The sequence below is a fragment of the Fundulus heteroclitus genome, chromosome 7 (assembly GCF_011125445.2).
Source record: "Fundulus heteroclitus isolate FHET01 chromosome 7, MU-UCD_Fhet_4.1, whole genome shotgun sequence".
In the NCBI taxonomy this organism is placed as follows: Eukaryota; Metazoa; Chordata; class Actinopteri; order Cyprinodontiformes; family Fundulidae; genus Fundulus; species Fundulus heteroclitus.
The window spans coordinates 33,043,216-33,326,695 of NC_046367.1; the positions used below are offsets into that span (position 1 = coordinate 33,043,216).

Below are 283,480 nucleotides of genomic sequence, written 5' to 3' on the forward strand. Positions count from 1 at the left end.
AGTGAAAGTTAAATAAATTAAAATGTATGTTTTTGTTTTGTGGGGTCTCTACCAGCTATTCCCTTCTAGAGTCTATATTTTAGCCCATCCTGTGCTTTAACCATGTCGTTCTAAAACACAAATTTGTTTTTGACATGCGGGGTGTGAATTCCTGACATTTGATTTAAAATAAGCCAGCAAATATTGCTACCATGCTGTTTTTTTGCAGTTACAATATCATACACACCGATGTGATGGTCACTGCAATCCAATCAATTGTGTAGCTCTGAGTTAGACTGAGATTAGGTTCTACACAAACTAATCGGATGGCCATTGACTGCAGTAACAAATTTAGGGTCATTATGCTTTACAGTTTTTTTTAAGAAGTTGGAAATGGTTAAAATAAAATAGTGCACTTGGTATGTTCTGTTTTTGTTTCGTTTTGGGGGGGGGGTTGTTGTTTTTTTTTTGTCTTTTCTTAATTTCAAAGTTGTCTCAAAAGACCAGGTGAGAACACACCTGCTCCCAACTCCACAGCTCCTCTGCCGCATTTTGTGCACGCAACCTGCCACAGCAGAGTCATTTCTTGCTTTATGAAAATCTAAGAAGGCAGCAGGACATTTCATTTAGAATTTCAAATGGTTATTCAGATAGTCTCCAGCAGCCCAAATGAACACCTGTGACTTAACTTTATTCTGTGCCAAGCCTACGTCCTGTTTGAGTCCCACTGGACATCTGTAATTCCTCGCTGAAATTGCCGAGAGACCCCCAATGCTTCCTTACTGTAGGTTAGAAAGCAAACATGGCTTATGCCATTTTTAAATCTATTATGTTGTTACTTTCTTACTTTTTGCAATTCTTAATTTCTAAAAATCAGCATCTTGATGTTGATGATGTGCAACTGTATTTCTGTCTGTGGTATTGAGACATGTTGTGTGATTATAATGTGTGTAATGTGATGTTTTCACAAGTTTTAGAAAACTTCTAATGTGTCGACATGGTGATGCAACAGCTGCAGCCTTTATATTTCCTGGTTTCTTACCTCAACTCTCGTTGCACAGAAATGTGTGAATATGACACATTAAACTAAATCAAGATTTCTTGTTTCCTATTATTTTCTCTGTCCGTCATCTGAATGTAGCTTTAGGTTTTAAATACAAAACTAAGAAAACATATAGTAGGGCTTTTTTAGAGATATAAACTGAGACTATATTGTTTATATCAAGATGGTCTATTTTGCGTTAGAATTATACTTTCACGTATACCAGTAGGTTTTGTTAACCATTCCTCATATCTACAGATGTTTAAGAAATGTCTGAGACAAATGGGATAAAGCTTTGATTCAGATATACATTTTTAGAATTACTTTATTTAAAAAAACATATCCAGATAAAATTTGTATATTGTCATTCAGCCTAAAATTATTGAGATATTATTTTTAGGCCACATCGCCCAGCCATAACATGTTGTACTACTTTTATTATCCGAACTGGGACAGCTCATCTAACATTGATTGGATCCAACTTTGAAGCAAAGTCCATAACTATTTAATACAGTTGAGGTTGGGGGGTTTTACTGGGTGGTTAATATTAGTCAACTTTATCTTCTACAAAAGTAGCTTTCATCTGCGTTTGGGATCATTGCCCACAACATCCAATTGTTCCAACCTAGAAGATGCTGGAGACTGAAAAATACTGTAGAAACTAGGGCTGGATGATAATAACAATATATTATCATCTAGAAATAACAATATATATTGATTGATGGACGTATATCAATGATAGAAAAAAGGGTCAATAAAAAGTTCAATAGAATAAAAGATTTCCTTTTTGCAGTCTAGTCATGTAGGTTATTATTAGTCATTACATCCTCCCAACCAATCACAAACTCAAACCCATGAATCAAGCACCGCTCCATTCAAAGAGTGTGCATTCTTTTTTTCTTTAATAAAAACTTGCAGTTTTAGTAAAAAGTTGGTTGAATAAAGGGTTGAGTTTGAATTCAGTGTTTGTGTGTTCTTTATCTAAAAGTAGGTCGCTAAGTATAAAATGACCAGGGCTGCACTTAAAATATATATTTTAAATATGGGTTGATTATTAGGGATATCGATCAAAATTATTTCCAGCCATAGTAGAAATCTCAATCTTGGGATGGTAGCATCATGATGAGGGTATGTTTGCTGCCAGTATTACAGGTACACTGTACAAAGTTAATGTAATAACAGTTTTTAAACTTTCTATCCCAAGGCTGTGTCCCTGAGGAAAACCATACAGTCAGGGTAGCCAGCTATTCTGCTGTGGAAAAGAAATAATGAGATAAATACACCTACAGATATGTATGTATGGGAGAAAAAATCTCCTGTAGACATTGCCCCTGTTCTTTCCCCTGAATATTTTTTTTTTCCTGTTACAGATCGTAGTTTGCTGTTCTGCTTGCTGTTGTCTGTCTCTTTTTACACAATAATGGATGACAAAGTCAAATTTCTTGTTTGTAACCATAAATTTGGCGACCTCCCATCATGACCTCCCAATTTAAATTTGGACACATGTCAACATAGTGGCATATGAGATTACATCTATCCAAATATTAGTGTCGGGGGGGTGTATTACACATCTGACACTGTATGTATAATTATGAGTTAGTGTGGATTAGTTATAATTCAAATATATATTAGACTTCTGGAGCCAACATTTGCTTTTAAAATTGCTTCTTGTATAACCCTCCCATTCTGGAAAAAGAGTTGGTTTAAATGCATCTCTGAAATGCCAAAAATCTGTATGATATTCACGTTCATTCGGAGTGTATGTCAAATTGTGACCAGCGCTGTAACTGTCCATGTGACCATGTGTCTTCCTCCAGTTTAACAGCAGACCTTTAAAAACACTGCTCTTAAACCTGCCCTAGTCTCAGAAGTATAAAACTTAATTTTGGGATAGTGGGCCGTAAAATTCTAGTCCAAATAGCATTGAATACCTTTTTGTGATAGCTTTATACCCAAACAATAGGAATGTTTGGTATTATTAAATGTTTAATTCTGATGAGGAGAGGCCATTATGATACTAAAGTTTAAAGTACAAATTTAAAAAGGGCTCTGGGAGTCATAGTGTTAATAACAGGAGCCCTGCTCTGGGCAAAAGGCCAGTAAAACGGCTGGCTTTCTTATATCTGTGAGATAGCCTATAAATGGCTTGAGCTCGGGCTGCAATCAATCAACTGCATTTGCTGTCGGTTTTCAATTATGCATGTTAAGGCAGGATGGCAAGGTAGCTGGCTGTCGGGGGAAGGCACTAAGTTTTTCACTTTGAAAGGGAAGCGAGACAAAACTGACATTATAAATTTGTGGCAGCCCATACAGAATAAAGAGGTGTAAGGAAAGCGGAATGTGTAAAGCAACTGCAAACTTTGTCGAGGAACGTGTGATGGTGCTATAGATTAACCCTGCATTCCAGATCATATCGAGAAATTTTACACATTGTATTGCTTTGCTAATAAGGCAGTGAAAATTAATTATCAGTGTGAGACACGCAAAGCCACATTTAATCATTTAAAGTACGGCGATCATTAATTGATTGACCCTTTTAACAACCTTAGTCTTGGATTTCTTTTTTCTGTTGTGAATGGTGTTCAGTTGGGAATTGAGCTTTAGCTGTTTATTAGGGGATTCTTGGAACAATATGTTCCTATCACACTGGATTGTTTTACTCCTTTGAGACAATTTACTCTGATAGTGCTGTCTCAGTCTCTCTGTCACTGGATGATATCTACACTGGCATTTAAATTTGTTTCATTGAAATCTAACTTTAGTTATTACCTTGCAGCATCTGAGGAAAATTGTTTTTTGGACACAAACCTCCACACAATCTTAGAGCTCTCCGTTTTTCTCCCCTCACAGTCGCCTGGTGTCTTATTTTTTTCCCCCTCCTCTCTCATCTCATTCAGCACTCTACTGTTAAAGAATGCAATCCAATGGGAAGAATGCATTCAATTTTATACCAAGATATTAGCTATTAGCTGCTATCCATTTACAACAGAGGTGGCCTCGTGATCCATAAAAGAATATATTGAATGAAAGACTGTGGGCTATCTCTGACCTTGTTTTGTGCTTGCATCCATGTGCTGAGCTTTTTTCCTGCCTTCTTTGCTGAAACAAAGTTACCTTATTCAAAAGTTATGTTTTTTTAATACTTTTATTGTTTTATGGAGCATAGAATTACCTTTAAATATGCAATGGATGTGAAAAATAAATACGCTTCTCTTAAAAATGCTATGCTGTCTAAAGATGAGCAAAAAAAGCTAATTTTTTACCATTTTAACACAAGTACTAGTTACGTTAGAAATGTGATAGTTTAGCAATTTGTTCACATTACTTCTGAAAGGAAGAAGATGTAGAGAAAATCCTTGGTTTGACATTTTGAGTCCAACAGGTGTTCTCAGATTTGTTGCGCTGCTAGGAATATTTTCATGTTTTCAAAACGTTCACCTGCTGTTTCTCTATTTTTCTTCCTAAATTCTTGTAGCACAATTGCTAGTCACAACTAAACATAAATAGAAAAAGAATTTCACATCGCAAGACTCAGAGTTCATGGTCCAATTACAGTGACAGTTCAATCAACATCACTTTGTCAGCATCTGCAACAGTGCCATGTGTGTACTTATTTCCACCCATTTCCATTATGTTTTAAGCTCCAAATCTACAGAGAGGAAATGTCAAACATTCATCCAAACACTTTATGTAATCCACTTTATCTCTAACTCCATGCATGAAACCACCCATGCATGTGGAGACAATGCAAACTTGATGCAGAATTCAGACAAGCCATTTAAGTACTGTACATTAAACAGTTACATTAAATGAACTGTTTCTCCTATAGGTGAATTAAAACTACTTAGGTTGATATAGTGCTGCATATCTGTAAAGTACACTTTGTCCGATGTACTAGACAGCGCAGATTTTGGTATTTAATACTACCTTCATGCACAGGATGTTTGACAGTATTGAAGATCTCTTAAGACTGCATATTGTGTTTAACCGGTTCAAATTAATTAAAGCTATGATTGGTGATTTTTCCAGAGGTTTCCCCAAGTCCCTTTTTGAATAACTGCACATGCACAAGACCATCTTACTTTGCTCTTCTGCTCTTCAGGGGGTTCGTGTGAAAGAAATCTCTCAAATTCCCTCTGGTCTTATTTCTTTCTACTGAGGCCTTCGTCTTCTCATAAACATGGACACGGTTCACTTCATGAAACTCTGTCATGTTCAAAGTATACGGTGAGCGCAGGGGAGCTACAATGAACGGCTAACCGCTAAGCTAACCGCTAACCTAACCAGATACAATAAATACTAGAAGTGCACGTGTGCAGCCAGCAAGCGGAAACTATGAAAGAAAGGGGCACGGACACCAGCGTTACGTGAGCACGTAGCAGAATGATTGGCATGTGGGACAACCAATAGTTAAGGTGATTCCCCCGAAACTTGAACGACAGAGGGGAGTGAGTATATAACGTCTGTGGGTGAGAACAGGAACAAATCTCTGCCCTTCAGACCAAACGACAGAGATTGGTTATATAAATTTCTTTTTAACCTCCTTTTTTATGAATACATAATGTATTAATTACTTTCAGGATAGAAGGATGATTTTACCCAGCATAGCAATAAATTTTTGTGAACAGGATTACCAACTATAGCTTTAATCTGCAATACCATGTAGTAAGTGTTGCTTGGCGCTAGTTAAAATCTTAAAATTTTGTTTTTATTGTTTCTCAGAAAACCTTGTAAGGTGGTTTTTCAACGTAATGGCTAATATAATATTCAATGCAATTTCTAGCATGAAAAATGTTTTATCTTACTTCCTTTCTCATACTATTTAATTTTTTTGAAATTGAGATAAAATTTTCTCACCAGTAAAAAGTATCCACCTGCCATCACCAAACTTGCAATTTTGTGGCATGACCTCTTGAGATATTAAAATGCCACAATATTTCCTGTCCAAAAGAAGTAATTATCACAAAATGTAATCCAGTTGTTTCAAGTATTTGTCTGGTGAAGTGAGTTTGTGAAATTAACATGACCTCCAAATATGAAGGTTAGTGCTTCCAACCTGACCAACTTGTATCTACTTACTAATTTCGAAGTAAGAAAGGAAGCATTTTTTTGAGTTTGGAGTTGATTACTCAAGACTGAGCGTCGGGCTACCTGACAATATTTGACTGCTTATGCATCAAATCAATGCCACCACCTTTATAGTGTTCATTGGCAGCATTTTTGGTACCTAGTAGGAAAAATAAAGAAAACAGAATGGCAGATGAGGTACAGAAGATTTCTGAGCACTATGAGAATATTATGACTGGCTACTAATGTTAATAGACATTTCCACTCAATTTGTAGCTTCCTAGACTGCTTTTAAACCTTAAATTATAATTCAAAAATGTTGTTTTAACCTAAACTGGATGATTCTACACTCACCAGAAACTCTGCTTAAGATTTTAACATTTAATGAGATTTTAAATAGGATATTCACATATATTTTTGTTATAGTATTTCCTTAAAATGCTTGTTTGACAACCTTTTCCACATGTTAATCTTCAGTGATTGCCATTGTTCTCAGTAAGACAATTAGGAGGGATTTTCAGCTTATCTCTATAGTTTGCTGTTACTGTGCATTATAATTTACCTTTAGTTTCAGTTCTAAAACTAGATGCCTTAAATACACTGTACTTTGTAGTAGTTATTTTATGTTTTACACTGTGCTTTTTCCCTTTAGTACTAAAAAATACACAGTAGCACAGTTTCAACTTATTTTTTGGAGAACCTTAGATGGACAATATCACATCTAATCAAAATCAATTTCACTGTAATTCTGCAATTACACCTTGAGGGAAGAGCAGATTAAAGCCTGTCGCCTTTGGATGATTGAATTAGAACATGTTATTAAAAAGGATAATGAGTATGTGAAAGCAAACATTAGACTTTGATTACTGCTCTCAACAAGAGGTAATATTTAGCTAAGTGAAAAACAGCTTATTAAACGTGCAAGCTTATCAGGCAAATATTGTTAAAATAACCAGCAGCTCTGCCACCAACTCTCTTTGCTGCATAAGTCAATAACATGAGCCCTTTTTTCTGCAGTTAATTGGAATTGGGGGTATCTTCTGTCTGAGGCTGAAAGTGGAGACCAGAAGTGTGTTTATGTTTATGTACATGGATTCAGCCGGTTCACTTTTAATTACAGAGTGATAGTTACGTGTGTGTTAGCTGTTAATTAATAGCCTTATACTTGGTTCTGTGACTAAAATCTCCCAGTGGAACTCCCACAGGTCTTTGTGAAAACAGTGTTGTTTGCAGTGTTTGGATAAAGAAACAGAGTTAGGCATGGTAAGAGCAGGGTTATTGAAGTCTCAAAATGATGGATTTTGATTGCCTTATTTATTACTCATTTAACAATAATTACATTCACTGACCAGCCCTTGATTTAGCCCATAGTTCTCTGTTTCGATAAAAAGTAAAATCTTTAGCCATGTATACAATGGAGTGGAGGTTTTGATTGTAACTCGAAATACAATCCATCTATACATGGTAAGAAGAGCTGTGGCAGGTTGTGTGTAAATAAAAAGCATGCACACAGAAAGGCAAACTCTGCAGCTTGTGCTGAAGAGGGCCCAACGCTGCATTGTAAGCGAAGTGATTTGAGGATTCTTATTCCCAAGCAGGTAATTTGAGTCGTGCAGGTGGATGTTGGGTGGTTTTAGGGTCACCCTTGAAGCCAGTCCCAACTCTAATAAAACCAGAGAGCAATTCAAGACCCCAAGGCTAAAAACCCCCATTAACTTCCCTCCCTTCAACAGGGGGACAGGTAACCTAATGACCCTGCAAAGCTGCCATGATCCCTGATCACATGACTCGGGAGTTGAAGGGTTGATGACTTGGCACCTGAAGCGAGACATCATTCTAGGAGAAAAATACTACCCGACCCAGACCTGAAGAAAAAGAGAGTTTCCTTTCTAAAAAATAAAATATAAAGCCTAACTATAAGGATGTTTTTGCTTTACATATACTAAATATCATCACTTTTTATAGATTTCGTGGCTTAAGACTTGTGATTTGAATGTCTAACTAACCTATTTTCTTCTCCCTCATACCATCCCCTTTAATTATATACCTTTTTCTCCACCTGTCTGTTATTTCTTATCTAGTGGGACGCCATTACCGAGATGGACGAGCACAATCGACCCATCCATACTTTCCAGGTTTGCAATGTGATGGAACCCAACCAGAACAACTGGCTACGCTCCAACTGGATTTCTCGACAGGCAGCTCAAAAGATCTATGTGGAGCTCCGCTTCACCTTGCGAGATTGCAACTCCATCCCATGGGTGTCCGGCACCTGCAAGGAGACCTTCAACCTCTTCTACCATGAGATGGACGAAGCTCATGGAGTCAAATTCAAGCCCAGTCAGTACACCAAGATTGACACCATTGCTGCAGACGAGAGCTTCACCCAGATGGATCTGGGAGATCGCATTCTCAAACTGAACACAGAGGTGCGGGAGGTGGGACCCATGACCAAAAAGGGGTTTTACCTGGCTTTCCAGGACATTGGTGCCTGCATTGCATTGGTTTCCGTGAGGGTTTACTACAAGAAGTGCCCGTTTACGTTGATGAACTTGGCCTCGTTTCCAGACACAGTCCCACGTGTCGACTCTTCCTCGTTGGTGGAGGTGAGAGGAGCATGCATCGATCATGCTGAAGAAAGAGACACACCCAAACTATTTTGTGGAGCGGATGGAGACTGGTTGGTTCCTCTGGGAAGATGTGTTTGCAGTATCGGGTATGAGGAGATTGATGGATCATGTGTGGGTAAGTTTTTAAATATATATATAATTTTCTCAAGTTTTCTCAGGTAGATCAACATGCACAAATGGACTATAATTTTCAAATTGCGCAGAATTACAGTCTCGGACTGACTTATCAAAAACCTAAAACACTGAGGCATACCAGAGTTTGTCCATATATTTATATGCATAGTTACTATTGATTGCTCTAGATTTTTTAAACTTCCACATTTACGTAAGATGTGGTATTTTCCCTACATATTGACAACTTTTAAACTTGATTTAGTTTTTTTAGAGTTAACAGCCTAACCCTTTGGGTAGCATTATTTCTTTTAATCAATGCTGTCTGAAGACAAAGTTAAATTGGACACTTAGGTGAGCCGAATATGCTACTTTACACATGTGTATCCTGTTTTATGTTTGTTCCTTTCTTGTGGATACATACATTGACTTAACATACATTTATTTGCTCTAAATTACATCAAGCAGAAGTCAAATTTTATGAAGGAAAGGTTTGGATAGTACTACCTGTGCTGTAGTTTCAAGCTTCACATTATGTCTTTGTGGCCAAAGTACATGGGACTATTCAGTGTCCTATAACCACAGCGTTGGAGAAATCACCTAAAGAGGATTGAAGCTGGTTTTCCATAGTAAAACAAAGAGGATGCTGTATTTTTATTGAGAGAAAAACAAATTACAGAATTATTTTTGCAGTATGGTTGATATGTATTTTAGCAGCTTGACATTAAAATAGAATTGTATTAGTAGTTTCCAAATTTCTGCATCTCCTCAGTCCATGTGCACACACTGCATTTCGATGCTCTCAAGCTGTAAAGATAGTTTTTTTTCCTGCTTTACCTCGAGTTATTCCCTTCCCATTAGCATGACTCTTCAACTTTTCACCAGTATTACTCATTGAAGCCTCTCCAGAGATTAAGTTTGAATAAAGTGAGAAGTTGTTTTTTTTTGCCTTGTTTTGGATCGTAAATTTGCTGTCAGAGAGCTTTGCTGTTGCTGAGGCTGCATGTTTATATGTGTGTAAGTAAATGCTGGTGCATGCACAAATGCAAAAAGACACATTTTGTGCATTTTACAAACTCAGAATGCAGTTCCATGAAATATGTTTTCTAAAAAAAATGTTACGTGACCATACCGCACACTCTACTTTCTTAAAGGAATTGTTTAAATGAGAACAAAAGGCAGATATTATCTTACTTGCGTTGAATAACTTTCTCTGTGTGTTTATATATTATTAATTCAGATGACTGGGTCCCAGAGGTTAAAGCTAACACCTATTCAAATAGGGGCCAAGATCTGTCAGAGTAATCATCTGATTGAACAGTGAAGTGTAATAATCAATAAAATGGAGTTCACTTAAATTGCTCTACAAGTTGTCTATTTTATCTTCCTTAGTTTTTTTTCCCCCAGGCAGTTATTTATCGAGAAAGGCTTTACACGTTCATTGGTGGTGCCCCATTTCCTACCTCCTTATCCTTTGTAAATAGTCAGTGGCTTCTTTGTGAATAACCACAAAATGCAAATATGATGTAGGTATAAAGGTTTGATTGTGTTTAAAAAAAACTACGCAATTTTCTTTTAGACTGTACTTTTAACATGGTGCAAGTTTGAGTTGGACTTGGCTTCAACCTCCAGGACCAACTATTTGTACTAAACAAAGATTTAAAGCGGGTAAGATATTAACTGCTTTAAACAGAACCTGACTTCAGAACTTCTAAATTATAGTTGTGTTGCTTTAGGGATTTTTGATATTAATCAAAATAAGTATACATAATGCGTTTACTGTACTTTCTTTGATATAATGCATACCTTTGAGAAAAGATAAGAATTTTATTCTTTTGTTTCAAAATATTTTTATTGCTTATGTTATTTGTCAATCTTGACTCTGAGTGTTTTAGCTCGTATGTCAAACTGTAAAACCTAAGTTGATCAACACATCAGAACCATTTCAAAAGGATTTGGGCATTTGTTTTAGAAAATCTAAAACTAGAAAATCTGTGTTTTTTTTGTTTGTTTTTTGTTGAGAAAATGGTGCCTGGGTAGCTGTGATGAGACATGCATGTATGTATAGTTTTGTTTTGTACATCAGTGTTTGACCACCAACTGTCCAAGGCGGTATCTCGGTGAGAAAGATTACCTCAGCCAGCTCAGTAGCAGTTTGATCCTGAGCCCTCTGATATGAGCTTTAGGTTATCACTGGCGCTACCACTTACTGGGACAGCTACTTTCAACAAGGTCCAATGCCACTTCTTTTTAGCCAGGCAAAGGCCTGATGTCAGGTCAACAGATACACATGTCTGCAGATCTCCAATCTGCAAGGCACCTGATGTGCCCGCACAGAGAGAAGAATCATAAAGCTGTGGAACATTCCTGATTTAAAGCTTAACTCCAGACTGTATGAAACCAGATATTTCACACTTCTGGACCCAGTTTTGTGACACTATACATGTTTTTAGGTAAATTTCCAAATTAAACACAAGGTATGATCAATACCACAAAGATTTAAAACTAATTACATTTGATAGCAAACAGCAGTTTTTTTTTTCCCCTGACGACAGTGATCTATGGGTCCTGTATTCTCACAAACTGCTGCTTTGCTTTGCTCACTTTTTAACAGCTCTCCTAGAATTCTCCCTGGATCTTTTCCCTCATCCAGGACCAGATGTCTTTGTAGAGTTGATTACAATTTGCGGAGTGACACAGGTCGGCTAAGCCTCCGAGCTGCACCTGCAGCTGCATCGCAATCAAGAGGGTAGAGGTGAAACTGCAACTGTGATTAGAGTCCAACTGTTCCAAAAATGCTGCCTTTATTCGTGTGCACCCTTTGTATAGTGTTTGTAATATTCTGAACTGTTTTGTTGCAGAACAGTATGTAAAAGGTAGATAAACACGTTCATAATGGCAGAAACAACGTTTTGCCAATTCAACAAAGCCCCAGTTGCTTTTTCTTTAAACCAGTGTGAAGGCAATGGTGTGTTCAGCACCTGATGTGTGTGACAGCTGTAGAATCTTGAATGCTTAACATGAAAATGAAAATATTAACTTTTTCACTGTGTTCTAAATGTATCGGAATCACAGCATCAAAGTTTTGAGAGGAAGAAAGCTAAAAAAACATGCCATTACCATATAAAATTTTAGAAACATCAGAATTCACAAATATGAAGCACTGTGCATACATACACACACACACACACATATATATATATATATATATATATATATATATATATATATATATTGTGTGTATGTATGCATATAGAATTTAAATCAACCTCATTCTTCTCCTTTGTTTCCCCTACTCTGTGCTCTCTCAGAAGCAGATTTCACAGTTGACTAAAGTTTAGCCCTTTGGGCAATGTGATGGCATTTTACTGCAATGTCAGCCCTGGAATGCAGCTCCCGATCATTGTTCCAAGACTCAAACAGGATTCGTTATTAAATGCCTCCCCACAAAGGAGCATTGAAGCACCTTGAGCATTGAAGGGGAAGGCTGAAGTGGCAAACTTAGTCAATCCTTCAATCCCCACCTTACAAGTAGCCGATCTGTTAAGTATTGTGGCTGTGCAGTCAGTGAAATACTTTGAAATTCTAAATTTCACCCCAAGAGTGTTAGAGGACAGAACAAGACCTTATTACTTTTATAACATTTAAATAAAATTAATTTCATGGGAAAAATTAAGGTTGATGTAATTACCAAAAACGGTCACCTGCCCTAATATGGTAAAAAAAAAAAAGCGCTTGTATAAGAAATACAGGAAAAACACTTTTACAGAGTGAAAGAAAGAACTTTTTTCTTACAACATAGCATTAATGCTGGTGAAAGTGGTGTTTATATCCTTCTGAGCGGTGTACAAGTTGGTTTGGTACATGATGTGACTGATGATGCGGGGGCTAAAGTACCTTTCAACGTAGTGGAAAAGGATGTCAGTGGAGTCAGGGTGGAAGTGCTAGCATTCAGTCAGGGGTGTATTGTCTAGGTCAGCTTTGTGCCAGGTGGTTGGCCTGGCTGCAGACATCCTGCTTTTGGTTGGCCTCTTGAATGTGGTGCACGCTCTTCATTGTCGACTTCGTCATCCTCATCATCCTCAGCTTGAAGCACCTCCACTGCAGGCAGCATGCGTCTCCTCTTAGAAGAGGACCCATCTCACTTGTGCCTTGAATGTCCAGGTCGTGGGTCGGTGGGACAAAATCTGGGTCTGCCACATCGTCATCATCTTCCTCATTGTCATCATCACTAAAAGTAAAACAACTGTTATTGAGTTACAAAAATTACAAAAATCCCTCATATTCAGTCATAGCTTGAAATTTTAAAGAAATTGGTTAAGCTTCTTATTGTATCACTTCATGGTATTATACAAACTCTTGGCAACATTCTAGCCTAAATTGTATTACCTAATTTATAAAGAAAATGCGCTGAGCACTGGCATCAGGCATATGTCAACCACGGAAATACCTGAACATGAAACATGATCACACATGGTGTGACACATGGTGTAATTTTGCTAATTTCTCCACAAATAACACACACGTCATCTTACTTACTTATTTTCTTTCCTGTAAGTTTGGAGACAGAGCCAAACCGGGACTTTTTTTTCGATATCTGAAGAATGAGGAAGTTTGCTGTATACAAGGTCTCCGCTGATTGGTCCAATGGCGCCAAGTAGTAGGATCTTTGCTGATTGGCTAGATATAAATTATGTGCTTCTAGACCTCACTGAAGGGTGGGGGGACTCCATTTGTAAGGAGTGTGCAAGTTAGCAAAAGTGGTAAATAGCACAATAAAAAGTTTTAATTAGGCTGAAGTTTTTAGTTTTTCTCTATTTTTTTACATGGTTGGATTTTGGCTGTAGTTTGATGGAACAATATCAGTTTTTTTGTGCTAAATTAAGAGTCCAAGGTCACGCTTATCATCCCTTTTCAAATAATACGAAAAGTGTTGAAGTGTTAATTTGGTTAAATGTTTAGGGGGTTCTGTCATTACCATTACGCTTTGTTATTTTGTGACTTGATCTGCTTATTTTATGTCATTCTGATGTGATGGAAAGGCTGTAGGCTAATAAGTAGGTGTGATGGTTTACATTTCATTGTTTCTCATTTTAATTTTCAGTGGTTTGTGACATAATATGGTCAGGTTGTACTGATGGTTCGATACTAAGTGGAAAACAGAAGAAAATTCCACCGTTTTTGCTTTTCATCACACATGCCGTCCACCGGCTGACTGTTAAGGAGTGCACCTACGTTCTGGTTTTCATGGTTTTCGTGTTCTTTCAGTACTGCTGTTCTGCCATTCCTGCAATTAGTTCCCCTCAGCGCCGCAGTTTCCTGCTTCTTTCTGAACTGCTGTAGCAGTAAGTGACTGTGTCAGCCCTCTGCTGGACCTGTTAAATTAGGTTGTTAGATAATGATCTTCTCTGCTCTCCCTTTAGATTCAGGTAGACATGATTCCTGAAATATTTCTTATTTTAAAGGAACTATTCACATTGTTTAAAATTCACCACATTTCCTAACATATCATATAAACAGGTTAAAACTGTCAAAGGGGCAGATGTGCACCCAACGTGGAGGAAAACCTTCCTGTTCCCTCTTCTACTTTCTCCATTAGAGATAGCCAAGCAGATTTTCTTAAGTTGCCTACTGTGTTTTTTCTTAAGATTTGATCTCCTTGCTTTTCTGTAAGGTGACTCCTGTGTTACTACACGTATCAAACGGCTGAAAGAGTTGCACCACGTAAAACTGATTACCACAAATGCAAGATTTCATCATCTTATTTCGGCTTCTCCCTTTCAGGGGTCACCACAGCGAGTCATCTGCCGCCATCTAACCCTATCTGCATGTTTTCCTCACAGACAAACTAGCTTTTACGTCCTCTGTCATCCCATCCATAAATCTCCTCTTTGGACTTCCTCTAGGCCTGCTGCCAGGCAGTTCAGCCTCAACATCCTTCTACCAAGCAACTTACTATCCCTCCTTTCTACATGTCAAAACTATCTGTCGAACCTAAGTACTTAAAGTCCTCCACCTTCTTTATCTCTGATCTATATAACCTCATGGCTCCATTTGGGCCTCTCCCATTCACACACATATTCTGTAGCAGGACCAACTGCCTATCCACTCTTCATCCTTTTCAGTGCCTTCCTTACTTCTTCCTTATTAACTTTTCTACTTCCAGATCCACATTGGTGACTTCTTTTTCTCTTTGTTTATCTCTGTTTCTTCATTAATCAACTCTTCAAAGTACTCCCTCCATCTTCCTATCACGCTTGTTGCACCTGTCAGTACATTTCCATCTCAATCCTTAATCACGGTAACCTGTTGAACATCCTTCCCATCTCTGTCTCTCCGCCTCACCAACCTGTTTAAATCCTTCTTTTCCCCCTTACTGTCCAACCTATCATAGAGGTTATTGTATGCTCTTTGTTTGGCCATAGCTACCTCAACCTTCACTTCATGTTGCATCTTTTTGTACTCTTGGTGACTCTCTTCAGTCCTCGCAGTGTCCGATTTTTTTTAATTTGCTGACATATCTCTCTGAACACACTCCTGTACTACCTCGTTCTACCACCAGGTCTCCTAGTCAACCTTCCTTCCAGAACACATACCAAGTACTACCTTATCTGTACAACCTCTCTGGTACAGCTCTCCACTGGTTTAAATCCTACTTAAAGGACAGGGACTTTATTGTATCAGTAGGTAACTTTACATCCCAGACGACAAAAATCACATGTGGGGTTCCCCAAGGGTCCATCCTGGGTCCCCTCCTCTTCAATATCTACATGCTCCCCCTAGCTCAGATAATAAAAAATAACAACATCAGCTACCATAACTATGCAGACGACACACAGCTCTACATCACCATGTCACCAGGTGACTATGAACCAGTTCAAGCACTGAGTAAATGCCTAGAAGAAATCAATATGTGGATGTGCCAAAATTTTCTTCAGTTGAATAAAAACAAAACTGAAGTGATAATCTTTGGACCAATAGAGGTGCGATCAAAAGTTAGCACACAGCTTCAGCTGCTTCAGCTAGAAACCACTGATCAGGTCCGAAACCTGGGAGTAGTGATGGACTCAGACCTGAACCTCCAAAAGCATCTAAAGACAGTTACAAGGTTGGCTTTCTATCACCTGAAGAACATTTCTAGGATTAAAGGACTGATGTCTCAGCAGGATCTGGAAAAACTAATCCATGCGTTTATTTTTAGTCGAATTAATTACTGCAACGGTGTTTTCACAGGTCTGCCTAAAAAGTGGATCAGACAGCTGCAGCTGATCCAGAACGCTGCTGCCCGCGTCCTCACTAAGACTAAGAAAGTAGAGCACATAACCCCAGTTCTAAAGTCCTTACACTGGCTCCCTGTATCTCAGAGAATAGACTTTAAAATACTTCTGTCAGTCTATAAATCCCTGAATGGCTTAGCACCTAAATACATCAGACTTGTTATCAGTGTATCAACCCTCCAGACCACTCAGGTCTTCTGGCTCCAGCCTACTCTGCATACCTAGAACCAGAACTAAACAAGGAGAAGCAGCATTTAGTTCCTATGCTCCACTTATCTGGAACAAACTTACAGAAAATTGTAAAAGTGCTGAAAGCCTGAGTTCCTTTAAATCGAGATTAAAAACACATTTGTTTAAAATTGCCTTTAAATGTTCAAGTTAAAATGTTTTACTGTTTTCAAATGTTCTTTTTTTGTTTCTACACTATTCTGTTCTATTTTCCTATATTTTAATCATGTAAAGCACTTTGCATTGTCTCTGTACTGAATTGTGCTATATAAATAAATTTGCCTTGCCTTGCCTGTCTACCTAATAGCTTTAGATGTATTGTCCTGTCATCTCGAAGCCCCTCCTGGCCACCCAGAGCCTGTCTCAACTTCTTCCTGAAAGCCACAAAACCTTTTTCAGTTTCCACCTCTCTGTCCTCTGCTCTCTTTGTTCTCTTTCACCTCTGGGGGTATTCTGCATCATTGTATCTAACTTACTCCTGAATTTCTCCTTCTCCTCTTACTCACACCCCACCGCTGGGGCAGAACCACTAACAAGAACAGCTTAAACTCTGTTAATAAGCTTATAGCATTGCTAACTTTCCACTTAGTTTCCTGAACACACATTATGTCCATCTTCCTCCTCTGCATCATGCCAGCTTTCTAGCTTGCCTTGGAGGATGACCGGGCTAAGTCTTTGAGATAAGGTGAGGGGCTCTGTTATCCAGGAGGAGCTCAAACTAGAGCTGCTGCTTCTCCACATGGAAAGGAGCTAGTTGACGTGGTTTGAGCATCTGATCAGGATGTCCCCTGGGCGCCTTCCTTTGGTGATTTTTCCAGGCATGTCCCACTGGGAGGAGACCCCAGGGAAGACCCAGAACTCATTGGAGGGACTATATATCCCATTTGGCCTGGGAAAGCCTCGGGGTCACCCAGAATGAGCTGGAAGATGTGGTTGAGGAGAGGGATGTCTGGGTTTCTCTCCTGGACTTGTTGCCCCATGACCTGATCTCAGATAAGCAGAAGACAATGGTTGAATGGATAGATGGAGTCCCATCATTGCAAGTTACTCTCAGTCATAGACTAATTGCCCTTTCTCTTCTCTCTATGCCTACAGAAATGTCTTCCTCCTCTTCTTCCTATTCTTCTTTGCTGACCAAAAGCTGCCCAATTTTCACTGGTACCCTGTCCGTCACCAGCACCATTGGCAGTCATTGTTAACCTGAGCCTCGACTGATCTATATGAAGATCATGTTATTGACTTGCATGGTGAATCTGGCAAATATTTCATGCCATATGCCCTTCCTGCTGCAGCCCTCTGCATTTATCTGGGTTTGGGACTGGCTCAAAATGGGACACAGGACACTGTGCTCCCCTTGGGGCTGTGTTTCCATAGATGCAAGATGTGTAGTTAATAATACTGAACAACCAGCCTTGGACTAGGTGTTAGAGCTGTTCAAATGCAGTCCTCGAATACTAATTTAAATGTAAGTGTGCTGTAGATTTGTACTTTTCATAAATGTGTTTTTGTGGTACAAATGACCTTCATTTAAAGAATTTTAGACAGGGAAGAAGGGTAGATTTGAGAACATTTGTGTAAAAGAGATGGGCTACAATTCTGAGCTGAAGCAAAAATCCAACAAGAGGTGAGAAGACTGGAATGAAACTCAAAGCATTTGACCCAAGTTTAAAAGCCAATTTAAGCAGGAAATGTATACTGAAACATTTATTTTTTTTAAGTTCATTATTCTGGCATTTAGCAAATAAAAGTAATGTTGGTAGTCCTAGAAAAGGAAAACTAATGTCAGATAGTAAGGGGAAAAACATGTGAGTAAATACCTAGTTGACTTGAAACATACTGCTACGTCCTTCGATAATTTCATGTCTTAATCTTGCACAGTTTGCTGTAGTGCTAAGCTATTGCCTGCATGCTTTCTGTCATCTTCGATAATCTGTCCAGTAACATATTTCAGTGTGGCAGGAAAAAAAACTTATGGAAAATGCTGTTCTCCATTTACTGCACACATCCTCATAGATGGTAAATAAGACTTGGTAAATGGATGGTAAATCTTCGGGGGGGGGGGGTTCAAATTTTCTATATTGACATAAGAATGTGCACAGCCTATATTACAGTTTGGCAAGTTTTAAATTTGGCAAGCTTTTTTTATTGCAGCTGCTCAGCTCACTGTTTGTGAGGCTGACATGATTACAGACTGTAGAGCAACAACAGGCAACACCTATTGGGAGTTGAGTTTAGTCAAGGACTATGATTCTAATTATTTAAAAAAACATCTTGATAAGCAAATCAGTCAAAATGTTTTTTCCCAATTGATTATGATTCCCTTCATTTATTGCAACGGTTTTCAGCAAATTCCAGATTATGCTCCTCAGTGTGGTTAAAAAAAGGAAATGAAATAAATTTGAAGTTAATATGTAACCATAAAGCAAAATGGCATACTATGATTGGTACTTGTGCGATAATCAGTGTTTCTCTTCAACAGTCAATTCATTTCAGGTTTCAGATTTATAAGCTTAATTTTTTTTTACTGGACCTTTATCTTATTGAGATGAGACTTCTCATCTACAAGAGACCCATCTTTCAATAATATTCAACTGCTTAACCAAAGGCAAAGAACTGAAATTTGAAAGGTAAAAATCCCAAATAACTTGAGTCTTGTAAATCCTGTTTCGAGGCCGTTTCTTATTATCTTTAGAAAGCCTGATCAGTGAAAACAGAGTTTCCTGTAAGATTTTCTTAAAATAAGCCTGAGTAAAGTGTAAAAGGAAGTAAAGCAACCAATTTATCTTCATTAAACATATTAGTCCATAATTTAAATCAAAGCATTGTTATATACGTGTTTACACGGGTGGTGAAAGAAATAATTGCATTCTCTAAATATGCATTTGTCTGCATTTACATGTGAAGGCTAAGGTATAGAGATGCACCAAAATATTTTCCTGTGTAAATGCTTAGTGCATCTATGTCCTGCATGTGTGTAGGTGTGCATGCATGACTCGCATGCAAAAACATTCTGTCACTATCCGCAAAATGTTCTCTCTGATTGACGCACACATTCACATTTCACACATTTAGTCGCTCAGAATGTGTTTCTCCCTCTCCTCCTCCTGCCATCCCTCACACTGTAAGACAATCTGGCTGATGCTGTTATCGCTCTGTGTTTACAGCAGCCCTTGTGTGTTTGTCAGGCTCTGTGTAAGAGCTCTCAGCAGTGCTATGAATAATGTAATTGCCGCGTGTTTGGGTGGGTTTATTTATATGTGAACTCCAGCGAGTTTTGTGTTTGTATCAGAACGGAGCTGTCCTGCATCGAGTTGAGGCAATAGCTGCAATTTATTTACATTGTAAAATCTTTCTTTGTCATTCGTTTGGAAAATGATTGCATTCCACATCTTGCGTATCAATCAATGCCCAGAGGAATAAAAGGAACACAATTTGAATCACATTTGGTGACTTGACGTTTTACTGCCTTATCATAAAGTTCTGTGCAAAAGTTTTGAGTCGTTTCTCGTTTTGTAAAACTCTGCTTTCATGCTTTCTTGTTCTGTTTCAAAGAAGCCTCTCCACATTTCTTCTAGTTCTCGTTTCTTTTTTAGTCTACTGCGGCTGCTTTTTCTCCCATTCAGTCCGGTATCTGGTTGTATTCAGGGTAATATTGTTTTCTAACTTAACTCTAACTCATTAAAGAAGAAAAATGTTCGAATATTCAATTAAAACAAAAAAAAAAATCAACTTGCCACCAGCATCATGTTGCATTTGCATTGCATTTTGCATTGCTTTTTCTTTATTTTAATCTGTGAACATTGCTACAGTTTACAGTTTTATGAACTTCAGATTTGCATTTTAGAAGCACAAATGTATTTCTCAAAAATTTTAAATCGTTCATGCTTCTTGAAAGCATGACTTTTTGATGCTATTTATCTGTTGTCAACAGTTTTGTTCAATCGTTAGTGTTCTTTTGTTCTTATGTTCACGCACATAATACACAATATATTGTCATTGTAAGGTACAAGAAATGGCAGAAAAGGAGTGAAAAAGCAGCCAATGTTCAAATAAAAGCTTTAATAAGCAACTGAATAGAACTGCTCTTATTACAAGAAAGTGAATCATTCAAAGCAAGGCATGAAAAACATCTTTTTTAGTTTAGTGAAGAAGGTTGTCCGGGGCATTTTAAGAAAAAGTGTTATTCTTTGAAGGAAACTGGAACACACATAGAGGTAGATGTTACATGTGTGTGTAAACACCTCTTAGACCTTAAACCTGATGAATATGACATAACAGCAATTCCATGTATTTGGACATGAACTAAACCTGTTTGTCATAAAAAAGAAAAATCCTCTAAGGTTACATGTATTGTGAATTGGACCTTGAATTTGATTTGGGGGCTTTAACCACTGTTGAACCATAATATCTGTCCAAATAGTCTTTCTCTGAAGAAATCATATTTTGAAAACAAATCTACTCCTCTAAATTATCTGTTAATGCTTTTTACACCACTTGGGTGCAGTAACTGATCAGAAGCATGTACCTTAAATGTATTACACGCCGGTAATTGTGCAGGTAACGGGAACAGCTGTGTTAAACATTAAGCGCTGTGCTCCCATAAACATCTTGATGGAAGTTTCACTGATAAGACATTTTCAATTACATTTTCAATTACAGCATGAAGACAGTCGCACAACAATTACCGCACATATCCTTCAACTTGTCAGCCTTCCGAATGAGATGTCTCGCACACATCAGGATGTTGTGAGTGAGGAGTGGGGAGACGCGCATAATCAATTACATGAAACACGCAGGCAAAGATGAAGAATACCACAACAACTAGCATCACGGTCAACAGCAATCATACAACAACTAAAATATACCCTCACACATTAGGAACAAGAAATCGGAATAAATAACATTTTGTTCTTCTGCATTGTTCTTGCGAGCAAACACATGGAAACCCACCAGGGGGCTTCGGCTGGCAGCAGCAATAGAGCTGTTTACAGATGGGCTACGCGGCAGGGAGATGCTGTGACATTTCAGAAAAGTATGGTTTTAGTTTAACAAGCATGGCCCCTCAGGCTTAATTGGGAGAGTCTGGAGAGAGCAAGAGAAATGGAGTGTACCATGGCACTGGGTCATAACATGTCATGTGAATTTAATCCCACTTCAATCAGCGTCACCGCCGACATGTCATAAATAACAATGTTAGATATTCAGCTATTTTACAGGGGCAATGTTTTTACAGTCTCACATAGCATTGTCTTGAAAATGCCACATCCAGCATATCAGTTTTAATTGCACTTTATATTTGATCTTCAGGGAAGCAGTCTCCAGTCTGTATACAGGAAGCTTCCTTTTTTTCCAACTTGATCTTATTCCTGGAAAATTAGAAAATACGGTTTAATTAAAAACTAACAGTTCAATTAGAAATAAAACTTTAGACCCTTTGATTATTGTAATACGCATCAGATGCAAACGATGCCTTGTAATTTTACTGTTGCCGTTCAGGGCCTCCTAGGATAGACTGGCGACTTGCCCAGGTTGTGCCCTGCTGCTGGAGATAGGCGCCGGACCATCCAATAGACCATAACCTGTCAAAATCTATCTAAGGGCTGTGCAGCTGTTAGGAAAACATATCCTACAGCCAGCAATTATCTCAGCCTACTAGCTATGTCTGTGAAACCTGTGAATATATATCTTTTCAGTGTCCTCCTTCACCCTCATATCCCCGACGGGCAGGACTCGCATCAGCAGCAGCTAAAACATAAGAAAATACAAAAATGTAAAGATTTGACAGCAAAACACTTGCAACTGGCAATTCTTTGAACCAGATACTGCACATCTATTGCTATTTAGACGTTTAAAGTCTTCATAATTTGTTTTTCCAACTCATCCTGAAATTCTGTGATAACATTGTCTTCTGGTGACAGCTTTACGTTTAAGAAACCTTCCCCTCTCTCTTGTGTTCAAACTCCCCCTGTACATCATGTTCACAGCAACTATCACAGCAATGTCAAGTGCAAAAGTTACGATGGTGCAATGAGCGGTGATTTCCAGAGTAGAAGATTTAGTTCATTAGTCTTTAAGCATTCTCATGCTGCTAACAGGAAAACGAACAACAGATTTAGGAACATGTTGACGTGCGGTTTAAAGAAACTGACCCATCAGTCACATTGTCTCCTTTCTTACCCTTTCTTCAAATTTTGCAGGGACCTATTTCTGTAGTTTCGATCACCTCAGGAATATCTTCAGACTTTGAGATTTGAGAATCAAGAACATTTAATGTCGTTATGTGTTAAATAGGGAAATTTTGGTGTGACACGGCTCAGAATGCCCATAGATTAACACATAAAACCTAGAAATAATGTTTTAATTTTTTTCCCCTGAGAAGCTTAAAAGTGAGCAAATAGTCCTAGGCATTCGATAAAATGTTCCTACTGAAAAAGACAGACATCAGAGGGCATTTGGGAGAGCAATTTCCCAATTATGGTTTTATTTCTGACTTTTACCATACCATTTTGTTTTTAGAGCACTTTAAAAACAACATAGAAGCTGACGAAAGTGCTGCACAAAAATCAAATACATAAAATTATAGACATAAAACACAGTATAATATAAACAAAAAGAAAGAAAACAAAATAAAACAAGTACAATTGAAACACAGATAAAAAGAAAAAAAACACGAATAGCAGTTCATTCCACAACTTAGGAGCCAGAACTGCAAAAGCTCCGTCTCTTCTGGATTTATAAAAAGACTTTGGGACAGATAAAAGCATCTGGTCCGTTGATCTAAGAACATGCAAAGGTATATAGGAGTGGAGCAGTTGAGATAAATAGGAAGGGGCCAGCCCATTTTGGCACTTAAAAGTAAATAAAATAACTTTAAAATGGATTTTAAACTTAACAGGGAGCCAGTGGAGGGATGCTAAAACTGGAGTTATGTGCTCACCTTTATTTTTTCCAGTTAAAAACCATGCTGCAGCATTCGGCTGTAGCCAAGAAAGAGTGGCCTGGCTGACACCAATTAAAAGAGGATTACAATAGTCCAGACGTGAGGTGATTAAAAACATGACTTTTGAGTTTTTTTTCCATTTTTTTGTAAATTCTAAAATTTAGAAGTATTTTAATTTTCCTACACTATTGTCACGTTTAGAAGACAATCACATAAAGAACTCTAAATCTTTAGAAGAGGACTGCCTGGTAAAGCATTTTTTATGGATTCCTCTCCTATTATTACATAATTTCATCATTTTACACACAAACAAAAATATTTAAAAAAATGGTTATCCTGAAATGAAAATAAGAACACGGTACCACAATGAAAGTAATTAAGTCCTTACACTCTAGTACACTTTGAATGTCATGCAGTTCAACCTAGTAGATGGGCAAGATCCCAGAACATGGGCTGATCATAAGAAAAAAGATCTGTACTTATTTGCAACACAGTTGGTGTGGTCGGATGCAATTTTGGAAAATAAATCTAAATACATTGTTTAGTGGCTGCTTCTATCACCACCATTTGATTTGTTCAGATGGATAAATGAAAGTTACATTTGTAAATGAGCTTTGATTTTGCTGTTCTTCAGCTGCCATCCCTATTGTGAAGTGGCAATTTTGTCCCAGCAGTGGCTCCTAATATTTGGTAAAAAGAACTAACTAGTGTGGCAAAAATACCCGCTAGAAGTGTCTTTAAGGCCTCTTCATTCCAGCACAGCTGTCAGAATCATAGTCAGATATACTTTAATAATCCCAGAGGGAAATTGCGGTTTCAGTACAACCGCCATAACATAACAAACAAACAAACATCACAAACATTTACAGGGGGAGACGTGAGCTATCATCCTGATAGCTTACCTGTGTTTCATCTGAGAATAAGTTTTATTATCTTCATTATAATCTTCTTTTAAAAGAATCCCTCAACACAACTGAACTATTTAACTTTCATAGATATTATTTGTGCAATAAAGCTAGTGGGTTGTTGTTTTTTTTAAATTCTCACAATTGAATTTTCCAATGTATATGCAAAAGTACCTTTTGAAAGATTAACATACATCTATTCAACCATATATACACTTATTTTGCCACCTAAACAATAACGTTTTATCATTACAAAATATTCCAGCCTACCAGTTTGTAAGCAGCAACTTACAAACTGGTAGGCTGTGTAAAATCAAAAGGGGTGAGGTCAGTAGATCCTAAGGCACGTTGTAAACAGAGGTCACCAACTTTTGGCTCAGTGGATCACTAGAGACCTCTAAACTTAATGTGGCCTTCAGATTTTCTCAAGAACGATTCTCCATGGCCATGCCTAAGTCAAAGATGCCACAACTGGACTGTAGAGCAGTGAAAACATCCTCTCTGGAGTTACAAATCATGCCTCTCCTTCTGGCAAAGCAATGGAGGAATCTGGGTGTGGCACTTGTCGTGAAAAGAGCAGGTGTGTGAATGCACTGAGTCAAGTGAGAAGGTTCATGCATAAGGCAGTTATAATGTTGGACTGTTTTTCTCAAGTTGGGCTTAGTTCCAGTGAAAGGAACTCTTAATGCTTCAGTATAACAAGACATTTTGGACAAGTTAATGCTCCCAACTTTGTGGGAACACTTTAGGGACACTTCCTTCAGCTCCAGTATGACCGCTCAAGGTTCAAAAGGGCACGGGTAAGTGAGTGTGACGTTGGTGAACTTTACTGGGCTGCCCAGAGCCCTGGCTTCAACCTGGTAGAACACCTCTGAGATGAATTGGAGCAAAGACTGCAAAGCAGGCTCCGTTGAACAGAAATGTCTCAAATGTGCTTCTGGAAGATTGGTCCGATTGGTTTTATGAATGCGCTCCCAAACCTTGTGGAAAAGCCTTCCAAGAAGAGTTGCAGCCGTTGCTGCTGCAAAGGGGGGGAGGAATTGTGTTAAACCCCCCAAATCATGAGTGAGATTAAACTAAAATGCATGTGTGTAAATGCAAGTGACTGTTGTCAAAAGACAAGTAGTGTACTGTACTTCAAATTGGAAGATCAAACTGGAGTCCAGCATTTAGCAGTGAGTCAAACTGTATGGAACAGTATTTGCTGCTCTCGCATCTTTACAGATTTTTACAGCTTCGTATCGAGTCACGTATTAGTATAACCCATTAACCATACATTCCAACCCTATTACCAGCTCTTAAAGGTTCTTCTAAAGAATAAACAATATATTTAGAATTTAAAAGGCTGGAATCCTCAAATTCTTTCTTAATTATTTTTTTTAATTCTTTCTTTATTTCTTTACCTTTACAGTTTGCTTTAATTCATCACTTTGAAACAGTCGGTAAGTGTTAAAGGCTCTCATGTGTTCTCTCCTCAAATAGTAATTCCGAAACAAATATGTAGAGGGAGATTATTTAATTGCCATTGTCAACAAGCACTGGGTTTATGCGGCACCCAGAGATCTTTTTAATCTCTTTCCGTTTTTAACTGTTTAAAAAATGAATTATGCAGATTTGAGTTTTTGCGAGTTCTAGTTGAGACGTGAACTTCCCGTGACTTCTGCTTGGCTTTTTTCCCCTCTTTGCTCAGAGTTACTTCAAAGCCGGAAAGTGATCAAAGACGGATGAGTTAAAAAAAAAAAAAAAAAAATTCCCCAACGTGCCAGCCCCCTGCTTACGTACATGTAGCTTCTGCCTGTCTCCACACGGCAGGCTCTCTCAGTTAGAAAACAAAAGCAAGCGACACTGTCTGATGTTCCCTTTTTTCTCTCCTCAAGCGCACTCCTGTCAGACATTGCAACATTTCAATTGATTTCCTTTTTCCTTCGTGTGTGTTTGTTCTATTTTAGTACACAAGCCAAAAGACTGAATTAGTCATTAAAGGCTATGTATAATATGACATGGCCCAGATAAAACATCACAAGCCTCGACTGAAGAGCAGACTCGTCATAAATGAAAGTATATTTCAGGAGCTGGAGACAGCTGCTCCCAAGTTAAAAAAGAGGACCAAAAAAAAAAAAGCAGGGGTTACCGAGGGTTCAGCGTCAATGATGACTTTGTATGTGTTCAGTGACAATTTGTTTACACCAGAAAGGAAGAACTAAGTACTGGATTTTATTTCTTGGTCTGGCAATTGGACCAAGGCATGCAAGACATGGCAAGTTTACAGTGCCTTGCAAAAGTATTCACACCCATGGTATTTTTAATAATTTTTTGTTATTTTTATTTATTTATTTTGCCTGGAAACCTGGAATACAAGGGGAATTGTTTGAGAGTTTCGCATCATGTCATTTAAAAAAAACTGTTTCACTAACTTTCATGCCGGGGCTCTTTGTTGGGCTTTCGCCAGACATTGTATTTCCGAAAAGTAAAATTTTAGTCTCATCTGACCAGAGCATCTTCCTCTGTTCATTTGGGGAGTCTCCCACGTCTTTTGGCAAACTCCACCAATGTGCCTTCTTATTTTTAACATTAAGTACTGGCTTTTTTTTCTGGCCCAGCTCTATGAACTGTATGGCTTATTGTGACCTTATGGACAGATCCTCCAGTCTGCTGTGGAGCTCTGCAGTCCCTTCAGGCTTACTTTTTGGTCTCTTATTAATGCTCCCCTAGCTGGGTCTGTCAGTTTAGTCAGCAGCCCTCTCCTTGCACGTTTGTTGTGGTACCACGTGCTTTTTCATTTGAAGATGATGGGCTTGATGGATCCTGGGAGAACATGTTTGGGTATTGTTCATAACCCTACACTGACGTGTTTGGAGAGCTCCTTGATCTTCATGGTGTGATGACTCTTGCATAGTGGTGCTACAGCCTCTGGAGCCTTTCAGAAAAGGTGTTTGTACTAACAGATCACATGTGACACTTAGCTTGCACACAAGTGGACTTCATTTGATTGATTATGTGACTTCTGAAGGCAATTGGTTGCACCAGAAACTTTTAAGGGCCTCGTAGCAAATGGGGTGAATACATATGCACGTCCTAATTTCCAGTGTTTTAGTTATTTTTTCTATGTATTTTTCTAAATTCCCTTCTGCCAACTTTTGACTGTGTTGTGCTTATTCATCGCATAAAATTAGATTTAAACACATTTCAAATTCCGGGTTGGAACGTAATATAATAGTAAAAAAGCCTAGGGGGTCAATACTTCTGTAAGGCGTTGTTCATGATGAAGACCTTAAGATAAGAAAACACATTAAAAACTAAATTTCAGTGACACACACACGTTCTGTTTGCCATGTTGTGTGTGAATCATTTATAAGTAGTCCTCGTTAAGAAGAAGCCTTGAGAGTGGTTTTGGAGAGTTGTTATAATTAAGATATCAGTATTTCTATCCAAGGTTTACTTATGCATGCTGAAGGGCCGTGTCCATGAGCCAAACTCATAGCTCCATTGACAGAAGTACTCGGCGATGTGTATCCAGGCTGGTTTAACAGCTGTACACAGAAATCACTGTGCCTCTCCAACTCAGCTTCTCCGTGCCTTAACTTCTTTATCCCTTCAAAACACCAATTTGCAGTTGTGTAATGCGCAAATGTGCACCGCACTAATAAGGTGATTTTAAGCTTATTGACTTTAAAACCGACAGATACTTCTTGGATGTCCAATTATGAAAACATTTGATGATTGCATTTTGCATTTTTATGCCGGACCAACACAAAGTAATGCTTAAATTTGGAATGGAAGAAAAAGCATACATGATTTTTCACAATGTTTTTCTGAAACAAATCTCCGATTTCTGCATTTCTATTGAAGCCCCTTAGGATGGTACTTAGTAGAACCATATTTTGCTGTAATTATAGCTGCCAGTCTTTACCAGCTTTGCACATTTAGACGCTAAATTTATTTAGCTAATTCTTTGCAAAATAACCCAGGATCATTCAGGATAAATGGACAGCATCTGTGAAGAGAAATTTCCAAGCCTCAGCCTCATTGTGTCTAGCTTCCTGTAAATACACGCAGAATGGTGCTGTCACCACCATGTTTACTGTGGGGATTATATGTTCAGAAGGGTTCAGTGATGGGTCAAATGTAATTCTGCATATAGACCAAGAAAAATCCTTTTTGTCTCATTTGACCTGAGCAGACCTTCTTCTATTTGTTCTTTGTGTCCCCTTTGGCTTGATGCAAACCACAGGGAGGTAGTTCTTATACCCAGAAAATTACGGTCTTCATTTCTTTCCATCTGTATCTCTTATTAACTGCGCTTTGAATTTGTTTTGTACCAAACATTATTTGTGGAATACCAAACGTCTATTTTGGTTGCCATTTTGGCATGAAGCTGTGATCATGCCAGTGCTACTACATTGAAAATACTTAGTTGCAAGTTTTGTGGCTTGCTTTCAATTTCCCATGAGCTGATAAATGACAATGCTGAGTGAGTCTCTGAGTCTTCAAAGGATACTGTAGAACTTGCCGTTCATTAAATAAATATTACCCAGGATGTCACTAATGATCTTTTTTTCAGAAGTTCTTGGACAACAAGGCCGCCTTGGGGCCTCATGTACGAAGCTAAATCAGGCATTTGTTACAAGGATCATACTTGGCAGCTAGTTATTGATTTTCGTCTTTTTAATTAGACATATTCATGTAAAAAAAAAATTAATGAAAGAAAAATCCAAATCTCTTTTTAGGAAAACTCATTAGCCTTTGGATAATATTTTGTTATGTAACGTCCTGTTTAGGGTCATTCTCCAGCATATGAATTGGATTTAAGTCTGGACTGAAGCCCGGCCGCTCAAAAACCTTTGTTTTGAAGTTAGTTAGCATCTAACCGCTAGATCGGCGGGTACATTTTTCCATAAATCAAGTTCCAGGTCCTGAAGCCTTCGGGGTGAAGTGTCAATGCGTTATAGGTCATTTTGGTAGGACTTGCCACTCTTAGGAATGTTCACCATTTTTTTTTGAGTAATGATGGATCACTGTGGTTAACGGTTTTGTAACACTTTCAGTGACTTTGTTTCTCATCTTTCCTTGAATGTTTTTTGATTGGTGAATGGAGTCTTACTCTTTGAGATCTTTTAGCTGTACCCTACATTAAGTTGTCTTAAAGCTTCTGTTTCAGTGATTTCTCCTATATTATGCAAAACCTTTGTGTGTGTGTGTCCTGTCTGGCAAAGTGGCATTAAGAATTGGTCTTAATGCCAAAAAGAGCCCAACAGATTTTACTTGCACAAGTGGAGCCTTTCTACTTTCGCCATAGTACTCCTCTTGATTTATATATGCAATAAGCTTTAATTGAATTTATGCTGGGACTATTTCATGTTAAATGGACACTGAAACAGGAAGGTAGAAGAAGGAGAGAAATAGATTGGACAAAATGCTAAAACGGAGAAATGGAGAAAGAGGAGAAAGAAGGGAGAGCAATACAACATCCTCCGAGTCTGCTTCTACACCTACAAAGAGATATATAAAAAGAAATATATAAAAAGAACAGCAAAACCAACAGATAAAGTATTACAGGTATAAACAACCAATGCCTTGATACCATCACTTAAGAATATGTATTATTTAATACAAAATATATGTATAATGGCTAAAGATAATAATAATAGGGGTTTTCTGTATGGAGGTGAATCTGTAAGTACCTGAATCCAAGCACCTGTAAGTGTTTGTGAGAGTATACTTGTGTACGTAAGGATTATCCATATTAAAAATGATCAATAGTGGTTGTGAGGAGCCAAAGACTCACCCCCCAGAGCACCGAGGTAGACGCCAGGGGAACGAGAACCCCAGATACCTGAAGGGGTCATCACCCGCCCCCACCAGGGAGTACCTGCCTTGACTGTGATGTGCTGAAATTAAACTAAGCTTATCAAAAAATGTGGTTGATCACAAAAAAATTATAAGGGGGGCAATTTATTTTTCACATAGGGCCAGGTTGGTTTTGATAACTTTTTATCCCTGAGTAAACTATTGCATGAAGTCAAAACCACTTTTCTGCATACACTCAGATTAACTTTGCCGGATAATAATATTTTACGATGACCTGAAACCATTAGGTGTGAGAAAAAGCAAAGCCTGGAGAAATCTATAAGGAGTAAATGCTTTTTCACAGTGTAGTAAATAATTAGACCATTTTGGTTCAGTATACTGGATGGTGTAAGACACGACTTTAGTTTATTTGGTCTTTACAACCATGAGGGTATGAATTTTTTTTACAGAATGACAAAATATGACCGTACATATGTTATCCAGCTTTTACAGAAATGTCAGCATAGTGACAGTAGCATCACCTCTTTTTCACCCTTTCCCTCCTCACCCTGTCATCTTATATGTGACCAGTGCAGAGAGTGGGCCAACAACCCGAGGGTATGAAACGCTTTAACTAGCAGTAGGTGTCTCTCAATCTGCCAGACTGCGACAGCCAAGCTTGTTAGTCACACTGGTGGAACTGCACACACACAAACACTCGTGCACAAGTGTCCTCTGGATAGACTTAATCCAGCCATTGAATGGGGTGAGCGGTGATAGCAGAACTGGGTCAGTTCTGTTGAAGACGTTGGTGTGAAATCGTCTCCCACGGGTTGGATTGAAACCTAAACTCTGACTGACCCCACCAAGTTGAGTCATGGAGTAAAATCTCAGAGTTTAAATTTGTTTAAAATAATGTTTATAGCTTCAGTGATTTACGCTAGTGTCTGAGCTTAAGCCTCAGGAAGAAAATTCTTGACATGGATTAAATGGAGAAGCTGTAATTGGGTTTCTTCATGCTGAAATTAACGAGACGAGTGGCAGTTTACACACGGGAATCTGGCCTAGATTGTGATATTTTCTACACCGGATGTAGTTGGATATGTTTAGAGTCTTTTTTTGTATTAAATTCTTTTAAAGCTGTCTTGCCTTCCTCAAATTGAGTGAAAGACCCAGTTCTGCAGCATGTCCTAACACCAAAATAATAACACTCTTCATAGAACCAGCTTTACAGTTACCATTTTTTGAGGTATATCTCTAAAAGTTTTCCACATTTAAAGACTGAAATGTTGAACCTTTTTTTCTCGAGCTCAGTCAGACTGGATGGAGAAAATCTGTGACCGGTAATTTCAACATATTCAGTCTGGATTTGACTTGACGATTTGAGCAGTGAAGTATGTTTTATCCAGACCATTCCATTGTAGCTCTGGCTGTGAGTTTAGGTTGGTCGACCTGCTGGAAGATGAACCTCTGACCCAGCCCAAAGCCTCTGGCAGCCCCAAGCAGGATTTCTTCTTCAAGGATTGCCATCCATCCTCGCATCCCTTCTGAAAATTGACTTCTCAGCATGAGGCTACCATAAACATGTTTTATTCATACTCCTGGCAGATTTAGATTTGTTAAATTATCTTAATTTAACAAAAAAGTATGTCAATATCTCATAAGGTTAGAAAAATAATCCAGAAAATATACATATTTTGAAAAATATATTATTTAACTTATCTGTTTTAAAACAACTGGTTAAAAGTTATATGTTCTTAATAATCCAGGGACAGGGCTATGATGAATTTGGAGCTTAGCTATACCAACATGCATGGCGTTGTTCTTGTCAGAAAGTTAAAATTTTGTTTCATCTCATTGGAACACTTTCTCTCATGTTGCAGCTTGTGGCAAACCACAGACTGGACTTTTTATGACTTTAATTTAGCAATAGCTTTCTTTCTTTCTTGCCAATCTCTGATCTGTGGAGAGCGCAATTGTTTTGTTGACAGATTCTCCGACTTCAAGTATGGAACTCTGCAAATCCTCCTAAGTCACCATTCATCTTTTAGGTCAGTCATGTGATGCCGGGTTTAGGGTTGTGCCATATTCTTTCACTTTTTGGATGATGGACTGAACAGTTCTCTGCGAGATGTTTCAAACCTTAAGATTTTGTTTTAGAACATAACTGTGCTTTAAACATCCACACAATTGTATCCCTGATCTGGTCGGTGTGTTCCTTTGATTTTCGTGATGCTGTTTGTTAACTAATGTGTGGTAATGATAAAAGTGAAAAAAACTGATGCCTTCACAGCTCACCTGTATTCATATTGAGAATAATTTACACGCAGGTGGACTCTGCTTACTTCTTAGGTTAATTCTAAAGTCGTTCAATTTCAGGAAAATGAATTTATGGGTATCGGCGTAAAACATGGTGAATTGAAATGCACTTTTCAGATTTTCATTGGTAAAAAACATTTATCAGTATTGCTGCACTTCTAAACTGTGTCCTACACTATACTTTTCTTTTTGTTGCAAAAAAAACAATAGAATACACTGAAGTATGAGACTGTAACATGAGATAGTGGAAAGAAGTATGAGGGGTATGAATACTTTTGAAAGTACTTTGTTTGGCACAGGGAACGCTATGTTCATTTCTTTTGTCAGAATATATTTAAGTTGTTCTTTAAGGTTCTGCCCTTGAAGGTACCATTTGAGTTTAAGTGGTAGTTCTTGCCCACAAATCAGTAGAACGTTGGACTATTGCCCGTTTTAAAACCAATTTAAACTACCATTAGTCTCTACAATGAGAACACTTTGTTCCTTAAGGATTTATAAATGTATCAGATAGATGGTCTGTAGGAAATTTTCACAACATCCATATGTATAAATTAGCTTTTTATATCACTGCAAAGGGCAAAACGCATAGAGAAAAGGAGTTCTTTGCAAATTAATAATTTAGTAGCTGTGGTATGAAGTAAAGAATGAGGAAAAGATTGTGTAAACTTTTAACTTTACTCTTGTTTAAGCTTCATATCAGTACCCCTTTTTATAGAAAGTTATATATTTAAGGGTCCTTTGCCATTGGTTGTCATCTGAAATGTCTTGTGGTGCTTTAATTTAATTTTATGTCTCCTATTTTCTTTACTTAAACTTGCATTAATGAAAGGTTGTGTTTGTCTGCTTTTGTAGTGGGTTGATGTTATTATCTATCAACAGCTGCAGGTAGGCAAATCATCCCACTCCTTACCTTAAAGCTGCTTTATTGAGCAGTCAGAGGCAAAGTCTGCAGATCTTATTCATAAATCAATGCAACTTGCTTTACGGGGGAATTGATCTGACTGTCTCTCCCTCGATGACACAAACTCCGCTTTCGTAATTCTGAGTAACAAAGTTTGGAAAGTGAAAGGGAATAATGAAACTGTACATGTCTCCTTTTTAGGGTTGCCACTTTTGCCGATGTTGGTGTATTACACTGTCTGTGGTTACATTGAAAATGCAAGAAAGTTTTAAATCTATTTAAAACAAATTTCAGACTTATGAATAATTAGCTTATTGAAAGAATAGATCAGCTAGATTTATTAAGAATTCTAACACAACGATGTTTTTCACATTGTCCCAGCTCACATATTACCTTGTCAATACAGACATTAATTAGTGTAATAATTTTTCAGATGAATGGATGGAGGATTTATTTAAATTGCACATTTGAAAACATAGATCACAAAGTGCCATGTAGAACAAAACTGAAAACGGGAAACATAAGTACATTGAAATGGGCAATTAAAAGCAATTATAAAAAGACACATTTTAGTTGCTTTTAAAGAAGTTCAACAGAGTCCACCCCTAAAGAGGAGAGCGTTCCAGAGTTCTCGGGATACTTCTGATAAGGCCCTGGACCTTTAGTTGCCCTGGTCACATGACATTAGGGACCTGCTAGACACATACAGATGTAAAAGTTCTAAGATGTATGCCAGTGTTTGACCATTTAAAGCCCTACAAGTGAAATCCAAGAACTTGATGTGTACTCTGGAGTGGAAAGAGTAAAAATTTGCAATTGAATTTGAAATGACAATGACAATATTTTACAAAAGAAAAGCATTTTATTTTGAAGCGAAACTAAGTGCATTAGGTATGAAGATCATCAGATCTTGCCATTGAAGTTTCTTTAGTAATGGTTGGAATGTTTAGAAAATACTAGTATTTGTAATTAATTAAGAGCTGAATCTTTGGGAAATCTTTTTTAACCAAAAATTCCCAAATATAATCCCTGTAGTTATTCAATGCCAATCTTTTTTTTCATATAGCACCAATTCCCAACATGTCATATCAAGGCACTTTACAAAGTAAATTCTCTCAAATCGTACAGACCGATCAATTAAAGGTTTCCTATCTAAGGAAACCCAGCAGATTGTATCAGGTCATAAAAACTATTATGAAGAAAGGTGTCTCAACACCCCTGCTGGTCAGTGTTGAGACAACATACAAAAGAACAGTCTACCTTGTCTTCATGTATAACTCAAATAATCTTTGTATGTTTTCCAGCTCTGTATTGCAAAGTGAATTTGGTGCCTGTTTCTTAGTGAAACAAGCAGAAACAAGTGGGCCAACACATTTGCCCAGATTCTGTTGTGTAACAAAATGTTCAATGCTGGTATCAGGATATTTTAAACACCATTTTGGTTTTGTTACAAATATCTATACCACCTATTAAGCAAGCTGAAATGATCCTATTTTAAACAGGTACATTTAGCAGAAGCACAACATTGCCATTCCCCAGCACCAACGATAGTAAGTTTGATGAGGGTTTTTAGTAGGGGTGATATGGCTCACCTCCCAGGCCGCTGTACCATCTGTTGCGGATTTGCATGTCTAGTCTATGTGGAGAATTGCAGTTTCTTAGCAGTGCTAAACTAAAGGTCTATGTCGTTGTTTTTTTAAGGGTGCTGGACTGCATTTGATCATAAATACTTAGAATAGTTAAATGTGAACTGTATTGTTCTACAGATATCCATCAAAACCTTTATTCCATGTGTGATAAACACACAACACTGGATTAGACCACTTTAGGTTAAAATAAATGAAATGTTTCAGACTGTATATAGGTTCTTTAAAACAGTTTTGAATTATTAAGCTTTATGTACTTTTTCTGTATTCTTAAAAAGAAGATTAATGGAGAGTCCTCATTTTCTCATACATATTTGTAAAATTTATTTTCCTCTTCTTGTGCACCGGGTATGTCTATTGGGTCTCCATTATCTAGATTAGACTACTTTTTTGTGCAGAAACATCTGGTTTTAACCTGCATCAACTAATGTCATGACCTCTTTTAAGTTATCTTATAGCATCAACATTGTTTATGAAGTACAAGGCAGGTTGTTAAACTGGTTTAACTTTTTTTGTTTGTTTTAATGAATATTAGATATATGATAAAATGGGTCTTTTTTTGTACTGGAAGGTTAGGTGACATAATTGCATCAACATAGTTGAAGCAGGATGGACTTAGAGATCTGTGGCTTCTACGGATGAGTTATTATAGTATTTAAAATGACAATATGCTGTGAAATTTTGCAAAGCCTGTCATTTGTTGCATCCATGCATCTATATGTTTGTCTATGAGTTACATGCATTTTAGAGTTGAAGGGTGCTGTAAGGATTATCATATCTTCACCTTCCAAAAATAATGGCCTATGAATGTTTTTTGCCCAAAATGATCTTTTTGCCTAAATCAACTTATAAATTATTGCCATTTTCTGAAAGACCTGGAAAACAAATTACTTGGGGCATTATTTTATGAAGGTGACGATATGGTAAAGACATCAGGTAACGCATGCAGTCTCAGGACAGTCTTACAGCTCATGGAGGATAAAACCTGAAGAAAAGCCAGGCTGATTCTGTTAAAATTGAAAATTGCTATTAGCTATATCTTTAACAATAACATTTTCAACTTCTAAGTATAGGTGTGCACCTTTTTTTAATGATTATGACACTAGAAGCGCGTGTGATTCTGAAGATAAAACTGAAACTTTCTTAGCAGCAAATCACAACCATGAGATTAGAGCTGGAGTTAGCATCCGGCGGACAGCAGAGGACTCCACTGTATAAGATCCAAACCTCTCGGCCAACAGTAGTCTTTCTGCTGTCTTGCACACATACACACACGCATACCATCCCTTTCTCTCTCGTCTGCCTCTCTTTCTGAGTTTGCCATGTTTTTCATCTTTCAATCAACCTAAGTTATAAAAGAAATGATGCTGTAGGGGAAAAATACTTGCACCATCTGTGGTTTTCACTTCTCCTGACAACAGAAGAGTGACAGAAAGGATACAAATTGAAGCACACACACTCTCAGGGTCTCAGATGGGTTGGCTGCAGAAATTACTGCTGCCCGTGTCTTAAAGGAATTCTAGGGAAAGTATTTCATTTCAGCTTATTTCTACTTAAATGGCAATATATTAACAATAATGTGTACCACAAATAATTTAATACTCATTGTAAGTAAAGAGCTTTGCTCCATATATGGTAATTTTTTATGGTTGTGCATTTAGACACTAAAATGGTTTCTAAACCAACATTTAGAGGATTATGACTAAGGGGTCTTGTCATCTCTTAATAATAGTAACACACACAAACACACACACCCATTTAGTTTTTATATATATATATATATATATATATATATATATATATATATATATATATATATATATATATATATATATATATATATATATATATATATACTTTTGATGATGTTCTGAGAAGATTTTGTATAACAGGAACACTGGTATGAAAATCAGAGTATTCTGCACTGTCATGACATTTCTTTTCCATGATGTCACTATCTCACTGGGATTTTTTCTTTCCAAACTCAAGGATCAACTGACAACCTGTGAATGAATCTGCATTACTTTGTGAAAGTCCCCAAGTATTCAGAGAAATCCAAAAGTACTGTTAATTTAGGCATCCAGCACGCCAAGGTGAATAAACTATTTGCAGTTTCATTAGCTTAAGGAATATTATTATTGGGTCATTGCTGCATTATTTAAGTCACAGTTGTATCAGTTTTGTCATAGTTGTGCGTGTATGCATTCAGTTACTATTTTGACTTGCAAAAAAAAGTGTCAGCCTGACTTAGATGGTGATCAAACGGTGTATGCTAGTTGACGAACAATGGCAAGAGAAAGCGATAAATATGAGCGGCTAATCTTTGTACAGTGCACCCTCTGCTATGAGAACAGTACCCCGATGCCTGTACCCTCTTACAGCACCAGAAAAAATCTGGTTTTATATTTCCCGACTAAAAGCAAATCTATATTTTTGTATACATCTACATATATATAATCTTTATTTTATTTTAAGTGACAGATTTTGGCAATGTAGCTTAAGTTACACATGCAAACTGAGTTTAAACCAAGCAGCAAAAAGTTAAAAAAAGATGTTTCAGAAAGATATTGTGTGTGCTGTTTGTGTGTAACTAGGTTTATGAAACAAATACAAATGTAATACAATGAGGTTATGTACTGATTGAATACTTAAAAGAATATATTTAGCAAAATTTTAAAATTAAATTCATAAATCCAGATACACTGGACATTTAATTGTCATTGTGGTAACAGAAGAAATAAAGTGGAGTGAAATGTTACATCAAACAGTTAATTAGGAAACTGTTTTGTTTTTCTGAAGTTTACCATCTGTTTGAAGTCAAAAGAGACTTCAGATCAAAGATAATTATTAGCATCTGATCTAATGAGAAATGATCTGGTAATGAGTCTGGAGAGATGTTTTACAGTAAATTAATTGCACAAGTTATGATACAGCTCACAGTACACTCATGCTGTTGCTTTGTGCCCAGTTGTCAAAGCCTTACAAGGAGACCTTTTGGTTCATTGCATTGGTTAACAGCATTGATGCACAGTTCAGTGCACCTGTTTTCCCAGGAAAATGCTCAGCTTCATATCTCACAGATCAACACACAGGGAAAAAGAAGCTGTTTTTGTACTTCTACTGTAGTTTAGTTTTTAGATGGACAGTTTTCACAGATCTACCGGGTACTCTGCTGCTGAGACATTTTCAGTTGTCTGCCTAAAGAGACTAGAGGGAACACATGTCTGTTGCTGTGCTGTTATTTTATAGAAAAGAGCTACACTTAAGTTAAAAGACCAGCAGGAAAGGAGCAATGTTTATTCAGTATATTAAAAATGTCTAAACACCGTTTGTAACGTACACTATATCTGGTTGTAAAGACGTGGATTAACATAGTTTTTACTGCATTAAAACTTATTTCATGACTTAGTCACGCTGTTGTTTATCTGCTTTGTCTTTGAGTCAGAATATTACGCTGGCCTATGTAAACATTTCCCACTTCAACATTGTCTTCCTACTCCTCTGCTACTGTAGTGTGGTCAGGTTGAAATACCAGTCAAGCATACTGCCACTGACGTTGTTGTGAAAATGTTAATAAATTTAGCAGCATCAGTGTCACAATGCGACATGTGTGCACTTCTGCTGGAAATGTTACAGAAATGTTCGGATATTAGTATTTCTTATTACATTACTTAACCTAGTGCAAAACAATGCAGATGTTCTTTCCACAATAATGAAGATTTGCTTCTTACAAAGTCCTACTTTTCAAGATGGGAAACAGAGTGAAAGCAGCTTATGTGAAATGATTTTTAAAATGTTGCCAATGCAGTCTTCTGAGACATTGCTAAAGTGAACAATTGTTGTGGTCACTGATTTTTATGTTTCCCCAGCTAACGTTTTATCTAATCTTTTGTAGTAAGACATTCAGGGGATGAGTTATTTTGTTAATATGTATGAATGACTGTGATTCTATCAATTTAGTTACTGTTTTTCCACCTTTCCAACCTGTTGTTATTTGTTCACACGTGCATCATTATTTAATCATACAGGGCTACTAATACCATAATTTTGTTGTGTAGACCTCAATAGAAAAGCAATGATTTGTCTTGTGACCAGAAGTCTTCATAGGTTTAAAATGTATAAGCAATAACTGAAACACAGTACTATAATCAGATTAGATTTGTTAAATTAGTATTTTGTGGTGTCATGATCTTGTCTTGATCATCCACATTTAAATTATTTTCACTATTCAACACATCTAGACCTTTTCTGTATTAAATTGGTACTTTTTGAGTAAATCTGCAGTAAAAAAAAAAAAGGTAAGATTGCCAATGGAAAAGTTTCTATTTTAGGTTTTTTAATGCAATCGCAAAGATTTCTGGCCATCAAGTTCCTGCCATGTTGAAGACCAAATAGCCCCCTCACACACGCCACACGGAAACACACTCGATCTTCCGATTTGTCTGCCTGATAGTGTTGTCAGTGAGACTGGATGTCAGAGAGAAGGAATCTATTACAGGATCGATTTGGCCGTGCAATTAGGTGGCAATGGGAATTTCTCATTTCACTTTTCGCCTGTGACATACGTCTCTCGGGAGCTTTGAAGAAGGGATAAAGTGATACACTGAGATGGTTGACAGAAGAATAAAGAAGAGGTAGGATGCGCATGGAGGCAAAAGAGTATGAGTGTAGTCTTGTTCCTTTGAGACATGTGGGAGGTGTTTCAGCTGTCTATAGAAGCACAAAAAAGAAAGTGGCAAAAGATGGGATCAAATTTATCTCAGAGCACATATGGGAGAAAAATTATAGTCATACCCATTTCCTTTTGTGGCTATTTCTAATCTTTCCTTCCAGGCTGCTCATCCGCCCTTCTCCTGCTCATCTTCTGTTCATTTCTTGCTGAACTTTCTATCTAATTGAACAGTGGAAAAAAAAGTAGGCTGCAACTTGCTTGTTCTTTTGCACTTTTTTGTCACTTTTTTCTATTTCTCAAAAATCAGTTCATAAATAGTTGAGACCTTTTGCATAACAGATGTTTCTTTATATACAGATCTACAAATCAAGAGATGTTTTGCATGACTACTTCCAATGTGTTGTCTTTGGTAATAATTTGAGTAGTCACGCAACTTAAATTCAAGTCAACCTGTCAAGAATGTTGCAGTTTTGCTCCCTGGCTTGTCAGACATGTTAATTGCATTTTTACGTACAAGTGACTCTTTGGCACAACCATTGTGGAACTTTTTTTTTTAAATATAAATAAATATGTGGAACACAACTCCACTTGAGAAATCAATAACCATGATAAATGAGAGTCCATATCAGCTTTAGAAAAGAACAAGCGTACTTGGCAACAGTGCCAAAAACCCTTTTACATGATAACCGTAGCTATTAGCAGTAGCTAATACATGGAGAACATCTTGACATTGTCACATTTATGATACTCTGCACCTTCCGTAGTAGTTATTAAGTGCTTAACGGCAAGGGCAAGGTTGTTTGTAATTTATCTAGCACATCACTAGATGGTGCGCCAGTGTGAAAGTCTTACACACTGGAGCTTTAAGACGGTGGTGGAGATTTACCTTTCAGCAAGAATCCAACCCAAAACTTATAAGCCAAAGACATAATGGAATAGTTTAGATCATAGCTTAATCATGTAAGAATGATCCAGTTAAAGCCCAGGTATATCACATTGAAAATCTTAGGTAAGACTTGAAAAATTGCAGTTCTCAAAAGCTATCCATCCAATGTGACTGAGCTTCAATTAGTTTGCAAGGAAAACTAGACAGCCCTTCAGTCTGTAGATATCCAAAGCCAGTAGAGACATATCCCCAAAAAAATGCAGCTGGAATTCCAGGAAAAAGCATGTTTACAAAGTATTACCTGAAAGACAGTGCTTTGAAAGCCATGTATAACTTTGTTTCCACCTTAGTGTTATGGATCACTTTGTGGTAAGATGTTGCAAAGGGGCGTGCTTCGGTGGCGCAGTGCTTAGCGTGCACGACCCATGTAGGGAGGCCTTAGTCCTCGACGTGGCCGACCCAGGTTCGACTCTGACATGTGATCCTTTGCCACATGTCTCTGCCCCTCTCTCATACCCCCTTTCCTGTTAACCCACTATACGAAAAACGAGCCACTAGTGCCGTTAAAAAAAACCCAAAAAAAGATGCTGCAAAGATAGTGTTTTATATTTGTGACATGACAAAATGTCTAATTTTTTAAAGGATTACGAAAACTTAAGCAAGCTACTGTAAGACCCAAACAATGGGATTAAGATAAGACCCAAACAATGGGAAAGTTATAAATTAAGATTTTTTTTTTCTAAATAAATCAAAACTTTTTTTCTTGAGGCTTCCAAATAGAGACTAACTAACTATTCAACTTTGCTTAGAAGGAAAAAGCATGTGAATGTCCCTATTACTGTTTAACATCTGGAAGCCTCTATATGTCCCAAGCAAATGTCTAAGCCAATGGCAGCATCAAGCTGAGTAAAAGACTCGTGATTTCTCTGTGTCACTACAGAGACTTACCTAATGGCAGTGAGCGTTTTGCATCAAGACATCGCCTGGCAGGACAGGAGAGGCCAGCGGAGAGATTTAATGAAATTTCCTCTGCCGACTAATTAAAATCTTCCTCTCATCAGTTCTATCATTAAGTAATGTTTTAGCAGGAAGACACGAGAGAAGATAACCTGGGACTATTGGCTACAACCTTGCACACAGTGTATGTGTGTGGGTGGAGAGCTTATGATTAATGGACACTGTGCTTTCTTTAAATGTAGTTTTCTTGATATTTCAAAGAAAGTGACAGTTGGATTAAAAAAACAGGTAGAGTTGCAAGTAAATCATCCAAAACAGAAAGAAAATGTTATCTAATATTCATTCTTCTCCATGCCCTCTGTGTGCCTGTGGATAGGCTAATGGGCTGCGGCATCATCTTCTGACACAGGCATTTTTCTAATATGTTTGAACTGCTGGAGGACTCCGCTGGGGTTTAATTGCAAGGGAAATAAACAGATATGTACTTAATTAAATCCCCTTACTGAGCCATGTTGTTGTACATTTGCATTTTATTCAGAGGTGGAGCTTTCCCCGATAACTATGCCATGATATAGAGAAGAGCCCTCTCAGTTGTTATAATGAAACCTTCAGGTTTTTTTCCCTGTGTTGTGGAGACAGGGGTTTGCTCAAGGGAGCTTTTTGGCTCACTGAACTTGTCGGAAAGCTGCACATTCAACAACTTTTAAATGATTCCAATATGCTTATTTTGATATACTCTGTGTCTGCTTGAGGGACTACCTTGCCCAAGAGCTTTTTGACTGCACTGAAGTTTATTATGCAGGATTTACCCTGCATCACAGCTACATTATTGCTAAAGCACTTAAGTGAATGTGAACAAAATGCAGTATATTGTTGTGCAAAGTGCAATATATGGTATATTCCCCTCTGTTTTACCAACGGCGTTGACAGTTTTGATGCTAAAACTAAGCGAGACAAGGTCAGCATTTTAACATTGTACTTTGGATTCTTCTTAAAGTTGAAAGTTAGGGACAATCATTGTTATTTTATTGTCCAGTCACTCCCTTTCTCCAAGATTCAGTTCCACAGTGACTTGTTCTTGATCTATATGTCAGCCTTTCTCAAGCCTTTCTGGATCTTGTCCAAACTGCATGTCAATCCTGACCTAGGCCATGGTGTCAAAAATGTGGGCTTAATCGTGGAGCTTGGCTTATAGAAATGTGGAGTATCATAGAATTTTGTCATTTGTGCATTTGATATATCAAGGATCCAACTGCCCTGTACATATGTGTACCCTGGGAAAGATCAGTAACACAGAGCATGTCTTTTCTGCTGCTGTCGCTCAGCCTGTCTGTTTTGTGATCCACTCAGCCGAAGCTCAGGTCTTCCTCAGACTGACAGCCATCTGATTGAGACCTGATGGCTGCATAACACCATTCATTAGTAACTATGTCTTACAAAGCAACGTGTTTAGTTTATGAAGCAGGAAAGCAGCTCTGTTAGTAGGTTTTGTCCACATATGGCTAACTGGAACTAGGAAGACAACATAATCTGAGCCTGGTCGTAGTTACCAACCAGAACATGTCATCACAGAGAGGAAAGAAGCTAGTGTTGGCTTCTACCTCTTTTTTGTTTTTGCCATATGTGCCAAGTCAGGTAGTCATTTAGAAGTAAATAGTAAAGCTACATATGTTTGAGGTAACCTGTTATATCATAGCAACTTTGTAAAACTACATTAAATGTGTGTTGGAGCAAAAAAAAAAACAGTATTCAGAAAATCAGAAAGGAGCAAAGTATTTGTTGCTGCATAAAAAAATAATAATAGCAAAAGAACATCCTAATCATCATTGTTACCCAGGTTAAAACAAATTTGCAAACCTATTGTGGGTCATCTAATACTGAAAGTGTAACATTCAAATCCGAAGACTTTCTACTTAGAGGTAGAGTGGACAAATAACTGTGCATGCGCAAGACCATCCTACCCGCTCTTCTGCTCCTCAGGGGGATGTCGTGAAAGAATCTCCCAAATATGCTCTGGTCTTATTTCTTTCTTCTCAGGCCTTCCTCCTCTTCTCACAAACTTGTAAGACAGTTTGCTTCTTGTGACTCTCATCCATTTTGAAAGTTTATGGTGAGAGCAGCGGCGCTACACTGAGCGGCTAATACAGAAGCTAACTTGGTACATAAACACTAGAAGTGCACATGTGCAGCCATCATGCGCAAGCTAGCAAGAAACATGGATGCTTACTGCCGTTATGTGAGTGCGTCATAATGACTGGCATGTGGGACGCCCAATAGATAAGATGATTCCCCCAGGACTCGAAGTCGAAAAAGATCGTCCACCATACCTTTTAACTTTCATTGGAAACAGGTGGGCAACTGTTTTACACAATGGTAAAATATACTTCTATAGCGCTAAATCAAGTCCGATGACCCCAAAGCGCTTTACTATCAGTCATTCACTCATTCACACCCTGATGGTGGTGAGCTATGGTAGTAGCCACAGCTGCCCTGGGACAGACTGACAGAAGCGAGGCTGCCATACATTGGCCACACCGGGCCCTCTGACCAATATGGGTGAAGAGTCTTGCCCAAGGACACAACGGCTGAGAGTGGGGGATTGAATCGGCAACCTGCTGGTTACAGGCCCCCTAAAAAGAATACTTAGAGACAGGAACAATGGAATGGCTAGTGGTGATTTGTAAAGTGCCTTAAGATGACATGTATCATGAATTGGCGCTATATAAATAAAGCTGAATTAATTTATTTATGTTTATAATTTCAATACTTATAGGATTTATGGCTTAAAAATATGATAATATTTAAGTAATCGTATGTGCTGCTATTTAAGGGACATTTATATGGTTAATTTCAGAGTTTTATTGTAAAATAACATTTGAAAAAAAAAAGCAGGTAATTTGTTCTGCTCAATTCTTTGAAGCAGCTGACAAAACTGTATGAAAATCTAAACATATCCGACGGGTAAATTTGACATTACAACCTGATATTACAAAACCTTTTTTTTTTTTTTTTTTTTTTTTCGTATTAAATATGCAAGGTGCTCACTTGGCCACAGTGCCTCTAGGATATACTACAACAGGAAATGCCACATGTGGTGGATCCATTTATCCATTGGAAGCCACGTTGCTTGGACCACCAGCATCCAGCTGCGGCAGTGACAGCTTTAATTTGGTCTCTGGCGGTCAACATGATTAGCAAACTGCAGGGAGCTTTTACAGAGTGGACCAACTAACTTTGCCACCCACAGTGTGGGAGGAGAGGAGCATGCAACCAACAATGAGAAGGTCCAGAGCTGATATTAACGCGTATTGTTTCCATCATTTATGTTTTCTAAGTTAAAAAAAAGCTCTCCTCTGTAATTTCTAAGAAGGTTACCTTTAGGCAAAGATGTATAAACATTTCACAAAAGCATTGTACTGATTTTATTTGTTGAGTTGTACTATATGTCAAGTGTTTCCAAGGTTTATGTATCACTATTAGAAAGATGTTACACATTCATACACAAGTACACGCAGCATTCACACCTTCACCCAGACTCACTGCTTCATTTTCCAGTTGGCAGGGAGTTTATGTGTTCAGATATGATTTATTGATCATGTAGAGCACATTAGTTTACCCACTGTGTTCAGTTAAAAAGCAATAACGCATTTTACACCCCCTGTTCCACGAGAAGGCAATAACACTAAACTAATTATGCAAACTGGGGACAAAATTGTGATTTGTAAAAGCCCGAGCTGCATGCCGACTCTGAACCACCTTCAGTAAGACACTGAGTTTAAAGCTAATACAGTGAGAAGTGATTAACTCTTTGAGATCTTTTCCCTTTAGTCGGTGTAGAAAATTATTCACGATGCACGGACAGCGTTTGTGTTTAATAGAGTGATCTATAAATCATCAAAAATAAAATAAAAAAGGTTCAAACTGTGCAGCACGATCAATAAACAATTCTGGCCCAGCATTTCTCACCAATGTTTCTTCATCTTAGTCAAGGAAGTCTAACATGAACTTTCTACTCAGCAGAAAACTCATAGGACTAGATAATAATGCACCTCAATCATATGCAAATATGTTTGAGGGAATATATGTATTAGGTAGGAATAATGATCCAATGGAGTTTTTAGATCATAATGGGGGTTTATTATATACCACAGCTGTGATGCAATCTTTCCATGTGCTTCTTCTATTGTGTGGAGGTCAGCTTTGTTAAAACCCGGTTGTCTTATCCACAGAATTCAAAGTTGAAAGCATTTCTACTTTTTAGTATTGATATTTTAATCCAAACAATTCTGACTCATGGGAACCAACAAATGTTGGCTTTTCTTATGAATTTTGTAATAACAGGAATTCTTCAATCAGTATTTTATTAAAATGTATTTAGATAATCACACATTTATAATCATAATCATAGCCACAAACGCTTTACTGCTACCTGTGCATGTGTTGTTTGCATGTATTGAATTGTAAGAACAGCCAGAACATGTAGCAAGTATGTTTCGATTACGCTGCATGCAAATCCATCTGATGTGCATGCAGTTACATCCTCTTTCTTTTGTGACTTACTGCAGACATCATTACAGAACCGTCTGAACTAAACTGGGAGGTCACAGATGATGACCCAACAAAAAACCTAAACTACAGAACATGTAAAGGAAGTTTTCTTCTGAAATATTTATGACAATATCTGAACAGTTAAACAGAATTTTAAATGGGATTAAGTAAAATTGATGTTGGTCAGTTGCATTTTAAACCACAAAGGCACATGTTTGTCCAATGAAACAGGTCTAAACATAAAACACTGATTTAGGTGAAAGCAACAGACAGATGTGTCCAACTCATGGACACATCAAACTAGTGTTTTTTTGGGCTGCTCATCCTGTGTCACGTAACTGTTGCCATGGTGAAAGAGAAACCTTACAGAGCATCCAAACCCACCAATTTCATCACCTAACTTAAAGTACTCTCGTGCTTTGGTCTTATGGCCCTTGAAGACCATGACACATTTTAAGAATATGGCTATTTCACAGTGAAGTAGATGCTTTGTCTGCTATATTCATTTCGAAATGAGGCAGAGCCAAACAGTGACTGGAGCCAGACATGAGTAACGTATGCAGGTGCACACACTGTAAAAAATCAACCGATTATGAATATCGCTGTGAGGAATTCGGTTAAGCCACATGGACGACCAGCTTAAGTTTACGTCACAGCTCGTCAGTTCCAGACTTTGACTAGGCCGATCTAAACCATTATTTTTGGATTTAAAAGTAAGAAGTAGCCTTGCTTTTGTGTGCTTTAGATCATTGTTTTGCTGTAAAATCCAAGTGTGCTTAAAACCATGAAATGATTCTCAAAATACCATTCTAGGATTTGATTTTCCAACAACAATGGCACATCACCCTTTGGCTTCTGACTGTTAAACCATGAATATTGATCCTTAACTGATACAAATTAATCTGGCAGTGCTTTAGATGTCATGGTGGGTTCTTTAATTACCTCCTAGATGTCTTTTTGTAGTAATTTTAGTTGGCCAATCACTTGTGGGAAGGTTCACCATTGTTACCCTGGTTTGTCTGTGTTTTCCTATTTGTTGATAGTTGCCCTAACTGTGGTTCCCAGGAGTACCAAAGCCTTATTAAGGGCTTTGTTATTCCTATTCAAGCTGGAATCGCAATCTGTCAATTTCTCATGTACGTCTTTAGATCCGGTGAGCGCTTGCACCGTAATTCACATTGCCAGAAAGGTTGTAATTAAATAATTGATATAATGTTCAGGTCTTGCAGTAATCAAGCATGGGTGTGGACAGTGAAATTAAATCAGCTTTGCAAAATTGTGGCCAATCACTTTGAATTCATGATTTATAAGGTTGGGACAATTACCTTTTTACAAAGGGCCAGCTTGTTTTAAATTGCTTTTTTCCCCCTTTAATAAAGAAAACACTAATTTGAAAAATGGCATTTTGTGTTTACTCTAGATATATTTTGAAGAAATTCAAATTACACAATTCATGTGTAAATATTTTTTCAGCAGTGCGTGTACAAGTTATGTAGTACTTTTTATACTAGTTGGCTGTTTGCTAATCTTCTCCACAAAGTATAACCATTGCATACTTTCTAATGTGATTGTTTACTGCAAATGCATTTATATTAATTTATAGAAATCTGTAAACTATTTTAAGCACAAGCAAAGGCATTTCACAAAGCTAAATGCTTACAAAGCTTAACTAAATGTTGTATAACATAGAATTTTCCCCTCTTAAGGATATGGAAATACATCCATCCAATCAGAAATATTCACAATTTCAGATAATTCAAAGGCCACCGCTTTTTTGCCACAGTTATTTCTCCTTCAGATCAGTCAGGATTAATTTTTCTTCATTGTATACTGTTATAGCTCGATAATAGAAAAACATATTAAACTGAAATGAAAAGAATTGCCTGGGATTTGCGGAAATGTGGCATCCATCAGCTATTTTTCCTCCCTTTTATCAGTGGTAATTGATATTTGAGGCCCCGTTTTGTGCCCAGGTCACCTTTTCTTTAAATGGGCTTTTGTAGCGCAGAGAAAACAGCTGAGGAGGGGGAAATGGAATTGGTTGTGTGTCGGTGCATGAGCGAGTGGGATTATCCCAGTGTAATGTCAACCTTATTAAAAACCTTTATTCTTTATAGATCAGGAAATTGGTAGCTGAAAAGGATATACTCTATATAGCTGTGTGTGCCTTGGGGGGATTGTATGGCCACAAATGAGAGCAGTCTTTCTACAGTGGATCACTAGATATTTACTCTGCCATGGTAACATCACAAAATAACTTGAGACTTTGTAGATAATCATGCTGTGTTTCAAACAGAGTCTAACAAATAAAGAAAAAATCTTTTGGTGTATATAAAAAAAAAAATAGAAACTTTAGTTCTTTTGAAATGTGTGCCAAAACCACTGTGTCAGATCAAAGCATGTACAGATATAGCTAGAGGCATGTTTCTGACTCTTTTTGGAAGAGTTTAATTGACAGATCAGGAGCCTTCTTGCTTAAGATGACCAAGAGGCAGTTCTGGATACGAGTCAAAAAGAAAAATATGACAACAAATCCACACCTTAGACCTTGATTATTTTTCTTTTCTTTTACAAAGAAAAACAGGAAACTTTCATGCATACGGTGCTGTGCTAACAACTCAAACCACCTCTGAATTCTTTATGCTATTCTTCCAAAGATGCAGAGAATATTTCTCCTTAGACCTTGACTGTTTTTTTTGTCTAATTTGCAGTTTTATCAAGGCAAGGCATCAGTGTAGTTACCAGTATTAAGTATACCGAGGTGGTAAAAAGTTAAAGAAGATCAGAACAACACACAAAACAGACAGCGCCTGGTCAAGTCGCTCTAATTTGGATAGTGACCCTCGTGACAACCATGGATTCTGACAGATGTGATGGCATAGACATGTTTATTTTGCTTTCGTCACAGCTGTATGTTCCACCTGAAACCATAATATTGTAATGTGATTGGCCGGCCTGTTTTGGGTGGGTCTCGTACGGTTGAGTGGGACGAGATGGATTCTTGTGTGTTTGTGAACGCACAAATACCATGAGATTTCAGCTTGCAGGCAAGGTTACAGGCTTCAGCCTTCTCTTCCCTCACTGTGAGACACACAGCTGCACTTTATTTTCTCCTACTGAATCCACATATTAGAGTCCGTGACAGGGTCCAAACAACCGCAGCTGTACAAAAACCATGCAGGGTATTTGAAAAAGTTTTGAACCGTGGGTGATGGACGTCCCTTGTCTCCTATCATGGAGATTTTTAAAGCTGTACTTAGTTTAAAGGATAAGATGATGGAAAGATAGTGTGTGACTCTTGGCTTCATGATCAAAATGTCACTGAAAATACCAAACAAAAGGATTTGAAACTCTTTGACTTTTGTGTAATCTGGAGGGGTATGACAGAAAACCTTGAGACCGCCCATGCAGAAATGTACCCCAGGCTGCGCTAACCCCCGACAAACAAATATCTTGTAATGGCGGTGACACTGAAGCTCACAGCGTTACCAGACACATTTTTGACTTATCTACAAAGATTAAGGCGAAAAGACAGGGTAACAAATGTGTTGTACATCAAGTTATTTCAAGAAATGTGGGCATAAAGTACTTTTCTTAAAGTTTTAACTTTCCAAAATCTGCTTTTAAAGCAGCACTAAGTCATTTTCAAGTGGTGCTCCCCCTACAGGATCCTTTGAAAATAGCACTGTTGTAAACACCGATTGCCCTCCCAGTTCCCTGAACCCCACAGCTACAGTGCACTGTCACTCTCATAGCAGCTGGAAGTAACACACTGTAAAGCTGTTTGTCTTATCGGTAGAACGAGAACAGAGCTGCGAGACTGCCATTGGGTCTTTACAGAGAAAGTTGCAAGTGTGGTTTTCCGGCGAGAGATAGTAGGGGAAGATGACAGACCCCTAAAGGTAAAAGTGTTACTTAATACTACTTTAATTTGACAAACCAGCCTCATCATGCCACATATTTAAATTCATTGAAAATGACTGTAGAAAAATATATATTTCTACAGAATAATAAATCAATCAAAGCCTGACACAGGATACAACAGCTCATTGTTTATTATGTGGCATTTTTTCAGCATATACTATATTACAAATCACCTCACTGATCTTGTAATATCATTTTCAGTGTTTTTGTCCTTTGTATTTTCTTAAAAATTTTAAATAAAGATTCAAATAGCCTTTGTAATAGGTTACTGGTGGCATTCCACTGTTGTTGTTTTTTTTGTTTTGCCAAGTCTTCTGTTATGTATAGCCATAACCCTGTCCTATCTCTTCCTTGTATGATCATTTTATGTCAAAAAGCATTAGGTTGCTTAACAAACAAAAAACATTCCTCCTAAAACACTCTGCTTGAACTTTTAATGCCCACAGTCCAGAAAAACACCCTGAAAAAAAATCCTCTTACATTCAAATATAGAATAAGCAAGAAGGCCTAGCTCCTTGAAAACAAAGTATACAGAAATAATGGGATAAGTGACTCAATCCTGTTGTATAGTAATGCCATATTTCTTTCTATCTAAAGAAATAGCTAAAAAATGAAGCTGAGATGTTTATAAATTTGCCTCTCATAGGTCCTGACTGCAGGACTACACGGGTGCTTGAGCGAGAAGCACATAAAATCAATGACACTCAACAAACCCTTGTGTTGTCGGCTGTTATGTGTTATCACACAAGCATGACAGCCGCTGAAAAGATAACAAAGGACCCTCACAGCCATAAGCAATATATTAGATCAAGACGAGCCCGCGACAGCCACTTGAGAGTGGCAGCACTGAACGCTGATTTTAACACATACATCAGTACAGGTTAACACAAACATCATGGTACACGCAGACATCATTTTCCCTGAACTGTAGGAAAAGCTTGTGGGAGAATATATTGATAGAAAAAAATATCTAAATTTTTTTTCTTCTTCTATTGTACTCCATAACAAATTAGTTTACGTCAAAATGAGGTACACTAGTAAAGGTCAATAGGTGTCGGTCACACAAGACCTACTGTTGGAGCAGGTTTCACTAAATTTGTTTTGGGTATACTCTCAATTAGGACTGTCCTGATCAGAGTATTCTGTCCCAGGTACTGATCAGTCATTTTAAAATAAGATTTGACTTATATAAACAGTCTTATTCTGAAACCTAATTAAACTTTGGGTATAGGGTTGTTTTCTTTCAAGCATATAGCTTGAAAAAACTTTGCAGGAGAATAAGACATCGCATGCCATCAATATTATATAACTCGGCCTCTGATGATAACCGGTGACTGAGAAAGTGACAGATACTTTGTATCCAAAGGGGTTCAGACAACGTGTCCCCTGAGATGTGCATTCATTTCTAAGTTTCAAAACATACAGTATATTTGACAAATACATCTCCAGGGTTCCAGGGGTCCATAAATTCCCCTGACATTGTTTTAATGTGACAAAGTTTACTTACCTGCTAGGCCTGTTTTTGTATGTTTACTCTCTGTTTTGATATGTCTTGTTAAAAATTCATTCTCTTCATATAGTATCTTTATATATTTTATATATATATATATATATATATATATATATATATATATATATATATATATATATATATATATATATATATATATATATATATATATACAGTTGGTAGTGGCCAAACATACAGGAAAAATATATCTTCCGGTTACTAAACTTTGCTCGATGTATTTAATGTTGCACATCTTAATATCGAGTGTCCATGATGCTCACTGTGCCACTTCCTCTCCTGCATTGACAGCCGTCTATAGATGTCTGAGCACAGTGGTCTTTTGCCAACATTATCCCTTCCTCTGTAAGGAAAGTGGCTGGGGCCTGTACTAAAGGTTGATAAATGAAATCATCAGCTAATTTAGATACCCGGCCTCCTGCATGTAGTCAGAGAGAATATTAAAGTTGTGGGGAAATTCAATAATTTTGTAGCAATTTTGAAATGTTTTTTTATTGATTTTTATTCTTTTAGTTTAGTTTACTTAAGTCTACTTTTATCATCATGATTTACTAAAAGCACAAGCCACATAAACCGTCCTTCCGTTTATCCATCCATTCATTGTCTCTACCTGCTTATCCGTGCAGGGTTCTGGGGCAGCTCGTGCCTACTTTCAGCAATCATTGGACGAAAGGCGGGTTGCACCCTGGGCAGCTTGCCAGTCCATCACAGGGCTACACAGAGACACAAAGGACAACCAACCATACAAGCAAAACCTCACTCCTAAGGGCTATCTAGAGAGACCAATTAACCTAACATGCATATTGTGGGATTCTGGGAGGAGAGAACCCACGCATGAACATGCAAACACCAAGGCGCCCACTACTAAGAACTGCACCACATCAAAACATTTTTTTAAAGCAATCTACAATAATAGATCTAATTATCCAAAAACAGAGAGTATAATAATGTTGTTTTATTCTTCTGCATCCCACCATGCCCATTGGGGAATCAGGGAGCAGCTGCAATGTCCGTGCACAATTTGTGGGCTGAATATTTCCTGTTATGACTGGTGTGTGAGGACAGAGCTGCGTAATGTTAATTTGGGATGCAGGAGGGGCCCACAGCAGCACCTGCTCATTGGTAAAAAGAGGAAGAACGACATGTACTTTTATGAGAGTCTTCAAAAATACTAACAATGCTAGAAGAACTGACTAGATTTGTCATTGGTTACTCTTTTTGAAAAGCTGTTTCTATAGGGGTCTGACTATTTGCCAAATGCAAGACAGAGCTGCAAAGTTGGCAACACTGGTGGAGTGAGGAGAGCAGGTCAGATGATGCAGACATAATCACAGACAGTTCATGTATATGGTTTATCAGGGACTCCTAATGCTGATCATTTGAAAATGCAGTGTTTGGGAAACTGAGCCCTCATGGGATCAGATTCTATATTTTTAGCATCTAATGTTATGATAACATGCATTTTCATCACTGTGTGTGTATGAAGCAAAGTGAATCCCCAGTGGTGTAGACAATAGAATTTACAACCCTGCTGCCATATTACTTTGCTTATCCACAGTCACCAAGATCCTACCACACCAAGTCGTGCCAGGCAAGTATCGATGCAGTCACTGCAGTCTGTTTTCTCAACATTTGTCACGTTGTCAAATGAAAATTTGGTTCATATGCAGTTGGAGAAGCAAGACAAAGGAGCGCTAGGAAAATAGCCAAAATTTGTTTAATTGTGTGCAAGCAAATGAGCATGAAACACATTTGTAATATTTTGACTCACAAAGCAGCTGAGAGAAGCTGATATTGCTTGTTGTTGTTTTTAATTTGGTAAACATTACTATACAGAAAAATGCACACAGACAATAGTTAATAAGGCAACCATTCAGTTCTTAACTCACATGATCAGATATAAAAAAAAGAAAAAAATTAAATAAAAAAACTGTAGCAAATAAAATTGAGAAAATACCAGATTTTTCTATAACTCTATACAATAGGATGGAAAAAGATTGAAGATAAAAATGCATTCTTAAAAGATTTCAATTTAATTTAAATAATCGGTTTTAATGTTTTACATTTTAATAAGTACAGGGTGACATCAAACAGCAAAGACCTTATATTTCAGAACCAAACAACTAAAACTGAAAGTATGAAATATTAATAAATCATAATTTGCCTTTCCATGCATAATTTCTATTGATGACATTACTTGATCAACAGTGTCTGCTTGACAATTGTTGTACGTAGTGCACCGATTATTTTCTTGATAAACACACATTTATAAGAAGAATATGTTTAATGTGTGACTACTTATCAGCAATGATGATGACTCATGCCTGAGTCTCAAATCTGAACTCAACTGAAAAAGGCTTTTAAAAAACAGGATGTTTTTTTATGCATTTTGATAGGAAATCAAATCAGCTTTGACCAAAAAGATGCTTCTAGTAAAGTAAGTTTTAACTTATGGTGTCAATGGTGTGCCCTTTTATATTTTTACCTCACCACCACTACTCTTGGGACTATGTCAAAAACACAACAGTTAATTTCAACATTATTGGATGTCATCCCTTCATACCTGCATCTTGCACGGCAACTCATCCTCTTCTCATCTCTTGCTTTCTCTTCTCCATGCAAGCGTTGGCACTTGTGATTTTTGCCTTTCTCTAACAGGCTATTTTCAGTCAGAGAAGATCCTTTAAGAAGCTTTCCCTTACTCCTCATTAACACTTCAGCAACACGTTTGATTGCATGAGTGCATTTTTAACAGCGAGTTTGGCCTCACATTTTGTGTCTCGTCCTTTTTCACTGCTGATGGTGGCAAGTCACGGACGGGTGCAGATAATCCCCTTACATTTGTGCCGTAAGGTGGAAACCCATCATGGATAGATAAGCACCGCCTACATGTGCCTTAACGTTTATATCTTTTTATGTTTTAGTATCTGAAAGGCTTTCAAAGATAAATTGCATGCAACTTACCTGTCATAAAATGTAACAGTTCGACAAGATTAAAACTTTTTGAAGGATGTTTACATCTGCGTAATGTTGTAGTGTTGCATGTTGTTTTGAGTGTGTTGACACAGATTCTGTTTAAAATCCAGCCGAGTTTTGCTATGTTGCTGTACACGATTTGGTCAATTGACTCGTGCATTAACTTTGGAAGAGGGAAGATTCAATCTCCTGTTCCTCTCACTTGATGAAACCAGTTTTGATTTGCACTAACTGCTGGAGTAACTGATCTGAAACAATGTGACAAAAGCATTTGTCAGTTTGGAAATTTGTGTGGGATTTAAGCCATTGTGCAAAGAGTGTGCTGTCTGCAGATCATTAACAAGAGAAGCCTGTGCTCCAATTGTGCTCATCCTTCCCTAATTACTGGGAAATGTTCCCCACTAGTCCCATGAAGCCCCTCTCAATCATCCCAAATGACTGCACTTTGAGTGTTTCATGTCCTTTGTTAAAAAATGTTTATTTAAAACAAAAATTCTCGCTGGACCAAAAAGGAGGTGCAGGCGATCCAGGACCTGAAAACATTTGAATTTTAAGGGGCCCCTAAAGGCAACATTTTGAGTAAAAGTGGATAATAATTCTTGTTTGTTGCTTCAAATAGGGATGACTAAATGTATTGTTTTACAGTGTTTGGGACATCTCCCTTTTTATAGATTGAATCTTTACGTTTAAAAATCTACCAGTGTATATTTATGAAAAATAAACTTTCCATTAACTTTTTTTTAAGAGTAAAGTTACTGACACTCCTATTTTACCACTTGGATAAAGGTTTATTTTTTTTTTTTCATTCTCAACTTTGGAGCCAATGTGAATCAAGCAAGCAGACTTGGGGATCCCAATTATCCTCCATGGCCTTCTGATTTCAAGAAGTCATGGAGTATTACATGCATTCATTTTTGTAATTTTGATTATAATGGCTTACAGATATTGAAAACTCCAAATCTAGTGTCTATATAAATTAGAATATTATATAAGATCAATAATGAAATATATTTAAAAAAGAAATCTCAGATTTTTGAGAAGTCGTTGCATTTCTATGCACTCAATACTTGGTTGGGGCTCTTTTACATGAGTTACTGCATCAATATGGTGTGGCATAGAGGCGATCAGCCTGTGGTTCTGCTGAGTTGTAACAAAAGCCCAGATTGCTTTGATAGCTGCCTTCAGGTCATCCTCATTGTTGGGTCCGGTGTGTCGCAACTTCTTGACGATAAAGAGTATAGAGACAAAACAGCTACATTCATACTGCAGGTCTTGATGCTCAGGTCCGATTTTTTTTTTTTTTGCTGAGATCGGATTTTGTATTTGAGGTGGCCATTTATATTATTATTATTATTGTTATTAAATGCAACCGCCATCATACTGCTATCTGAACAGTTCAAGACCGCAAAGCGACCTGCATGCTCGGATAACAGAAGGAGACGTCACACAGCAGCGTGTTTGTTTAAGGAAGTAATGGTGAATGTAATTATTTCTGGAAATGTCCAATGAGGGTTTTTATTTGTTTTTAAAAACCTCAAAAAGAAAATCAAACGCGAATAATAGCCAGCATCTTTCCTTGGTATTATTAGAAAGCTGATGAGCAATGGGACCCGACAATATTAAGAGCACATCATAGCGAGACTAAGTAAGGTAAGAAAAAAGCAGCTTAGCTGTCAATAATGATCCTCCTGCTGTGTGGATGTAGTGAGAGACGGGAGAGTGACGTGAAAGACGGATAAAATGCAACATGACCATTCAGATAGCGGACGCTTGGAAAAAATCTGAATTTTTTTCTTTTTTTTGGGAGGGGGGGGCATGAAAAGATCGGAATTGGACAGTCCACACTGCCATCAAAAAGACTGATATTTGTCACATATGCGCAAAAAGATGGGATTGTGTCGCATTTCCCTGCAGTGTGAACATAGCCAATTTTTCTTTCATCTGAAAAGAGGACTTTGGACCTTTGGCGTTTCTGACGTTGTGTCTGGTTCAGGAATGGTTTGACATTAGGAATGCGACATTCAGAGTCCATGTGCAGGATCTCGATCCGCTGACTCTTGCCTCAGTCCACTCCTGGTGAAGCTACCAAAGATTCTTGAATGGTTGTTGCTGGAGCACCGTTTCTTTCCACTCACCTGTCGATGAATATACTTGGATACAGTAACCAGTTTGTGGACATGAGTTTATGGTGTCTGTGAGGTTTACTACTTCACTGATGCACATACAGGAGATTCATTGTTTTAGTCAGACTGAGTATCTCGGATATTGCGGGCACCTTTACCTTCAAAGCTAGCAGAGACAGTCTCTTGAACAACAATTGTTATTTTTCTGTTGTTCATTTAAAACTTATTTACTGCAGTCGGTTTGCCTTGCATATTATATGATCGATTATGACAAAAGATTGCCTCCTGAAAATGGGTCAAATTTAATATTGGAAGCACTTTGTGCACCTCGTCCTCGACTCTCATATTTTTTTCTTTACTGTTTGACACCACAAGTCTCAATTTACCATTAAATTTTTAAAGGTTTTGCTATTTATGCTGTTGTATATCATCTGGTACAAAAGGTTGATTTTCTAGCTTCCAACTTAATGCTTTTCATGTCTTTTCATTCTTAGAGTTGCTTTACAAATATGCTACTTAATACAGTTATTTGCTGTTTTATGTTACATTCAAGTATTTACCATCATTTAGAATTTTTCTTCTACTTTGAATATCCCCTACTCTAAAACATATTCGCTTTTTACTTTTTGTGATTTTCACTATACCTCTTAACTTTTCTAGTGGCCTCGATAGATGTTCAAAAGCCTCAAAAGAAATACAACAAGCTTTCCATGCCTGCTCTTAGTACTTAATTTCAAAACGCTAGTGAGTATACTCATGTTGCAGATGCAGCTCAGAAATGTTCTCCTATGCATCCACTTCATTCAGCTGGACTGCGTGACTGAAAGACTGAGCTCTCAACAACAACAAAGTGTCGACAATCATCCAAGGCATTTAAGTTGACTGAGCCGGTTTAATTTCTCTCCACCTTCATTATGTGCCTGATGCTGCTAAAACACTGCCGTGTCGTTATCTTCCTCTTTTGTTTCCGCACTTTTTGAAAAGACATTTGCCGTTGTTTATTTTCCACAAGAAGGCGCTTATGCTAATGCGACCTCTTCTACAGACGATTTGCTGTCAATTTAACAGCGTGTTAAAACCACAGCCACATCAATCATGTGGAAGGAAGGCACACAGCGAGGAAAATTTTTATGTTATGTCACGCTAAGCCTCATAACACCTTATAATAACTACATTCAAACGTGGACACTCTTTCTCTTTGCCTCAACAGACACGAGGCATTGTGAGATCTTCACAATCAAACTGTGAAAATAGTTAGATAAACAAGGTTATAAGGCAATCTGTTAAAAAGGGGGTGAAATTTAAATCTGCTACAGTAGGGGGAAAAAATCTAATTTGTATTAAATGCAACTGTAATTTTTGCTTTCATTGCTTTACATTGCATTCCTTTCAATGAACTGAGTTTCACATAGAAAAATAAAACAATATCACACAAATCTGCAGTGGATCAAACAACTGAGACATCACAGAAACATAAAATAAGTAAGATGATGGAGAATTGGTTGCATAGACAGGATTTTATTCTGTCTTTGCTCTCATAATTCAAATGTCATAAAATGTAAAATGATGTTTCCTTTAAAAAAATGGTTATTTGACTTGTTAGTAGCTCAAAATAAAAAAAAAAACAGTTAATTTATGTTTTTGAATACATATTGATGCGCGCTATTTTAGATATTTTCATGTTACAACCACACATGTTATTGTAATTTCTTTGGATCTTAAATGATATACACCAAAAGGTAGTAGATAGTTTTGAATTCCCTTTTGTTTGCTTGACTTATAAAAAGACAAATTTCCCTCCATTTTCTAACTGTTTCACAAATAAATTCTGAAATTTGATGCCCCTAAATTAAACCACATTCATCAATTGCCTTCAGAAGTCAAAATTAGTAATTAGTCAGTTTATGTGTAATTTACTCTCAGTATGAATGCAACTATTCTGTAAAGACTGACTAAAGTTACAGAACATTGGTAAACAAGCAGCACCATGAAGAGTTTGGGGTCAAATCAATCAAAAGTTTGCAAAAAATGATTCAGCAAAACAGTTGTCTTTGTGTCTTTCATTATACCACTGCAAGTTACAGATTCCACAGAGGTCTAGCTTCAGCGGGAGTTGCGAAAATGAGAAACAGCTTCCCCTCTCATTGAAAGACACACAAGCATGCTCACACCATCACATTCAGCCGATAAAACCGCCCTCTTCTTAATCTGTGCAGAGACGCTAAAACACAGCAGCAAGCAGATGAGCCAGAGGATAACGGTCAGATAAAACGCTGATATTTTGCTCATAATTTTAGATATGACGAACACATAAAATGTCAGACATTAAATCTCACAAGAAATGGCTTGTACCAAAGTAGCTTGGATAGACTAGTAGCCTTTTTTCATGAAATAAGTTTCAACGCTCCTCTACAAGAGCAAGTAAAACACCCGGTCAGGAATAAAGTTGTCAGAGAGGATAAAAGCAAGGTTAGGTTAGAAAACAAATCCCAAGCTTTCTAAATGAGCGATGCTCAATCTATTATTCAAAAATGGAAAGAGTGTCAGGCAACAGCAAACCTACCAAAATATGAGCCGCCCACCTGTACTGACAGTGAAGCAGCCAAGACCACCTTGGTATCTCTGGAGAAGCTACAGGGTTTCACAATTATTCTCTGTGCACTCATCAAATCTGCCCTTTGTAGAAGAGCGTAAAGAATAAAGCCACTGTTGAAAAAAACAACAACATTGCTACAAATCATGTAGAGCAGAGATTCTCAACACAGGGGTCATGAAGATACTGCAGGGGGGTTGTGATTGTTAGTAGAAGGTGTTCTGATCTAAACTTAAAGTAAACTTTGTGACCTACATGTGAGGCTAACACTGCACATCACAACGAGCACATTATTCCTACGTGAAACAGTGTTGGCAGCATCATGCTTTGGGGAGGATCCTCGTTGGCTTGGACAGAGAAGTTGCTTAGAGTTGATGGGAAGAAGAATGTTGTGTGTGGTTGGAACATGAGAAGATTTTGAAAAAGTTCAAGGACTGTGGATAATTATACAAGAATCTGTCTATGCTGTCAAAATTAAAAAAAAAAAAGTGTCACAAATGCTGCATGACAAATTTTACATGATTTTATACATGTAATAAAGTGGATCAGAAATCCTGTGACTGCTGTAGTAACAGTTTTCACTATAGCAAATTATCCCTCGTTTATTTGGCATATGTTAGATGTTCATGTATCTGTCATAGTTAAAGATAATCTGACAAGTCTAAAACAAGGTCAAACCGCTTTCTAACTAAAACACGAACAACAACAAAATAAAGCTTTGAAAAAGACTATAAATTTCCACTTTTTATACTCATTTCTTGGGTATGTTTTTTTTTTAAAAGGGAAACACTAAGAGTTTAATGCTCAGCTATAGAAATCCACTAATTTGATGTTTTGTTTTGTTTTCATCCGTGAACCGTTATGAACTTTTTTCCAAACCAAACTAAGAGAAATATGTAGCTTTAACCTTTTGTTTTGCACATGCTCCACATGTAGTAAGATTTCTTTCTTCAGGTCCTCACTGCAGTAAAAAAAAAAGAATTATGATACTTACTGCCCTACTTGTCGCTAACAGCATTTGTCTCTGGTAAATACTCGTAGACAACAATAAGCCCCGCCTAAGATTTACTGCTGTTTTCAAATGTTAGAGATATCCTAGCAGATAGCCAGCAATATCTTGGAGCCTGTCAGAGCATTGTCTCAGCAGTGCAGCTCAGACTACATAAACAAATCTTTACTGTCCGCCCTTAAGCTAGTTATAGGCTGCATTTTGTCTCTAACGTAAGATTTAGAGAGAACGCGGCCTCTCAATTTGAGTTAACTGATGGCTTTTGAGAGGTTTACTACTCTGTTAGTTCATTCTGCCCAGTGTGCTGTCTGTGCTGCTATAAACACTGCTATAAAGGGATCAGTGAGGCTGGCCTCTGTAAAGTTCATAAAAAGATCCGTGTCTCTGATAATGTCACTGATATGGAGTAAGAAACGTTCACCCTTGAATTCCCCCATCCAGCGCTGTGTTAGATGGAATCTGGCTCCTACTCGCTTCTCTTCTTTGTGTTTTCATCTTCAGTTCAATGTTGGGTTGTAAATTTGCTTTTTATCTTTTATGGACACTTCCTTTCTCTTTTATCTGAAAGTTCAAGCTACAAATCAGACTCTGTACATAAACGTTTTGCTAAATCAGAAGTGAATACGGTTACCGACTTAGGTGGACAAAGGCCGTATCACACCACTGCATCGGTAAATCTGTAATAAGTTCACGAGCCACATATTCCAAAAACCCATTCCTGGGTCAATACAAACAATAAAAATATTTAGTCAGTTAAATACTTTGAATTTGATAAGCGTGAGAATTTATTCAGGAATTTACATCTGTTTTTAAGATAAAACAATAGGAGGAATCACCTGTTTACAGTAAATGTGTGAAAACAGCAAGTACAAAGTTAATTTAATAATTAAGCAGGGAGTGGGAACGTGTAATATATTGACAGACAATTTGAAAATATGCAATCAGTAACTGTCAATGAATACTAGTATTTATTATTGATAACAATATTGTTCTTATTCTAACAAAAATAGGCATTTGCATTATCATCGTTATCTAACCTTTACTAAAGAATTTCCATTGTTTTAGTAAACTTTATGAAACTTCATGCTACAAAATCAGTGGCATTAAACAAAATAAAATCAATATAGCAGGTGGTACCAGAACCATACAGAAGAAGAAGAACAATACAGGCCCTCATGTGCTGATCATGTGCATATGAGGAAAGCTTTTGTGGAATGGGTAACCCAGTCTCGCAGAGAAACGTATAATAGCTCATCGGTCCGCAGGGGGAAACGTGGTATTGTAACAATTTGGCTCCTTGATCCGTTTCACTCCCACGTTTTATTTGGCCTATTAATTTACGTCGGCTTACAACCGGGTCACATGACTCTCAGGTTTCTGCCAATGAAAAGAAGAACATGGTCATTACTATCCCCGTACTTCATGTGGAAAACTCATTTAAAGTAAACATCAGTATTTATATGCATTTTCCGGATTAGATTTATGTTTGGGATCTGTTGGAGCGGCAACAGCCTGCTTCTAAAAAACAAGCTTTATAGCTTTATAGCTATTAAATTGTGACAATACACAAAACAAGGGGTACACTGTGTTGAGCCACGGTGCGTAGACATTTGTATACGCCAAACTGACAACATAACCCTAGCGTTGGACCATGGAGAAGAAATGACCAGCGGGTAACAATGATGTCTGATGCTGATTAATAATGCTACAGTAATGATAAGATTTATATAATTATATTACAAGGGAAGAAAAGGAATCACACAGTTTGCGGTTGTGACGTGGATATAAATAACTTGCTGAAGCTATAACACTATGAAGGCTGCTTCTCCCTTATCACCAACCACTCATCGCTCCAGCAGAGGTGTGTTAGAAAGGCCTGCTAATGCTCAAGTGCAAATCAGAGATAGGACTCCTTGATTCAGCTAATGAAGAGAGTATGGAAGTGTGATGAGCTGGAGAAACGGACGGGAAGGCAGACGAGAGGATTGCTTTTCATTTTCAAGTGTTTCAGAGTGTGTTTTTTTTTTCTTTTTCTAATTACATGTGAAACTATTAAACTTGGGTCTGAGAGTTGCAGTACTGCGTCTTTTTTTCAAGCAAAGCCTAAAAGGATGTGTTACTTTTCATCATCTCTAGTGTCAGTAGGTGGTGCATAATGCATTACAACCAGAAGCAATGCAAATGAATCTGAAAGCACAGATGCTCCGTGTTATATTTATTTATGTCCGTGGCTGTCCCTGCTCCTGGCAGTTGGTCTTGTTTTGTTTGGATGTGGACATGAATGCCTGTCACATGGGCAAAGAGAATGGAATTGTAATTGGTAAAGAGAAAGACAGGGGGTTACTGTTTCACTATATCACAGATGGAGTATATCTGGGGAAAACACACACTGTGTCAGCAAAGCCAAAAAGCAATAAAGCCTTTACTTGGTCTGCTTTAGAGTTTTCAAAACCAAGCACTAAGGATTGTAATATTTTTGTTGGAATGAAACTAAAAATAGAGCATTTCTTCCATTTTATTTTTCTCTCACATGCTTACTTTAAGTTTCAGGCTGCATCTCGCTTGTAACGCCACCATCTCTGCAACGATCTCTCATCCGCTGCATCGCCTCCTCACCACACTGCCTTTGATTTCAAGAGCTGAACTATTCTGCAACATTTGTTGATGTGGATCTGCAAGTAAATGCTGCAGAATTGTGCTCCTCTTGGAATTGTTCTTCTTCGCTTTGACTACCTGGAGAGAAACCCACCATCATCTGCTACATACTAAAAAAGACTCCAACTGCATACTGTCTATGCTTATCATATTAATAAGTGTAATATTATAATAATAACTGTACTAACCAGCAGATGTCTTATTTGATTGATTATATAAGCCATTTACACTCTTGTTCTTTTTTCGTTTTTTTTTTTTTGCGCAATAGTCTTCAGAGCATATTTTTAGAAACGTCCTCAAAAAGTCAGCTGTTGACCCTAAATTGCCTCGTTTGCATCTGGTCAATCGGCTCCGACAGCTGATTGACCAGCTGGAAAAAGTCCACAATTTTATGATCAATGGAAATTCATAAGGGCTACCAGGTTGCTTAAACCAAAACACTCCTCAGTGTTGATGCTGTTACTGAAGGAAGTAACCCAAAGATTTCTTGTTTGAACATGAAAATACACTAAGATTGAGCAATTGGAAAAGTTGCCTGACTCAATAAACTTAAAGTTTGATGTTCAAAAATCTATGCAGGCGTTTATTTCCTACCTTTATTCAGGTACTGATTTAAATGTTTGCAAAGGAAATGTACTTATTCACTGTTTTTAAGTATTGGAATCATTCTACTGTTGGTTAAATTGTTCTGCCTGCTTGAGAAAGGGAGATTTAGGAGGAAGGATGGAAAAAGGAAAGGTGAACCTGTGCAGCAGAAATATTTTACTTGATTTCTAATGTTGACTTCATTTCTTTTCTGTACACCAGAAGCAGAATCTGGAACAAAAGTCTCAAACTGCATCCGTGAACGTCACAATGACAGTGGTTCCCAAACCTTTCAGATACTGACCCACAAAATAACTGAAAAAAGTGTGACGCTGATTGTTGGTTGAATATCCCACTAAATCATTTCAAAACAAGTGTAGTGATTCCACAAACATTAGCAGTGAACATATTGCTTTTATGTATTTCTAAGTACTGTTGTTTTATCTGTCCGACCGTTTATAGCTTAATTATGTGTCAGGAGTTTTGTTCACTTTCATTTCTGGATGTCAAGTTTGTAGCAGGTGTTCATGTAAGACCAACAGTGGAGTTTCAACACCAAGCTTAGGAATCACTGCTGCTGAGAATGTACAGTACACTAGCCCGCCCTTTCTTCCTACTTAAGACACCTTTGGCCAACATGTCCTTTATGCTCCATTAGTCATGAGATGTGCACTACTCCTTGTTCAGAGGACGTTTGTAAGTTGTATTTAAGTGGATAAACAAAGAACCCACATATTGATATGGATTGCAGGGCTTGTTGAGACGTACAGTTAGACAGGCATAGGCAGCCAGACAGGTCTGCTGCTCATACATGATATGCCTGCCAGTTTCTCCGGTGTTGTTCAGGTCCAGTGATTAAGGAGTAGAGACCTTTTCAACCAATGTGCTACCTTTGTGTCTCAGGACACTGTCTGGTGCTCTGAGCCTTGGGCTTGGAGATGTTCTGGGTGACTTCCAGATCTCATTAACCTTGAGTTAAAGGTCTAGAATTACATCAAAGACTCAAAGGCCAGAGGGTCAGGATACAATTTTCTCATTCTGCTCAGCCCTGGTTAATTCTCCTCTGAGGTGTATGGCATACTCCTGTGTAACCTGATCTATTACTACTGCTTAGTGTCAAGTAGGTGAAAGCACTACAACACCACGTTTATAATATAAGGAACTGATCAACTGTTATTTCAACATGTCAACAATTGATAACTTTAATATATGTAATGTTAAAGACATAAATGGCTGCCTCGCGGGTTTGTCTTTTCCCTAACACAAATTTTCAAAGGTACAAGTAAATCATATTCAATAATAGCAATAAATGTATATCTTCTTTAGTAAATTTTACTTTTTTGGGGAGCCTTTGGCAATCATGTTTTTATTTTCCTCGTAGCTACAAGCTCTAATCAGTTTACCTTTAAGCTTTTTACTTAGTTGTGTTCTTTTGGTTTAGATCTTACCTTACTTTGAGATCAAATACTACACTGCAGTTCAGATTTTATCTGGGTATATATTTAGGGTCATTATTGTAGCCCTTTTTTTTTTTTTTTTGCTATTGTGCTCAGGCCTCGTTAAACCTTCACCCACAAAGCACTGTCTTTGTTTAAAAATGCAGCATCTAAATATGTTCACCTGTCTATTTTGGTCTGCATCTTGCACATTTTGTTCAACAGTAATCATCAACTTGTGCCTACTATCTTCTGCAAATCCCAGAAACTGTGAAACTCCTTGACAAGTTTATGAATACTTTGATTTATCCTGCAATGCCTTAAAGCCTTTAGAACTGTCATGTTTTTTGATAACAGCGTGTCTGATGGTCTTGGACAGTTGTCTGTGTTTTTTTTTTTTGGTTTTTTTTTCAAATAGTAAACCAGTCCATTTGTCTTGTCCTGTTGTGGAAAACTATGTTATTGAACAGATGTTTAGATTTTTTAGATTACTTTTTAATTTTTGTTTGTAGAATTATTTTATAATTTAAAGTAACCAAAAAGCTAAAATAAACATAACGTGTCTAGTGACATCTTCAAGATTCTTTTACAAGTGTATTGTTTTTTTTCTTATTGAATTCCAGTTCAATAAATACAATGAGCAATTTAGTGAATTGTGAAGAATAATTGCCAAATTTACCCTCTTTGCATACAGCATGTGCTCTAAAAAGGGATGCTAAATAAGTTTCAGCCAGTGGCAAAAGTTGACCATTTGAGCAAAATTTGTACATTTGAGCTGATAAAACTTTCGTCAAAGTTTAAGCAAACATTAATTTGCTCTACATTTTCCTTACATGTTGCTCTTTAATCTATTTCTTATGCACACAACTCACTTTATCATATGTACTGATTTACAAAACTGAAAGCTGTTCATGTTTGATTGCATTAGATAAAATATTCATCTGGAGATTTTTTTTTTTTTTAATGGTAAATAGCCCCCCCCCCCCTAATTATACATAACAATGCAGGTGATTGCCTGTATGTTGGGTGAAAAATCCTAAATGGATCAAAATCAACATTTGATCATCAAATCAACCTTTTGTTTTTCCAGGCACAATCTCCAGGCTTCATTCACATTCAACAAACTGTCTACACGACTTCTGTTTGCTGTTTGTTCCCAGGGCTCCTTCTATAGGTGCTGGTGTGTTTTGGTGGTTGGGTAAATAGGCATGTGTGTCTCTGTGTGAATGCCAGTTTGTGTTCCGGATCAGATGACGCATGTTCACCCTCTCCACGGCATGGCTGTGGCCTTGCAACAAAGCTCATCTAGACAGATTGCAGCAGGACACAGTGGTTCGAAAAAGGAGCAACCCCTCAGTTCAGCGAAGGTCGGGCAGAGGCATCATTAGGTTGACAGAGTCTAAAACAGGGGCTGCTGGGGTGTGGGAGTTGACTGACGGTTTTTGACTCAAGGACATGTTGGTATCAGAGGTTAATGACAGAGGCAGCCTTGATACGCTATGGGGGATGTCACTTATCATACTAATACAGATTGGCTGTGGGTGTGTTTGTGTGCTACACACCATGCATGTATGCCCACATTCAGCTGATGATGGGAAGGCCAGTAAGGATAACTTTAGTTTGGCAAGCAATCATTTACACCAACAATGTAAGAAAGACCTATAACTAGCATCTGCAGCTTACTTTTTTTCTCCTGCTCCCTGTATGTGTGTCTCTTCCTTTTCTGTCCGTACCCTAATTGCTTCGGTTTGATCCGTTCAAGCCTCGGTTTCAAGCACTTCCTTGTTCTCCCCACTGCTCCATTTATCACAGCTAGCAATGGAGAGACTCGTTGTCGTTGCTTCAAGGTGATTCCCTTCAAACAGCGAAGTTTGTGTTACCAAATTCAGTTATTCTCGTCAGTAAAAACCAGTGATGGGGATGTGAAGAGGAGAATTGTGAAAGCTAATGCTCCTGTCACTTCCTGTCGAGTCAATTCTGTGTACATTTGATGGACAATAAAGTATCTTGTTTCAAGCCTGTGGTGAAGATATTTCAGTGGATCTATTTTCTAAGATTTTTAATGTATTTTTCAAAGCTTTACAAAGAGAAATACCCACTTGTTGTTAAATTAAACTTTAACTTTCAAAGAAAAAAACTAAGTCACAAATAATGCATCAACCACAATTTCAGCAAAGTCTAAAATTCCCAAAATACATCCACCAATTTTAAATGTAAATTAAAGTTTAAAGTCGCTAGACGGTAATTGTTTTAAAACAGTTATAAAGCAGTGCAATTAAGCAGAAAACAGTCCACATTTCAAGCTTGTTTCTTTAGGTAAAATGTTTACTAAGCTTTAACCAGCTGCCAAAGAGACAGTTTCATCCCCCAGGCTGTCACTCTGATGGACACAAGGAGTACCTTACAGCCTAAGTATCAGCTATAACACTGTGAAACAAAATAAGCCTATTTGCATTGTCACAATCTTAATTTTTAATCTCTTTTACAAATAAAAAATGGCAGTACATTTATCATTATTTTAATTCCTCCTATTTTATGTATCTGTTCTTAATGTGTGTATGCTCTGAGAGCTGGAAACCAAAGTCAAATTCCTTGCTTGTCCACAAAATATTGGCCAGTAAAGCTTGTTCTTATTCTGATTGAGTAATTCAGTTTAATTCAATGTTATTTATATAGCGCCAATTCAAAATATGTGTAATATCATGGCACTTTACAGTCAAATTCAATCAAATCATACAAAAAGGTTTCCTATCTAAGGAAACCCAGCAGGTTGCATCAAGTCCTGACAAGCAGCATTCACTCCTCCTGAAAGCGCGTAGAGCCACAGGGACAGTGGTCTGCTTTATTGATGGCTTTGCAGCAATCCCCCTTACCAAGCATGCATGAAGCAACAGTGGAGAGGAAAACTCCCCTTAAACAGGGAGGAAAATCCTCCAGCAGAACCAGGCTCAGTACGAGCGGTCATCTGCCTCGACCAACTGGGGGTTACAGAAGACAGAGCAGACACAGGAGCACACATTGATCCAGGAATCCTTTCTATGAAGGAGAAAGACATTTATCTAGTAAGTCTGGTATCAATAAGTTATTATGTTGCACGTACAAAAACAATTACAGCTACAAAACAATGAAAACAATTGTCCCTATTTTGGAACAAAAATGTATTGCTTTACAAGCATTTGTCTAGTCAAGTATCTCTTAATCCCAAAATATACTATCGTTGATCTGCTTTGCATTTCACTGTTAAGGGAAAGTACGCTGGCTTCGGAATCAGATACTGTATTTGTTTGTCAGGTAAGTCAGGCTGCCACATGTCAAAAAGTATCCTAACATAAGCATTCAGAAATATCCCACTTATAACACTGCTACGGAGTGGAACCAAGTTCCTGCCCAAATGTCAAAACAATGACCCGATAATATTAGTGAATCTCATGTTGCCATATGTCGGACATGGGAAACTACAGCCCTCTAGGAACAGTATTGTCTCCTGCTCCCCATGCAGCCTGTTTACACTAATGAAAATTCACTCACCTCAGCATCCAGAATGCTTGGAGAGGCGCCAACTGACAGCAGCTTGACCCATGTTCTGATTTAGCAAATAACTATTTAATCTCTTGGGGGCATTCTCAGAGAATTGAACTTCCATGTTTACATGCTCCTGATCACTAAATATGAGAGAAAATGGATTGTAGTGTCAGCAGAAAAACGTCAGAAAAAGTAAAGGACTGCATCCTTATGCAGTAAAACATTGTGAATTCTACACCCCTTAAACCAATACACCTGCACAGGTACTTCAAAGCCTTGACAAGGCTTGATGTTCCTCAAAATGTGCTTAATTTCCACAATTAAATGTCTTTATATACACCAGAATGAATAGCAGAATAGGTGTGTGTCAGATGTTAAGAGAACAAGCTCAAGGTTTTAAGTTGGAAAAATATTTTTATTCAGGAGTTTATTTAGGAGTTCAGAAGTATCCTTCATTGTATGTTAGAATGTTTTTTTATTTGTGTGAGCCACCTCATATTTTCTAGTCATTGTTTTTCTTGATATAGCATTTTTCCTAAGTATTTCTCCTCTATGCCAATGTTGTTATATTCAAGGACAAATGGCTGTAAGCCTGTGATCTTACATTAACACTGATGAAGAATTAATCCTGCACAAGTTTTTTGTCTCGTTGTCAGTTATAGCTAAATGTCTTCAGCAGTTAACAGAAAGGAGATACTTCTGTGTTTTTGGAGAAAACCTATTAAGGCATAGAGACAAAAGATGGATGGATGGATGGATTATGTTGAGTTGATCAACATGTGTGGTAATACCATGTGATGCTACTTTGAAGCACACCAAGACTGATAACACTGTAACAGTGCTGATCTGATATGTATATCGGTTTTGATAGAACAGCACTGCTGAAGCAGCATAATAATTAATTTTTTATAAGACAGTTAATGAAATGGCATCAAGTGTTTCAGATCGTACTGGTAACTTTTACAATAATCTGATATATGGCACTTTGCAAAGGTATTCACACACTGTGAGCTTTTTCTCATGTCACTTTATAAGCTTAAGCTTCAATATATTTTACTGGGACTTCATGTGAAAGATCAACACAGAGTGGTGCATTATTATGAGTTGTAAATAAAAATTATGGCTTTGAACAATTGTTTAACCAAATTAACCTGGAAAGGGTGGAGAGAATTTGTATCAGGCCTGGTTTACAACGATACCCCTGAATAAAATCCAGTGCAAACACCTATCCTTAGCAGTCATGCAAATTTGCATTTAAATGATAGTGCTATATATCCACAGTTGCTCTGCAACAGCCTTTATAGATCAGTTACAGGGAACATCAAGCAACAACCACCCTCATCATCACACCATCAAACTAAAACAGAGTACGATACAACTGCATATTAATCAAAACATGGATGCACCCCTAAAATGAAATATACTTGGCAAAAAGCATTAGGCAGACAAGTAGCCAACAGAGGCGTAGTAACTTTGGAGTAGCTGCAAAGATTGGCAGCTCAGGTGAAAGAGTCTGTTGACAGGACTGCTTTTAGATATGCACTCCACAAATCTGAATTTCTTGCAATAGTGGCCAATAGAAACCCGTTGTTTACAAAAAAAAAAAAGCCATAAAGTAGCTATTTAACATTGACTACAAGGCATACAGGAACCAGGAAGTGTAAATCTGCTGACTGGTTTCTTGAATAGGCCCTGTTTCACTTTAGGGTTCTTTTTATCTTTTTACTTACTTTAAGCAGTACATATAGTTTTGAAAATTGTAGGCATACTTTTAATTTAGATGTGTAGACTGGTAGTGGATTTTGTATTTTAAATAGAAAAGTGTCATTTGATGTAAGTGGGGGGGGGGGGAGGGAGATCTTTCACAGGGGTAATTTTGCTGACAGACTTTCTGCCCACATGATATGTCGATCCAGGGTGCATTGGAAGTGGCCCACAACAGTCCGCCTATAACACCATAACAGTATGTAAGGCTGATACATATGATCAAATCATTATTAAAACAAATCACAGTAATGAAAGTGATATTGGAAAAGCAAAACTAAAAAATTTCTGTATTTGGTCAGTGCAAACGCCCATGGTGACACAATCATCCAATCACATGTTTCACTTTACCGAGGTCACGCCTTCTCTTGTTGCATATATACCTACTTGGGGAACACAGCAATAATATGGAAGGTGTTAGGGTCAGAAGAACCAACCTTGACCTTTTTGGCATGCAAAATGAAAAGTACGTGAAGCAACAAACTAACATTGCACACTATCCTGAACACACCATACCTACAGTGAGATATGAGATATGGCAGTGGCAGCATGGTGCTTTAGGAATGTTTCTGAGTCTGCAGGGACTCTCTGACTGTGGGTTATTAAACTGAACAACTGGCAATAATTGCACTCTATAGAATTGAAGTGGTGATAAAAACAAAAAAACAAAAAAAAAAAGAGTTGTGACTGTAATTACAGAAAAAGGTAGTTTTTTAGTTTTTATACAAACGATTGTCTCTTGGATACTAAATACAAACGCATACCATGGTCTTATGATATGCATTCATGTTTATGTTAATGCTTGAGTTTCTGTTAGCCTATCATATAAAATTAACACAAATTGTGTTGGTTGTATTCTTATGAAATGTGGAAAATGGAGAAACGGGTTATGCATATTGCTTAAAGTAAAATTTAAAACTAAAATTCTTCAAGTGTTCAAGTAAAAAAAAAAGTGAAAAAGTTCTACTTGTCAGGAGGAATACCTGGTTGGCACCCCTAAAAATATATATACACATAATAACACAAATTCAAAAATACACTGACACAGTAAAGTAAAACCGACACAGACTCAATGCAATCTGTTGGGATTCCTTGGCAAACTTTTTAACCAATCTGTCTAAATGATTTGATTACATTGACTTTGTAAAGTACCTTGAGATTACATGTGTTGTGAATTGGTGCTATATAAATACAATTAAACTGAATTGAATGTAAACATGTCATACTGCCACAATAAATAATGAGTTAGACTCTACCATACGTCCTAGCAATGGGATTTACTGAAATACAACATATAATTTGTTGCACACTGTTGTTTTAAGGAATTATTATTATTTGTTTGTTTTGTTTTCTTGTTTGTTTTTTGCATAACCGTTTAGCTGTGATTTCCCCAAGCCGCCGTTTCGTAGCACGATATATTTTAAGCAAAACAAAGAGCATCATGTTTGTTTGTCTTTTAATAGAAGTAGTCTATTGGTATGAGGTTGGTCAATGGCTGTCAGTCCTAATCCATATACACATGCCATTTTTAAATCTCTCCAACTCAATAAAGCTGTGCAAGTTTCATTTTACTGCACACTTCTCACACACATATTTTTGACTTGTTTAGGGAAGTTAAAAGTTCAGTGTTTCTTGCTTCTTGGTAATATTTTATTTACTATTTACAATGTTGTTATTTAATAAAAGGTGGGAGCTTGTGGATTTCTAGCTTGGAAGCTTGATGTGCTCTGCTGACCACTGCGGGTCAGCTTAAGGTCTAAAGTTAGCCGTCACTTTTCAGAGTGACGGTATAAAGTAATAGTGGCTCTGAAAGAGGAGGGTAGCCTACTGTGGTGTCAGAGGTACTGAGGCAAACCGTGTCAGTGAATAGATCTAGATAGATAGTTCAAAATACACTCATGATAGATAAAAATGTTACATGCAATTCCATTTTTGAGAGTGCCTGCACTGTTGTTGTAGAGGATTTATTAGACGGTTATGTACAACAAATCCACTACGGCTTGTTTTTTTTTTTTATGGTTTTAAATGTAACGTTTCTATCAGTATTTTTTCATTGAAATCACCAAATTACTTTGACCAAGGCTTTTCCTCACATGTATCTCTCTGCAGAGAAGCTTGGGATTAAATAAAACCCATATTTATACCAAGATCTAATTAAATGCAGGAGGAATCTACTTCCTGTTTAGGTAGCTTCTGAAAGCAATTGGTTGCACTGGCTTTTATTTAAAGATACCAGAGTAGATAAAGTGAATACAGAGTAAATCTCATAATACTATGAAAACATATTGATACCATGGCAAAATGCAAACAATTTCACTTGGTGTAAATACTTTCACCAGATACTCCATGTTTGTACTTGATCTTTTTACTAAGCAACCATGACATGTTGACCCAAAAGGCTCACAACTTATCCTGTTTTGTCTTTGTTCCCTCCAGCATGCCGTCCAGGGTTCTACAAGGCATATGCAGGAAACATCAAGTGTTCAAAGTGCCCTCCACACAGTTTAAGCTATGGAGAAGGAGCTTCCATCTGCCGCTGTGAAAAAGGCTTCTACCGAGCTGAGAAAGATCCCCCAACGATGGCCTGCACGCGTAAGTCCACCCCATAAAAAGAAGGCATGACATTGTACAGGTTTCCCTTCTGCATGTACATATCAGTAAGATAAACACCTTTAGATAATCTTTGATAGGTTTACAGCAAGGTAAATGAGGAGAGAAATCATCCCACAAGATTTACAAAGTAGAATTACAACCGTCTAAAGCCATTGTCAGTCTTATTACAGAGATAGAAAATGTCATGTTGTATTTTCTGACAGATTCAGCTTTAATTATTTCAGTGTAAACCCATATTAAATATTTCAATACTTTTGGTGTGTCTGACAATCTGGGGAGGTTTATTACTTTGTCTGAGGAGCTGGCGGATTTCTCCAGAATTTGCCGGGGCTATAAATCCAGCCTCGTCTTTCGGACTTATCTGGTGTGAAGCTGAACATTAGAGAGTCGCTGGATGAATTACATGGCTTTTGTTCAGCTGCCTTGTCTTCATCGATGATTCAGTGACTGTCATTACGACTTCATATTTGCATTAAATTACAGTTTAACCGGACTAATTCTCCTTTAATTAAAAAGCCATTTAGCTGTCACCGAGATAGACGGGGGCCACGTCTGAGAGCTCTCCGGGGTGGAAGAGTGTATTTGTCTTTCATGGCAAGACAAACCAGCGACACTATGGAGATGCTTTTAGTTTCCAATAATCTGTAAACTGCACTGTTTGCAAGAAAAATGTAAGTCACTAGGCGGGTAAGCGGTGCATCCAGCTCAGGGGGTGAGGTAATGCATGACATTGAGTTTATGAAATAAGTGTCATACAATATAAATATAATTTACACATAGCATAAAGGTTTTGCAAAATATAAAGTGTTTTATAAATCTCACACTTTGTTTGAAAGAATCTCCTTTCAGTGTATTTATCCAGTTCATATTACACCAGTCTATGTATTTCCAATATGAAACGGGCCAGTCAAATATTGAGATTATTTGACACTTAGGTAAATAATCTTTTAGCGTAGCGCCAAACTTTAGGAGCACCAACATGGTTAACGGTCATGGTTTATCGTCTTTCTAGTGTTTGCAGTAAAATGAAAGTGGTATAACGTTATAATGAGTTTTAAAATTGCATTAAAAACCAGTGATACAACTAGTTGAGCTTCCTTAGACGTCAAACGTTTTGCCTACTTGTATTATATGATCTACTGACTTGGATTGTGCTGCATTTTAATTTGGCTTAAGCAGTATTGTATTAACCTGACTCCGCCAGATGGATTTGCTCGGCGTATCCATCTGTAAACCTTCTGTTGAAGTAATTTTGGGAAAGGGCGAAAATACTGGTTAGCTGATTGGCCTATGTTGGTGATAGACGGGCCAAATAAACCAATCAGATCAACGAAGCATATGACATACTAACACGACAAGAGGAGCCAATTGCAAAACCAGTCGGGAGAAGAGCAAAAACATCTTTTCCTCTGCGAAAAGCCTCCAGAGCAGTGTTTTGCTCTTCTTTCAGTGAAGAAATACTCTGTAATAAAACTTGCTCGATAGCCACGCTAATGCTAGTTTCATCGGCTGAAGCCGCCATGTTCTTTAGACTGAACTGTCACGCTTCTCGTTCCGTCACACCTCAACCCGCCTCAAAGCCAACGCTGATTGGACGGTCGTTTGGTGAACGGCTCCAAATTTTCTTTAACAGAAAGTAGCCAGACTGATCTGCGAGTGAAACCTTGAAAGCTCGCGAGATCAGGATGGTCTCACGAGGCTAGTATTGTATGGCATAGGAACTGAATGTAGCTAGGTGACTGGAATGTATTGATATGAAGTGAACTGAAAGTAACTGAATTGAATTTTGACTAAATTGGATCCTGTAAAGCTGCATTTAAATCAGAGCTGTTTGTAAAGTACCATGACATGACATCTGCTGCAAATTCGGTGCTATGTCACCAAACTAAATTTAGTCAAGTTAAATATTGATTCGTAGCTGTAGAAAATAAAGTGTGAAAGTGCTTAAATCCAAGAAACGGGATCATGGTTCAAATGTACCTTGCACAAGTTTTGGATATAATTACCATTTTGTGTTCATCAGTTATATAAAGTATTTCAAAATTTGAGCTAACACAGATACAGCGGTATCAGCTATTACATTTGTTTTTGTTTGTTTGAAAGAAACTTTATTGAACACTTTTATTAATAATTACACCCATCGTTCCGTCTGTAAACAGTGCTTTGTTGTGTGACACCTTTTTCTGAGAATGTGGGTGGCTTTGGGGTCTTGAATCATTCATACAGAACGCTTATGGCGGTCGCATTTAACTAGTAGCATGAACGACCACGCAAACAATAAATAAATCTAAACAGCAAAAAAATATCAAAATTGGGCATCAAGACCTGCAGTGTGAACGTAGCCTTTGACTATATAGGATCAGACTGAATGGGCTATATATAGCAGTATATAGCAGTAACTGGATCTGAGCACCAGGAGAAGCTTTTTTTTTTTTTGTGAACTGAAACTACATAAAGTGAAATGATTTAAATCATAAGCTTGCAAAGCCAAGACATCTTTGTAGTGTATGTGAAAAATCCATCCATCGATCCATTTATCTATTCATCCTCGCAGAGTTTAGACTCTAATGGAGCATTTACAGAATTTTAAAGTAAAGTAGACACAAACTCACAGTAAGTTTATTATTTTTTTTTCATGTTTGTCTGACAGTTCTGGGCAGCATATTAGGACTATCTGAGTAAGTGGACCTCAATGCCCACTTTAAAAAAACTTCTAACGCAGCTTACTCTGTAGACTTGTAATTAAGTATATTGTTTATGGCTTGTCAACAGCTGTTTTTCCTCAGGCAAATTCCAAGTCTTCAAGGCTGCTTTTTGCTCCAAGTACAAACACAGTTTGAAAAAGACTTTTGGTGGTTTTTGACAGCCACAAAAACCAAAAGCAGTTTAGACTGTGCGTGTATAGCCCATCTACTTTTACAAACACTGAGCTCTTGTTTACTTGCAGAATGCATTCTAATTAGAGTCTTAAAATTCAGTGCATATACTATTTGCTTGACTGTAAAGTCAAAAGGCAGAAGAAAATGGAGATTAAAGGGTGAGAGGAAGACAAAGGGAGAGAGGAAGAAAGTGAATATGTCACAAGAGGGGAGATAGAGGTGGAGGAAATGCGTAAGGACTGGATAGAGTAGACAGTGTGAAGAGGGGAAGGAAGGAGGGCGCTGATACCTATCTTCCCCTCAGAGGAGAATAGGGGCTGATTGATGGCAGTGGGATTGCTCTGCAGGAGGGTAGGTGGGTGGATTCTCCCTGATGGAGAGAATAGAGCAGGTGAGATAATGACCAAGGGAGGAAGGGAGAGATAAAGAGAGAGAATGGACGCGCTGACAGGTGTGGTTGATCGGTAGGAGGAGCTCTCCTGTCTGCTGAGATTTTTAGCAATGGTAGAGAGAGAACATTAGGGAGGGATGTGGAGGAGAGGGAAACATCCCATTGTCCTGGCAGACAGTGAGCTTGGCAGGACGGGAGTGTTCAAATCCCTCAGGCCTTTTAACTCCACCCTGTTGACAGCTGGCTGCCTGCTAGAGCACAATGCTTGCCCTGACACACAAACACTTACATCCGGGGAGCACAAAAACACCAACAACAAAGGCGATTGTGAGGGAGGTACTGTAAAATAACTTGGGACTGTTTGCTGCACTTGAAAGCATTTTGAAGATTTAATGTGGAATGTGATGGAACCTGTGTAAGTATGGTGATTGTTCTTAGTAGGCTTCTGCAGGGAGATGTAACGTACAGTTGTGTTATTATTTATGCAAGTGTGAACTATGTTTTCCAAAATACGTTTGGTCTCAGTCTGAAAGATAATGTATTTATTAGCACTTGCGGCAAGAAGGAGCTGGATGTGAAAATCAGCAGAGGCCTTTCTACTAATTGTGTCTCTGTGTTGCTCTGTAAAGAGGTCTTGACTTGTCCAGGCGTTACCCTCCGTCTCGTCCATTGACCACAGGCTTTCTTTTAATATTTTACGCTGCTCTTCAGCAACACACCCTCGGCCTTTTTGAAGGTCTTTTGGTCAGTGCTACAAACTGCGAACATACACATAAATGAGACATGAAAAATACATTTGCTGAAACTGTCCCAATAAAACAAGACAAAATCCATATCTCTTTCTCTTCTTGGTTATTGGGTAAAAGCTGACTAGAAAAAAAGAGTTGTAAATGGGCATTTTAAAGCCTCAGTATTTAAGATTTTCACACTGGCTAGTGGTGCGCTAAATGGATTATAAACGACCTCGCCATTAAGCGCATGATAACTGCTACAGAAGCCGTGGCGTGTCATAAATGTGACAATGTAAACACGTCCTCCATGTATTTGGTACCAAGCTACTGCTAATATATAGTCATCATGTGAAATGTTTTTTAGCACTGTTGCCAAGTCCGCTATTTTTTTTCTTAAATCGCTTGTAAATTCTGGGAGTCACTCGTTTCTGAACGTGCAGTGGTCTAATATGGGGTCCAATATAAGTGACTGTAAACACCAGTAAAGAGCCCGGCTTCTGCTGTTTCACGACAGACAGTGAGCGGGCCAGCTGATATCCCGCCGCCCCTCCGCGTACACACATACTCCCTGAGAGGGAGATGGAGACGAACAAACGAGCCGTCTCTGCCAGGAGGACAGAGCAGTTGCTGCTCTACGATGCCCTGTTTCTAACATAAAGCCAAAATAAACTTCACTCTTATATTGAATCAACTTGTCGAGCAGGAAACCTGCAACCTCCACATCCATTTTGAATCCCGCTCCTTCATGAATTGCCTCCACCTAGCAGATATACACTCTCGTTTTTTCCCAGTTGTTACTATGTTTTCTTTTCTTGATTACTTTATCTTCCCTCTTGCTGGATAAACTGTATGAATAGTCCTCAATTTCAACAGAAAATAGCATATGGAAGGATCTACAGTCGTCGTTGCTTGTTTTTTACTCCTCCACTGACAGCATGTTTTCATATAGGAGACAAATAGAAAAAGTGCCATTTTGGCCACTGAAATCAGAAATAGCAATGCAACATGATGCCTCCCAATGGGCGCACAGACACTTATGTATTTATAAACTACTAACTCTATGGTATGAGAAAGGTATCGTTTTTGATGTGATGTTATCAGACTTTTCCAGAATATGTATTTATAAAAGCAATACTTGATGTTTCCTAATTACAAGCCAACATTAGTTACACACTGTCCCTTTAAGGCTGGTTAAATCTCACTTATGTCAAATGACACTATCAATCAGTAGTTTCTTAAATGCCTTGTTCATCGATTTATAAAAATCTTTTGAAGGTTGTATTGACACATTGTTGCATTTTCCTGACAGAAAGCTACATTGGACTCTTTTACAGCTTTTTCCACTTGTAATGCTCATGGGTATACATGACAAAGGATCTATTTGATAATACCACTTCTACAGTAAATGCAGTCATTAGCTATATTTACGGGCACAAAATTTCACAATAGGATTAAAATGCATTTGGATTAAATATTTGGACATCCGCGGTTATGAAATTCCCCTAAAAACAACACAGAAGAAGTACTTCTGTCTTTGCTAAACAACAAAAATTAGTAAACAAAGCATTATAATACGTCTTCTGAGCACCCAGTTTGTTCGTCTTCTGAGCACCCAGGCTGGACTTTCACCAGGTTCTAATTATGGTTGAAACATTACTGTTAAGCAATTTTGAGCTCTTTTATTTTTCGAGCATAAAGGTTTATCGGGAGCCACGACAGTTTTGCTTCCCGACATATTTCTGCCACTCACCAACGAGGAAATACGTCACGTTTGCGTCGGGCACATATGCACACTTGGGTCAGTTTGCCACATTCGAAATAACTTGAGCCTAATTGTGTTTATTTGTACATTGATCAGATTATAAATTGGCATAATCCACCCCTCTCATTCGGAATACAATTTCATTCCGATTGAGCTTAATCCGATCATCATATATTGATTGTCTTGTTTACATGACGCATTTTTATTCTTTTTGTTTAATTTTTATTGGGTTTTTGTGTATAAAAAGCTTTTAACTTTTCTGATCAGCCTTCACCTCTCTGCCACTATCCAATCAGCCTTCCTGCCAATGCCTTGCAGTTAATCAGATCCACCTGCTGCATATAATTATCCTAAACTCTGGTCCCCTGTTTACCTGCTTACATATACCTGCCTTAGGCATCTCATCCCTGCCAGAACGTCTCTCTTCTCTCCTCTTTTCGCCTTGTCCGGTTTGATGTGTCTCTACCTGTCTCTACCAGTTTCTGTGTGCTCAGCCAGCTGGACTCTTCTGTTATGCATGCTGCAGTTCTGCCTGTTTCCCCGTGAGTTAGAGCTGCTTGTTCTGTCCGTTCTGGTGGTTCCCCGGTCCACATCGCCTGTTCTGGTCTTCCGCTACCTGCTTCCTCTGGTCTCCTGCTCATCCCTGCCCACCTGCATCATCAGCAACTACTCACCTGCCTAGTCTGGTTCTGCTTGCCTGCCTCACATGCCATTACTCACCCTCTCAATAAACCTTTTAAAAATACATAACTCTGTGTCCGGCTGAATATCGGGTTCACCAACAGTAATCATTACAGATCGGCCCTTTATTCCGATTACTTTTGTCCATGTAAACATAGCAAAAGTTTGATGTGAACATCAGGCAATCTGTTACTAGCAGTATGTCACGAAGAGACAGTGTATTCACATTTTAGGTGATGTAAAGTAGTCAGTCAGACACAAAATAGTATTTTAGCACCAGAGAAGGTGGTTCTCAAAGAGCAATTTGATGAAAATCTAGCATTACAGTTGGGGACCAGTTAAGGTTTGAGGATTAGATCAAGCCCATGATCAGGTCTTTGTGTGATTTTTTTTCTTTTCCTGTTTTCTAAAGAAAATACTATCAACTATCCTTTGCTTTAGGTAGTTTGAGGCTTAACAACTCTTTTTTTTTTTTATCTTTTTGTATTTTAAAGATATTCCGATAAACAGAAGCATTTTTGATTAAAGGTTGCTTTGAAAATGTAGATATTTTTAAATTCACTCCATTAAAGCTAAATGTAAAGACACTGTATAGTACTGTATGCTGGTTAGCTTTTTTCTTAGCATATTCTTTTACCGTGCGAGAAAACGTTGTGATTTGAGGCTCTTAACTCAGCAGTGAAATATCTTGAGAGCATGTAAAGGGATAAGCGGGATAGTGTCTAGAAGGTGGTGATAAGCGAGATGATGAAACCTTTTGTAAATAACATCAGAGAAGTTTAGAGTAGATTAGATAGAACATGAGATTCACTAGTTTATCATAAAGTGAGTTTATATCTCATTTAGCACAGCAAAACAAGTTAAAACTTTCCACGTTCTGGTAGAACATAAAAATGAGTGAGGTATTTGTTGATTTATGAAGTAGATAACAGTCTGAGACCACACCATGAAATAACACAAATTTTATATAAAGTATGTAGGAGGGTATATGTATCAGAGTGCCTTCAGAAAGCTTTTATCCCCCCGTAAAAGGTTTCACATTTTTCATGTTAAAATCATTAACTTTAATTAATTTATCATGGTTTTATGTGATATACCAGCACAAATAAGTGCACAACTATAAATTGGGTAAATTATACATGGTTTCTAAAATGTTATTAAAGTAAAAGTCTGAAGAGCATGTGAGTATTTCTATTCACCTTTATTCCAACACCCCTAAATAAATTCTAGAGCAACCAAATGCAAAAGTCTAATAACTAATTTATGAAATTTAATCACAGTTTAAATACAGCTGTGAAGGTCACAGAGGTCTGTTAGAGAACGTCAGTGAACATATGGATCATGAAAACCAAGGAACACGGCATATATGTCTTGGCAGTTTAAAGCAGGGTCAGGCTATAAAACAAGATACCATTAAACATTTGATGATGCTTTGTTCAATCCATCTATCAAAAATCAAAAGAATACAGCAGGAGTGCAAACCTAGCAAGACAAAGCCATGCACCTAAGAGAAGCAACCAAAGCGCCCATGTTATCTCTGGAAGAGATGCAGAGATCCACACCTCAGGTGGGAGAATCTATCGACTAAACAACAACGTTTGGGCACTTTACAAATCTGGCATTTATGATTTAAGATTGGCAAGAAAAAAGCCACTGCTGAAAAAAGATACAATTAGTCCTATTTTCTGTTTACAACAAGCCATATAAGTGACACATCAAAGATGTGGAAGACAGTGCTCCATATGTATTATATCAAAATCAAACCCTTTGGCTTACTTGCAAAATTGCATTACAGAAACCTAACACTGCAAATGCCCCCGTAAATAAATAACCATCTTTAAATATGGTAATGGCAGCAGTGCTGTGTGGAAGTTTTGTTTTTTCATAAAGGGGATAGTGAAAATGGTCAGAGTTGATAGGATGCCTTGCACTAAATACAGTGCACTGCAAAAAGGGAACTCTAAGTACAATTTTCTTGATTTTTTTTGTATTTTTCATTGATTTGAGCAGGTGAATAAGACTATTTGCCAATGGAATAAGATTTTTGCACTTAAAATAAGAACAATTCATCTCCATCGTCTTATTTCAAGCGCAGAATATCTAATTATCTTATTTTAGGGATAAAAATACTCATTCCATTGGCAAATAGTGTTATTTAGCTGTTCAAATCAGGGAAAATATACTAATTTCAAGAAAACTTTACTTACTTTAAGTTCCCTTTTTGCAGTGTGTAATCTTGGAAAGAAAACCTGTTGGCGGCTACAAAGACTTGAGACTGAGGTGGAGATTTACCTTACGGCAGGACAGCGTCACTAAACTCAGGCGTAGCTACTATATGATGATTTTGATTAAAACATAATCGTGTTAGAATAGGCTAGGAAAATTTCAGACAGAAGTCAAACTTAGAATGTTTGGCATGACTTGAAAGTGATTGTTCACAAACACTTTCCATCCAGTATGACTGGCATCGGCCGATACATTTTGATGCAATGCGGTATATGCTATGATACATATGACCTCATTGCACCCACATGCTACTAAAGAAAGAATGTTTGTCATAAAATGTTTTTTCCATTTGTATTATGAGAAAAGGTTGTTACACTTTATTTGAAGGAGTGTACATAAGACTGACATTACACTGTCATAAACATGACATAACACCTGTTATGAACATAAATGACTCTTTATGAATGTTTAGGACTGTTGTCATTAATTGTTATTCGGTAAATTGTCATTCGGTAAATTATTATTATTATTATTAAACATTGTTTAAAATGTCTTTGTTATGACAACTTGACATTAACAGAGACTTAGACAACTTTATTTGTCATTTTGTATGCACAGAATGCGTACAGAATGAAATTTTGTTTGCATACAGTTTGAACATTTCAGTGAATTGCAGTAGATTTCAGAATAAAGTAACTTACAGGATAAAATTACAGGATATAGTGCAACAGTGATTTCACAGTACAGCAATTGAAATGTAAACAATGCAGGACAAATGTGGTACAGAGTCCAGTTTAAGACAAGGTTAAATTTAGGGCTTGATTTGGAATTAGGTTAAATTTAGGGCTTGAGTTGGGATTTGGTTAAGTTAAGGGCTTGACTTGGGGTTTTGTTAAGTTAAGGGCTTGTCATAACAAAGATATTTTGTCAACTTTGCTTTAATAGTGTAATAATTTAATTGTCATTTACCGAATGACAATTAATGACAACAGTCCTAAACATTCATAAAGAGTCATTTATGTTCCTAACAGGTGTTATGTCATGTTTATGACGGTGTAATGTCAGTCTTATGTACACCCCTTCAAATAAAGTGTTACCGAAAAGGTGAAGAAGTTGTGAGACACGGTTCATTTACAAACAGATGTCATTAAGAACACACCGTGAAGCAAAGCGTAGTATAGGTTATATGTGTATGAACTGTGCCAGGGGAGTGTATTACTTAGTAAAAGCATTCTAGATATCACGAATGTCCTAAATACAAGCATTAAACTAAAATGTTCCAACACAATGTTATTATTCTAAATACAATTTTACCTTGCTATGTAGGCTTGTCAGGAATGTGAATGTTGGGTTCGGTTCAGGTCTGAATTGCCGTTTGTTTTTTTATTTCTCAATAAAAAAAAAAATTCTGGTTTTACTGGCAGGTCCTCCATCTCCCCCGCGCAATCTGATGTTTAACATGAATGACACCTGCCTGATGCTGGAGTGGTCGCCTCCCAGCGACACCGGGGGCCGCCGGGACCTCACATACAACGTCCAGTGCAAACGCTGCGGCCCTGCGCCCAACCAGTGCCAGCTCTGTGAGGACGAGCTTCGCTTCCTGCCACGGCCTTTGGGCCTGACCAACGCCACCGTAACCGTCACGGACTTCTCGTCGCACGCCAACTACACATTCGAGATTGAGTCACTGAACGGTGTGTCCGACTTGAGCTCCTTCCCTCGGCAGGTAGCCGCCATCACCGTCAGCACCGATCAGGGGGGTGAGTATGCACAAATAAGCCCTTATTCACACCAACAGAGCTTCAGAAATCTTTTCTGCTGCCCTCACACCACTCTCAATAACCATCCTATCACCGCCTGGCTGCTGTGTATTGAACTGAGCATAAATAAGAGCTTAGTGAGATTGCTTTTTATGGCTAGAGGCTGAACACAACTGCTTTATAACTTCTTCATTTAGCTTTATTGGTATATTTAGCCTTCTTAGCAGAATTGCTCTGAAAGGGGCTTGATTCTGAATACATTTGATGTTTCTTAAACCACAAACTAGTTATCTCCCCATTAGTGTTTAGTGATACTACACATAAGTGACTTGGCTGTTTCAGATCAATTTTCATGACTCGTCCACATAAATTTGTACTTTATTGAGCATCTAATTGAGTATCTAAGTGTCTCCTAGAATGGTCTGTGTGACAGTTTGCTGACATGTTGTGCATTCGTCGACTCAGCACATATCAATTGTCATTCAACTTGTCCTTCTATTTGAATTATCTCATTTGCATCTAAGAAAGCATACTTTGGGATGACTGACATCTGTGATTGGGAGAGGGGACTGCATGTGACGTATAAAGAGAGGAAATGGACTGTCCAAGAAAAAACACATTAAAGAAATGTTTCTGGGGGCACGATACTTGTAAAAGAGCTGAAGGAGAGAAAAAGGTTTGGCAGAGATGTTCACAAAGGGAATAATACACGATTTAGTCTGAGAGTGGAATAGCAATCCAGAAAGTGTGAAGAATGCTCCAGAACATCAGTAAATTCCTAAAGATGACAATCAGTTTGTACATGATTCGTCACAACTTTGCATTAGTCACTTGATGGAAAGCAGAGTACAGAGAAATGTTGTGTATGCTCTCTTGGCTCAGTGAAAAAAAGACAAGAAAGAATATCAACCTTATTTCTAATGTGGCAGGGTGGGATTATTAAATTGTTTCATAAAAGCAGCATTGAAAACTTCCCAGCTAAAGGACTAAAGTCTGTTGTTGTTTCTTTAGGGATAATACAGAATTTGTGAAGGGCAGTTTGGTTTAAAACCTACGAGAAGTTGATGTCTTCCTTGAAGTAGCATTTAGTATGAATCCAGATTAAATGAAGCTAATAGCTAATCCATTTAAGGCCATTTTCAAAGCTTACCCTTACAGTCTTCGACATTTCTGATCTCAAAACGTGTTTATGCAAAAGCTATTTTTTACCTTTAAACTGTCCTCTTTGCTTTGGGTGGTACTTTCCACTTTTTAAGATGTTAGAAGACAGCTTTGGACTTGGTCCCGCTCACTCTGGCCTGTAGCCAGTGGCGTGCACAGACACTTTGGGAGGCAGGTGCTCAAGTGGGGAAAAGGGCACGTTGTGCAGCACCAGCACATGGAGCTGTCAGCTACCTTTGTAGTAAGAGATTTATTACAGGCACAGCTAGAACATCATGTGTATATATACCTATTTTAAATTAATAGCCATATGTTGTATGACACATAGTTTTAATAATATTCAACACTACAGATTGGTTTTTCAAACAATCAAAATGGCAATAACAGAACAAAATATTAAACTGCCCCACCACCTGTGGAAAAATCCACTTAAAATAAGGATGTATCTAAGGTGCATTTTACAAAACTCTTAAGATTCATAAAGCAACATAATTGATTAAATGTTAGATTAGTGACTCACAACCTGCCTTTAAGCTAAACTCAAATTTGAAACTTATATAACCCTTATTTATTTATTTTACTTTTTACACAGTGAGCACAATATGCTTGTCTTGATTACATTACTCTATACTTTTATCACAAAAATCATCTGCCCCATATAACCTTATGTTGTAACAAAGCAGGCTACCCTGACAGATTTACCAGGTATGGGTCACATGAGTTATCTACAGAAATCTGAGTAACTACTGACTATTCAGCTTAAATCTATAATCAGAAAAAGAGTTATAAAATATGTGTAGTGAAAACAGCAGAGAATATGGTCGTAAGAAGTATCATATTCATCTGCATGAAGCCAGTGTGATAAATGACAAAAACATTTCTTGGAAAGTTAAGATTAATTAGACTAACTACAGGCCCTGAGATCTGATGACAAGATGTCAGTTATTTAAATATTAAACTTTACTGTCCATGTCATATTTTTACAAATAGAAAAATGCAACTTAGCCTGCATGCCTCATAGTTAATGAGCAACAGAGCTGGTGTAACTCTGCTCACAACACCATAATTAGCATGAATGAAAAATGGGTGAACAATTCATGGGGCGCACAAGTTACCTATACTTGACTTGCCTTGTTTGAAACCAATTTTCAAAAGGGATTAGGTATGTAAAAAGAAAATACCGATATGGCGACGCTGAACCAAAAAAGTAACTTGTCCTTGTTATTTTATACTGCAAGTGTTAAACCTCATGTAACAGAGGCACACTATACGTGATACACATATTTATTTACATGAGTGGACCCGATATTTCACTAGAACATCAGGTCCACTCCAAATGTACGCGGCAAGATAAGAAACGGTGCGACAGACATGTAAGGAGACGCAGAGAGAAGTCGTATCTGCCTGTTTGTTTTACACTACATTTTTATAGTTCAACACCCCTTATTCCTGTGAGACGGTGTTCGGTGTATTGCATACTTACTCTTGTAATTTGTCATGAGCTTACCTGGAACTACTCACTTGCCCCCCTTCTCCCTGTTGGTTGCTTCTTCTCCTCTTCTCCCCTCATGTGTCCCGTTTCCAGACATGTTTGTTTTACCTCTCTCCTATGTTCTCTCCTTCCTTTCTCTCACCCTGCATCTTACTCTTGCGGCGAGCATCTGGGAGATATACATTTTCTCATAGAGCCACAGCACATTAACTGGATTATTCTGCGTCTCCGAGGACAGCTCCAGATAGTATATGCGACTCTGCGTTACACACCGACTTTTTATTTGATTAACATGCCTTGTTTAGAACATAGTCAAAGCTGGTCCCTTAGCTGTAGACAAGACGCATTTGAGCACTAATATAGCCAGCTGCTGCTATTTAGGATCCTCTGGGGAGGAGGCAGATTTATGGCTCGCCGTTAGTGATAAACAGCCTAATGCTGTACTTTTAACACTGTTACGTTTTCAGAAGGCAGAATTTGATCAGTGCTGTTAAATTTAATGAGAATCATTAAAGGGGTATTGATCACACAGCTGGCTGTGCTGGGTGTAACTGAACAATGTGCTTACCAGCCTGCGTGCTGATGAATACATAAATATGATGCGTAAATATTTTAAAGTGTTTGTGGATATTTTACGGTGCAATTCTTGTATTTGAGGGTGGGGTGAAATGAGCAAGGGATGTCTGAAAAAATTCTCGACGTTTTGTCTCTTCTAAACTAAGGTTTCAGGCTCATGATTACAACGGGTTTAGTATAAATCCACGTTTTAACATTCTGTCATGTTGGAATCACAAACTTTAATACATTTTAATGGGGTTGTATGTGATAGACCAACACAGAGTAGCATCTACTTGTAAAGTGTAGGTAAATTGAAACCTGCTTTTCTATGATTTTCACAAATACAAATCAGAAGTTTTATTTAGCTCCCTTGATTAAGATCCCTTTAATGTATATAGCCACATAATATGATTATTAAAAGAAAGACCAAAAACTGTTTGATCATGATGAAATAAGATGATATACACCAAACCTCCATCTTGATAGTGTTTTGATGGTCCTTTTTGAGCCAAAAAATAATTTGTTCTCGGGCACGATTAACAAATATAAACAGACGTGGCGACATCTACCGGCAGTATCGCTGAACTATCATAATGCCTGTTTGCTTAATTCATAGATCTATTGTGAATAATGCCAGACCAAACCTGACCCTCTGCAATGCCTCGAAGTAAAGTGGCAGCTCTGCATGATCGAAGACCAACCGTAATTAATTAAAGACACTGATATCCAAAAACTTTAAAAGCCTCATATCAGAACATTTACTCACATCAATCAACTCTGCGGTCAGATCTGAGCCTCAGTAGGTTTAGCGTCCGCTTCAGTGAACAGCAACATTCAGACTGTATTCCCAGTGACATTCCAGTCTTTTCCCCCTTGGAGTCATATTTTTTGCACTTTTTTCACTAGCCCTTGGACCTTTCTTCATCGTTTTGCTGGGAGATGCTAATAGCCGTTTGCCGCTTCCTTGTTTTAACCTCTGCTGTGTATGCACAGTACGTACTAAAATCATAAAAAAAACATGAAAGACTTTATTTACTGAAGAAATTTGCAAAAACAAAGCATAAAACACTAAAATAACAACTAATACACCAGCAGAATGTGATAATCTTTCATAAAAACTGACACATACTTTTTTTAAGTCAAATAACGTGGCAATGCACCTTTAAATAAAACCCATTTCAACTTACTTCTGATGCACCCATTTTGTCTTCCTGGCACTCTGGCTTGTTGAGAGATGCCAATTTGCCTCAGTGTCAGCAGTCTGAAAACTGCTGTTGCTTTTAAAAAGGTTGAAACCGGCCAAAGTGTGCCCAAGGTCAGCACATTCACTTCAGTCAAAGATAACCATGCAAACCATCTGACGAAAAGCAACATTTGCATGCAACAGTGATATGCATGCATGCTTTGGCACAAACACCTAAACTGCTCGGTGATGGGCTTGTTTGGAAAGGTGCACATAAAATTCATATACACCATTAGCATATTGTTGGCATCAGCAGAAGGCAGACAGCCATGTGAGTTTCAGTGTTTTCAGGAATCTGCTGTAATAATTTTACTCCGGCTATAAATAAATTAGAGTCTGTCATTAAAATGCATATGGACCTTTTTGGTTAGTGCCTTGTACCAGTAAAGTTAGTGTATGATTTGCTTTGCTGGCGAGACAACAGAGAATCATCCTTAGATTTTAGAAAAATACAGATCAGTATTACCAGCATCTGTGATATGGTGTCTTACTTTACACATTTACTGTCAGGATAATAGCAGGGTAATAGCAGGATAATAGAGGATTTTTAATCTAGTGGGGTGACATTTTGTTTTGCCTGAAGAAGTTTGAGTGGTTTGAAGAAAAATCACTGAACTTTTCTGAATCCCACATGAATACTTCCAAAAATACATCTGATTATCAGTAGAGCCACAAAGAATAGAAAAAGAAAAAATCAACTAGATGGCAAGTGACGGCTGTGGAGACTTAAGCAAGATGAGGGGCTCAAGATGAGGTTCAACAAGAAGGAGAGAAAATGAGATTTGGAAAAAAAGGGAAGAGGGCTTTTACAAGTATGAAAATCAGCACAGTATTGCAAAGAATCAAATGTGACGGTGTGAAAACCAAATCTGAAAAGCAGAATCAGAGAAGATGAGTGAGTGATCAAAGTGTCAAGAGTAAAGAAGACGGAGGCAGAGTAAGGACAATGAAATTTGAGCCGGGAAAGAATTTCACCCGGCATTTGACTACATTTTTTATAGTTTAAAAAGCTGCAACACCAATTTAGATCTGAGGGTTAGATTCCATAGTTTTACAAAGATGGTCTAGAGCAGGAGTCACTAACATTTTTGAAGCTGGGTGCTACTTCATCAGTACTGTGTCATACCAAGGGCAACCAAGCTCACGTTAACTTTGCGTAATATAAATATGCGTTTTAATGCTTTTGTCATTTTTAAATCTATGTTAATACAAGTATGATTAAAAAGGAAGAGCAACTGAATAAAATAGCATTATAAATGCAGTTCACTGGAGGGTTGTGCTATTTCTTTGAACAGGCTTGAGGTCAACACATGTGGTCATGGGGGGGGCTACACATGTTGGTGACCCCTGGTCTAAAGGCTGGAGTGTAAATGGGATGACTGTCAATGTCAAAGAAAAAAAAATACTCAGCTTTTATTATTATTCTCGGTTTGCCCAATCAAATAATTGTGGCATACTCTAACAGGAAATTATGCAGCCTCACTCAGTTCAAACATTTGAGCCTGTTGGTTTCGCTTCTACAAAGCCTAAATAATCTGATCTACTTTGTAAGGCAGGGTTTAAAGTTCTGCTTCATTTCCTCAAAAGTTTTCAGCCCATACAGTTTGTCCAAATTTAGCCTAAACAATGACTTTAAAGGTGAGGCTTGGCTAGGCCACTTTATCAACCTTTACGACTTTTCAACCACATTTTCACATTGATTGAATAGAAGGCAATGTTGTCTATTCAATAAAATTTTACTTATTTTGTCCGACCACACACACATATTTACATACTACATGTCACAAAAAAACTTAACAGATTTTTATATTTTTTATTTATCTTTTTGCTGCTCTTTTTGTCATTGAGGCCTGGGAAAATGTATTATTTCATGTTGCGATACCTTTACCCTTTCATGCTAAAGCACATGTTGACAGTCCTTTTATTTCAAAGAGTAGAACTCATACCTCATGTTTTAATTTAAGTTTCTTTTATTCAAAATTAGCATCTATGTTTTTCTACAATTCCTGTATATTTAGCGGTGATTTATTTATGTCAGAAAATGTTTTTTTGTATACATTGCAGACCTTTCATCTTATTAAGGGGTCTTTACAAATTTTACAATATGTTTTTTTGTGTGGAATAATGCAGATTATGTAAGGGTAACAACCACCTTAAGCAGGATATAAGTTTTAAATGAATCTAAATGTGGCAAATAAATAGAATTGGATGAACAAATACAGAAATAAAAGCAAAGAAAGAGGTTAAAGAAAAAGGGGAGAAGTTGGAAAAAGAAAAGTGTGGAAACAAGGGGCTTGACTATGAAGGTTGGAGAGGAAAAGCTACTGGGTAAAACAAGCAGTCTCAGATCCATATAATGATGTGGAACATTGTGAGCAAAGCCAGCAGGGAGTGCTGCTTACTGACTCGAGTTTGAATGCTAATTTGTAGATCTATGTAGGGTTGCAATGGTACATATAGGTCATCATTCGGTACACGCCTTGGTTTTAGGGTTGTGGTTCTATATAAACAGAAAAACTAGTCCACATCCATCACAAAATCCTTCTAGTGGTAACTAGGAAGAGTTATTAAAGTTAAAAACGGTTTATGTAGGGGATGCAGGGCTAAAAAACACAGCCCATATTCTGAGGCCTCGGCCCTCTACGGTTCAGGTTCAAGTCCCGGACTCTTTACCTCTGCTAAATATATTCCCTCTTGCTCTCTAAACCCATCAGCCAACTATCAAAATAAAGGCCACTAGTGCCAGAATTTTTATATATATATATATATATATATATATATATATATATATATATATATAGTTTGAACTAACCACTGCCCAAAAGGCCATGTGTCAAACAAAAGTATAAGTTCAAAATTTGAGGATTTCTCCCAAATTACAATAGAAAAAAATTATTTGGGCATAAACGCTTGCAAAATGATAGGTAATACAGAAATTAATAATGTCTCACATCTAGAAATAAATAATAATAACGATATTAACCACACTGTTAGGAATATCTGCCGGTCAACTGCACATGCATAAAAAATAGAAAAAAATTAAATAATCCTTTTTTTGTTTTGTTAGGGCAGGCTTCCTGTATGGGAAATATTTATTCCCTGCATGCAAAGGGGATACAGAGAACTGAAATTGCATGTATGCAGAAGCTGCTTACAGGTACTGGAATGTATTTTTATTGCTCTAAATCTTCTGTAAAAGAAAGGAAAGTGAGTTCCTCAAAGCTAGGATTTGTGTGACCCCTGTGATGAATCGAGGCAGTCTTACTCGCAGGCTTCCTTTGATAAATGGGATTTGTGCAAACATCAGTTTGTAAAATGGGACATTATATCTAGTGGTGGCTGGTGATTAAATTTTTTGGGGGGGTCGCACTAGAGGTCGGAAATTACCGCACAACAGTAAACTCTATTAAACATTAATCCGTCCACGGTCACCTGCCGGCTGCCGGATTTTTAGGTCTGGTAGGTTCAGTTGCTTTATCCACTTTGTTCCCTCCAATGAAAGCCTCATGAAAATATTATTTTGTAAAGACATTACTAAAAAAAATTACGCTGCATCATTCTCTCTTGTCTTTTTGTTGCTGTTGTCTGACTCTTCCATTTGCATTTGTATGTTTGAGTGACATCCGTTCCTGTGCATCTAAGCACCCAGGGGTGTCACTTTGATTGACAGATATGATGAATTTATCTGATTGGAAGAAGAATGACACAAAAAGTGCTGATTGGCCACGAGCACAGTTCACTGCGCCCCAAGGAGAATCTTTCAGTAACCAATTAGAGACCAGCATGACGTCACATGGGAACCAACACGTCGCAAAGATACATACACACTCCAGAACCCTCATCACTGAAACATTAAAATTAGGCCTCCACAAAACATAACCCTTAAATCAAACCCAAAATAGATTTTGATTGCTGAAAATTCAAGTCAAACACATTTTATGAGCGTAAAGATGTGATAATTACTTCTTATTTTGACATCTATGCTTACCGTATCTGCACTTTTCTAGTATTTCTAGACATTTTACTCTGCATGGCTGATCCTGTGTTAGGTCTGAGCGATATTGCCTAAAATCAATATTGCAATATTGAGCAGCTCACCTCAATAATAATAAATGGACGACAACTCTGAGTCTCCATTGGTCATTGATATGATGTACATTCAGACTAACTGATTTTCTGTTTATATATAATTTCTGAATAAGGACTGTGCACCTGCTTGTTGCCGTTGTAGAAAAGAGTGATTATTTCTGTAGGGAAAGCAGTTTTGTGTAAAATGTGCCCATTTATGTTGTACTTTTATTGTCTGTTCCATAAATACACTTTTGTAACAGCAAGGTTTGGTTAACGAAAAGCCTTTTGTTTAATTGAACTTAACAAAAAGTAATTTGAAACGCATGTTTAATGTTGAATGAACTGCCCATCGCCTGTGACGAAGATATAGACCATTTGATTGCTACAACCAAAACTGACGTCCCCAGAATGAAAGTTTGGGACAAAACAATATCCTGTTACACCCTCGATTATTTTATAAATTTTTTTATAATATAAAATATATAAATTTTTCTAACATCAGTGTTACCACAAAACCAGACACACTTTCTCCATAACTGTCAGTCAAAATGTTCCATAATCCATGTACCATAATCATTTCCAGTAAGCCATGCGGTTGTGTCAAAGTCTGATTATGATTGGGGCTTTTTCCTGGCTGAAACATTTATTTATTTATTTTTAGGAAAATATGCTGACATTTTATTCAAGACAGATACTTCAGTCAATAGCTTAGTGGCAGAATAAATATGATTAAAATAAATCATATTGTTGGCATAAAAATAAAGCAAAAAGGTTACATTTTTGGTTATGCCGTTAACTGTAGATTTATTGCTGTTTTTGCAATACCTGCTTTTAAAAGACTGAAATGATTTACTTCTTGTGTCCTCAGCTTTGTTTGGTTTGAGTAATATTTTTCTTCTACATTGGTTTTGTTGTCAAAACACATACAACATTTTTTTTATATTTCATAGAGTTGAAGTTGTTGAGAGAAAGTCTTTTGAGTGGATTTAATTCAGCAGTGTATTATGCTGATGTTTCATGCAAAAGGGTGAAGTCAATCAGCTTTGTTTCTGTGAAAAAAAACGATCACAGTTGAATTTCCTGAAGACGCACAGCAGCTAGCAAAACTATTCACTACAAACTACTCACTAGACTCACCCCCCAGCAATTTGTATACTGCTCAAATCACTCCACAGCTGACGCCATCTCACACACACTGCTTGCTGCATGTCACATATGAACAATAAAGACACCAACATTAGAATGTTGTTTGTCGACTTCAGCTCAGAATTTAATGCAATTTACATGCAGCTGGTCGCAAAACTCCCGCTGCTGGGCCTGCACCCCCACCTGTAACTGGATTCTGGACTTCCTGTCAGAGAACATCAGAAACCATCCGGCTGAGCACATGTACCTCCCAGGGTTGTGTGCTCAGCCCCCTGCTGTTAATACTGCTCACCAATCACTGTACTGCAAAGTCCAACCTCAACATCAAATTTTCAGAAGACACAACTGTCGTTGGGTTCATCAGTGACAGACACAACAACAACCATTGCCTGAATGTGGACAAAACCAAGGAGATGGTTAATTTTGCCGATCACCAACCTCTCCTCATCAACGGCTCAGAGGTAGAGAGATTCAGAAACACCAAGTTCCTCTGCACCGACATCTATTTTTGGGACTCCCAAACTCCAATCTTCACCACCTTTTACAGGGGAGTGACGGAGAGTGTCTTAACATAGGACATCACAGTGCGCTTTGGTAACTGCAGTGCTCACAATCAAAAGATCCTTTAACCTGTTGTGAGAACAGCTGGAAAGATCACAGGGTGTGCTCTCCCCTCCCGTCAGGCTCTTTTTCTCACACACTGCGTTGTGCAGAGCTTCTACATTATCCAAGGACCCCTCCTTGCCCTCTTATAGTCTGGTTGACCTGCTATCAGGCAGGAAGCTCCAGAGCTTTAAGACCAGAGCTGCTAGGTTCTGTAACAGCTTCTTCCCTCAGGCTGTCAGAGCCTTTAACACACACACACACACACACGAGCAACCTGTTGCCTTCATCCTCCCCACGCTAATGCACACCTCTCTGTGCACTCGCACTATAGACTGACTGGACAACTTCAATGTACCCATTCTAGCCCTTTCTTGTGCTGCTGGAAGCTAATCCACTTGTGCGCCGGCTCATTCTTATACATCACAGGTGTCAAACTCAAGGCCCGCGGGCCGAATCCGGCCCGTCAAGGTAAGTTATCCGGCCCTCAAGAGCCAAAAAAAAAAAAAAAAGCATATCATGTCATAAAGTAGAGGCATATATCCTTTTAAAGTGTATAAAGTGGCTAAAACTGTGCCTCCTGTAAGTGTAACTCACCACAATATCAACTTTTTTTGCAGATAAACTGTATAAACTGGGCCTAAGATTGCTACTTTTATGTTACTGTGCATTTTTTACTCTTCTATCTGAACTGAATTGAAATTATGAAATGAAAAGTATCGTCTATACACGTGCAACCGGCCCTTTTCATGACTTCATGATGCCAAAGTGGCCCCATATAGAAATGAGTTTGACACCCCTGTTATACATGGACTCTTACTGCTTGAACCATCTTTTTGCTCTAATTGATGTTGCACTGTGTCACTTTGTGTATTGCACTAGGAATTTGCACAAAACATTTTTGCTCAATTGCATGCTCTATATGTAAAGAATGACAGTAAAGCATCCGACGTGAAACAGTTGAGCGCCAATTATATCTTAAACCACAAAATACAACTGAGTGAAAACCATTTGCTTCAGAAGTCTAATTACTCTAATTAGTAAACAGTCTACCAGCTGTTTTGTAAAGGCATCAGAGATTTGTTAAAGATAATTTTTTTGACAGTACTCTATCATGAACACCAAGGAACATATCAGTAGGGCTGCAATGATTAGTTGACAATGTAAAATTGTTGATGCAAAAATTTCTGCATTGCCCTTCAACCTGAGCACATCATCTCCATGAAATGCGTGGTGGCAGCATTATGATGTCGGGATGTATTTCTTCAGCCATGACGAAGATGATGGCCAGAGTTATTGTGAATATGCAGAGTTAGATGGATATTTGGAGAAAAACCTGTTGGAAGCTGCAAAAGAGTGGAGGTCTAGGTGATGTTCCACCTTCTAGCCAGACAGCAACCATAAACCATCAAATAATTTTATTCTGTTAAAACAGCACACATTTCAAAAACATTTTTAAACCAAAAAATATATATATTTTCCCAACTCCACCAACTTTGTGTGACTCTTTCACAAATAAAACCTAAGTAGCCTACTCTGAAGTTTGTGGTTGTGATGTACAAAAATGGGAAAGAAAGCTCATAAACGGGTTTTCAATGTACTGTAAAGATGTTTTTTTTCCAACTATGTTCTTTTTTTTCACGCTAATAATTATTTTTTAATACACGATGTCGCACACCGTCGACAAAGTCAGATTCTACCCTCAAGGAAATCCCCCGCCCTCAAACCAAAACAACTGTTATTCCACAGCAGTAGCATTAAATGGATAGTATTTAGCAGCGTCCCCATCCGAGGCAGCCTTCTTCTGGCACCATGCCACACTTTAACTAACTATGACAAATTAGCCACACACCTAATTACTAGCCTGGGAAAATCACAATGATGTTTATTAGGCTCGCCATCATAAAGCGGTGTACCCGTGCCCCAAGACCAAAGCTCTATGCCAGAGAAACACTAATAATAACAGCTATACAAATTGGCTGAGTGAAATGACCGGGGGCCCCTGAGGTGTTTCGCTGTGATGGGGTGAGGAGGAAGGTGACTTTCCGCGGATGAATCAATACTGCTATCCAAAACGCTGCCGCGCTGAGGTTTGGATAGCAGCGTTTCCTGCCACAGATGATATCTGTGCGCGCGCGCGTCATAATGCTAGATTAAGCTGAGAACCTGACTTCAATATGGGTTAATAGGAAAAAGCAGCAACTGATAAAAACGCTGAATACATCAAACTGCTAACCATTTATTTTTCCTCCCTGGACATACAGTTAGTGTATGTGTATGTGTGTGGGGGGGTGTCCTTTGGGGTCCTCCATCTTATAGCAATGCACGTGTTTTCTACTATGTGGGTGTGTTAGACCGCAGTTGGATTGCTGACACTGGCCTTGTGGAGAGAGCAGTCGTAAATAGAAGCTTCATGCTTGCTGGCTTATTAACAGTTGATTTATCCGCCTCTCTGTGGGGAACGCGCGCCCTTGGCACCCGAGCCCAGAGATCGGCAGCGGGGGGCCCCAATTACCCGACGTTGTGGATATTTGAAGATGTGCTGGGGAAAAGTCTTGAGTCTCGGTGTCATGGGTGTCGCAAGTACGCACGCGCCTCTCAAATGCTGTGTACGCCAATGCCAGGGTCATCTTCATCATCACTCTTTCTCCCGCTCGCACACTCACACATTCGCTCCCACTCTTTATGCCTCCTGTGGCGGGAGATACAAGGGGGAATAATAGGACGGGAAAAATTTATTCGACAGCTCTCGTTCTCCTCACTGATTTATCAGAGTATTCCTTCCACTGATGTGCCTTTATCTTCCTCAGTTTCTCTTCTCTCTCTCTCTCTGCTCTCCTCGATTCTTCCCCATTAAGCGCTGCTTTGTGTTTGACTTGTGTGTTCATCATACTGTACTGACAAGTACTAACATTATAACCCATCATATTTCACAGAGTTAAGGCTGCTGCAAAGCAGTGCTTTATTGCAGCAAGACTGAAGTTTTAAGACCTATTATTTAATCATAATGTTTGGCCTTCTTTTTATTCCTTCCTGTCAAACACGGCTTTATATGTGATACTGAACTAAAAAAGTGTGTCCTATGTTCTACATCTTCCGGTGGTATTTAACAAATCTCCCAAAGTTCTCTGAACGTTTTGACCCCTTAGTGGTGTTGTGTAGTCAGAAATAAAACTTTCTACAAATGTATAACATCAATGGTAAGATTTGCAGCTGTTATTTAACATGTCCTTCACATTTTTCTGCATATTTTTTATGTTTCATTTTGAATAGAAACCAAACTCTGAACACAATATTTAAAAGTTTATTTAAATAGATAGTTTTGGTAAAAAAAAAAAAGAAAACGCACACACAAATTGAAATGTTTTCCCGTCTATAGCAAAGGATATAACGCATTTAATTATTTTTCTTTGACTCTGGTTTTTTAAAAGAAAATGTCTGGGCCATGTTTCCTTATGTAATGTAGTTTTTTCATGCTAGTTTGCAAATAACTGTAGAATGTTTTAACAGTAATCACATCCTGCAATTATAAAAACTTTTATAAAGTAGAGTATATGTGTTGGCGGACTGAGCTGTAAAGAATGGGGACTCAGAAACGCAATACTCCCCCTCTGTTTAGTGATGGTTTGACAGAGGGGTGAAAGAAGACATCTTGTTCAAAAGAGAAAAGCCGTCTGTTCTCCCTGTCCAAAATCTGGACATCATTGTCATCAAAACGGTGTCCTTTGTTCTTGAGGGAGAGTGGACTGCTGAATGTTGCCCTAAGCTGCTGGCCCTCCTGTGCTGGGCCATGCGTTTATGTAGCTGTTGTTTAGTTTCTCCAATGTAGGAGTCTGAGCACATATACAACGCTTTCCAGCTGTGGTTTGGGTGTCCTGTCTTTGAGATGAACCAGTTTTTGTCCGAGAGTGTTATTATTAGTGCTACTATTAGAGTGTTACTATTATTATATTTTTCCTGACTTAAAATACCTTTTGATAGATGTGGTCAACTATCGGAGACACTGAGAAGGGTTCGGGAGAAGTAAACACAGTTGGGAAGAATGGGTTTCTCCTCACCTTATAAAAAACTGTTTATTCAGTGGAAACATATTTTTGCCCCAGAAAGCCACAACATAAGGCTTAGGGAGACAATGTAGTGCAAACATTGGCTACAAAATTATTATTTTTTATTGATTTAAGTCCTCTGGACATGTTCTTTTCTAAAACATATTGTCTCCTCTTCAAGAGACTTCTTCAGTTTTTGATTTTTCTACCTGGATTAATGATTTGCATCAGGACACTTGGCTAGAAAAGATGAGTTTGAACAGGGTGACCATTTACCACTGGAGTGGCCACAGGTGTTGCTTATGAGCATAAAGTTTATCGCTTAAGAAACAACTTTCTTTTACCATTAATTAGCTGTAGTGGCAACCTTTTCATCTGTTCCTGGAAAGGAGCATTTTATTTTTTCACCAGTTTAAAAGGATTTTCTAAGGCTCAAACTACATGTAAGAAAACCAACTACGAACAGACTTGGAGTTTTAGCGGTTTTACAGCTACATCAAAACATGGTCTGATCACGTGGGGGGAAAAAAAATTAGACTTGCAAAATTCTGGCCTGGCTTCTGTTTTTGTGACAGTTGTTCGGAGAAATGGGAGTGCTTATTCACACCGGTGTGCATCATACTAACAATGCTGGTCAGACCCAGAGCAGACATTGCAACATCTACCTGTATGCTGGCAGATTTTGTAACAAACAGTCTTCCCCCGACTGTGCTGAGATACAAGCAGACTGGGCTCACCACAGAGCATTTTTAAGTCCCTCCGCAGGGTGCTGGTTTGTTCAGTCTCAAAGCTGCCGCTCTCTCACAACAACTCTTCTGTCTTTCTCCTCCTCATCATCTAAATCTTCACATTTTGGACTCATCTTGTATCTGGAGATTTTTCTCTCTCTATAGTCTTCTTTGAGGTGGACATTAAATTATGCATTGATGCCCAAGTGTTGTATTCCAAGCAAAACAGCATCACTTTTCAGCAACTATGCCTCCTGTCTCAGCTGTCCACTGCTTGCTTGTTTTCTTTCACGCCATTTTATTTTGTTATGGAGCACTTTGGTCAGCTGAAGTTGTTGTAAATGTGCTATATAAATAATAAACTTACTTATAAGCTATAAGCCTGAACACTGCTGGGGATGCAATATTGTGGAAAAACCATAAATGCTATTTAAAATAATTTCACCTTTAATTGCAGAAGCATAATCCCACGTTGAAAATGTTAGGACGCATTTATCCTGTGGAAGGCTAGGCAAGTTTATTTGTATTTCACATTTCAGCAACAAGACAATTCAGCGTGCTTTACATGAATACATAAGAAGAGAAAACACAAACATCGCATTGCATGGACATAATGAAGAAAAGTTGGACTACAGACTGAAAAGATTGATGTTTCAGTTACCAGTCTAGATATACCGATCAAAGGAGATTCTAAACAAGTGTTTTTAGTAATTTTTTGTTTTGTTTTTCTGGATTTAAATGAACTCAAAATTTTAGCTTTTGCAGTGGGCTGAAAAGTGGGAGACTTTTTATTTTTAAAACTGTAACTTCCAAAATTAGCGTGAAGTCTAATATTTTATTTAAAATAAATGCAACTGATTTCTTTTGTATTTTAGCTACTTTAGGTAAATCTTAATGTTTCTGAACTTTTCATCAGGCCATGGTGATTAGCTTTGTCCAAGGTCAGTTATTAATTCACTTCTAAAACCACAATGGAAACCTTGAAATTGGATGAAGCTTCAGCATGATGTTGGCCGCATACAGCACTTCTGTGTCTGTATGTAGCAATAATTCTTGCTTCAAACTTTTTGTAACTTTGCTGAACTTATATGCAATACTGAATCTATTCATTGCTGTAGTTACATGTCAAATTTTATTATAATGAGTGAAATAAAAAAAGAAAGGGTAAAAAAAAGAAAATCTGAAAAAAGTGTTGATTGGAGGAGACAAAGCATGCTGATATGGCTTAAAGTCATAGTAGGTGATACCAACACAAACAATTGATCTGATATTTGCTTGAAATGTTAATTAAAATGCTTGATCCTGTGAATATTGTTGCTGTGAATATTATGCCATGTGTCTGTGTTATAATGGTTAACACTTAAAGGTGTAATTACATTTTTGTATAAATTGAAAGTTAACACATTACATGAAAATTAGCTTTTCGAGACAGCACTCCTATGAGGCATCTGATATAATAATTTAAGTAGATTTTATATAGGATTAATAAAAAGGAATTAATACTCTAGATAAACATCCCAAGTGAGGTTTAAAAATGTCTGAGTATATCAGCTTTTTAAAAAAGTTTTACACCCCTTGTTTGTTACAATATAGGGGCAACACTAAGACACCTTCATGTTAAAGTGGAAAGACCATTCTGGTAAATTTTTTGAATAACCTTTATCAGATTACACATCTGTGCTCTTGTTATGAATGCCGATATTACAACATTTCAACCTGAAATACAATTTTTTGGTCAACAAACATAATCAGGTTATCTCTCAGGTGTGAAACTGTGATTTTGAATATCGCAGACATCAATGATCCTTACTCAGCATCTCAAAATTGTTTTTATTTATCATGTTATTTCGTCCTGGTCTTTGGGGAAATATGTTTTCTAGATTATAGTTTTCAGCATTCTGAGCGTCTCCCCGCTGCTCCCTGGATGGTAATGAGCTGTTTTCTGATAATTGCTGAATACAAGTTGGTCATATTTTATGTACTGTAGAGATAAAATATTGACTTTGCAGAATAAAGGAAGGGACAATAGGATTTAAAATGTAGAAAATATGTTGAATTGTACAATCTGTCTAGTGTTAAACAAAAATAAGGCACTTGATTAAAAATAGGGCTGCACAGTACTAGAAATATGTGGAATATAGCCCTGGCAATGTGATGATGACTGCAATTAGATATTTTGTGCAGCTCTAATTAAAAAAAAAAGTTGCATATTTCTTCTGCTATTGTCTATGAATTCATCAAACACTTGATATAATTTGGGAAACTTTGATTGTTAAAAAGGATCAGCTACTTGTCAAAAGCTGATTTACTGGGTGAGGCTATTTTAAGGGACTGTTTTTTTGGGGGGGTTTTCACGGCTCTAGTGGCTCACTTTTTAACACTGAGGCACATCAATATGACATAAATTAGATAGCGGTGGACTTACACCCCAGCTCCCGATTTCATTGGAGGAAAAGGTATGGACCTGGTGAATATAACAAAATGTTTTGGCTTGGAGGAGCACTATGATAGTGCATGGTCCTCAAACTCAACACCACTAAGGTTGGTATAACAACAACTAGCTTAGGAGGAGGTCGAAGCATCCTGGCTTTGGTGCTTCAGCGGGAACCTGTTTTTATTGGTGACTTTGGTCACTTTTTCTATGACGGCGGGAGAAGTGATCCGTAGGCAGCTGGAGGAACCAGGGGTGATCCAGTGAGGTCTTCAGCCCGACTTGGTAACACCAAGGGAGCTCGAGGAGGTGCCTGGAACGGGGTCCTGAGCAGCGAGAGCCAGGAGATTTGACTTGAGACATCTGAGCTTGAGAGAACGCTTGGGATGAGATCTAGAGCGCAGGGAACATGGACACTTGGCTTGGGACGTCAGAACACGAGAGAACGCTTGGAGTGGGATCCAAAGCATGAGGCAACCTAAGAGAGACAGCAGGTAACGAGAGGGCTGTCAAAGACAGTGGCCAACTGAGGCGTACCTCACAAGGTTAACACTCTGGTGTCCTCCAGCTGCCTGAGCACTGTTTTTATAGCGCAGCCGCATGCTGCCGAACAAGCCGCAGGTGTGTACCACGCCCACCTGTCAAACTCCAGTCACAGGCAGAGCTGCCACAAAACAGCACAGCGCTGCCTGCTGAGTCCTGACACCGTGATTATACAGTGTTTGCTAAAAGTATGAGACAAAGTAACCAATGTGTTGTTTAGTATTGGTATCCTAAAAGCAGATTATGTATGATTAAGTATTTTAAAGGAATTAGCAGCATTAGAAAATAGTTGACATGTTAAACCCATGCCATTTAAGAAATGCATTGTCAGATGAACTGGAGTAATAGAATAAATATCTTAGGTTCATAGTACCTGCAAGGAAATAAAAAAGGTATTACAAAAAATGTTGCACACTTTAAACCAGTCTTACTGATTGTCCAAAATCAATCCAGTGTCAGAATTTTTAAATAAAATTAATTACATCATAAGTTTGAATTGTGTTAATCATATTTACAAAAATAAGAAACTGTAAATATTGTTTTTAGGTGAATATTGAAAGAAATTCAAATGGATAATCTAATACCTTACAAAAGCATTCAGAGCAAAAAGTCTGTTATAATATTTTTAACAAATTTTTTGTCGTGATGAGCTAAAAGTAAAGAAAAACTGGCATAATTTACTAATCCATAAGACAAGTAAGTCTATCTGACTTACCACCAGCAAATTTATATCTGAAGTGTGAAAATAAAGGTAAAGTCTTTAAAAGCTTTTCTCACCAGTTTTTCACAGATTGTTCACAAAACATTATTTTGCACTTTCAAAGCATTTTAAACTGAATACCATCCCACTAAATAAAAGCAGTGTTATATTGACGATCCTGAATATAATATACACTCAGTATTGAACTGTACAATGACTCCTGAACCATTTTAACTAAATAAAAGGATTAACCTTCGCAATCTTTTGTTCTGTCCAATGCAGCTACAGATGGTTTTCATATAGACAGAACAACACAACAACAGCCAGAAAGGTAACAAACACATTAATTATTTTATGAAACCAGTATATTATTTTGTAGCTACCTTAATGGCCAAATTAAGGATTCATTCTGGCTGAATCATAGAATCTATTCAGGCAGCTGAAGTGGAAAGGAAAGCAAAAAGTCACTGAAAATAAAAGATTAAATTCCAAAGATCAGTGTTTCTGTAATGTTTGGATAAAACAGTCTTATTGTCCTATTCTCTTTATGATCAAAATAATAAGAAGAAATAATGGCATAATTTCATCATGTACTTGTATTATGACCTTAAAAGCATCCTGATCCTTAAAATGACCGGTTTTACCTGCTGAAACATAGAATTACATAAAACCATTGAAAGGAGAATTTGTGATAGCTGGTAATATTATACTAAGTGCAAATCTACTTGTATTTTAAATGTAAAGTATGTTGTATAACGTGTTTTTGGGCATTTGAGAGTTTAAAAAGTAACCTTTGTGGGTTGAGTGCACCCAAAAAAGTGTCTGAGCTGCAATTATAGCTGCGATTTACTCACAGTGGTCTATTTATGGTGGTGGCCTGTGAAGCCATGATGAAAAAGGTAGAAAAGCATGACAGTTTGCTTCGAGGACCTAACCCTCTATGTCTTTTGGCCCTTGCAGCTGCTGTCAGCTGTGCCGGTGGAATGACGTTAACAAGCAGCTGATAGGTCTGACTACCCCTCATCACTGACCGACAGAGACCTTTCACAAATAGCAAAACGAAAAGAATTCATAACATGTAGTCAGCGATGAGCTAAAATTTATTGTTTTGCAGCGACCAGAGTGGTCACTTTGATTCTTCCCTCTTTAATTTGACTCCACAGAGAACAAAGTACAGCTTTGCCGTCTGACGAGCTAAAAGTGGCATCTAAAGTACAGATATTTTCTACTAACCTAACCTTGATATGAGCTCCAGCATCTCTTCGATCCATAAGTATCTTCAGACAGGGTACCAGAAATACTAAAACATGCTCACTGTAATCAATAAATGGCTGCTAGGTGTAGTAAATACTGAATCAGTGCACAATGTTTAAAATAACAAGTTTAACAAAGCAGTTGGCAGTTTATCACCCTACTTTTGTCTGGAATTTAATTTCAGGATTACATACATATTCCACTTTTATCATTATCATTTGTTTATATTGTGATTTAAAAAAAAAAAAGTTGACACCTGTGGTATTTCTGGTATTTAGATCATATTGCTTTACAGATTTCATTACGCAAAGAAACATTTTAATACTTTAAAAATTGTTTAAAAAAAATGACTGCTTGTGTTTTGTCACAGCTGTTTCCAGTTTGTTCAAATTAAATGACAACCTGACATATTCTTTTTTTGTTGTTTTCCCCTACCTGTTTCCATGGTTCGCATGTTCACCCTTAGTGTTGCCAGTTCCTGATGCTGTGTTGTTTTCTGCACTTTAGTAAACTGCTGTGCATACAATCTGTGTTTTCAATCCACATGTATTTTTTTTTACATTAAATAAAGTGAGGAATGGGTAAAAAGTCTTGTTTTACTGTTGGAATGTGCAACATTTTCTTTTGTTGCTACGTTCTCATATCCTGACATTAAAAATATAAATTAACCCATAAATAAAATTCAAAAATTCTAGGATATTATAATAACAAAAAAATATAAATGAGTCAAATGAATTAGTTCAATTTGTAATCTTGAAACTTACTGATCTTACATAAGCGTTTCCTATGAATTTTACAACCCTCTTGAAGGTGTGTGTAGAAGAAACAGCCCAATATCCAGCTTTCAATGTCCCTATTTTCCAGCCTCACTGCAAGAGCCTAATCAGTGTGGAAGCAGAGCTCGGCCCTCTGATTGGTGGTGGATCTTTGGGATGAAACATACGAAGGAAGACCAAGGAAAGGGATTTTGCTGGCACAAAAATATTGCTTCTGGGCCAGAAAGTCTTTGTGCTTTCTAAATACCAATTTTGTTATTATTGGATTGTCCTGTTTATTTCATATTCAGACATGTGCATTGATCACACAGATACCTTTACCCCTTTATTCCTATATATTTTAGATATTTGAGCTTGATAATTGATCTTCATTCATTCAGATGAAATGAGTGTTGTGCCTGGAATTGCATCTGTTGAAATGATGATTTCATGATGGTAATTTTTACCTGAAGTCTGCATGTGCAGCTGGTTAAGATGTACAGACTGTGAAGACTGAGGATAGCTAGGTGGTCAACTTTGATCAGACCGTTCCAACACATCGAAACATTTTCCCTTAAACCACTCAAGTGTTGCCTTAGTAGTATGCGTCAGGTCATTATCCTGCTGGAAGGTGAACCTCTCAAACCACAGGTAGACCTGACAGCTTTTGCTCAAGAATATCCCTGTGTTTAGCGCCATTCATCTTTCCCTTGACTTGGAGCCTCCTTGATTTCCCAGCCCCTGCTGCTTAAAAACATTCCCACAGCACAACGCTGCAACCCCATGTTTCAGTTTTGGTAATGGGATGTGTTGGGTTTGTGCCGGACATGGTGTTTCGCTTGGTGGTCAAACAGTTTAATTTTTGTCCGATCTGACCAGAGCACCTTCCACCATACATTTGGGGTGTTGCCCACATGCCTTTTGGCATAAAACATGCTTTTGTAATTTTAAAACTAAGGAATGGTGTTTTTTCTTGCCACTTTTCCATAAAGTCCAGTTCAGTGGACTGCATTGTGATCCTATGGGCAGAACCTTCGGTCTGGTTTATTTGGACCTTTATGGGTAAGATACATTTTTCAATAAATTTAAATTCAAACCTGTGTAATTAATTCCTGTTCGTATAATTAGTTTCCATTGTTTGTTGTATAATAATGCCACCCTTAAAAAAGAAGTAAAAAGGTTAAATTCGTTGTGTGTGTGTGTGTCCTGTCTGGCATTGTAGCATTAAGAATTGTTGTCTTATTGCCAAAGAGAGCCCAACATATTTTACTTTCACAAGGGAACCTCACTGCTTTCACCATAGTGTGCCGCTTGATTTATATATGCAAGAAGCTTTATTCGATTTTATGCTGGGACTATTTGATGTTCAATGGACACTGAAACGGGAAGGTAGAAGAAGAAAAAAGAAGAGAAACAGATGAGACAAAGTGCTAAAAGGAACAAAAGGTGAAATAAAAAGAGGAGAGAAAAGATAGAGGGCAATATAACATTTTCTCGCCTACAAAGAGAGATATAAAAAGAACAGCAAAACCAATGGCTAAAGTATTACAGGTACAAACAACCAATGCCTTGATACCATTACTTAAGAATATACAGTATTATTTAATACGAAATCAATGAAATAACAGCTAAAGATAATAAGAGTTTTCTGTATGGAAGTGAGTCTGTAAGTACCTGAATCCAAGCACCTGTGGGTGTTTGTGAGAGTGCCCTTCTGTACGTAAGGTTTATCCATAAGAAAAATGCTCAATAGTGGTTGTGAGGAGCCAAAGACCAGCCCCCCAGAGCACCGAGGCAGACGCCAGGGGAACCAGAACCCCAGATGCCCGAAGGGACCCCAAGAGCAAAGGTCAGAGGGACACCTAGGAGGGACCAACACACACCTAGTAGGTGCCCCCCAACCCGGGGGGGGGGGGGGGGGGGTTATGGGCTCCACATTTAGTGGAGACCTGAGATATCCCAGGAGAGGGGGCAGTCCAAAACCCAACCTCACAAAAAGACAGAAAACCAGGTACACAATTGCATTCACATGTTCCCAACCTAGTGCACCCACATGCAAACACTCCTATAGGTGACTGTGACTTGATGGATTGAGTAGCCGTCTGGCAATCAGAAGGTTGTGTGTTCGATTCCAGCTTACCCTTGCCACATGTCCATGTGCCCCTGAGCAAGGCGTTTAACCCCAAGTTGCCTATCAAGCTGTGTCTCGGTGTATAAACGTGTGTGCGTTAGTGAGAGCGACTGGGTGAATTTTGCTATAGTGTACAGCGCTTTGGGTGGTCAACATGACGGGAAAAGCGCTATATAAATTCAGTCCATTTACCATCCATAAAAAAATGTTAATCTTCTTTTTATTCCGGCTTAATATTGTCAAAAAGCAAGTTAAACTTTCCTGAGTTGTAACAATTATTGCACTTATCAAGCTTCTCTATTGTGGACATACCCTGTTGGGCAAATGCAGTTAGGATTTGCCCAACACGGTCTGTTTTTATAGATGTTGGCCGCATTAAAGATGAGTCATGCACTAAAATAAAAAATGTGAGTTGACACATTTCTGAAATGATATAAATCTTGGAAGACAAGGTGACACTTGTCTCTTTACAACAGGAATACATTATCCTAATCTAGCTGTCATTTGTAGGTGAGTCAGATCTATCTTTTTTCATTTGTTATCAAATCCACCTCTTTTTGGACTGCGTGCATAATTTCTATATTAAGAAATGTTGCAACACCGTGCTCTTACTTGAAGTTTTAAAGCATTAGTCAGCTCTTAAACAGCACACAAGTTCAGAGTGGATGATGGAGGATTTTTAAAACCGGATGTAACTTCTAAACATATTCTGCTTTTTCTTTTTCTTGCTGTAGCTGTCACTGGAAGTCGATAAATGGCATCATCCTCTAGTTTGCATAACTGACTGTGCATTTAATTGTACGGAGCACTGTCGGAGAGAGGAATAATGTCAGACAGACAGAAATGGAGCCAAAATCTTTTTTTAAGATTACATTTTTTGCCCTCCTCCCTTTCCTGGGAATTATGATCTGCAGAAATCAATTAAAAGATAGACTCTGACAGTTTCTTTAGACTTTTTTTGTTTGCTTGTTTATTTATTTATTTGGAGCCTGCTTAAAGTTTCTGCCTACATTAACAATCTAAACGTACAAACATGCTTTTATATCAAAATTCAAGAGTCTCTAAAAGTCTTAATTAGGGGTGGGTACCTTTCACATTTTAACCGATACGGTACCGATACCTGGTACCTGGGAATCGGCGACCCGGTGCTTGCTCAGATTAGAAGTATTTCCACCACAGACCTTGCACTTCCCGTCACAAATGTGCGATCTGCTACGCATTTTGAAAAGTGGAGCAAATACTTTTGAGCACTTTCCATCAACCACGCTTGCTTTTTTTGTACTGGACCAGCGGCTACTGATGTCATTATGCTCTTGTGTGTTTAATGTGGTGTTCAAGTCCGGCATGGAAACTGGCCCACTTTTCCACTCCCTCAGTGTCACAAAGGTACCAAAACATTGTAGCATTTGATTTTATGTGAATCTGTACTCAGTTGTATCAACGGGATTTGGTCGGTACCAATAAATGTAACCAATTCGGTACCCATCCCTAGCCTTAATATTCATCAGAATATTTCTCAGTTTCTCAGGTTTTTACATATTGCTTTCTTGAAAATATTCACTACAGAGGTTTGAATATTCTCTAAATATAGCAACAAAGTTGCCAATTTGGCCACACAGACTTGTTATATAGAATTATGTTGGTAATGTTGACAGATCCACCAAATACAAAACCATAATTAAAACAATTTTGGAAGTAACTGTCTAAAATGTATCAGGAGTGGTGAAGCCAGGGCGTAAGATACCTAATGGTACAATTAACCAAGAAAACCCAAAAGACGATTTGTGCTTGGCAAAATCTTCCCAAGATGACTTAAACTTGAGACTAATTCCAATCTCCATATTTCCACTTTGATCACTAAGCTTTTCCCATCTTTTTAAGCAGATGAGTAACTTTAAGCAACTGATTTACAGTCATAATAAGTAAATTAGAATATACATTTCGAAGAGGCTTGTTTGTGAGATTAAAAGAACCTTTTGGAGGAAAAAAACAACCTTTAAGCCGATCTTAAGCATACTTTTCATTAAGCCCCCATTTCTGCATGAAAAAACTTTGGGCTGAAGCAATATTCCAATCTTAAATGCGTTGTTTTCATTAGCTTGAGGTGGAGAAGAAATCAAAAGAGAAATCAAAGTTTTAAAACACCAAGTCTGTGTTAATTGATATTATGTGTTTCCCTTAGGGAATTTAGTTAAAGGAATTAATAAAGATTTGAATAATTTTGTAATTTATTGAATATGACTATCCATGCTTTCATACAGTTTATAAAGAAAAACATTCTTCGATGACTGTAAGTGCTTTGGTAGAAGTTGTACATAGTTGTTAGTATTTTAATAAATTTTATTCAGTGTGTACATAATGCAGTTGTTTCTCTTTGGGTTAGTTCCCACCCACACCAGATACAACCCCAATCTGTCTTTAGCTCCATTCAAAAGGTTTTCTTTTTTTTTCCTTTTCATCATATATTCTTTTAAACATTCTTGCCTTCTAGTGTTCAAGTAACTTCAAGGATGCGAGAACTTAACGTTTTAATAAGGCAAAGATGAAAATTACTGGGGAAAGGTTAAATTGTAGAAAGAAACAGTGGTGCTTAAGTGTGTACACGACCCTTTCATTTTATTAAATGTTACCATTGTTAAAAAGCAGCCACATCCTTAAACTCCTTGGCCTCGAAGTGTGTAGTTTTTCATCATTCTGATAAAAGCTTTGTCACCTCAGTATGTTTTCTTTTTCTCACGGGATCCATTACAATCAGGAGTCAATCAGTCAGAATTGAACCCTGATAATCCATTAAATTGTGAGGGGTAGCAAAACAAATCTTAAACTAGTCGGTTGTTACCTGATGCAGAAAGTGTTACCCTGTGCAAAGATAGGAAGATTTCCTTAAATAAGAACGTTTTTGACCAATCTCTATGATTTGAATGAATTTGACTTTGTAAAGTGCCTTGAGGTGACGTGTTATGAATTGGCGCTATATAAAGAAAATAGAATTGAATTGCAAAGACACTATTGTGTAACTCACACAATAAATTCAGATATAAAGGAGTATTTCAAATGTTTTTGAAGTTGACATTGCAAGTCTTTCATATGAAGCAAAAGCCGTGGGTCCAACAAAATACTTGATACAGGATGGATGATAAATTGTGTTTTCTTGCCCAGACTTACTCTGGTTCTGAAACTCGGTATAGGTCACTGCAGACACTTTGACTGCTTTGCAGCTATTTGAGACACGTGAACAGCAACACTGAGCTGTGAGATGACACCTTGCTGTCACTACAAACATGAAGACTTTTACTGCTTTAGCAGTGCCTTTTTCCCAAGGCACTTTCAGAGTTACAGAATCTTCTGCTGTATTGGGTACTTCAGCTGAAAGCATGATTGTTTTTTCCCCTGCTATAATTCAGAAGTGTTGTTGCCTGTAAAGACAAACATGGAGTGACATACAATGCCCTGCAAAAGTGTTCATACCCCTTGAACTACATCATATTTTTTTCATCCTGCAACAACAAACCATATGTAATATATTGGGATTCTATGTGATAGACTAACACAAAGTGCCATATAATGGTGAAGAGGAGGAAAAATTATACACTGTTTCTCAAAAGTGTGTTCAGTCCCCTTTGAATCTAAATAAAATCCAGTTCATCCAGCTGCCTTCTGCTTTGAACAGCTTTGTGAAGCACTGTTTAGTCCATCATCTGGAAAATGGAAAGAGTCTATACAAAACTTGAAAGTAGTGTGCTTTCTATTAATAATTAAATAAAATTGCACACAGGTGGACTCTGTTTTTCCAGTTAATTACCTTCTGAAGGCAGCTGGTTGCACTGGATTTTGTTTATAGGAGTCAGAATAAAGGCAAGCCAATAGAAATGCACAGATTTTGATTTGCAAAAAATGTTAAGACCTTGGACCTTTGTGTTTGTCAATTGATCAATTGAAGTAAAAAAAAAACACATTGAAATTTGAGGGTGTACCATGACAAAATATTTATTGTAAAGATTTAAACCTAAATGTCTGAATTTACATTACTTGGGAATCTCATTATGCTCATTGATTGTTTGATAAGATTAATACAATTTTCTACAAATTGCAAAGAAAAACATTTGGCTGACAACATTTTGCCTAAAAGGTGATAAAATATATTTTTCACCCCTGTATTATAAATTTGAAATCATGCAAGCTGTGTAAACATATTAAGCTCAAACACCGTTTTTAACCTTGGCTGGAATATTTATTTAGCTCAGCGAGCCATTATCACAACATATGGCAAAGCATTAGAGTGAATTTTCACACTCCTTGGTATTTTTTCACATTAATGTTGTAGCATTGAAAATACTGTAGTTGTCAGTTCAGTAGCTGTAGTCAGTTCAACTGCTGCACTGAAAAAAAAAAAAGAAATTGCTCAATTCTGGTTTTGACACAAGTAAACGGGATAAAACATGTTACATGATTCTTTTCACAAGATTAGATATGTTAAGTTAAACCCCGGGAAAAAAAACAAAAAACTCTCAACCTTTCACAAAAGGTCAAGGAGATAAACTCAGTTTCTTTTAAGCTGGTTGAATAATGCTGCATTCGTATAAAAATTAACATGATTGAGTGCACTTGTCAAGCGAGATCGCTGTATGTGTTAGAGCAGTGGAGTGCTGTGCTTGCAGTTGTTCAAGCAGCTCTGTATGCAGAAACACACACATGCACACAAATGCATAACAAGCGCACAACAGAGCTGTGTGGAAAAACCCCGCACCTGTAATGAAGTGATAACGCTGAGTAAGACAGATACACACAAACGCACACATTTAGACACACGCAAACACAAAGCCATTTGTGACAACAGCTGTGTAGAACTGGTGGTGCTGAGGAGTCATGACCCTAATGGGTTAGGATTGCTGCATCATTGGTGATTACCACTGAAAGCCTGTGATATATGGTGCCTATAAACAGACAATAAGGGAACAAATGCATCCTGGATCATGATCTGAGATAAATACCCCACCAATATGTTGACAAATTAAAACCATCAACTTTGCATATTAACTACATTTAACTTTAAAAACTAATCTGCCACCATTTCCTTGGTAATTATGCCCCCAACTCTGTTTTTGTCCATCCCTTTTACTGGTATGTGTTTTACAATAATAGTTTGAGTTTAAAGTGCAACTGTTGTTGTTTTTTTGTTGCTTCTGCTGTATTGTTTGACTGGTTGCGGAGTGCATGCTGCCAATGATGTAGTTTGTTTTAATTAAACTTTTACAATTTCTTTTACTTCTGCTTACCCAGTCTTCTCTTTAAACTGCTCTTAAACTTGCCACCAGCAAAGAAGTAGGCCAGTACTCAGTCACAGTCTGATACTTCATTAAAGTTGACAAAATCAATGCCATATAATACACTTGGTAGCTTCACTGTGCTGTAAAATAACACGCTACATTTTCTCAATATTTTAACTCAATCTCCAATAACACTCAGGAACAGGTTCCCTTGGTTGAGAGACCCACCGTGTTATTCTGACATGATAGGAGGATCATTTGATTGTCAACATATATCTAATGCAACTCTATTTTTAAATAAACAAATGTGTTGTTTTGGTTAAATATTGTTTTCATGTAGATCAGATTGCCAAAGTGTCAGCTCAGCTTTAGTCTTGATATGACTTGTTGATAAGTAGGATCACAGCATATTTCTTTTTCTTCCTCTTTATTCTCTTTATCTGTCAACTGAACATATATGCAAGACATACAGGTACACTGAAATGTCATTTCTTTCTCTGAAATAAATTTAATGAAGCAAAGAAAGAGTTAAAACAGATCTATCAAATTTAACTAGGAGTAGGCTTAAAATCCCGGGGCAGGGACCAAACCGGGAAGGTAGTGGTCAGAGTTCAGCTTCCCGACAGCCTGGTGGATAAAGCCATGCGGAGTGGGCTTGGAGGCTTGGAGCTCTCCCGCTGTGGGGTACAAAAGCAGCTCCGTCTTGTGTCTCCGTAGCGGATTTCCAGTCGATCGTCCGCTACAGCGCCCTCTATGTTTCTAAGTTACCGATTTGAGTCTTATTATTTCCTGGAGAAATAATTCCATTAATAAATCAAGTGTCCTAAAGATTTGCTAAGTTTATTCACTTAGCAAATCTTTCTTTAAAATTTTATTTCCTTAAAAAATGTTTGGCCTAACTCAGGTTTGTATTGTGAATGGATTGAACACAGACCAGAGGTCTTTCTAAATTGGTTAAACTAATTTGATCTCATTCCACATCCTTTGAGATGAACTTTGGTTCTCTAACTTAGACCTACAGTGAACCAGGATTCACAGAAACACTCTTGTGATGGTTTTCAACTATTTTATTTTGTCCTTTTGAGCTATTGTTTGTTCATTCATTTCTTTTTTATCTTAATGCTTTTTAGTTAAAGTTTCATTGGCCTTGTAGAGGATTTGTTGATTGAAATATGTGGTTAATTCAGGTAAGCAACATTATATGAGATGTTCTCTGCAGGTTCATTTTATTTATGTTAATAAATTCTTGTACTTGAAGAGAAGTTGTCACTAATTTATTCCATATGTGTGCAAAGTTTGCTGTTAAAAGAACGCCAGTGCTTATGTCACTCTTTCAACTATTGTCCTAGTATCAGCTGTTTGGGCTAATTTTCACTGGATAATACATAACAGACCGAGAGTCATTTATTAAACAATAAATAACTTAAAAACACAACTATATATGCTAAAATATTAGCTGTATAAAGCCACATTTCATTAACATGGCATATCTTCATGCACAGTTAAATCCTATCACAAATATGCAATAATGTGAAAAGGTTATTGGATCACAATGACTCAGGTTTTTATTGACTTCATTTTCTACATGAATTCCTGTTTTGTGAATAGTTTAATGGAGTTTAAAGTTTTAACTATTGAGTCCAATGGGATGTTTCTGTGTTTAAATATTAATAAGGCAGAAAAATTAATTACCTAAAGAGTGTGGAGCAAGTAAAGTAGTCCAGAGCTGTTTGAAAGTATGTCCCTTGGTAAATGTCAAAGATGAAAAAAAAGCATTGAAAGAACTTCCAAAGGAAGTCGCCAAAGCTTTACATGATTTTCATCTTACTTATTTCTTAGTTTTAAAGGAAACTTCAGAAACGTGACCCTTAGACCTGTGCTTCTGTGCAGGAATTTCTTCCCCTGTGTGTTAATGCCATTCCGAGACCTTATACATTATTGATTGAGCCCCCTGATGGCCGAACGTCTTGATGTTTTTCTCCAAGTGTCACGTAGAAGGCACATCTATTAGTTGTTGTATGTGTGTGTGGGCTTTAAATGTTCATCTATTTGGTTATTCACCACCATTTATGTGTGTGTGTGCTTGTGTGTGAGTGAGTTTAGCAGCATCACAGATGGATGGTACACAAACCTCAGTGCCAGTAAATCCCAACAGACTCTGCAGTCCTGTTAACAGAAGGTTTTCCTGTCAAAGTGTCCTTGAGAAAGGCAATCAAGCTCTGCTTGGTCACTTGTCATAAGTCAAATAAAACCCTCTGCACAGTGAATACAATATTTTGTGAACATTCTTCCTTAAAGACACTCTGTGAAAGCAGATAGATCAATGTTATCAAACTGAGGTCTGGTAATACAATTTCTCCTAAAATGTTTGTCATTATAGACGGAAAATATGCTCCATAAATGTCTTTAATTGGGCTATATTTCATTTAGAGGCACTCTAGCCTTAGTAGAAAACATTTAAAATTCAGCCGAACATCATTTTTCTGTTAACTCTTTATTCCATATATTTACTTTGAGCCTTTCCTTGAGTAGTGCTATGACACAATTGCGGCAAAGCTATAACAAACCCATTGCTGTCATCACAGATTTTTCCTTCAAACATGTCTTTAAACAGGTTCATACAGGTTTGAATAATCAAAGAAAAGTGGTATTAACAATGTGATAATATATTAAACTAGTTATTATTTCATCAATAGTAGGATGTAGTTATCTGACTGTCTCAGTCGTTGTGTCCTTGTGCAAGACGCTTCACCCGCGTTGCGAAAATTCTGCGATTTTGAAGAAAGTATGACCATTTTGTGGCCACTGGGTGGTATGGTCAAGAGAGATGTGTGAAACCTTGTTAAAGAGGCAGGGGACCCACCACATTCACATGAACTTTATCAAAAAGAGGAATGAAGCTCAATAGGTACCTAAAGGCTGCTACATACCCCACGAGAAACGAGATTTGTTCTTACTCCCGCAGCGTATCACATAATTTTGTTCTCGCAGCCTTTTATTGGAGGGTCTCCTTGCATGTTCTTGACACCACGTCTGGGCAGAACTTTCTTCTCAAGGGGTGTCCGACTACATTACTGTGATCAGACAGGATTAGATATGAGTGTTTAGGTTGGAGAAGCGAAAATGTCTCACATCTGTCGAACTGCAGTCCTGCAGTTCAACTCTGATCGTTTAAGCGGTCAAACATGCCAATTCTGCTCACTTGCAGCATTTAGTCCATAAATTAATCAAACGGGGCAGTCCAGCCCTAGTAGCGCCGCATGTCAACAATGTTTGCAATCTGTACAAATAGCGGCAGAGCACTCCATGAACTATTGTCTCTGTTTCTCAACTTTCAGCTCACAATGCTCTCGCCTCTCTGTGCCCCCCTCGCTCGTCCTTCCGACAAGTCTGACATGACGTGGGGTGGACTTCTGCAGCTGAGTGTCTCGTTCAGTATGAATAGACAGAGCCAAAATTAACATTTTCCTGTTCTTGCCACCCCGACGACGACAAAAAAACTCTTTGTTCTTTGGAGTATGTAACAAGCTTTAGTGTGCCTGTGAACCTTTGCACTATGGTATGGGAAGCACACCGCAGCCTATTCCCCAACTGTTTTGCGTAGGCCTGGCCAAACAAAGTTAGAAGGAAATGTATGGAGTCGAAAACACGCTGCCACCACAAAACAGGAGCCACAGGGCTTAGCAGGAGCGTGTGTGACAGTCATCCACCAAGTTGGACTTGTTGGCCACGTGTGGAATGTCAGTCGTAACGGGCTGAATATTGGACGTAAACCCAGAAACAGCGGAAAGGTGTCTTTGCTGGCATTGAGACCAAGGGGTCAGAAGATTTGGATATAGCAAATATTAAGGGCTTGTGATTGACCAATGCAGTAAATTGACGCCTCTCGAGAAAAAAACAAAAACGGCGAGTCGCCAAGTATAGAGCCAACGACTCCCTGTCAAAAACACTGTGTTTACGCTCATTTTCCCACAGCGTACAGCTGGAAAAGACGAGCGGTTGCCAAACTCCAGAAACTTGCTGCTCTATAAACTCGCTGCTCCATAAAAATTAGACTAACCTTAGCACAAAGCTTGAATAAGTGAGCGGAGACAATTTCGCAATAAGCCACATAAACACTGTTTCTTTTTTTGGCACCCTGTGGCGTTTATGACTGCATACCATTAAGTCAGTTTCCCCAAGGGAATCATTAAAGTTTCATCTAATAGGAAAAATAATTTGAGTGAAGTTTTGAATTGATGGATTTTAGAAGATGGGAAGAAGCACAGAGAGTGATCTGCATTCAGTCATGCAAAGTGTCTACCCACCCATGTTGTCATTGACAGCAGGAAGTGAAAGATTCATGCGGAGCTCAAACCAGCTTGTCCTGCTGACCTCGGTGTGTGTGTGTGTGTGTGTGTGTGTGTGTGTGTGTGTGTGTGTGTGTGTGTGTGTGTGTGTGTGTGTGTGTGTGTGTGTGTGTGTGTGTGTGTGTGTGTGTGTGTGTGTGTCAGAAGAAAAGAAAATCAGCCCAGGGCCAGAATGAATGTTGCTCCCAGCTCAAGTTTAGTTGCACATGATACATGATCCTTGCTCTGTTTTCTATTTACACCACCGTCCTACAAATGTTGCAAACTGTGCACGTTAAAAGGCAGAAAAGGTATAACATTTAAAAGAGATTTTAAAATATGAATATATGTGATATGAGTAATACAAAATATGAAGTATAACAAATGAGAATTGCATTAGGAGTTTTTTTTTTCAATCTAATATATTGTATAGTCCTTTAAGACTTGCAGTCTTATAATTGGTCCAGACAAAGTCCAGGCCTAAATTCACTGAAGATTTGAAAAACTTGCAGAGATTTGGAAAAAAAATGTCATCTCTAAGCTTGTAGAGACATACTCCAAAAGACCTACAGCTGTGATTGGAGCAAAATGTGTTTCTTCAAAGTATTAAGACTCGGGGGTCTGAACACTCATACACACAACAGTTGTCACACTTTTGTTTTATTTAAAAAAAAAATGAAGACCATGTATCATTTAACTTTTATTTCACAGCTACCTTGAGTTTTTGTTTTTTCACATAGTGTCCCATATGAAATAAATTTGCAGTTGTAATGTCACAAAATTAGTTGAAGGGATATGAATACCTTTGCAAGACACTGCATGTAAAACACAGTGAAAAAATCTGAGTGCAGAGATTGATGAGACTTAGAGTAATTAAGGAAAAGTTAAAGATGTTCTGGTACCACCAAAGAAAGAACAGAACCATGTATGCACTACAATCAATAACGGAGCTAGGAATGACCTGGAGCAAACCCCAGAGCTGCAGTTTCACTTCACAACAGCATTTTTTAGAAAGTAATAGAGATGAGAACACAGTCATGATACCTGAAATAGCTGCTAGATGGAGCACACTTCAGTAATCATTACAGCCTTTGCTCTTCCCCTACAACATCACACATGGAGATGGATGGATGCTATCTGTGAGAGAGCAACACCTAACCCACTCAAATCCCAGAATGTGCATAATGTTTTAAGCACTGCTTGATTTTTAGCTAATCTTTTGTTCTACCTAGTTACAACACATCTAAATTATAAATAACTTTTTTTGGTTTATCAGCCAATGAGAAACAAAGTTTCAAAGCATATTTTAGTTCACTCCCAATGGAGGGGCCTTTGATTGCCGTTGTTTTATGCCTGCACGAATTTTTGCAGTCACTGATGCCTTATAGAACATGATGTTTAGATGGTGCAGAGAAAGTTAAGCAAAATACTGACCTGTTTTGACACAACTACTTATGTTTTTTTCAAATTCTGTATTAGGACAAAACAAATGTTCGACATTATGTTTACATCGTATATTGAAAACGGATATTTTGAGTTGTGTTAAGTTTGTGTTTTACCCATTATATAATTTAACTGAAATCCAACTTCTGCTAAATGTGATTTTGTCCTATGGAGCATAAAATTTTACATAGATTTTTCTTTTGATTTTAGTAAAGGGTTTTTTCATACAAACATTCAGCCAACGGTTAAGCCATGCTTAGGTTTAGTTTTTTTATTATTATTTGTTTTTTCAATTAAATTCTTTAATTAAGAAATTTGTCAACTTCTTTGAAGAGAAAATATAAATGTATTTGGTGTGCACATCCACACCAAATACAGTACCAATGTTATACTCAAATATAACAAATGTGGAGAAAATGACTAGATTTCAACTATTCAACTATAAAAGCTTAGAAGAAATTCTGAATCAGTTAAGATCCTTCTCCTGCTGCCTTGATATTCTACCTTCCTTAAAAATTCAGTCATTGCACCTGATCAAATAGTAAATTCATCCCTCTCATCAGGTGTTTTCCCACAAGCTTTAAAAACAGCAGTTATTAAACCATTGATTAAAAAAAGAGCAATCTGGATTAATCACATCTGCAGAATTACAAGTCAATCTCCAACCTGACATTTATCAGTAAGATTCATTAAAAAATGTGTTTCAACACCTAAATAGTAACAACAAACAGGTTCAAATCGGAGCCAACTGGGCTTTTCCTCAATTCTTTCCGGGAATGTTTCGACACCTATTCTGGAGTCTTTGTCAATTCTAGTGGCTCGCACTTAAGCAACCTGCAGTTGGTGTGCTGCCGTTTTTAAAGGCGCACCAACAGCAGGTTTCTCAACATCCACTCCATCAGGATTTATAGCAGGAACATCGGAATGTCATTCGGGCTGGAGAAATGTGGCCTGATGGTGACAGTGAGAGAAAGTAACTCACACAGAGGGGATTGCACTCCCAGAAGGGAGAATAGCAGATGTCGAAGAGAGCTATAAGTATCTTGGAATACCACAAGCAACCACAAAGAGGTCATAAGGAAAGCAGAAACAGCCAAATAACTGCAACGAGTAAGGCAAGTTCTGAGAAGTCAGCTCAATGGCAAAAACGAGGTCCGGGCAATCAACAGCTATGCCTTGCCAGTAATCAGATACCCTGCTGAGGTAATAAGTTGGCCAAAGGAGGAAATCCAGACCACTGATGTTAAGACAAAAGCTACTCACCACACATGGTGGATTCCACCCCAAATCCAGTATCCACAGGCTATACACGAAGCGCAAAGGAGGCAGAGGCCTAGTGAGCATCACAGCCACCACTGAAGATGAAACATCCAAGCTCCAAGAATATATTAGGAAGATGGCTCCAAGGGATGAAATGCACAGTGAATGTTTCAGACAATAGAAACTGGAAGACAAGGAATACATCGTGAGAGAAAAAAAAACATTCATGGGATATACCACTGACAGATAGCTGATGTGGCTATATGACCAAATCAATGGCTAGAGAGGGCTGAAATGAAACAGGACAGCAACCCCAGTCAAGTCAAGCCCCACAAGGGTTTGTGGATTGACTGCAGCAAAGGACATCAAGAACTATCTCCATCGTAAAGAAGTCCTGGAAGTTATGGCATGGCCCCCACAGAGCCCCGATCCCAACAACATTGAGTGTGTCTGGGATTACATGAGAAGTCAGAACGATTTGAGGAAGCCTACATCAACAGAGAATAGGTGGTTAATTCTACAAGATGTTTGGAACAAGCTCCTTCACAAAATGTGTGCAAGTGTACCTAGAACAATCGCTGCTGTGTTGAAGACAAATGGTAATCACACCAAATATCAGTCAATAAATCTCTTCTGTTAATTCACTGTATTTAGTTAATGGATGAAAATAAACTATTCTTGAAAGCATTTGTAGTTTACAGCTTTTTTTCTTATCTGCCTAAAACATTTGCAAAGTACTGTTAATTTATACCAAGTTCAAGTCACAAAATGCAATTGAACGGATACACCTAATAAAAAAGGCCTGTGATTTTATAAAGTAAACATATGAGCTACTGCTACAGAATCAATACAGTTGCTGCACAAATGCTTTCTCATTTGACCAAATATTTACTTAATCTCATGCTAAACTATGCAGATGTTCTGTCTACACTAATAAAGATCCACTCGCTTTACAACCCCAGATATTTGGGTTCTCCTTAACAGTGGAAAAAATTTAAAATAAAACAATCTTGACACATCCCAACACACACACACACACGCACCATACAAAATGAGGGCGCATCAAAAGTAGCACACGTATTTCATAGATCTGAAAGCATGTAATGTTTTACCAAATGCACCTAATTGCTTCTCCACATTTGGTACTTTTTTTAAGATAATATTTAACTAAAATACATGGCAAGATTAAAAAACAGTGTGGTAGCAGCTTTATACATTAAATTACTACAGTGGCCACAACTTTTATATAAACAGCACCTGTTTTTGTTGACAGACAATAAGGAAGAAGCAAAGTAGGAGGTATCATATTTATGTGTTCAGCTTCACAAATGTAGGACAAGGACAAAGGATGTAGGGCACACAGCCTGATTCAACATGCTGAACAATGCAGAAAGTGAGAAGTTTTTGATGCTGGACACAAACATCAGGATCATAATGAATTATGGCAAATTCAGGACTCCAGATGTGATGTTCAGCCTTAAAAAGCGGTTATAGATCTATATTAAATGACCTAAAACAACTGTGCTGAGGTGATTCTTATCTTAGAGTTCTTGTCCTGAAGCTCAAAGCTTGCACACATATTTAGATTCCTTTGTTGTTTTAGCTTCGTTTCTGTATGCATGCTAATGTGGGAGGTATTTTCTTTCCATGAGGAGCACCTGTGTGTGATGAGTAATTACATTTTCTCGTCTCATATTGTTATCAACGCTAGAAGGCGAATTCAATCTCCACTATTACCTGCGAGTATATGGGGATTTAGGTGTGATATTGTGCCTTGAAGATTAGTTTTTTTTCTTCTCTGGATGTATGAATATGAGAGTTAAATCTAAGCTTATTGATCTGGGAGTTGGAGCTGGAGTGTTTGTGGCTTGACTGCATGTATTCACCTATGTTTTGACGTCATTGTGTCTTTGCAGAATTAGGATGCAGATTTGTGCCATTTCCTCCAATTCTTAGATCTAAACTATGCTATTTTATGCATGGACACTCAAATGTAGGTGAAAAAATGATTTATACAAAGATTATCTTGACCTTTTCACTGAGCTACCTTTCATTTCACTTTGTTTGGTTATTGATATCCAAACTCACACATGTTTGCACCCACACACTGGTAGGAAACTTTTTGGGTGAAAGCAATAACAGGGATCTCTAGAAGTTGGATATTTGCAGAGAGAGGAGAATAACATCCGTGTGTGTGTTTTTGGTGTCTGGGTCTGCATGTGTGTGCATCAGTATGACAGCCTTCAGATCACCACTTCTTGGTCAGCTGATTCTCCCCCATCTGAGGTCCTCAGCGCGGATTATAAAACCAATCAGCGTTCCGTGATTGCTGCAGCCAAACCGTGATTGGATCACAACCTGGCCCCTGCCATCAGATCTGCAAAGAGAAAGACTGAGAGATGAGAAGAATAAGATGCGGGGAAAGAAAGAGATGAGAGAAGAGATAAATGAAGACAGCCATCACAGGGAAGGAAGGTAGCGTTGGGTGGATGAGAAAAAGAGAAGAAATAGGAGAGGGAATTTGAGAGTGGGGTCTCAGTATTCCTCAACAGCCTTCCAGCCTTACAACGTATTTAGCAGGACTTGCACAAAAACATCTTCCAGAGTGTTCCCTTGATTAATTATTGGTTTGAAATGTGTAGTTTTTCTTTCAGATTAAAGGAGATTTTTCCTCTGACCATGTGTTTATAGCTTCGAGACAACCTTTCCCTATAAGGAATTTAAAGGTGTTTACATGCAGAACATGTAATTTAGAGCAGCAATTACTTTTTGAAAGGTTATTGTGACCTGCTTGCATTTTCATCAGCATGTAGAGGAAATCTGATTAGTCTATGTACTCAGCAGGTTAACCTGTGTGAAGGTATTTCATTTCAGTTGACTGCACAAACTGATTTTGTGTTCACGGGTGCAGCGTTTCCCCCGTTGCACGTTAAGGGCGAGTTAGCCAAATATTTCATACTAACGGAGTGGAAGAAGGGGAAGAAATAACAAGGTGTGTGAGGAAAAATGGGGGTTTTCCAACATTCGGGTTTTGCTTTGTTACATGTTTAGAAATCAAATATGAAACTCATAACGCAAGGGTGACGCATGGAGAGTGACAAGTGTTTGGGGGAAAAGGTGCCCAACTCCAATCTGAACTTTCTTTTTTGGTTTCTTTCTTTTTCAGTCATTCTGTATGCTCTAGGACATTCATGCATGCAATTAAAGTGCAGTTATTTTTACCTTGCAGCACTGCTTCAGATGCAGTATTAGTATGCTTTTTTTAGAGCTGGAAGTTATCTGAACATGTCTTCTTCTCTTGAACTGATTCTTGGCCAGCAGAACAGAAGGCACAGCAAATGAGAGAAAGAAATTGCTGAAGAATCTGTGCAGACACAGCCAAGGTTCTGCAAACCACAGTGTATCTAGTGATGTGCTTTAAAAATGTGCCATTTCTTAAAAAAGAAAGTCTGTGGTCAAAAATAGTCAGATGGACTGATATGTGTTTCATAACATTTATTCTCGATACATAAAGGCTGAAATGTAAGATAGAATTCCACAATAACTAGAAATGAAACAATAGTGGCAAGAAGTAGTTCTGACTCTGAAATACTGTCATTGGCACAATTATCATTTGACTTTGAGCCTTTTAATGATGCATTGTTTTTCCGAGTTGAAATGGTAGTACAATATGCATCTTTAATGGTTTCAAAAAGAAGATTTGATTGCACAGGTATTGTAAATCTTCTCCACTTAGAATAAATTCATACAATGGAATAATTTAAAAAAATTGTCCCTTAGTGAGTTGTTTGGAAACCACACACTTTTTGTAGCTATGAACAAACCCCTGAGATAAGTCTTGCTGGATATTAAGCCACTCTTTTTTTAAATCAGAAAAGGTTGAACTGATTTAAGTTGGTTGCTTTTCTGGCACAGACCTGGCTTTTAAGCATTGGGGGGTTGGGGGCAATTCTAGAAGCTTAATGTTACCCTGCTTTACCCATTTTAAAGCTATGGTTTTCCCCTGCGTCATTCCTAAAAACACAATAACAAACCACTGAGGCTGCGGACCCATCACGCTCAAGTTGATTTGGATTTCATTAAAACAAAGTTAAAAGGCATTGTGCATAATTGTTTAAAATAGTACAGTTCTTCATTTGTACAGTATATGTGCTAATAGAGGTGAACCCATTATACGAAAGAAAAGCAACCAAATTGTTTTTTTTTTTTTGTTTTAGTTGTAAATTAACTAGCGGATGTGCTTTCTCTTTTACAGAATCAAATCACACTCTCGTTACTACCTAGAGCACGTTTCTTTGCTTTGTGAAGCACTTGTGAACTTTAACGGAAACGTCAGGCGCCACGGGTTAAAGCTAGTTGCAGCGCAGGTGCCATTGCTTACAGGCAAACGCATAAAACTGTTCACACGTATTGCCAGTGACATTATGAAACCAATTGTTATCGGTTCAGAGTGGGCAGATGGCACATGAGCGATACCAACAATGAATAGAAGGAGCTGGGATGGCAGCAGAGTGAGCGTGTGTGGAGGGCGAGAGGAAGGACAGCAGCAGCCCCAGTTGTTTCAGCCAAAGCTTGTTAGATCAGGATGTTTTCTATTTATTAGAGCAAACAATTCCCAAAACTCCTAATAGAAAAGTTGATATACGGTTCATCACTCTTTGTAAAAAGGTTTGCACATATTGTTGCTTGATATCCAGAAATTTCAATTCATTTTATTGAGATTTTATGTTAGTCAGGGCAACTGTGAAGATGACTGAAAAAGAAACATAATGCTATTTTTTTACAATAAAAAAAGTGTGGCATGCATTTGTATTCAGGCTCCTTAATTCACACCATACACCATAAGTAGTATTAAATGTATCTGCTGTAGTTGCCTTCATTTATCTTATTACTGAATAGGTTTTTCCAGGCTGTATTTCAGTCTCCATATAATTGCAGTTGCCATTTAATTTTTCTAAAGTTTTGAACATCTCACAGAGCTCTAATCAAACCCATCATCTGAAAATGGAAAGACTTAGGTGCAATGAAAGCCTGCCAATGCTTGGCCATTCACCTAAACTGGCAATGTTACACGGAGAAACAGCAAAGGGGTCATCGCACTGTAACTATTGAGGAGCTGCAGAAACCCACAGCTCAGGTGGAAGAAGAGAACAATCATCAGTGTACTCCACACATCTGATCTTAATGGAAAGATTGCCAATATGGATATCTGTGAATTTTTAAAGATACCATGAAAGTCCATTGAAAAAATGTTATAAAAATTCAGTTGGATCGGGTGTGCTATTTTAGTCGTAAGCAATCTTCATGGCTAAGACAGGATGAGACAACATTCTTGAGAGACGGATCAGGTTTCCATATTTCCGCACACCATTATTACATCTACTGTTGCAAGGAAATGGGGAATGCTTGCAAGTGCTGGACAGTCACATCGCATTCCTTGCCTTTTATTTAAGCGTATGAATGGAGATGTGGGGGCAGTATAACACAGTACACAGAGGGTGGTCACTGACCCATTTTGAATCCACAGCCGCCGGGTCAAAGTTCTGCTTCCAAAGTCAAACAGTCCCAGATGGCAGCATACCTAGGCTGTGCTGATCCACCCCTTTGCTCAACTGGAATTAGGACACCATGTAGTGGCACTGGGATTGTAATGAGAGGGGCAGTGATGTTGGGTCCAAGGTTGGCAAGGCTTGGGAGGATGACTTGCTGGCTAATGGGCAAACAGATGGTTATATTCTCTGCGGCTGGTCCAGGCAAAATCATAACCGTTCTGGGATGAGCTTTAGTCCATCTTTTTGCCCTTGTTTGGCTGTAGATTAAATGCAACATTCACGGAAAAAACAGGAATTCGCTGAAGTGGGGCAACATCAAGGTAAAAGGAACAAAACAAAAAATAACAATACTGATAACACTGTAGCTGGTTCTATAAAATGTCCTCACAAAGTGAAAGTAGTTTGCTTAATTGGTTTTTGCTTTTGCCATTTCTAACATGCAACTGATCATTCAGAAACCCTGTGGCTGCTCTGTTACTAAAGACGATCGGGTCATGTGCCTTTTTAAGTGCTGCAATGAAAGTTGTGTTTGGCGTAGTTAAACAAAACATGAATAATTTAAACTGAAAGCCCTCCCTCATAGTGATGCCGTTTTTCTTCACGACAGAAAATCTAGTTCTGAAGTTGCTCTACAACTGTTTTGAAACTAATATGTACACTACAGTTATTGTAAAAAAATTATTTCAATTGTAGATATCTGATCTAAAAGACCAGTGTAGATTATTTATTTATTTGTTGCAGGGATTTCAGTCCTTTGCAGTATTGGAAAGTAAAAAGCTTGCAGAGCAGTACAGGAAACGCAAACCAGTAGTTGCTGCTTTGTTCATCACAAATCAGGCCAACATGGTCAAAATTACTAATCAGGTACAGTGCTGTTCATGTGGAGAACCTTGTAACAACAGGTGAGGATTAAGTCACATTTGCTCTACTATGCACAAGGTATGGGACCTCTGATGCAGTGTAATCGGTACAACCATAGTTGAATGTATCAATGGCCCCATCCTTGGATCACAATCGAAGCGAGTTGCTAATAAGACGGGAAGCACACCCTAAATAAAAGTTAGGAGTCGAAGCAGCACATGCCTTTCTGCGATCCTCCTGCAGGCAGGTGTTTGCTTACTGTGCTCATTGGGAAGTTTATTTAGCCTGCTTCCCATGGGGTTTCATTTAACCTGAGGCATCTGTTCAACTAGGCCCATTATTTGCCCTTCAGCGCCCCTTAATACCAGTGTCTTTGACCTGCCCCTACGGCATATATTCATGAACCACACTTCCATAGCAATGCTGAACTGGTGGTAACAAACAACAGATGCCAGGTTACACAATCAGAACACATCAGGGGATGTTTTTTGTTTTTTTTCTTCCAGCTATGCATTTAGATAAAACGGTTGAGGAATATCATTAGTGTAACACTTGAAGTGTTGGAGATCAAGCCATACTTGACTCAAGATCAACCGATTCAAAGAGCAGGTTAGAAAGGGGCAGATTATCACAGCTGTGCTCAGTTGGGAGATCTGTAAAAAGGGTGCCCTTTTACCTGTTTATTTGTATTGAGGTATGCTGTATACAGCATACAAATACCCACCTGCTTCATGTGGATGTTATCGGACAGACAGGAGGGCTACGTACAAAGTCATTGCTTATAAACAGCAAGGACATGTGTAGTGTGCTCAAGTCTATCTTCCAAGTAGCCAGACCTTCAAGTTCTTTTAAAGGAGTTTGGGGCAATATTTTGTCTGGCTTTCTGGGAGTCTTTAGAAATATTTTTTCCTTGAAGATGGATGATAAATAACTTTTTATCAAATGGCATTAAAGGAGTTTAACTGGGTTTGTCTGGATTTTATTCCAGTTTGGTTATAACTTGATCTACTTCCAACTATGCAGCGTAATCGAATGAATAGGACTGTAAGGAGTTTCATTTTACCTTGTATCTTATATAACTGAATATTAGTGACTATATATATATATATATATATATATATATATATATATATATATATATATATATATATATATATATATATATATATATAGTAAAATGCCTTAAGGTTACATTTGTAGTGCTATAGCACTGTGTAAGAAAATCAAAATGTATTAAATGTCTGTTAATGTAACGTTAACCTATGAATAATCAAGGGATAAAAAACTACTTTTTGCTATTTTACAGACAGCTTAACAAATAACCATAAATTGAATTCTTAGGTACAAAATCATCATACTACTAATTTCTTTTGCCCAAAAGCAAATATTTAAAGACCACTCTGTCTTCCCCCCCTGAAGGGGTGCCTTCAGTTTAGAGTATTTTTTTGTTAGAAAGGCAAAGAAGTCACAAATTACATTAAAAAAACTTAGCTGATATGTCTGTGATGTTTGAGTTGTACTAGTTGTTTTATTACCTGTAGAAAAAAAGCTTGAAATACTTATTTTGCTGTCTAAAGTTTCAAACACGATGGTAATTCAGCTCAAAACTTTGGGAAAATAAGTGGACCGTGTTTGAGTAATGGGTTTCAGACTGCCATGCCTACATGCTTCGAGGTGTGGGGGCTTTCACTGATCTACCTACAGCGGTGTGAGGTACAGGGTCATATAGTGTATCCTCAGTCAGCTCCTATAGAGTCCTCCAGACATACAGTAAGTCACCCATTCACCAGTCAGTGTTAAGAATAGCTTTTCCCACAGATCGCTATTCAGCAGTGTTCAGAGCAGGTGGGGAGTTTGAAGGAATAGAGATTAGCTCTTTCTACCCCCAGAAAATGATTTATGCTGAGACTTTTATCAGGACGCTTTCTCCCCCCTCCTCGCGCAAAGATCATTTCCCATGACTTCACCTCACAACGGGCGCTATTTTAAGCATTGGCTCATTAATACAGACTGATTGGATTCATTGTTCTGCAATCCTGATGGATATCCTCTGAAGTTTCCTCCCTCTTAAGTCGCATCTAAAACTGCTCCTCAATCTTCGGGCAGAACTTCCTTCAAAGAATCCCAACCCATTGTCTTCCGAGAGTTCGATAAATCAGCTGCCAACGTCTTTTGTTGGTCCAGTTCTTTTTAAATGAGACCGCATTAACCACAGTCCTTTTGAATCAGTCAAAATGGCAGAAGTTCAAACCCAAATTGTCATCTGCATCTATAAAACAGTCGCTGCAGGGGCAATTTGCGTAAGGTCTTACAGTTTGGGCTCTTCTTTCACTGTGTAATCACACAGATTCAGAGAGAGACAACATATTCATATTCAAGACTCGTATTTTTAGGCTACTGTCAGGTATATATTTTAACTGTGTATCTCTTGGGTTCGGGCTTGCGATTTGACCCTTATTTGATCACTTTATTATGTTTAATCTGTATAATCATTCACTTTTATTTTTAGGATCTCTGCATTTAAAGTATCATTCTTGGATGAGCTAATTTGTCCAGCATGAATATATAAGAACACAACCATCCAATACAGCGTTTTTTTTTTTTTTTTTTTTTTTTACGTCGTGACCTCCTCACCAATCTGTGTCATAGTTGAGTGTTTAACTTCTGGGTGAGTTACTCTGACAGCTGGGATGTGTATAGATGGCTCTGCTTGAAATGTGCTCCATAGGAAACGCTGTTCCGCTGCAGTTAGTCTGCTGTGGGTGCTACAGCAGGGTCGGCTGCTATTTATACTGTATCTCCGCTGCAGCAGCACTTCGTTCCTCTCTCTATGCACTCCCACTGGGAGAGGAGATGAGAGAATTTGAAACTACCCCCAAAATCTGTATTCTGCACTCCTGTTTGATTAGAACTATAGTTTTCTGTAACAAGTCAAAGTTGTTTCTCTGCACCAATTTTATCCCTGCGTGAACAAGAATCTTTTGAGAGCACAGTAATTTTTGTTGGTTTATTTTTTTTTTTTCTTTTAGTTGGAAGAATGTAAACCAGTGTGTGTCAGGTAGAGTATTCTTTGTGTTTTTTCTCTGCACGTGGGAATAAATGCATCTAATTTCATAAGTAGCCACCTGCAGGGTTTACTAGGTCAAGTTATTATTCACTAGTAATCAAAACATAGGTCGCAGTAAAAAATAATATTGGAATAATAAAACACAATCTCATGGAAGTGGGGAACGATTTGTTGGAACAAAAAGAAGGGCTTTTAATAAAGCAAAGGATGTGTGTATGCGACAGAAGATGGAAATGCTAAAATTCAATTTTGAGATTGGAAACATTTATCTGCACATATGTAGGGGCTCTTAGACTGCAATAAGTACTTTTTGGGGGATTTTAGCAAATAAATTCCAAGCATAGGAACAATTAATCATACATATTTGAAAAAAGATATGCTCTCCATCAACGATAGTAACTTAAACTATCCCCTCATTTCTTCCCCTTTATTGCCTTTTTATTCTCACAGATGCAGGATTATACACCCCATCGTTCTTGTCAGCCTATATTTGCATCACTTTCCAATACTGGATGCTTAGTTTCAAGGATAATGAAGCTTTTAAATAAAAGCATGAGAAATGGACAGGTTGCTGAGGACAGGGACCGGCAGGGAAATCAGCTGTCAGCAGCCAGATACGTCTGCTCTTCTCATTAATTACTTTTGGGGAAAGAGAGGTAGAGGCCAAATGAGTATTGATTGTGGTGGGCCAGTATAGGGCCAGTTTCACTGGCCTTTCTCACACATCATTGCCTCTCCACTTCCCCATTAAGTGGAAACAAGAGGGATCAGTGGCAAGCTGGGACCTTATTAAAGACAGGACCTTGGAGTGGCAGACAGGCTAGGTAGCACATAAGTCTTCTCTACATAGTCAACATTTTGTTTGACTTTGTGTCTGTCTGTCAGTTAATCCCTTTTTACTGCTTTAGTGTGGCCTTTTCAATGAAAAGGATAAAAGTTTAAATGTAGTTGGATATCTGCAAGTCTGAGGCTGTCCATTTCAAACTTTATCCCACTGGATTAGTTTGATTTTTCTTTGTAACAGTTTTGTTACTTTCGTTAACCCACAGTACCTGAAAGCCAAAGCCAAAAAAAATAAAAAATGCTTAAAATCTCACCAAAATCCCTTTACTATTTCTTCTCCTCCCTTTTACAAGAACAAACTGCATGACTGATTATTTTAATTACTACTTAACTTCCTGTACTCAGCAGATACATGTAATAAATGGTCCACAAAGTTGTGAAAGCCACCATCTGGGTGGTGGCAAGGGTTCCGTATTGATTCTTCAACTCTGTCATATCAAAGACAGCCACCATAGCAGAGGTGGATGACAAGTGTACCAAAGGACTATCACACTTTGGATTTCACTGATAGGTATTCACAGTCAAAGGTTTCACATCAATTTTTCCTATTTCAAAAAATCGGCCAAGGGGTTGTAGAGAAAAGAAGAGCTGTATAACCACAGTCGATGTATTTGGGATTGGTCCACAAACCACATGGATTGGAATCAAAATAGATGTATTAATTACATGTAGATGTAGCAGTGTCTCCCCTAGGAACTTGGCCTTGGCAGTGGAGGGGGGGACATTGATAAAAAATAAAAAATCGTTTGATATTGATCTTGTATGTTTTGTATTTTCTGTATCTCTCTTTGTTTCTTTATCTTTATCTATCTCTCCACATTTTTTCTTATTTTCCATCTTGCTGTCTCCCTCTATCTTTTTTTTGGTAGTTTTTTTTCTGTCTCTCTCCACCTTTCAATCTTTAATCTACTGTATTGCTGCGTGTCGGGCAGGGCACGAAGCACTTGGGTTATTGCGTACACTTGCACCAGGAGAGTTACTCCTGCTGCTACTCATAGGAGAGTAAGTGCTGCTGGAGATCATGAAATTAGGGGGTCAGTCTGTCTCACAGATGTTTTCTTGATTGCTCTCACGTACTTTTTGGTTGAGCTTTAGTAAAATTTGGTGTTTCAAAAGTCGCAACATATTTCCCTCTGTGCTATCTGCTGGAAGGGAGTGTGTGTGTGTGCGACCGCACGTGACTCAGCGTGAGTCTGCGTTGGCGGCACAGAGCTGAAAGTAGCCGACACATAGGGACAGGAATAACTCACAATGTGTTTTGCCGTTATTTAGATAGGCAAATAAATTTAGAGGCATTAACAGTGAACAAGCATAGTTAGCTACTGCATACAGTCATCTTCTTGGGTGGGGACTTGTTGGTGGGGCTGGGCCCTACTTGGATAATAGTAGGGGAAACGCTGTATAGTATACACTACCAGTCAAAAAGATTGGACTCACCTTCTCATTCAATAGTTTGTCTTTATTTTTATTACTAGCTCTGGGAACTCCTTTAAGACGGTTGTAAAACCATTCCAGGGGACTAACCTCATGAAGCTCATTGAGAGAACATTATTTCACATGTTCACATCATTTTGAGTTTGATACATTATTCTATATACTATTACTATTTGATGTATTCATTATATATCAGCAATATAGAAACGTATTTCTCCCAACATAAAGACAAGGGAAAGCCACCAAATGTCAAAGGTGAGTCCAAATTTTGACGGGTAGTGTATACCCAAGGTTCCCAATCAAGATACACTCCTCTCTACAAATCAGACCTAGAAATGTTGTTACTCAACACCACAAATATGATCAGTGATCATCCTGCCCCAACAAGCCTCACATTTAGTCACAAATGATGAAACGGCTCCTGCTTTAAAGATATGGAGGCAAGATAGCGCTCCATTTTCCTACAGTTTCAAATATAATTCCTCATAAAACACACTCACAAATCTTCTCTGGGTCCACAAAACATGTCACCTGTGCAACTGAACTCCCAAAACAACCCGAGGAACTTTCTATGAGTAAAAATCTTATCCACTGTTTCATGGATGGGGCAGAAGCCACAGTGGTCCTCTTGAATCAGACGAGTAGCTGTAGAAGCCTCCTTTTAGTTTTTAAAAAACTAGAACCAATCTTTTTAACAGTCCACAGGCATTGTTGTGATTCTCCATGTGACACTAAAGAGGCTTAAAGCTTCCCATTACCCGCAGCCTTCAGTATCCCAGGGTTCATCTCTACTTGCAGCTCTGTACAGATGACCTTTTTTGCTATCTCTGCCAAGATAATGTATATACTGTGCAGATTTAGCAGATCCTCATAGTGCCACCAAAAAACTGTTTTAAAGCTCAACCAAAAATACTTCTTCATGCTTTCTCTAAGTTCATCCAATACTAAAAATTTTACTACCACAACCATAGAGGCTGTTTAACTCGGTACTCATTAGCTTAAAACCCCTAAAAGTGATCAATCGGTTTACATAATTTTTTCCATGACAACAAATCTTTCTTCTTGCAGCTGAAAGCCTCAAATGGATGACCCTCTTACTCATATAATGGAAATCCCAGGGACTTCTTAGTATTCCCAAACCCACCAGACGCCTCTCCCCCTGTGCCACAATGCTATAAAGTCAAGCCCCTTATTTTGACTTGGGTTCGAAAGACCAGTTTTATTTAGTTGGCAGTGTTTGGTCCTACACACCTGTTGTGGCTCCGTTCTTTCCAGTAAATTGACATTCCATACACATAGAGAGAAAATATGCCAGCATGTCTAGGATCCCAGCCTCCATTACCACATCTTATATTGTATTCACCCTCAACATCTTTCCCTGTGGTTCCGCTTCTTCTTTCCTCTTGTTTTCAAAAGCCTAGAGACAGCCAGATGCCAAAAGCCAAGGTCCGACCATCTTTCTCCCAACATCTAGCCCCCAAACCTTCCCTGGCTTCATTCTCCCGTTTTCCCTCTGGAGGGAGAGGTTATTTGTTTTGTTTGGTCTTGCTTTACTGAAATACTTAAACAGCTCCTATTCTGACTACTCACCTTAGCCAAATTCCCAATGAGCAACACCACACGCCACAGTCAGAACTCTAGTTTACATTTCAAATTCAGGGTTTTATCAATCGAAGCTTCCATGGAAATGCTTGTATCTAACAAGTTCTTAGTTACAACTTTATATTAGAAATCAAACCAAAATACTTACACTTATAGAAAAAAAATGACATGTCAATCAATTAATAGCTTTAGCAATATACAGAACACTGTCAACACAGAAGGTAAATAGTTGACTGCATTTTTCAAACTGCATCACAAAGTCCAAGTTCACTACTTCAAAGCTCAGGTCTCACCATCCAAACTTTGCTATCCCACGAGAGAAGAGCTGGCCAGGACAAAACCAGAATGGGAAAAACTGAAAATGTGAACCATTTCATAAACATAATTAAACTACCACATTTCTAACTGAGCTGCAGTATTGTAATGTTTGAGCTGGCACTTGGTTGAGTCAGATTTTCTAACCACTCCACAATTAAGCCCAACAAGTTTGTTTGGCTGTTGTCAGGCGTCTGCTGTATCTGTGTGTAAGCAGGGATTTTATAACACAGAGCGCACGACCCACAATGCATTGGGTGTAACCTCCAGATTTAATGAAGTGTAATGATGATAGTCCCTAAATTAGAGCCCAAGTCACTTCAGGTTTGCTTGCCGTTTGTGTTATTAGCACACACAAACCCACAGGCTTACTTATATTCACACAGACATAACACATTCAATAAATGTGATTTTCCTCAAGCTGATTACTTTTAGTCCCGTAGGTAACGTTGAATACAGAGTCAAGTGCTTCTTAATCACCTCACGTACTTGACATTGGCAGGCAGTGCTGGGAATTGGGCCAAATGTTAGCGAATTAAACAAATTTAAATGAAATTGCATCGAACTATAATCAAAGTTTGCACTTGTGCTTTTGTGAACATTGATGTGATTGGTTACACAAACAGTAACCTCCTATAAAAATACACAGGAGGAGAGCAGATTGGATCTGACACGAGAGAAACCCCATCAGACACCTATACAAAAAGAGAAGCATCGATATGACTGTTGTAAACAACAGCTCCCATTTTGTGTTTTTTTGTGTGTTTCTCTTTCACACCATCTCTTTATCAGCATTGAATCAGTGGACTGTTAGGACATCGTTTAGGCTCCCACATGGCATCAATACTGGCTCTATTGATTTTTTTAAACAGTTAATGGAAGCCCTTAGGGTAGGAAAGCTAATTAAAATCATATGCAGGTCAAGCTCATTTAAAGGCTCCCCATTAGTTTATGTTGAACTTAACCACGCTTGACTGAAAAATCCATCCATGGGGCATCATAATTGACTTATGTTTCTAATGGCTTTTCAGTTCTCCTTCATACGTGAGAAAGATAGGGAGTTCCTCTGGCAGATTTCATGTAGCTGGTCTAATAACCCTCAAACCGAATCATTAAAGACAATTGACGTGTGTCTTTGTGTCCTCAAAGTACATTGTCAGTGCCTGAAGAAAATTATTTCAAACGCACGAAAGGCTTGCTGAACAGCAAACGGGCAATATATTTCTGAGGGCTGTGATTTATTTAGAATTAACATTACGAACAAAAAAAATGACCAAACAGTAGCTAATAATGAATAAAATCAATAGTTTTTTGTATTAATAAACTAATTTATATATGTATTTAGAAAAAAAGCCTTATTTAGAAAAATATGTTTTGTGGAGTTATTTTGTAATTTTGTGCTACATAATTATATATACTTTTGAGCCATAGTTTAGATCTCTTCACTATGGATCTGCAATAAGGAAATAAGAAATAAGGAAAAGGCATTGAATGACATATACATATATAGTTTTTACAAAATTATTTCACTACTACTGCTAAAAGGGAACCGTTTCAACATCTAAACAGATTAAACATCTAAAAAATATTTCTCAGTTTTTCAAAAGCCCAAATAAAAGTATTTTAGAGTGTATTTCCAAGTTTGTTTGTTTGGTTTTTTTGTTTGTTTTTTTTTTTTTTTGGGAAGGGTTGTTTCTTTTGTCTAACTTTATTCTGGGAGGAGAGAGAGAAGTGGAGATGGATCACAATTCAACTTTCAGTGCCAGAACCACCTCAGCAGGACTCTGCTTTGGTCAGACACTTGCTGTACAATTTCCATGAAAACAGCACGCTTTCCTGCTAAGTGGTTCCCTCACCTCCGTCTCAGTGTCTACTTGCAAAATTGTGTAAAAAGTACTGTACGTAAAACGGAGCATGGCATATGATGCCAATAAGAACAACTAACACAGACAAATGTTTTTATGTTTTGGTGATCAGTCCTCCATTTCATGTGATCAACCGAAACATTTCTAGTCGTGGAGATGTCACAAAGGATTGATAAGCCAATCAGAGATGGCCTTGGAGACAGCCAATGAAAACTGTTTCCCACTGTCTTTTGTAAACTACATCAGAGCAGATATTATGTCGTTTTCAAGCTATCAGATGACAAAATATGTCATGACTGATGCTGCTTCCATGTTACTGTTTTTCTGAAACAATCATTTAATTTACGACAGGTTCAAATTCAGGGTTTAACATTTAAATTAACAATACTGGAAGTGGCAACTGACTATGAAGTATTTCAAAGCTTTCAGAATTTCTAAATTAAACAAAATATGATTATTCTTTAAGAAATACATGAGACTGCCATTCGGGCATAATGTTTTTGAGCATAACAACCTACATAGTCCTATGCTGCTTATACGTTGGAGATTTTTTTGATTTATGTCACCTACATAGAACAAAAATGTATTTCGTACTAGACTTATAGTGCAGTAAGGACTCTTTAAAGGGCAGTAATTGTAGATGAAAGGTCAGATCTGAGGTTCTTGTTGTAATTTAATGACAATCTAATAAATCCAGACATATGATTTAAGCAAATCTTCTTTGGGTCTCCCAATTTGAGCTCTAATTAAAACATATTTTGTGGAAAATTACTGTTTCTCTGGTGCTTTTGTGTGGCGTGGATAATCTGAACGTTCATGACGAGCTCTGTTTTGACATCCAGAGTGAGCCTCCACATTTCTACTGGCAATTATTTTCTTCCAGACGGACAATAGTCTCCAGCAAACATATTGTTTTGTCACGTCCCAGCTTTCAACTCTCGTGTGCTCTGTTCTCATGGGAATCTGTTTGCTCCCCGGTTTATTTTCGTGAATTATGTGTGAGCCACAGCGGAGGGCTCATTTGAATCTGCGAGTCAGAGGGAGATTAAACTTAGGCTGTGTTTATTGTTTCCTATCGGGAGCCAATATGCTAACAGCAGATGCCAGTGGTCTTGCTGTGCCTTAGTTTGACGGATCCACAACATGACTCTCACCACAAACCGCCTCGGTTGCACCCCGACTGGCACAGGCAGCAGAGGAAAGAAAAACCCTGCAATGTCGGGGCTTTAGCAGAGTGGTCCATTACACAGTTAGATCAGATAAAATCCCCTGAGATGAATTTTCTCCGTTATCTTGAATAGGCGAGGAGGAGTGAACTGATCATATTAGAGGTAATATGTATTAATAACACATAATAGGATGTCAGAAGCTTTGGCTTGTTTTATTTCCTGTAAAGTAGGGAATTATTTTCTGCTTCAGCGGCTTGATATTGTTTTTAAGACAAAAAAAAAAAGAGCCCTCATATGCACGCATGTAGGATTGCACACACACAGACACATGATTATGCTAATAATATAAGCCGTTTTAAGTCACGCATGACATTATGTTAGTTGAGTTTTGCTAGCATTTTAGGCTACTTAAGAAATTTTTAAAAGCCAATTAAGGTGCCGGTTATTAAAGAGAAGCCAAGCATTAAAACACATTTAATAACGTGAGCATGGCTGTTGCTCCACTCTGGATCCTACACTTCGGTATTATATTATTAGTCATGTTTGACTTGGGTTATTTTTTGGCAGTTTGATTGGCTTCATTTTTCAATGTTTGGGAGACATTTTAATTCCGATGCAGCCATGTGAAACATTTTCAAGTAGTTTGTAAGGTGGTCTGTCTTTGATTAACTTTCCAAATGTTGAGCTGATTGTGCTAAAGCGAGGCCGGGTCAAATATGGGCCGATAGGCAACATGTCGATTTAACACAACAAGGTTGTGTTATAGGGTTGAGCAAAGATAACGGGTTTGGATGTCTACCCAAAAATATGTGAAAGTGCTTGTCTGAGGCAACCACACAGTGGATTGAAAAGAATAACCAATAACACAGTTTGTTGACCTAATAATATTTGTTACAATTAATGATCAGGTGTGACTTCTTCATCTCCTCCATCTTTTTCTTATCTCATTATTGTGATGCTACTTCCTGCTTCGGTTTGGTTTTTATCCTTAAAGAACTACAGTGTATTATAGAGTCACTCTCTGCGTGTACATATTCCTTCTATAACTCAACATCTTGCAAACGCCTAAAAACAAAAGTTAATTTCAAGGATAAAAGGTTAATGTTTACCCTGCGAACAGCGGCATAATAATGACCAGCCAGTTTTTACTCACTCTTTCACTCCATTTGCTGAACATGGAATGATAATAGATTTTGAAGATGTGACGTGAAAGAGAGCCTAAAGTAGGCCTAAAGAAATACGTATTTTATATTTAACTTCCAACACACATGGTGCTGGTTTTTAACATCTAATGAGCTCAAACCCAACAACCAGCTATGACCTGCCCTAATATGCCCTGATCCCAAAATTCCCAGCCTAGGTTGCTCACAATGTTACATCTGCCAAAACATCTTCACTCAGGCACGTGAAAAATGTTGATACATATGTGAAAAGCAGGATTGTACTTATATCAATATAACAAGTCAGCTCCATTTCTTTAGGTGATATAATATATATTAATGAAGCTGTTTCATCTGCTGACCTGCCTCTCCTGGGAGCTAAATGCAATTATTTACCCAGAAGAAAATCATAACGCAGTTCACTTCAAGACAGATAAGCATGCCTGATTCAACACATTTTCAATTGAAACTAGATTAAGATATAACACAAAAGGGGGGGGAAAAAAAGCCATGCGAGGGCTTTTTACACTTACTTAAAAAGACCATTTAAACAGTTCTATTGATAAACTACATGATTATGTGGCAATTTCCTCTAACAAGCAGTCAACAATGTCAACCATTAGAGCTACTGATGCATTAAAAAGCAGCTGTGAATTGCACTTTTGCTGTTTAGAAGATCCTTACTATTCATTGCTAATTTTTACCGAACCGAACATTCACTGCACTCATCTGGTACTCCACAACAGAACACAAACTCTGCAACAATGGTGGCAATGTGAAGCTCTGCTTGATAGCCAGATAAACCCGAACCGATGTATCTAATTTGATCTGATAATTAGCTTACTACTATGCAGTTGTTTTCAGAGGGATCACCATCATAGTGTGTGGTCATGTACAGGGCCTTGCAACAGTATGCATACCCTTTGAACGTCCTCACATTTTGTTACCCTACAAATCTCAATGCCTTTTATCCTTGACCAACGCAAATGTGTCCACGACTGTAACTTTAATGTAGAATTATTAGGGCTGGGCATCGATTAAAATATTTAATCGCGATTAATCGCCCTGAATCGCATTGTATTTACAAACTCCAAGAATGAATTCAAAAGTAGTGTAAAGGGCACTTTTATTTTAATGTTCTGCTGCCATATGAACAAAAGTGTTGTAACATTTGTAGCACTTATTTTATACTGGATATTTTCAACCCATCTGTTGAATTTAGTGCACTACTTGATCTTTTCTTCATAAGAGAACAGCAAGCACTGCAGGCAAAATATGGCCTTTTTTGACCTGCTGTATATTAGCCAGTCCCTAAGCTTGATGTATCATGAAACTGTTGACCTTTTGGGTTTTGTGGTTTTTATTTTATTATTACAATTAAATAATAATAATAATAATAATAATAATAATAATAATAATAATGTTATGTTCAGTGTTTTTTCGCTAATCCACCTCTTATATATTTCAATCCTTATGTAATTTTGTCTGTGTTGTGTGCACCTGCCTGTTGCTTTATTCCTATAAATTTCCCCGTCGTGGGATAAAAAAAGGATTAGCTAATGTTATCTTATCTTAAATAACACTTTTTAATATATGTACTGGGTTCTTTCAAGGTCTTAATTACATGTTATGTGTGGGCTCCAGTAACATCCATCCATCCATCCATCCATCCACTGATCTACCTGGATGTTCCCTGGAGGACTGAAACGCCTCAGTCAGAGACGTATGTGGGTCTGTCGGGGCAGTGAGAGAAGTTTCGTCTCCTCTCTCCGTTTCTGGGGCTCGACGTTTTCATGTTTTTTTCACGTGCTTAGATAAATTTGTTGTGTTTCCACTGAAATGAACCGGCTTTTTACAAAACATACAGCTTGATTTCATTTACGGTATTAAAATAAAGCCAAACGGTGCTACTTCCTCTGTTCATGTTTTTTCGCTGCTGCGGTCTCTCTCAGCTGTTTCTTTGCTAAGTTTGTGTGAGAGCTGAGTGGGCGGGACAGGCTGAGCCTGCGTGCTGATTGGCTGACGCCGCTGAGCCATGTACGAGAGGGGAGGGGGAGCGGGAGAGTGCTGCCTGACTGACACTGACTGAAAGCATGTGAGCAACATGCGTTAATGCGCGATAAAATAAATATCGCCGTTAATAGTGTAATGAATTAACGCGAAATTAACGCGTTAACTTGCCCAGCCCTAAGAATTATACATGATTTTAGAAGATTTTTACAGAACAAAGCCTGGAAAGTGTGGAGAGAGTATGCATTCCTCCCCCATATGAAACTTAAGTAATTTAAGCATAAAGCCAGCTGTTCTGGGAAGGTCTCAGAGGATAGTTAAACATTTGTAAACCGACAGCATCATGAAGACCAAGGAACACACCAGACACGGCACAGTTAAAGTTGTGGAGGGGCTTAAAGCAGGGTTTTATTATGAAGCAACATCCCAAGCTTTGAAGATCTCAAGGGACTCTGTTCAAACTGTCATCAAAAAAAAGTGGAAAGCGTGTGGCACACCTGCAAGTCAAGACGTTGCTGTCCCCTGAAACTAAAAGCACAGGTAAAATATTAATCATAGAAGTAGCCAGGAGAACAATGACAACCCTGAAGGAGCTGCAGAGATCCACAGCTCAGGTGGCAGTATCTCTCAACATAACAACTATGTGCACTCTACACATTTGACCCATGTGGAAAATAAGAAAGCCATATAAGTAAGTAAGTAAATAAGTAAGTAAGTAAGAAAGGCAACTGAATTCATGTTGACCACAGTCTCTCAACTACATATCTTCTGATTTATGAAGAAAGCATACAAATGTTTCTGGTTTAATCCTCATAAAACCACTGTCAGAGTTAAATTCATACCACCAACACCATAAAAAACCACAGTATGTCGTTGTTGTTCTTGTTTTGTTTTTTTTTATCTGTGGCTCAACGACTCACAGACTGGTGCCGACACCACCAGGACTGTTAGAAAATGGTAAAAAGGTGCTCTGATCAGGTAATGTTGATGCAAAACTGACACTACTCATTACCCTGAACGCACTATACTAAACATTAAAAACATCGGTGATGGCATCTGCAGGGATGGTCAGGGAAGCTGGTCAGATTTGGTCAGAAAGGAGCGGAAGCAAAAAGGGAATTCCTTGATAATAAGCTGTTAGAGTTGTTTGGAGCTATTTTGCACAGAAGAATGGGCAACAATATCATTCTGTAGGTGAATTTCAAGTCTATCACCTACAATCCCATTAAAATAAAACACAATGGTGTTATAATATGACTGTTAACAATACCTAGTTGGCAGGACGGTAACACCACAACCACAAAACTTTGATAGTTTTCATTTTGCCTCGAAAAAAAATCAAGATTGTGCTAAATGATTAAAAGATGAGGAAAGACTGGTGCAAATGAAAAGATTCATTAAAACATAATGGGACCTCAATCACATTTATTCTAAATGTAAATTGAATAAAAACATGATCTTATTTAACAAAACGGCTCATTAAAACAATTACGTTGTTGGGACCTACTGTATATCTACTTACTTACCTACTACAGCAAAATGTGAAAAGGTTCATGTGACCTATACTGACATTAATTCCCATTTACTTCAAATCAGCTTCAAAGTAATCCATGTATTCCTGATCACAATAATAAACAACAATGCAGGTTGCAGTAATACTTTAGGGACTTTAAATAAAACCGAATCAGCAATTCCATCTCATTGGTGTCTATCTCATCAACTCCATGACAGGTGTACTCCCACTTTCATCACTTACATAGAGCCTGAAATACTGTTTTCTTTGCTACTTTGTTTTTAAAGTTAGCTGGAGAAGGCAGTCAGAAAGGCTGACTTATTGAAGTGGAAAGGTGTATGTATTCATTAGACTGCTAAATAAATTCATTTTCCGCAGCCGATATTTGCTGATCACACTCATGCTCTGTGTACACGTTCTGCCAAACAGTCCCAACGAGCAGCCTCAGAAAGTTTTATCGACAATGTCAATAGAGTTAGCACACAATAAATTATGTCTGCTTGGTGTGTTTACTGAACAGGTCCGTCTCTGGTGGGAGCCATAAAGAAGGACTGGGCTTCTCCAAACAGCATTGCTCTGTCCTGGCAGCAACCTGAAGAAACAACACTTCCCATCATTGACTATGAAGTCAAATATTATGAGAAGGTAGACTGTCACGCTGCATCTGATCATATTAGCAGGTGGTCTAATCTTTAAGCTGAATAAATAATTTTCTGAGTTTTAGTTTCTGATACCAGTGGCTTGAATGTGCTGTAAAATCGGACTCAACAAAAACGATCACAGTCCGTGATAAACTCATGCATTGCTCATGCTGGTGATGTTTTCATGTATTTTCTTAAATAGCTAGGCTAATGTTGCCATTGATATGACTCCCTGATAATTTACTTATATCATATTTCAATGCAGCTCCATTTAGTGGTGTATTAACAAAATATCCAGCAACAGTTATACCCCAGCTGCGCTCTGCACATCCCTTAACAATACCATCAGCTCTCTAGGCACATGGGGCATGCCAGGTCACATGGCACAGATGGACGGCATGGTGCAGCAGCCATTTCTGTCTCTCTACCAGTATGATAATACTGGTAGAGTATTATCATACTGGTAGAGTGCGTACTTGCTAAACTCTAATAGAGTTTAGCAAGTACGCACACATAAATACGATGTGATGTATTTTTTTATTTGCTGCAAAAATTAAAGCTCCCTGGTCTGTGAGAGGATGGCGGACATAAAATCGATTGCACTATAGAAATAACATATACTGAAAGCTGAGTTTAGACAGGAAGTCCGATACGAGTCTTTTAAAAATGCCTTGATCAGGACCCGAGCCAGTGCTTGGTATCAGATCGGTACAACACAAATAAATAGTAATGTAAAGTGTTGTAAATATAATTTCCTCTTTTTTTTCAACATATAAACACCAATTGAGCATAATAGTACGAGTCCTGACAGGTGAAGTAACACTGATTACCTCGTCATCATGGCACTTGTTACTGCAAGTGAACATTTTTTCTTCAAAGTTGGTATGCTAAGAAGCAGGAGAAAATGGATAAGGATTTAAGAAAAGTTAACAATTGTGCAACTGAAGCAGCTAAACAATGGGGATCATTGTATTTCTAAAACTCCAGCTCTTCTGGGCTGTTTCCAGTTTCCAGTTGGCACTATCTATTAGCAGGGGTCCTGAGAACGGGCAATAGCTAATCAGTAGGGAGCAAAGGTGTGGCATGTGTAGTCTCATCCAAAACATGAGCTACTGTAGCTAAACTACTGAAAAAAATAAGGATGGTTAGAAATGTGTCAGGATACACATTGTGTCACAATTCGCCGGTCTTCAGCTGCACAAGGCTGAATAGCCGCAGACCAGTCCGCCTCTTTCAGCAGAGTAGTGTTTCCTGCCACAAAGCAAAAGTGGTTCAAAGTGATTTAACGAGCTCAGCAGGAAGTTTGAGATTCCTCAGATCTCGATCCAATCAATAATCAGTGGGACTGTCTGGACAAACACGGCTGATCTATGGAAGCTCTACCTTGCATTCTACAAGACAAAAAAAAAAAATCTGCTACCAACATCTTCATGTCAGATAAAAGCTCACCTTTGCTGGATTGCAGGCAGATCAATGTTGATTTGCAGCAAGAGGTGGACCGATACACTATTAGACATGATGTTATGCCAGATATTTGTATATACAGGACTGTCTCAGAAAATTAGATTATTGTGATAAAGTTCTTTATTTTCTGTAATGCAATTAAAAAACATGAAATGTCATACATTCTGGATTCATTACAAATCAACTGAAATATCGCAAGCCTTTTATTGTTTTAATATCGCTGATTATGGCGTACAGCTGAAGAAAACTCAAAAATCCTATTTTAAAAATATTAGAATATTTCCTCAGACAAAGTAAAAAAAAAAATATAACAGCAAAACAAAATCAATCATTTGAAAATGTTCATTAATGCACTCAGTACTTGGTTGGAAATCCTTTTGCACAGATTACTGCATCAATGCGGCGTGGCATGGAGACAATCAGCCTGTGGCATTGCTGAGGTGTTATGGATGCCCAGGATGCTTCAATAGCGGCCTTTAGCTCATTTGCATTGTTGGGTCTGGTGTCTTTCAGCTTCTTCTTCACAATACCCCACAAATTCTCTATGGGGTTCAGGTCAGGGGAATTGGCAGGCCAATCAAGGACAGTAATGCCATGGTCAGTACACCAGTTACTGTGAGAATCTTATGTCGTCTCCTAACCACTACCATACTTGTGATTTAGTTTACTGAACCAAGCTGAGTGTTTTTCAAGGCTCAGGAAACCCTGCAGTGTTTCGAGTTAATTAGACGATTCAAATGATTAGTTGAATAGCCTACTAGTATACTTTTTCACGATATTCTAATATTTTGAGATAGGATATTTGGGTTTCTTAAGCTGTAAGCCATAATCAGCAATATTAAAACAATAAAAGGCTTGCGATATCTCAGTTGATTTGTAAGGAATCCAGAATGTATGACATTTCATGTTTTTTAATTGCATTACAGAAAAAAAAGAACTTTATCACAAGATTTAAATTATCTGAGACAGTCCTGTATGATAGTTTTAAGTGGGGGTGGCTTAGTGGTTAGAGAGCAGGGCGATTGCATCCTGGATCGACCACAAGTTCCCTTATTCAAATCACACAGACTGCCGCTCTGTTTTACTGCGCATGACCCTTGACCCCAGAATGTTCCCCTGGCACCGCCCAATGCTCGCTATGAGACAGGTTAAATGCACAGAACATATTTCCTTAGAATGTGTGTCACAATGACAGGTAAAGATCATTATTACTAGCCTCAGTCTTTGAGAAGCATTAAGATTTAAATGTGGACTTTAACAGTTTAGCAAAGTGAAATGTGTTTAACTTTTCGTGTATAATCAAAGGCTTCTTGCTAAACATTTGGCGCCTTACAATAAGTTGAGGTTAAACTAAATTTGAAAAAGGGACACAGACTTTGATAAGCTTTTAACAGCAATTTATGGCTTCATGTTTGCCACTGAGAAAGTTTAATGAATGCCTCCTTCGACCGTGTTTTAACACTTAGGCATTACATCCCCAAACTGATGCCAAGCACTCTGAAAATTCTAATAATTAATCTCTACTCTAAAGCGAAAGGCTAAAAAAGCGACTGCGAAGTTTGCTCTGCAATTTTCTTCATTAATTGTGTGAGTAATGAATGACATTTAACACAAGCAGTGGAAACGGATAAAGAGGGTTACCTCAATGAGTGCCTCGCCACCAGAGAATTCCTTATTATTTAAAACTTAGATCAGAACTACAGATTGACTGAAAAAGACATTGTGTGGGCGATCAGCAAGAATGTCTTACTGTGCAACGACATCTTCAGAAACGGCATCACGGGAAATGTTTCCTATCTGCGCATAACAAAATCAACTAAAATGTCCTCGAACTGATTCATACAGAATAAAATGTTCTTTTAACAATTATCAAAGTAATTTTAAATTAAAAAAAATCTCTTTCTAGTCGTTACAGACTGGGCTAAACGGGGAAAGTCGTGCTTGAAAAAGGAGCATACATGACATAATGACTTAATTGCTTAAAGATGAAGAGAAGGTTTACATCTAGAGAAGACGTACAGGCCAAATTATACATCTGGCTACTTTAAGATGTTCAAGCTAAAAAAATGTCCTTAACTTTTACAGTGCCTTGGTGTCAACATCCTTATAAAATGCATCACCGCATACAAAAAAAAATCAAACAATCATAAGACATATATAAATCTTCCAAACAATTTCTCAAAGGTTCTTTTTTTTCCCCCCAATCTCACTTTCAATCTGCAAATTTAAGTGTGCAAAATTGCCTAAAAGTCCAATGAAACGTGTCATCTTTAACTTAACGCCTCTCAGATAGCTTCTGCTTAGCTATTCACAATAACAGTTATTATGCAGAACATCTGGTAATGTGTTTGTAATAAAATTTGGTGATAAAATCGTGTGTTCCCTGTCATTTGTGTTCCCAAAAGGGATCAGAAGGCAATCTTGAACGTAGCCCAGAAGGCAGTTCTTGTCGCCGCTCCCACGATCAACATCTGTCAGTAAACAGCAGTGAAAGTGACAGTAATCTGACAAAACAGTTTACTGTGATTTTGATTAAGGGGGAAACGTTGCTGCAAACGGGCAAGGACCAAAATTGATTAAGATAAAATCTCCCTAAAAGAACGCTTATATCTGGTCAAAACCTGTTCTCATTTGCTAATATTAATTATTATATTCCACTTTTTCCTTTCAGGAACAAGAGCAGTTGAGCTACTCGTCAACACGCACCAGGGCTCCCAGTGTGATCGTTTCAGGTTTAAAACCAGCAACCTGGTATGTCTTCAATGTTCGCACCAGAACAGCTGGTGGATACAGCTCCTACTCCCCGAAATATGAATACCAGACTACAGGTGACTGTGAGTATGCAAATATTAAAAACACAATGTTTTGCATGGTGCTGTTTAATATTTACAGACATACTTAATTTTTTAGCAACACAGCTTTTAAAGGTAAAATGTGGGATAATGTTCAGATAAAACATCAGCTACTCCCCAATTATTTAGCCTTTTTTTTTTTTTTTTTTTTGGACAAAAACATTGAAGAAACTGATTGTCTTGATCAAGATGAGAGATTTACCTTTGATTTCACTGTGACCACTTTCGGATAGTTTCATTAAAATCTCAGCTTTACTGTTAGTTGTATTTTTCTCATTTTATTCAAGTTAAGGAAGTGAGAGGTATGAGGTGCAGGCTGTAAACAGTTCAGGGTCAAATGAAGTTCATGTTGCCTGGAGGAGCACCCGGGGCAGCTCACAGCCTGAAGGTCACAAGTAATACACTTGTATTGTGCAGGTGAGATAACGAAGCAGGAGAAACTTTTTCGGAAGAAATCTGGAAAGAAGATGTTAAGCAAGCAAAATAGTGTTGCATTATTCTAAATGATTAGAATAAATTTGACATTTTTATCTAATAACCCTACTTAGGTTTATATTTAAGAATAAAAGTGAGAGTTTTACTTGCAACAATGTACAAAAACATAATTATTTAGGTTCATGAAAGGAGCAATAAGCGAAATTTCATTATTTTACTAAAATATTTTACTAAACGAACTAAAAAAATAGTTTTGGGAAGAACTAAAGGTATGTTTTTAGACGGACTATGGTTAAATGTCACACACTATCTGTATTGTTCTCCAATCTCTCGTTTACATAGCTGGGCCAGTTGCGCATGCGCGTACGTGCACGCGGCCAGCTGCCACTCAGGGCTTACCCCCTCCCTGCCCATAAAAAGGCACCGCCAGGTACAAAATGGCGGAGAGCACGCCCATCGGATCAAAACGTTCTCTTGCTAAAAGCAATATAAAGTTTTGAGTTACTTCCTTTTTCACTAATCATGTTCCACGTGTGTCTATCCTTTGCAAATAGGCTCATGCGAGCCGATGAGGGAGAAGGGCAGATGGGTGCCACGTCCTGGAGTGAGTTAGGAGGCGTGGCTTATTTTGGTCTACAGACTGACGGATAGAACAACTTCACTCAAATGAAACTTTACACTAGCAGCACAAAATAACATTGTATGACGGATGAAATGATAGCAAATCTTAAATGAATGAAAACACAACAGGCTAAATGTACACTTTGCATTCATCTATAAGCTAAAGTAAGGACTACAGCAGAGCCAGCTGCTACAGGCAGGTAAAAAAAAGAATCAATTTAGATTCAATTAAACTAGATTTTCTTTCTGTCCTCTAGATGAAAATAGAGAAATCCTAAAGTACTGTTCACGCAGACACAGGAATGCATTGGAGTCTACACTTAGCATTGATTGTGTTAAGCTGTGCTTTAAGTGTGGAGCTGAAAGGCTGGATCTAAATGGGGAAATGTAACACTGCAGGTATAACAGATGGTCTGTAAACTGCAACTTGTACGACTATTTAATGTCATGGCTGCTATTCGCTTATAAGTGGTACCAAAATCCCACCAGATATATGTGTGCCAGACACTTATATATTTGGTAATGAAAGTGGAATTGCATAGAAAAAGGTCCGTTTTACTTTGTTGATAGTTCCCATCCACTTTTCCTGCTAAAGTATTACTTTTTTTAATTAAAATCAGGCTGTGAGGTCCTAGGTCTAATTCATTCTTTTACTAACTTCCTAGGCGCCTTTTAAATAACCTTTTTTGTTTAAAAGCGATTTAGTCTTAAAGTGAGAATTTGTCCAATCTTTCAGTCTATGACCTATTTTCTGTGAGAAACATTAAAGAAATGCAAACAGACGCCATCTTTGATTGAAGAACAGTTCAATTTGGTTTTGTTTAAGATCAGTGCTGAGGTCTATCAGTGGTTCTAGCTTCACTTGCTTTTGACACTAACCAGCATCCCAGTATCAAGGTGTACCAAAGTTGGTGTTTTTTTTAAACGTTAAGGGTTGAAAACCACAACGATTTGTCATGACACTATCACTATGCTTTTAAGTCTATTTAATGAGAATCCAGAAGTACCAGAGGTTTAGCTGGTTATATGGAGCATTACGTAATACAGCGCTGCCCCTCCTTCACCTGATCCTGTTCCCTGACAATTAGACTTTTCCTGCTCCTGAGACAAAGACATGTGCGGCTGAGTGGGAATGATCTCTCCCACAAGGAACAAAGAAAGAAAATTTGTTTTCTAGATAATATTATGATGCCAATAACCAATATATCATTTCATCTAATTAGCAAATCGCATTTTTACTCAAGCTTATTTTACCAGAGGAATAACAGCTAATGCCTAATATCAACTTTAAACATGGACAATTTTGTACCTATGTGCTAGTTAGCATTACCGAAAAGAGCTAAATCCAAAAGTATTTTCAAGAACATAAGACACAAAACGTATGCAAAGGGTAGGTTTTCTTCTATAATAAGAATGTGAGCAAAGTTAGCAAATCGGCCACAGCAAATGCTATAAAACACATTTTCCTACAAATATTGTCAAACAGATGATGTGTGTAAACAAATCTGTGCATACGATTTACTCAACTGAGGAAACAAATCCGGGAGGAGGAGAAGGCTTGCAGATCTGTGCAAACAGTTTTCTGCACTGGGTGAGCGGATGTTTATGACCCCCCGCCACATTTTTTATTTTTGCTTACTTTCACCCGGTGACGGTCGAAGCAAATATTTGATTTGGCCAGCGCATAAAGGAAAGCAGAAATTTTAAGGTAATGGGGATGCGAAGAATTTTTCTCCATCTCTTATCATGCTTGTTGTTATCAAAGATGCCCAAAACAGATGAGTTTTTTCTTTACACGGCTAAACCCCCTGTTTTTTTTCCCAGAGAGTGAATTTGATTTAGCGCAATTCTTTAACCCCGGGAATTACTTGCAGAGGCGACTGAAAATTGAATAAAATCATCAAGGGAATCTGATACCGCTCCCTTTTTTTTTTTTTTTTTTTTGTTTGGTGTGTTTGGAATCAGTGTTTTCTTTGTGTGTTTTGTCAGTGGTAGCTTTATTGCGAGCTCATAAAATACAAAGGTCCAGCTGCCCTTTTATGTTGGGTCAGGTATTATTGGGAAAGAGGTGATTTGGCTTCACAGTGGCCCTCTGCTTCCAAAGCTACAGAGTTTGGCTTTATCTGCAGATCAGAGGCTGCGCGGCCAAGTCTTTGTACTGCCTGGCCTTTTATCTGAAGGAGGAGGCAGGTTTGGCCCCTGCCGCTCCCTCCTTCTCTGTCAGTCTGTCTGTCCACCTGCCTGTCAGTGTCGCTAAACTCGTCCCCCGCCCTCTCCCCCCCCCCCACCTGCACGTGTTTCTGTCGCTTCTTTCTTTGTCTCTTTTCTCTTTTGTCTCTCGCTTGTCATGTGTTTTTTTTTTTTTTTTACTGCCTCCCCTTTCTCTTTCTAGACACACAGACCTCGTTCCAGCGCTGTCAATCCAGCACATCTGTTTAGATGTGAAGCGCGTGTTAAACCGAGAACTGTCATCTGTGATCTGACCACCCTCGTTTTCACTCATCTTCCCCCAGAGCGCGTGTGTAATTATTTTTATTAAGTGAAAGGGACACATGTCGCACACACGCTTTCCCGCGTTTGCACCTTACGTACACCTACACAAGCCCTAATCGCCGTGCTCGCCACCATGCGCCGCCATCTCCAATTCATATTCATTAAGCGTGAAACATTATAGAAATAAGTTTGGTAATAGCAATCATCTTTCAATTATCTGGGATTCGTTAGCCTTCTGACAAGACACAGAAAAAGGAAAATCATGAATATCAAATGTGCCCAATTTTAACAAATCATCATGGACTAAATCACAATTTCATGAATGAATAAAATTAATTAACCAGCAGCAGGCAAATGAATCATTCCAGCAAGAAAAGCTGACAGTATTTTTTTTTTTTTTTTGGGCTCTACAAAGAGCAGATCAAACATCTCTCGGTATCTGCCCATCAACAGAATGTGTACGGTTTATGCATGGGAGGATTATTGTAAATGATGTGAAATAAAAGAAAAATCTATCTTCTCACTTTAAGCCTGCAGATCTACCCATCCTTACTTTTTTTTTTACTTTATTTACTTGTTCTTTGTGGAACCTCTCATTTATCTCTACTATCCTGTTTCTTTCCCCGTTCTCCAATGGCCCAATTCTCCCTTTGTCTACCCATTTTTTCCCCCTTTCCTTCACCCATCCTCCAAAACCTTCAGCTTCAGACATCGCTTCTGACCAGGGCCAGGTGTTGGTCATCGTAACAGCGGCGGTCGGTGGTTTCACTCTTCTTGTCATCCTCACCCTCTTCCTCCTCATCACTGGAAGGTAAGAGGAATTACAGTCTTCTGCTCTTAATTTACAATAAAGCAACAATGCTCTTGCATGATTTTGTTCAAGTCTAAAATAATGTATTTCAGCTACTTTCTAGAAACTTGTATGGAGAGATTACTCGCTTTTCGGTTCAGCTTTTGTTTTGATTCGCCGTCTGACGTTAGATCGTCTTTGGTTTTGCACACTCATATTCATACCGCTTAAACTATTCACCGTGTTGCAATCGAAACCATGTATGCAATCTATTGAAATACGTGATCGTTTAACTCAAGGTGGTGCCAGGGCCGGATTATCCATAAAGGCCAGTGGGCCAGTGCCCAGGGGCGCCAACCATGGGGGGGGGGCTTTAAAAATATATTTTTCATAAATTGTTATATTATTTACTTGAAATTGTTGAAAGACCATGCATTATTTGTTTTGTGAACACTGATGTCACAATAATAATAAATGATAAATAAATCAAGATTCTTTTGATTTCAACATTTTAAAATGAGATATTTGAATATTGCTCACTGCTCATATGCCTACATGTAGTGGTGTAAGTTAGTAAATAGTAAATTACATTACAGAAATCCCCTTGATTATGTCTGATGTTTTTGACCGGAGGACAGCAAGGGTAAGGGGGGGGGGGGGGTCTTTGTGGTATAGTGCCCAGGGGCACCACATTGTCTTAATACGGGCCTGGGTGGTGCAAACCAAAGCTCTGGGCGTTGAGTGGGCATTTAAACATGAATATGCTGTGATCTAAGTCATTTAGTTTTGTTTCTGGCTGAATGTTTAGTGATAGTTAGTGAGAGGTGACCCTCTCCCCCATGGTCTCATGTCTTTTGCAGCTGGTTTTCTTCCAGGATAGGTGAATATTTAGCTCCCTCCCAACCTGAAAAAAAACTAAAAAAAAATTTAAAAATCCCCCACATCATAATACTGCCACCACCATGTTTCTCTGCGGGGAAGGCGTGTTTATGCTGATGTCCACTGTTCCCGACCACACATTGCATTTTGGCTGTAGAGCAGAGAGATTAATCTTGATCTCATTTGTCCAGAGCACGTACTTCCACCTGTTTTGTATTCTTTACATGACCTGCGCCACTGTTTCATAAAGTCCAGAACTAGTAGGTTTTTTTAACACATTGTCCCACATAAGCAGGGGTCGTCTGAAGCTCCTCCAGAGTTAACATGGGTCTCCTAACCGATTAATCCTCCCTCTCCCCGTCTGTCAGTCTGAGTGGACAGCCATGTCTTGGTAGGATTGCAGGAATGTCATACACTTTCCACTTGTAGATGGTGGGTTGAACAGCGTTTGTTTTTTTTCTGTTTTACAACCTAACACCGTTGTAAAAGTCTCTACAACTGTATCCCTGACCTGCCTGCTACGTTCCTTGGACTTCCTAATGCTGTTTGCCGTAACCCTCCAAGGTCTTCACAGAACAAATTCATGTACGCCGAAAAGAAATTACACACAAGTGGACCCTGTTAAATAAATAAGTTGTTTCTGAAGGTAATTGATTGCCCTGGCTGTTCTTTATGGGTGAGAGAGTGAATACAAATGCACACGGTACTTTTGAGAGTTGTATTTGTGTTGAAAATCGCATAAAGTCCCAGTGAAATGTGGGAAGATATAGTCGGAATGTGACAAAACCTCCGCAAGGCAGTGTAGGCCAAAGGTTTAACCAGGTTAGATTTAAAAAATGAAACGAGGTATAGGAAAGTGTAAAACAACATTGTTTGGGGATTAAAAAGCTCAGACTTGACCCTGTCTGTTTTTTTTTACAGTCTTGTCAGGTCCAGGAAAAGCACCCAATGTGCTCCAAATCTGATCACTGAACATCATGTTTCCTGGCTAACATTAAAATGCTTGTTGAATATTTCCAGAGCAAAGCCTTTGCACCAGAGCATGAAGTTTTATACATATTTAACCTAGGTCTATGTCTCAATACTGTGCAGTGTTATGTTTCTGTGTACTGGACTGAGTTTCTGCTGTCAACTGGAAAGAGACTATGCCATACACTATATTGTGTTGTTTTCCATTATATCAAATTCCCAGTTTTTTATTGCCTCTGCCCTAAAAAGAAAGCGCGTTAATTTAAAGTGCAGAAAGCAGACACAGGTACATAAAAACTCAGAAGAAAGGAGAAGGGATTCTGTCAAAACGCTTGAAACACATCCAAGCGCATTCGCACCCTTGCACATACTGCCAATCTGTTTTCATCTATGTGAAGATGTGATGAGCAACTGTGGGGGGTGGAAGGGGGGGGGGGGGGTTCTCACTTTATTTCAGAGGTGTGAATATGAAGGTTCGGTGACTAAATTGTGAACAGCTTGGACAAAAATAAATGGAACACCATCAACTTTTTCCATACGATACGCATGTTTTTTATTTTTTTATTTAGAGCATTATCTGCCCAGTATTAAAATGCAGAGAAATGTATATTTACGGATGTTGCTGTTTGAAAATCTGCTTGATTTGAATACAAATTGTAATACAACATTTAAAACCATTTGTTAGAAAATGCATTATTTGGTCTGATCATAAAACTAGACCATAGAAAACTATGGGAGATATTTTCTCCCCTAAACTAAAACCCATTTTTAAAATAGGAGGCAAACGTACCAAAATAGTAGAATAAGCTTTGTAACCAGTTCCCAAAATTATAGCCAGCTTTTCTGTTCTCTGATTGTACCAACTCACTAAAATTGCACCGCTGGGATGTTCATTCTTTTCATTACTTTTCTTATAATACGCGGACCATTCTGCGCCGGACCCTCATTAGGGAGATAATATTTCAGCAGGGATTGCATGAGACACGTTTTTTTTTTTTTTTTTTTTTCATTTTCTCTGCAGAAATGGGAGAATCAGAGGTACGTCAATCAAGCCTCTGAAGAGATCTAATCATGTAAAGAGAGTGAAAACACCTGTGTGGGTGGTAAAAAAGGTTTGCCAGGGTCTCCAGGTTTAGAACATGTTCAAATTGTAGAACATTCAGGATTCAATAGTGGCGCATATGAATATTTAACATGATAAGATGAATTTTAAACAAACCTCTCCAGCCTTCTGAAAGTTCATAACGACTATTCAGTTTTATAAATGGTTGTTACTTTTTTTTTAAGAGGGAAGAGGAGATTGGCAAGTCTGTCGCTTGGAAAATATGTTGTCTGTTAAAACCTGTAATTTGCTGGCCTGTGAAAGCTTTCTTCATAGCTTAAAGCCAGAAGTTGCCCTACATTCATCATGGGGATGATGGTTGTATTAAGTTTAAACTTGTACTGATTTTAGTTTTTCAAACCATTCCTTTTGGAAGGTTTATACAAAAACAGCTTTAATGAACTTTAAAAAAAAATTATAATAAAAATTAATAATAATAATAATAATAATAATACAAATTTGGACCCTAATTACACTGTTTGAAGTCATCAGCAAGCTTCTGGGGTGATCTTCACTTGATATTTAACTACCCTTCTTAGAAGAATTTGTCAAATTTACTGAAATTCTAATTCCAAATCTCTAGATGTTCATTTGGCATGAAGAATTTGGAGATTGCCCTGCTTTTAATCCATCTGCTTTTGTGATGCAGGAATAAAACAGACCCACAACATGATGCTCCCACTACCATGTTCGACAGCTGCTGGGTTTTTAAATTAGACAGCCTTACTTTGACATTGGCAAATGTTCTTCTTGTCATTTTTTGCCAAATAGCTCCATGTTTATGCCATTTAACCTTAAAACACAGTCATTTGAATCGTGGCTAGCTGCAAATTGATGCCAATGCAGGGACTTCTTCCTTGGTTGGCACCGAAACCCTAAACTGACACTGCGCTTACAAAGAAATACTGAAGACTGAAGTGGAAAATAAAGATTTAATTAACTCTAAATTGAAACTTCTTTAAACTACTCGCCCATGATTTTTTTTTTTCCTTTACACACATACATCTCATTAAATTAGGATATAGATTTCTACGAAAAATGGGAAACTTGTGCTTTATATTGATTTATTAAACACAAAGTGATACATTTCGAGTGTTTATTTTCTGGAAACTATTGGGCCGTTCAGCCTGTGGCTCTGCTAAGGTGTCAGGGAAGCCCAGGCTGCTTTATTAGCCGCTTCAGCTCATCTGCATCGTTGTCTGCTGCTGCTTATCTTCCATTTGACAATACTGCATAGATTCTCTATGGGGTTTAGGTAAGGGGAGTTTGCAGGCCAGTCAAGCGCGATGATACAATGGTCATTAAAGCAGGTATTGGTACTTCCGGCAGCTTGGGGCAGGCAGGTGCCAAGTCCTGCTAAAAAAGGAGATCAGCATCTCTATAAAGGTTGTCACCGGATGGTAGCATAAATTTCCTGGTAAAGGGTGATGCTGACTTTAGACTCTGTAAAACACAGTGACCCAACATCAGTAGGTGAGAACGCTCCCTAAATCATCACTGACTGTGGAAACATTCGGCCTGTGCCTCTCTGCCTTTCCTTCACTTCTAAGCATCAGTCCTGTCCTTTGTATCATTAACTCAGTTATGATGCCTCTGATGTGGCTTACCTTGAACAGGCTTTGTTTCACAATCCTAACAAGGTTGCAGTTATCCCAGTTACTTATGCACCTTTTTTCCACCTAACTTTTACTTTCCTCCTAACTTTCCATCCCTGAGCTTTGGATGCAGCCCTGAACGGCCAGCTTCTTTAGAAATGAGCTTCTGTGACATATTGTACTTTCGTAAGGTATATGTGATGGTCTAGTGCTTAACGGTCGTGTTAGCAGGCATACCCTTGATTGTGAAGGCCATAATGTGGAAATAACAGAAGGTTTATACATTTCTTTTCTCTCAATCGATGTCATGTAATATCCAAATTTTCTGAGAAGCTAAACTGGAGTGTCAACAGCTGTAAACAAATGTATTTAGATTAATAAAGCCATAAACTATATAACTGTGTGTGTAATGAATATAAAGATAAAAAAGTATTATTCAATAAATTAGAATATGCCTTCCTATGAGCTTGGAAGGCCTTTTTTAACTGTTCCATAGTTTACAGTTTACACAGGCTGAAAATTAAGTCAATGGTAAATGGATTGTACTCGTATAGCACTTTATCAAAAAGCGCTTCATAAGCACTTCAGTCAGTCTTTCACCCATTTACACACATATTCACAACCTGATGGTGGTGAGCTATGCTAGTAGCCACAGCTGCCCTGGGTCAGACTGACAGAGGCGACACTGGACCCGCTAACCACAGCTAGCAGGCTATGCGGGTGACGTGTCTTGCCCATGGACACCGTGACTGAGACAGTCAGAGCAGGGGATCAAACCTGCAACCTGTCAATTACAGGACAACCTCCTTAACCCTTGCGCCACCGTCACCCCATAAGATGAAAAAAAAAATTCACCACATGAGATATAGTATTAATACTGAGCCCTTAATGGGAGATGTTAAAGGGAAATTTAAAAAAAATAATAATTTTTTTGTGAGGTAATTTTCCTTTATTCCCCTTCAATGTCCCTTTAGGGGCTTTGTATATTACTATTGGATAGGTGTATACTTGTTTTTGCTCCAATGTGCATTTAAGGAGTTGTGACTTTTGCATTCATGAGTTGTTTATTGTTAGCATGATTGTTAAAAAAAAAAAAATACATACACAATTCTAATTTAGCAGTTCTTAAGCCAATACTTACATTGAATTTCTTCTTCTTTAAATGCACTGTCAGTGTGCACTTACTTCAGTAAAAACTCACATGCCGGTGCAACAACTAAAGCCCGGGGCTTGAGGCTTGCTTTTTTTTTTTTTATACTAGACCACGAGAAGGACCTCGCTTTTTTCAACTGAATTCGTCTAAAAGCAGCGGCGGCGTTTGGAGTGTTATTCAACTCTCTCACAGTCTCTCATTGCTGCGGTCCCTCTGCCCTGTGTGGGAGGGACATTCGCTCTTTCTCAGTTTTAGAAAAGCTCCAAATGTTTCGCTGCCGGAGACAGATGAGAGGTTTCAGTCATGTGACTCTGCAAGCAGAGCAGAAAGAGGAGATGAGGGATGAGTTTAACATCTGGCTTCCTGAGGGGAGAAAAAAAAAAACACCTCTGTTTATATCTATTTATGCGAAATTTACAGTGTGTAAACTCATAGGAGAGCAAATGTGCCACAATTGGAAGGATGCAGGAAATGTGGGTGAGGAGGTTTACATAACGTGTTGGGTTATCTCAGAATTACGTGTCTCTGCGAGTGCTTTTGTTCTTTCCCGTGTCTTCTTTCCGTCTGTCCTTCCTTTTCTGCCCTTGGTTGCTACAGAAGCCGTGAAAGATAAGAGGCCAAAATAAAAGTAGTCTGACTTGCACGGATGCTTTGATCAGGTCGCCGAGCCTGTTTGTTTCACCGAGCTCCGCAGGATTGCAAAGAGCGCGCCAATACGTACTGTAACAGTGGTCGGCAGGCCAGAGAGCGCTGAGAGATGCCAAACTCTTTGTGCGCGTGATTGCTGCCTTTGTGTGTGTGTGTGTGTGAGGCCTCAAAATGAATCCCAGAGAGACAGAGGAGGATAAAGAGGATCAGTGGAGAGGACTGGAAACGACTGATAAAGGCACATGCCACCAATTCTTTAATGAACAGCTTGACCCCATCAGCAGAGGTCAACAGTTGCTCTCCAAATCCCCTTCTTGTCCTCTCCGCCTGTGGTCTCCGCCGTGTTATCGGATCTGTCTATGAGTGTCCAGAATCCCACAAACTTCACTTAGCCCAAACCCAATCTGGCAACCCATGGCCCGGGGGCCCCTCTGACACCTGCTCTGATATGGCAACCCGGATTATGTTAAGACCTCAAAGAGAAGGCGGCTCGCGTGTGATCTCGTGACCACACACACGCAATCATGCAAGAAATTCCCGTTGCACATTGTGAGGATTTGCACCTCAAACCTTTTCTATCATGCTTTGGTTATTGCTCCCTGCGCCACACTTTTTGTGACCCTATGTGGGATTCTGTTTTTTTGTGGAAACGTTTTGTTTTCACAGGTTGATCTTGATAAAAGTCCATCTACAGTTAAATATCTGCCAAGCGACATTTCCCGATCCAGAACACCTTCGCTTTAATATTCAGCATAAATGATTCGTTTCTTAAGACGCAACTGTATAAAGTGATCTGGATTGTAGGGTAGTGAGGTCAAGGGTCAGCAAGGTGAACCAAAGAAACAGCCTCAGTCAACAGCTCCAGCGTCTGATGACTTTTATTTTCAACAGGATTCTGAACACTCCTCTCCTTTTTCTCTGTGCTTCCAAGAGCTCACGGTTTTATAATCAAGTGGGAACACACCTGCACTTGAGTGGACCAAACCACAATTAAACAGGGAAAAGGAAAACACATGAAAACTAAACAGAAAAACAAAAATACAATTATTAGTCTGATTTACAAACTCCTCTATGTAATAAAATGGTCTGCAAAATAAACCATGTAATACAAGAGAAGTCAAAAAGTTACTTTAAAGAAAAACAAAGCAATACTCCAAAAGAAACCCTCTAATTGGTAGAACCCAGCCAGACAGTCAGTGACATCACTCAGACATTTAAGCAGGAAGTACTGGGCCGGCCCCTCCCATACTCCTGCAGATCTACAAGGGACAAACAATGGTGAGTAAAAAGGAAAACAAATATGAATATACTTTGAAACCAAATAAACAAGTTCAACCAATAATCCAGTAGTAGCTTTAACCTAAACATATAGATGGAAACTGCAACCTAATGCTAACACAAACAAACCCAGGATAGTAAGTGGAGCAGAGCTGCAAACTAATATTTAAATTTAAGCAATAAGGCCAGCTACAGAAAGGAAATGAATCAGAAATAAGAATAAGGGACAAATGGTGAACACAAACTGAACCACTTTGTCACATGGATGACACCCAGAGCTGTGTGTCATCTGCATATAGGTTGCGTTGTGTTTATTTTCAAAATAAACTTTCATATGGGAACGTATGAAAGTTTTTGGATCTATATTTAACTTAAACCATAGAAGCAGAAGCACACGCCTGCGCCAACACGACTGACCTCTGTCCATGAGCCTCATCGGCTCATTCCCAGCAGGAAAAGCAGCATGTTCAGTCTGGATCACAGTGGTGTGAATCCACTGAGCTGTGGGAGAGGCAGGCCTGTCTGCAGCGGTGACAGTGAAGACAGGGCTCTCCACTGAAGTGCCAGTGTCACAGTGGGAGCTGTCTGTTTCTGTTTCTGCCCCGTCTCTGTTGGGTGTTGGGGCGACCCTCTGGACTCTTTCCTCCCACTTGGCTGCCATTCACTTAAAGGATGTCTTCGGTGATTTGTTGTGTTATTCCCATTGGGGAGGAATAAAAAATCAACAGAGTTAATCCCGCTGTCAAGATCGGACTGCGTTTTTAAAGCTGATTTCTGAGAGCCGTTGATGTCTAGATGCTAAATCTTTAAGCGCATAGATCGTTCCTTAGCAGAAAAATAAAGACAAATTGCCAAAGTTAACTTCTGAGTTTCCAGCCATCAGCTAAAAGTGAAACTTAGACCATATTTATGTAGACTTTGCCTCTGTAGGAAACAGGCAGTAGAATTATACGTTCCAACTAATAAATGATGAAATATGAGAAGTTTTATTAGGGGGATCCACTTGTGGGAGTGAGCGTCCCTCATGCACATGGTCATTAATTATGTCCTCTACTTGGAAAATACATTTTAAAATTCATCAGCGATACGGCCTCTGAGAGAGGGCTCAAAGCACCTTTCATTCTTTATACTATTATTTTCCATCTCACTGCCTTTCTGCAGCGTCGCCACCTCCACCTCGCACGGCTCTGCATACTTCAGTCGACCCGCCATGTTCAAATGCAGGCATTGCGCAACCTTTAGTTAACAGGCAGCTATGACTGAATAACAGAAATGTTGTTTTTCCTTTTAAAAGCAGTAACTGAGCCGAGTGAAGAACCAAAGCTGACATTCTTTAAATCATCGGTTCCCAAAGTTGAGGTTGGATTTTTGGGTCATGACGAAAGACTAGGCGTGGGGTCTTAATCAAGTTTGATTATCTCTAATAACATATTTACCCTTTAATTGACACACACAGAAACTCAGGAACTTAAACATTTGTTTTAACTCTGTGTGCTTTCCATTGGAGTTTTGTGAGATTTTTGAATAATACTTTTAATTTCAAAGAGCCTTTCAAGGCACCCAAGAACATTGTCCGAAAAAATATTAATAATAAATCATGATATAAACAACACACATTAAAAGGTTTCCATGAACAGGCAATTACAGAGAGTAGGCAATCTTGAACAGATGTGCTTTGAGATCAGACTTGAAGTGAGAAAAAGTGTCAGTGCTGCAGATGTCTGGGGAGAGAGGGATCCAGAGTTTAAGAAGCTCTGTTCCTCATGGTGAGCAGGAAAAAAAAAAATCTTCAGCAGAACTTCAGTCATTTACAAAAACATTTTTAAGAGCAATAGCATGGTGGAACTATATGAAAAAAATTCTATGATATCTAAAAACATTGGTGCAATAACCTGATCTAGCTACTTGTCTTTAGGTATAAACCAGAAAATCAATACTCTCAGGTTAGCGTTACCATAAGCAGTCAAAGGAAAAGATCTGGATAGGGTTGCGGACTATTGTGGCTTTCCGTGCTTTTAAAGCCGATGCTGTTTGCTTACTATAGAACTCAAATGTAGAGCACAGTTTGTACATTTCTTAAAATCCTAGTGTCCTATTTTTCTGAACTGCACAGTTTGGTTTTTTTTTCTTACATTGTGCGTTTGGCTTATTGCACAATCTCGTATCTGTGTGCTTTCATTTGCCCAGTGAGGGACAGTATAGGATGTTCCTATTCTAATACTTTCAGCATGTGTGTAAAACTATTTGGCTTCATCTCTGAACTGTTAGCTTTTTGCAGGCAGCTTAGTTTGCATTTAGTTTGGTTTTCTTCAAACTAATTCTGTTTAAGTTGGTAGTTAAGTTCAACTTAACGCTGTTGAACAATGCAAACGTAAATAAGTCACAAGTTCCTAATTATGAGATCTTAATTCATTAGTTGATGGCATTTCAATGTTAACTTCCTAAAAATTAAGTTTTTACAGTTTGCTTTTTGATGAGAAAGAGTTAGCACTAGCTGGTTGGATTTCACATTTTCTTTTTATCGGGCTAATTATTAATGAATAATGTAAGTTATTTTATTTTAAAAGGTTATTGATTGCATTGATTACTAGATCTCTTGAGCTAGTAATTAAGTCTTTACATTTGAAATTGGGGAAACATCTAGAAATATCTCCGTGCTTCCTTCATGTGACAGGGGTCATTAAATGGGAAAGTTAGGAATACTTCCTTCAGATTAAGTTTCAGATCAAGACTGATTAGTTTACAGACATTTATGTAGTTTATATGAGTGTAGCAGTTAATCCAGGAACCCAAGTAAAACCATCTCAGTGGGACATAGTATGTCCCCCACATAGGTTTTTCATTGGTATAAGACGAACATAATAAACATGGAGATATGTAGATAAAGAAGATAACATTAGAGATTACCTTTTACTGTAAATGTGTTCCGACATATATTTTGTGGGGGGGAAAATAGAGGATTTGTTCTTCATTAAATGTCCACCGTTGACAAATAATTTTTGCAGAATCATAAATGAGGTTTTTTAAGTTTATTTGTTTTGCTTGTGAGCTTTCAATGGAGAGAAGCGGTCCTGAAAGGTTAAGCATATGTTTTTGCAACATAAACCTTATGCGAGGCTATGTGCACAAAGGGACAAAAAACATGTCGTGTTTTACCTCCTACTTTGCTGTTAATGTATTCTATGTTGTGTCTTCTAATCAATTTATGCATGGCACTCCCTGAGATCTAGGTAATGGATTGAATTAAGTGCATATGAGAATAATTATCAGACGGGCCTTTTTCAAGATCTACTACTTTTTATAAGATATTAATTGTGGTTTATGATGCACTGTTAGTCATATTTGAAATAAAATCTGTGTTATACATCATTCACAATAGCTTTAAATTTGGCTCATTTGCCTTATCTGTTTCATTTGGCGAATTCTAACCCTCTGCACAAAGAAGATTGCCATTACAGGTTCATTGCCATTACAGTTTTTGAAATATACCAATGGCAGAATTGGAGCTAAAACATCCTGAGACTTAAGGAAGTCCATTGATACTAAAAACAATGATGTATGATCACTGGGAAAGATCGAAGACATTAATCCAAAGTCAAACTGTTTTTTACCACAAGGTCCATTGCGTCTCATTGTCAGATGATTGGCAGTTCTGACTATGATGCTGATGATTTTGTGATAGTACTTTGTCTTAGTTGTAAAATATGGCTATATTGTGCCGCCTTCACTCGAAGACATCTCCGCTTCAAACTGTTTGTGCTCATTCAGTTGTGCTGCACCCTTCACTTCCCAAAGAAATGAGTAGGCAGCTGCTTCTCACTTAATTTTCCATCCCTCTACTTTCTTTTAAAGCCGCCTGTTTTCTCTTTCTTAAGGAAAAAGTAACTTTCCCCTGCTTGGTGCTCCTTCTGCCTCGTCGGATCACTCGAGTCGTGAATTCGTTGAGCTGGTCCAGGTTTGGTCTAGAAAACCATTTTGTATACTTTCAAAGGCAGGTAGCGGACATCAATGAACATCCATCATTAATGTTAATGCAACTGAGCTCTCCACTGCTCCATTAAGCCTGGGTAAATTTTATTATGACAGTAATTAATTACAGATTCGAGGGGCCCTCCCTGCAGTGGACCCTGGGCAATATGCCGGGTTCTTTTGGTCAACTGAAAGATCCCCTAGAGACATGTGTTGGTATAGATACATGTGTCGTTGCATCTCCTTCTAGACAGCAACCCCGCGTGCAAAAAGTAATTGAGCAAAGATTGATAGAAAATAAACTGTGAACAATTCAAGCTGTTTACAGGCTTTAAAGCCACACTATGGCATGAGGTAAGCTGGCTTTTACAAGCTTTTGCAGCAGCTTTTTTATTGCAAATGCAACTCTCAATAGACTATTCAGGATTTTATAGATACAGCATTTCAGCTGCGACTTACGCTGCTGCCCTTATAATTCAGCACCTTTCTACGAACATGACTCATGCGGGGTACTTTGTGTTTTTTTTCAGTTTTAATTTCGGAGCAAAAATCTATTCGAATCAAATCTTCTGGGGTCCTTTAGAGATGCCGTCGTCTAATCTTGTTTGGCTTTTTTTCCCAGACTTTTCTTGGCGGCAGCAGCTTTCTGTTTGTCGCTGTCTCTTTCTCAATCTCCCAGCGCCGATATAAATACCTTTTAACTCTCATGCACAGGAGGACCAGCTTGTGCACGGTTACATATCTTCAGTAACAGTGTGCTCTGAAAATGTGGCAGTCTTTGTCATTGTTCCTTTAGGGTAGGAGACTACGTGTTTATCAAGCATCTCAGTGCTTGTTTTGTAGTACCTTAGATATTGCTGAAAGTGTGCTTTGTTTTGCTGTATCTCTACTTTTTTGCTTGTGTTTCAGGATAAAGTAGTAAGCGGTGTAGCGTTAGGCTTCGCTTCTGGTGTCTAGAGATGTGTTTTTATTAGGAAGGATGTGATAAAATTTCATTACGTGGCAATGTGTTTTTGAGAGTGTATGGTTTAATTGCCTCTGAGATGTGTTAATGATGCCCCAGTTCCTTTTGCCTTCTGGTTCATGTCAACTGTTTCTCTCCATTTCCCCTAACTTTTCCACCTCTTTGTCAAACTAACACGTTTTGCTGTGAGCTTGTTAGTGCAACCGCAAATCTACACCTTTGTGTTTGAGTGTGTGGTTTTAACTGTACTGCAAAAATGAAAGGCAAATTGTTGACGGTTTTCGTAAGGACTCTTTAAGTTTTCACTTCTTGCTGAACACATGACGTAAGGTGGGGATATGAAAGTGCTGCTGCACAATCTTGAAAAGTCTGGGATTTAATTAAAGACTGTCCAGCTCTTGTTGAGTTTGGAGAAATATTTGAATATCAGTACTCTATCCAACTATCCAATATGTAGCTATCCGTCCAACCATCCACCCATAATATGTGATCAGCCACAGCAAAAGTTAGGAACAAGTGGGCAGAGCACAAACTGAGAATGTGAAGAACCTTCCATTTCTGAAAAATTGTGATTTGTGTTTTATGCTTGTTGAAGTTATGAAGAAAGTCAGTGTGAAGAAGATGAACCGAGCTGTATGCAAAGTAATTCAAATCAACAGCTTTTGTTAAGAGCCCCCTGGCTGGGGCTGACTCTAAAGAAACGTTGAGGCCTGTTTTCTCACTAATCTTCTTTGCAGAGTGTCGACATTCAAATGGTCATATCTTCTTCAATTCTTTGTTGATTTCTACAAGTGTGACATCATTGGAAAGCTTAGATTCCACCCTTTCAGAATCTGTAAATAACTCAAAACGGCCCCTGGGAGACTTGTTGCTGGTTTCTTGTGGCCGGTCACATCTGTTTATTTTTCTATTAGTCTGACCATTCATTCATTACTAACTCACCTACTTCTCAATCAACAGTTGTCCATACATTCATCGCCTGTCCATCTGTCCATCCATTGTTCTGTCCATCCATTTGTTCAACAAGTTAAATAAAATCAATAAGTTTGTCTATCCATCCTACATCTTTCCACAGTTGTCCATTTCTTTATCCATCCATCTCTGTTTTTGCCTCATTTGTTCATCTTTTCATCCATAAATCCTTACGACTTGGGATTTTGACATGAAAAAATATGTGGTAACCCTATTAACATCTTTAACTTTGTTGCAGAAACTTAACCAACGTGCATTATTATCTATATGCAGAGATGCTCGTAGTTGATCTTGTTACTGCATAAAATGTCTAGATGGTGGTTGCAATCAGTAAACCCCATGTGCATTTAAATATAATCCAAAGAAAAATGTATTGTGCAATAAGTAACTCCCTTCAACATCGTTAGGAACGGTTATACCTCTTAAAAGAGAAAGTCAGGGTCATTATTTTTGCCTTTCTCTATACTTAGGCATTTCACAGGCTGACATTTTAGTGGTGTTAACAGAGAAGTAAAACAAGGGGCAAGTGCAGATTTGTGTGTTTTCCTGCTTGTTAAAAAGGTGTCTAAAGCAATGTATTAATGCTCCACTTGTGACAAAAGGGGTTGCTATTTGGTACCAGAATGCCACAGAAATTTTTTTTTTTTTTAATTCAAGGTTTGTCGATGGTGCAGCCCATATTAGTCAAGGGTAGTTTGTCTCTTAGCAGCTGAACTGACATTTTCCTCATCCAACATATGTCATTGTTTACTTGGTTCTCTTTTTAAAAAAATTTCTGTTTTCCAGGTGTCAGTGGTACTTCAAGGCCAAGATGACCTCAGAGGACAAACGAAGGACCGACTATCAGAACGGACATGGTAAATCAATTCGCCTGCCTCATACCTCGTACTTTTTACTTTCATTTTGGATGGTAAATCTCTTGGTGAGATGCTATGAAAGGACATCTGCCTGGTAAGGATTTTTGCTTTCTGCCGCTGCTGCCTGCCAGTAAACAGGAAGCAAAAGAGCTAAGAGACATCCAGTGAGTCATATTTAGTAGCTAGCCACCTGCTCTTTTCTTTGCATTCAATATCCATGGAGCATGGAGCATGGATCACATCCCATGTGGATCGGTTCCTGTCCACAGCCAGTTAAGCTAGAGTATGATAGAGTTCACAATGAGATTTTCTAGAACTTGTCCAAGGGGGAAGTGTCTTTTTCATGAAATGCTGCAGAAAATGTTTCATTGCCAAGTTTTATGTTACTACTTTCTCTTTGATTCCCAATTTTTTATTTCAACATAAAACACATGCACAGAAGCAAGAGTGCCTGTGAAAAGTATTCATACTTCTTAAACTTTATTACAAAGTAGCTCATATTTGTTAAGGGGGAAGGAAAAGTGTCATACAAATTTTTGTTCATCCACCTTTACTGAAATATTCTAAACTAAAATCCAACTGGCTTTAGAGATCGAGGAAAAACCCAAGGAATACATGGGACAGGTCAGGGATAACGTTCTGGGGAAGTTTGAGTCTGATTTAGGTTAGAAAACAATCTCCCAGGCTCTGGAAATTTCACAGAACATTGTTTCGAGGAAAATCAGCCAGTTAAAAAATGTTTGCCCAGCAGCTTTTAGTAGCAATGAGTACAACTTAATGGTAGTCTCCCTAAACAGACAGGCCAGGCATTTAGTGATTCAGACTTGAGGCCCATGGCTACTCTGGAGGACCTGCAGAGTTACACAGCACAGGTGGGAGAACAGGACAACTGCTACGTTTCCTGCACGCAAACACAAAACCTGGCCTTTACGGCTGAGTGGCAGGAAGACAGACATTGTAGAACTAAACACCTAGGATGCCCTGTTTGAAGTAGTAGACACATCAAAGGCGTGGAGGAAGGGTCTCTGGAGAGATGAGACAAAAATTTAACTATTTTTGCCTGCCTCCTGATGTAGGCAAAAATAGTTACATTTTTGGGCATCTTTGGTATCTCCAGTCCCTGAGAGTGCGGGTTTTAGATCTTTTCCTGTTTGAACACAGATGACTAAAAGTGATTATCAGCAGGCTCCAGCAGAACTAGGTGGAAGGCTGAGGAGATAGGTAAAGCTGCTTGATTCAGGGGTGCTGTTCCAGAAACAAATCTAAAACACGCAGGACACTACCACCATGATGAAACGTGACACACGGATCAAGATATTTACCTGAAAAATAAGATTTACAGATGGTTTCCATCGAGCCTGACCGAGCTTCAGCTCGTTTGCAAAAAAGAATGGACAAAATTTCATTAGCTGTGCAAAGCTGGTCGTGACATACTCCACAAAGTGATTCTACTAAGTATTCAATCAAGGGACCAAATACAATTACAACAATTTGAAATGCTAAAATGTCGATACTTTGAAATGTATGTATCATTTTCCTTTCCACAATGTTGTATGATGCAGCTAAGTCCTTCTGTGAGCCTGGTTTTATTTTCTTTATTTTATTTTTATTTATTTTTTGTGTGTCCTGTCTGGTAATGTAGCAATAACTATTGTTGTATTAATGCCAAAATGAGCCCAACAGATTTTACTTTCACAAGTGGAGCCTTACTGCTTTCACCATAGTGCTCCACTTGATTTATATCTGCAAGAAGCTTTATTAGAATTTATGCTGGGACTATTTCATGTTCAATAGACCCAAAAACGGGAAGGTAGAAGAGGGAAAAAAGGAGAGAAACAGATGAGAAAAAATGTTAAAAGGGAGAAAAAGAGGAGAGGAAAGGAAGAGCGCAATATAACATCCTTGGAGTCTGCTTCTACACCTGCAAAGAGAGATATAAAAAGAACAGCAAAACCAACCAATAAAGTATTACAGGTACAAAAATCCAACGCCGTGATACCATCACTGAAGAACATACAGTATTATTTAATATGAAATGCATAAAGTGTTAAATATAACAATAGGGGTTATCTGTAAGGGAATCTGTATGACAGAGTAAAATAAATCACACATGGATCACTACAGTTATTTACGGCCTTCTCTTGATCTCTACCATGAAATCCAAATAAAGAAGAACATCAATGTCTGTGGTGGTAAACAGAATGTGAAAAGTTTTAGGGGTAGGTATACTTTTGCGGTTTATTATATACAGTGTGTTCGAAAGTGAAAAGGACAAAATTGCTGCAACGTGAGGGAAGTAAAAACACAAGGTTAAAGAAACAATGAAAAGGGCAACTGGGTTGAAAGTCAGTGAAGTACAAAGAGGAAGGGGAAATATTTAAAGATTTGATGTCAGAGAGCAAGGAACGTCTGAAAACGGCAAGAAATGTTCCACGTGTTTTGATTTTTAAGAGTAAAACACATCCTTTATAAGTTATCATTTCCATCCCCTGTGTCTAGCCTTGGTGAGCGTGACATTGATGCAGGCGCTCTGAGAGGAGCACCGGAGCTTTACCCGTGTTGCTTCGTGCACTCGCCTGTTGTTTTTGGTTTGCTGATACTGTATTGATCCCAAAAGGAGAACAACTCCTTTCAAGCCCCCCCCCCCCCCCCCCTACTCTCCTCTGGGAGGTCAGGGTCAAAGCCAGAACAGATGCAGCAGCCAGTAAAACATTTACCTGGTTGCTCAAGGACACTTCAGCAGGGCGGCTGGTTGATTGAAAGAGAGACAAAAACTTGTGCCAAGTTAAACGAGTGGCTCAGCGCTCAGGGTGCTGCCTTGCTGCTTTTCAGCAATAAAGACCCGTGCTCTGAAGGGGGGAAGATATCGAACGGTGTACTGTAGCACGAGCCCCCACTGCTCGTGATCAATAGCAATGGTTAAATCTGTCTCTTTTCTATCTCAAACGTTTGTCTCAAGTATGACTAAATCATTATTTCTGATGGCACGTTGCATACTACGATCTTAGAGTTGATGACGGCAGATTTGGATATTGAAAACTCACTCTGGTACTTTTTTTTTTTTTTTTCTTTTCCCAACAGTCCCTTTTCCAGGAATCAAAACATATGTGGACCCCGACACGTACGAGGATCCCACACAGGCCATCCATGAATTCACCAAAGAAATTGACCCGTCCAGGATCCGCATTGAGAGGGTGATCGGAGCAGGTACAAGCACACACCCACACGCGCGCGTCACCCTCATCCCGGCGGTGTGTTTCTGAAAAGCGCTGTCTACGTGGGCAGGAAAGGGCCGTATCGCATCTGCTGGTGCAACAAAAGCTTTAAACGTTTCTATGAATTATGTCCCACGAGCCTCCTTCTATTCCAATGTATGCATGACAGAAGTTGTCTTTCACTATCTCCCAGGGCTTCACAGTCATTTTCACACCACACACTGATGGGGTATTAGCACTTTAATGGATTTAAAAAACAAAAAAAAAAGGTGTTATAATTCATTTAAACCATTTCTATGCTTGTAAGAAAACGCATGGGATGAAGTTTAACTAATCAGAGCGGTTATGATGGAGGAGATTAGATGGGAACTGCAACACTGCCCCCTGGTGGCAGGCTCTGCTCGCAGCTCACGGTGTGGATTTTGTTGATAAGACTCATGCTTTGTTCCTCTGCCATCTTTGAGTAAGCGTGTGGAGCTCGGCTCTTCATAGCTTGACAGAAGCAGGAGCGGCTGAATTAGGTTTGGGCGGGTCCACCTCCAGGAAAGTTTTTAAAAGGGTCGGTCAAATCAAGGCCCCAGATGCTCTTGAGGTGGCAAGCTAAAAGTTGCATTTCTTTATTTATTTATAAAGCTCATTTCATTTAACCTCATTTGCATCTGTGTATGTTACAATTAAGATATACATGGATTTAGCACAGTACGTTTAAAGTAAATGGATCAATAGTTACATTTTTTAAAAGAAAAACATTTAAAAGAGTAAAAAGTCTCAACCAGTTATATTCAACCACAGCAGCATGTTATTTTTAACATTCATAGACCTGGGTATTATGTGCTCATTTTCTTCTGGAGTATAAAGATGAAAAGGGACGTAGATAATCAAATAAAAACCCAATAAATAAAGAAATTTTGCAGCTGATTGAAGTCTCTCAATCAGCTGTAAAACGTATACTCTCCTAAATTTATATTCATAGAAAACATTGAAAGAGAGCTTCAAAGGCAAGGCAAGGCAAGGCAAGGCAAATTTATTTATATAGCACAATTCAGTACAAAGACAATGCAAAGTGCTTTACATGATTAAAATATAGCAAAATAAAACAGAATAAAAGCAAGTAGGAATAAAATATAGATAGAAAATAGAACAAAAAAGTGGTGATTCAGTTAACTAGGACAGTTGAAGGCAATTTTAAACAAATGTGTTTTTAATCTTGATTTAAAAGAACTCAGGCTTTCCGCACTTTTACAGTTTTCTGGAAGTTTGTTCCAGATAATTGGAGCATAGAAACTAAATGCTGCTTCTCCATGTTTGGTTCTGGTTCTAGGTATGCAGAGCAGGCTGGAGCCAGAAGACCTGAGTGGTCTGGAGGGTTTATACGCTGATAACAAGTCTGTGATGTATTTAGGAGCTAAGCCATTTAAGGATTTATAGACTAACAGAAGTATTTTAAAGTCTATTCTCTGAGATACAGGGAGCCAGTGTAAGGACTTTAGAACTGGTGTTATGTGCTCTACTTTCTTAGTCTTAGTGAGGACGCGGGCAGCAGCGTTCTGGATCAGCTGCAGCTGTCTGATCCACTTTTTAGGCAGACCTGTGAAAACACCGTTGCAGTAATCAATTCTACTAAAAATAAACGCATGGATTAGTTTTTCCAGATCCTGCTGAGACATCAGTCCTTTAATCCTAGAAATGTTCTTCAGGTGATAGAAAGCCGACCTTGTAACTGTCTTTAGATGCTTTTGGAGGTTCAGGTCTGAGTCCATCACTACTCCCAGATTTCGGGCCTGATTAGTGGTTTTTAGCTGAAGCGACTGAAGCTGTGTGCTAACTTTTGATCTTTCCTCTATTGGTCCAAATATTATTACTTCAGTTTTGTTTTTATTCAATTGGAGAAAATTTTGGCACATCCATGCATTGATTTCTTCTAGGCATTTACTCAGTGCCTGAATTGGTTCATAGTCACCTGGTGACATAGTGATGTAGAGCTGTGTGTCGTCTGCATAGTTATGGTAGCTGATGTTGTTATTTTTTATTATCTGAGCTAGAGGGAGCATGTAGATATTGAAAAGGAGGGGACCCAGAATGGACCCTTGGGGAACCCCAAATGTCACCACAAAGCCCTTTGTGGTGGCGCTGGATTTAGATTAAAGTCAAGTTCAAGCAAATAATTCAGTGTAATAAGCTTTGAAATGCTCGACATGAGTGTGAGTGTGTGTGTGTTTTACAGGTGAATTTGGCGAAGTGTGCAGCGGCCGCTTGAGAACGCCGGGCAAAAAGGAGATTGCGGTGGCAATAAAGACGCTGAAAGGAGGTTATGTAGAACGCCAACGGCGGGACTTCCTGCGCGAGGCGTCCATCATGGGCCAGTTTGATCACCCCAACATCATCAGGCTGGAAGGAGTGGTCACAAAAAGTAAGTTCATGAACTAATGGTCTCCACCAGAGAAACCAGCATTTTATATCGTCCCACTCTTTGTCACCGCGTCAGTATTTTAAAGAGCAGCTGAGGGCCTTTTATGCAACTAATTCAACTGTGTGTATTCCTAATTGAATACTGTGTTTTGCAACGGATCCATACACTTCTATCTTTTTCACATTTTGCTGCATTATAACCACACACTACCATCTTTGCGCATCTAAAAACTAAATGTCAGTAAGAATAGAGGAAGATAACATCCACCCATCATCTACTATGTGCATGGTGGGTTCATTCCCACCATGCACATAGAGAACAGTCAAACTCTTACTGGAAAGTCCTAACCATGCTGAAGGTAGTGAACTTTAATTTTGATGTCTTAACTGACATTGGAAGTTGATAGATGTCTGGCAGGTTGCCTATTGTGGATTTAGATCTGTTCTTGTACTGAGCCACCTTAACACTCAATATGATTTGCTCTAAACCAATCCATTGTAGCTCTGGCTGTTTGTCAGGGGTCATCGTCCTGCAGGAAGGTGAACCTCTGTCCCAATCTCAACTGATTTAAGGCCTCCGACAAGTTTTTGTCAAGCATTTCTCTGTATTCAATTCAGTCCATCTTCCCATCGGCTCTGACCAGCTTCTTTGCCGCAGCTGAAGTAAAGCCTTCCCACAGCACGATGTGGCAACCACCATGTTTGACCAGGAGCATGATGCTATACGCTGTTGGTTTTCCACCACAAATAGACCTCAGGATGCAAGTAAACATTTTAATGTTAGGTTTTATTTCAACAAAGCATTTTCTTCCAATTTTTTTTTTTTATTTAGATTTAAAAGGTGTTATTAATCCTAATGAAAATCTATTTATGCAATTGGGTCCTTCTGTTAAAAATAAATAAGTTAGAAGTTTAAAAAAATAACATAGCCGGTAATCAATAAGCAAAATCAACACAGTGACTTAACCAGCTTCCTGTCTGTGCGGAAGCAAAGCATCCCCACAGTGAGGAAGACGTTTTCAGGGCAATGGTTGTTCTTGCATGGTGGCGTTTAATTAGCCCCTCCTCCTGCTGCTCCCTAACCAATCAAAATGTGGAATTAGAGGTGCTGTTCACCTGGGACAGGCTGCCAGTCCATCACAGGGATACATGCATGCATAAAAGAAATAAGAAACTTCATAGCAGCTTAAGGATAAATAGTTTTTTTATATATATATCTTTACACCCCCCTGGCTCATATGACCTTTCACAGGTTAAGGATGATTTGCGATGTATAATGACATACACAACTTTCTGGTTTTGAGATGACAAAATGTTAAATATATTTACAAGTTATCTTCCAAGGCCCTGTTCTGAGATAAATCTGCCAGCATTACATGAGCGGTTCAAGGGCTTAAAGTAATAAATATTTCAGAGTAAAACAATAACTGTCTGTTTGTTCAGCACATAAAAAGTAAAAATCACTTTGATTCCTTCCCCACATTTATGGCCTTTTCCAAACTGGAACAAAACAGAACGATTCATTAAAATGTCTTTTCATCAAAAAAGCATTTGTCTGGGTGAAAATCAATGGTGGGTTTGTTTCTTACTTTGACGGATTTGCCTTTCTGTACACCCGAGTATCTGATATGCACGGCTGTGTACGATTTTTTGCTCCCATGTGTGGGTTTTTGAGAAGAAATCTATCGGATTCTGAAAAGATGAACGAGAAAAGAGTGAGAAAAGTCGAAAAAAGGGAGTGAGAACTTGTTAACGAGCTTTGTTTTACGGGGCTTACCAGGCACAACATATGGTTGTATTTACAGGGGGTGTATAAACTGAGACATCACTGTGAATATAAATGTGTCCCCTGAAGGGTCCCAGCCTCTCTCTGCATGCAGATAGAGGACAATCTCCCGCTCTGACCCTGCTGATAAAGACTCCGCTGATAAAGGCTTTAAAAGGAGAAGATGGCCAATATTTAATTAGGGCTGCTTATTGCTGATGGTTCAACAATAGATTTCAATGGGGTTTTGATTATCTATTATCTTGAATAAGACGGAGTCAGGGTGGGGTGGGGGGTGAGGGGGGTGAGGGGGGGTAGGGGGGCTTCCATACAACATTATAATGATCTCATCTGAGTCTTACAGTAAAAGGCTTAAATGTGATTTTGGTCTGCGCGGCCTGAAGGCTGAGGCTTTAATATTTAACAACTTTGATTTGCTTCCTCTATCTGTTTTGTGCTATGTCTGTTTTCATTTTAAAAACCTAAAACCTTTGTCAAGTCCTTGGATCAGTGCTGAATGCCTTCAAAAGGCCACTGAGTTGCCAAAGATTATAAACATTACAGATGGTGCATATGTGCTGGTAATGCTGGGTCAGCGCAGCATGAAAAAGTCGCTTGGTAAGTATTCATACCCCTTGAAGGGTTTTCTTTTTTTTACATTTTGTCACATTCAAACCACAGTCTACAATTAATTTTATTGGGATTTTATGTCACACACCATCACAAGGAAATAAATTGTGAAGAGCAAAGAAAACGATCCAACTGTTTATTTCTTTCTGACTAGCGTATTGTCTGCTTTGTGAAACCATTGTTTACTGGAAATACAGCTGCAAGTATTTTAGAGTATGTCTCTATATTCTTAGTGAGAACAAATTACACTAAAGTGACCTCTCTTTGCTACTGTAATTAAGGGACTTCTGATAGCATTTGTTCGGCCTGGATTTTATTTTATTATTTAGGGTTGTCAGAGTAAAGGGGGCTGAATATCAGTGCAAAACACCCAGATTTTTAAGCATTTTGAAATCAATTAATCATATTCCCTCTACTTCAAAAGTATGCATGACGTTGTGTCGGCCTATCACATTATATCTCAATAAAATACAGTGATGTCTGTGGTTGTAAAGTGACAAAATGCAGAGAAGTTTAAGGGGTTTGAATACTTTTCAATGATTTAAGGAGAAGAGGCTTTATGTTTCACAGTAATATGAAACAATGTTTGCCCCTCCACAAATTTATTCTGTTGTAGCCTTTTTGTCCTGCATGTATGTTTAAGGAAAAGCGAGTTAATTTATATAACAATTCAACATGCTTTACAGCAAATTAATGGAAGGTAGAAAGGAAAAAAACAAAGCGTTGCATAAAAGAGAAATTTGTTAGAATACAGAAATTAAAGACATGAAGAAACTTAAAAAGTTAAAGATTTTCAGAGAAGTTTTATTAAAATTCAATTCAATTCAATTCAATTTTATTTATATAGCGCCAAATCATGAAACATGTCATCTCAAGGCACTTTACAAAGTCAAGTTCAATCATATTATACAGATTGGGTCAGATTATACAGATTGGTCAAAAATTTCCTATATAAGGAAACCGGTTGATTGCATCAAAGTCCCGACAAGCAGCATTCACTCCTGGGGAACCGTAGAGCCACAGGGAGAGTCGTCTGCATTGTACATGGCTTTGCTGCAATCCCTCATACTGAGCAAGCATGAAGCGACAGTGGGAAGAAAAACCACCCATTAACGGGGAAAAAAACCTCCGGCAGAACCGGGCTCAGTATGAACGGTCATCTGCCTCGACCGACTGGGGTTACAGAAGACAGAACAGAGACACAACAAGAGAAACAAAAAAGCACAGAAGCACACATTGATCTAGTAATCTGTTCTACATTAGATGGTAGTAGCGGGTGAGCCGTCCTCTCTGGATGATGTCACAGTTAACAGAACGCCAGACCAGGTGTACCTACTATGAAGAGAAAAGAGAGAGAACAGAAAGTTAAAGCAGAAATGACAACACATAATGCATAATTGAAGAACAGTAGAACTCAATATAGTGAGAAAATTAGATCCTGATATACTCCAGTAACCTAAGCCTATAGCAGTAAAACTATAAAGGTAGCTGAGAGTAACATGAGTCACTAGTTATAATTCTTGTCAAAAAGAAAAGTTTTAAGCCTAGTCTTAAAAGTAGATAGGGTGTCTGCCTCACGGACCAAAACTGGGAGTTGGTTCCACAGGAGAGGAGCCTGATAGCTAAAGGATCTGCCTCCCATTCTACTTTTAGAGACTCTAGGAACCACCAGCAGACCTGCAGTCTGAGAGCGAAGTGCTCTGTTAGGAACATACGGGGTAATCAGAGCTCTGATATATGATGGAGCTTGATTATTAAGGGCTTTATACGTTAGAAGAAGAATTTTAAATTCTATTCTTGATTTAACAGGAAGCCAATGAAGGGAAGCTAAAATTGGAGAAATATGATCCCTCTTGTTGATTTTCATCAGAACTCTTGCTGCAGCATTTTGGATCAGCTGAAGGCTTTGAACTGCATTTTGTGGACTTCCTGATAGTAAAGAATTACAATAGTCCAGCCTTGAAGTAACAAATGCATGGACCAGTTTTTCAGCATCACTCCTGGACAGAAAAGGAAAATAACTTGTAAAAGGCAGTTTTGTTATAAACATTTCATTCATTAATGAAAAACTGCTGATCAAGAGAACGTAGGCCCATATAACAAAGAAATGATCCCCTAAATTTTTAGTAACTGGTTGTGCAACACTTGCTATCAAACATTTGTAGTAATGATCATTGTTGCTGAATTTTGGCGCTGCCTTCTTTTTTTTTGTCACCTAATCATATTGAGGATTTTTGGACAGCCTTTTTAGGTCATGTGACGTAATCCTGGTCTGATTTAAGTCCTGATTCTGACTTGGCTGTTCTAAAAACATTTTGTATTTGTTTGTGTTTCTCGGGCCATTTTAAAGACGGACTTACTTGTATTTTCTGGTAATATTGTGGTGCTGAAAAACAGACGAATGTCGGTTTAAGTCGTCAACAGAGCATTGGTGCTTGGTTGTGTGTGACCTAAAGTGACAGACGCTTACTGGAAAGCAGGTTCTGAGCCTCGTATGATGAAGTTGTTGGCATCAACATCTATCTGGGGGACAGTGTGGACTGACCAAAAATGACTTTTTAAAGCAATCGTTGTAGTTTTGTCATATATTATCAATTTTGTAAAACATGTATTCACTTAAAGACGTGCAATGGGTTAAACAGAGAGGAGGTCCTTGTGTGAGCAACTTTGAGCTCCATTAAGTCCTCAAAGCAGAGAAGTGGTTTGTGTTCTGTCTCACATCAACGAACAAAAGAAAAGTTCATGGTTCCATTAATTTAGCAAGCCATACATGTCCTGAAGCCGCAAAGCTTCCCCAGACCATCACGCTTCCACCACCATCTTTGACTATTGGCATTATGTTCTTTTACTGAAATGCGTTGTTTGGTTTTACGCCAGATGACAGAGTGCACGCACCTTCTGGAAAGTTTTCAGAATCAAAATTTTCCAGAATCAGAAAGAACTGTGTAATGAGGTGCAGTAAACAACTATTTTAGCTGTAGGGATTTGTTCTGGTTTCAGGTGCAAACACAGTGAAAGTCCAATACAGAGGGTAAAAAAATGATCTTAAAAATATAGATTCACAGTATATAAAAGATGTCTAAGAGGAGAGGAATGGGTAACAACAGTAATTTTGTGTGTGTGTGTCTGTGTGGAGGGGGGGGGGGTCATTAAGCCTGTTTTTGTGTTTTAGTTTTATCTTTTTACACGACTAGCATTAAAGTATACAGTGTATGGGTCAGTGGGAAACGGTGAAGGAACAGCTGTGTCATAGTTATATCATTCTTTAAATTATAATTAGTATACAGCTTTTACTCTGAAACCACATTTTGATTTTGTTGTGTTTTTTTTATTATTATTGAACTTCTTTGAGTATTAACAACTTTTCTTGAAGTGTAGCCTGGGGGAGTTTACACGCTCATTTATTTAAAAAAAAAAAAAAAAAAAAACAGCAGCAACATCACGATAAATCCATCAGTGCCTTAAAGCATAGCCTCACCGCTGTCATTAAGGAGGAGGGATTTTATTTTGAAGCTTCATGACCTTCATTTGCGAGCAGAGGAGAGGCAGTTGTAAGAGCAGAGCGATTCCTAAAAGTGTCTGTGGAATTTGCACTCACGCTGCACTATGCACATCAAATCATGCAATCAAAAGCCTTTTGTGTTTGTCAGCGGGGCATCACACTGCATTTATTTTGGGTAAACTCTCCCTGTCCGCCTGTCTGCCTGGTTTGTATTTTCTTCATTCTCTATCACTTCCTCCATCTGTTGTTGTTCTTCGGAGACTAATTATGGAGACTATTGTGCTGTGACTGACTGCCATACCTGCTCTGAAATAACAGGTGACACATTAGATTGTGGTAAACAGGTGCGTTTGTTTTTGTTCGGGCGCCGCGCTGCATGACTATATATTGGTTCCAGATCTTTCTAATTAGCTCAGGAAAAGCTAAGCTTGATCGAATAATTTTCTCCCCCCTCCCCCCCTCCCCCAGCTGGATTTGTGTGACGAGACAGGATCCAGAAATTTAGGGAGTCGGTGCAGTGGTGTTGCGAGCTGAAAGCAAAATAGAGCGTGCCTCTAATGTTTCGAGCAGGTTATGATTTTTACGACAGGACAGCGCGCTTCCCAATCATCACGATTCGCCCCGCTATCTTCTTCTGACAGGTGTGTGACTTATTTAGCTTTTCAATTGTAAGGGATTACCTCATAAGACGAAATTTACAAAATACAACATTAAATTAGTCCTTTACGATGAAGATGATAACACCCTGTGCGGCCAATATATGCTGGAAGAAGCAGTAATGGATGTGTCATTGGCAGTCTGCTAGAAAAACAACACACACACACACACACACACACACACACACACACACACACACACACACACACACAAAAAGCACACGTCGCTGTTCAAAAGCCCATACTTCCACCATCTGCTTTTATAATTATGTTGTGTTTTGGAAACTGGCCCGCGTTTTGTTATGGAAAGCTGAAAAAGTGGCACGTTGACCTGTCGTTTATTTGCTCATTCTCCCGGTTCTTGCCTGCCTTTCATCAGATGACGACAAAGGTCGAGGCCAAACTCCAAAACCTGTTTGGGTAAATTTGAATGACGAGGTAACGGCTGCTGTGGGGCTTTTTAGGTTCTGCTGCAGTTGAGGAGCTTTAACATCGGTTGTGTCTTTATGTAAACGTTTTACAGTTCCTTTTTTTTTTCAATCTGTGCTCACGTTTTCCTCCTCTGCTTCTTTGGTTTGCTGAATAAAAAAACGACATGTGTGCAGAGAAATCATTGGGATGAGTCCTGATTTAATGTCGGCGTCACATTTCAGTGCTTTAACTTCCGTTTTGTGTTCTATGTTTGTCTTTATTTTTTTGAAATATATTTTAAATTATGATTTTTGATTTTATTTGAACTTTACGTGGTTTCATCTTATCAACTGTGTGTAATTGCTTGTGTGATTGTTGCTACTTCACCTCGTTTGAAAGAAATTGCCCATCAGGGACCTAATAAAGTGTAAAGTCTGCTAAAGGAGCAACCAACAATGGCAACTGACTGACAAAATGTTTATGTTGGGTTTAGTGAGTGACCACTGAAAAAAAATGCTATGCTCTAGAATAGTTTTCTTACTTTCACTGCAACACTGCAACTAAAGTCGTTTTATTTAAGACTTAGTCACTCTACCACTTGGTTGTTGAGTAATTGTGTCCCTCTGCTCTTTGCAACCATGCTTGTTCATTTAGGTTTGCAGGTATATTAATTGTACATAGCTCTCAAGGTCCTACCACAGAATTTCAATCGGGCTTATCTCTGAACTTTGACTAGACCATTGCAAAAGCTTTATTATTTCATCTATTCTGTTGTATGTTTAATAACACAGTCCAAAGCCATCTTTAACAGTCAAACAGATGATTTCACGTTTGACTAAAGAATACTTTGATACACAGAGAAGTTCATAATCATCACATTGACTTCAAGGTGCCCAGGTTCTGTGGTTGCTTGGCAAGGCTAAATTACGAGCCCTCCACGCTTTGTGGTCGTGTTTTTTGAGATAAGACCATTTTCCTGGAAGCTCTTTAAAACAACTCATATTTACTCAGTCTTTTTCTTTGATCAACTGACTTAGACTTAGACAAACTTTATTGTTATTTTGTATGCACAGAGTGCATACAAAATTAAATTTTGTTGCATACAGCTTACGACAATGTAATGAAAATTGCAATTGAAATAAAATAACATTACAATATAAAGTGCAGCAGTGATAAGAATGTAACAGTGCAGGAGAAAATAGTTTTAAAAAAAGTGTGCAGAAGAATGTTCAACCATGTTTATAGTGCAAAGATAGTGGTGCAAAAAGGCATTAATTGGAAAAGTTCAATGTTGCCAGTGCAAAATAATAACTGATAATTGACAATAATATTTGATGAAGTGCATTTCAAGAGAACCATCTGGCTTTTTACCTTCCATCGTATCTGCTATGGAAACAGCAAGTGTGCACTAAGTTTTCCTCATGACTATGTATGACTTACTTTATTGTATGCTTTACTGGGTTTCTTCAGAAGGTCTATGGTGATAGATTTCCATTTCATTGCAATGTGGCTAATAAAGTTGTTGCAAAACAGACTGCCATCCTGGGTCCCTGAGCAAGACCCTTAGCCCCAGAATGCTCCCTGAGCGCCACAGTGGCAGCTCACTGCTGCCTAAGAGATGGCTTAAATGCAGAGAACACATTTCATTGGAAGTTATGTTGCAATGACAAATAAGTATTATTATTATTATTATTAATGGCAAAAACAACTTACTTTTACCACTGATATACTATACTGAGGACTGCTTTACAACGGCAGTTAAATAAACTCTGGATTTATTTACAAAATCCGTCTTAACTAAGCCCCACCCAGACTTTGAGCTCAGATGTACTGAGGAGCAGGTATTCACTTTGATGGGTTACCCGTTGGAGCCTGTGCACATTAATGCTAAATGAATGGAGTTTGCTTCAGACAACCAATCACAATGAAGATGCAAAAGCAAACTGACAACAAGGCGGTTAAATATGCAAAATCAAAAGGTTATCAGTAAATCACAGAGACGAAAATAAAAGCGCGAATGGATCTGACACTTGTTATAGAGAACTTCATTATTTGCACTAAATAAGCCACAAAGTTAAGAGATTCAGTCGCGTAGAGGGCAATATTGCAAATCTAGACCTTATAATGTCACATTAAATGTATTATGGTTGGCCAGCGTTTTTTAAGCAGCCTTTAAAAAAGACAAGATCAATTGCATGTAGACATAAACAGACACTATATGAGGCTATTTGACAAGCATGATGCACTCAGGAGGGGATATATTTTAAAGTTCAGAGGTAAGCTACATAATAAAGAAAAATTATTAACATCAGTTATGACCTTTAAACAGTTAGAGTTTTTAGAAACTAGTTTTATAGCAGATAAAAATCATCTCTGCTGATTTATTTGCAGCTTGTTCTAGACCCAAACAGAAACATGTAAATCAAGGCAGATGAGAACAGATGCTGCTCACACACTGCTGCCTTTCTGAAAATGTATGTGATTGAGTGGCTGAGAGACATCGCTTGTACGTTATCTCTAATCTGGAAAGCTCATCTGTCGGGTACTTTTTCCAGGATGTGTGATAAACTAAAGTTTGACCATCTTTGTAAAACTGAAAATTAAAAACTTAATCTGAATGTACCTTCATAAGCCTTTAACCATACTTCATAGCAGCCCCAAGCCGAAGGTCCAAAAATGAGGTAAATACAACATGAAATTGTTGCTGTGGGTCCATCATGGTCTACTTAGAAAAAATCTATATCTTCTTGTTTAGCTTCATCTGCATACAACACATTTTGGCAGATAATTTGCTGTTATCTAATAATTATTTCTGAACACATTTTTGGTGCTAATATAAAATGTGTTTGTAGGCTAAGTTTGATCTCTGATTTTTCTCCAGTTCTTTTTCAGGTGTTGACGAGGTTGAAGCATAATACATGAAAACACATTTGTCCTGCACTGTTTTTCACTGGCTCGTGCACTCTATACTTAAAACAAAACGTGCTAGCCGTGTAAAGACTTTTACACAGGAAATGAAAGTAATATAAGTATCATTACAGTCATATATTATTCGTTTAGACTTAAACATGTCCTAATTTCAGTGTGATTTCTCTTCTGCAGTTGTGTGAACGCTAATGTGAACACAGATAACTGTCTGATTCACCGCTATTCTCATCATTATCCGTTGTTTTCTTAAATTTTTCCCTTCACATTACCCAAACGGTTATAGAAATAATTAATTTGAAATCTTACTTCTCTATTGGAAAAACTTAACACCAAATTGTTTCTACTTATGCTCACATACCTGTTACTGCCTGCTGGAAACCGATTTATCTTAAATGTAGTTTCCTTAAGTTCAGGAAATTCTGATCATATTTTTACACCAATAGCTCAGAAATCCTTTTTTTTTTTTTTTTTTTTTTTCAAATATGCTAAATGAAGCTAAAATAATTAAATTTTCTGTGTCTTCACATCTCAATATACCGTATGTTTGCACTGAGAATTATGTGTGTCGTGTACTCCGGGCACAAGAGGCCTTTACATGAATGCGCTTCTAGTTTAGACATTACAGTCAGGCAGTCTTGTAGACAGCTCAGGGGTCCAATCAGGTAGTGAGATAGTGTACTATAATGCTGCTAACATTCATTGTGCGGAGCGTTTTCTTTGCTTACCAAAGTCGTACTTACAAATTTTAACAGATTTTGGAGCGCATGGTACCACTTAAAATCAGTCAGTAAGCACAACGGTGATCATATATAAGGCGCACCATCAACTTTTGAGAACATTTTGAAGCATTTTAAGTGCACCTTATAGTCCGAAAAAATACGGTCCTAGATTTCTTTTTTTAAAGTATTGAAAAATGACTTGAAATAAATGTGTGAAATCATTTCGGAGGAAAACTGGTCAATTTATTTTTACCAACTAAACGATCTGGACATTCATCATCCAGTAATAAAGGAGTTATTAACACCATTGGGATGCTCTGTTCAAAACAGCCCTTTTTGCGCTTGTTCTTAACTGTTTTGTATCACATATGAACTAAGTACTGATCAGATGTTGCAGGCTGAATATTTTAAAAGGAAAAGCGTATTTGCTCGATGTACCAAGGGTTTGTGCGTCGCTGTCCCAGATTGGCAGCTGTGCTAAACACATAGACACAATTAATTTTCCCCTCTAAGGACTCCTTGATTGCAGTATTTGCCAGTGGGATATTTGTTCATGAATGTTATAGCCTACTGTGCCACATACATGACTGCAAATCTTGTTAACCAGATGACTGTTCAGATGTCTTTGCAGCGAACATCGTACTTATGCTCTGACATATTATCTGTCGTTCGCCACTCTGTCCTCTGCAGCTGCCTTATAGTTAATGGCAACGGGAAGTTTAAAAACGCAAAGAAAACCCCCATTCCACTGGATAACGAGGACGTGGTGTGCTTGTGTTTGCAGGCAGGCCTGTGATGATCGTGGTGGAGTACATGGAGAATGGATCACTGGACTCCTTCCTTAGAGTGAGTGTTCAACATGTTAACGCCGTTATGATTATGTCCTCATGAGTATCGCCTAAGGCATAAATATATTTTAGTACCAGGGGCCTATCTTTGTGCCAACATCATGGTAATACCCTGCATGCAGAAAACCTTTATGACTTATGAATAATGGAATATATTTGTTGGGGCATATTGTCATGTCTTTTTTATTGCTGACATAATTCTGAGCAAACCGCTTTCTTACACTGTATTCTCTGTTGGTCTAATAACTGCCTTGAAAAACGACCCGTGCCCACTGATCTTATTTTTTACATTTTGTCACAGTGCAACCACAAGCTTTGATGTACCTTGTTACAATTTCAGGTCATATCTCAACACAGAGTAGTGCATAATTGTGGAGTGAAAGAAAATTCCTAATTTCTTTACAAATGGAAATATTAAATGTGTGACATGGATTTGTTCCAGCCCCTTTAGTCTGACACATTTAAATAAAATAAGGTGTACCCAGGGCCGGATTATCCATAAGGGCCAGTGGACCAGTGCCCAGGGGCACCAACCATGGGGGGGGGCACCACATGACACATGCTTTAAAAATATATTTTTCATAAATTGTTATATTATTTACTTGAAATTGTTGAAAGACCATGCATTATTCGTTTTGTGAACACTGATGTCACAATAATAATAAATGATAAATAAATCAATATTTTTTTGATTTCAACATTTAAAATGAGATATTTGAATATTGCTCACTGCTCATATGCCTACATGTAGTTGTGTAAGTTAGTAAATAATAAATTACATTACAGAAATCCCCTTGATTATGTCTGATGTTTTTGACCGGAGGACAGCACGGGTAAGGGGGGGAGTGGGGGGGGGGGGGGCTTTGGGGTATAGTGCCCAGGGGCACCACATTGTCTTAATACGGGCCTGGGTGTACCCTTCAGAGATCGGCCAAATGGAGTCCAGGTGTTTGTAATTTAACTTCAGAATATATTCATGTGTTTAATTGAGGCCTTTGAGGTTTGATGGAGGACATTAGTGAACAAAAACAGACTAAGGAACACACTAGAAAGGCTAGGTATAATGTTGTGTAGCGCTTTAAAGCAAGGGTTAGAATGTTATAAGCTTTCGACATCTCATAGAGTGCCGTTAAATCCGTCATCCATAGGTTTTTACACAACAGCAAATTTACCAAGACATGGATGGATGACAGTCATCCAAGGGAGCAGATAATTAATCAGGAAAGCAGCCAAGAAGCCCTTGACGTCTCTGGAGGAGCAGCAGAAACACACAGCTCAGGTGTTGGAATCTGTTGACACCGCTGTTGTGAGAGAGAAAAAAAGCCAGAGTTGCGTGCATTTTTCACAAGCCCTGGTAATGGCAACATTATGCTTTAGGACTTCCTTTCTTTAGCAGAGACAGAAATATGTTTTATGGAAACATAAATCAAAAGACAAATACATGCTGCAGTTTTAGACTTTTCGTTTGCACGATATTTGAAAACCATTTATCATTTTTCTTCCACTTCACGATTATGCATTACTTTGTGTGAGTCTATCACATAAAACCCCAGTAAAATATGTGAAGCTTTGGTTGCAATGTTGCACGACATGACAAAAAGTTCATTAGAGCTTGTAGACGTAAAGTAACAAAATGTGCAAACTTCCAGGGGAATCTCTGGCCCTTTAAACGCTCAGTGTATGCTGTTTTCTCTGGCAGCAACATGACGGTCACTTCACAGTCATCCAGCTGGTCGGCATGCTGCGTGGCATCGCCTCAGGCATGAAGTATCTGTCAGACATGGGCTACGTTCACAGAGACCTGGCAGCCCGGAACATCCTGGTCAACAGCAATCTAGTGTGCAAAGTTTCCGACTTCGGCCTGTCCCGAGTGCTGGAGGACGACCCGGAGGCTGCTTACACCACAACGGTAATCTTAACACTCCGAAACAGACAGCAGAAGTTCATGCTTTATGGCATCTAACATCTTAAATTAAGTAGTGATTCAGTGAAGGAGTGAAAATGACTCTTTTAATGCTGCTTAAACGGATTTATAAGAAATGGGTAGCACAAGTAAATGGCATCTTATAAGTTCAAAGGAGTACCCTTTTTAGTTGAATTACAGTTTTTAAATAAAAAATGTATGTCTTTATTTCTACTAGCAAACAGCAACACTAATTATCTCTGAAAATGAAAATAAAAAGCTTCAGCAGGGGATTTTGCTCTCCGTAACATGAATTTGATCATTTCACCTTAAAGGTACAGTGGAAGATCTTTTTCGGCTTTGAGTTCTGGGGGGATCACCTTATCTATTGCTTGTCCTGCATACCAATCATTGTGACACGCTCACGTGACACCAATGTGTGTGCACGCTTCTTGTTAGTTTCCGATTGCTTCTAGTGTTTATGTATCCGGTTAGCTTAGCGGTTAGCTTCGGTGTTAGCCGTTCATTATAGCTCCGCTGCTCTGACCGTATACCTTGAAAATGACAGAGATGCAAGAAACAAACTGTGTAAAAGTTTATGACTAGAAGAGGAAGACCTCAATAGAAAGAAATAAGACCAGAGTGGATTTGGGAAATTATTTCACGCGATCCCCCTGAGGAGCGGAAGAACAAGGTAAGACAGTCTTCCACCTTAGCAGTTATTGAGAAAGGCACTTAGGCGTTTCTAACCTACATATCTGGAAAAATCATCCACTCTCCCTTAAGAAAATTGAAAGCACTGTCTAAATGCATCTGGTATTTATTTTTGTTTTTCCTTGTTTGTAAATCTATTTATTTAGCTGAATTCATATCTACAATAGTTTCATGACAACATGAATGGGAATATGTAGTGTATTTTAAATCAAATAAGCTTCTTAACTTTTAAAAATTAGTTTTGTACTTAAATTATAATGTAATATGATAAAATATAACTAGAAACGATGCAATGTGATGTAATAAAATACAAACTAATTCATAGCACAATGCGACGCATTGCAATACAATACAATGCAGTGCAACACAATGCAAGCATTTGATGTAATGCAGAACAAAACAGTACATTTCAGTCCAATATAATTTCATGCAATACAACGTAATACAATACCAGGCAATACAGTATCACGTAACACAATGTAAGGCATTGCAATTTGATACAGTTAAAGATGCGTATAATGATCTTTAAATTATTCTTGTTTCCAAGTAACAGCTTTGATACCTTATCACTTTTAGTCTTAAACGAGTTCACAAGTAGGTATGGAAATGTATTTATGTTCAGATTCCATTACAGCAGAATTCTTTAAATTGTCTTGTTTACACATTAGGAAACTGATGCATCATTGACCACAATTTTTTACTTAAAAGATGAACAAATATTGAAGTTTGGTTACATTAAATCTTTAAAACTCCAGAACTCCTCTGTTGAAAAGAGCATGTTTCATATATCTCCCTAAGCCTGTTATTGGCTTCCATTTCCTGGTTTGTGCTGAGGTTTTTGTGTGAAGGAAATGGCGTGTTTCTGGCTCAGAGTTGACCTTTCTGTACCACAAGTCAATGGTTGAACTTCCATTGAGGGGAAATGAAAGGCGAGGGTAAAGATGGAGGATAAAATCTCAGCCCAGAAGCAGAATATTGAGAATATGGAGCTTTTCGGACGCCAGTGTTATAAGTTATTGGTTCAGTATTTTTAAATGGCCTGGCTTTTGCCTGAGTGTGCTTTAAAAACTCGCAGGATGCGGTCCGTTTCAAAGGTATCGGTTTTCAATTTTCAGCCTTTGTGCTTAGGCACTTTCACTTTGGAATAATAACATGAATCCTACAGCTAGGTGTGCACGCTGAAGTGGAAAAAAGCCTCAGAAGAGAAGCTTTAAAAAGACTGTATCTAGTGATGCAGAAGTCAAACGTCATAAGTACAATTTTGCTGTAAATGGTTATAAGAAGTTAGCCCTTTACTGCAGGGAATACCATTAAAGGGACTCATAGCTACCACAGGACCATTTAGGATTCTTTAAGTCTTCGCAGTTCGGGGGCTATTTGTTTAATGAGACCTATAAGTTAAACTGGGATTTCAAATCTGAAGCTGAAACAATAAGCTTTAATTATATAATCCTTTGTTTCCACACAGCCAAGAGCAGAGGCAGAGGGATGGTTTTGTTGCTTCACTATTAATCAGCATGAGTTTCTATTTGTCTGAGAGTAGTTTTTAATGGACATTAATGGAGATGGAGCATGAGAAAAATCATCAAATTTTGTTTCTCATAGAAGCTACAATATTTGCTTTCAAACATTTGGGTTGTGTCATTTTCTTCATGGAAATTTTGATTAAATATAAACTATATAAACTCTGCAATTAAAACAGGTTAGTAAAAATTATCTAAAACAAAAAAAAAAATGTAATGTACTAAAAAGCACTGATCACAATTAAATTAGCCACAAAAACACCACAAAAAGGTGGTGTTTTTTTTTTTTTTTTTAGTTTTTTATTTAGTTTTTAGATAAAACTAAATAATGTCCAAAAACTGTTATCAATAGGCCATTTTTGTAAAAAAAAAAAAAAAATGAAAACTGTCCACAAAAAATGCTTCACTGTGTTTTTTGGGGAACTGGGCTGAGATAATTGAAGGAAGTACACCAACAGCAGGTATCGGATTTTACTTTAATGCTTTGATTTGAGACTCCAGGCGGATGCCTGGGATTAGCACAGGACTACATATGAGTGATTGTTAATCAATCATCGGCAACTCAACTTACGCTTCTTTATCTTATATTTTTTGATGTTAAGGGTGGTAAGATCCCGATCCGATGGACAGCTCCAGAGGCTATTGCATACAGAAAGTTTTCCTCGGCCAGTGACGCGTGGAGCTACGGCATAGTCATGTGGGAGGTGATGTCCTACGGAGAGCGGCCGTACTGGGAGATGTCCAATCAAGATGTGAGTATTACACTCCATGCATGTTACTGAAAAAAGCTGTAGGTGCTAAAAATCTTGTAACAACATCATTCCATGTTCTTCGTTTAGCTGCAAATCTTTAAGATCCTTTATGTGCTATGCAAATAAACGGGGGGAAAAATCCAAAGTGATAATTTCATTATAGCACGTGTTTTATTTCTGAGGTCAGATATTGAGTAACTGGAGTTAAAACTTTAATAATTTCCTTACTTAGTTTTAAAGCAGGGTATGAGGAACCCATAAAAGGTATTTCCGCTCTTCCCTGTCTTGCATTTTACTAGGATCTATTCTCTGTGTAAGTCAATCTTTGTTGGCACGCAGCGCTCAAATGAGGAATACATTTCATTTGTAGATGTAAAGGTTGTTGCCCTTTTACACTACTCTGCAGCAGCTGGCTCATATCAGAAACCTACCTCTAAGAAGAAGGCGTTCAGGAGCAGAAAAACATCCAAAAGGATAAAAAAGATGACGAAGAGAGAATGGAAGTTCAGTAGAGGTCAGAGATTCAGAGGACTTCAGAGCGTCCAGTTTAAAGCTGCGGATCGGTGTGGCTGAGAAACCCGCTGATCCCCAGGCTGCCGTCGGGGATTGGAGAGACCGCGGCGGAGGCAGATAGATCCTTCTCTCCGCTGAGTGTGAAAGCTCCAACGTAATCCCTTTGACCCTTTACACACGGACTCATGCACATCTATACGAAAACGCCCCGCATACACACACACGCGGGGTCCCAGGGTTTGGGAGGGATTTGTGCTGTTTGGGAATTGCTTAGAAGTGCTTTCCAAGGCAAAAAGGCCGGCCAAGGCACAAAACCAGCCTAACGCTATCTCCTCCTGGTCAGACACTTATCACTACTCTGCTCAAAGATACATGCAGATAGTCGACTGCCTTACAGAGAATCTAAAAGATGACATACGGAGGATAACGGCGTGTTATCTTCGGTGATAATGCAAGGATTTACGCTGAGAAGGACACCTGGAGATTGATTGGCGGATCCGTTTGAACACAGCGACAAAAGGAGGAACAATTAAGATATGGTCACCAATTTATGTCTGGCAGAAGATCTGAAAAATGTTCTAAGGTCAAATATGAAATAAGTTTAACATGAACTTTAATTCATCACTGAGAAAAAAAAAACGGCCTTCTCCGAAAAGCTTAATCTAATTGTACTTAATAAAGTTTGTCGTTATCTGAATGCATCTCTCCCGTAGTGACCAAGAACATTCAGATCTGACCCTTCACACACTTTAAAGTGTCTTTCCATCAAATCTTCAAGACTTGAGGGTTTTAACTATGCTGTTATGATCAAAAGTTGTCTGTTTGGATGCCTATCTATAGATAAAATGTATTCAATCACCCATTTGAATAATTAAACTCAAGTATTCTGATCATTTTCAGGGCCACAGGTGTATAAAATGAAGCACCAAGACATGCACACTGCTTTTACAAACGTTTGTGAAAACGGCTCGCTCTCAGGAGCTCAGTGAAGAAGCGTGGTACCGTGATTGGATTCCCTCTGTTAACAAATATTCCTCATTAACAAATATTCCAGAGTCAATCGTTAGAGGTATTATAACACATTGAAATTGATTGGAAACCCCAGCCACTCAGTCACAAAGTGGAAGGCCCAGCCAAGGCTTAGTCGCAATAAATGTTTTTGGTTGCATCGTCTACACTGTGTAAATTCCTGTGAGACTGCTTGTTTTCCTCTCATTCAACTGGGGAGACGAGCTTCAACTCGACCGGTTTCCTTTCTTATCCTCTAATCAATTTGGTTCCAAATCCAAAGTGAGGAACCATCAAAGACCTGGGCCAGAGACCAGTGCTGTCTGGATTTACCCAGGTGTCCTCAGGGCAGACAGAACCGCTGCTAGAGTCATAAAGCTGAGGGTCCATCCAGCCAAGAGAAAGAGAAATTAAACTGACAGAACCCAGGAGCAGAAGTAAATAACCTCTTGTGACTTAAAGTAGGGCCCTCTTCTCACTTGTTGTCTGGCTTTCTGGTTCTAGAAATGAAATGAAAAATGAAACAAGGTTCTTTCCTTGGATTTCTCCACATCGTTTGACCCAGACTTTGATCCCTAAAGTAATGGTATTGGTATCAAAACTCAAAATGATGTCGCAAAAACCTTTTCATCAGACTCCAAAGGGAGGCCACAAGACTTCCCATAAAAGTAAAACTTTTCTTTTTCTGGAAAAGCGCTATACAAGTTCAGTCCATTTACCATCATTAGTAACCACACTGTTTCCTGATTATTTAGGTAAAAAAAAATGCACAATATACAAAACAAATATTCTCAAACTAATGCTTACTCCTAGAAACCAGGAGGAGGGAGAACAAGACATGAACCACGATAGTTTATACTGACCACTCAAAGCACTGTTCACCCAATAGCTCTCACTAACGCGTGCACATTCATACACCGCTCGGTAGGCGACTTGGGGTTAAGTGCCTTGCCCAGGGGAAGCTGGAATCGAACCCACAACCTTCCAATTGCAAGACAACCCATCAAGCCACAGTCGCCCTACAATAATGGTTATATTTTTATGAGGCTGGTTGATTTGCAACATTTAAACAGTTTAACACAGCTTATTTTTGCTATACACTTTAGAATAGGAGGAACCTACATTATGTAAAAGCGTTGTACACATTTTGTTGGTGCGACGTAGTTTCCTTAGCTCTTGCCATAGGAATAAAGCAGGAAAAGAATCTGCTCTTCAGTGCTGCAGAGGACCCGGGCTGAGGATAGAAGGCAGACAAAAGCCTCCCTCTGAGGGGACTCTAACTTTCCAACCTAACATATTGATCTCTTCAGCTAAGTCGATTTTTACAAAGTGGCCTTTTCTCACGTTAACCCTTTTATGACACCCAACGATTTCTCCAGGTGATTCTGTCCATTGAGGAGGGCTATCGACTGCCGGCGCCAATGGGCTGCCCCGTGGCCCTGCACCAGCTGATGCTACACTGCTGGCAAAAGGAGAGGAACCATAGGCCGAAATTTGTGGACATCGTTTCCTTCCTGGATAAACTAATTCGTAACCCCAGCAGCCTGCTGCCGCTGGTGGAGGATCTCCAGAGGTACGGCGTCGCAGAGTTTCTAATGAGACATTAAAAGAAAATAAGCTGGCTTTAAAACAATGTGTTCAGGGAAGGTTTTTCTGTCAGTGACAGTACTCCCCCCCCCCCCCCCCCCCCCCCCCCCCCTCCTCAGGGCAAAATCTGAGGCGGGGATTTGTGGTTCTAGGTAGAAGGCTTTGTGTAATTTCTGCTGGTGTTCACGCTCACCTATCTGCCTTCTGAATTTATAAATGATCTTACATGAACTAATCCTTCTTTTTTTCCCCTCAAATCAGTCTACCAGAATCCCCGGCGGAGGACATGGATTACCCGATGTTCGTCTCTGTTGGAGACTGGCTGGATTCTATAAAGATGAGTCAGTACAAAAGCAATTTCATGGCAGCGGGCTTCAACACGTTGGATTCTGTGGCGAGGATGAGCATTGAGTGAGTCAAAGGACTTTACAAAATCATTACTTAATGACAGGGAGAAAAGCATAACAGCGGAGACGCAGGTGGGGGGGGACCCTAAATGTGTTGGTTTTGTGTAAATAGATAGCTGGAATATAATGTCTTATTGGCTTTACCATGCTAACTATTTGTGAGTGGGCTTTATGTTGTCTTGTAAAATTGTTCATATACCTTGAGATCTTTTATATTTTGTCACATTGAAACCACAAACTACAATGTTTTTCATAGGGATTGCACGTGATAGACGAGCACAACAAAATTCAAAATATTGAAGGAAAATTATTCCTGGTGTTCACAGAGTTTCACAATTAAAAAGGGGAAATTAAAGTGTACATTTGAATTTAGGCCCCAGAACTCTGATAACCCTGAATAAAACCCAGAGCAACCAGTTGACTAACAAAGAGTATATAACACAAGTGTAAACCTACCAAGACCAAAGATAGGAAAGGAGAGCATTTTTAGAGAAGCAGTCAAGAAACCCGTGGTAACTCTGGAGGAGCTGCAGAGTTTCACACCTCAGACTGTGAAATATGTCCACAGCACGACTAGACGACGATTAGTTGTGCTCTTGGAAAAATCTGGCCTTTACAGAAGAGCAGCAAGCAGAAAGCTGTTAAACAAAAGCCATAAGGAGTCCAAATCACAGTTTACCACAACCTATTGTAAGGGACAGAGCAACTGTGTTGAACACTTTCCTGTTCATGACACTACAGCAGCTGCTAAAATGCTGTGGGGATGGCCTTCTCCAGAAGGTACAGGCAAGCTGTTCAGAGTAATTGGAAGACGGATGGAGCCAACGTTAGGGCAACCATGAGAGAAAACCTGCTAGTGTCAGAATAATTTTGATACTGGGCCAGAGGTTCACCTTTTAATAGTACAACGACCTCTAACACATGGCCAGAGTTACAATGGAGGGATTTATGTCGAAGCATATCTATAAAGTCTGAGTTTGAACTATTTTGTGAATAATAATAATAGGCACCAAAAAACGCTGTTAAGACATAACCGACTGAGTTGTAGCTGTAAAATGCAGCTAAAAGGTGTTTATACAAAGTATTGACTTTGAGACACTGAAAATAAATGCATCTCACATTTTGCATGTTTTTAGTTGCAAAACAAAAAAAAGCATGTATCTTTTTCCGTTCATTTCAAAATGATGCATTGCTTCGTGTTGCCTTTATTGTGGAAAATTTAAATTAAATACACTGAGGTTAGTTGTTATAATGTGAAAAGGGCTCTATGAATACTTTTGCTAGGCTCTGCAGGTATCTTGGGGCTGTCACTGCTTTTTACAAGACAACAGAGCTCAGATGGTACCGACTGGTGAACTAATATGCACCATAGTTAATGTGTTTCTCTGTCTCTTGCATTTGTGTCTCTCCTCTTGGCCTAGAGATGTGAGGCGTATTGGCGTGGAGCTCATCGGCCACCAGAGGCGGATCGTCAGCAGCGTACAGACCCTTCAGTTTCAACTACTGCACGAACAGGAGAAGGGGTTCCATGTATGAGGACGCCCCTTTTTGTTGCAGCCTGGGATGGACAGGTAGTGGAGACAGGAGGAAGTGAAGTCTAAACCAACTGAGGCACGGTCTGCAGCCTATGCCTGAGTGTCAAGCCCTCAACCCATGCTGGATGTCATTGAAAGGACTATTCCAGCAGGGTTCTTCCTGGTCTCCCACTCTTCCCTCCGGACTTTTTTTTACTACTAAACACCCCTCACGTCGTATGCCTGGTTCTACCAGACTGCTGCGGGCTGATAAGACTCCACAGGCTGTTCCAGGCCCTCACTTAGAGGAATGTAATGCCTTGTTGCAACGGCCGTACTTTTGTGTGTGGAGCAACAATACTAGAAACTCTGTAGATTTGCAAATGTACTCTACTGAATCTTTGAACTTTTGTTTTTTCTCTTGCTCATGTAGCTGCTATCGGGTGTGCAATCTATCTGTTTTTTGTCCTTTGAAAATAGAAATAACCTCAAGTATTTTTTAGTTTAGAGTTTTATCTTTTAATATAAAGGTTTATTTGGATTGCTTTAGTTACCTGATGTCCAGAGAGTCCGGTACACCAATACTTGAAGGAAGAAGTGAGAAGAAAGTTATAGAGATTTATTGAATGTTTAAAAGTGTATAGACAGTTAATTATTATTATAACCTAATATCAATATATGTGCAGTCGTGTATGTGAAAGCCCTAGTAAATCTGGAACTTATTTAAATGTTTAATTTATTTCAAATATTTTTTTCTATCTAAATCAGCAATACAGTATTATGCAGTCACCTCAGCATCTCCGTGGGAGATGAAGAATTGTGAAACGGCAGACTTCCATGGGTTTTTAATGTCAGATTCCCAGCTTGCAGAAAAACCACAAAACAGGTCTGACTGTTTCCAGCAAGCCGCGTAGACACAGTCACGTGATGAACTTTACTCGGTCTGGTTTTGCTTTTGATTGTGAATGTTAAACATTGCCTGAGAAACTCCACAAATTCCACAATTCTACTATATGAATGTTCACCGAATTTAGATATTTCTTGTTGTTTTGCTTTCTCTGGAGACTTGACGAGGACTTACCTGGTTCTTCCTGTCACACCGTGTCATTTTGCCTGGACACACACACGCGCGCGCGCACACTCAAACACAACCAAAAATCACAACCCTTGATTTGATTGCCGCAGCAGATTCGGTTCGTGAAGTCAGAGGAAACGGGTAGACAATTTCCGGCGGATTTTAACAACTGCTTGTGCAAACTTTGTGGTCGAAGTAGTAGCAACTGTTGGCCGTGAGCGTAGAGTAAAAATGAGCACTTCTAAATGTAAAGTGGGACTAGATATGAGATGTAGGCGGAGAACAACAGTGGCGCTGTGTCTTGCTTGACCAGGAAGGGAAAGAGGCGTGCAACAAAGGCAGCAGCTTCATAACTCATCTTGTGTCATTTCAACATTAGCTCTTACAGGAACACACAAACATACACAGAATGCCTTACAGTCTGTTAGCCATGCAAGCCAGAAACACTTCACAGAAGTTCATAAGTTTCAGTGCAGTCATAGGACCTAGTTATTTCCGCAGGTTTTATAACTCACAGATAAAACCCAACTGGACCTGGAGACGTGTGCCTTTTGGGTCAAAGCGCGGTCGGTCATGCATCCGGACCCTCAGGAGCGGGAAAAGGTGCACGCACACATACACACAGACACACACACACGCTGTCCAAAACGCCAACCCCTCTACATGAATCCTGATGATTATCAGATGCTGTTTGTTTAGCATGTTCTACTGCTGAGCAATGTTAGAACGTTCTTTTGTACAAAGTACAAGTATACTTATTACAATTCTTGTATTTTATTTTTCTATGATTTCCAAAGAGATGTTGTAGATCTTGCACACTGTAAGAGGCAGTTACAGCGAATATTTATTTGCAAATAAAGATGAACAGTTCTGGTGAGACATCTGGTGGCTCATGGGATTTTGTTGTATTTCCAGCTGAGAGTGTTAACATTTTGTTCTTGACATTGGTTTTAGAGGTAAGTAAAATTGTCTTTCTGGTTATGGATTTTTTTTTTTAAGCAAACAAACTTTTCGGTGAGTAAATCATAAAGTTTTCGATGCTGTTCCACAAGTGATGGTATGTTGTATTGGGCTTTCCTGTGAAAAACTACCTACTGTAAAGAAACACATTACTGTGAATAAGAAAATATTTCTTAGTGGTTTCCAAAATTTTTAACATACCTTTACCTGTGGTTACACCTGCAGATCTTTTGCGGTGTCTATACCACCTTTGCGAGCCTAAAACCTAAAATTGTTGCCCATTCTTCCTGGCAAAGCAGCCCGAGCTCTGTCCGTTTTGACGCTACTTTCAATGGTCCGTATTAATGCATGAAAATGCATTGAACTCAACCATGTGAACCTCTGCCCCAGTTGCAAGTGGCATGTGGTTAAACTGTGATTTATTCAGGGTTATCAAAGTAAGGGGGGCTGAACATATATGCATTTTAGATTTTTAATTGTAAAAAACAATTAGAAAACCATTGTTATTTTTCCTTCCACTCCACAATTTAGCGTTACTTTGTGTTCTCTCACATAAAATCCCAACAAACTAAATTGAAGTTTGTGGTTGTAAGGTAATGAGATGTGAAAAGGTTCAAGAGATACTTTTACATCTCTGTGACTTCAGGCAAAATCTTTTAGGCCCACTCTTTAAGTTTTTTTGTTTTTTTTTTAATGGTCAAATGTGTTAATGTTTCATCCTGCCTTCCAGTAGCAGGTTTAGGTTAGCTCATTAGTATTTGTCAGAACCAAAAGATGGAGCTGCTGGACCGTTGACATGTTTCAAACATTCTACATAAGACTCATAGAAAAATTGGGACCAGAATTTGTCATCTCGGACCTTTGTGCATCCCAAGAGTAATTGTTTTATTCAACAAGCGAGTCAAAGTAGATTGTAAACCCAAGCATCCGTATAGGGGCTCCAGGTGGGGAAAAAAGCTGCTTCTGTTGGGTGCTATGTGTTAAAAACGGACCCCAAAAGCAAAAAAATAAATAAAAAAAGGGATCCTTCAGGGTGTTAAGAGTGTAATAAATCAAATGCATCAGGATTGGGGGGCCTGCAAAGCTCCACACTCCACGAGCAGGCCACCGGGTGGTTCACTGGATTTAATTCACCCTAATAGGATTACCTGCCACAAGCTGGCGATGGCCAGGCAGCATCTCATCTATTCACAGCTAGAACGGTGGAGCGCTATTGAAGCCTGTTTTATCATTAATGTTCGCTTTAGAGGAAATCTGCAAATCTAACTCATCTGATTTGATTAAATCGGGCCATCCATGGGGTAATGTGTTGAAAATCTAAATGGTGCAGCGTCAAGCCGAGTGAAATGGGCCTGCTTGATAAACTGTCAGGCTGGCTTGGCCTAAGGAAGAAAGAAGTCAGCGTTTTGTGCTTGGGTCTGGACAACAGCGGCAAAACAACGATCATCAACCAGCTCAAGCCATCTAATGTAAGTTTGATGTTATTCCTTTTTATGCTGGGCTGCAGCAAAACATCATTACAAAATGTTGTTCTGTTGTATTGTTTCCTTCAGTCATGACATGTGAATACACACAACAAATTAGCTGATAAATTATTTTTAATGCCATTAAAGTATACGTTGGGATGCCTATTATTATTTCTATGCGATCATTCGTTTTCAGCATCCAAATCATTTAGGTCCATTGTCAGCAGAGTGGAAACATGTTAGTCAGGTAAAGCCCACAGCCTACCTCCATTTATTTCTTAGTTGACATACTTTTGCCGTTACTTGTCTTTTTTTGTGCGTTTGCATGTGTCTGTGCATGTGTGCAAACGTGTGTGCATGTAGACACAGGCTCAAGAGATAGCCCCGACAATTGGCTTCAACATTGAAAAGTTCAAGAGTTCAAGGTAAAATGAAAAAAAAAAAAAAAAGATGTCAGTAGATAAATACCAGAATGAAAACCCTGAATAAAACTACTGCTATGTCACTAATGTTGTTATTCCTTCATGCTCTTTATCTGTCTGAGTGCAGCCTGTCCTTCACAGTCTTTGACATGTCTGGCCAAAGCAGATACAGAAGCCTATGGGAGCATTATTACAAGTAGGGAACAAAAATAGACAATGCAAGCATGTTGCATACAGAACCTTAACATTACTTTTGCAATTATTATATACTGTAGCTTGTTGTGTTGTTTTTTATGTTTTATTGTTGTTTTTTTACAGGGAGAGCAATGCAATCATATTTGTCATTGATAGTAGTGACAAACTGAGGATGGTTGTTGCAAAGGAGGAGCTTGATACTCTCCTTAACCATGAAGGTACAACAAATATGTATTTCTATCTTATTCATAATTAGGGAAGTTTTAATTTAAAAGGTACACTGCTGAGCAGGGCTGCTACATGAGCAGCTTACATGTAATCAAATTGGAGTAAAAAGTGATATATTCACTGATCCATACTTGTCCATAGAGATGATTTTGGTTTTCAACATGAATTTCCATCTCTATTTTTGTTTTTTAACAATTTAATTGTTTGTGCTCATGTTAGAAAATGATTTTTAAAGGCATCAAGTCCCATTTTGTCAACGTGGAATTGTACTTACCAGCTTTAATTATTGGGAGTGTTGGTCAATATTGAATCCTGTGATGCTGTTTCCCGTCTTGCCATGTGTGCTGGTAACCATTTGCATCAAAAAACGTGTGTAATATGGGCCTTTCAAGTCTTTGAAATGTGTCACTGTTAATGCACTTTTATGTTGTAGTGTGCATGTGTATATGGATCTAGGCTTTCAAATTCAGTGTTTAGCTGTGACAGGGTGGAGTACATTTCTTTTTCAGCAATGTACTCCTTCTTTCCTGTCTATATTTAAATATCAATTGACCATCTGGGGTTGAAATGTCAATTTTCTACAAGTGTCCTGAAGCTGTCAAATAATTATCAGCTAAATAATCAGAAAAAGGGTTGAAGGTACTCGAATCATTCAGCAAACTGAGTCAATGTTCATCAGTACAGACAGAGCGTCTGCATAGTGTATAATGAAATGAAGTGATGTAATTACTGAGTCAGTCCTGCAACATTTGACTAGCTGTTGTGAAATTAGAGTAGCAGTGGCATGTGTTTGAAATATACGGCTTCTTAGAGTTTGGAAGGCAGATGCACAATAATGTGATTGTGGTGTTGGCTCCTTATATTTACATCTCTATTTCTAGATATCCGCAACAAAAAGATCCCGGTGCTTTTCTTTGCAAACAAGATGGATCTGCGGGACGCTCTCTCTTCTGTCAAGGTCTCGCAAACGTTGTGTTTGGAGAACATAAAAGACAAACCTTGGCACATCTGGTAAAGTATCCATAACTCTGCTTTCACCTTGATGAATCGTCTCAGTAGAAAAGCTGCGTTATGTTGAATTCACTTACTCATACCAGGAAGTTAAAACAGAACCATCTGACCCGGGCCCACTTCAACTCCTCATAAACACAGAAAGAAAAGCGTCTCTGCTTACAATCAAAGGCTGAATTTCTTATTTTCCCGTTGTTCATGGGTTAAACATTGCAGGGAGACTCTGCCACATGCTGTTATCCAGCAGCTTGGCTCCTTTGCATACATGTGTTTTCCTCCTCCTTGTTTACTCATTAGACAGAAGGAGGCAAAATGGATTAAGAGCTGGGCAGCTTTAAACAGTCAGGGTCCAAGGAAGGAAAAAAAACTGGAGAAAAGGAATGTGCCACAAACGACTTCACTGCTGCACATCTTGCTTTTCAGCGCCAGCAATGCTATCAAAGGAGAGGGTCTGCAGGAAGGGCTGGACTGGCTGCAAGGTAATTTCTCTGCTGATTCCATGTTATTATCCTACAAGGATAATGGAGAAAACGGGGTTTAGAGCTGAAATACCAAAACTGTCTATCCTGTAGCCCTTTAACAAATCAGCATTAAGATGTTGTCTTTGTTATTCTCTTTCAAACCTATAGATCAAATTGCACAGTAAGTACCTTATCGCTAAAGCTTGTCAACATGTGGAGTGATGGAGGATGGACATTTTCTATAGACGTCAGCGTGAATCCTTTTAAATCCACTTTTAACTATTAAACAAAAAATATTCTGTCCAAATCGACCATTATTTACAGTATAGCACTCTGTTAAAGTATGCGTACCCCTTGAACCATTTTCACATACTGACCTAATTACAAGTGCAAACGTCAGTATACTTTATTTGGATTTTGTATGAGAGACAAAGTAGTGCGTAATTTTGGTTGCGTTGGTAAAAAGATTCATCTTTATTACAAAGTGTAGCGTACCTTTGTTTTCAACCCCATTTACTGTGATGCCCCTGAATAAAATCGTAGGCATATCAATGTCTGTTAGAGGTCAGCTAATTAATAAACAGAGTCCTGCATGTAATAAACCTTGGTACGCTGCTCTGTTTTGTGAAGGCCTCAGGGGTTTGTTAGAGGACATGAGTGAACAAACAGCATTATGAAGACCAAGGACAAAGCAGACTGGTTTGGCATTAAACTGCGGAGAAGTTTAATGCAGAGTTGGGTAATTTATTCATTTTTAAATCAATGGTTTTGACATTTTAGACAACACTGGTGCAATAAAAAACGACAACATTGTCACAGTACAGCAGAATTGCCAAATTAACAGGATTCAAACTTACTGTCCATCTAAACCGGCATACCTTATGTGGAAGGCATTAAACTGAGAAGCCCATGGTCTTTATTCAGCTTTAACTTGAAAACCATAGCAGTCTTGTTTGCAGTTTGCCAAAAGTAATGGGGGGGGGGGCAAGCCATAGTGTCGCCTGAGATGCTCTGGTCAGATGAGACCAAAATTGAGCTTTTTAACCTACATGCAAAGCAACACGTTTGGCAGAATACTGAGCATCCTAAACGGCGTGTAAAATGGTACCACAGCTTCAAAACTGCTAAGACAGACGGAGCTGTATACACGGCCCAATTTTACCAAAAATAAAATAAAATTTAGCAGCTAGGAAACACTCGGAGGTAGATGTTCAGATCAGCAACACTTTGGAAAGGAAGCATCTAAACAAAACGGCTCAACCTGACTGGGTTTAAGCTATTTTAGCTTAAGCCCAGTCAGATCCAGGTGCACAAAGCAAGCTGGAACGAAGTCAAAAACACTTGCAGCAGTAAAGTTGTACTTACAAACAAAAGGTGGTTCTGCAAAGTATTTAGTAATGGAGGTGCTGAATACGAAAGCACTTTTCATGTTCGTTTTTATCCACAAACACAAACTTGGCAAAATGTGAAAACTTCAAGGGGTATCGCGAGACACCGTACCGTTGGGTTTCCAGTTGTTTTTCTCTCTCCTTGTGCTGTGTCCCTACTGTTTTACCCCTAAATATCAGCTTTTCCCCCCTCATGATTCACAAAGCAGCTAAGCTTTGTGAATCCTAAACTTTCAGCAGATCCTTACAGACTGAAGTCCATCCGGACTCCCCGGTAATAATGTTTCTCTCCGTTTCCTGCAGATCATATCAAAACAATGAACAAATGAATGACCAGGCATGACTGGGACTCGGGGGAGGTGCACACTGGACCTGCTTTGCTTTTTCAACTTTTCATCACTCCTGATGTCGTAGGCCTTAAACGTCAATGTCAAATAGTCACGCACTGTTGTTCTCTCTGAGCTACACTTTTAAAAGAAAAAAGTGCTGGCATGCTCTGAATTTGACAGTTGCATCAAGTGGTTATAAGAAGCACTTCTGCATAGACACCTTTGCATGATCACGCAAATCTGCATGCAGTCTGAATATAAATGCATCTGGGTTATTTTCTGCATACAACATAATTTTTTTTTTATTGTTGCAGCTTTTATCTATTTTTATTTTCTAAAACATGCTTTACTAATTTAAAGTCACTGAACAGCCGTGTTTGAAGATGCTGTTAATGTGAATGATGAACTAACCAAAAATGAATAAAAGCTTATTTGCTCAGTGTATACAGTGTTTTTTAGTTCGTTTTTGGTAAAATAACTTTAAAAAAATCAAGAAGACGACTATAATTATTAGAAAATATTATTTTATTAAATATTGCATTCACATATTTATTACAAATACATTAATAAATTAGTTGAATAAATACATAGAGGGGAAAAGTCATTTTCACTTTCAGAAATATATATTAAATGCTCCTGTAATGAAACATCCAACAGAGCTTATGAACTGCATTGTTGAATTTCGACACATTAATAGCTGTATAGATAACAAAACTGTTCAACAAAAGCATTTAAATAGCATGAAGTGGTTTGGTGCTGTTTGTTTGAAGGCATTTTTCTTCGTATGGCTGCTGTAAAGGCACATGGAAGCCCTTTGACTGGACGACCCCCTTCATTATTGACATTACTTTCCATATTTTGCCCTGCGACCGTATCTCCTATTTGAGGAACATGTGGAGCAGTTTAGTGTGGAAGCGAGCGCTGGAGTCCAGGAGGATGCATAAGGTCTGGAAAGTCTCTCTATCTTCAAAGTTGTTCCCTGGAGACAGAAAAAAAAATGCCATTGTTGACATTTTAAAACGCTGTAAGAAGCAGTTAGACCTTCCTCTCCAGGGAAAAATTACTGTACCCACAAAAATGAACAAAAAAAATAGCGATAAGGCTCTAAAACAGCAGAGATCTTTGAAAAAAGTTAGATTAAATGACAAGACGCATTTATAAAATTGTTTTTGATCTGTGTGTAAAGTAGCTAGAAAATCACGTCTTAATTTTTATCTTTTCTTTTTTTCAATTTTATTTTTACTAGTAAATTGAGACTCTAAATCTCTCCCATTTTCTGACTATTCCCTCTTATCGGCGTCCTCTGCTTGAAAATGGCACATGAATAAATTCATTTCAACGTGGCCGTCCAATTATACCATTAGGAATTAGCATGAGTGAAGCAGAAAAGAAAAGCTGGACCCAGTCAGAGAATAACGAAGGTATCCTGCAAAAAAAAAAAAAAAAAAAAAAAAAAAAAAAACACAACACGTCCACCAGAGATGAATGAGCTTCACTAAGATAATGAAAAACAGGAGGTGCAAGTAAATGTCATCTGTCTGAGCCGTCGCACACTCACCAAAACAAGCTTTTTTTTTTTTTTTTTGCTCTAAAGTCGCAGCCACAACATATCTGCTCCACTACACTTAAAAACCAAATCAATTTCTGGATGTTTTTCTCGAATGAATACACAACCTTTAGCGCTAAAGACAGACCCGTTCTGGTGAAAACGGCTTTAACTCACCTGCTACAGAGGACTCGAAGAACTCTCTGGTGACTTCTGAGAACATGTTCTCCAGGTGCTGGATGAAGACGAACCTTTCGGGCGCCGTGCTGAACAAGCTGCAGATCTGCTGAACCAGCTTCACCGCCCAGCTCATGTGATAGCCCTCCTTCTCGCACACCTGAAGGGGAGAGAAGGGCGTACAGAGCAAACCAACCGAGCAATCTGTGCTTTGTTTTTGTTTTTATTATATCGCCAAAGTGTTTAATTATTTCCTTTTCAACTGAGAAATGTAGGAATCAGCTATTAAGACGTTAAAGTTTGGTGTTTTCAGGTTACAATTTGTTTTTGTTTTTTTCTGTTTGTTGCCTTGACACAAAATGATCCAGAAGATTTTTATTCACAATATCTGAATTTTTGCTATTCCATGTGTTCCAGACCAACTTTTTAGAGTTTCTAGTCTGTTTTTAGATTGATTTTAAATTGCAAATACAGAAAGACATTTTTCAGCAGTTGTTTCAATAGTCTTGAGGTGACGGACGGACGGATACAATATTTAGACACCAGGACAGGAACTAAGGCTGGAAATGCTTCATTTTCTTCATTTAGAAATAACTGAAGGTTCTGAAATTATAACTAAAATCAAAATCATGGACAACACTGAATCAGCTTGTATAATGCAGAAAGCGTCTCCTAATTAAATTAGGCACCCTTCGGCAACTTTATTAGCTTCGTCCTAATGACCCAAACAGCGACTCAAAGCATGGAGAAATCTAATTAGGACGACTTGCAGAATGAAGATCAAACCAAGTATCAGAATTGGGGGATAAGAGGAAATCTATTTGAAAATCGAACTGATTTTCAGGTAAAATGTTCTCTCAGGTTCACAGAAAACGGCCGCAGAAAAGAGAGAATATCTAATGAGGCACGCTAGTGTGAGTGAAATTGTCTCGCTGTTCAATGGGCAGACTGGGTCAAGATCATGAAATGCGACAGTGGCCCAAATAACCGCTTGTTATAACCAAAGGTATGCAGAACGTCGATAGGCTGCAGCAGCAAAGCAAACACTGGGCCTTTTCTCCGCTTTACATCGAAGTTTCACAAAACAAAAAGAGTGTAGCAAGGTGTGCCTCATAAAGTGGATACATACCGTATTTTTGGGAATATAAGGCTACGTTCACACTGCAGGTCTTAGTGCTCAATTCCGATTTTTTTGTGAAATCGGAATTGAGTGAACTGAATGCGTTCAACCTAAGTGTCCCGCATGCGCACTCGAGGACGCGATGACGTCACACGTAGCAAGCGTCCTCAGTGTTTGCGGAAGTAAACATGGATTATAATGCTGGCGCGCACTTTGCGGACATTAATTTATTTTCTAACCGGAGCTTTCTGTCCATTGACTGCTCTTTTTATTGTTGTCCGCTATGGGTGTCGTCTTTCTTCCCACTTCTGCATAGCAGGATGCAGAATAGTGACATTTGTCGAGTATCGGTGACGTACAGGTCGGATAAATGCGACCCGGCCGTACAGACACAGGTCGCATTTGAAAAGATCAGATACGTATCGGATTCAGGACCACATATCCAAGCGACCTGGGTCGCATTTAAAAAAATCCGATCTGTGTTGTTCAGACTGTCATAAAAAGATCAGATACAGGTCGCATATGTGCAAAAAAATTGGAATTGGGTCACTTCAGGCTGCAGTGTGAACGTAGCCTAAGTCGCATCAACGGCCCGTTACGCTGAAGGTGATCAAAATTATAATAAAAATTAGATTGTGAGCGTATCGGTGCTACATGTTAAGCTAGATGTTTAACTTGCACCGTTAAAAAGCTCAGCCAAGCTCTTGAACGAGCATCAGCGACGTTGTAAACCGCCCCGGACAACATAAGCTAACGCTAGCTGTTATCAGTTTGGACCCTGCGAGCTACATCAAATAAACGCTCTGCTGCGTGAATGCACACTAAAACAGGGACACAACAATGTGTTCAGTCTTTGTTGTCTATAAGTTAATGTTTCTATAATTTTTTTAAGTGGTACATGTGCAGCAAATAGTGTTCCCAAGCCTAGAGCGCCCTCTAGCTGCTATAGACGGTAATGTTTACTCCTTGGTTCATGTTGGTCTGTATGAATTACCGTTTAAAAACACGTTTTATATTTGATATACGTCGCACCTGACTATAAGTCGCAGGTTCAGCCAAATTATGAAGAAAAGTGCGACTTATAGTCTGAAAAATACTGTACAGTATGCTCAGTCAGGTTTAAGCTTTGTCCAGATCTCCACTGAAGGCCAAAAACATCCATGAAGTTTAACACAGCTCGGCTGAAGGTAAAACAGCTTTCCTCACCAGTATGATATGAATGATGATTCTGGAGATCTCGCTGATTCGTCCGTTGAGGGCCTTGCTGGCCAGGAAGGTGTAGCAGAGGCTGCTGCCGCACAGCACCAGCAGTCGGGCCACGTTCTCCACAAACCAGGGCTGAGGGATGACTGGACAAGAGCAAATCAGCGCCCCGGAGAGCCGGGTTTAGCTTTTACACGCACGCTGTGATTCTTTGCTGCTAATCCTCATTTCAAACGAGAGACTGGCCGGAAAAAAAAACTGTTTAATTTTTCCATCGCCGATAAAAACCAATTTTCATCCCCCTTTTGTTATATGCTTAACACAGAGAAATGTGATTATGCCTGATGTAAAATACCAATTAGCTCCTCCAGGATGGATATTACTGAGTCCGTGCTCCAGCCTTTGACTTGCAGCGTGCCAAAAAGCATCAGGAGGCCCTTGGCCAGATCCCAGAGAGCGCTGTGAGGTATTCCCCTTTCCACCAGATCCTGCCAGCCGAGGACACCTGCACAGAGGAAGGCCCAATCTCTTTCCTCACTACGTAGTGAAGAGTCATTTATATGAGACAACAGTCTGAATATTTTCACATACTGAACAACTCTGGAGCTGATGACGGCTTTTATGCATGATATTTAAAAAAAAATTATATATATATATATATATATATATATATATATATATATATATATATATATAATATATCTATATATACTATATATATAAGATAGCATTATATAATATATATATATATATATATTATGTGTTTGTCTATAATATGTATGTGTGTGTATATAGATGTTGTTTGTGTATATCTGTATTTGTGTGTGTATATATGTATCTCTATATACTATCTATTTTATCTATCTGTGTCTCTCTCTCTCTCGCTCTCTCTCTCTCTCTCATCTCTCTCTCTCTCTCTCTCTCTCTATATCTCTCTCTCTCATCTCTGTGTGTCCGCTGTCTATCTCGTCTGCCTGTTTGTCCTTTTGTTTCTTTGTCTCTTCCTCCCGCGCTCGCTTTCTCCTCTTCCTGCAGCTTGCCTTTTCTGCGCTTTCTGGGGGTTTTTTTTGTTGTTCCTCTTTGGCCCTTTGTGCCCTTTGGCTGCTTTTTCACTCTGTTCTTATTCACTCCTGGTATCTGTGCATTACTTTATGACTGATCCAGGCACATTTCTACGCCATTGCCTAAAACCACTTTAAAAGAATGCAAAATAAATAGCAAAAGTCCCTGTGTAATGTTTGTAGCTAATTATATTCGTCGAATGTTTTTCTATCACGGCGGCATATACCTGCCGTTGTGTGGATGATTTCCATTAGAGCAGCCTGACGTGCCCTATAAATGTCACCACCACCCCCCCTGGATGTTTTTCCACATCTCTTCTTTATAAAAGTGACCTCACCCTCGTGCAGCAGAGGTCCATAAAGGATGAACAGTAGGTGGGCCTGGCTGACCATGGGCCAAGGTTTCAGCAGCTGAACTAACCAGAACTGTCCATCTGGCTGGTTCTGGCACGGGTCCAGCAAAACTTTACGGCAAAACAGACGAAGTTGCAGCTCCTGGTTCCTCTTCAGCCCTGAGAAGAAAATTCCTTTACTACTTTTATTTTTTTTTACAGAAAATGAGTGAGTCTGTAGTGCCCTGCAAAAGAACTCATACCGCGTAATTGTCTCTACATTTTGTCGCATTAGGACCAAACACTTCAATGTTTGCTTTAGTGATTACACCAAACAGATCAACAAAGTCTTCCATGATTATGACATATAGTTTTTACTAATATCTGAACATTGTGACGACTAGCTTCCCTGTTACCTGCTGATTAAAGCCACCCCCCTTTAGTTATCCCTCACACAACTTTTGTAGTTAAACTCAGTTCTCGTCGACATTCTCGGAGAACCTTTGTCTCAAGAACATAATTGAAACAAACTTAAAAAATTATATTCTTTGGCTTTAAATAAAAATATCATTTTCTCATATAAACCACCCAGTTGTGGTGGTCTATATAAAGTGGGACTGCAACGCTTTGGTCTAAATTCCTCGTTACTTTCAGTCTCTGTTTTTTTCACTCATCCACTTGTAGCTTCGGATTCTTTTGGCTTGGACTACAAAATCCTGGCGAGTATAAAAATGGCAGATTCACAAAATTGTTTAGCCAGAGGTCCGTGACTTTGTTTAGCAGCTCCGCAGCAAATGCTGTGACGTTATTGTTCATAAACTGTAATGGAGAGCAGAGAAAACTTAACGGCTCGAAAAATATGACCCAAACAGAAAATAAAGATATCTACACAGCTGCTGGACAGACTACATTCAAATCTTCTGCACAACAAAATGCTTTTAATGGCTAAAAAAGTGGAATTTCCATTTTATGTCCCTTTTTATATGAAGTAACAGTTTTTATAAAAGCCAAACTTGTGGAGTGCACAACTAATAGTTATCCAAATGAGCTGTGGATCTCTTCAGCTCCTCCAGAGTTCAGTTTAGGAGGCCATGTTCTAGTAAGTTTAAATGTTTTGCCATACTCTGTTCGTTTACAGATTTTAAATTGAGCAGAGCTCTGTGATATTGTTTAAAGACTGAATCCCTCGAGGCTTCGCTAAAGTCTGTTTAACTATTCGGCGCAGCTCGTTCCAGCCAGCTGGTCATTTGTGTTGCACAACGCTCTGACTTGAGCCAATGATGGCCTTCACAGCTAAGACATGGTTGTTATCAGCTATGGATAAAAGTGACAAAAGTGTGGGATTAAGTTAAACGTAACATAAAAGAAATCACGGCGTGCTGTGTGTACTGCTAAACTAAATTAGCTTTCCATCACAGAACGCCTCGATGCTGCAACAGCGGAAGAGGAAACATCTACACCAGCGGCAGAGATCCCACCCACCCACGTGTCAAGTCACCATTAAGTTGCATATTTATCATCAACTTGCTACAAAAGCGCACCAAAAAGTTGTATTTTACTGACGGACCCCTTCTGTTAACAGACATCTACAGATTGTGATCGGTAACGCCCAAAAGTTGCGGCTCTGAGAGCCGATGCTTTGTAGTGAATCAGGAGAGTCTCCTTGTTTCATTTTCCCGGCCCGGCTCTCTGAGCTCAGCCCCGGCTCTGCTAGCTGCAAAACTGTGTTTTGATTGGCCCGTGTGGCGGCGAATCACGTTTGAGGATATAGGATCATATCGTTATGTGAAAACAGAGGGAGTGCAGATGCTCCAAGAGAGTGAGTGTAGTAAGTGTAGTAGTGGGCGACTGTGGCTTGATGGGTTGAGTAGTCGTCTGGCAATCAGAAGGTTGTGGGTTCAATTCCAGCTTCCCCTTCCCACATGTCGATGTGCCCCTGGGCAAGGCACTTAACCCCAAATTGCCTACCTACACTGCATCTTGGTGTATGGGGAGTGTTGATCTAGTGGTTAGAGCAGTGCGTTTGCACTCAGAGATGTATGCAAGTACTTGGTTTGATCCCCAGCGCCTGCACTCTGGGTTCCTGAGCAAGACCCTTGACCCCAGAATACTCCCCGGGCGCCGCACATGGCAGCCCACTGCTCCCCAAGGGTGATGGGTTAAAAGCAGAGGAGAGAACAAATTTCGTTGTAATGTATGTTTCAATGACAATAAAGATATATTATTATATATGATATTAAAACTAAGTGACCCCTGGAAATGAAGAAACCTCTGGCTGCAGTTTAAGGCTACATTCACACTGCTTGGCTTCGACTCCGCACCCACACTTTTCTCTGTACGGACGTTACTGCCTCATAAAACGCCTTTGCCAAAAATTTGCCTCTTTTGTTTCGATCTTCTTAAAAAGATTGCGTCGGTAATGTGCAGCTCCGGCTGGAGAAGAACGTAAAGAACGCAAGATACGCTGCAGCATTACGATCCATGTTTACTTCCCCAAACACTGAGCACGCTTGCTACGTGTGACGTCATCGCGTCCTCAACTGCGCATGCGGGACACTTAGGTTGCATGAATTTAGTTCGCACAGGAGATCGCATACAAGTTGCATATATTTGGAAGTGTGAACAGACACGTAAAAAAAATCAGATTTCACAAAAAAATCTGAAGTGAGCATCAAGGCCTGCAGTGTGAACGTAGCCTAAGACACTGGAAGCAACAAAGCAGAGAGGCAAGGTTAAGAGCAGGTTTGACTACAAACCCACAGAGACACTTCAGACCCGTCCATCCTACAGAGCAGTTAGAGGAGAGTTTGTTTCTGTTCTGTGGATTTGTTTGCAGCTTTTCATTCATTTGTGCAATAATAAAAACAGGAAGAGTGCATCTGGCACTTAAGTACACTGCAAGGCTTCCACTTTACTTGGATAACGTCATGCTTTTTGATGATAAACAAAATCAGTATAGAAATCCATAATATGCAGATGACACTGTGCATTTTTTTGGTTTGTGACCATTTTCACCAGAGGCAGCTAGTTCTGAGCTTTTAACATGTTAACGTTCAAACTTATTTATACGCTGCAGATGGATCCTTTTCTACAAATGTCTGCGTGTCCGCTAAAGACATGTTGTGTCGTTGCAACTTAAGCAATAAAATGCAGATTTTCCTTTTTTTTTTTTTTTAAAGGAATTCAATTACATGTTCACCTGTAACTTATTTTTTGTGTATTTCTATTACTCATGAAATAAGTTTAAGCGGTTAAATAAAATGTCCACAGAATGTGCCAATTTATTTACAGAATACTTGATTAATCATCAGAATAATTGACATAATTGACATAATAAAGCTGCAGTCCTAATTAAAGGCCCTCACATACTAGCGTGGACAGAGTCCGCCTTGAGTAAGATTAAATTACAATTTAATAATTACAGTAGATGACTTCTGACACCAATAGTTAGTACTGGATTTTGTTTAGAGTCATCAGTGTAAAAGTGCCTGAATAATAATAATAAAAAAAAAAAAACATCATTTCACTTTTGTGTAAAAATCCCAATGAAATGGATTCAACTTCAATGTTGTAACATAAATATCTCAATATGAAACCTGCTGTTAAATTATCCTCCTCCCTCATCAGCTCTATAATTCATTTTGAAGGTAAAATAAATATTAGAGATAAGACATATACGCTTATGGAGGAAGGGTGAAGTCCTGACTATATAATTTAGCATCTCGGCAGAATTTCCTCACACTAAGGTACCGACCTGGTTTTGCGGTGAGCAAGGCTTCAGTCTTAAGCAAGAGGCCCGTTTGATCACACAAAAAGTTGAAGACTCTGTGGCACTCCAGCTCATCCCATCCTGCGATCAGGGTCTGTGAAGCAATCAGTACAACAACCTGACTATTATATCACCCCCTCATGTTTGTGTTTAATAATAAACAGAACCGCTGAAACGGGTTTAAGGTCATATGAACAAACGATGGATTATTTATTAAAGAGTGACACTTTTAAGTCTCCCTGTTTTGCAACATGCTGCTATACATTACCGTGTCACTTTAACACATATTAGGTTTGTGTTTTTATCCAGCTTTCATATGAGGCGCTCACCTGGAGGAAGACGCCGTACCGGGAGTAACCTGTGCAGTCTGGAGCGAGGCACCGCTCCAGCATGAAGCAGGGAATCTAAAACATAAGACATGGCTCATGTTAGGAGTTGTTTTAGTCATTGGATTTATCAGAGACGTGTTTTAATGCTCAACAGAAAACATTATATTAATTATTGCCCCATTTGTTTATAGTACATTTAATCTGAAAGTAAAGAATCAGAGCGCCTCTACGTTTATTTCATTCTTCCAGACTTAAATAAGCAGTTGAGAAGGCATTAAAAGAAATTATAGTAGTGGTTTAAGCTAGGTTTGCACTTATGAAGCTGAATTTAAAAGCCTTTACAGCCTACAAGTAAAAACTGTATTTATTTCAGTCTGTTTTTTCTCAACCTTTAAGGTTTTGTGTCTCCAGGTCAAGGTAGATGAAATATTTAGTTAACAAAAATCAGAAATATTCGATAATTCTCTCATGTTTTTGCTTTAAATTTTCAGTTTTTCTTGGGAGGTAAGTAAATGTCAAGTTGATTTGTGTAGCACATTTCAGCAGCAAGGCGGTTCAAAGTGATTTTCATCATGAAAACATCAAATATGTTGGTCAATGTTCCTGGTATTCTGTGTCAAAAGCAACTTTAAACAGGTGGGTTTTCAGTGTCGATTTAAAGCAACTCGTTTTTCGGCTGATTTGCAGTTTTTGGGAAGTTTGTTCCAGGTTTATGATGTAAAGCTGAATGATGCTTCTCCATGTTTGGTTCTGGTTCTGGATATGTAGAGTAGACCAGAACCAGACGATCTGAGTGGTCTAGAGGGTTGATACAGCAACAACAGGTCTTTAATGTATTTTGGTGCTAAGCTATTCAGTGATTTATAAACTAGCAGAAGTTTTTTAAAGTCTATTCTCTGAGCTACAGGAAGCCAGTGTAGGGACTCTAGAACTGGGCTGATTTGCTCTATCTTCCTGTTTTTAGTGAGAACACGAGCAGCAGCATCCTGGATCTGCTGCAGTTGTCTGATTTTTCTGGGTAAACCTGTAAAGACGCCATTGCAGCAATCAGTGCGGCTAAAGATAAATGCATGGATGAGTTTCTCTAGATCTCGTAGGGACATCAGTCCTTAGTGTAACTAATAAGCAGTAAAATGCAGCTTAAAATTAAGGGGAAAAATTTCATAACCAAAGTTAAATTCCAGCCAACAGCCGTTGGGGTGGAGACTTTCAGCATCCTTGCCAATATTTGCTCAGTCTAGCTTGAAATAAGTTCTCCAAATCTCTCAGATGGCGCCAACATCTCGTCTCCCCGGCCCTCCTCTGTCGACCCCACAGATATCGCTTTAAGATTGAGGATATACTCTGCCACTCTGGATCCTACTTGGCCATGCAAATACTTATTTTTTTAGTTGAACCCATTCTGTAGTTGTCTCTGATGTAAGCTCCATGTGTGGCTGAGAAATGAAATCTTCATTTTTCACCCTTTCTACCAGAGCTGAGGGTTTAAGGTCGAAGCAGACTGGTATTTGAAACCGCCCGTGATAACTTTCCACCTCAACAAAAAGCACAATGTTCCATGAGAAAAACAAGCCCAGAGCATGAAGCTGCCACCACCATGCTTCACTGTAGGTGTGGCGTTCTGTTGGTGCTACTCTGTGTTTTTGTGCCGAATGAACCTTTTTCCGACCTCAGTCCAGATATATGGAGACAGAGAAGAATGTTACACGTAGATCAGAAACGATGCAAAGAAACAAGCATCATGTTAATCCTACTGACAGATGAAATATTGTTCAGATTACCGTACTTTTCGCACTATAAGGCGCACTTATAATGCTTAAAATGTCTCAACAATTGATGGTGTGCTTTATAATTCGATGCGCCTTATATATGATTACAATTCCGCTTACTGACTGATGTTATGTGGTACAATGCGCTCAAAAATCTGTTAAAATGTGCAAGTACGACTTTGGTTAGCAACGAATTTACACACTTATAATCTGGTGCGCCTTATGGTCCTAAAATACAGTAACACGGTTTATAAAAATGTATGGCAGGTGACCCAAGGTAACTAAATGCTGAATTAAAAGATGCATCAACAAACTATTGGCTCAAGGCTGCGCACTAACACACTGCAAAAACGGAACTAGAAATAAGTAAAATGTTTTTAAAATTTGTGTATTTGTCCTTGATTTGAGCAGGTAAATAAGATGATTTGCCAATGGAATAAGAATTTTGCACTTAAAATAGGAACAATTCATCTCAATCATCTAATTTCAAGTGAAGGATGTCTAATTATCTTATTTCAAGGGGTCAAAATACTCACTCCATTGGCAGATAATCTTATTTACCTGCTCAAATCAAGGATAAATACACTAACTTTAAGAACATTTTACTTATTTTTAGATCAGTTTTTGCAGTGCAGTGTACCCAAATCATGGCAGCTTTTTTGCTACATTTTACATAATTGTATAGGATATACTGTAGTCACATCGCAGGAAATGTTTGGATTGATCTGTCAGAAAACCCGGCATTTTATCGTGGGAGTGAACGCTTCCAAAAGGCACTGTGTGTATAGATACAATAATAATGAAACCGAACATTCAACCATAATTTGTCCTCTCTCACCTCTTTTTACCCTTACCTCTGAAAATTTGCTAAATGTGAATTTTAACCTGTCCTTTGTGGGCAGCAGCAGGGTACACCTCTTAAACAGCAAGCCTGAAAGGTGAATAAAAGGCGCACATTTCAGAAATGAAAAGGTCTTCACTGCTACTCACTTAGCAACTTGGGAAATACCGAACGATGCATTACATGTAATGTATATGTAAAGAGAATATATATAGAGAGATAAAACGAGCTTAAAAAGGGGTACAGAATAAATTACCCAGGTGTCTGTAGTGCTCCAGGGTGGATCTTTGTTCCAACAATGTGGGGTTGTGAAAGCTTTGGATGATGGTTTTATTCCTCCAGGCCTGGGAGGAGACGTAGTCCACAATGTAGCTGGTGATTTCCTTTGAAACCATGCTGAACACGCTGATGTCCACCACTGAAAAGCACACAGATATGACATATATCTGCCAAAAAATTAGAAAGGAAACAAATTCATACTCGGAAAATTCATACGGAAAGCCATCATTTAGGAAGTAGTAAAGGCGTTGCTCTCCCAGTAGCTATGTTTACGCATACAAAATTTCACGATCAGATTAAAAAGCCAAAAATAATCAGATTGCACCATTTATGTGGCCACACAATCAATTAATTGATCATAATGTGCGTTTATATGCGTCTGGCTTTATTCAGAACAGAACCACTCTGACATGCGCAGTTATCAAATTCCCCTAAAAGCAAAAAAAACACAGAAGAAGTAGTATTTCGGTCTTTGCTAAACAACAAAAAATAGTAAACAGTATTATATGAGTTTGTTTGTTAAATGCATGCTGATCGGATTATCAATGGCCATAAACCACCGCTCTCATGCAGATTACAATTTCATTCCAATGGAGCTTAATCCGATCATCGTGCTCCGATTGGCTTGTTTACATGACGCTTTTTTTATTACGATCAACCCTTTATTACGATTACTTTTCTCCATGTAAACGTAGCTAGTGACTGCTGGAGGTAGGCTCCACTTCCCCTGTTACCCTCCACAGATTAAGAGGGTGTAGACGATGGATGGACGGTGGCCTGCCTACAGATTTTCCTTTTTCAATTTTGTTTTTTTTGTGGTAAAGGCCACACCTCTGAATCTGAATCATGTGGTAAAGGCCACATGAAGAAACATAGATTGGCTTTGTTTCAATCCTTTAGTCAGTAAAAGAGAAAAACAAGAGAGTAAATGTTCTGTCCGGTATCTAAACTCGAATCAATCTGAAAAGCCTCCGTGCCACAAAGGACAGCCTGCCTTATTTGAATATTCAGGCAGAAATGTGAGAGGAAAAATATCAAAGGAGACAAAATAAAAAAAATCTACAGAAATAAAAAAGGCTGGTGGGAAAAAAAAATACTTATGAAAATGCAAGGGGGGAATTAAAAGAGAGAAGAATTCATCTATAAGTAACAGAAAAGCATAAAAAAACTATACAATTACGACCAAATGCTTTTATAAATAATGTGTTGGAACTAGAGAAAAAAAATTTAAACAAAAACATAGCAATAAATATACAATTATTAAATTTTTTTAATCAATTGGTACATTTTAAGTGTTATCGTTTCTTTGTTGGTCCATTTTTATATTTGTCAGTTTAGGTCCTCCATATCATCTGTGTTTCTTCTTTCAGCATCTAATGAATCAAAGTTATCAATAATAATTTGAAAAAGAAGAACAAAAAAAAAACACACACACAGGTTCTGAGGTGGGTAAATCAATTTTAAAGACATGCTCTATTTATCCTAAACAAAAAAAAAATCAATGTAAAGCGTCTCTCGTGTCCCTGTAGAAAATACCCCACAGATTCTCAATGCGTAGAAGTCTGGCCAGTTTACCGGCCAATCAAGCACGGTAACGAGGTGCTGGTGCTTTGGGACATGTGGGCAGGTGCCAAGGCCTGCTGGAAAATGAAATCAGCATCTTCACAAAGCTCGTCAGCAGCGTGAAGCGCTTTAACTTTGGTATATGCCGATGTTGACTTTGGTCTTGATCAAACTTGGTGGAGCGAGAGCTGCTGACGATGATTGGCCCCCCAAGATCATCCCTGACTGCAGAAATATTACACGGGACCTTTAAGCAACCAAAGTGCTTTTCTCCTGAGCCCAGGTAAGACACACTTGACCCGATTTAATGGATGATAACAGCGATTTTTTTAATTATTCCGACTTAAAAAAAAAAATGATCTTAATTGTTCTCTAAGAGAATATAACAAACTGTGTAAATCGATTCCACTGCCTTTAATTCATTTGATCAAAAATTTTAGGTTATATAATAATTCCCCACCATTACTGCCCACATTGTTGATTGCACAATGCAATCTGCTTGATAAAAAATGCAATAATAAATTAATTAGTAGTTTTTTCAAAGCCAGAAAAATTCATGATTATGAAGGGAGAAATTGCTGTTAGTCCAGAAACGCTTGATAAAGCCTTCTCAAAATTTGTTAAATGGCCCATTTTACCTAAAGTTAAAGAAACTCACTTTAAAGTCATAAACAAAATTTATCCTGTGGCAGAATAAAAAAAAAAAAAAGATTTGGTTTTGAGGTGGATCAATGTTCCTTTTGTAATAACAGTGAAATTCTTGAACATCTGTTTTACCAATGTCCTACTACACAACAGTTCTGGAATGAGATGAAAGATTGGCTTTCTTTGAAAATTAATGATGTGCCCCAATTTACATTATATGATGTCTTTTTTTTATATGGACCATCTTCCTTTGCCTGTTTCTGACACTATTAACATCATCCTGCTGTTGGATAAATATCATATCCATTGTGCTAAATGGAGAAATGCTAAACCCTCCTTTCATTGGTTTGTCAATGACTTTAAAACCTTTTTTTCCATCTCTTAAAAAGATTTTAAAAAAAAGACAGACATACCAAAAAATTTAGTTTTGACCTCTCCCAACTTTTGCTATTCTAATTGCACCTACCGTTTTTGTTGTTTATATTTCAATGTCTCCTATTTTTGATTTCAATAGTTGTCTTGACATAAATCCCCTGTTGTTTTTGTATTTGCACTTTTGTATTGTAATTAATCTTCATTTATTTATGTACATTTTGCCATCCTCTATGAGAGTCTTTTTTCATGTCAATGTTAATTGCTTAATATATATAAAAATAAATAAATAAAAAAAACACAGGTTTTAGACGGCTAAAACATGCCTGCGTTAAATATGTTTTCTTATATTAGTCTCATGTAATAACCTTCCCACACGATTATCCCTAAAATGGATAGATGGGTAATAACCTTCATTTTGGAGAACTGAACTTGGGGCCAAAATACACAATATAGTTCAGTGACCTGTTTATTTATTTCTTTTCTTGTAGAATTTATAAAAAATTAAATGCCATAGAGCAGTATTGTCTCGGGGTGTTAAGAAAAATAAAGTGGGAAAAACAAATAATGAAAAATCGACAGAGATAATAACCAGCAGAAAAAAATCAGTGTGTAATGAAATCGTTTGGATGAAAAATACTAAGAGAAAATTAAAATTATCGACGATGCTGCAGTTTAATCGGACGCTCCTGTAAGCTAGCTGTTCAATTTGCTAAATGTTTCACAAATTGTACATTTATGTAATTATTATTATTTTATTTTTTTACACCTTAATACCATTTAGCACACGTATCACAAAGCTGAAGTATGTCTTATTATGGGTATTTAATGCGTTAAACCCACCGGACATTTCATCCAGGATCATATGGAAGACCTCAGCGGGGAGGCCGTTGAAGAAGCAGCCGCCGGAGGTGCGCTGGCTGCGGGTCACCACGGTTCTGACGGGCCGAAGCCGCTGCGGAGCCTTCAGGTGGTGAGACCTGCGCGTCCATGAGCACCTCCCAATGTTGCCGGTTGTTTTTCTCACCATTATCGGTCCTGCGTTTAAACAAACTCATAAAAATTCAGGCTCACGAGTTTGACGAAGTTTAAAAAAAAAAAAAAAAAAAAGTTAGCAACACAACATCAACAGCGCTAAGCTAACAATGCTAACTAACCTGAACTCTTCAGTAAATGTTTAAGGGATATTCACTATAAGCGTTAATTGCGCCTCATTTTCAGAATAATACACAACAGAACACGCGGCTGATAGTCAAAGTAAACTCACTGTTTAATAAAAAATAATGTTAAATAAACTATAATACCGGTAATAAAGTCAGCTGAGTCTTAAAGCTGCTGTCTAATGATTCATGTCGGCACAGCGGCGCGAAAATGGCGCTGCGGTTAAATCACTGATCTCTATTATGATTTTGCCGAAAAAGTGAAGTCACTGGCCGCCATCTTGCTACTCCCTACTCTCAGAGAACCCCATAGGATTTGGTTGTAACAACAAGCAGTTTTCTGGCTGTGTGAAAACGTTTCATAGGTAATTATACAGTCAGTGGATGTACTAACACTATCAACTACTAGGAAATTAGGCGCTGAAATATTTTACATGTTATTCATATTAAATATATATATATATATATATATATATATATATATATATATATATATATATATATATATATATATATATATATTATTTTTTTTTTATAAATAAAATGCAAAATATTTCAGCACATGACTTTCTCAGTACTTGGAACATAACATAAAAGTATATGGCATTTGACATTTTAAAAGTTTTGGTAACGGATTGGTAACTTTGACCATTTTTTTTTTTTTTACCTATACAGTTTTACTCTAACAAGGATTTAAAAGTTAAGGTGTTTCACGTATAGCTTCAGCCGTCTTGAGCTGGGATCACAGTTTTCATCTGCTAGCTCATCTTAGAGCCACAAATAGCTCACTTCTTATTATTAAAGAATTAAATATTGCCTTGTTTTATTGTTTCATTCTTTTGTTCTGTGCCCCTATGAAAAAACACTGACCGTACCTCTGGTAAATTTGGTCTAGAACCACCACTGTTCTAATCTAATAAAATGCTCCAGAGCTTTCTGTACACACCAACAACAATAATTTCTTCATATTTTGCATACTCACATTTTTTATTTATTTTTTCATTGACATAAAATCACTGGGATGCTATTTCAGTGAAGAGCATATTTGAAACATTTCAATCTTAGAACTTACCTAAAACAAAGGAGAACAGTACATGACAAACTCAAATCAGTGGACGTGAAATGTTAAGGAGGTGTCGTGGCCCATCCATATCAGAAGGATAGGAATAGCTGCTGTATCATCGTTGTGATGGCATAAAAATCTAACTTTATTGAACTTCACATGTCAAACATTTGGAAATTACAGATTCTTCTGCTTGTATTTCTTCTTTGATTTAGGGATATGTTATGATTAACTAACATTCTACCTTTTTTAGAACGCAAGGGAAGAGATGAAAGCTTTTCCAAACATTCCAGCCATCACCTTTTCTACTTTAAAGAAACACAGAAAAGGAAAGAGTTGCTTTGGGTGAACAAATACTAATGGCATCAGGTAGGATCAGGCAGGGATTTTTATAGCAAAATATTGCCACATATAGCAAATATATATAATATGCAACTAGACTATATTGCAAAGTGGTAAACCTTGGACATTTGCACGCACATGTAGACACATTGAGACATTTATGTCATGTAGAATATGAAATGCATGGAATTGATAAAAGCCAGCTTTTTAATGACATTTATAGTTATGTACAGACAAAGAAAAAAAAAGCTTCATGTCCTGCTAAATCGCCAAAGAATGGTTTTTAGCCAAATCAGTGATCAGGTAATGCTCCACATTTCAGTTTTATTTATAAAGTGCCAGTTAAATCAGTCATCTCAAGGCACTTTACAAATTCAAATTCAATCAAATCATAAAAAGTTTTCATCAGTGTTTACAGTCCAGAGTGCATGATAAAATGAACACACTAAAAGCCAACTGCTTGTCCCCTAATGTGTATAATATGTAAGCTGTTTCGCAGATACAGTGTGACACAGATGGTTTTGTGAGCAGTTCCCAGGTTTAGATGAAGATGTCCTGAAAGCTCTGAGGGAAGCCAACGGGAACTTTCCATTGTGTTGTTGAAACCAAAGGTCTGTGTCAGCAAACAATGTAAATGTTCTTAATAATTTTAACATTTTATGGTTACCTGTTTCTATTTCATTTTTTTCCTGGACCTTGTTTAATTTCAATTTTGTGTGTAATTAGTATGTACATAGTGTGAAAGTGTAAACCACAGCAATTCTGATAAAGATAATTGTAAAATCTTATGTTAATGAGCTTTAAATTTGAAATTCCACATCAGATGTTAATGATATTTGTTGAGTAACAGCCAATCAAAATTATTTACTGAAAACCTTTGTTGCCACATTCACAGGAACAAATTGACTTAACGTAGATATTTTGAGGGGCTTTTATTTTGAAATTACACATCAGATGTGGAAGAAATTTGTTGAGCAGCATCTGGGGGTCTTCTACTGTCATGCTGAATCAAACTTATTCATTGAAAACATACAGTTTAGTAGCTACATCGACACCAACTTGGGTCAAAGTGACTTAAATGTGAGATTTTGGTGGGCTTTTATTTTGAAATTACACATCCAGTAGATGGACTTCAATGAGTAACATCTGGAGATCTGTAAGTGAAAGTGATCACCTGAGCAAAAATTTGTTTCAGTAGTTATTGAAGCTAATGAGAGTGGCCAAACTATATATTTCCCTATTCACCGGCAGACCTGAATAATAAAAAATATTACATAAAGCAGTAAAAAAATTCTATCAACTAACTCAAGTCACGTGTAAAAATAAATAAATTATTAAAAAGGTTGATACACGTCAAACATATTGATTTTATTTTGAAATGTAGTCTCGGGCCTTACTACCGTCTTGCATGGTGTTTGCATGAACTACAAAACCAAGAAAGGGCCGGATTGAAGATGAATAATAGTTCATCTTTGTCGCAACTAGGACAAAAATACATTTACACACAAGTGCTGTCATAAACTTACTTACTCTGAAATATCCGAAATTAAGTAATGATTTAGGTAAATAAATCTCATATGAAAGCCTGTTTCTGTCCCCAGAAAGAAAAAAACATATTATTTCATAACTTCAAAGTCATGATAAGTTGTATGATTCATGGTTTTAGCACAATTTTAACTTTCAAAGTTCTAAATGTGAGATTTAAATAACATCAAATACCTATCTGAGACAGCATTTTATGAGAATCAAATGTTCAACATCACATATGTTTCAAAAGCATAATTTGAACTTTCATAATCATACCTATGAATTTCAAAGTTATATTTTTGATATTCCAAGTCAAAATTTTCAGTATTAAAGTATTGGCTTCAACCATCCTCGCTATAATCAGGAAATCAAAATTCATAATCATGAGTTTAGAAGCTATAATTGTGTTATTGAAAGTCTCGGTTTCAACTTCTAAGAACAGCAACCTGTTTACATTTTCAAAATAAAGGGATCTTTTCTTTTAAATGTATGAATTACCAAAACACGTCTTTGAACGTCTTGAGGACTCTGTTGCAAATGCTAATTTAACCCCATTAGTGCGCTCGTCTTCATAAATGCATTGTTGATCCGGTGTGTTTAGCCCAGAATAAAGTGCATCTTAGCCCTGCAGTCGTTTAAACCCTCATAAGGACGGCCTTTCCTGCCCCACACCATCACAGTAGTGTTGCTGTGCCACCGCCAGGCGCTGTGAGAAGCAAACCCACTATGCTCAGCTCCTAATCACAGGATTATTCTGTTTAACTAAGACTATTAAGTGTTCCACATTCAAATGGCGTCTCCCACAGGCAGACCTTGGAGAGGATGATCCCTCCACCGCAGGGATCACACAGACAGCCAAATGCTCCGTGAAGGACCCGAGGGAAAGGGCTGGGGAAAATGCTCTTGTGCAGCAACAGGATGTCACGGTAGTCTACACTCGGGACAGGGACGTAGAAAAGAAGGATGGGAGAAAGAAGTTGGACCTCCAAGGACTCGGGTGAAACCGGCATGTTGATAGATCCTATCTGGCTTGCTCTACCCGTATGTATATTCAGTAAGATAACACCGCTGCACCACACTCTTCTGCTGCGCTGACTTTTTTTTACGGTTTTTAAAAAGCCTCGCAACAAACCCTTATTCTGTGAGCGAAACGCGCTTTGTTGGTTTGTTAAATGGGGTTCTTGTTGGACGTTTGAATCAGTTTATCGGCTGGATGCACAGCTGAGTTACTGAGGCTGGAAATCCAACCAGAAGGGAGGACAACACCTCGTCTGTCTGGCTCTGCACAGCAACACTTGTCCGCCTGCAGCTCCGCGTTTTGACATCGACCCCCGTTCATCTGCGCGATGTAGCCGACGCTGATGGAAATAATGTCAGCGATCAAGCTGGCGATGGCTAAAACTGGCCTGTCACATTGCTGCCAGTCCTGTTTAACGGCTAAGACAAGCAAGCTAAGACAGCTGGGTCAGCGTGGTGCCAGTGGTAATTCTCAGTCCTTTTAAAACTTCCCCAATTATATGTTTCTATGGTAAGGGGACTCAATCATCTGCACCCCTGTGAATGTGACCTTTTAGTCCTCTTAATGGTATCAAGGCTAGGTTCAGCACTACAGAAATGAAAGTTTCTGTACTGTTAATGTTATGAACAAGTTTGAGCAGTTTTGAAATCAAGGGAGCGGACACATAATCTGACTCTCGTCAGATTGATATCGCTCCGCCTAGCTTCACTCACATACATCTGGGACATCGCCCATAGAGAGTGATTTCTCCAACCAATTTTATAGTCTGGCCAATCAGGACGCAGGGCTGGCATTTCATAGATGTGACATAGTGGAGAAGCGACCGTGACGTGAGACTGTTTTGATTCAGACAACAATGGCGGCTCGCATCGCGGAAGCAAGCGTTAACATTGATGCTGCTATTTCTTCCGTGTTGTCCAACCTACCTAATATTGTTTCATTAAAAGAACATCAGAGAACGGCTCTGAAGGCTTTTGTTGGTGGAAACGATGTTTTCGCCCTTCTCCCGACCGGATTTGGCAAGTTTTGTTTTCCAGGGCGCGCCCGCAGCGGACATCTTGTCGGTTAGCGGTTAGCGCGAACCATATTAGGAGGCCTTTGGTCCTTAACGCGGTCGACCCGGGATTGACTCTGACCCGCGGCGCTTTGCCGCCTGTCTCCCCCCCCCCCCCCCCCCCCCCCCCCCCCCCCCCCCTCCTGTCAGCTCACTGTCAATTAAACGCGTGCCACTAGAGCCGCAAACACATTAAAAAACTTTTTTCCCTGCGTCGCTCTCACAGCGTCATGGGTTAGCTTCGGTGTGAGTGGTTAAAATAGCACGTCGATAAAGATGACAGACAAGTGGCTTATCCAATCATATGCAAGGATTTTTGATAAGACCCAGCCTTCAAAAAAGGCCATTCCTATGGAGAGGTCCCAGATGTATGTGAGTAAAGCTAGGCGGAGCGACATACAGCTGGTGAGAGTCAGGTTAGCGGACACATATGCTTTGAATCTTTTTCACAAATAACAATCTGAGGAGTGTGGTGTGCATCTACGTTTTGCCCCACTGAGTCACAACTGCACACCTAAAGACTGACTTTTTTTTTATCTTTACAAAGTAGCTAGGACAGCGTTTGAGTCAGGTTTAGGTCTCTGATTTTAATGCTCCCTCCTGTACCATGGATTTGCTCTGGTTCAAAGGATCTCGTTTCTGCCTCTGGATCTTAAGTGATGCTTTCCCGCTGGACGGTGAATCGCCGCCCCGGTGTCAACACAGTCTGTGTTTAGCTTCCTTCATCTTCCCGTCAGCTCTGAGCAGCTTCCCCATCCCGGCTAAAGAGGGCATTACCACATCATGATGCTGCCACCGCCATGTTTCACCATGAGGATCGTGTGTTCAGGGTGTTTCTATCACAAATTGCTTTTGGCATGATGGCCAGAAGGTTCTGTTGTTCCACTATAGCTCCTTCTTCAACGTGTCGTCTTGTTTCCCTGCACAGTTTTCTTCTTACCACGCCGCCATGATGGACGTTTTTTTTTTTTTTTTGTCGACTGTACGACCAACAGTTCTGTCAAACAGATGCTTCCACCTGAGCGCTGCAGCTCTTCAAAGCTTGGGATATTGTTTTATAACCTGACTGTGCTTCAGACTAATTCACAGCACTGTTTCTGAACCGTGTGGCGTGTTGCTTGGTCTTTATCATGCTGTTTGCTCACTAATGTTCTCTAAAAAAACTAAAAAAAACACAGATGGACTCTATTAATTAGGCGACGTCTGAAAGCAGGTGACTGCATTGGACTATATTTCAGGGTGTCAAAATAAAAGAGGGCTGAATTCAAACCCCTTTCAGATCGAGTTCATAAAAATCTATGTTTTTCATTTCATTTTACATTTTTGCGTTACATTGTGTTGGTCTGTCCCAGTAATATGCATTTAAGTTTGTGGCTGAAGTGCAGCAAAATGTGAAGAATTGGTACGTAAACAATAGCAAGGCCCTGTTATGGGACTTAACTGGGCTGGACTCGAACGTGACACAAGATGCTAGTCACAGCTTTGCTTTTGTTGCCAATCATTTCCTTTCATGCCTTCAGTGCAGTCAATCATTAAGTAAGGACAATAGGGCTTGTGTCCCTGAGATCTTAGAAGATCCAAGCAGTGCCAGGTCTAACACAGAAAAAAAAATAACCGGGCTTTAGAAAGAGCCATTGTTCTCTGAGGAAGTCCATACAATGAGTTAGTTCTGGGGTTTTTTTTTGTTTTTTTTATTATTGGCTCACAAAAAGCAGTTTTCCATCAATATTACTCAAAGAAACGTCCGACTTTTTTCTGATGGCTTGTTGAAAACACGAAAGGGAACAAACGTAAATCATTAGGTGCTTTTTGATACTTTGAGGGAAGTAATCGTTACTCGTTGCCTTCAGCTACAAGCTGTATTATTTTATTTTTTTTACTTCTCTGTAAATGTATAACTGTCAGAGCAGATGAAGTCAGACTGCACAGGCCATGGAAATAATGCAACTTGACCCAAAATTAAAGCCATTGCTGTCTGCTGTTATTATAGCGGTTCTGGACCCAGCAGCTGTCTGCGGGTCCCTCAGCCCCTCACATCCAAACATTCCTGCAGAGCATGTGAAATCTTTTTTTACTGACTTAAAGCTGCGCTCTCAGCTCAGGAGCTCTCTGTAAATGTTTAATTTCGTCTTTCTCCTGAGGTGTGGCGAAGAGCTTAACAAATAGACCGGTGTGGCTGGGCCCCTCCAGAGGAGAGAGCGTTTACCAGGTGAAGCTGAACACTGCTCTCATTAGTCACACATGCAGCCACCTGCCACTCACCAGAGACCCGCGCCGGAGCGCTGAAGGTTTCCACAGCTATTCCTGCCCACGCTCAGGAGAGACACTTGAGGAATGGCTCAGGCTCCGTGACTGGATGTAAGCTCGGTGGAATATGCCGCTGCTCTGGGGACGATAAGAGGAGTAATCCTGACCATATTTCAGCCCTGGGAACAGTAAGTCATCTTGTGTTGAGTGTGTCCTTTTTTTGCAGGGTGATTTTTGCACGTTTTTAAGCATTTTCTTTTAAATTTTTAAACAAATATGTGCGACAAAGGCGATAATAATCATCATATAAACATGCTCCTGGGTGACTTCAGTGTCTAAGTTTGTACTTTGCGGTTTCAGCACCCGTCCAGGCCAGTCGACCATGGCCAGCATGGCCGTTCAGCTCCTCGGCTTCTTCTTGGGACTGCTGGGCTTCACAGGAACCGTGGTGGCGACCCTGCTCCCCCACTGGCGCAGCACAGCCTACATGGGTTCCAACATCATCACAGCCACGGCCTACATGAAAGGCCTGTGGATGGAGTGCGTCTGGCACAGCACGGGCATTTACCAGTGTGAGCTGTACAGATCTCTGCTGGCCCTGCCCCGCGACCTGCAGGTACTGACGGTTTATCCGCACAACCTGATGTTACTGAGAGAAGCAACGGATATTGTTTATAGACTAATCTGTGTGCAACTGAAAGGCAATTTATGTCCTCCTCAGACATTAAACCAGGTCAAGCTTTTCCATTTTTTTGGCTGGTTATGATTACCTGAATTAGTTTTTTGGTTTTTTTTGCCACAGGCAAGAATAATGAGAATTTCTTGTGTATTTTTTATTACTTTCTTTATATTTAGAAGTTTAAATACGCGTTGTGGAGAACACAATGCCTTTAACCAATGTGGGCAATCCCAGGGGGTAATTTCCAGTTTTTTTAAGATAACATTAAAAAAACACATTTGAGTTACTTTTTAAGTCCACAGATGTATTTTAAGGCAACACCACAGACACTTTTCCTCATTGTGTGACATCAGGCCTGGTTCATCCTTAGGTCCAATTCTGGATGCCTAAAAGTGCCACGTTCCTTTGTTCAAATGAGGATAGGGAAGCATAAACAGGATGGAAATCTTCCGCCAAAATCCTGTTTAGGAAGGAGACGGGTTCTGCGTCCCAGAGTTGAAGGTGTTTTGGTGCAAAATGTAGGAATGAAATCCAGAACAAAAGCAATATGGACCTTGTGACGATGCTGCCTGAAGCTAGTAGGAGAATCTCCTCACCCACACTGAGACGAGTCGTATATGGACACGCGCCCATCAGAGAATAAAAAGCTATTAGCTCAAAGGGAACGTAAAAAGCTGGCTCATGGACAATGGCGCAGAACTTAATTTCTCAGATATGTATTGTAGTCTGGTGAAATTAAAATTGAGTGTTTACCCACAATTACCATTGTTATATTCGGAGGGGAAAGGGGGAAGCTTACGAGCCGGAGAAGATCATCCAAGCTGTGCGGTACAGGAGTGTCAGCGTCAAGTTGTCTGGGTGCTTTGCTGCAGGAGGGACCGGTGCGCTTTACAAAGCAGATGGCACCACAAGGAAAGAACCTTATATACAAGCAGCGCAGGATTCAACATTGCCCTTAGCAAAAAGTACCTTACTTTAAGTATTTCATACTTTAAATGAGGTAGTGTACTTAAAGTTCACTTTTTATAAACTATATTTCATATACTTAACAACGGCATAGTGAAGTATACTTGACTTATACTGAAAAGTATAAACATAAGATAAAGTACATTAATACTAAGACTTAAGCTTATACTTAAAACTAACTTCAAATATACTACTTTTTTCTAATCATGGGTCTTAGAATTGTGTAATAGATGTAATATAAATAATAATCACACCACCACAAAAAGTGGCGTAAGTACAGCATGGCAATGTTACTGTATTAAAACTATTGCATCTGTTTTAATACAGTATTTTGTATTTGATGAACCCTTACACTTACAGTTAAAATTATTTTAGCTTTCATAGCTGTAAATTAATCTCGCTCTGAAAAGTGTTATCTAACAGTAGGTGATTTCCAGCTTTCTTAACCTTTTTCCGTGTGTGGTGTGAAGATTAACTAGGGTTCTCTGGATACAGACAAGTTTAGGAGAATAGTTATTTCTTGGATATTTAATTCCTGACTAAGGAAGCTCAACAGACATAATTTTTTACATAAATGTTACCTTGTCTTCCCCATCAAGATAAGCCTCTGTGTCATATTATAATATACCCCAGGGAAACAGGAAGTCATATATTACTTATTACGGATGACTAGACACCGATCAACTTTAAAAAAGTAATGCATCCAAATCAAAGAAATACTTGGGTTACGTTTATTTTATAGGCCCAAATCAGTTGGATTTCTTAATGTTGGACATTATCCCCACAGGATAAATGTGTTTAAAATCAAAGATTGGCTTTTTTTGTTTGAGACCACACTACTGCAATGACAGATTCATGTGTTTTCACGCTTTATTTTTTACCAGTAGTGCCACCAAATGTGGAAGTTGCTGTATATACAGTACTCATTTATATTGAATTTATATAGATCCCTTCAGTTTGCATCACAATTCAAAAAGCACAGCAACTTCAAAAACAAAAATGGATGTGTTTAAAAATTTTCCCCACCATCACATTCAGCTACATTACTTGCAGACTTACAAGCAAATTAAAACATGAATAAACTAAATAAGACCAAAAGCCCTCATAATGAGGCTGCCGGGCGCCTCTTGTTTGGATGAATCAGTCCCTGAATGCGTGTTTGCTTTTGTTCAGCTAAGCTGAATGAAGACTCATCTGGTTTCAGGTGCTGCTGCTTAGTTTAGTCATTACAGCTGGCTCCTGAGCAAGCAACCGATTTGTTGTCTTTGCTCCGTAAACTGATTCATTCCCTTCGTGTCGGCGCTAAGAAAGAGCAGAAACTGTTATTTACCTGTCACCAATCACGTTGCGTTGAATAAATTACCTCCCGTTATTACATTCTGGTGCCACTATTTAGGAAATATTCCAACTTTAAGTGCGTCTGTTTTATTCGAAAATGAACTTTAAACTATTTCATCTTTACAGGAAATGTAACAGTGTTTCATCTCCTGTCTCGTAGGCTGCCCGGGCTCTCATGGTGCTGTCCTGCGTCTCCTCGCTCCTGGCGTCTCTGGTCGCTGTCATGGGGATGAAGTGCACCCACTTTGCTCAGCGCTCGGTGGTCAAGTCCCCCCTGGTTCTGAGCGGAGGGGTTGGTTTTCTCTGTGCTGGCGTTCTCTGCCTGGTCACCGTATCCTGGACCACCAACGACGTGGTGATGGCTTTTTACGACCCCTTCCTTCCCAGCGGGATGAAGTATGAGATCGGCTTGGCTGTGTATCTGGGCTACGCGTCGTCCTTCCTCAGTCTGACCAGCGGCCTGGTGCTGTGCTGGAGCAGCAGCAGCAGCAGCAGAGAAAGGCTGCAGGGTCCCCTCCATGTGCAGACGATTCAGTCTTCATCCCCTCCACCTCCCTTCAACAACCCCTACCCCCCTGCTCCGCTCTACAAGCCACCTGAGGCCCTGAAGGACAATCGTGCGCCCTCACTTTGCTCCCTTTCCAGCAGTGGCTATAGGCTTAATAACTATGTCTGAAACATGGAGGTAATAGCACATTAAAAACATTAATATATATATAACACCATGTTTTAGCAAAATCTAATGTCCGCATCGGAAGAAACCCTCGTTTTTTTTCAACTTCAAGACTTTCCTCTGAACTTGAAAGCAAAGGAGCTGAATTGTCTGGTGCTGTTGTGATGCATCCGATTGTCCAGGAGGGGGCAGCATGTCACACAAAACAGACAAACTGCAAATGAGGCTCCATGTTTCTTTTGATTTTTTTCATATATCTTGCAGCACTGAATAAGCATTGTAAAAAATTAACATTTCACAGAAACAGCAGCTACGGTCTGTTTAACAGCACATATTATCTAAATCATTTCCCTCGAAAATTAAACTTTAGTAACTGAAGATTAACTTGTTCTCCTTGCAGGGAGGAGACAGAAAGCCCGTGCTCTGGTCAGATGAGGGCTAAATGAAGCTTTTTAGCTCACATGCAAAATGCTGTTTCATTTCACATTTTTGTTTTAGTCCTGCTCAAGATTAGTTGCATTTGTTTGTGCCGTTATTGTGAAACCTTTAGTTTTATTAGAAGGAAATGTTATTTATTTAGTACATTTGTTATTTTGGTACATTTCTTCGTATTGGATTGCTTTGCTTTCAGCAATCATGAGATAGAAAATAAAATCAGTTTTTGGAAGGATTGCTTCAAGAATTTCTACGAGGACAAAATCACACTCACTGAGACTTTAAGGAGCTAAAATAAAAAAGACATCGGGGAGAAATGGGAATTGGATCTTCTGGCACAATAGACTTTTGTGCTTTAAGTCCAATTAAATGTAGAATTTGAATTTCTTTTTAAAGCATTTAATTGATTCTAGTTTATTTATGCACCAATTCACAATAAAATATAATAAACAATAATAATTCACAATAAAAGACACTTTACTAAAAAAATGTCAAATCAACCCAATCATACAGTCCAAGTCAGGTACATACACTCCTAATTAATCCGTTATCAAGCTAATTTATGGGATACAAAGAAAAGGTTAAGGGTTTTTGTAAATTTATAATGAGCATGTTATGTTGCACATGTTTTATCAAATTTTGCTACCAGTTTATTTTCTGAAAACCTTTTAATTCTGCCAAGGTGTCTGTGAAGTTTGCAGAAACCACTGGGTGGCAATAAAGATCTATAGAGAGAGCAGTCTGAATCAGTATAGTTACTATAGTCTTATTTCTTCACACTACACCGGGGTCTGCAACCTGCAGCACCGCAGCTAAAAGTGGCTCCTTGGACCTTCCAAGAATGGCTCTTAATAACTTTAGCTCACAGTGATAAAGAAGCAATTAATGTTTTCAAATGCAGGTTCTGGGAGTTGTTCTGTTTTTTTTTTCTTTTTTTTTTTTTCTTTGAATCCTCACAGAATGACACTAAAAGAACCAATAATATTTTTTAGATCTATTTTCCTTGTGATTGAGTTGAAAGAAATGTCTTATTTTCCACAAATATCAATATCCCACAAAAGGTTTTATGTTTTCTTTGTTTTAAAACCTTAAAATACCTATTGTAAATAATGTATTTAGCATAATATAAGTTATCTTCTTTCAAAACACTGTAGCATTTGCAGCTCTATGCAAGTTTTCTGTTGCTGGACTGAGGGCAAAAATGGCCCTTTGGGTTGTGAAGGCTGCAGACCCCTGCACCAAACCTTTCAATATGTTACATATCTCATGTTTAATTACCTTTTATTAATTTGATGTTTTGAAGACTTTTTTTCTTCTTTTTTTTCTTCATGATTGGTTTTGAGAACACTGAATGATAATCTCTTTATGACTCCCTCTCCCTTACTGTCCACATACTGTAACTACCAGTGAAACTGTGGAAACGTTTCCGAGCCGTATTTGTGGAAAACCCTCCAATTAGAGGTGGCCTCTGTCTGACAGGCTGTCAGCCACAAAGACAGGAAATTACAGGACAGACATTTCAGGATTCTAGAAAGTCACTTAATTTATTTGTCGACCTGTCAGATGAGTCTAACATTAATGTTAGGGAGAATGAACAACACTAAAGCTGTTGCTCAAGGTCTGATGAGAATAAAATAATCTTATTAAATTACACAGAACCAAAAAAAGACAAAAAAAATAAATTGATATTTTATAAATATGTATAATATAGCTTCAATAATATAAAAAAATAAATATGTTTGAGTCATTATCACCAGGATGATGTCCTACTATAACAAGTCCATTTCATATCCTAAAATTGCTTATTTTCTCTTTTTTTTATGGATATGAAATGCAAGATTCTTTGGCTATTTTATTTCTTTCACAATACGATACTGCACTCACTTGATTACAAAGTCACCAATCAAATAAATACCCATATGTTATCCATTATCCTCTTTAAATTCATATTTTGACCACTTATTCTTCATTTATTTTCCTTTTTATTAGAAAAACATGGAAACAAGCCCATCCTACTCCCTCCAGGGGACCAAACAATAGAGGGGAAAAAAGATAATGGACACATAACTCCTTGATAATACTATTCTCACATAATCCATGACTTAATAAAGTTTCACATTTACATCCGAGACAGTGGAGACATTTGGTGCAACTGATGCCACACCCTCCCGAGCTGCAGCTGATGTGTCGCCACAATCCTGTGTTTAAGAAAGCAATTCAATCCGATCACAGACAGATTCAAAGTCAGCTGGAAATTTGGACGCCTGCTTTGGGACATCTGTGTAATGACTTGGGACATCCATTTTGTGACATATAATGTAGATGTCATGACTTGGGACTTACATGGATAAGGACTTCTGCTTCTCAAGCTTTCATCTCACAGCCCCTGACTTGTGTATATTAACTATTTAAGAAACTAGAATATTATTGAAAAGTCAATTTATTCCAGTAACCCACAAAGGTAAACACACTATATAGATTTATTACTCACAGACTGATGTTTTAAAGCCCTTATGTATGTTAATAATGATTTTTCTTTTTGCCTACATATTACATCAGTCTGATAAAAAAAAATTAATACAGAAATGTGGGCTTTGTGAAAAGTATGTCTAATACTTGCTTAAAGTTATTTTCAAAAAGGTGCTTTTATTCTGACAAATGAGCAACATTGGAACCCATATTCTAATTTATTGAATATGACTGTAGTTTGACTTGGGATTTTTAGGACTGTTTTATTACTTTACACATGCATGTTTAGACTGGAGACTTGGACTGACAAGACTTAAGACTTACTTTTGGCTTCCAAATTACTGAGCACCACCTTTTATGGCTGTGGTGGAGCTTGTCTTGGTGTCGCTGGGGATTTCTGTTATGTTGTATTTTCTTTAAAGGCAATCCTCATTAGTTTCCATGTAACATCAAACGTTTCCAGCATTGTTCTCAATCAGATTTGCTCGTTTTTATGTTCCTGCCTCCTTTAAAAAAAACTATTCCAGAAGTTTAAGATGATAAGATGCTCTGAGGGAAAGATGCTGCTTGCTTTGTCCATAAAGCGGGGAATGAAGTAAAATATCAAAGTTCTCCGTGTAAAAGAGTCATATGTGAGCGAATGGCGTATCCACGCACGAGAGAAAACGGGAACCGACGGCGCAGCGTCGTTAATCAGGCCTGAGATGTGACCTGGCAAAGTAAAGGTTTCAACCACTGCCAACATGATATTGGAAAGGTTTTCCGGCGAGGCAGTGCGTCACGACACTCTCTATTAGGTGCTATTTTCGTCCTGCCCTGGAAGACATTCATCCACCAGCTACTCACCCTGACAGCTCCCAATAAACCCACCACTCCCATTCATCTCCACCCTATCCAACCCACCTCCACCCTCTCTCACCCTCCCTCCCTCCCTCGCTCCGTCCCTCTCTCCGCGGCTCTTACCGGGCAGCTTGGTTGAGTTAAAAAAAAAACTGCATAGTTGAATTGTGGTTTGCGCGCCAGGGAGGAATACGCAGGAAAGTGCCGTGATTTTTACCAGGATATCTTTAAATTGTTTTAGTTTTTTTTCTTCCCCAGAAGACTTCATGCCATCTGTTTAGATCAATCTCTCCAAGGAAAGGTAAGACATTCAGCGTTTTTGGGATGCAACTGTTTGACTGTCCTGGCGGATGATTTAAAGAGATCAATAACGCAACCCGGCCTCATGCAGCAACAGTATCCGTGCAAAAATAATGCTGCGGGGTTCTGGACTAAAACGGTGGGCGCACCTGTTTTAGCTCCATTTTAATCAACAGAGAGTGCGTGTTTATGTGGAGGTGTTGCCTTTGGAAAGGACTGCTGGACTTTTACGCATGGAAGTAAAACGAGATAAATGTGCGTGTTGAAATGAATTAAAAAGTCGTGCACGATACAATAAAGAAATAAAATGTGAAGAAATACATCCCGTGGGCATGGCTTCCTAAAACTAGAAAGCGGAGCAGTAAAGTTAAGCAAGAAGGCGCGCCAGATTGACGCGTTTGGACACCTTCCTTGGTTTTCTTCATTTTTTAAACTTGTAAGTTGGAAGGAGATGAAATTGTCTATATTATCTTATTTGTTGGTGTTCTCAGTCAAACTATAGCCCCTCACCAACCACCGTAGGGACTCAAAGAGTTTAGATTTTTACAAGAGGTTAGAAACGTTGAATGAGATATCTAAAAATGTGGGAATTGCTTTTTTTTAATTATTTTATATTATGGTTCAAACCTAAATTAGGCTATCAATCCCGGTGTTCTTTAAAGTCGATAAATCTGCTGAGTTATCACAGCATTTTTTTCATGTAAGGTGGCTGTGCGTAAAAGAAAAGCGTGTCTTGTCTACTTTAATGGTGGACGAAGCCGTTTTTATTCGGGGGGTTTACGACCATTCATCATTTTAAAGTGGACAGAAATTAAACCTCCCATTAAAATTTTTAATAAAAGTCCCTCAAGGTTTGGTAATTGACGACGCCATATATATATATATATATATATATATATATATATATATATATATATATATATATATATATATATATGCATCTCTTTATTTGTCTTTTTTCAGTATCCTCTATGCGTTTCCAGCCCATTTCCAGTCGCACTTGATCCCGGCGGGAAGCTGAAGAGGAGGACAGATGGCGATCCACGCCGAGGGTCTCGTGGCCATCGTGCTCTTCTATGTTCTGATTCTGTTCGTGGGGATCTGGGCCGCGTGGAAGAACAAGAACTCCGGAGTCAGTGAAGGCATGGACCGGAGCGAGAGTATTATGGTCGGGGGAAGGGACATCGGCTTGTTCGTGGGGGGATTCACCATGACCGGTGAGAGGCCATAAAGCTGATTAGTTTGTTCATGCCTGTCTGTTTAGTCCTGATTAATGTATCCAGAAAAAAAAGGCGAACCATATCACTCCGTATGCGTATTGTATGCACAGGTCACGGATATCCTGTGGCTCCAAACATGTGAAAAACCTACAAAAAAGAAGAAACTTTATTTCAACAATACATTTTCTTCCTTTCTTCTTCTTCAGCCACCTGGGTGGGTGGGGGTTACATCAATGGAACAGCAGAGTACGTCTACCTGCCAGACTACGGTCTGGCCTGGGCTCAGGCACCGTTTGGTTACGCTCTCAGCTTGGTATTAGGTGAGAATCATCGTGGGTGGACGCTTAGTTGCATGTCTTGTGTTTTCTTATACAGTGTATACAAATGCCAACAGAAAAATACTCTACACAGTTGCTGTATCAGATTAACGATGCTTAGCCGCTTTTTGAAGTGACTACAAAACAATATTCACTGTATTGGATTGCATCTGAAACTGGTTTCAGGCCTATAAATACAGTAGATCCTATAGAAGACTGTGCTTGCATAATGTATGACACGGCAAACTCACCACATCTGAATGTTATTGGTCCAAACTGAATCTCTGACATCCCTCAGGTGGCCTTTTCTTTGCCAAACCGATGCGGTCTCGCGGATATGTCACAATGCTGGATCCTTTCCAGCAGCTTTATGGGAAAAGGATGGGAGGACTGCTTTTCATTCCTGCACTCATGGGAGAAATCTTCTGGTCTGCTGCCATCCTGTCTGCCTTGGGTGGGTGCTCTCCCATATTTAATCTTCATACAGATTTAGGATTTAAATTTTTTTACTTGACCCTGGTTGTACTGCCATGCAGGTGCCACTCTCAGCGTGATCGTGGACATAAACATCAACATGTCCGTGGTGATCTCAGCGCTCATAGCAATCTTTTACACGCTGGTTGGGGGACTGTACTCCGTCGCATACACAGATGTGGTCCAGCTCTTCTGCATCTTTCTGGGCTTGGTGAGTTAGAGGTTAATATGTACCAGGTAGCGTTGAAGTGAAGAAGTTCAGGGTACTCGTCTCATGTCAAGGCATAAATGCAGACGTAATGAAATCTGTTAAAAACGGTAAATATCCTCCACCTCAAAAGACCTATCCGTGTCGCCTTTATCACCCTTCTTGTTTCAATAAGTCAAATTAAGCTAGCTGTCACTTTCCCCACATCCGGATCGCACCACCGCTCATCCCCACACTTGGCCCCGCCCCTCAGGGTCTCTTGGCACCACCCACTTTGGTTGAGTTTTGGTCTTGGGGGCGGGGATATGCTTTTACGTCAGGTTCAGTTCCAGTTTAAGGTTTTCTTTAAAAATAATTTACTTATTCACGAATTTTCCGTAACACAGACACTAGCGGTCATCATGTCAACAGTTGATGTTTGTTCCTTGGTGTTCATGACGCTGTTGGTTGATGTTCTTTGACAGAGCAGCTTTAATCTTCAGGGGGTTAAATTACATGAATGTGAACTCTATTTACTGATCAGGTCATTATAAAAGGCGACTGTTTGTACTGGATTTTATTTAGGGGTATTGGAAAGAAAAAGGTTGAATACAAATGCCCACTACAGTTTTTCATATTTTTATTCATAAAAGATTTTGAAAACCATGCGTTTGTTAGTTTGTGTCGGTGTATAACATAAAAGCCCAATAAAATACATTAAAATCTGAGGTTTTAACCCAACATCAAGAGCAAGAGTATGAATAATTGTGAACAGCACTGTATATTTAAAATAATGTGCAATGTTCTAATATTTGAATTAGGGTGGGAAGATATACGAAAAAAGCATATTGATAAAAAATAAATCATATTGATCGATATCGATAATTATCAAAAAATTTAAAACATGTATTTTAAGTGGAAACCTGGTCATTCTATGCAGTTTCTTAATGGCCTATTCTTAAATCAATTCAATTCAATTTTATTTATATAGCACCAATTCATGTCATCTCAAAGCACTTTCCAAAGTCAAATTCAATCAGATCATACAGATTGGTCAAAAAGTTTCCTATCTAAATAAACCCAGCAGATTTTATCGAGTCTCTCCAAGCAGCATTCACTCCTCATGAAAGAGCGTAGAGCCACAGGGACAGCCGTCTGCATTGTTGATGGTTTTGCAGCAATCCCTCATACTGAGCAAGCATGAAGCGACAGTGGTGAGGAAAACTCCCCTTTAAAGAAAACCTCCAGCGGAACCAGAACCAGGCTCAGTGTGAGCCGCCATCTGCAGCGACCAACTAGGGGTTAGAGAAGACAGCGCAGAGACACAATAGCACAGAAGCACGCATAGATCCAAGAATCCTTTCTATGTTATATGGTAATAGCAGGTGATCTGTCTCCCCTGGATGATGTCACAGCTAACAGAACGCCAGATCAGGTGTACCTACTATGAAGAAAAAAAAGAGACAGAACATAAAGTTAAAAGATGAAATAACAATGCAAATTGGAGAACAGTAGGAGAACTCAGCAGAGTGAGAAAAATAGACCTTCATGTCCTCCAGCAGCCTAAGCCTATATCAGCATAACTACAAAGCTTAGCCATTCTAACTATAAGCTTTGAACACTGAATTCAAACACAACCCTTTTATTCAACCAACTTTTTACCAAAACCGTCTTAAAAAACTCTTAAAAAATAAAACATACTCTCTGAACTCTTTGAAGCTTGGTGACAGAGATGTCCCAGGTCTGAGTTTGTGATTGGTTGGGAGGGTATAATGAATGTAGTATTAACCTACATAATAGGCTAGAATGCAAAAGGAACAAAAAATATTTATTAACCCATTTTTTTTCTATTGAACCACACATCCATCGATATATATTGTTATTGAGTTATCATCCAGCCCTAATTTGAATCCTGATTTTTCTCCTCTTCATCAGTGGATCAGTGTACCTTTTGCCCTTTCCAATCCTGCTGTGTCAGACATCGGTCTTTCAGCTAAGGAAGCAATCTATCAGTCACCATGGCTTGGCAAGATTAAGCCTGAAGACCACTGGCTCTGGGCAGACAACTTCTTTTTGCTGGTAAGCCATAGTTTTTATGAGAGGATTCATCATTAAACTCTGTAATGCCTATAAAGAACACTTGAGTTATGGCGAGAGTTCAGGCTTGAAGGCAGCGCATTTGTTTTAATAGGGAGTCACTTCTTCAGAGCTGACATGAGTTATTTAGACTGCTGAAAGTGATGCATTGGTTCGAAGTCTGTATTTACTTTGTGTGTGTTTCCCTTTCTAGATGTTGGGAGGGATTCCCTGGCAGGTCTACTTCCAGCGGGTTCTTTCTGCCTCTTCAGCTACCTATGCCCAGGTTCTCTCTTTCATTGCTGCCTTCGGCTGCTTGGTGATGGCGGTCCCTTCCGTCCTCATAGGAGCTATTGGGGCTTCCACCGGTAAACTCACGCATACTCACAAACTGTCTCAGGCTGGAATGTGCTGAAATATATTAGTTTATATCTTCCTACTAGTTACTCTAAACAGTTGTAATATTGCCACAAGATATAAAAGCAGACTTTTTTTTTTTACTTGGAGAGATAAGCACTGACGTAATACCTAGAAAATGTCAGTGATTTTATCTGACTTTTAATGAAAAAAAGCTTGTGGCAAGCTATTTAGGGTGTAGGTGGGTGTCATCTGGGGTAACGCGTACATTCTGTTTAAACCTTTTTACATTTAACACATTACAACTACAAACATCTATGTATTTTACTGGGATTTTGTGTGATAGACCAGTACAAGGTGACAACTTTTTGAAGTAGGAAGAAAATAATGACCATTTTTAGTTTATGTTTACAAAAATAAATCTGAAAAGTGTGGCGCGCATTTGTATTCAGCCTCTTTTACTCTGACACCCCTAAATAAAACCCTGAGTAACCAATTGGCAGCCTGAAGACTAAATTGAGCCAACCACTGTGTAAATTAATCTCAGTGTAATGCAGATGTCTTGTGACGGACTCAGAGATGGTCAGAGAACATTAATAAGCAAATAGGATCATGAAGACTAATGATAAGAGCAGACAGATCAGAGATAAAACTGCGGAGAAGTTTGAAAATGGAAAGATCCTAGCACAACTGAAAACCTACCCAGACATGGCCGTCCACCTGAACTGACAGTCCGGGCGAGGAGAGCATTAATCAAGAGGTCCACGGACACTTTGGAGGAGCTGCAGAGATTAGCTAACCTGACCCTAGCCAGATGGATTTCGCTCCGCCTAGCTTCACTCACTAGCCTCGTGAGACCATCCTGATCTCGCGAGCTTTCAAGGTTTCACTCGCAGATCAGTCTGGCTACTCTCCGTTGAAGAAAATTTGGAGCCGTTCACCAAACGAACGTCCAATCAGCGTTGGCTTTGAGGCGGGTTGAGGTGTGATGTAACGAGAAGCGCGACAGTTCAGTCTTAACAACATGGCGGCTTCAGCCGATGAAACTAGCGTTAGTGAGGCTATCGAGCAAGTTTTATCGGAATTACAGAGTATTTCTTTGCTGAGCTAACGAGCCTTTACCTGCAGCAGCAAGAGTAGCTTGGCTTGTGGTTGTGTTTTCGTCGTCGCTCTGTTACGAGCGACGACGAATCTGATTGGTTTATTTGGCCCGTCTATCACCAACATAGGCCAATCAGCTAACCAGTATTTTCGCCCCTTCCCAAAATTACTTCAACGGAAGGTTTCCAGATGGATATGCGGAGAAAATCTATCTGGCGGAGTCAGGTAATTCACTCACAGCCATCTGGGACATCTCCCATAGAGAATGATTTCTCCAACCAATTTTATTGTCCAGCCAATCAGGACGCAGGGCTGGAGTTTCATAGATGTGACGTAGTGGAGAAGCGACCGTGAGACTGTTTTGATTCAGACAACAATGGCGGCTCGCATCGAGGAAGCAAGCGTTAACATTGATGCTGCTATTTCTTCCGTGTTGTCCAATCTACCTAATATTGTTTCATTAAAAGAACATCAGAGAACGGCTCTGAAGGCTTTTGTTTGTGGAAACGATGTTTTCGCCCTTCTCCCGACCGGATTTGACAAGTTTTGTTTTCTGGGGCGCGCCCGTGGCGGAGCGGTTAGCGTGAACCATGTTAGGAGGCCTTTAGTCCTCGACGCGGTCGGCCCGGGATCGACTCCGACCCGCGGCGCTTTGCCGCCTGTCTTCCCCCCTCTTCCTGTCAGCTCACTGTCAATAAAACGTGTGCCACTAGAGCCACAAACACATTAAAAAAAAAAGTTTAGTTTTTTTGTTGGACCTCGTGTTCCCTCGCCCGGACGCGGGTCACCGGGGCCCCACTCTGGAGCCAGGCCTGGAGGTGGGGCACGTTGGCGAGCGTCTGGTGGCCGGGCTTTTGCCCATGGAGCCCGGCCGGGCTCAGCCCGAAGAGGCGACATGGGTCCCCCTTCCGATGGGCTCACCACCTGTCGGAGGGGCCAAAGGGGTTGGGTGCAATGTGTAACGGGTAGCAGTGGAGGGCGGGGACCTTGGCGTTCCGATCCTCGGCTGCAGAAGCTGGCTCTTGGGACGTGGAATGTCACCTCTCTGGTGGGGAAGGAGCCTGAGCTTGTGCGCGAGGTTGAGAGGTTCCGACTAGAGATAGTCGGACTCACCTCGACGCACCGCTCTGGCTCCGGAACCAGTCTCCTTGAGAGGGGCTGGACATTCTTCCACTCTGGAGTTGCCCATGGTGAGAGGCGCCGAGCTGGGGTTGGCATACTTGTTGCCCCCCATCTCGGTGCCTGCACGTTGGGGTTTTCCCCGGTGAACGAGAGGGTGGCCTCCCTCCGCATCCGTGTGGGGGGACGGGTTCTGACTGTTGTTTGCGCTTATGCGCCAAACAGCAGTTCAGATTACCCACCCTTTTTGGAGTCCTTGGAAGGGGTACTGGAGAGTGCCCCTCCTGGGGACTCCCTCGTTTTGCTGGGGGACTTCAACGCTCACGTGGGCAATGACAGTGGGACCTGGAGGGGCGTGGTTGGGAGGAATGGCCCACCTGATCTGAACTCGAGTGGTGTTTTGTTGTTGGACTTCTGTGCTCGTCATGGATTGTCCATCACAAACACCATGTTCAAGCATAAGGGTGTCCATATGTGCTCTTGGCACCAGGACACCCTAGGTCGCAGTTCAATGATCGACTTTGTTGTCGTTTCATCTGACCTGCGGCCGCATGTCTTGGACACTCGGGTGAAGAGAGGGGCGGAGCTCTCCACCGACCACTACCTGGTGGTGAGTTGGCTCCGATGGCGGGGGAGGAAGCCGGTCCGACCGGGCAGGCCCAAACGTACTGTGAGGGTTTGCTGGGAACGTCTGGCGGAGTCCCCTGTGAGGCGGAGCTTTAACTCCCACCTCCGGGAGAACTTTAAACACGTCCCGAGGGAGGCGGGGGACATTGAGTCTGAATGGACCATGTTCCACGCCTCTATTGCTGAGGCGGCTAGTCGGAGCTGTGGCCGCAAGGTTGTCGGTGCATGTCGTGGCGGCAACCCTCGAACCCGCTGGTGGACACCAGCGGTGAGGGAAGCCGTCAAGCTGAAGAAGGAGTCCTACCGGGCTTTTTTGGCCTGTGGGACTCCGGAAGCAGCTGATGTGTACCGGCAGTCGAAGCGGCAGGCGGCTCGGCTGGTCGCCGAGGCAAAAACTCGGGCGTGGGAAGAGTTCGGAGAGGCCATGGAGAAAGACTTCCGTACGGCTTCGAAGCGATTCTGGTCCACCATCCGGCGTCTCAGGAGGGGGAAGCAGTGCAGTACCAACACTGTTTACAGTGGGGGTGGTGTGCTGCTGACCTCGACTCGGGACGTCGTGCGTCGGTGGGCGGAATACTTCGAAGACCTCCTTAATCCCACCAACACGTCTTCCATTGAGGAAGCAGAGCCTGAGGACTCTGGGTCGGGTTCTCCCATCTCTGGTGCTGAGGTTGCCGAGGTTGTTAAAAAGCTCCTCGGTGGCAAGGCTCCGGGGGTGGATGAGATTCGCCCTGAGTACCTTAAGGCTCTGGATGTTGTGGGGCTGTGTTGGTTAACGCGGCTCTGCAACATTGCGTGGACATCGGGGGCAGTTCCCCTGGATTGGCAGACTGGGGTGGTGGTCCCCCTATTTAAAAAGGGGGACCGGAGGGTGTGTTCCAACTACAGAGGAATCACACTCTTAAGCCTCCCTGGTAAGGTCTATTCAGGGGTTCTGGAAAGGAGGGTCCGTCGGATAGTCGAATCTCGGATTCAGGAAGAGCAGTGTGGTTTTCGTCCTGGCCGTGGAACACTGGACCAGCTCTACACCCTCAGCAGGATTCTTGAGGGGGCATGGGAGTTTGCCCAACCAGTCTACATGTGCTTTGTGGATCTGGAGAAGGCATTCGACCGTGTCCCCCGGGGGATCCTGTGGGGGGTACTCCGGGAGTATGGAGTACCGGACCCTTTAATAAGGGCGGTCAGGTCTCTGTACGACCGGTGTCAGAGTCTGGTCCGCATCGCCGGCAGTAAGTCGGACTCGTTTCCGGTGAGAGTTGGACTCCGCCAAGGCTGCCCTTTGTCACCGATTCTGTTCATAACTTTTATGGACAGAATTTCTAGGCGCAGCCAAGGTGTTGAGGGGATCCGCTTTGGTGGCCTTAGGATTGCGTCTCTGCTATTCGCGGATGACGTGGTCCTATTGGCTTCATCAGGGCGTGATCTACAGCTCTCACTGGAGCGGTTCGCAGCCGAGTGCGAAGCGGCCGGGAGGAAAATCAGTGCCTCCAAATCCGAGACCATGGTCTTGAACCGGAAAAGGGTAGAGTGCCTTCTCCGGGTTGGGGAGGATGTCCTGCCCCTAGTGGAGGAGTTCAAGTATCTTGGGGTCTTGTTCACGAATGAGGGGAAGATGGAGCGGGAGATCGACAGGCGGATTGGTGCAGCGTCTGCTGTGAAGCGGGCGCTGTACCGATCCGTTGTGGTGAAGAGAGAGCTGAGCCAAAAGGCGAAGCTCTCGATTTACCGGTCGATCTACGTTCCTACCCTCATCTATGGTCACGAGCTTTGGGTCGTGACCGAAAGAACGAGATCCCGGATACAAGCGGCTGAAATGAGTTTTCTCCGTAGTGTGTCTGGGCTCTCCCTTAGAGATAGGGTGAGGAGCTCAGTCATCCGGGGAGGACTCAGAGTAGAGCCGCTGCTCCTCCACGTCGAGAGGAGCCAGTTGAGGTGGCTCGGGCATCTGGTCAGGATGCCTCCTGGACGCCTCCCTGGAGAGGTGTTCCGGGCACGTCCCACCGGGAGGAGACCCAGGGGAAGACCCAGGACACGCTGGAGGGACTATGTCTTCCGGCTGGCCTGGGAACGCCTTGGGATTCCTCCTGAGGAGCTGGCCCAAGTGGCCGGGAAAGGGACGTCTGGGCCTCCCTACTGAAGCTGCTACCCCCGCGACCCGACCCCGGATAAGCGGAAGACAACGGACGGACGGACGGAGTTTAGTTTTTTTCTGCGTCGGTTAGCTTCGGTGTGAGTGGTTGAAATAGCACGTCGATAAAGATGACAGACAAGTGGCTTATCCAATCATATGCAAGGATTTTTGATAATGCCAAGCCTTCAAAAAAGGCAATTCCTATGGATCAATCCAAGATGGATGAGTGGAGCTAGGCGGAGCGAAATACATCTGGCTAGGGTCAGGTTAGAGATCAGCAGCTCATGTTGGAGAATCTAGCCAAAGGCATGCTGTTAGTTGTCCACTCCATGTTATCCTGAATACAAAATCTCTGTCCTGAAGCGCAGCGGTGGCAGCATTGTGCTGTGGGAATGCTATGGTCAGCTTGGGAAGTTGGTCAGAATTGAAGGGAGGATGGATGGAGTTAAAAACAGGGTGATCCTGGAAGAAAACCTCTTAGAAACTCTAAACAGTGACAACGGGGTGGAGGTCCACCTCCCAGCAGAAGGTGGGAATGCTTCCTTCAACAAAGAAGGACCTTGTGCAAAGTATTGACCTAGGGGAATGCTCTTCTTTGTTGTGGTCTGTCACAATAGAATCCTAAAAACAAATGTCGTTTGTGGTTGTCACATGCCAAAACGTGAATAGGTTAAATGAATACGAGGACGTTCCTAACATCCACCTAAGATCTTTCAGTCACCATGCAGAACCCTGTTACAGCTAAATGGATTTCCTCATCTGGATCTTCCTCATAACACGTATACTGAGCCTGAACCGAAACATCGCAGGTCCACGACTCTGATCCTTTATTCAAACTACAAAGTGTGATCAAAGACACGGCAATGCCAGTTTGGGTTGTTTACACCCGAGCACCGTTCTTTTTTTTGAGTTAGATGTTTACATGCCGTTTCATACAGGGTCTGGAGAGTAACCAGCAGACGGATCCTGGGAGAGTGGGCAGAGAAGAGAGCCCTCAGACCGTGCAGATCTGTTCAATATTACATCTGAAGGAGAGCTAATTAATTTGGATCTTCTGAAGATTTTCCATGTGTAACCGCCGTTAAACAGTCGCTGGTTATGAGCGTCCGGGGATTGGAGAGAGAGACAGAGATCGTGGAGCCAAAGAAAAGTGGCAAACTAGAAAAAGGAAAAGAAGCTGGGAAACACGTGTCCTTTTTTTCAATACGGAAGAGTCATGTGTAGGTTGGGGTTAGATACTTTAAAAAAGCAAAAAGAAAGAATAATTACCATGCAGGAAGACAGAAACCACCTGACTGAATAAAAGCACAGAATCAAACCGCGCAAAGCTTCAATCCTTCAATCCTTCAGAACAGGGTTTCATTTTTTTACATTTAGCACAGATTCAACATTAGTAAATTATCATTTAAAAGTGATTTTATTTTAATTATTCAATTCAAAAAGAGAAACTCATACATGTAAATGAATTGATTCCACACAGAGTGAGATATTTCCAACGGTCAAGGGAAAGAATGCTGACTTGACAGTTCAGCGTGTCATTGACAGACTCCACAAGCAACCAACGTCCATTGCTAAAGACGCTGGCTGTATCCATGTCCATTAGTGGAAACTTGAGTGTAAAGAAAAAGGTTTATACTAAAGGGTGCTAAAGCAAGATTGATACACACAGCCTTGAGAGGATTTTGAAGTAAGGCTTATTCAAAGGCCTGGAGGAGACTTTTTCTGCGACGGGAGTCAGTGCATCAAGAACCACCTCGCAAGGATGTGTCCATCCGTGACCCACCTCGCTTTACCTGTGTGAAGCCAATCCTGACACGGACAATTTCAGATCTGCCTTATATTAGCTGAAGACAAAAATGGACTAGATGGTTTCAAATCTAGATGAAAGTATATTTTGCATTGGATTTGCAAATCAAGAGCCCAGATACAGCAGGTTGAGCAGAGAGGTACATAATTCAGGTCGCTTCAGGTCCAGGGTTATTCTTCCACAGGGTTAGGCTCTCCTTTGCGGACAAGCTTCATTAGGATGCTTACTACATCTTCAAGCAGGGCTCGTTTTAATGACCACTTTGCTTGATTCACACCAAAACCCCATAGATCCTCTATGGAGGACTGTCATGAGGAAGATAAAAAACACCACAACCTACAATGCAGATAGGTGGAAGACCACTGTTAAAACAACTTTGGCTTCCTTAAGACCTCAGCTGGACCGCAGGGTCAACACCTGCATTTCATGCTGCATTGATACAGTAATTCATGCCAAAGGAGCCCTGACAAGGAAGTGATTGCATATACCAGCACTCTACAGCAGGGGTCTTCAACTGGTGGCCCACGGGCCATATCCTGTCCACCAGAGCTTTCCATACGGCCCACAGAACATTTCTGAATTCAAGAATAGCATAATGAAAAAGTGTATTATATATATATATATATATATATATATATATATATATATATATATATATATATATAGATAGATAGATAGATAGATAGATAGATAGATAGATAGATAGATATATGAAATACGCTTTTTCATATATGCCAGATATTGTGTTAATACATTTTATTTTACGAAAGCATCTGGCCCTCATAATGTCTGCTGAGAAAAACTCTGGTCCTTGGACAAATGTAGTTGATGGCCTTGCTCTACACAGTATGTGGACATACTTAAAAGTAGGCCCACATTTGCTCACTAAAAATCCCTTTTTCCAGGTCTTATATTCTTGTTTTCTTAGAAATTAACATTACGTTTTCATAAGCTGTATGCCATAATTGTTGAATTTAACAGCAATAAATGTTTAAAATAAGCCCCTATGTGTTTAATTAATATGTTATATACGTTTTTAGCTTCTAAATGTATGTGTAGTCAAAGTATTCAGGCTTTTAGCATGGCTCAACAGCTCTGAGACATGAATCTCTCAATGCTGGCTGTCAACAAGCAGATTTTAAACGCAAAAATAAGCGCTTCTCCTAATATAATTCACTTTCAGGTTAATATTTCCCCAGTAGGTGTAATTAGCTTAACATGTCATGTCTTATCAAACAACTTGTGAAAATTTTGATGCATTATCAGCAAAATGACTATAAATCAAACTTACCATCAGAATGAAGCTTACTAGAGAAATGCGCATTTCTTTACTACTGTTACTTTTTTCTTATGACTCAGATGTTTTCCTCTTTTTATTTTAACCAGTCAAACCACAGAGACCTGATAATCTCTGTTGTATTTCCATCCACTGAAAACTCCAAGCTCTTTTGTTTTTCTGCGGCTAAGACGTGTGCATCCACGGGGAGGCTCATAATCAGATTTAACTGTGAAATCTTTTGTCCTAAAAGCTAAATGGATCAGAATAAAAGTTAGGAAACGTTTTGTTCAGAGCAAACAACCTCAAAGGATATAAACTGAACTTCATTGCAATGCTTTTTTTTTTTTTTTTTTTTTTATAAAAAACATCTTTTTCAGACTGGAACCAAACGACTTATGGCTCCCTCGCTCCAAAGGACAAGGATGAATCAGATATGATCCTTCCCATAGTGCTTCAGCACCTCTGCCCACCTTACATCTCCTTCTTCGGACTCGGGGCGGTGTCGGCAGCGGTGATGTCATCAGCAGACTCCTCCATACTTTCGGCCAGCTCCATGTTTGCCAGGAACATTTATCAGCTCGCCTTCAGGCAGTCGGTAAGAGCACCGAAAACGATTACGTGCACGATTATTCTTACTCATCCCCCGTGATCAATCAACATTTTATTGCAATCCAAAAAAGCAAAAACAAAGGCAACCCCTTTGCTTTCTCCTCCAGGCTTCGGATAACGAGATCGTTTGGGTGATGCGCATCACCATCTTTGTGTTCGGAGCTCTTGCTACAGCGATGGCGCTGTTGACCGGATCTGTGTACGGCCTTTGGTACCTAAGCTCCGACCTCGTCTACGTCATCATCTTCCCCCAACTTCTCAGCGTGCTGTTCGTCAAAGGCACCAACACGTACGGCTCGGTGGCAGCGTATATCTTTGGACTCCTGCTGCGCATCGGCGGAGGGGAGCCTTACCTGAAACTGCCTCCGTTCATCTATTACCCCGGCTGGGTGACGGTGGAGAGGGTCCACCACCTCACTGGAGACGTGGAGTTCTTCGTCCAGCAGAGGTTCCCTTTCAAGTCCATGTCCATGTTGGCGTCGTTCTTGGCGAACGTGGCCTTCTCCTACCTGACAAAGTACTTGTTCGAAAGCGGCATGCTGTCCCACAGGTACGACTTCCTGGACGCGGTCGTGTCCAAGCATAGCAAAGAGATCATGGACAAGGCCACGCTGGTAAGCAATCACGACAACATCATCCTTTCGGAGATGGCGCCGGTCAGGCAAGCCCTGGGCGCCACGCTCGCCGGGACCTTCACCAACACCGAGGTCCTGAGCGACGATGGCGCGTCGAGTCCGGAGTCGTTCCACAGCGAGAACTAGACGACAAAAACGCACAAAGGAAACTTGAACCGAGGAATGTGAAAGGGGGGGGGAGGAAGAATCAAAAGAGGCGTCGGCGTCCTTCAGGAAACTTGTTACTGCCACACTGTGAGCCAGATCAGCAGAAACCTTCTGCGGCTTCCAAGTGACTCCACAAGTTATGTCTGCGAATCGGTGCCTCCTCCATCCGCTTTTTAAAGGTGTGTTTCTCTCTAGAAACTCATCTTTGGCTCCAAATCGTCTGTACAAAGCTCAGTTATTTGCTTTTTTTTTTCTGACCATGGCTCTGTGAATTTACAACCATTTTTTTTTATTTAGCTGCTGCTGCTGTGGTGAAAGCTACGATAAAGGGAAATAGTTTTTCAAGTGGTGGCCGGTCTTGAGAAAAGTGCATTAGAACTAAGAAGCAGTGCTTATGTCTGGTTGTCTAAGCTCAGGTTATGCGTGTCGATGCAAATGCAGTGCCTTGCTAAATTAGTTTTTTCCCCTTAAACTTTTCCACATTTAGTCATGTTACACAAAAACAACAGTGTATCCTGTTAAGATTGTCTGCGGTGGACTCGCTGAAAGTCGTTGGTCACGATGGAAAGTGATCCATCTGTCCAACTGTTTATTGTCTTTAACCGCTGATCTGTGCAGAGTGTGGGGAGGGGGTGTTTGAGAGACACGTGGCTCTGAACACTTTTAACTAATAAAACCTTGGCATACATTTGTATTCAGCCCGGTCCAGGCTTTGCAGAACTATCTTTGCACATTCACACACGGACATTTCCGACATTCATCTTTACAAAATCATGCAGTCCAGACTGAATGAAGAACATCTGTGAACATCAGCTTTTTTTAAATTCTTCCAACATATTATCAATTAAAATTAGATCTGGACTTCTAATCATTTTACCACATGATTATACCTTAAACCATTTCAGGTTTGTTTTGGGCCAATGTCCTGCTGGAAGGAGAACCTCTGGCCCAGTCTCAAGTCTTTTGGAGCCTCTAACAGGTTTTTTTTTTTAACAGGATAGCTTCCCCCAAATTTCCAAAAATCCTAATCAGACTCCCCCGCCCTTGCCAAAGAAAAGCATTTCTACAGCATGATGCTACCACCACCATGTTTCACCATGGGGATAGTGTTTTCCATGCAGTCAGTGATTTTATGCCTTACTTTCAACAGAACACATGAATTTATACTGAAATTACACAAAAAGGAGTCTATTTACTAATTAGGTCACTTCTAAAGGCAATCGGTTGCTTTTGGTTTTTTTTTAGGAGTATCAGAGCAGAGATTGCTGAATACAAATGTATTCCAGGCATTTCAGATTTATATCTGTTAAAAAAAAAGTTAAAACCTTGTATGGTTTTGCTTTCCCCATTATTCACTGCCTTGGAATGGTTTATTACTTAAAATCCTAATGAAATATAATGTGGTTTTTGGTTGGAACCAAACAAAATGCCAAAGGTTTAAGGGACATGAGTAGTTTTCCAAGGCACTGTATTTCTGCCTGCGAACAGAGCAGCTTTAGGTGAATGGTCCAGGTTGGTCTTGCTGGGTTTTTAAGTTTGCATAGAAAGTTTGTCAATAGAGCAATAATTTTTAAAGAGCATTCGTCTAGTTTTCATATCCATTGCTTCTCTCTTCGTCTGGGTGTTTCATGAAAAGCACGTTTTTATTACTGTTTCACCTTTGTTTGAAGTGGGAAAGAAGAATGTTGAATCGCTTCAGCCACCATTAAGCACATGTATGGACCCGGTAGCTGTCTGGCAAACATAAAAAACACATACAAGGGAAAACAAAAATACCATCATGTTTTTAAGGTGATCAGCACAGCCTGTTGTTTATATCCTGATCTGCAGATATGAAATTCGTGTCGGCGTGTTTTTGAGAACCTTTGATGGTTCGTTCGCTCATCCTGAAGCTATATTGACTGCTCAGTCACTGCAGGTTCACAGAGACAGGAAATGATTGTTCCCCCCAGGACAGTGTTAGTATTGCCGGTCATTATTGATTCAGCCCCAAGTGGAATATCCCTCAGGACATTTGATTTATACGACGAAGATAATTACAGCGAGGGTTTATGGGGTTTCCTTAGCATGTTATAAACAGTAATACAGAAATTGCTCTTTTTAATAGTTTAATATCCTCATACATGTTCTGATATCAGCTATTAAATGGACACATATTCACATTTTTAAGAAAAAAAGTCTGTTTTTAACGGTAAACTTCAGTGCAAAAGAGATGCAAATATTAGATTAAAGGGGACATATGCTAAATCTACTTTTTATCTCTTAAATACGTTTGAATGTGCACTTAAAGTCTCCAGGAGTGCAGAAAATCTTAATGTGGTCTTGCCAGGAGCTGTGTGGATATCTAGAGATTCTGTTTTGGGCATATTTTTCAAGCTGTTTGTTTTCCTCTATTCTCTGTTACGTTCTTTGAACAATTATATCACAGTATTTGCCGCGGAGCTGCTTAACAATGTAGTAGTGGTAAATTAATGAGGAATTTAGACCAAAGTATTGCAGTTATCCATACTGAATGATTTAAATGTGAAAAGGAAGAAGTGTGAAGTGAAGAAGATGTGTCCCCTTTAAATCTCACATTTCTGAATACAGAAAGGTACGGTGACAGACTTCGGTTTGGACCGCTTATTTTACACTCAGTGTCATTTGAAGCATAGATACCGAAAACCTGAGCTCATCGGGGTGAAATTGGTGACTTTGAAAGATTTTTTTAACATTCGAAGGTTAGATTTATACCCATTTTACTCATTTGATACTAAACTAAACATATTACCTTTCAGCAAAACCGTGAATGTAAAGTATTCTGCTAATCACTTTGTCTCAATGAACCCATCTAAATTGTAGTGTCCCCTATAATTAGATGTGTGTTTGAAATCATGTTTCAGGTTTACTATTTGGACTTCAATTAAATATCTATTACTATGTGTCAAACATACACCAGCTTAAATAGAAGCCTGTTAGCCATTAATATTTGTCCATACATTGCCTAATCATCTTGGTTAGATTTCATAAATCCACCAGCTGTTCTCTAGTCAGCTTCATCCTGAGATACAATATGCATATTTAAAGCTAATTTCTTCCTAAACTACTGTGAGATTTCCTTACAAGTTTTTTTTTTTTTTTTTTTTACCCATAGTGACTACGGTACAGTTGGAAAACATTAGGAAAAAATATTGTCTTTGACGTTAGGTGCAGGGACTGAACCTATATTCCAAAGGAAATCTCCAGTCTTTTTTTTATCCCGTATAATTGTGGTACAAACCCTCCAAGCTTTACAGTCATATTTTTGTACATTCACAGGCCTGGACCCCTAATTGATTTCACCTTTGCTGGAGGTGCATTCAGAATAATCCAAGAAAACAGAGGTGAGGCTAAACAGCTTTTAATTAATTAAAAAGATGACATAATATTGTGCTGTTATTGCTTCAAGAGTGGAAATCTGACCAGGTTGTCATATAAGAATGGAAACAATACGCCAAAATCAAACACAATCTTTAAGACCGCTTAAATCTTTCTTTTGTAGACGACCAAAATGAGCAGTTGTTTTGTTTTTTTGGGTTATCTTTCACACCATCTCATGGTTAGCTTTTCAGTGGTAAATAGACAATGTTTATTTTGTGGTTTTCTAGTCATACAGAATGACTCAAAGCCATTTTACACTTGAATCTCGTTCACCCAGCCTCACGACCCAAAAATCGCTGGACAACTCCTCCTCCCGCTGAGTCCACAGTCGCTTAATCTCTAGTTTATTCACGCCTCTCACTGTATTATAAAGTCCCTGCCTGGCACCACACAATCAGCGCAGAACCTTTTTATAGCAAAAACAAGAGAGTTTTTAACCTCAATATTAGTGTCCACCGCTCCTCTTCGTCACATTGGCCACCGAAACGTCTCAAAAATCTGCTGCAAGACTCATGATGGCTGTAACTGAGTAAATGGCTTCACTAGAAAGATTAGCATTAAAAAAAAGCAATAAGCTGGACATGTTTTGTCTTGTACATCTACCCCTCAACACAATAAAACATATTGTTTACTTTTTATTTCCTACCCAAGGAATCTAATCTGTCTGCGGCATTTAAGGTGTGAAAATTTGTTCTCGATTGCCAAGCCGGAGAACAAACGTGACACGATGTAAAAGGTGTATATGTGTGACGTATATCTGCCGTCAGGCTACAACTCTACCTGCTTCATCATAGTGGCAGAATTAGTGACGCGTCACTTGAACAACAGCTTCTTCATTTTGGTGACCTCTTGTCCTACGCTTTGTATCGTGTCAGTCGGTTTATCTTTTTGCTCTTCATCGTGAATGTTGATGGTCCTCCATATTGGTTCCGTGTGCCATTCATGTACAAACTTGTATACAGATGCACATAAAACAATCTGTGTCAGCACCTGGACTGACACCCTGTTGCTCCATGTTGTTAAAGAAAAAAAATACTGGTAATAGTTATGCTGTATTTTTGTGTGATTAAATGTATATACATGTGTGACGTATGAGAACAAATTAATTTACTTTTAAATGCAGCACTGAAGAAAACGAGTATTTATTTATTTATTCATCTGGTGTCTATAAGAGTACAGTTGTAAATGTGGGGTTAAATAAATTATATTAATTTAGCACATCTACTTTGATTTGGTGTTTTCTTCTTACTACTGTATTTGGCACATAAATGTGTTAATAGAGGCACAACGTGGACACCCAAATGTTTTTAGAAGGGAGCACATAGTAATTTGTTTAAGAACAATCCTTTTAAATGCATTCAGAGAGGTTTTCATGACTGTCAATGCAATCATGGGATAAACTAAGTATAACCTTGTTGCTTGTAAAAGAAAATAAGGAGCCAGGTGCAGCTAATCTTACTCATCCTGAGAAAGAGTGAGCGCCTATATTTAACCAAGAGTTCTGGTAAAAGTCTGGAGGTTGCAAGTGTAATTTACCTCAATACCAAGAAGGAAAGACATAAGCAATGACACAGGAGAAGCAATTGTTGCGGTCTTTTACTCTAAATATGGTTATGAGGCCACTTCCAAGCAGTTTGGTGGTCAGTCAACCAGTCAGCAAGGTTATCCATAGTTGGAAAAACTTTAAGGATTGGATGTCACCCACATCACCCTAATTCCATAAATTTCAGTGCTAAGAAAAACTGCAAAGACCTAAAAAGCTCCATCTAATACTCTATAAAGCTTAAGTTGGCACTCTAAATGTTAAAGTTCACAACAGTGCAATCAGATAAAAGGTGGAAGCGGCAGGGATCGTTTGTAAGAGCGGCTTCTTCCTTCCTTTAAATAACTTTTCTGTCACTTAAAGTTATCGAAAAATGTTCTTAGGACATTTAAAGGTAGAGTCAACGATTTTTTTTTCTAGAAATGTAGGTAAGAAATACCCAAGTCCGTCTTACCTTGCTCTTCTGCAGTTGGGGATCGCATGAAAAAAAATCTCTCAAATCCACTCTGGTCTCATTACTTTCTACTGAAGCCTTCCTTTTCTTCACATAAACTTGTACATTGTTGTTACTTCTCGCGACTCTCAGCCATTTTCAAAGTCTACGGTGAGAGCAGGGGAGCTACAATGAACGGCTAACACCGAAGCTAACCGCTAAGCTAACCGGATACATAAACACTAGAAGTGTGCATGCACAGCCAGCAAATGGAAACTAACAAGAAACGCACATTGGCATTAGAATGATTGCCATGTGGGCCAACCAATAAATAAGGCAATAACTCCAGAACTTGAGGGACAGAGGCGGGTGAGGGCAGGACCAATCCTCTGACCAATCCCTGCCATTCGGTCCAAATGGCAGGGATTGGTCAGAGGTTTTACAGTCATGCAGCTCTCAGAGATCTAATTTTTTAACCTCCTATTTCTGAATACATAATATTTTGACTACTTTCAGGATGAAATCCCAGTATAACAAACAGTGTTTCTGTACAGGATTTCAAACTATAGCTTTAAATACAAAGGAGAGATGTCTGGCCATAACGGACAGCACAATGTTTGCAGAAAAACAAAAACAGTAGATTGTTCATATTAATTATCAAGCATGGTGGTGGAGCTGTGATGCGCTGAGCTTGGTTTTTCATCTATCTGATCTGGACCTTTGGCAACAGTCATTGAGGTGACTATCTGTCCTCAAGTAACCTGGGTCATGAAAGTTTCCAGTGATACCAAACAGCAGCAAAACTAAAACTGTACAGTGGTAAAGGTAGTAAAATCCATCCATTCATGTGTTTTCTATACCAATTTATCAACCCAGGATCATGGAGGAACTCCCCTGCCATTAAGCAAATAAAAGGAAGAAAGGAGTCAAGACATTTTAAGGACCAGGTCAAAGTCCTGACCTCGATTTATGTGAAACTACAGTATATGATCTTAAGAGAAACAAATGTCTATAAACTTCAATGTACTAAAGCAATGAGTGAGCAAATCAACTGCAGGTAAGATATTGGGTACCAATCACCTCTTTAAAGTACCCTACCTCCAAAAAAAAAAGATCCTCTAGGATTCGTCACACAATACATTTAAGCTTCTATATTACGGTAAATACAAATCTGTGTGCTGACAGAGAACTGCCAGGTTTAATCTCAGGGTTGCCGCCTGCTTGGAGGCATCAATCAAAACAGCCACCTCCGAATTGTATAGCTGTCAAAAATGTCAGTGCTGTCAATCATGGGCTTCCTCTCTAAAACCACACACACAATAAAAACTTCAGATTTGCTTTATCCTCAAACCTGTCACATAACATTGAAGGTTGCAAATTGAAAGGTATCAAAGTTTTATGTGAAGTAATACTCACTTATGAGTCTTAAGTTATGACTCTAACATGGGGCATTTTTTATAGAAGGAATGTAAGTTAATAAAGCATATTTTTTTATTATTCACTCACGCTATACAAAAACTCTAGTTTTATTAATTTATTTAATGAACGCTTCCCTAAAGCTACTAAACTGTATCTGTTACCAAAAATTCTGATTAATTATACTTAAATCAGTTGTAATAATTACAGTTTAAACATGACAGATCTAAAGCATTAGGCGTATGATGTAATATTAGTTTCTAGACCTGCGAAGGACATCGTCACTTTTTGGCAATCTTTCAATCCCCGAAACATATTTATTTTCAGATCCTCAGAGAGTTCAATGCCATGAGGTGAAATTCCAGTGACCATCATAAGAGAATCTGAACGCGATAGATAAATTTAAAGGGGCCAGAGAAAATAATAACCAGAGTGAGCGACTGGCTCCCCATTCACACCTTAGACCTTGTAACATAAGAAGTCAGATGACACCAGGAGAGAGAAAATAACTGGGCACAATGTGGACATTTTCACATTGGGGGTGTACTCACTTTTGTTGTTAGCGGTTTAAACATTAACATTAACATATGTCTAAACCGCTCAAAACACTGTTGTAAAAGCTGTACTGTGGTTATAATGTATTGAAGTGTCATATCTGTAGTGTTGATATGTTGATCCATTAACAGATGAAATTATATTTACAAAGACTTCAGGGGTGCACTCACTTTAATGAGACACTATACCTATTAATATATATATATATATATATATATAAGTTAAATTGAAGTCAAGATCATAGGATTACAGCATTTTTCCAGAGAGAAACCCTTCATGTTTAATGCAACATTAATAAATCATCAACCTTTGACGTTTGTTATGTATTTGTCAACAAAAACCTCTGGTTGACCTGCAAGCTAATTAACAGGGGGTTAGTACTGAAAGGCATTTTAATGCCTTTCTTTGTATTTTTGCATTTCAGTGCATCCCTGAGCCTACAGGGAAGACCTCCCCGAACATAGTTAGTATTCCATAAATACATTGATATGCAGAATTCATAAATCACAAAGTTTTTTTTTCCAAAATGAAAAAAAAGTCCAGAAAATAACCTGAGCACAGTGATTTTGACAAAACATTATAAACATCTATTCTTTTTATTCTTAATAAAAACAGAAACAGAGAAATATGTAAACAATTTTATCATTACTACAGTGTTGCAGCCGAAATAACTCCCAATAAGGAATATTACTCCAACATTCAATTATTTATATATGTTTTTTAAAGACAGTCAGAGTATCCCAGAACCTTTAATTAAACATCCAAAACTTCCTGTTTTCCAGGGGTGTAAATATAGTGGAACACAACATCCAATTTTTCTCATTCACTCTTAAACATGGAAAAAAAACAGGAGGACACTATTCAAGTAAGACACATGTGTGTTGATTGAACAGGTTAATAGATGTAGAAAAGTGATAAGTATCAACAACTGAAATAAAGTTTGTACAAAACTTGACCTATGTTAACAAAGGGCACAGTTTAAATCTCAAATAAATGCTTGCCATTGAGAGTTTTATGAGCTAAGATATTGTCGCCCACAGCAAGACAGAGAGGTTTTTTTAGCGCCTGACTGGTGTTACTTGCTGCAAAAGATGTCAACCTCTCTGTCATCATTACTGAGACGCTGAAGATGACTCTACGCTTTCTGCTCTGCAGGAAACAGCATCTGAAAAGAGCGCACAAACCATCATACAGAACCTGATGAGAACAACTGATACAGATCTGCATCTTTCTGCATCGTTGTTTTCAACTGAATAACTGAAGGCCAGTGGTCACACAAATGTCCTTGTGTCCATATATATCTATATATAGATATATAGATATCTATATATCCATAGATATCTATAGATAGATATATAGATATTTATCTATAGATATCTATATATCTATAGGTAGATATCTATAAATCTATAGATCTATAGATATCTATAGATAGATAGATAGATAGATAGATAGATAGATAGATAGATAGATAGATAGATAGATAGATAGATAGATAGATAGATAGATAGATAGATAGATAGATAGGGAAGCATCCTGCAAGACATTGATGAGTACAGTATTTGCCTGGGGTTTTTGGAAAACACTTGAACTCCACTCGGCATTGTTTGGCACTAGATGGGAAAAGGCACAAATTAATTAGTTTAAGGTGATATGAGAATGTGAGCCAAGTAAAGAAAGTCCATACCTTTTGAAATGATGAGATGAAAGACAGATGCGGTAAAACGTCCGAAAAGATGGAAGCCAACAAACCATATGGATAAGGCAGAAAAGAAAATTAATTATTTACTACAATGCTGGGTTTAAAGGTTGGCAGGGCCTTGATATTCAACCTTTAATTGATTTTATTGGTATTTATTGTTATTAAACAATACATTAGTAGTGAATGGGTAGGTTCTTTTTTTATCTACCTTTGAACAGCTTTTCATATTTAGTAAGTGAATTTTTTGCCAGTTCCTCATGCTCATTCAGAATGAATGGAGGGGACCTCCAAAAAAATCTATTTCCAAGTCTTGCCACACATTCACAAATAGATTTAGGGCTGAAATTTGACTGGGTCATTCTAACACGTGAATATGCTTTGACCTGAACTAAGCCTTTTCCACTCCACTCATGCTCATGGTCACTGTCAGGCAAGAAGGGGAATTTCCACCCCAAGTCTCAAGCGTTTTGCAATAATAATAACGGTGTCTCTTTTAAAATTGTATTGTAAAATATTCAGGGAATGATATTTTGCATGCAGCTACACGGGCAACACTCTTCAGATTTTTATTTGTAATAATAGTTTAAAAAACTTTGTATCACTTTCTTTCCTCTTAAATATTAAAAATTAAATCCTCTCATACTTCAAAACACCTCAAGGTTTCTGGTTGCCACTTGACAAAATGTGAAATAGCTCAAACGGGTATGAATACTTTTGTTACGGACTGCATGTCATGTCTAGTTGATTTAACGCCTTCGTGACAAATAACACCAGTATTCTCTGTGTTGTAGGTAATTTAATTAACACGTACATTACATAGATTAATCCTATCTGGTATACTGTGGAGCACAAGGAGTCAGATATGAGAAAGAAAAGGGACTCATAAAAAAACGATGAGCAAAGAAAAGTCAAGTAAAAAAGATATTTTTAACCGGAAAGCGACGCAGCTAAAGAAGCAGAAGATGATGATGTCATTTGTGGCCGTAAATCTTTGGTCCTTTTAGAGCTTTCTCAATAGTGGCGGTGGAGAAGGGCCGGTCTGGAAAACAGTCATCGTCGTTATTCATATTAACCTAAGTGCTTTGCTTTCTCGGGACAGGGAGGAGAACAACGAGGGAGGGGGAAATTAATGGCGAGGCCAGACATTTATGTGGCACCCTTAGCTCATTTGAGGAATGGGCAAGACTAAGAGTCTCCACCCACCAGTTGTGTCCTTGCATCATGTCCTTCGTCGTGGAGCCTGACAAGAAACCGAGCTTCTGGAGTAAGATCTGAATTTTGGCTGTGAAACGACAGCTTGTGAGTTCACGACGAGTTTTGGAAATGCTAGTTAGTTTCCTTTTTTTTTTTTTTTTTTTTTAGTGGTTTTTGGCACATTTTTTTCTGCCCCTGTGCTATCGCCAAAAACCTGTGTTAGTTATTTCAAACATCTTTTGAATTCGACAAAAAAATCTGAGCATTCATTGCGACTCATTGGGATGAAATGTTCAATAATGTTATAATTACCTCCTAATATAAAACAATTATTAGCCATTCACTTTGAGAGATGTCAAATTCCATGTTGTTAGCTCTATATAAGTCCACAGGTATATAACTTTGAAAAAAAATACTTTAATTTGAGTTATTTCTTTCTATTAGTGTTGTTGGCTCTGGCTGTGCAACCACACGGTGTCTTTTTGAAAGCACGAGCACTTTTTGTCCTCTGTTTCCCAATTAGCGGAGGGTGTTCTGCCAAATGGATGCAGCGCGTCCACAAACTTTCTTTAGGAGCGCTCCTTTCTGTCTCTGGAAAATTACAGTTGGACAATCTTTGAACTTGTTTGAGGGCCTGTTGTACCCGCAGACACTCCCGAGCTGAGTTGCTGTCCGGCGTTTCATTTATGTATTCACAAGCCTCCTTTAAAGTTTACCGAATGTACATTTCTCCCCACTGTGTGCAATTAAAAAATTTTGGCAGCTTATGCTTGGATTATATTTGGTTGGCTTTATTATATTTCTAGGTATATACTGGATCTGTCTCCCTTTCAAGGTGCTTTTAGGGGACATTTGTCGTTAATTGGTCATGTGTAAATAAACCGAATTGAATCCTATTGTGCAGTTCATCTTAGTGTTTTTGCTAATTGCACAATCCTTTTGCACACTGCACGGCTAGGTAATTTTTTAAAGATTTGCTCATAAATGTGCTTCTCACTGCAAGCTCTTAAGCACAATGTAGGATGGTAAGTTGTAGCCGTGAGATACTATGTTGAAACGTTTTTCATCCATCAATGTGTGGTTTGGCTCATCCGCAAAACTGGAAAGGTCCAAACTAAAACTAGCAATTAGGTCTGCATAGAGGACATGCTTATTTGCACTCTTTACATAAAAATGTATTTATATTTAATTTACAAGAACACATTTCTATTTACCTTTTTTGTATATTGTACCTAAGATGTCTTCACTAAGCGCAAAGTGGACCTGAAGTCAAATTCCTTGGTGTATGAAGAAACTTGGCAATTAAACCTAATTCTGGATGGATGGATGGATGGATGGATGGATGGATGGATGGATGGATGGATGGATGGATGGATGGATGCATGGATGCATGGATGGATGGATGGATGGATGGATGGATGGATGGATGGATGGATGCATGGATGCATGGATGATCGTGAGTTACACTTGTGAACCTTTTTTTCCCTTTACTTTTAATAAAGGAGCAGCAATGTAGCCCATATCTGATTTCAAATACATCTTTGTTTGTAAGGATTAAGTAAAGATACAGCAAAAATCATATTGTGTCATTTTGTTTGTCCCTGCGTCATTATTCTTTTTAGTCACAAGAAACTCATACGCAGCAACAAAGCACTGTATCTGAGACATTTATGAAAAGCACATTGTTAGTATTTTTCTCTCTTTGTCATTGTCATAGATGATTATATTCACTATATCTCAACTAAAACCAGGTCGTCTCCATGGTGGAATGAAATTATGCTTGGGGTTTGGGATCTGGATGCACTCTGGACAATACCTTTGGACAGGTACCTTTACACAGGGATAACAAGCAATGCAAAATATAATCTCAGTGACATAATACAGTTACAGTGTGATGTATTAACATCACCCTTTGTCTCTTGGATGTATTGAGAAAATCCATTCTTTTACTGCAAAAAGAATTTTAGAAATAAGCTTTTTTTTTAAAAACATCATAACCTCAAAACACATTTTGGTGTATTTCAGCTTCTCCGCTGCCCCTTTAAATCCGGTTACTATATATTATCAGCAACTTTGATTTGCTTCTGTGTATTGGAACATAGTCTGCTCCTTCCGCTGACTTATAGCAGATCCCCATCCAGCAGGGCAATTTGCATGATATATTTCAGCTTCAGTGTAAGGCCATTTCGGAGAAGCGTTTCTAGCATCTGACATACTCTGTGGACGTCCTTATTACTGATGGACTAACTAAGTGCTGTGGTGGCTGCCCATGTATTGAACTGCAGTGAGTAATGAAAATGGTGTGTATCCAATGTGGGTTCTCCCATTGATCCCATCAGTGGTAAGTAGCTCGGCTCCAATTAGGCCTTAATAGGTCCGGGAGGAGAGGGAGGATGAATTATACGGAATGTGATGTTAAGATTCAGCTGTTACAAAAGGTTATTTAACAACATTTTCCCGAATGAAGCTGAGGCAGAGACACATTTACAATTACCCTTTCTTTTTTTTTCTTTTTTTTTTTTTTTTGCAAAAACTCGGTTTAATGAGCTATGTGTTGTAGATGGAAAAAGATGGAGACACTTTCTTAACACTGCCTAAAGCCAAAAAAAAACGGCAATTCATCTCTTTATTTATCGGTAGTTATAGTCACAGTCTAGAAAACTGATGATCCGCTTCTGGAACGTCACTTTCTTGCCAATTAACAGCGCTATCCCCAGCTGCACAAAGCTTGCTTTTTCTTCCTGCTGAAAAGCTGACAGAAGCTGCTTCTTGTCAGTGCAATGCTAACGTAATCAGCTGGACCCACATAACCTTCTGTGCACAAATTGAATTAAACCACAGTTTGAAGGGGGGCTCGGAGTGATTTAGCTAATGCCAGGATGCACAATGAACATTGAGCAGGAGGGGATATATGGCCTTAATTCTGTATGGGACATTCATGACAGTGCAAAAAACAAGGATGTGAGTTATTTGTAATGTATTTTTGTAGTTTACACATTTGTATCCTCCTGGAAATCCTCCCTCTGCTTTGCTTGCTGCAGATGATCTTGCTTCGTTGAGCAGCAGGAGCTGAAGGAGCTGTGAGATGCAGAAAGAAAGAAAAATGTAATAAAAAACATCCAAGGCAGAGATGAAAAGATGACAGCTGGCAGGTGAAGTGATGCTCATACATTAGTGCCGAAGAAATCAAAGAGGTTTTTGATTTCAAACCGAAGCAGTCAGTTTTTATATAATAGGTTTTCTTTGGCGAGGACAAAAAATTATCATTAATTAAAGCATTATTCTATTAAGACTAATTAATGCCCAAAAATATAATTTATTCTGTTTGAAATTAGAACTTGAAAGGATCTTATAAACATGCAAAGTCATGCCATTTGATGGGGGAAAAGGTAATGAAGCCTGTGTTACTTAGCATTCCTCTGATGGTTGTTTAATTGAATAATTGAATTGTATTGAAAGTGGCATGGAAACATTTCACAATAAAGTATGCACTGACTTATTAAGAGTGAATTAGACCGAGAAGAACTTTGATAGAGCTTTTATTCAAAGTGTGTCCAGCGTATGAACTTCCAGTCATTTCCTAGAGCTGGCTAAATCAGCAGATCTCATGTATTCAGTCGGGCACCAGTCCCTTTTTTCTGTCTAAACTTTAAAATTGTTCCTACAACTTTAATCTCCTGGTTTACCTCCTTAAAGGTGTTTCTAAAAACTTTCTCTTGAATATTCCAAGATATCTATATTCATTTACCCTTTTTAACTCCATATCGCCAATCTTCAGTTCCAAGTTTGCTTTAATTTGTCGGTTGCTAAATATAACATAGTTATATCTCCTTTACCTTCCACATCACAAATAGACAATGGACTGTGTTTATCTATTACATCCATTTCCATTAAAATGCATTACAGTCAATGGTTGGAACATAGCAAATTATGCAATTTTGCAATTCTCTCTATTCCTTTAACCAACAAAGTAAATGTGTTTGTCAAAGCAAAGCTCAACTTTGCGGTAAAGACCAAAAGAAACTCAGCGTGGCTGTTTTATAACAGCTGTAAACGGAAATTCACGCCTGTCTACTTTAAAATGTTTCATGCTAAAGTTTCCTCCATGCATGGTCAGGCAAAGATTTACTGTAGCCTTTATACAGGAACTGGCTCAGAATAATTAAAACCAATTGTTTCCGCATGAAACAATATATACGGTGACTTGAAAATCGTGCAATATTTACAAGAATTGTATCTTTGGAGACTAAATAATATTTTTTATGGGTTAAACACTATGTGTATTGTTCTTTTATCCCCCCGCCGGTTCGCGTGCACCTGTTGCAGGAGGCAGGATGTGTCTCTGATTGGAAGGGATACCAGCTGCCAGTTAACAGGCTAGCAGGGCAGAATCATTTATCTGGTTAACAGAGCCCTGACAGTTCCTCTCTCCTCCGCTCGGCTCTCTGTAATGCTTTACAGCACTGTCATTTAAAGATGACACATGACAAGAGCGGGTCTGAGTCTGCCAATACCCCCCACACACACACACACACACACACACACACACACACACACACACACACACACAATGAGCCAAGAGGCCGTGTACGTGTGTGTATGCCTGCATGTGCATATCTGGCAGTGTTGCCTGGGTTATTTATTTGATTGTTTTTTTTATTTTTTATTATTTTAGCTTTACGTCTCACATAAATCAAGATGGATGGCTGCATCTGAATCTGATGACTGGCCATCTCCCCAGCTTTTCTGCATGTGTATATGAGTGTGTACGTGTTGTTGTTTTTTTATGGCATGCTGAGGTCCAAAACCTGAGTAGACATCAAGGAATGGGGACTGCTTGTGAAGGCAGAGACCAAATTGTAGTTTCCATGGGTAAAATGTTTAGAATGAAGCATTCAATCTGCAGTTAAGATCGTTATGAAGAGTGTCCTCGCCCGTAAGTAGAAACAGATGCATGTGTGAATGTGTCCAGAGGCATGACAGCTACAGCTTATGCACCACAGGAAGAAATTGCATTTGGCTTCGGTGATAATGACAGTCCCATAAGTAATCACTAATTGAGCAGATGAATTACTTATTAATTAATCAATTAATAATTCATTCATTAACAAGACAGAGTGAGTCCATTGGCAGAATATAACCTAATTATGGCACTCAGCACAGGCACACAAAACTGATTTCATTGATATTAGACGGATGGTGGAGGGTCAATATGTGCACATGGAAGTCCCAAAAGAAAATCTGAGACATAAGTTAATGACCTTCTAGTCCATTTCTCAGTTATTTTGTGTTAGATCATAATTTGAACCAATGGACCTCTTTAAGGGTGATAAGTTTAACTACTTATCTAAGCAAATAATCAAGTTTAACTTCAATCCCTTTTCCACAATGAGTAAACTATATGATTTAAACAATAGGCTACAGAGTTTGAGCAACAGCAGTTTGGGTCTTTAAAAAAACACAGGCTGTCCTCATGTTGCGTTTTTACTAATACGATCTGTAAATAGTGGAAAAGCCTCGAACCAAACTTAACTGAATTGCAGGGTCAAGTCACTTAAATCTTCTAATTGTTGTAGCCAGTGAGCAGACTATTAGAAGTACAAGCCAATAACAATGTCATACAGGCAGTGGCGCATGAGCATTGTTGCAACTGAATATTTATAAGGGACGGAAAAGAAAAACAGGCATAGAATCCCACTTTGAAACTTGAGTGCATACTAGGTACATTGCTTGCTCAGACTGACAGTAACACACACACCAGTCTCAACTATGTGGCACAAATATAACTCCTTTATGCCGTAGGGTCAACATTAATGGCATCGAACAGCTAATGGCAAGAACACTCAACTACTGCTACATCTCAGAAAACTGTCTTAGAAAAAGAGGTTGAACTGTCGAAACAGTGGAAACATAAGATATAAATCCAGTATAATTATAATATTCAGGGCTTAAATATGCAACGCATTTCTTTCATAACTGAAGTCGTCCACAAATGTATCCTCTTGAAATCACTTGTAATGATCTGGGAATTCATATCATTAACCATTGTTATCTGAGGTAGCACAACATTTCGTCACAGACATATCAGCATACAAGAACATGTAGGCCTACGTCGTATTAAACAACCAGAAGACATTAATAATGCTGCATGTAAACCTAAGAGTTAGCCTCCAATAGCTTTACAACTAAACAGAGAAGGAATGGAGGGAGACACACTGGTTTATTTAGCTGCTTCACCATTTTGTAGCCAACCTGGCTGTCAGGTGATTAGCGTTTTCCTGCGTTGATTTGAACCACAGGTTGGAGTGGAAGGACCCTTTGACAGGGAAGCTCACACTGACAGAACACCGCCACTGGGCTGTGCTTGTCAGTGAAGCTAATATTTAAACAGATCGTGTTAGCTTGTGCTGTCCAAGATGTTTGCTACAGGACTGTCTCAGAAAATTAGAATATTGTGATAAAGTTCTTTATTTTCTGTAATGCAATTAAAAAACATGAAATGTCATACATTCTGGATTCATTACAAATCAACTGAAATATCGCGAGCCATTTATTGTTTTAATATCGCTGATTATGGCGTACAGCTGAAGAAAACTCAAAAATCCTATCTCAAAATATTAGAATATTTCCTCAGACCAAGTAAAAAATATATATATATATATAACAGCAAAACAAAATCAAACATTTGAAAATGTCCATTAATGCACTCAGTACTTGGTTGGGAATCCTTTTGCACAGATTACTGCATCAATGCGGCGTGGCATGGAGGCAATCAGCCTGTGGCATTGCTGAGGTGTTATGGATGCCCAGGATGCTTCAATAGCGGCCTTTAGCTCATTTGCATTGTTGGCTCTGGTGTCTTTCAGCTTCTTCTTCACAATACCTCACAAATTCTCTATGGGGTTCAGGTCAGGGGAATTGGCAGGCCAATCAAGGACAGTAATGCCATGGTCAGTACACCAGTTACTGTGAGAATCTTATGTCGTCTCTTAACCACTACCATACTTGTGATTTAGTTTACTGAACCAAGCTGAGTGTTTTTCAAGGCTCAGGAAACCCTGCAGTGTTTCGAGTTAATTAGACGATTCAAGTGATTAGTTGAATAGCCTACTAGTATACGTTTTCACGATATTCTAATATTTTGAGATAGGATATTTGGGTTTCTTAAGCTGTAAGCCATAATCAGCGATATTAAAACAATAAAAGGCTTGCGATATGTCAGTTGATTTGTAATGAATCCAGAATGTATGACATTTCATGTTTTTTAATTGCATTACAGAAAATAAAGAACTTGTTGTGTAATGAATGGGGACAGATGGACCCAGAATTCAGACCGACAACAGGAGTGGATGAAAGGAGGATTTATTAACCTCAGACTGGCAGAAAAAGGGACAGACAGGCTCATTAAACAGTTCCAGTCAGTACATGAGAAAGCTGAACCCAAAAACAGGCAGGAACAAAGAAAAACTCAGGGAATCCAAAAACACATGTCCTGGAAAGGCAAAAACTCAGAAAATCCAAAACACCGGTCCGATCAAGACAAAAACTAGCAGGTAATCCAACAAGCAGGGTAAAACAGGTAAAGAATCAGCTGTCTCAGAATCCACAAAGCAAAATAAGGTCAGGATCAACAGATAGATAAAAACCACTGGATACAACTCACCAAGTAAGCTCATGAGAGGATCTGGCACTGATGTTGGGTCTGGGAGCTGGTTAAGTAGTGGTAGATACAGGTGGAGCATGTTAGAACTAATTGCAGCAGGGGTGGAGATGAGCAGGTGTGTGGAGTAGGTAATCAGAGCCAACATCAGTACCGAGATCCCAACAGAACAGAGAAAACAAATGAACTGCACAGAAATAATACTGAAAACAATGACAGATGTCAAACACCAACAGTACCTAAACTAAGAACAGAACTCAAACTATGACATGTTGAAGACACACAAGCTTTACTGACCCTTTTAAGTTTCTCTCAACCATCGTTGCAGTGTTAGCTTGTAGCAGCAGCATACCGATGGCTCAGCTAGCATGTGACATTGCTCGGTGTATAATTTTTTATCATCCGCTATATGAAAGTTCCTACTGCGAACTTCTTTGTCGATGAAGTGGGTTGCATAAGTTTTTTATGGCTGCTGCTGGAGTCTAAACCTCCAGCAGCAGATTGTTGTTGAGATGAGCAGCTGTAGGGAGGGTGCAGATACAGCTTTAGGATCGATTAAATTGAGAAACTTAAGATATGATTAAGATATATTTAAATTAAGATATGATAAAAATTAATTATTTAAATTAATATGATGAAACTGAGATAGATTAGTTTGGCAACCCTGGTAAGGCAAGGCAAGGCAAGGCAAGGCAAGGGAAATTTATTTGTATAGCACATTTCAGTACAAAGATAATGCAAAGTGCATAATAGGCACAAGACAAACAACTACTGGTTGTTCAGACATCATCACTACTACCCAATATCGAGGATATTTTTTAAGAATTTTAAGGACTGTTGCTTTACAAGTTTGCCTTTCAGTGAATTGCATATATGCACAATTGTTTAAGGGGAGAAACATAAAAGTATGATCACAATCACGACCTATTAGTTATGTCTGTCTTAAGACAAAGTGTTTTATAGCTGAATATGTGCTTATCTCTGTTTTTCAGCTCCAAAATGAATACATTTCCTGAATTATCAGTGTGGATGCAAAGATAAGATGTTTCCAACTAAAAGGGAGGATGTTGGGTGTTATGATCTCTGTTGACCGAGGTCAGGCTGAACTGACCAGTGAGTCTGCCTAGATCAAGTTATGAAACACAGATTATGTCATGACATAATGTATAAAGTATGGTGTATACAAAATGTTTTTGCTCACCACACAGACTAGCTGACATTAACAGGGTAGACTTGAAATGTTTATTGTTTTTTAACTTTATTTTAATAGCTGTCTGTCATCAGAAACAGTGGCTATGGGGAAATCACCGTCTATGATTCAACTAAACACTACAGGGAAAAATTAAAGGATCTGACATTTAAATGTGCAAAATAAATGGCTTATTGATCCTCTGCGGCTTTAATCTTCAAAAGTGCAATCACTTGGGAGATATCTTTTTTAACAATGTATCACATATTGTAATTAGCTTGAGTACCCACCAGATGTTCTCAATTAAAATTCTTCCAAGTTTAACACCAGGGACTGCAGTCCGAGAGAACAGAGCGAGTAAGAGCAATAGATGTATTTCTGTTATTTACTTATTTTTGTCTGATAGTTTAACCGTTTCATTAAAAATGTAGGAAATTCAACAATATGATCCACATGCATTCGTCTGACTCATGTCTCCTTTTGTTGTGTACAGGAAGCAGCAGAAGATAAGTGGATTATGGGTTCTGAATGGGAAAAGGTAATTAAATCTTGCATGAGCTAACCAATTTACCAATGTATTGCTCCTGTTAGGATTAGAACACCCTTTCCCAATGTTTAGGAATGGAAGATGTATTGAGCTCAACAACATTATTGTGCTTTTAAACTTACATTCTTATTTCTTCTCCTGACTAAAAGCAGAGATTGTCTTTAATCTTCTGCATGAACTCCAGCCGAACCCCTTCTTAATTGATTCAACTTGATGTTGCAAATCCTCATGATGTCAGTTTTATCATATATGGTGTTATACCTTGTAAAAGTCTTTGTTTCACGCAACAAACTACTACATTTCCTACCTCTCCATCTTCCTCACTGCTGCAATTCTTAAGTAAGTTAAGTGCATTTGTATCTGTGCGGTTGTGGATCGAGGCAGTGAGAGCGAAGAGCTAAATGGATAAAGCCCTAAAGACTATGATGAAGGACTAAAAACATCCATCTTTGAGAGAAAGCAGGAAAACGCAGTTTCAAAAGAGCTGTCTGCTCTTGGTTTAAAATATGACCTACAATGGACACTCATGCAGGAATGTGTATTATATATATATATATATATATATATATATACACACACATTCTTTATATATATACACACATTCTTTATATATATATACACATTCTTTATATATATACACATTCTTTATATATATATATATATATATACACATTCTTTATATATATATATATATATACACATTCTTTATATATATATATATATATATACACATTCTTTATATATATATATATATATATATATACACATTCTTTATATATATATATATATATACACATTCTTTATATATATATATATATATATATATATATATATATATATATATATATATATATATATATATATATATATATATATATATATATATATATATATATATATTCTCAATTCAATTCAATTCAATTTTATTTATATAGCGCCAAATCATGAAACATGTCATCTCAAGGCACTTTACAAAGTCAAGTTCAATCATATTATACAGATTGGGTCAGATTATACAGATTGGTCAAAAATGTCCTATATAAGGAAACCAGTTGATTGCATCAAAGTCCCGACAAGCAGCATTCACTCCTGGGGAACCGTAGAGCCACAGGGAGAGTCGTCTGCATTGTACATGGCTTTGCTGCAATCCCTCATACTGAGCAAGCATGAAGCGACAGTGGGAAGAAAAACCACCCATTAACGGGAAGGAAAAACCTCCGGCAGAACCGGGCTCAGTATGAACGGTCATCTGCCTCGACCGACTGGGGTTACAGAAGACAGAACAGAGACACAACAAGACAGACAAACAAGCACAGAAGCACACATTGATCTAGTAATCTGTTCTACATTAGATGGTTATAGCGGGTGAGCCGTCTTCTCTGGATGATGTCACAGTTAACAGAACGCCAGACCAGGTGTACCTACTATGAAGAAAAAGAGAGAGAGCAAAAAAGTTAAAAGCTGAAATGACGACAGTCATTTCAATGTAATACAATGCAAAACTGGAGAACAGTAGACTGAAGAACAGTAGAAATCAGTAGAGTGAGAAAATTAGACCCTGATGTCCTCCAGCAGCCTAGGCCTATCACAGCACAACTATAGAGATAGCTCAGGGTATGAGCCACTCTAACTATAAGCTTTGTCAAAAAGGAAAGTTTTAACATTAGTCTTAAAAATAGATAGGGTGTCTGCCTCACGGACCAAAACTGGGAGTTGGTTCCACAGGAGAGGAGCCTGATAGCTAAAGGATCTGCCTCCCATTCTACTTTTAGAGACTCTAGGAACCACCAGCAGACCTGCAGCCTGAGAGCGAAGTGCTCTGTTAGGAACATACGGGGTAATCAGAGCTCTGATATATGGTGGAGCTTGATTATTAAGGGCTTTATACGTTAGAAGGAGAATTTTAAATTCTATTCTTGATTTAACAGGAAGCCAATGAAGGGAAGCTAAAATTGGAGAAATATGATCCCTCTTGTTGATTTTCATCAGAACTCTTGCCGCAGCATTTTGAATCAGCTGAAGACTTCGAACTGCATTTTGTGGACTTCCTGATAGTAAAGAATTACAATAGTCCAGCCTTGAAGTAACAAATGCATGGACTAGTTTTTCAGCATCACTCCTGGACAGAATGTTTCTAATTTTGGCGATATTCCGGAGGTGAAAAAAGGAAACTCTGGAAACCTGTTTAATATGGGATTTAAATGACATGTCTTGGTCGAAAACAACACCAAGATTTTTAACTTTATTACCAGAGGCCAAGTTAATGCCATCCAGATTAAGGGATTGATTAAGAACTTTATTTTTTGAAGACTCTGGCCCAAAGATTACAACTTCTGTCTTGTCAGAATTTAAATGCAGGAAATTTAAAGTCATCCAGCTTTTGATGTCATCAAGACATGACTGCAGTCGAAGTAACTGATTGGATTCATCAGGATTTATGGATAAATATAGCTGAGTGTCATCAGCATAACAGTGGAAATTAATCCCATGCTGTCTGATAATTTTGCCAATCGGAAGCATATATATAGTAAATAGAATTGGTCCAAGGACTGAACCCTGTGGTACTCCACAAGTGACCCTAGAGTTTGAGGAAGATTTATTATTAACATGAACAAACTGGAATCTGTCCGACAGATAAGATTTAAACCAGCCTAATGCTTTTCCCTTAATCCCTACAGTATGCTCAAGTCTTTGTAGGAGAATATTGTGATCAACTGTATCAAATGCAGCACTGAGATCTAACAGGACAAGTATATATAATGATGTGATGTGACTTTGGGAAAGCATGTATATATTTGCCTGAAAAACATGTTTCCAGAAACTGCAAACTTTCTTTTCCTGACTTTCACTACACTTAATTAACTTAAAGTTTCAAAGGTAAAACTAAAAGAGTAAGGAAATAATCTGTGGCAGAACTTCAGTTATCAAAAAGCATTATTTCATCACTTGTTTTTGCAGGAATATCTGTTGTTCACAAGACAAACACATTCATATTTGCCATGAGTAATTGCCATCTGCAGAAGTTTAAATTAAACCCTGTTATTAACTTGCTTACTCACATTGCAGACTTTTAATTCAAATCTGTGTAATCACTTGAAGGGTCAAATAGAAGGAAGGATTCTTTGGTCACATATGGCATTATTGTTGGGTCCAGCTATTGTATACCAAGGATGTATCCTTAAATCTATTATCTATAATATTAATTGTCAATCGTCTGTCATTTATAAAGAGACAATGATTTGTCCAAGAGTCACAAAAACCACTAGAATTAAGTATTTTCTGTTGTATTAGATTATCTTTTTGACAATAGGAAAATAAACAGCAATGAAAAATTCTTTGCAAAAGAGGAGGTCAGGATGCACAACAAGAATGAATAATAAATGCCAATATTAGCATACCTCAGTTGAAGAAAGTTTATTGGTTCTTCATTATTCCGGGTTAATTTGACTGACAAAGAGAAAAACAAGGGATGACTACATCACTATTCATTGGTCCATTTTTAAAATAGGTGGAAGCTCATTTAGCTACTCAAAAGCAACTTAACCACCTTGCAGGTAAAAGTGGGTATCTTAACCATGGGCTTGCCAAGCTATCGTGCAATGTGATCAGGCTAATTACAGCTAACAAACAGAGGTGTCAAAAGTATTCACATCGATTATTCAAGTAGAAGTATAAAAGTGCTGGATATAAAACTGCTTCAAGTATGATAATAGAAGTAGTATAGTATGATGTTTATTTTGGAAAAAATTGGGATTGGCTGTTTCACCCACATTTAGTACAATGCAAATATGTTACCCTCTTACAACAATTATGGTTGTACAAAATAGACAGTGTTGTCAAAATGAATTAATGTAAGGCGTACAAAGTACAGATAATTGCTTGAAAATGTAAGGAGTAGAAGTAAAGAGTATAGGCTAAAAAATAATTACTCCACTAAAGTCTAAATAACCAAAATTTCTACTTAAATAAGGTAACAAAGTATTTGTACTTAGTTACTTGACACCTTTGTTAACAAATAAGCTCACAATAGGGTATTTCTGTGTTTCACGCAGAAATGAAACAGGAAAGGAAATCATTCTCAAGAAAACGTTCTACATTTCTATGTGTCCTACTGATTGCAAGACATAATACTCATATAGATTTAGATTTATATTTAGATTAACTTCATTGTCCCAAAGGAAATTTGATTTGGGTTACAGACTCTGGCTGCTACATAGTCCAAACTATGCGTCACACTGCATTCACACATAAAACACTACTATACAAATTCAATTATAAGACAATAAATAGATACATAAAGGAGCATGTTACATTATATTCACAATAAAAATTTGAAGGAAGAGGGAAAAAAATAAAATAATAATAATAATAATATTAATGATAATAAATAAATAAAGATGTATAAAAACCGTTCTTTAAAAAAAATCTGCATCAATATATAGAGCAAACACAGAAATGGATGCAACTTTCAATAAGTTGTGATCTTGAGGTTAATCTATAATTTTCCAAATCAGAATCCTGCCTTGGTATTTTGTACATTTTCTTGCTTGTAACTCAGAAATGCAGTCTTCTGAGTACAAATGAAGTATATCGTACATTTTTTTGAATTATAAAATATTCTATTTCACCAACAAAGTGAACTGGAGGTGGATTGAATCAAGTCTAAACTATGAAAAGCCTATCAAATCAGTCAATTAAACAAAATATCCTAAAATATGTCTTTGAGGGCTGAAAACACAAGTTTTTGAGCCATTGCTTTTGTCCAGCTACATATAGAGGATTCCTAAAATGACATCAGCATTGGAAAGGCAGCGCCGCTGTAAAGTAACTCTTTCTGTCTGAATTAAATGGGTTCTTTGAGAGAGGCGGAGAGGCTATTTGTCTCAAAGTCCAAACAAGCTGAATCTAAATAGGAGATCGATACTGATATCTTTGGGCTGCAAACTGCTCCTCTAATATATTATTGATGTCTGGGTCTGCTGGATTGGATTTGGGCTGCACACAACAGTTTATCATGATCATCACACAAAAGGGAAATGCTCAGAAGGGAGAATATAGGATTTTTTTCCAGAGATGTGGCCGTAGCGCACCAAAATGTAGAAGAACCTGCTAAAACACCTGCCAGGTTGAGTAATGCGCTAGGCTCAGGAGCATGACTCAAAATGTCCATTACAGGCTACATTTTCACTTTTCTAGTTGTTATCCTGCTCTGCGGGCAAACAAAAAGTCCACCAATTGGGATAAATGTGATCTGCTGTCTGAGTAAGCATCAAATTACAAAGGATTGCTGACATTTCATCACGTAATCAGAGCACTTGCTGTGTTACAGATGGAAAAAGCTCAAGTTGGCTCCAAATTCTTGTAAAAAACTGAACCATGTAAGTATGAGATAGAGGTTACTCCACCAGTCAAAGATTCAGTTTATTAAGAATAACTAATCCTAACTGATTGGCTTATAATGAAGCCTACGTGGAAATTCAACTGAAGAAACTGAATTACTTACATTCATCCAATCAGAGGCTCATCTGCCTCTGATGCAAGCCAATCAGCTTTGAACCACACCTCCACGAAGCCCAATCAGCATCCAGAGTTCATCTTAAAAGGTCTTCAAATCCACGACTCAGCATGCTACCCAGCCAAAGACCAAGCAGTGGTTGCGAAATTTCTGATTTGGACTCAGGTGACCCTGATTCAACCCACGTCCATCCGTTTCTCCACCATCGTAGCCAAGCTCCATCTGAATTTTCCATGGTGCTCCTTCAACCTCGTCCCTATCAGAGTGTATTTCCTCCCAGACTCTTACTGCATTCCCCATCACATCTCAATCGGTCCGGCAGAAGACCGCCATGTTGAGCCTGGTTCTGCCAGAGGTTTCTTCCCAAAGAGGAGTTTTTTCCTCTCCACTGTCGCTTTATGCTTGCTCATCATGGACAGGTTCATGGAAACCTGTATTTATCCAAGCTGGACATCTATCTTTCTGGGTCCCTGATTGAAGCACTGGTATCAGCTCTCGCAGTCTACTGGATCTCACCAATAAAGCTCAAGCAGATCGTCTCGCCAACCAGCCTCTATGGACTGAACCAACTTCATCTATCTCCACTCCACCACCAATTAACATCCCTGTTCTCATACACCTGCTTATTCATATTAAAGTATGATTCAGCACTAATGTTTCCTGCCGAGGTCTGATCGCCAAAGTCTTAAAATAATTGTACCAATAAAATTCTTCCAGTTGTCTTTTTCTTTCCGTGTGAGTTTTTCCGATTGAATTAATGCTAGCTAGCAGAATGCATTTAAATCCAAATTACATAAACATTACACATATTTTTTATCGGAAAGTATCTACTAATAAAACTGCAGTGGGAAGTTTTGAGAAGACTGTGGACTTAGCCTGAAAATATGGACAAACAAACCTTACAGGTCCCAACCCTTTACTCTCTGCTGCGCTACAGCCCTCCCTCCAAAGCTCATCCTCCACAGTGTTGGTTGCTGTGCTGCTCCAATATTTACCTGTCTTTGTTTTCTGAGCAGGTGCCACTCCAGAAATTGGCAGGTTTCCTGGAAAGTAGGGTGCTTCTCTGCCATTTCTCCGCACAGCTGCAGCCCATCTGCAATCTTGAGTGAATCCAGGAGAATATTATTAATGTCCTTCACCAGAGCTGTTTCAGTGCTATGATGAGTATGTTGGACCTGAAGTGCAAACTACACCAACAAATCTCTAAACACAACTACAATTTTTTTTTTTTAAAACACAGTGACACATGCAAAACAACGTTTCAAAAACGCAACAACATCAACTAAGCACATGTAAAAAAAAAAAACAATTTAAAATAAAAAAACACAACATGTGAAGAATTACAATAACAAATTCAAAATCACATCTTGAAAAACACATTTACTTAAAACAAATACAAATTATAAAACACAACATTTAATTGAAACAAATACAAATTATAAAACACAACAAAATATTGAAATAACATAATGAAAACACAATAACATTAAAAAGATCAGGACAACAAATTAAAACATTTTAAAACCCACAACAACACCTTAAAAAATGCAACAACGTTAATCTATCGGAAGAGGTAGGTACCAATGTGAAATATGAGACATCGATGATTGGACGACGGCATCGTTTGGCTTTTGAACCACCAGTTACTGATAACATTCATGTTTTCAAAAACCTGCTGCAGTTAGAAAGCATATTTTCAGCTGCAACTCATCACTTTGCTTTAAGTCTGCGAAGACTGGGATAAATGTTTGGATTTGGTGTGAGCAGTGTGAGTTCACTGGGACTAGTGCCAAACAACTAAAATACCTGGAGAAGAATAGGGACGTCTCACCCAGATGCTGTTGCACAAATACTAACAGCCTGACTCAAAATCCAAATCTTACTACACTCTTGGAGGACTTGGAAAAGCCTGACAAGACTGGGACAGCCATCAGTGTATGACCAGCGTAAGTTTTCTGTAGAAACACAGACGCCGTTCGACTGAGAAAACAACACATTTTAGACAATTCCAAGTACTATGGCACTGTATCCCTCGGACATAAACATTTTGAGTTTTTTTTATTGCTGAAAACATTGTTCAGTTTTTTAGAACCTCGGTGCAATATGATAAGATTCTTCTGCAGATAAGGGAACTCTGATTGATATTAATGTCACAGAACCTTACTTCAACATATCGACAACTATGCTTTCTATGACTCTTAGTAGTTAATTAAGAGCCAAGGAACAGCTGTGGGGAGAGATATGGTTTAAATGGGAGTCAGTGCAACTTCCGTGGTGTTAGGAGGAAAAATAAGCATTATATATATAGAGAGATAGAGTATAGAGAGAGAGATATAGATATTAGAGATATAGATGGGGTTATATATATAATATATATATATATATATCATACACATATATATATATATATATTATAATATATAATATTACACATATATCTATATATATATATATATATATATACATATATATATATATATATAGCTAATATATATACACACACACACACATATATATATATATATATATATATATATATATATATATATATATATATATATATATACACACACACACACATATATATATATATATATATATATATATATATATATATATATATATATATATATATATATATATGACCTGAAGATTTAGACTTCATGCATGTAAAATGTCTTTTTTGATTTGCTGCTACATTCCTGACGAATGAAAACTACTTTCATTTATAATGTTTCCCTTTCGTTTTCTGTTTTTACTTGGAGCCTTGCAACAGAATTTCACTGAAATGTACGTTTTGAATGTACAATTGAATGTCGATGAAGTGTTAGACTGAGAAAAATAACTGGGTTCAACAAGAATCCGAACAATATTTTTTTCCACATTCATTTAACTTTATTAATAAAAGTTACATGCTTACAAACAACAGCACCAAAGTAAAACCAAGAGTTTTCTAAACAGAACAGACTCTTCAGCCTGCATAATCTGGGCTCATTTACTCTTAATTTAGTGTAAAGATGTCCATGAGTGTTCTCTTACAGGTGAAATCCAATCCGCACTGTTTCTGTAAAGGTGTCTCTGATGGATTACAAGTTGGTATTTATTAACTACTCTCGTTTAGTCACCTCTATTTGCAGCACACTGAAACCGCTCTAATTCCACTAATGGTGTGCTTACCATTCAGGCCAGTTCCCAGACAGTGACTGATGATGCTGAATAGCTAAAATAAGAGTGGTTCCCCAAGCTATGCTGCATAATAGCCACATTCAGCAAAGTATACTTTTTCATATTATGGCCATGAGATGCTATACTTATTTAACATGTTTTAAAAAGGATGCTGGGGCAGGCTTTCTTGTTTTTAAATAACAACATGAAAAGGGATTATTGTGCAGACAAAAAAAATAAATCTGGGCTGGGTTTATAATTTAACAACTCCTGAAAGGCTAACATGACTACAGACAACTGTTTGTAATAAATACATTAATTCATAATTATTGGATATAATTGTAAATATGTACCCAGCTGTTGAGCAACTAAATACTATGCAATACATTCCCTAGAGACACGGTGAAAAACTTGTGCTGTACAACAAACTTTTGTAACTTTAGAGGAACCTGACCTTCCATCTGTGCATAGTATTTATCATTTTAGAATCTATTCCTAGCAGCGTGTACTTACAATGCTCTCCTTACAAATTAACAAAGCTTGTTTTGACTTCAAAACATATAGAAGCAATTGGATAAATGTAGGCGTGAGGGTGGTCGTAACTTTTAGATCGGTGGGATTTGTCCTAAATGCAGCATCCTACCTTTTTATATTTTCATCGTTAACCTAAATAAAGATTAAAAAAAGGAAGAGATGAGAACTTTCTTAGATTTTTCAGCAAATGCTGAGTCTGGGCAATAAAAACACAAGCTGTGCGCTGGAGAGAAGGGCTAAGATGGGCCTGGGCCAGCACTTCCATTAGCTCTGATTAAAAACTAAAAGGTGCAGATAAAATGTATTCAATGAAGGTTGCGAGCCTTTCCTCTTAAAAACCCCTCCCACACACACGCACAGAGCGACAGGCCAGTGGGGTACTGGCCACAGCTCCACCGGACTGGAAATGAATGACAAGAAGCAAAAGAACAAAGAGAGAAGATGGGCCAGAAAGCAAACATGAGAGGAGGACAGCGGTGGAATAGCCAGGGTTTCAGTCGCACTCTCTCTGAGGCGTTATATCTCCACTGCTGCTAATGAAATCAGCGCTGTATGTGCGTGTAAGAGTGTGTGACTTTGTGTGCATGTTGGTGTGTTGCCTTATATTTTTAAAAGGACCCTGCGTGGAGAAAAAAAAAAAAAAAAGGCTAATATTTCAGAGCGGCTTAACCAGGCTGAGCGAATGTGTACATTAAATATCATGGTTGCTGTGAGACGGAGTAATGTACGCCCCACTGACACTGATAAATAACTTCACCAGTAATGACCTCAGTGCAATTACAGTTCTTCAACAGCTGATTAGTTTGCGTGCACGCCTCGGACTACAGCATGGCTTCACTTTTTCCGAGCGAAAACTGAAAACCTCCAAGCCGAGGGAAACACAGAGGCAATTAGCAAAGCCTTGTTCCTCTTAAAGTCAAAAATCGTGCAACAAAACAATAGTTGTGGTGAACTGGAAAAGCAAACGGTGTCGTGCTAAAGTACTCATCCCCCTTGAGTTTTTTTTTTTTTTTTTCTCATCTGTCACCTCACAGACGTTGCTGTATTTTATTGGGATTTTATGTGACGGAGCAAAATAAATAATTGTGAGATGGAAGGAAAAAGGGTGCAGGGTTTTTAATGCTTTTTAAAAGCAATAATATGAAATGTGTGGTTTACCCCTCAAATATAACTTTTTTTTCTGATGAATGAGGATGGTGCACCTGCACACCTATCCAAAGAGGACTAGCCACCTAATTGACAGGATAGACGGCCCCCACAGACTCTGGAGGGATCAACAGATCAGCTGAGAGAGTTTGTTGACTTCCATCTATTAGTTTTAAGTATAACAAAATCTTTTTTTCACAAACTACGTGGGGAATACAGAAAATATTTGGAAGAAGGTGCTCGATTTAGATGAGTGCAAAATCTTAATTTCTGGCTTACATGCAAAATTTGATGCGTCTCCGTAGTGAAGCCAGGTGGGGGGGCATAATGGTGTGTGGATGCTTTTCTTTATCAGGGACACGGAGATGAAGCTAAATGCAGAGCAATTCTGGAAGAAACCCTGTTAGAGGCTGCTAAAGACTTCAGCAGGACAGCGACCCTAAACCTTTGGCCATTGATACAATGCAATGGTTAGGATCCAAACATATTTATCTGTAACAGTGGCAAAATAAAGGTGAAGACCCAAATATGTGTAAAAAAATCTTAAGCAAATCTTGGGAACTGTCCTTCACAGTCGCCCTGCATCCAATCTGACTGAGATGAACTATTTCTGCACTGCAAAAACGGAACTAAAACTAAGTCAAATTTTCTTGAATTGGGTGTATCTGTCTTTGATTTAAGCAGGTAAACAAGATGATTTGACAACGGAATGAGATTTTTCCACTTAAAATAGGAACAACTCATCCTTATCATCTTATTTAGAGGGCAGAATATCTAATTATCTTATTTTAGGAGTTAAAACACTCATTCCATTGGCAGACCATCTTATTTACCTGCTTAAATCAAGGACAAATACAATCATTTCAAGAAAATTTGACTTATTTTTAGTTCCATTTTTGCAGTGTGTTCATCTCAGTCAGGGAAAAAGTCACAAATCTTTCTCTCCTCGACGTACCCCAAAAGACGTGCAATGGTCTCTACACTGAAATGTGAAATGTGATGCCACAGTTTTCAGATTTTCCTACATAAGTTTTAAAAATAAACTTGCTAACTCACTTTCTTGCATGCTTTTTTTTTTGTTCTCACGGATTAGACTGAACACCTCCAGCTCAGACTAACGCTTACATAAGAGATCCTAACTTTGTTAACGGAGGAAACAAAGCAGTTAATGCAGCGTTTGGTCAGGATGCTGAAAACGTGCTGCAGGGAGGGTTCATTCATGGGCGCAGGGCACAGGAATGAGGAAGGGCGGACCACGGCTGCAATCAAAGCCGAGCGCCGGCGTTTTTTTTTTGCGAAGGATGCAGGTTTTGTCCATCCTCCTTGATGAAAAGCTGTTCTCCTGCTGAGACACCACACTATTTAAAAAAGCAACACAGACAGCCCACAGGCACGGAAGAGAAAATTGCAACTCTTCCGATACTTTCTTAAACAGTCTCTTCAACCGCACTCGAGCACAAGGAAACAAAGCATGCACTCACGGTGAAATAATGGTACACCCTATTTCGGTTAGAGTTTTTTTTTGTCATGATTTATTAAACAATAAAGAAACCTAAATGGTATGGTATGTCAGAGAAACCCTTTAGCAGCAATGACACAAAGTGGCTTTTTTCTCCCATAGTTTTGTAGAGCAAATCCCCCAATGAGCCATTTTAATAATGTTAAAGTCAAGACTTTGACTAGGCCATCGAAACACCTTGATTATTTTCCATTTTAAATATTCTATTACAGGTTTTTGTCACAGTTGGAATGATTAAAGTGTTGCATGACCCATTGTCAGCTATGTTTCAGTTGTTAGACAGGTGGTGTCATGTTTGGCCCTGATTTACTTTGGTTCAAAGAGGAATTTGGGGCTGACACAATCACCGCGAGGTGCCTAGGTCTTGTGGCGGAATAACAGCCCCACGTCATCGTAAGGGTGGGTTGGATTTTGGTGACACTGATCTGGAACAAACTTCCAGAAAACTGAAAAAGTGCGGAAAGCCTGAGTTCCTTTAAATCGAGATTAAAAACACATTTGTTTAAAATTGCCTTTGAATGTTCAAGTTAAACTGTTTTACTGTTCTTAATGTTCTTTTTTGTTTCTACATTCTATCCCTACTTGCTTTTATTCCTATATTTTAATCATGTAAAGCACTTTGCATTGTCTCTGTACTGAATTGTGCTATATAAATACATTTTCCTTGCCTTGCCTTGACATTTGCCTGCAGTGTGAACGTAGCCTTGTTGTTCACAGTCACCCAAAGTGGTGAAAGTGAGATACTTTTTGATTTTGTTTTGAACTTTTTGACCTCCTGGATGGGTCATCTTTGCACTCCTGCTGTAATTTCGGTAAGCCACTCCTGACAAGGTTCTTTGCTGTTGCATGTTTTCGCCATTTGTGGATAATAGATCTCACTGTGGGAACACTGGAGAGCCAAAGCCTTAGAAAGTGCCTTTACAACCCATTCCAGGCAGTCAGAGACTTCAGATTCTTTAGATTGGGACTTTGTGTGTTGCTTTTCGAGATGTTTTAGCCTCCTTTATTTTATCACACAGGCTTTATTCAAGTGATTATTGTGCTCTGATAGTAATCAGGTTTGGGTATAATAATATGCAACCAAAATACAGAAGGAATCTTCAAAACTCTTATAATCCAGCAGTCATCTGCTGGATTATAAAGCAATCAAGTGGATGTACTTAGTTTGCACACAAATACACACACACACATGTTTATATCATATTAGAGCCTGTTAGAGCAGTTGCCATATATCATATCCTGATATTTAAAACCCTAAAGATGAAGGAGTGAAAGTTTGTATTTTCTTCTATACTGCTTTGTTTCTCTTTTCTAAACTCTATACCAAAATAGTGACAGAGACATAGAAAGTAGAGATTGATGAATAAGTGCAGGTTAAACCTGAAGCATTTGATTTGCCCGTAGTTATTGACATGTGGTGGTGGACTAAGTGTCTTCTGGTGTAAAACATCAGGACCGTCTGAGAGTAAGATCATGGGAGAAATCAAAGGTCAACTATGTGGTGTGTTTATCAGATCAGAGGCCTAGCTGACAGCATGCAGCCCTGAACTCATAAATTATACACTGGCATCCCCAAGACTGCTAGTGCAAAGGCAAGCACTAACATACAAGGCATGAAATCAAATACAAATAATGTTTTATCTATTGTGACCGTCCTTTCTAAAGCAAGCAGAAACTCAAATACAACTGTCATTGTCTTTATACTGATAATTTCCTCTGGTATAAATGATAAATATTTTTATATCTTGGCTCGTTATTTACAAAAATCAGTCTGATGGAACGTTGGGATAATTTCGTCCAGACAAAAACTGATGCCGCGTAAAAAAATGCAAGCTGGAAACTGATTTGAAATGTGCTATTTTTACTGAAATGGTCGGTAATTAAATTGACAAGGATGAATTATTAGCTTGATCTTTAGACAATGACTATAACAAACATGGTATTTATCATCCATCTTAAACATCAATATGTTTGATATTTAATGTGCTGCAAATACATAAGCATAAATACGGTAAACCTTCAACCGGCTTGATTCATGTGCGAGCGCTCGTTAAAAAAAAAAAAGCAGACAGAATGCCGCTCTTACACAGACTTTGTGCCGGATTAACTCAGCACAACCACTGATAGAGTAGCTGTAATTGAGAAACTGACACCCAGACTTAACTATTAACCTTAACATGTAAACACATTATTAACGGCAGCTCAGAACATAATGATGCTTTTTGTCATCTTTCAGGAGCAAAAGCTACAGTCGTTTGTTAGAGACCTCTCGCTCACGGCATCTGCAGCGTTTCGAACAATCAGAGAGGTTCGGTTTCCGCATTAATGCATTAAAATGTCAACGTTATATGTTAGAATGTCAACCCTATTAATGGCGTTGCCAATCTGCACAGGTAAAATGTCAGGGAGGAAACAAATGCAGGACACAATGAATGAAAAAGGGGCAGTACATGCAGAGTAAAAGTGATATTATTATCGGAATAGCTCAAATGCAAATCAATTTTCTGAAGTAGGTAGATGAAATAAAGACATACTTCTAATATCTTGAGCTGTATAGATATAAAGAGCTCTCAAATTTCCGAATGTAAATTGAGTTATGCTTGTTTGGGGTCAGTACTGTGGTTTGCAGCCCACGGATCAAATGCATTGTGCACAACTCTGGGATATAGTCAGAGGAAACAACCACGAGTCAATTTTGTGTGAAATTCTGTGCCCCAATGTCAATACTAAAGGATTTTCACAGACAAATAATCAACAACTGTCTTTCTCGTCTCCTGCCAGCCCCCACTGAGAGACTTCAATCACACCGCAGGGGACCCTGACACAACAACTCTTCTGTGCTTCCACAGAAAGTCACCTTTCCTTGATTGGCTTGTAGTAAAGGGCTGTAGAGTCGGAGCCCTAACGGTGACAAACAAATTTGTTTTTAACCTTTTGGTTCTGTACATGCACATTTATTGATTAATGTTGATGATCTACAAAAATTGAAGAGTCAATTGATCTGACCCAATCTGTATAATCTGATTGAATTTGACTTTGTAAAGTGCCTTGAGATGACATGTTTCATGAATTGGCGCTATATAAACAAAATTTAATTGAAAATTTAATTGAATTGGTTTGAATAGAAGGTTTTTATTAGAGGGGCAGTTAAAAGTGACGCGCTCTGATGGCCCAGGGGTAGTGAGCACGATCCAGGCCTTGGTCCTCAACGCGGCTGAGCTGGGTTCGATTCTGGCATGAGGTCCTTTGCTGATTGTCTTTCCCCCTTTCCTGTAAGCCTACTGTGTGAAAAACGAGCCACTAGTGGAGTAAAAAAAAAAAAAAAAGGAACAGATTTTGGTTGTTTTATATAACTGCTATATTTTCACTGTAAAACAAGTTATACCCTCTTTGAGGTGAAATATTTCTATTCTGGTGACACATTTACAAAGAAAAACAGTAAGAAGTGCTGCATTTGGTTAAATGTATGTTGATGTGACCTAAATAATTAAACTCTGTAAATGCTTTCTGACTTTATACAGTTGAGGTCAGAGGTTCATATGTGCTAATCGCTGGCATGATTTACATGTTAAATTTAAGCTTTAAATTTTTATTTTAACAATTCTTTTTTTTTCTGGGTGTGAAAATGCACACAGTGCGCAGAGAATCAGACACGCAAACTCAGATCTAATGGGGATTTTCTTTATTTATATCTAAAATCCTGCGTACAGTCTTTAGGTATTTCCCAGAAGCTCGTTCTTCTTCTCCAGTGTCAGCCTCGCCCTCCTCTTTGTCACGTTGAGCACAACCAGCCGTCGCCACCATAATTACCACTTTCACTTTCCTCTCCTCCGTCTCCATGTCCATCCTCTGGACCGGCATCAGCTACGTATGTCGCTGTCATCCTTCACCATCTTCCTTGTCAGATCGTTGCTCACCATCTCACAAGAATAATCGTCCCCTCCTGCATCATCATCATCACCTGCGCTGTCTGAAGAATCTTCACCTCCGTTGTGTTCGGGGTCTTCAGCTCCTTCATCTTCAGAGCCTTCCCTTCCATTATCACCAGTCTTAAGCATCTGCATTGTCAAGATGGTTGTCATCTCCATCATATCCAGCAGGTATCCCCCTCCTCGGAGCCCTGATCTGTCTTTGAGTCTTCAGAGCTCCAACTCTGGCCTTGATCAGCACCTGTCTTGCCTACAGCCTCCGTATTTCCAGAGGAGGCTGAAGAAGACCCACCTCATCCAGACATTGAAGCCAACCCACCTCATCCACACTGCAAAAATAGAACTAAAAACAAGTAAAATTTTCTTGAAATTAAGGTATTTGCCCTTGATTTGAGCAGGGAAATAAGACTATTTGCCAATGGAATAAGATTTTAGCACTTAAAATAGGAACAATTCATCTCCATCGTCTTATTTCAAGTGCAGTATATCTAATTATCTTATTTTAGGGGTAGAAATACTCATTACATTGGCAAAAAAATCTTATTTACCTGCTCAAATCAAGGGAAAATACATTAATTTCAAGAAAATTTTACTTATTTCTAGTTCTCTTTTTGCAGTGCAGTGATTGATCTAAAGTTTTTTAGGAGGTTATGGTTGGCCTCCCTATCTTATTGGCCATGCCCACATTCTCTGTGGTGGTCAGTGATCATCCTGCTCTGTCTGAGGTTGTTCCCAAAGCCTTTTCCCAGAGGCAGATTTCCGGCACTCTTGGGGTGTGAGGCTCTGTTCTGTTATTCTTTGGGTTTCAATATGGTGGTGTTCTTGTAATTCAGTACACCTTTGGGTTTTAGTTGATTTATGTTGATTATCTTTGTGTTTTGAAATGCTTGCTCCCCCCCCCCATGGCCTCACATCCATTGAATGCTGGAGATAGGCACCAGCACCCCTAACGATGCCACAAGGGACAAGCGTGATGGAAAATGGATGGATGGATGGATGGATGGATGGATGGATGGATGGATGGATGGATGGATGGTTGGATGGATGGATGGATGGATGGATGTTTTCCCATGTTTTATTGGTTTCATTTTTGGCCATTTAGTAATTTTCCCTCAGCACCACATGCTTCCCATACAGCTGTTGCTCATTCCTAGAATGAAGACAGTCCTGTTTCTTTCTCCCTTAATCACAGCTCCATAGTATTTAATCCTCTGTTCACTCTCAGTTGTTCTTCTTCTGTTGTATCCTGTCCTGGTATCCCTATGGTTCCTAGCTCCGGTTCCTCGTTGCATTTCAGTCCAGACATTTTCTTTTAGTAAAATTATCTAATTTTTCCTTCCTGCCTCTAGTCTGCTCTTGAATCCTCCAGAACAAACAAATCATACTTTACTTAATTTATTGATTTTTTTATTTTTTAGTACTCTAAGTCTAGCCTTAACAGAAGCCAGGTCAAATATATCATAAAACAAATCCCTAATTAATGTGACATTCATGCCTGTCAATAATGTATGTAAACTTCTGGGCAGAACTGTGTGGTTAGGATGACAATAAAGACGCTAAAGCGTTGGGGTCTCATTGATGTTTTTGACATTTGGTTGAATTTGTGCGCCTGAACCTGCGGCTACAGGTAACAGTTCCACATATTTAGCTCATAATCCATAAATATGACTAATTCAGTAAACGGCTCCTCCTGGATTACCGCATCATGACAGTCATTAAAAGTCATCTCGTCGTCTTGAAAAGTCCGGAGTTGCATCACGTCTAAAAGACGTTTTCGGGACTAAATCAAGAGAGATGAGGTCAGTGACAGTAGGAGGGAAAGATGAATGCGTCTTGCTCCTGGTGTCGGTTTTTGAAATGTGGCTGTTGTTAACGCTAAACTAAGAGAAGACGGTGAAGGAGAGGCAGAAATAAAGAAAGGCAGGAGTATGAAAGCGCGTCTGTTGCCCCTCCTGATGGATCCAGCCAGGCCATTCATTACTCCCCCAACGCCAGCCGGTGTCACTTATATTACTGCGAAGCCGTCCCTGACTGACGGCCATGAGTGGGGGGAGAAAAATGGCAGCGAAATGCCGCTGGATGGCCTGGAAGAAAACAAGCGAGGGGCTGTTGATGGATGGGTGTGTTTGACCCAGGCGGGTTTCTTCCAGATGAGACAGCGAGTCAGCTGAGCCTTTGGCCCTTTGCTCACGGCATGCCAGCCTTGTCAGCATGAGAGGCATCAAGCTAAGTTGGCCCCGTCGGCGCCTCCGTCACTCGTGTCAAAACAGACGCTCTCCATATTCAACAGATGAAACTCGGTGTGCGGAGAATACAGAGGTTTATGACGGCCCCGATGTCAGGGTGAGGGCAAATATCCTTCCCTCTCTGTAACATCCCCACACAACCCCACGGTTGCAGGACTTGGCACTGGGCAGAGTTTCTTAAACATGGCTTCAGGTTGACAAAGATACAACCTGCAAAAATACTTTGGGCTTTTTTTCCTCAGAGTCCCGTTTTTTTTTTTTTTCATATTATACCAGTGTGCGTGCTCCTTATCCTCCTCCTGACATGTTTTATGTCTGTGACTGTGGCAAATAATTAAATATCCCGTGCCGTTCAGAATGTAAAGAGAGCATAATGTTCAGTGTAATGGCACTAATTAGATAACTTATGTTGTCTTTTTTTACAATACAACCACAAACTTCCATGTACAGTACAATGGAAGACGTTTTTGGATTTTAGAACAGGTTTTTACAGATTTTCCTTTACATATTTTACATCATAAAAAACATTTGAGAATGTGGATCATTTCCAGTTCCTAGGAACCACACTTTCTCAGGAGGTGAGATGATCCTCACACGTAAACACTGTGGAGGAGAAGATCCAGCAGACACGCTGCAAAAACAGAGCTAAAAATAAGCAAAATTTTCTTGAAATGAATGTATTTGCCCTTGATATGAGCAGGTGAATAAGATTATTTGCCAATGGAATGAGTATTTTTACCCCTAAATAAGATAATTAGATATCCTGCACTTGAAATAAGATGATGGAGATGATTTGTTGCTATTTTAAGTGCAAAAATCTTATTCCATTGGCAAATAGTATTATTTACATGCTCAAATCAAGGGCAAATACATTCATTTCAAGAAAATTTTACTTATTTTTAGTTCTATCTTTGCAGTGCACTGCACTTTTCACATCAACTCAAGAAGAAGAACCTTACACAGCTGATCCTGCTCATTTTCTATGCTACCATTGTTCAGTCTGTCCTGTGTTCATCCATTACTGTGTAGTTTGGCTCCTCCACAAAACAGGAAAGGTCCAGACTGAAACGAATAATTAGGTCCATTAGGTCATTTGGGGTGAGCTTCCCTCCATTTAGGCTTTGTGTAGGTCTAAGGTCAGGAAATGGGCAACTGTCATCTCTGCAGAACCCACACATCCTGCACACAAAATGACTTTTACCTTCTGGTTGGCGCTACAGAGGTATTTACAAAAGCCAGCTGCCACAGAGCCAGATTCTCTGATCCTCTCATCCTCAAAAGCCAGCTACACCACTGTTGAACAAAATAAACTCCCTTTTTTCTTTTTTTTACATATTACAAAAATAAATAACACACATGCACATCTTGCTACTGATATATTTAAACCTAATGTCTGTACACAGTGTGATTGTGCACACAGTCATGGCATCTGATTTGGGTTGAACTTGTCACAATCCTAAGGTGTTTGGTTATTTATTGTTTTTTTTAGGTGGGCTGCATAGTGGAGCAGTGGGTAGCGCTGTTGCCATGCAGATCCTGGATTCGAGTCCTACCCTTGCCCTGGGTCTTTCTGCATGGAGTTTGCATGTTCTCCCTGTGCATGTGTGGGTTCTCTCCGGGTACTCCGGCTTACTCCCACAGTCCAAAAAAACATGACTGTTAGGTTAATTGGCCTCTCTAAATTCTCATTAGGTGAGAGTGTGTGCGAGAATATCCGCAAAAGACTGGTGACCTGTCTAGGGTGTACCTCGCCTCTCGCCTATTGGAGATAGGAACCAGCACCCCTCGCGACCCCACAAGTGAAAGACGTGTTAGAAAATGGATGATAGATAGTTTTTACGTTCCTTGGATTGTGCATCTTTCAGTTAGTGTTTGGTTTGTGTATAGTTTACCTGTGTTTCGTGCCCTTCTAGTTTACCACCCTGGTTGCAAGTATTTCTGTTGATTATCTTACACCTGTTTGTGATACAGATGATTATTGCCCAGCATATTTAAGTTCCTGCATGTTTAGTTTCCGTTGGATCCTTAGTTAACTATAGTTAACTTTCGTTAACATGTTGGTTTATCTGGTCTACAACCTTAGCTGAAGTGCCGTGCGTGTTTTGTTCATTAAAGCTACTTACCTTTATGATGGCTCTGCGTTGCCTTTGCTGCACAACCGCAAATCATGACAGAACTTTGGAGGCAACATCTTCCATCCGACATTTGTAATAACTGATGACCAGCAATCATACTTTAAGCATGACCATACCACAGCATCTCAATCCGAAGTTTTTTTTATGTTACACATTATAGCTATAAAATAAATGTGAAGACAACAATACATATATCCAGTCATCGATGGTCTAGAACCACTTATCTGTGCAGAATTGCGGCAGAGGGGACGCCTTTGTGTATATATACATATATATATATATATATATATATATATATATATATATATATATATATATACTGTATGTATATATACTGTATGTATGTATGTATATATACTGTATGTATGTATGTATGTATATATATATATATATATATATATATATATATATATATATATATATATATACATATACATACAGTAAATATATATGTATACATACATATACATACAGTATATATATATATATACATATATATATATATATATATATATATATATATATATATATACATACCATACATACAGTATATATACATCTATATATTTATAGATAGATAGATAGATAGATAGATAGATAGATAGATAGATAGATAGATAGATAG

The 283,480-nt window shown here is 38.7% G+C and overlaps 5 protein-coding genes and 1 long non-coding RNA gene across 14 annotated transcripts; 5 read left to right on the forward strand and 1 right to left on the reverse strand.

Annotated features, from left to right (window-relative positions):
• Positions 1–8,152: 8,152 nt before the first annotated feature.
• Positions 8,153–192,244, forward strand: epha6 (eph receptor A6). The gene is made up of 15 exons (XM_036139516.1): positions 8,153–8,833; positions 72,447–72,602; positions 82,718–83,053; positions 140,125–140,249; positions 144,381–144,543; positions 148,813–148,921; positions 163,216–163,286; positions 166,368–166,493; positions 168,726–168,911; positions 180,306–180,367; positions 182,069–182,278; positions 185,112–185,261; positions 188,162–188,355; positions 188,631–188,780; positions 190,198–192,244. The coding sequence occupies exons 1-15, from the start codon at positions 8,188–8,190 to the stop codon at positions 190,310–190,312; spliced, it is 2,799 nt and encodes a 932-aa protein (XP_035995409.1). The 5' UTR covers positions 8,153–8,187; the 3' UTR covers positions 190,313–192,244.
• Positions 166,500–167,236, forward strand: LOC118563745. Its single transcript, XR_004931407.1, has 2 exons — positions 166,500–166,972; positions 167,094–167,236. It is a non-coding gene; the product is annotated as an uncharacterized LOC118563745 (long non-coding RNA).
• Positions 192,245–193,465: 1,221 nt separating the features above from the next.
• LOC105936143 (ADP-ribosylation factor-like protein 6) lies at positions 193,466–198,267 on the forward strand. 4 transcript variants are annotated; one of them, XM_012876817.3, is made up of 9 exons: positions 193,466–193,794; positions 193,988–194,038; positions 194,155–194,216; positions 194,341–194,409; positions 194,532–194,626; positions 195,518–195,647; positions 196,071–196,126; positions 196,277–196,289; positions 197,800–198,267. In XM_012876817.3, the coding sequence occupies exons 1-9, from the start codon at positions 193,672–193,674 to the stop codon at positions 197,837–197,839; spliced, it is 639 nt and encodes a 212-aa protein (XP_012732271.1). In that variant the 5' UTR covers positions 193,466–193,671; the 3' UTR covers positions 197,840–198,267. The 4 variants fall into 4 exon arrangements, with proteins under 4 accessions (XP_012732271.1, XP_012732272.1, XP_012732273.1 ...); XM_012876818.3 differs by lacking the exon at positions 196,277–196,289; XM_012876819.3 differs by lacking the exon at positions 193,988–194,038.
• Positions 198,268–198,332: 65 nt separating this feature from the next.
• LOC105936142 (F-box only protein 47) lies at positions 198,333–214,234 on the reverse strand. 4 transcript variants are annotated; one of them, XM_036139519.1, is made up of 11 exons: positions 214,136–214,234; positions 213,675–213,869; positions 210,229–210,390; positions 209,986–210,062; positions 207,363–207,437; positions 207,019–207,127; positions 203,271–203,444; positions 202,227–202,376; positions 201,875–202,017; positions 199,549–199,708; positions 198,333–198,804 (listed from the first exon to the last, which is right to left on the reverse strand). In XM_036139519.1, exons 2-11 carry the CDS (start codon positions 213,859–213,861, stop codon positions 198,704–198,706), a joined length of 1,338 nt encoding a protein of 445 aa, XP_035995412.1. In that variant the 5' UTR covers positions 213,862–213,869; positions 214,136–214,234; the 3' UTR covers positions 198,333–198,703. The 4 variants fall into 4 exon arrangements, with proteins under 4 accessions (XP_035995412.1, XP_035995413.1, XP_035995410.1 ...); XM_036139520.1 differs by having other exon boundaries at positions 203,354–203,444; positions 213,989–214,195; XM_036139517.1 differs by having other exon boundaries at positions 213,989–214,191.
• A 1,705-nt stretch (positions 214,235–215,939) lies between these two features.
• Positions 215,940–225,568, forward strand: LOC105936163 (claudin-14). 2 transcript variants are annotated; one of them, XM_036139521.1, is made up of 5 exons: positions 215,940–216,007; positions 217,730–217,964; positions 221,137–221,430; positions 221,603–221,858; positions 224,386–225,568. In XM_036139521.1, the coding sequence occupies exons 4-5, from the start codon at positions 221,625–221,627 to the stop codon at positions 224,899–224,901; spliced, it is 750 nt and encodes a 249-aa protein (XP_035995414.1). In that variant the 5' UTR covers positions 215,940–216,007; positions 217,730–217,964; positions 221,137–221,430; positions 221,603–221,624; the 3' UTR covers positions 224,902–225,568. The 2 variants fall into 2 exon arrangements, with proteins under 2 accessions (XP_035995414.1, XP_012732300.2); XM_012876846.3 differs by lacking the exon at positions 215,940–216,007 and having other exon boundaries at positions 217,631–217,964.
• Positions 225,569–228,127: 2,559 nt separating this feature from the next.
• On the forward strand, positions 228,128–247,645 carry LOC105936145 (high-affinity choline transporter 1). Of its 2 annotated transcripts, none has more exons than XM_036139522.1 (9): positions 228,128–228,943; positions 229,906–230,159; positions 230,369–230,482; positions 230,778–230,933; positions 231,016–231,164; positions 233,076–233,219; positions 233,431–233,584; positions 242,015–242,232; positions 242,354–247,645. In XM_036139522.1, the coding sequence occupies exons 2-9, from the start codon at positions 229,976–229,978 to the stop codon at positions 243,005–243,007; spliced, it is 1,773 nt and encodes a 590-aa protein (XP_035995415.1). In that variant the 5' UTR covers positions 228,128–228,943; positions 229,906–229,975; the 3' UTR covers positions 243,008–247,645. The 2 variants fall into 2 exon arrangements, with proteins under 2 accessions (XP_035995415.1, XP_012732275.1); XM_012876821.3 differs by having other exon boundaries at positions 229,926–230,159.
• Positions 247,646–283,480: the final 35,835 nt, after the last annotated feature.

Bases quoted from the DNA above. Each gene is read 5' to 3' on its own strand.
- epha6 (XM_036139516.1), top strand. From the start codon at position 8,188: ATGGACGAGCACAATCGACCCATCCATACTTTCCAGGTTTGCAATGTG. The intron at 72,603-82,717 runs GTAAGTCCACCC...TTTTACTGGCAG, and splicing joins CCCAACGATGGCCTGCACGC to GTCCTCCATCTCCCCCGCGC. The intron at 168,912-180,305 runs GTAAGTTCATGA...TTGTGTTTGCAG, and splicing joins GGAAGGAGTGGTCACAAAAA to GCAGGCCTGTGATGATCGTG.
- LOC105936143 (XM_012876817.3), top strand. From the start codon at position 193,672: ATGGGCCTGCTTGATAAACTGTCAGGCTGGCTTGGCCTAAGGAAGAAA. The intron at 193,795-193,987 runs GTAAGTTTGATG...ATTCGTTTTCAG, and splicing joins ACCAGCTCAAGCCATCTAAT to CATCCAAATCATTTAGGTCC. The intron at 194,627-195,517 runs GTACAACAAATA...CTCTATTTCTAG, and splicing joins TACTCTCCTTAACCATGAAG to ATATCCGCAACAAAAAGATC.
- LOC105936142 (XM_036139519.1), bottom strand. From the start codon at position 213,861: ATGGTGAGAAAAACAACCGGCAACATTGGGAGGTGCTCATGGACGCGC. The intron at 203,445-207,018 runs GTCGGTACCTTA...TTTTCTTCTCAG, and splicing joins CTTGCTCACCGCAAAACCAG to GGCTGAAGAGGAACCAGGAG. The intron at 202,018-202,226 runs GTATTTTACATC...GCTCTTGTCCAG, and splicing joins CATCCTGGAGGAGCTAATTG to TCATCCCTCAGCCCTGGTTT.
- LOC105936163 (XM_036139521.1), top strand. From the start codon at position 221,625: ATGGCCAGCATGGCCGTTCAGCTCCTCGGCTTCTTCTTGGGACTGCTG. The intron at 221,859-224,385 runs GTACTGACGGTT...CCTGTCTCGTAG, and splicing joins CCCTGCCCCGCGACCTGCAG to GCTGCCCGGGCTCTCATGGT.
- LOC105936145 (XM_036139522.1), top strand. From the start codon at position 229,976: ATGGCGATCCACGCCGAGGGTCTCGTGGCCATCGTGCTCTTCTATGTT. The intron at 230,934-231,015 runs GTGGGTGCTCTC...ACTGCCATGCAG, and splicing joins TGCCATCCTGTCTGCCTTGG to GTGCCACTCTCAGCGTGATC. The intron at 233,220-233,430 runs GTAAGCCATAGT...TTCCCTTTCTAG, and splicing joins CAGACAACTTCTTTTTGCTG to ATGTTGGGAGGGATTCCCTG.